At 40.5% G+C, this 203,252-nt stretch overlaps 2 protein-coding genes across 7 annotated transcripts; one reads left to right on the top strand and one right to left on the bottom strand.

Annotated features, from left to right (window-relative positions):
• Nucleotides 1-16,180: 16,180 nt before the first annotated feature.
• ARHGAP22 (Rho GTPase activating protein 22) lies at nucleotides 16,181-138,103 on the top strand (the record flags this gene model as incomplete). Of its 4 annotated transcripts, none has more annotated exons than XM_083866774.1 (10): nucleotides 16,181-16,214; nucleotides 31,123-31,322; nucleotides 35,321-35,408; nucleotides 103,508-103,636; nucleotides 120,473-120,680; nucleotides 124,352-124,484; nucleotides 129,373-129,446; nucleotides 130,379-130,500; nucleotides 132,766-133,672; nucleotides 137,582-138,103. In XM_083866774.1, 10 exons carry the CDS (start codon nucleotides 16,181-16,183, stop codon nucleotides 137,808-137,810), a joined length of 2,124 nt encoding a protein of 707 aa, XP_083722900.1. In that variant the 3' UTR covers nucleotides 137,811-138,103. The 4 variants fall into 4 exon arrangements, with proteins under 4 accessions (XP_083722900.1, XP_083722899.1, XP_083722901.1 ...); XM_083866773.1 differs by having other exon boundaries at nucleotides 103,508-103,684; XM_083866775.1 differs by lacking the exon at nucleotides 103,508-103,636.
• Nucleotides 138,104-143,304: 5,201 nt separating this feature from the next.
• MAPK8 (mitogen-activated protein kinase 8) lies at nucleotides 143,305-185,121 on the bottom strand. 3 transcript variants are annotated; one of them, XM_083866221.1, is made up of 12 exons: nucleotides 185,040-185,121; nucleotides 165,128-165,294; nucleotides 162,477-162,606; nucleotides 161,179-161,237; nucleotides 160,917-161,055; nucleotides 156,153-156,318; nucleotides 151,620-151,691; nucleotides 149,601-149,783; nucleotides 148,709-148,833; nucleotides 147,694-147,757; nucleotides 146,941-147,018; nucleotides 143,305-146,509 (listed from the first exon to the last, which is right to left on the bottom strand). In XM_083866221.1, exons 2-12 carry the CDS (start codon nucleotides 165,247-165,249, stop codon nucleotides 146,364-146,366), a joined length of 1,284 nt encoding a protein of 427 aa, XP_083722347.1. In that variant the 5' UTR covers nucleotides 165,250-165,294; nucleotides 185,040-185,121; the 3' UTR covers nucleotides 143,305-146,363. The 3 variants fall into 3 exon arrangements, with proteins under 3 accessions (XP_083722347.1, XP_083722346.1, XP_083722348.1); XM_083866220.1 differs by having other exon boundaries at nucleotides 185,036-185,117; XM_083866222.1 differs by having other exon boundaries at nucleotides 146,378-146,514; nucleotides 185,036-185,117.
• Between the last annotated feature and the right edge of the window lie 18,131 nt (nucleotides 185,122-203,252).

Raw genomic sequence — 203,252 nt, 5'->3', positions numbered from 1 at the left:
ACCTGAGGGGACTCTACCCTAGGTGGTTAAAGCCACCTGTTTTCTGCTAACATCTGCTTTATTCAAATGCTTGGAAAAGCATTCAGAAGGAAAACTAACCAACTTTCTCTTTCAACTAAACTGCAATTTCACAGCATAAAGCACTGCTAATCCAGGCTGAAGACTCCCAGTAAGTCGTAAACCAGGATAGCAATTGCCTATACTCCACAGGAACTTTGCTGATGAAGTGGTGTTCCTGGCACAGAGCAATCCCAGAGGACTGTCCTCATCCCTTATGGGGAATGTCTTGTATTGGAATACAGGCAGCAGCAAAATCATGGGTTTAGTTCATTACTGTACATATTATACCAGAATTCAAGCAGAACTGTAGTTTGTGGCCACTAGAAATATACCTTAGATCCCAAGGAAAAGACTCTGCACCAGTCTATACATACAGTAGCCTCTAAACTGACCAAGTTTTGGAAAGCATTAACTAAACTACATGTAAGAAGAAGAAGATGCAATGTCGTACTGACCTATGCACACTCAGGGCAGCTCCAGTGAATGTTACACTTGGCCACTTCAGTGAGCCCCAGAGGCACTCTCAGCTCTGTGCTGCACTGGGGTGGCCTCTGGCAGCTCTCAGCACAGGCTGAGCGAGCTCACACAGCCAGTGAAACTCTGTGCCAACACATCTGCTACTTTCCTGCCATAGGCCTTTCACATACCAGCTGATCCACCTCCAGCTGCAATCTAGCCCAGCCCACACTGCTGAGATGAATGGCAGAAGCACAGAGATCCAGAAGAGATTGTTAATACCAATCCAGAGAGAACATCATTGTTTTAGACTTCTAACTCAGAAATGAGCCTAAATGGACTCCATTTCCACCCTGTTACTGCCACTTTTAAAGCACAGAAAGTCATTTGCAGCCGCCCTGTCACAATTTGATCAGAGAGGTTTGTTTCCCAGGGATCTTCCCAATCCAGTGGTACCTCCTCACTAGATGATGTCAGGACTCAAGCAGACACACAGTTGTTAGGAAAGTCACAGCAGAGGAAGCACCATTTCTCTTTTTCATACTTCACTAACTGTTGATGGATCTGAAAGTCCAGTTTCAACACATCCACCCACTTAAGCTTTGCTTCACTGGAGCAAAACAGATGTAACTAAATTATCTGTGGTAAAAATAACTCAAGGGGTTATAAAGACAAACATGCAGTTCACATAGTAAGAAACAGTGCCACGACACCCTTTGTCAGTCTTGGTTTTTTTATACTAAAAACCCCATTGTAATGTGCCTCCATCTACAAAAATGGGAAGAAAAATCTTTCTTTATCCTCTCCCCTATAGTCTCAGGGAAGAAAAAAAAAAAGACGTCTTTCACATGCATTTGCATCTATGTCAGGGCACCTAGTTCAAAGGAACCTTCGTTTTCTCTGAGACATCTAGAAAGGGCACTAAATCTCCTGGTCCCAGGAGCCAGCTCTACCAACACTAACTGGAAACTACCATCTGGTAGGGCAGCCCTGTGACATAGGTTATCCATGGCCCAGTGGAGATGGTGTCCTGTCTGAGCCAGACAAACAACTGGCTTTATGAGGCAAGCATCCAGAGATAACTATAACTGCAAGGCCCACCTGTCCCACAGCATTGAATTCTGTCCCTCATGTTGCTTCTTGTCAAACTTATTTCTTCAGTCTCCACACACAAGTGGAAAAAAACAGATTCATGCCTTTACATCTATGACACCAGCCACACCAATGTATCTTAGTGTTCAGAATGCCAAGAATCACAGTACCTCTCCAGCCTGAGGCTGGAGGTCAGCCAATGCAGGTTTCCCCAAAAACACAACTTGTAGTATTACTTCAGTAGTATTCCATTCACCAAATGACTGATTGGCTACAGCAAGAGCAGACATGTCCTCTGGCTACTGCTGTGCAATCATCTTTGCCTGAGGGGCTCATAGTTCAGCCCAACTGCAAACTCAAATGGGATGAGGCTTTGCTGAAAAGCCTGTATTTTGTCTCCTTGTAGACATGAAAAGTAAAATTCAGCTGAATTTGCTGAGACAATAAATTTTTGTGCTGCACATTTGTAACCTTCAATCTAGAGAAAAAAAGCAATTTAAACATGTGTTCCTTTCCACATTTCAGTATCCAAAAGTTGAATTAGCTGCAGGCTTTTTCCCACTCTTTGCCTTTCTTGCTAAAATCCATCATCTTTTCTTGATAAAAAGAAAGTTGATTATAAAAAATGTTCTTAGAATATTATTCATTTCTTTAGGGAAGCGGCTGTGTTTCATTTTCCTCCCTTCTTTTCAGCAGCAGAACAGAAGCCGACAGAGAAACCACAGAGAAAGGCGACGCAGAAATTTAAACCATCTGTTTAACCATCATTTTCGCTCATCAATTTTCTCAGCAAACCTTGAAATTCGCAATGAAGGAGGCATTCAGCTCCATCAGCACATCCTCCCAAAGGAGCAGAGGAGGCAGGCTACAAAGGAGCTGCAGGGTTGTGGGTCTGAGCAGCTCAGCTCCTCTCCTCGGGCATAGGCACAAGGGAGGTGTGGGGCAGGCAGGTGTACAGAGGCTCCCCACCCCTTTGGCTGGGTCTTTTCTGGAGGTCAAAGCCCTGGGGAGGTGGAAGGAAACGACAGCTTGTGTTGGTGCTGCCAGGTAGCCCCAGCTGAGCCAGGGCCCTTCTCCAGGGCAGCACCTCCATCCTGAGGGGAAGGCGGTGACATATGCCAAGCACAGGCACACTGGGCACGTTGCTGGGTACCTCGTGTGTTTGTGCACAGATAACTGCACTTCAGCTTTAAACCAAATGGAGCTCATGACAAGGAAAGCATGAGAGGTAGCTGGTGAAGGCGTACAGTGTATCCACAAGGAGAGTATTTGTGCCTGCTGCCTGCCAGCATCCCTTGCACTGAGCGCTCTCAGCCTGTATTGGAGCCCCAGACATTTGCCACTACTCTGGCACCATGACTGTGGGTTTAAAAAGACAGGGCAGTTTGCAGCTTGGTCCTGTGGTCAAGTTCCTAACTTGCCTCAGGAAAGTGATCCACTTCTTTCCCCCACATTTCCACCTGAGCAAGGTCAGGAGTTCTGCAGTTGGTCCTCTGTGCCCCCCGACACCCAGAGCTGGCACCTTTAGTCAGCAGTAGCAAAGTTACCTAGTAAGGATAATTTGTCACTTGAATTTTGCTATTTCAAAATATTTCATTGGAAACAAACTCCCTCCATCAACACAAATTGTAGGAATGCACCCCTGCACCAGAGCAGGAAAGTAAAAGAGTTTCAGTTTACCTTTGAACATATAAAAAAGTTAAACTAGAATTTTCCATGCCCTTCTCCTTGTAATGGGCCCAGTGCCAGCACAGGGGCACTGACTGGGCTTTAGAAATGTTTCTTAGAACCTGTAGCTGCTTCTATTGGCAGTGAGCCAGGCAGTCCCTCCTAAAATATTAAGTATTTATAAGGGTGCACAAAGGAGCTGGAGTGCTTTTCAAGGTGTCTTAGCAAGGTGTCAGAGGCATCTCTGTGCTCAGCATCTGTTGTTTCTGTATTATTTGTTATCTTGGTTTTTTTATTAAAACCTTTGCTTTACAAAACACACTTGAAGAGCCCTCACCATAAATATTAAGCCATTGTGGGAGGTTGCAGGTCAACCCTCAGACCTGATACATCTTCACAGAGCTTATTACACTTTGGCCACCTGTAAGAATGTATCAACAAATCTGTAAATCAAAATTAACTTTTTCCAATAGCTTTGTTTAAACAGGAACCAACGGAAGTGTATCCAATGGCCTGAATCTTACATGTTGGGCTGCAACAGTGGTTTTTGGTCTTTCGAAATCTGTGCAATCCTGAGGTAGTTTCCTACAAACAATTATGCAGCACATGTAAATCAGCTGCTTGATAGTTTCACCCATTGGTCTTATTTTTTTATATTTTTTTTCCTCTGTTAAAATTAGCCGGGGGGACTCGCTGGATGATATAACTACAGAAGTACACAATAACTTTTAACTTCTAAAAAATTTCGTGCAAAAATAAATCTCAAAATTATTCCAGAGTCAGTAAAATAAATCAATTTTTAAAAACACATGAAAAAAGAAGCCTCGTTTAAAAATGGGTATGTAGCAAAAGTGAAAACATTTTTGTTTGAAAATGTCAGAGCCAAACAGAACTGAATAAACTGATTTTTTTTTTCCCCAGAAGAACAAAAGTATCAAAAGGAAAGCTCCTCTGCAAAGCTGCTATTTTGATTAAATGTCACCTACTGACTAGAGAAGTGTTGTGCAGGAAAATTTTAAGGCAACTTAACTGAACACATGATCCCCACACTAGAACCCATGTTAGTCTAATGAGATTGAGGAAGTTGAAAGGCTGGTGCAAAAAATATAATTGGCATAGCAATGGCATGCCCCCTCCTATACCTCAGATCAATCCTCCACTACAGGATACACAGGAATTCATTGTTTTCATACCAACTCAAAAGTTGTTGAATTAAAAGATCATGATTCAGAAGTTCTGCAGGATTTTCGTTACAAAGCAAAGTTAGACTTTAATACAGAGTGCTTATCAGAAAATAGCACTCAGCTGCAGACAAAAGCACAAGATGTAATTACAAAACACATATTGAGCAAGAGTTGCTTTTTTTGGAATATTTATTCTTATTATTCTTCTTACTCTCTCTGCAGAAGGATCATCAAAATCTCTGCAGACAACATCACTTTCTTAAGTTTCAGAAAAATAAACCAGTTCCTGTTTTATACCCCCTTTGCTTTCTGCAAAGATGTGTAGCTTGCACAGCCTACAGCAACACATTGTCATCTTAGAGGAAATGGGGAGTCTGAAGTTCAGGCTAAACAAATTAAACAAGATCCTCCAAACACGAGTGTGAGAGCAGACATTTTTCCAGCTCTGATATGTCCTCTGCTAACTGCCTTTTTTTTTTTTTGGTTGGTTGGTTTGGCTTTTTGCTTTTTTTGCAGATGCCAAGTCTACTGATAAACTCCAGCTCTTGTGATCTTGTTCTTCAATAAGCTGTGCTCCCAGAGAGACTCTGCACACACCCAGGAAGGCTGCTGTCCCACAGTCAGTACTGCTCAGGTACCTGCAAGTGCCTGACAAGCTGTCACACCCTATTCATGGATATGCCTGTTTTTTCTATAGATATTCTTCTAGCTCTGTGAACTAGGCTCGTGTATCTCCCTCTTCTTCAATTCTTTATTTATGGGACCAGTACTCCAATTGCATTTGGTTTGCCATGTCATACAAAATTCTAGGCCAAAGGAATGGGGATGAAAACAGTGGTTTTGGGATCTGTTATGTTCTGATTTAAAAAAAAAAAAAAAAAAAAAAAAAAAAAAAAATTTAAAGCTGAGTAGCTTCCCTGGGAGCTGCTGCTTTTAGGGTTTCAAAGGACCCTGTTCTAGGCTGTTAAATAATAAGAAAAAAACATCCTTAATCTCTACTTTATTTATAGCCAGGTTCTAATTAGTGTTTGCTTTTGTGCTAGGAACTGGGCCAATAAGGATACACAAAATTGCTGCTGCTCATCAGAGGAGTAATTTTAGTCATGAAATTAAACCCAAGCACTGCACAAGTAGAAAACACTTTGTAATGGGGGCAAATTAGTGCAAGCAGTCATTGGATGTGGGATCATTTGGAGCTCAGAGCATTCAGCAGAACCTGAAAGCAGAGCTGTCACAGCAGAGGCAGCTACCATATGCAGTAAAGGAGGAACTGGTAAAAGAATGCAGCCCTTACCTTGCAGTGAGGCCCACCACAAGAGGGAAGTGCAACAGGCTCCTTGGCAGCTCTGTGTCAGATGGGGCACCTTTTGCTGTCACCCCTCACTCAGAGGGGTCACAAGTTGTGACGTGGGTGCAGACCCACACAGAGGACAAGCAGGCAGCAGCAGGTGAAGACATGGAAAGCTTCTTTATTTTTTCTGGCTCATATTAACTTATAGACACTTTTTACAGAAGGCCAGGATTGGCCAAAGAAGGTTACAGCTTCATGACTACATTAGTCACTCTGACCATCAGTCAAGTTCTCCTCTCAGAGAAGAACTATGCAAAACACATAGGTAATTTCTAAAAATACATATAGTTTAAATCAAGCTCCGTGAGAATCATGCTGTTAAGACTCAAACACTTGAAAACAAGAAAATGCAAGGTGATATTTTGCTGCTGTGCCATTGCAAGGCTGCAGAGTAGTGGCTCAGGTCTGACAAACCAGCAAATTCCTTCTGCAAGGCTGCACAATAGGATGTCAGTTCAGACACAGGGTCTCTATGATCACTGCCTTCAAGAATTGCCTGGCTGTAAGCAGGGAAATGTGAATGGCAGGCTTCACATGGATGTCTACAAAGGCTTATTCAGTAACAAGAGTTGCTAAGCTGCCTGAAAAGCAGACAGCAGTCATAAGGTGAAAATTAAATCATTGTTTTGTATCTCAGTACAGTAGTCACAATACAGATGCCTCTAACCTGATGGAAGCGGAAACCTACCTTGTCAAAGTCTGGGACCTATATGTATTCAGAAGGTAACCTGCAAGGTGTGCCCCCTTCATCCAAATATGTAGGAACAAACTAGTACCAGAACCTGCGCTTGGAACATTGACAGAGTTACAAAAAAAAAAAAAAAAAAAAAAAAAAGGTCAAAATCAGGCACATAGCTTGTACTTTATTTGGCACAAGTGGAAGAATAGCTCAGAGAGGGAATCCATCTTAAAAGACATCTGAAATGCACAGATGACAAGTGTATGACTAAACCCTTAGTGAGACAGGCCAGGCTCTGGTGGTATTTTTATTTCTATTTAATGTCTTATCCTTTTTTGTTTCCACTAAACTTTTATTTTCTATTTTTACTTCTCTTTTTTTTTTTTTTCTCAAATGAGATGAGAATAAAGATGAAAAATTCAGACAGCCTTTGCCCAATGCAAGCACTCCTGCCAGCAATATTCAGAGCTCTCCCCTTCCACAGGCTTGTTTTGTCCATATAGATCTTAAATAGGAAACTGTACCTTACAGCCTTTTAGCCTCTGTCTGAGCTCCAGAGAAAATTACTTGCTTTGTGATTCTCAGCAGTAACATGGGCAGCCTTAACTCTGAGCCCCTTTTGTGTCAGCACCATCCTCCCTGCGCGTCAGCAGGTGGCAGCACAGCAGAAGGGCTTGGGAGGGCTACTCTTAAAAAATCTCACATACCTGCAAGTACACCGTTCATTTTCATCTTAGAGTTGTACCTTCCATTTCGTTTCCTGAGACTGTCTTAAAAAGCGAGACAGTGGAGAGTCACAGCACAAAACATATAACCACTCACCTGCCTGTGTATGTGCTTTCAGCTATTTGAGCGTTTATAGGATTACATTTTCACATTCCTGCCAGCCTCTGGAATGGACAGGTTTTATCTGGGCACCCAGCTGAGAAGCCACTTAGAAAACAGAGGTGTACTTTGACCTTCTCACTTTAGGGACACAGCTTATAAAGGTGGCAGCATGTAGCAGAGCAGATAAAAGATTGTGGATGAAAATGGAACTCTGGGGGAAGAAAATTACTTTTAAATTGTGTCAGCATTGGCAAAAGAAAAAAAAAAAGGGATATTTAGCTTAAAAATGGGGTTTGATACTTTCAAAATTAAACTAGTTGATGCTTGGCTTTGGAAAGGAATTTTTTCATTTAAACCTTGAACAAAAAATTAGTAAGACTAGATGAAGGAAAACAAACTGAGACAAATTATATTGGTGGGGAGTCCAGATGGGTGATTTTTAGAGGGTTATTTGGTTGTCTATAACCAAAACAAAAATCCCATTCATAAAATTTAACGAGTAGTTCAGTTCTCTCTGAAAATCCAGTCATACAGAACTTTTCAGTACCTTATTTTTTTCAAGTTGAAATTCCCTGCAGGAACACAAGCTTGGGAATCTTGTTAAGGATTTAGAACTATGGGATTTTTTTTTTTTTTTTTTTTTTTTTTTTTTTTTTTGTTCCTACAGATTTCTGAATGTTCAAATGAAGTATCTCTTTGTAGACTCATTATACTGCAGCCATATGAGTGGACAACCTCCACACCAGGGCATATCTGAGAGGACATTTGTATAAACAAACAGTTGGATAACCAAATAAGTCTGCTCCACATATGAATATTGGGGTAGGCAAAGGGAATAAGCATTTGTTGTCTTTCAGGAAACTGATGTCCTTGCAAACAAGATGCTGATTACAAAGCTAAGACAACCTTTAACAGGATAATATCTGTTCTAAAATTGATGATGCTTTAAAATACTGATTCCTAATTTTTTCCACCTATAGAGAAGTTCAAAATATTTTTAAAAATAATATCACTTTTTTTTCCCATAATATTTTGATCCAAAAACATTCATGGGAACATATTTTCAGATAACACATTTATATAATAAGTAATAATTTTTATATTAAACACATTTGATCGGGATTTTTTCTTCCATACATCTTGAAAAGCTTATCAGAGGGGTCAGTTTTACAGACTCCATTTCACAGGCTGGAAACAGTGACATGAAGAATTGAAATTACATACCCAGCCAGTGGCAGAGCCACAAATAGTACCTGGGCCTCCAAAACCCAAGTCTGGAAGTCATTGACAACTCTATTTTAATTTCATTATTTTCTTCTTCTCAGCTTCAAATGATTTGAAACAGAAGAAAAATGGGTCAGTGTTAAAATAATAGCACATTTGAAATTTTTAGCTCCCTCCATTTTTCACCTAGCCTCCAGTTTTCACCCTAGTTTCATTTTGAATCAGATCTGCCTAAATGACTACATTTTTCCCTGAGGCAGCAGGAGGAGATACATTCCTGAGGATGCCAGTTTCAGCCCCTGGTGCCTAAAATATGCATGTACTGCTCTGTGAGTCTGCCACTAAAAGAAAAAAAGTTACATTCATTCTTCAGAGATAGCATTCAAGTTTTAAATAATGCATTTCTTTATCTCCTCTCCCAGCCAAGGACTTCATTTCTTCCAGGCCCATGGATGACAGACAGGATTAGCAATTGCCCAGGTTACTGTTTTATACAGCTGAACCATGAGGTCCTGCAGCTCCTTTCCAAAGGATATATTGCTGTCACTGTTCTCAGAGGTGCAGGGAAAGTTTCATCATCAGAAACAGATGAACAGGTGAGAAATCAATAATGTCTCCAGGCTTCCACATCCTACCTGTCTCAGTAATACCAAAGAAGCTAAATCTGGCAAATTTTGTGAGGTGATTGGAGCAGACTGCATAACTGTGCAGGTAATACAATTAGAATCAGAGATGTCAGCACAACAGCACAGTTAACTGGGACTTGGTCATGTTAAGAAACTTCATTTTGAAGTTTGAGATGCTTTGCTTACACTATGCAAAATCCAGACAATGTGAACTACTCCAATAAATTCTGATCCAGCAGGTCAGTTAAGCATCTATTTTGATGTGAATCTTGTGAGTACTGTCTCATGATTTAAATTTAACCTTCAAATGCTTTTCTGTATTTGAATCAGGAAATTAAGTTCAGAAAGATCAGAACACATTTTACAGAGAATTTCTGTGAGAAGAATCACCCATTTAAAAGAGGCAATGATGAAGGGAAGATCTTCAACTGTGATTTCCTTGATTTGACAGCAGTAGCAGCCCTCTCAGATCTGTGGTGATCTGAAGGTGATAGTGAGGCAAGGGCTAGAGAGAAAAGTACCATTTTGTTAGATCAAAAGATGTAGCAGCAGAAAAGAGGCTTTTAGACAGGCTCACAAAAGTGTTGACAGAAGGGACCTCTGGAGGTTACTTAGTTCAGCCTTCTGTTTGGAACAGAAGTAGCAGCAAAACCAGACTAATCTAATAATTCTAAAAATCTCTGAAGGCTGACATTTCCCCTGCTCTGCAGGTATCTGTCCCAGTGCTGCATCACCATCCTCCTGGTCAAAAAGCTTTTCTGGACTCCAGTCTGAGTTCCTAAGGTCCAAACTTGGGGCCATTGCTTCTTGTGTTTTAGCATCTGTACTACCAGGTGTTTGATTTTATACTCAGAAAATGTCCTTTAACTACTTGTGGGTTGATATTAGATTATTCCATTAGCCTTTTTGACAGATTAAGCAAGTCTATCTCCCTCAACTTTTCCTTTTTGGAGAGGTGCCCTAGTCCTCAATAGTCTGAGTAGTTCTTATTCAGATGTGAAATATATTTCAATCAAATATAATTTGGGAAAAAACTATTTCTGTGCACCTCGATTGTGTTAACTCTGTTTTATCTCGCTGTGAGACACAAGTTGCAGTGTCACTGTCATCCTATTTCAGATTGGAAAATATCCACTAGATCTTGTACGGAGCAGAACCAAATAACACAAAGTCTCTGATCTGCCCTGACATGTCCCCAGTAGATATTGCAATGGTTGAGAGAGTTCCCTCTGCCTCCTCGATAAAGCCATCATCTAGACACAAAATTAGGATGGGCACTGGTTGTCCATACAACTAGCATCCATTTTATATTTATCACCTTATCCTGTAAAAAGGAAATGCAATACTTGGAGCCATGTTGTCTCAGCATCCTTATGTTCACCTTCATTACCAAAGGAAACTTTGCTTGCAGACATGTTTAGGAATATGGCAACAGTAGGAGCTTCTAGTACTAAAGGGGACATATAATTTCTGATCCTGGTATACACCACAAAGACAAAACAGAAAAAAAAAATTAAAAGCTAGGAATATAATTTGTCTCCCTCTTTATGAAATCTAGAATATCTGGATTTATAAGACACTTACTGTTCTTAAGACAGTTCTTCAAATACCTATTCATGATCTAAGTGTTGCTTTCCTGTAATATATGAAGGTTCATTGCAAAACACATTTGAGATCTTTATCAGATGATTCAGAATTTTCTATCCTTTTTTTTACCACCTGTTCAATTACACTACCTAATAGCTTCTCAAAAGATGAAAATTTCTGTAAGAGGGTTTGCTTCTCATTAGAATAGTGCACCAGAGACTACTGTTTATGACAAAATCAGAAAGGGAACATCAATATTTCTGATGTTTGTCAAGTATAAACAAAAACTTTTTTGTTTATACTTTTTTGATGCTTTTTTAATCTACTCTGGAAAATAACATACAATTCTCAAGGTGTTTTTGCAGGCCACTTATGCAAAATATCTATTTTTCTTACAGGGGACTCTTTTGAATAAATTTGGATTACTACTATTTCCAATAGTAGTAGGTGAGGTCTTAAAGGGGTATGGGTACACTTGGTATATGTTCACCACTACAGAGGAGAAAAAGAATTAAAGTGTGCCAGGAATATCTCTGCAGGGTTGTTTCTTATCCCACTGAAGTCCAAGGCAGCTGTGTTATAGGCAAGCTGTGTCTCAAGGCACAGCTGCTCTCTAGAGAGTCACTCTTACATCCTGAAATCAAAGATTAATTACTCCTGACCTATTTGTGAAATGTGACTAGATGGGAAGGAACATCGACTGTAAAAGAATAATAAAGACACAGAAATTCCCTAGTTTCATTCTGAAAAACATTAAAAATTATTCTTGCTTAGTCTCTCCCTTAGCCCTCATTCCTGAATGTAATTCCGTAAGATCATAGTTCTGTCCTTTCCTAGTAGTCATGATGCGTTTGGCACATTCACTGCCTCCTGCAGTAAGCATTACCCCTGGAACCCAAGATGTCATTAGGCTTATGCATTTCCTTACTTAACAGCCAAACCTAAAGGAATTGTTCCATTCTTTGTGCCTTGGCAGTAGATAATCTTGGAACTAAAGCTTTTCTTGAATTACCCTTTTTTCCTCAAAGATACCTTTGAGCTTCCTGTTGTTTCCAGAGCTGCTCTAGAACATCTACACAGCTTTCTCCATTCTACATTATCAGTTTACATGGCACTAAAGAGGCCATCTCTGAAGAAGAACAGGAAAATTCTCTCCGCATGGTTTGAGGATTTCTTGCTTTAATCCCTAAGACTACCAGTAAAATCCCTGGTTACTGGCAGCTGAAAGACCAGTAGCCTTTTTCACCAGCTGGTATCATCAGCATCAAGAGGTTTCAAGTGGTGATCATTTAGCCTGGAAGCAAGGGCTATGTCAAATTGAAATTCCTTCTGGTCATCAGACACTTGAAAAGTTGTTAATTTATGCACAAAGTACTTCACCAGAATTCCACAGTTCCTGAATACATAACCATTCAAACTTGCCTTGGAGAAGAAATGTTGCTGCACTTATTGATCTCAAAATGCACACCATGGTCTTTCCTTGTTTCTCTGGACCCTCTTCCATGAACTCCACTTTATAACATACTAGAACAGATTGTAATTTCAGTTACAGTCTAAATAAACTGGATCTGAAATTCAGTGGGGCCAAAGTCCAGGGTGATTTGATCTTGGGCTTTGATCCAGGTGCATCACAGTGATGAGCAAAGAAAATGTTATCAGTCAGCTAGTTACAACAAGTCCTTGGCCAGCAGATGGAACCAGAAGATGAGGAGGAGGAAAAAAAAGGATATATGGTGTGATAATTGGTAGGTGACAGCATGCTGTGCGTGCAGCCTGGGGAAACAGAGATCCATTCAATCCGCCTCATAATAGCTTCAGCAACTTCACTGGCCCACGCACTCTTCCGTCTGAAGCACCCGCCGTGTTTCATAGCCTCCAGTCATCAGCCTTGGCGCCAACACATGAATCATATCTCCTGTGAGTGTCCCCGCTGCAGTAACTTATTATCATCCTCTGCAGTTAGATTGCACTTGCCAATGCCAGCCCTCAAAACACCGCATTAATATGGACACGACCTGGGATTTAATATCTTGCTTGTAGCCACGGAAAATCAGCTGTCATTAAGACAAGAGAGCGCATCTCCTCACTCTCTTTCAGCTTTTTAATTCCTAGGTCACATCACCTGCCTTCATGTTGTGTGCTTAACCATCAATGGGGAACACTTGTGATAGACAGAAGAGTTTTTCCACATTCCAAAAAGGCAGCAGATAATTAATGACCACATTTATTTTTTAGATTCACGTAAGAGTCACATAGTAGCACTTCTCCAGTATGTATTTAGCCAACTGATTTCTATTTTCTAGCCTACTAGATGCTTAATGCTCGACAATAGATTTCCATTCTGGATTTGACCAAGCAGAGGGATATAAACATGAGAGCAGTGGTTTGCAACAACTGGTACACATTGTCACTTTGGTATCCCAAGCCATCAAGGATACCCCTCTCAACTCAGATCAGTCATAAAAGTCATCAGTCATCAGTCATTGCCTACAGCCCAGCAGCTTCTAAGCCTGCTAAATGGGACAACCTTAGAGCCCAGTTCTGGAATAGAATAGCCAGCAAACCCCCTTTTCTCCCTAAGGGAAAGAGAGGGGAGAGCAGAGCAGGGCAGGCCATAGTCCCTGTAGTACTTGAATGAAGTAAAGAGGACAGATTTAGAAATGACTAGGTTCAATCAGAACTCAAGCAGATCAAACCCATTTATGATGATAAAGAAGCAGGTCTAGGGCCAAGCTAGAAAAACACTCCACAGCTAGAAAAGTGAGAATTATGTAGAATAAAGATTAGCAATACTAGATACAATCTTCCAATTACTAGGTAAATCCATAACATTGAAGGAGATGCAAGATCTAACTGAAGAAAAAGTCTATATATTATAATCCAAATTTATACATCGCTATTAACACACAGAAGACTAATGTTCCTAGTAAATAGTTTAAAATAGATATGAAGCCCAAGCTTGGGCTTAAATAGAGATCCTAGACCTATGGGCAGAGGGTGTGGATGGTGACTACATCAGGTGTATTAGGGCTATTAAGGCTATTAATGCACTTCGGGATCACAACACAGTTTTCTCCCGTCTTTGCAGTGTGCTTACATGGGAGAATATCTCTGCTGCTGGGAGGGAAAGGAGCTGTTAAACTCACACAAGAGAATTAAGGAAAATACACGCTGTTGAGATAACTTGTCCCAATTATCTTGCTCAGTTTAAGCAGTTCAGTATAGAAGTTTTAGGAATTTAACATTCCCATAGCATCTGGTTCCTTCTAGAAACTTGTGCTACCTTCCTACTGCATCTACTCTTAGTGTTTCTTTGAGGAACTATTTATCTAAGTTTTTAGATCAAAGCATTGCAGCTAGTGTGGAACCACTTGCTGCAGGTGATTGTTTCGTTGTGTTGTGTTTTGTTTTTGTCTTGGATGGCTTGTTTCAATTTGGTTTGTTTTTATTTCCTTGGCAAGCAGTTTACTTCCCCCAAATAGTGTCTGAGAGTTTCAGACCCAAACTTCAGATGAATACTTAAATGGGGGGAACTCCCCACACTTTCCTAGTCTTTAAAAATCGTTTAAGTTATGCTTATTCTTTGAAAATTGCTTTAAGAAGGGCTGAAAATGTTCAAGTCAAAGCAAAACAGGGTCAGATCGAATGTTTCTATTTGCACTGAGTATTTTTTTTAACAAGAAAAACTTAGAAGTTAGCATTTAGTGTTGAACTTGGCTTGAATGTTTTCCTTTTACTCATAGACATTATAATTATTTATATAGGTCACATTATATAATTTTTTCCCCAAGGGGAAATGAAGTTTTCATGGGAAGTGACTTAGCAGGATGAAGTGTTCTGTGCTTCCCATGAGGTCAAAAGTTCAGTCAACTTTATCCCTTGTCATGTTTACTGTACACACCTTTTGACTTCCTGCTCAAACTGCAAAATGATGTGTATAAACAGCACGAAAACAGACAGGAATTGCTAAAAATATGGAAGGAAGAAGAGTTCTATTAAACGGTTGGTTTGAATGACTTTTTGACCTGGGGTCTCAGGTTGGACAGAAAGGCAGGAATGTAACACCCCTCTGCTGATGCTCCTTCTGCTTACCCACAGTATCAGGATGATTGCTAAATTTGCTGGCCAAGGGATCACCAGTTACCTATTCTTCATTTTGCTGAAACCCAGCTAAAACAGATGATTAGTGGGGAGATAACTACAGGAGGCTGTGTGTTCAGAACTGAGACAGTAGTTGAGATCCCACTTCTATCCTTGCTTACAGGTGTGTAAGTTTGAGCTCATGCCACCTTGACCTCAAAGATTTACCATCTCTTATAAGGTCCAAGCCATCTCAGCCATTGCTGCAGTTTGCACATTGAGAAGTACCATCTCTGTAAAGAGCCAGAGAAACTCTTCCAGTATGGGAGATATAAGTTGATAGCCAGCATTCAATATGATAGATCTTGGAAAAGGAGAAAGCTGCCAATCTCAGATGCCTTTTGTCAGTACAAGTCAGCAATACAAACCTGCAGGGTGATACTGCAGGGCACGTACATTGCTAGAGGAGTATTTACCCCTTTTTGGCACTCACAGAAAGAACTACTAGGCAGATAGAGCTACAAGCAGTCCAGGGTCAGGATATGTCCATTACTCAGATACAATTATCATCCAGTTGTATTTTTTTATATTTTATAGATACTATTTAATAGTTTCTAGCTATTTTAACAAACATTTGTCCTTTCCTCCTCTTCATTACTGCCTGCAGAACTGCAGACTTGCCTCCCTCCTGTGGGGAGGGGTGAGGGTGAGCTTAGCAAACAGTACAATTAAAAACGACGGGCGCTAAAATGTAATGTTATGTAAAATGTAATGAAGACATTCCCTTGTGCCCACCCTGCGAGTCTGTCAGCGCAGGCGAGAGATGTTTTTCCCTCGTTTCTCCCCCGGCTCCCCGGGATGCCTCCCCGGGAGGGATGCAGGGCACAGCAGGTGGCTTAGCACGCCGCTGCCCTCGCCACCGGAGCACTCGGTATTTCTACCAGCGCGGAAGAAATCCCTCTTAAATCAGGTTCAGCGCCTGATCTGATCCTTGCGGAGCCCAGGCATCTGTTGAGCGCAGGGCAGCGGAGGAAGGCTGAGCGCGGCTCCCGGCACATCCATCACACGGCCGCGCGGCCAATTAGCGCCGGGAGCCGGGAACAGCCCTCGTGTCTGATCCATCGCCGCTAATTACCGAGACATTACCGCCTGCTTCGGACGGGAATTAATTCGAGGCCGGATAAATAATGCATTAGGGTTTATCCAGCCCTGCGCGAAGCGTCGCCCCCGAGGCAGGGCTGGAGCGGCGGTGATGATGATGATGATGGTGATGATGATGATGATGATGCGCGGGGCGGCGGCCGGGGCCGGGCGCTGAGGCTGCGGGCAGCGCCCAGCCGGGAGCATGCTGAGCCCCAAGATCAGGCAGGCCAGGAGAGGTGAGTGTGCCCCCCGTGCGGGGTGGGGACGGGGACCAGCGGCTGGAGCGGGGAAACTTCGGGGCGGCGGCGGACAGGCTGTGCCGCTGCCCGCGGAGTGCCCCCGGCCCCCTGCCGATGCCAGCCCTGGGCTGGGCACTGGAGGGACTGCTCGGGGGGGAATGAAGCCTAAGAGGAGGAGACCTGTGCTGCTGTTCACAGGCGTGGTCTGCAATGTCTAGGCTGATCAACAGGGATAAATTAAAAAATAATTGTACTCTATCCTGGGACTGGACAGAGCCTTTTCACCGCTGTACTGTTTGCTGATGCTGTGTTTCTAACGCTGAGTTCATTATAGCGCCTGCAGACAGGTGTGTCTAGTTTACCTGCAGCATCTTGGAGAAGCAGTTTGCTGTAGCCCGTTATCTCTGCAGGGCTGGATGCAGGAGATGGAGATATTCGTTCTGTGAGCTGTGGGCAAGACAAAAGGAGGAAAGGAAAACCTGCCCTGGGTTTGCAACAGATGCTTTGAGCAGTTCATTCAGAGCTGCGAGGTGTAGTGTGCCGTGTTTGTAAAGCAGAGGGCTGGGCACGACTGTTGTCTCAGTGTCAGGTCACCTGGAAGAGATGCTCTGGCAGGGGATCCAGTCTGTGATCTCAGCACTAGTTACTCGTTTGACACGGCATTTATAAATCGTCATTGCCACTCACAAACTAATGAGAGTGTCAGAGATATATTCCTCTCCATTGGAAACAGATTAGGTTAATGTCATTTAGGAGCTAAAGCAAACATGGTCAGAAGAGTATGTAAAGATCAGGGTTTTCTTCAGCCATTCCAATATCGTCAAATAGGAAAAGTATCACTGGTTCTAGCTACTGTGATTCCAAGACAGGTGCTTTCAGCCAAATGTCACTGCATCATTTATTGAAAGCTGTATTACGTGATGAACAGTCCTTAAAATATCAACAGCCCATTAAATAGCTGTTAGCATCTTGGAAAGAAGCTTCCTGCCATCTGGAGGTGTCAGGATCAGATATGTACTGCTGCACCCACAGTAGAGTCATAAGTACTTATGTTTTAGTTACACAGTGTTGTAGAAGTTGAAGTCTTTTGTAGATGCTGCCTCTTTGCCTTCCCCGTTCTAAGGGAGTCTTTTAATACCTGTGTTATCCAGAATTCCTGGTAGCTATTATAGCTCTGATGAGACAAGCTAGATGATGCTGCTAAGGTCATACAGGAAGGCTGTGTCATGCCTGCCATTCTTCCACTCTCTTCAAATCACCTGGAAGAGACTAATTTGTATTTAATGTATATTGAAGTCTAGTTATGGGACAGACATTCTAGATCCCTGGGGGCTACTGATACTTCGGGGACAAACTATAGTATACCTTTGTGATTCAATTTCAATTTATAGCAGTATGTGTCATTCTCCCTGGGTTTGTTCTGTTGGGTTCATTAACTGTGCATAGGTAAGTTTATTTCTGAATAAATTTAGAACTCCTGAAAAGAGCTGGGATGCTGGGTTTGGAAAGTTCAGGAATTTTCTTAATTTTGCAATGCTGTGGCAAAACACCTCTTGCAAAGCTTACCAAGTAGGACTTAACCCTGCAAGGTTCTTCTATAGCTCTTGTTCACAGGAACTGTAAACAGGCCATGCTGGAGATTCTGAAGGTAAGTGTCACACCTTGCAAGACTGAGCTGAATGGGAAATGGCAGTTCATGCTCCCTGGAGTCTCAGCTGGGATTGCTAATGAAGATTCAGGTGGCAAACAGTAGACAAGTAAAATATTCAGAAGGCTGTGAGAATGTTCTGTGTACAGTGAGCATCAACAGGGGCAGTTGATCTGCTGCAAGCTGCTCCGTGATTTTGGATGACTTTTCAGAGTAGTGACTGTTAGCTCTGCCATTGAGGACTTAGTTGTGAAAGAGAGGCAATGTGATTTCTCTGAGCAGACAAATTGAAGAGAAGGGACAAGGAGGGATCAGGGTACAGCCTGTGGTTTTACTTGACTGTGACTTTTCTTTACTTGACTGTGACAGAAAGCAGCAATGTCCCCAACCTAGGGTTGGATGTTCATGTATTTGCAGAGGTCTTTAAGTTCAAACTCTTATGTGTGTGTGGCTAGCTAGCTCTTTGCTTCAGGCTCCCCACATTTGTGCAAACAGGAGTGCTTCATCAACTTCTCTTTTATTTCCAGTTCTCTGCTGAGAATGTACCTTTAAACACTGAATTGTGACATCTGATGCTGTAATTTTTGTTTGACTTGTAGATTGTCCTTAATACAGCTCCTGGGTTTAAAGACATTCAAGCTTTTGAAAATGCATGGTCTGGACTTGAGCCTGACATCCACAGTGTAGTTCCCAATGTCTGTGAAAGGGACAGTAGAGAAAAAAGATAATTTGCCTTACTAAAAGTAACTATCAAGTATAAGGCAGTCCTTGCTGCTCCACCAGCAACCTCACATCTGTAACTCTCAAGTATATGTTCAGAGGTACATGTTCTTCTCATAAGACCTATGAAAGTGTAGAATCTCACAGATGGAAAATCTTAATGTGCATTAATGGGCCTTCTGGGAAATCATTCATTCTGGCTAGGTTTGAATGGATTTAGCATTATTTTTTCATCTACAGGGGTTCATGCACAGCAATTGGCAGAGTCCAGGATATGAAAATAAGTGACTGCAATGGAAAATATCTATTTTCACATTCTTATGTGATAGGGCATAAAAATATACCCATGCAGACTGGAGGCAAGAGAACTTTCTCTATAGATTGGAGGGAAGGGAGTTTCCAGACTATATCCTTCAGTCTCAAGGAATGCATTTTTACTTCATTGTTTTTAAGAGATTAAAAAATAAAACAAAGCATTTTGATGTTTGGCTTGAAAAGTGCCAAAAACGTTGCCAGCCCAGTTGCATTTAAATGTGCTAGAAAATGGAAGCTGGACTGACTACAGGTTTATGCATTTGTGTTTTAATTGATTGCCCTCTATAGAAACAGAGTTAGCCTTCTGCCATGATATATAATTTACAGTATTCCTGTAATCAGCACAGTCTGTCTCAGTTATAGAGGCATTAAGGATAATGCCTCCTCCCCTTATTAGGACTTTGTACTTTTGGGTGACAGTGACCTATTATTTCTGTTTGTGACATCCTTATATATATGTTACAGTATGTTGAATTTTTTTAATACAATTATAATAATAAAACTTTCTTTATCTGTTTTAGTTAAAACTTAGAGTCTTGAAAAAGTGAAGGGAGACATTTTGGTTAGTTAGGCTGCTGCAGGTGTACTGATACGCTTCACATGGCTGTAGTAGAACAGTTATTCCCCTCATGCTGTGTGAGGAGCCATGCTTTCACCAACCAGTGAAAGATGGAAAACAGGAGCTCTCACATGTCTAGTGCCCCTCACCAAATGGCAGCTCAGCCCCTGCAGCCTCAGCTCTGCACAGGGCAGCCCTGGTGCCTCCAGAGCCCCCCCTCAGCCCTGGTTTAGGGGCTGGTGCTGTTCACAGCCATCCCAGAGCCCGTGGGAGGCCAGTGCCTTGGCACCTCCAGCCTACCAGGCAAATGGTAACACCCAGTTTCTCACTCCTGGAACCAAGGTAAACAGCCCTGAGCTGTGAACTCCTCCAAACACTTCCTTCAGCCCTCAGAGCCCACCAACATTGCTGGGAGCACAGGATGCCGGGGGTGGGAGCAATCAGAGTGACTCTGCAGCTGGCAGAGCAGAGCCACCCTTAATGAGGAGCCCACCTGGGAGGGGGCGGTTCACTACCCCACATTCTTACATGGGTGACTCTTTAAGGCAGGAGAGGCAAGTTTGGGAGCTCTTCTCCAGAAAAATATGTGGGTAAAAGGCAAGGATGAGATGTTGGTAAGTATAATTTGGTTTATAGCTCAGTTTGGTGGAGGAAGACATCTCTGAGACACTGGGGAGCAGGAGGAAGTGGTAGGAGGGCTGCCTGCAGCATGAGCCCAGGTTTTGTCATGTTGCTTTGGAGGAGCTTGAGATAAAACTGTTGAGTTAAACTTAAAATCCTAAGGCAGGAGTACAGGGGCTGTGGAGGGAGGCATTGGGCTGGACTTGGTGCAGTATTGGATTAACTGCCCTGAAGGCAATGTGAAGAAATAGGACCAGACTAAGGGTTAGAGTGGGGGACAAATAAACTACAAGAGCCCCTTCTCACTGTGCAGCCCTAGGGAGGTGAATGAAGCATGGAGTTGCTTTTGTTCCTTGGTACAGGGTTAGGTTTCCAGCACTGTGCTGCTCTGGTGCAGGGGTGTATGGCAATGAGCTGTGTTATAAGCTCTGAGCTCTGATTTTTTTTTTGTCTTGTCCTGATACAGTGGCTGTGTGCATATAAAGACAGGATCAAAAAAGTAATGTTTGTGAGATTCCTTCAGGGATAGGTTCAGGCTCTCACTCTTACTTTGTGGCATGTCCTATGAAGAAGGACATGAGTTGCTCAAAGATGTAATCCTCTCATCTCTGTAGAGATACCCCTCTCCAATTGGATTCATGGTGTGTGCTGGAGTAATTGCTGCTCTTGGCAATAGCAGCTTTCTGTCCCTGCCTGAAGGCTCAGGCAGGCAGTCATTCTCCTTAGAAAAAGCCCTGAAAAGTTTGCAGGCAGGCACCAGCTTATTAAGCACAGGCAATCTGAATTTGAAATAATGAACCATAGCCTCACCTCCTGGGGAGGGAAAGGGGAGTTGAGAAAGAGCAGTAATTCAACTGTAAGGGCAACTGGACTGCTGTGGAGAGCGCTTGTGGGGAGGGAATTAAATATTAAAAAATCACAAAGCCATAGGCTCTCTAATTACTAATAGAACATCACTGAGGGAGTACAGGGTGAAACTGGCAGTCCCTGTGTAAATAGCACAGTGGAAGGACTACAAATGCTAGCACCTCTCTCCTGAGAGGACAATCACCTGCACTTTTAATACCTGTATAAATGGATTATTCTTCATTGTAAGATTGCTACCAGAATGACTTTCTTTCCTTGCTGGCTTTCCCCTTACATTTATGGTAAATGATAGGCAAGCACAACAGCATAAACAACTTGTGTTCTTTAGCTTCCTGCATTATGGGCAGGGGTAGTTTGATGCAAGGATAAGGGTTCTCTGGTGGGAAAGGGAAATTCCTTCATGAGGCTGCAGTGTGAGTTATCTGCTGAGCTGGAAGAGGAAAGGCTCTGTGCTGAGATTCTGCCCAGGCCTGCACATATTTAAGTATTTAAAGCTAACATGGAGGAGGGAAGCTCCTGCTGACAGTCTTTCTTACATATGTTCCTTCCACAGAGCTTTTCTGTGCATCCTTTGCACTCAATGAGCTGTAAATTAGTCTTTATGAAGATCTCCTCTAAAGAGAGGAGATACTAGGTTTTTGCTGTGATTGAAAAAAGTTACTTGTAATATCCTTCCTTTTAAAAGCAGGTGTTAAGAATTGCTATGCTTCACTAAGATTGTCATCCTGTGAACTGGTATTGAAGTTAAAAAAAAACAACCTGTGGTATAAGGAATAAATGACAAAGAAGCTGCATATGTTGTTTCTAAAGTGAGAACTGATTCTGTTCCATGGGAAAGGGTTGGGTTGCTCATAATTTCTTTGGAAGAATTGTAGGCACAGGATTAATACTTATTCCTTTGCAAACCTCCAGTTTAGGAGGAGCCACCTTTGCTTTATTAACCAGTAATGCCACAAATACTTATGGCTCATTAATCTGAGTACTTAGATTCAGAGTATGAATTACTGTAGGAGTAAGATTTCCTATATTTCTTCTGCCTTTGTCCCCCAGATCAACCCTGTCAATGCAGCAAGTCACTTAGCTGCTGCACACAGTAGGAAGCAGAATTTGTTTGTGCATTAAAAACAGATACAACAGTGTTTAAATAGGCACACTGAGCTCTTGGTTCAATGTTATGCCCTGAAAAGTAGGGTAGGAATGAATAACCTCCTGACCTTTGGATGAGTGAAAGAAGAGAAATACAATGTTGTGGCTGAATTCAGGCTGGGTTCTGATTTCACTTCATCTTAAAGCCAGTTTCTGGCAAAAGGCCTTGAGAGAGTTTTCTCTACCTTTTTTTTTTTTTCAGACTAGAATAATTTTGGAAAGTGATATGCTACGGAGCAGGGTGGTCAAGTGTCTTTGATGCTCATAGCATCAATTTTAGGAACCATTGGTGCTGGCAGTCACTGTCTGAAGAATATGATCTATGTGCTTGGCATGGCACAGACAGTGTTTAACAAAAGCACCTGGGTGAGGGCAGTGCCTCTGAGGAGCCTGACATTTTACACTGCAGTGGTCTATGCCTATGCTGCATCTGTAGTGCTGTAGAGCTATGATTTTGGTCTGGACTCCACAGTATTTGGTGCTGTGCAAGCTCAGGCCACAATCCCAGCTCCAAACTGAATGTTACTGTGGTCAGCATTTTTTTGTTTGTTCCTTAATCTACTATGACTGGAAAGATTATTAAAAATTAATAGCCATAGTCATTGGGAGAATTACAAGGGGCTTTTGCTGATTGCAGAGGGAGTTCAAGGTATTCATTTGGTCTTCTTTCTCTGACCTGATTTGACTCACTAAAATACCAGAAAGAAAAAAAAAAATCTTAGAACTTTCTACCATTCCAGTGAGGAACTTTTCTTATAAAAACAGTCTCACTTTGTCTGTGTAGGAATGTATGGCTGGGTGTATTGGCAGATGGAAAGAGCAGAGTGGAAGGAGAAAGACATTTTCTTCTGGCAGTGGTGAGCTGTAGCTCAGTGTGGTTGTCCATGGGATTACAAGAGCTTTGCCAGCAACAGAGATGCCTTCAGCAGTGTGGGGTATGCAGTTCTCTTGTCAGGTGTGCAGAGACCAGATAGAAAAGATGCACAGCTTTCTAGAGACTGTGCCAGGGTTCAGGGGGATTGGAGAGCTGGTGCTTGGGTTTGCTGTTTGCTGTTGTAGTCCACAGTGTCTAACAGGTGCATGTGCTTTAAAGCAACACATCAAATAGCTGTGACCTAAGTGCTGATCTGTCCTCTGAAGAGTTTGCAGTGGATCCAGATGGGAGATCTCAGAGAATGGTGCAGATAAAGGGACTTTGAAATGTGGTCTTTTGCTGGGAGCAGTTTCTGTACTTGTTCTATCAATATGGTCTGTAACTCTGCTTTTGTAATAATGAAGGACATAGGTTATTTCACTTTACTAGATTGTAAATTGGTAGGTCAAGCTGTTGTAGCAGAAAGAATTAAGTCATTATCCTTCCATCTTGGCACTTATCCACGATCTAATGCTAGTGGTTTGAAAAGACTGGCATGGCTCTGTGGATTTGCAGGGCAATTCGAGAACAGCTGGTGGCAGGTTGCCTGCAGTATTTATTCATTGACAGGTGTCAAAATCACCACACATTCCTACATTCTGAAGCAGTAATTCAAATTCTTTTGCAAATGCAAGGTTAAACTCATTTAAATAATTATTCTGTGGACTTGAGACCTGCTGGCCTTCTTGCTGATAGTGACAGCAAGTTAAGTACAGGACTACTTTGTACAATAGCTGAAAGGTCTCCAGTCTGAAATACAAACCAGCAAAGCAATGGCCCTTTACCTATGTGATAGCAATGGATTACCAAAATCCTTCACTTTTTCAGAAGTTCAACATACCATCAGTTTATAACAATAGTTTGAAGATGAATGTCAGTTGTTCTTCAGGGGAAGAGGATTAAATTATCCCACTGTCTATATGTTTTGGGTTGAGCTTTTATTGTGTGGGGTGGATTGAATTGATTAACAAATATACTTGGGTGTTCCTTGACTTATAGAAAGGTCCTGCATTAATGTATGTCAGTTTGTGCTACTCTATGTCTGTTCTCTGATGTGATAAAGACATTACCAGGCTATTGGTTAGTACCTCTCACAGAAGCCTTGAACTTTGTGTCATTGGAAAAGACAACTATGATTGAAGCCGATTCTTTTCTTTCTTCAGTCTTATCCCACTGCTGCCATGTTTAGATAAACTACCTGCACAGATTTTAAAATAACTCTGGTCAGTAAAGTGGCTTTTATGGTCAGATCACCCAGGTCACTAGAGTATAAAATTATTTTTCTGATTTAGAAAGTGCCTTATACAGAGCTGACTATGCCATTTGTAAGGTAGTGAAAGGTCATGGCTGTTGAACACCACAAAAAAGTCCAAGGTTAATTTCTTCATGTCAGCCAGGAAGCAACTTCCCTCAAACTAATGTCTTTGCCTTGTTTCTGACTGTGTTCCATAAATGCTGTACTGGTGGAACAGTCATAGTTTTTCTATGTATTCTACAAAGGAAATACTGTGAGCTTGTTGAATATTGATGGAAAACCTGATCCAGCTCTGATGACCCTAAAAAAAGACAATGTGTGTTGCTGTGCCTGAGCTTATGGCACAGTTGGGCAGCACAGCTTTCAGTACCAGAGACAGTCGTGTGTATTCCAGCAGTGCTGTTTGGGTGTCCCTAACCTGTGTAGTGGCAGGAAGTCTTGCCTCCCTTTCTGCCATGTACTGTCACCCTTAAAACATGCTGATATGAAGAATTTCATATCAGTCTAGTGTTATTCTTCAGAACTTGGTGCACATGCAGGTTGCCAGTGAAAAGCACTGGCTCGTCTCCAGTGCAAAAGGGATAGGAGGGATCAACCTTTATAAAATAGAACCATCTTGAAAGTGAAACCTTCAGCTTTTGGACTTTGAGAGGAGATAAAACTGTGTTCTAGACAGAGAGTGCTCCTTCATGAAGTCTAGTTTCCCAAACCATTTGGGCATTGGGAATTCATCTTTCCTTGTCATAGTCCTTCAGGCTGGCTCAGATTCTTTGGCCATGGCTGAAATATGCTTCTTGGTAATTTCCTTGCTATTCAGGTCTTCCTTCATCCCTCCCTTTGCTATTTTTTCTGCTCAAAAGGCTGTCCATGTGTTTGTGGGGGATTTTTTTTGTTTTTGTTTATTTGGATGTTGTTTTTGTTTTTAAACAGAATGTGCTTACCTAAAGCTAAGTAATGTATAACCAAAGTTTCTGCTCTTCAGTTAAGGGCTGAAAGATATTTTAGACTGTAAATATAGCCAATTTCTAACAGCTGTCATCCCTAGTCTGACAGTGAAATTACACTGGTTTATACTCTAGCAAATTTACTAGTTCATGTTGGATTTTAGATTTATGAACTGTTCTTTGGGAATGCAGTTTTTCTTGCAGGGGCTTAATAACAATTAAATAGTTATACAAACAGATCCTTCCTTCAGACTTTGAGTTTTGGGGTTTTTTATCCTGGTTTGGTAATTTGTCTGGTTTCCCAACCAATGCAGAAAATACAAGTCAGTAGACAAACATAGGCAAAGCTGTCTCCCTGCTTTTCCTTTGGTCGAACAGTAAGGTTGCAGAACTGCTTCCAGTGTAATGCAGTTATAGGGTTTCTTGGGGGGGAAAAAAAAAGGGTTTCCAGACCCATTTATTTTTCCTTTCTTATTTTTATTTTCTCGGGAAGAAAAACAAATCAAGGGAAGGAAGTAAACATAGCACGTCACTTTGCTCTATAAAATGTTCTGAGTGGAGAGGTGCAGCTTTATCGAGTAGAAGTGATGAAGCACAAGCTGCCTCTTATGGCAGTGTTTCTGAATGTGGCAATTGTCATCCAGATCACAAAATGTCAGCAGCTATGTGGCTGTGTAGCACCTTTTTGTTTCTGTAGAGATTGCTACTCTGTCTTAAGTGCACTAAAAGCCCTTTCCAGTTCCTTATAACTGATGTTATTCTAGTTGCAAAAAAATATCTTGTCACCAACTGCTTCAGATATTCTGCCTTTAATTCTTTGCTTATTGTGTTTTGAGATGCTTAATTCTCAGATTGTACTGAGGAAGTACCTTGGGTTTGTTTGTGCTTGGTGTCTTAGCACTCCGGTATCTTAGCAATCAAATTCAAAGACAAATATAGTTCTGTGATGGACACAGAAAAATCTAAACCAGGTATAATTGTAGGCAAATATTTTATTGCCTACAATTCAGTGAAAGGAAATTTAGTATCTCTCTATAGGTATATTACCTGCATTTCCAGTGTATCCTTTTTATAAGGCCAAATTTGAATTAAATAAACCAATTGAGGATATAATTTATAGTATGGAAAGCCACTTCCCTTTGTGGCTAGAACTTTAAACAAAAACTATATTAGCAATAATATGTAGTGTCACTGTCATCAGACTGAAGGAACACCAGAGCAAAGTGTCTTTATTGTAGGACAGTTTGTTGGCCAAAATCAATTAAAATGACTATATTGATTTTAGCTAACTGCCTATGAAATTTCAAAAGACTACATCTTTAATTGATATTGAATTGCATTGACTTGATTGATTTCCATGTCTGGTTTAAGTAAGTACTTACTGAGTGCTCAAATGTCTAGCAGAGTTCAGAGCTGGGAGTGGGAGAAGGAGAGCAGAAGAGGTTGTATAATATTGCCGGGCAGGATTGAACTCAGGAGGGGGGTATGGTATGAATAGGGAAGAGAAGGTGTTGTCTCTATTATGTGCATATTCAGGGTAGAAAATAGATGTGATGAGGAAACAGGAATGTGGATATTGCTTGGGGGCAGGTCTGAGTTGCAGAGGAGCTCTTGTAGTGGTGTATGGCCCTCTGGATAGGAATTTCTCCCTCTCTAAGGAGAGCAGTGTGGCTCCATCCAATTCTACCCATCCACTCCTTAGGATAATCTTTGGTTTTGCTGTTAGATGCCAGACAACCAAGTATGGGCTTTTGGAGGGGAGTTTATTTAGTGTAGTCTCAGGCATTTGCACAGTGAGTGTTGAGCGGCTCTTCACTGCCTTGGCTCATATTCCTCCTCCCATCTTCATCTGGATATGAAGAACTTCCATATGCCAGTGTCACTTCCAGTGACAGGAGTAATTTCGAGGTCTGTAATTATGATTCTTGCCTTACATAATGATTTACCATCCCCAAATATCTTGACTCATTAGTGCCACCTGTGGGTCTGCCCGGTCTGTTGGTACCTTGCTCTGCTGGTTGCCTTGTTTTCTGCTTCTCACTGAGTGTGCTGTGGGTGTGTGGTCGGCATTCCAGTAATGTGCAAATAAATCTTAAACCTTTTCCCAAGGAGAGTTCGAGTCCTTTCTACTCTGATTTCTGCTTAGAACTTAGGTGTATGACTAAATCCATAATCAACTAATGATAATGTGAAGAGTGAAACCAACCTGTGTGGTGCTATTGAAAACACATTAGTGGGTCAGAACTCCAGATCATGTAAAGTATTTGCTGAGTTGTGACTCTGATTTATTGATTTGTTTTCTTCCTCATGTTCTGCTGATCCCATAATTCTGCTAAATAGACAAGCACAAACAATATATTTCTACCATTAAGAATCAGGAACTTGATGTACTGCATCAGATTATCAAAGCAGATATTTTGATCCCAGTAATCTGAGATAGCTGCTGCTTTAAAGGCAGGCTGTGCTCATCCATAAAAGTTTTCTTCTGACCTCTATGCAATTATTGTATTCTATGAAGCATGCAATATAAGCATCAATGCTGTTAATAGCCATAAATAATTCCTCTTTCTAAAAATTTCTATCTGATCCGTGTTGTTGACTTGCAGATGAAGTTGCTAAGTATCTCCCTAATGAAATTAACTATTACAGTCACGACCAGAAACTAAGGAAATGGAAAACTAAAACAGCATGAAGAATTAACAATCATAGCAATTGACTGAGATGTGGTGCTGCATAAAATAAAATAAGAAAAAGATCTGCATTCTCCAGAGGCTGAGCATGAAAGCTTTAACTCTTGACTAAAATAAATAATTACTAGGTGAGCTGTACAAATAGCATCAAAGGGGGAACTGAGGGAACATACAAGGTTACATATTTGGTAACATTTCAAAGCAAGATGTTTGATATCTTTTGTGAGGTCTGTGTCAATATAGATTGTAGGTTTCCAGTTAAATAAAACTAACTTCTTTTTAGAGGAAGAGGTAAAGTAACAGAGGTTGTATATAACTACATGCAAGTCAGGAAAACTGGAGGCTGATGGGATTTTCATGCTTAAATTGGAGAGTGCTAAGGTACTTCAATCTGGAGATTATTTAGATACTTACTGAAAGATGGATTTTGGTATCATTAAACTAATTGGTTACTTTAATAGCCGAGGTGTGGCCTAAGAACCATTTTAGTGCCTTTGATAAAGGCAGATTTTTGAGATGTTTGTTTTTGTAATGGCATAATTTGTAACATGAATGTGGATTGGAATTTGGACAGATTACAGTTTGGCCATAGTTATAAAATATGGCCTGGGATGAGGCAGAGAAGTTTTATTCAACTCAATTCCTATGGGCCTCTGCAACAGATATTTGAATGTGACCAGTGAGTTTTCTTACTGCCCATGTGTGAAATGGGGTCCTCCACGTTCTGGTGGTGATGGGGAGGGGGCCAGGTGTTCTGGCACCTCTGTGACCATCTGCCAGAGGATGCTGCACTGCCAGAAGGGCTGATGATAAAGCCTGAGGGTGTTGGCTGCATGGGGGAAAGTGGTTCTTGATGTTTATTTTGATTATGAAGGAAAATACCTGTCTGAGAGAGCTCAGACTACAGTGAGTGAGCTTAGAGAATATGCCTGGATACATCAAAGCCTGATTTTAAGTGAACTCTGTATTAAGGGGTTTTTTTACTATTGTTTTGGTATGTGAAAATAATCAGGATGAAGGAGTACTGGGTTACTTAGGAGAATCCAAAAGTTGCTGGTAAATTTTCCTAATGTAGAGCTAATGCTATATATTAGCTCACATTAAATTTAGCAATGTATTTTAGGTATAAATTAAGTGAAGAGTAATTCTGAAAAAGCTGTGATGCTGCAGCAGCACTTCTTATAATATTTCAGCTTTTTAATTAATTTTGAAGTGAAACTAAAAACAAAATAAAAAAATAATTTCTCACAGCATGAAATAGTTGTAATTTGAAAACTAATTTCTCTTGATTGAGCTACAAGACAAAACCTGTTATTCACAGTTTTGTTGAGAGCAGCAGGATTTAGCTTAGCAGTTTAGAGATATAGAAAAAAAATCTAAACTGCATGTCAGGGCTTTCATTGAGTCTGAAATTTAACAAAGTGATGCCATCTTCTGTCTATAAAATTGGAAGGTTGTTGGGGTCAGAATGAGAACCTACTGGATGGTTACAGGAGAGGTGAGTGGATCCTTAAGACAGAGTGGAAGGAGAAAGTATACAAAACTATAAAAGTGGAGATAGTGTCACTGAGACTTTTTGATACCATTCAGTTCTGCCTTCTGCTGATGGAAGTGTTTAGTGTGTAGATGTGCTGTTTTATAGCTCCTTATAAAGCACAACACGATGACCTGATGTCCAGGTCATGAGGAAGGTCAAAGCAGATTTTATCACAGACACAAATGTGATTTCCCTCACTGGATTACAGTGAGGAAGCTCTTTAAAAATCTGACCTAAGTCCCTTATCTGCCTCTATTTTGCAGTTTGCTTCATGGAAGTGAAGAAATAGGATCAATTTTAATGTTGCAAATTGATGATTTTTTTTTCTTATTTATTTCCCAAACAACACAACATCCACATTATTTTTCTTTCTTTGGCAAATGCTGGCAGCTTCATCACTGTGTGGTGGGGCACCAGGAGCAGAAACCAATAAAGGCCATATTTAGTTCTCTGACCCCAAAAGAGGCAGAATTGGACTGTACTCTTGAGAGGCAGAGGGTTGCCTTGCCCTTACTTGTGATGGTTTGAATTGGAGTGTGTCAGGGATACCTGGATAAGAAGCTTGCCTGGTCTTTAGCTGCAACAGTTCACAGTGTTAGTGTGAGACATCAGGGATGCAGATTTACTGGTACTGGCCTGTAAACTCATGCCTTGTTCCAAGTGGGCAGTTATCATTTATGCTTTGAGTTGGCTGAATGCAGAAAATGGGAAGGAGCGGAATCATATTAGCACTAATGAGGGAAAAATGGCATGAAATATTAAATAACTATTATAAGATACTTCATAAATCCAAAGGAAGTAGAGGTGGAAAAGACCTATGAGGTCACCTAACCAATCTATTCTGGAGGACTGGCTTGCTGCCTGCAGTATATAATCACTGTCTGCTGCTCCAGACTAGTTCTAAATGCCCCAAGCTTTAGTACTCTTAATTCAAGAGAGGAGGAAAGAAAGGGTCATAGACTTTTCTATTTCTTAAATATTTCCTCACAGCCTTTCTGTTTCTGAAACCCTTCCTCAGGTTTACATGTTGTTTTTTCCTCTATTTTGTCTTTTTATTTTTTAATTTTGTTTTTCTGCTTCAGTGTCAGAATGCCCTGAAGACTGAGATGACTTTAATATTTCTGGATAGCTATGTTATCTCTGTCTTTTGTGTGGATCACAGTCGCTAGTTTGATTGACAATTCTCTTTTTTAATCTTCCTCAGTTTTTAATTTTTCTCTCTCTCCTATGGCAGCTGGATTCCCTGGCTAATCACTCCAAACTGGTAGTGTGTGGAGTGAGAATATTTTTTTTATACTCTCTCCATCTTCTTTTTGTGCCCCCTCACCACACATTTGTACATCCTCATTGGACAAATATTCTGTTAGGAGAAAGCAACATCATTATTCCCATGTAGGACTGGAAGGCAGTGATAATTTGCCACAAAGAATAGTTGTATGAGCAGTGAAGCCTCAGTGGAGGTCTTGTGTCTCTTTAGACACTCTGGGGTGAGCAGTACCAAAAAGGTGATGTTTTTCCTGTGTGTTTGACTGTCATGAACTTGAATGTGCACCCTGAAAAGCAAGTACCTGTTCAAAAAGGAAATCTGTCTATGCGTATCTGAGAAGTAAGTGTGGAACAATTATTTAGCCTCTCTGTGTGTTCTTACTACTATTTCTTTGTTTCACTGACTCTGTAATTGCCTTTTCAGCCCGGTCAAGGAGTTTGGTGATGGGTGAACAGATTGGGCCTCCCTCCAGACCAGCTTCTCCAAATCCTCAAGAACGTGTGCTCAAGTGTGGCTGGCTGAAGAAACAAAGGAGCATCATGAAGAACTGGCAGCAGCGGTGGTTTGTGCTCCGTGGGGATCAGCTCTTCTATTATAAGGATGAAGAGGAAACTAAACCTCAGGTATGACTGGAGAACTGTAGGAGTTAATGGTTGTGACTTCTGTGTGATCACAGTCACCCTATGATTGACAGCTCATTTCAGTTGTTTTCTGTCCTCACCAAAACCATACACACTTAAGGAGGTTCAAAGGCACAAGGTGTTGCAAGGAGGCTTTTCTGCTACCAGACAAGTGGTAGAGCTTGGCAAAAGGTTAGAAGGTGTTTATTTACCTACTAAGGCATTTTGACCTCCAAATCTTAGTGTGGTCAGCTGTGAGACTGGAGTTTGACAAGCAGAGCTATGGAGTGGCAGATTACTGAGGCAGGAGTGATTAACCTTGCTTGCTCAGCTGGGACTCGTTATCTCCCAACTAATCCATTGTTAGCCGTGAGGTGAACCAGCTGCTAAGAGCTGGCCTGTGAGTGTGTGGGGTGTGTAGGTTTTGTTCCATGCTGAGAATGGGCTCTCATATGTGTTTTAGTTGGGGAGGAGAGAGTGGGTGTTGTGCTATGGGGTCAAGCTTACAGAGGAGATGAAGAATTTCTTATTTTTTTCTATTGCCTGTAAAATTCTCTCAGAGCAATTGAGCTAAGGCCTTTCCTGGTTGCTGTAGTAGATTATGCATCCTAATTCACATAGTCATTGTTTTGACTGTCAGGCCTTTAACCAGAGTCATTGAAGAGAGGGAAGATAATTGAATGAGCCAGACAATGTCCCTGTGCTGCTGGCTCCTGATGAGTCAGTACAGGCATTGCAGAGTGACAGTCAGCCTGTGTAGTATCATCACCATCCACACGCTCATTACATACAATTATTAAACTGCTTGATGCAGCTGCCTGCTTGACTGTCACACATAAATTTCATTGCAGAGTGATAATGGAAATTAATATTCCCCTGTGGGCCTGACAAAAATATGTTAGATGAATGAGGGTGTCGACTCCATCTTATATCTTGCACTCTCCTGATCATGTATTTGGTCCATAATTATGGAAAGTCTGCTGTGTAAAGGCTAGAGAGATTTCAGCTTCATGATGTAACTTGATTACTCAGGATGCTGCCAGCAACAGCTGGATTTTGCACTTCCATTCCAGACAACTTATCTTTATATGCAATGCACGTGGGCATGTGGGAGAGCTGGGCACTTCTGAACCCTATCAGTGAACGTGATGAGGAAGAAATGGCTTCAGGTGGTCATATTGTAAAGGGTTTCTTTAACCCTGACCCTTTCTGGGCACATTTTTCACTGTGGGAAACCATTTTGTATAGAATGATACAGGACTATGTCTGACTGTTCTTGTAAGAGTTGCAAATTAGGATTTACATCTGACTTCAGCTAGGGCTGTATGCATCCCACAGGTGGGATGTACTTTGGGGACTTACAGACAGCTTTTGCTTGGGACTCTGGAATGAAGGGGCAATGGCACAGGTGTGCCCATGCATCTCAGAAAGACAACTGAGACCCTTTGTTGTAGGGAGATCTTTATAGGCCATGGAAATATTTTCACTAGTTGCTATTGATATTAATCCCTAATTTCCTTCAGCCCTAAAGGTACTCATGCTTAATTTAAATCTTTTTGTTTTATTTATTAAGTATGGCCTTTAAGGTTGTGTGTAAAAATGAAATCAATAGCTTCACTGAAATCCCCATTGATCTTCCACCTACTTGATTATTTATATGTACTCTGGAAGAGAGTTGTGTCCTTGTTGTTTACCTGGTATAGTCAAATGAGATTTATAGCATAATGTTTCATAAGTGAAACCTGAAACAACATATTTTTCTTCATGGATGTTACATTGCTGACTTTCCTTGCCTATGAAAACCTGTTCTTTCAGCTTCTTAGAGGAAACTGTAGATAGTCTTCCTTTAATAATATTGCTGAGGAAGTGGAGCTGTAATCTAATGGTAGGAGAATCACACAGGCTTTCTGGAGGGAAGAGGAATTATTCTGTTGTCTCAATGGACTGAATACTGTTAAGGGTGTGTATATTTGTGTGCCACATCACAGTTGAAGCTTCAGGGCCCACTCTATCAGAGACCAAAGGTTACAGGGTGGACTTGCAGCTGTGGCTTTTCTGAAGAGTTTTGGGGGGTTTTTTGTCCCCATGAGGATGGGGGGAAGGGAGGATTGACCTGCAGAGAATTTTTTGATTCTCCTACTGACTCTGTCAATATGTGTGGGTTTTTAAAGTAGCTTTGGGCTCGTTTCTATTCCCAGGAAAGGAGAGAGCATGCACCTCTCCCCAATTTCCAGGGAAACAGAAGCCATTGTGCAACTAATTCATTAACCCTTCCTTCAGTATTGACTTGACATGATAAAAGGTTTTAATGCATCTACAGTGGGCTTGAATTTTGCACTTTGGAAACCAGCAAATTTTCTAGAATGTGTTCTGGCCACTGGACTCTAAAGATGATGCTTCATACAATACTTTTCAATATAATTTGGAATAATTTCAGATGCATCTGCATTTTTGTCAAGTTGCCTTTCCTATCTTTTACTGTTATCTCTGGAATGTCTTCAGTTTATCTTCTAATTTCAGTGAACTTCAGAGTCAAATTGCAGGGCAGTGGGTTTGACAGGTAAAGGTGCTGAAGGCTTATCCTGGTGTGTTGACTTGTTTTACCTCAATTTAAAATCTTACAACCATTCTTGAGAAACCAGTCAGCGTGGACTTTGCTAAGTGCCCTCCTGCACAGTGTCCTTCCACAACCTCACACTTATACTGGGCAGGGGATGGGAGCTGAGCCTTGACACTGTTGAACAAAGCATTTGTAGGACATATTCCTGAGGAGCAAAGCCATGGAAGTTGTACTGAATAGTGGCAATGAAAAGTAATACATCTGGCTTGTTTTATAGAGAAGACTGCAAAGGTCTTACGATGAGTCGTGTTCTGTTAGTTGAAATTCTGGATTGTCTGTCTCGTTAGACTCTAATTGTATTACTCCATTTTATGTGTATCTGGAAGCTGCCAAATGGCATAACTAGAATTTGTTTTGATTACCAGTGTTATGATGGCCCAGCGTGTCTTGGATTTGGTTGTTGCCAGGTTAGTAAATATGTATGCTACATTCTCATCAACCAGATATACGTGTGAAAAACCTGACTGAAACAACTCTATTTTCTGTTCACCAAGAGAAGATGCTTTGGACCCCGTTTGCATTCCAGGGCACTTCAGTGCAGGAGTGGGAACTCCTGATTACTCTCTTCATGTCTTAACTCTTGAGAGTCCCAGTTCTTACTGTATTTTGTCTGTCAGATTGTGTATATATCCTGAAGAATGTTAGCTGGAAACCCTTTAAAATATCAGTGATTAAATGCTTGTTTCACTCATGTTACTGGACAAGATCTTCCTGTGATGTCTTTTTCAGCTTTTCCATAGATTAAGAGGATTTTGTTCTCTTTGAAGACACTCTGTCACCAGGATTCCCAAACTGGAATACATTGTGTTAATTATGCTTGGGCTCAAAGTGGAAATGAAGCTGAATACTGGCAGCATTTGAACTTGGGAAGTAAAGAGGCTCAGGTTTTTTTTCTAGGGAAGCTGTAGTCTTTTGGATTAAAAGGTAGTCCATTGTTTTGGAAACCTGAATTAGCTGCTCTCTTCCTCTCTTCCAGTATCTCCCTGGGAACTTTGATGTACTGAGGATTTCTGGAAAATCAGCCATTTTATTCAACTGTATGCTGCAACCAGAAATTCAAGGGTGTAGGAAGAGTAGATGTAATGTGAGATGAAACTTTTGCAAGGGATAATTAGTTATGGAAACCAAGGAGAATCAGTTCTTCATGCTCAGAGTGGTGTTATTCCAGAGGAAACAACCTTTAACCAGCAGTGTCCAGTGTGAGAGAAAGGACAGTGAAGCAAGTGGATGACCAGCTCAAATCTTTTCTTGCTCAGAACTGTGGAAGAGTGTTGGGATCATTAGATGAGCAGGACTTGAATTTACTGTACTATATTTTATCATATTTTCCTTCCCCTTTTAGCCACCTTCCCCTTTTCACTAATGTTTGTGTCCATTACAGGGTTTGATACTACTGCAAGGGAGTCAGGTGAATGAGCTGCCACCTAATCCTGATGAACCAGGGAAACATCTCTTTGAAATTACCCCAGGTATGGCAGCATGTTTTTGTGCTTTCACTGTAACATCACATAATTCCCATCAGTTGTCACTGATGATAATTGACTTGTACTTGATAATTGATCACTCCTGAATGCTCTGATACACTGGTAAGGTCATCTAGTGAGACTGAGAAATGGGACTTGACTACATGGTGTTCTTTGTTCTGGATATAAGTGCTGCTGTGGTACCTCATTTTCATTTTATAGTAGTTGAGATGCATCATACTCCTTGACTTTCCTGTTTGGAGAGGGCTCTTTGCTTGGAGTGTTATGCAGTCTCTCAAATGGATGCATTTTCTGGTTGTTACAGGAGAAACAGGCACACAACACAGCCCAGAACTTACGGAAAAGGGACATGCAGTCTCTGGATGCAATTTCTTTCATGTATACTTGCTATTTTGGGAGGTGGGTGGGAGGGCAGACAAAAAGCTTCAAAAAACTTCCCTTTTGGGTGAAAGGTTTAATAAAATAGATGACCTAGCACGGAAGAACATTTGAAATTTTTTTCAGGTAGAAAATCTATACTTAATTAATACTGTAGTATTAATGTAAAACTTTTGAAGTCATTTTTGCTTCTGTATAAATACTTGCTGTGGACAGAGTTGGTATCTCCAGGATAGATTTAGAATTAAGTTCCCTGTTGCAGTATAAGAGCAATTGAATTCAGTTGATTTAGTTCTGATTGTGTTTGGGAGAGGACCATCCCTGTGCATGGGTTTGAATGCAGTGTATTTTGGAGGTAGTTTCAGGTGGCAGGATCCACAGAGGAAAAGACCTCTTGCACTGCTGCAGTGCTACTGGGAGGGAGGGACTGAGCCAGTTCATCTGTCTCCCAGTACCTGAAGACTGAATTCTTAGAAAGGAAAAGGCAGATAAATGTGATTGTGCTAAAAATTGTGTGAGTGCACTGACTCAGTCATGCTTCACTTCACTGCCAGCTTGTCCTGCATGGTCTACCTGTCCATGCTGCTTAGCATTGTCTCTCTCCACAGCATTGGTGCTGTCAGTAGGGGAGATAAAAGTAATAGCTTTAAGCTGCCCCTTGTTTTTTAATGAATTATTTTAAAAACAAACACTTGCCCCTGTATTTGAATGTTATTGCTGCAGAGTCAGATGTGTTTTTACTCTTTGGGGGTCTTTTTCTTACCACCCTGTTAGGCTGCCTTAAAATGCCATTTTCGCACATCCCTCTTGAGAGAGTATCAGGCAGAGCAAGAGCAGGTGGTGCTGTAAGATTTTTCATCTACACCATCAGGCAGTGTTTTGCAATACCTTAGTCACAGAATTCTGTTTGACACACAGGAAGCTACTTGAGGAGAAGAGATTAGTTTTTTTTCCTCTTACTTATCACTGTGCACTATCTGTTAATGCCTTTTTCCCCCCCCCCCTTATACTACACCATGCCCTCATAGGCAGGGCCCCACAAACACCAGGACATTGGGCTCACAGTGTTGCCTGTGTGGAGGATCTCCAAGGAAGTTGCATTCATTGCTGGTCTGAATGTGACACATCTGCCCCATACTGTTGCAGAAGGACTGTGGACCTGCAACATGAAAGTACTTGGATTGCTGTGCTTCTGAATGATCCCATGTGTTCTGGCAGTGATCTGAAATAATCAACTGAGCCACAGACTGGCTTGATGGAGTTTCCTGCAGGTTTGAGTTTCTTCTTATTCCAGATGGCAAAATAGTAATTCTGTACTACTTGTCCAGCCTAACAGGTATTTTATATTACTGTGTTACTGTAGCCTGCAAAAGAATTGTCCCAAACTGCAGGTAGCTGTTGCTTCAGGTGAGTTGGTAAAGCAGGACTATGTGGTTGGTTGAAAGGGACTATTTAGAAAGGTGGAAGAAAATGGCACTGTTTACCATGGTTCTGGATCCCAGGATATTTGTGTTCAGCTTGGGGTTTTGACATTGCATTTCTCTTTGTTCCTTAGAAAAATGATTCAGTCTTAGTGTACCACTGACTTGTCTGCAAAATGAGGATGTTTTCCCTAAGTTATGCAGCTAGATCTCATTTGTAGCAAACTTAGTTGCTACATGGATAGTCAGTATTGAAAAACACTATAAATAGCCAGTCAATACAGAATGTGATTGACACAGATGTCACTGGAGAATGTGGCCTGAAGAGTTCCCCATTTTGTTCACAGTGCATTTATTCTGTGCTGGTTTTGGCATAAATGCCTTTTCCCTTTTTGCATTTGTGTTCTGAAATGACCATGTTCTGCGTGGTTGCCAGCCTGCAGAACACCCACATAGTGAACAGCTCTGAAACAGATGCCAGATAAAAAGGGCAGTACAAATGATCTTGCAGGACCCAGATCTTTAATTCCCATCACTTTCCATCTTTCCCTGTGTTGGATGTATGGCCATGATCTGCCTAATTGTGTTCCATTTATCCCACTATAAGCTAGGACTCTACAGTTTCTATAGGGATGATAAGATTTATTTTTTTTTAAGTTGTCTTAGCTAAGTTGGGGATTTTGTGAATGCAAGTACATTCAATAGCTCTAAGTATAGATTGGGGTTTTACTGTGCTAGTAAGCACCAGAGCTTTACCTAACAAAATTAAGAATGGATGTAATATTCCTAAAATGTACCCACAGCTGATACCAGCTTATCTGGCAAAGAGAAGAGGCTGAGACCTGAGAAATGTCCAGAGTTCCAAAATCTGTGGTACCAGTTATCTCCAAAACCCTATTTTGTGATTAATACCTAAGGCATTCAGTGTCCTTGTTGTGAAACTGCTGCTGAGATCTTGCCACCTTTCCTCTGCTTCAGGCTGTGTTGAATTTGACTGTGGGAGCTGTTCCCTCAGAGTGCAGGGACTAGAGTAACAGTATGTCCTGTGCTGTAACAGAGCATGTATTGATTTTCTGCTGAGTAACAAGAACTAATGATGGGCATTGTGTATTATTCATGTTTCATCAAGTTCATTTCTAAGCTGTATAGGGCAGCCGGGAGAAGGGTTAACTGGGGACATGAGAGACTGTAGAACAGTTCTGCAGTCAAACCAGTGTTAGATCTGGTGGCAGGACTTCCTGAAATATATTCTCTATATTCCTTTTTGGGGAAACTATGTAGATTTCTGTACCTTTTTGAATCCATTCATGCTTTCCTTCATCATAGCTACAAGTTCAAAGTGGGATGGTGGGGTAAGCCGTGGATGCAAGTTGCTCTGATACTCCAGTGCACGTTAACAGGTGGTGGGGCATGTTTTTGTAAAACTATGAGGATATTATGAGGTCAAGTGCAAACATTGTACCATTTGGGGTAATAATTGCACAGCAGCTGGTATTTATGGATGGAAATGATCTATGTTGCTAGGGAGAGGAGTCTGAATCTGGCAACAGAGACAGCATCTGTTGTTGCTAAGGGCAACAGAACGACTTAGTGTTGACCTGGCGTTACAGTGCATTTTGGGATGGTGTAATGCAGCTTGTAAGAAGCCACGAGGGTTAAACTCTGAGAAAGTCTTAAGGAATATTGATGACTTAAGTGCTCCTGAAGCCTCACCTTTTAGGAAACCAATGTTTTAATGTCTTGTGGCAAGTGGTCTACCTAGTTTCATTCCCCAGTTTTGCAGCACTATGAGGTGTTCAAGTTCTTCTGCAGACAGAGAATTTCCTGATACAGTAAGGTTTTTAGTATCAAGGAGGAGAGTGGTAAAAAGGTTCAGAAGTTAGGAGGTACTCATGGTACACATCTTGATGCCTCCCTATCACTGAGGGAGAGCTAGCTCCTGTTTCTTGCCACAGTTCTTTCTGCCAAGGTGAACAGTGACTGCTCTTAGCTGAGACTTTCTGTGAGAATAAGAGTGCACTTTCATAATGAGTTTAATTTTTTCATTGGAAACAGCTGCTGAAGGGGTTGATCCTGTTTCCCTGTATTTAATCATATCTTTCATTTCAGCTCTTATGACAGGAAAAAAAAAGTCTTCAAACCAGTTGGACTTCAGGTCAATTCAACTGAGGTGATTAAAACTGCACCTTCGTGGGGTTTTTTGTGCTCCAGTTGAGTTAGCACCAGCCCTCTCTTTAATGAGGCAGTTCAGTCCTCTTCCTAATTGTTACCTTGGTCTTTTTGCAGACTTAGCCAGATCACTGCCTATACTTGATTTACATACCAAAGGTTATTTTCAAAATTTTAGAAGTTAGATCTCTATGGTGTGATCTTTCAGTTAATTATAAAGACTTAATTCAATATAGGCAACTTGCCCTTACAAAAGGGACTTGCATTGAATACTGAATCCTTCAAAGATGGAGTAGTGGTTGCACTATGCCAGAAGTTAGGCTGGGGCAAAATAAAATGCCTTGTGCAGAAACTGTGCAGGGTTTATGTAGAAGCTACTTCACTGCCTTGGTTGTGCTATAGAACAAGAAGGAAAATCAAGAAAGGCAAAATAAGAAGGTAGGACTCCTGATTCTTACAGGAACAGTAATTGCTATCTACTTGTTTGTGGGGGTCTGTTTGTGTTGTTGAGAAATTGGAATGACAGCTTGTTTGTCTTGTACCAATAGGTGGGATGATGCCCACAGAGCAGTCTGATCTGTGGTATACTTCTGCATCCCAGGTGATTGACACCAATTAAGCTATTTTGGTGGCCTTTTAATCTCAGTTCCTGTTGAGATGGTGTGTAATAAAAGTACCTGGAGGAGAAATTAGAAATTCATACATTGAAAATCATTCCATGTTCTCCATTATTCAATGCAAATTGCAATTCTAATTAACAGTTTGAGTTTGCCATTGGTAATTAAATTTTCTCCTGAAATCTATGGCTGAAAACTGACTGTGCATATCTAAATATGTGATGATGTTGATATCTGTGAGGTATATTTAAATTTCTGTGATTTTGGCATTCACTATATTGACTAGGGAAATGGCAGCAAAATAAAGTCATTTGGGTCCTACTAGAAAGTCTAAGACAGTGTAGTTGCAGCAGTGCATTCTGGAAACACTTAGCAAGAGAGACCTGTGGATGTTTCCATGTCCATGGCATTGCATTGACCTGGACAAGAAGATTGGTGGTCTTGATTTTGCAGTGGAGAGCCCTGTCAGATCTGTGTTTAGTACTTCTAGATGTGTGGAGCATAGCTGAGAGCATGCAGGTGTGTGTCACTAAAAAACATAACTGTCTCCTGGAACATGAGATAGACTTTTCCATTTATTGAGGGGTGAGAAACAGTAAGTGTATTTCCTAAATTATCTTTCCAAAGGAGTGCCCAGAATGATAATATTGTATGCTTTCTTTGCAGTCATAGTCTGGAAACTGTTTTGTATTATTATCTTTTATCTTGGGTAGAGACCTTTAAGGTTATAACTTTTCAACACTCACATGATGACGAGTACATCTGCTTGCCTTTTCCCAGCTGCAGTATCTTTTTATGCTCAAGTGCAGTTTGGGTCTCCTCGAAGGTGTGTATCCTGACCTCCTGTGCGCGGAGAGTGTTGGCACGTTCTCTGCTCTGCTTGCTCCGTCTCTGCTGAGCACTAGATGGTGCTGGTTCTTTCATCTAGTGCTTGAGCTCTTGGCTGTCAGTAATGGCTCATGTCTTGAGTCCCTGGAGCGTGAGTTCATCCTCTCAGAACAAACTAGCTACTCTGTTCTGTTCATTCGTGTCCCCTCAGAGCAAATCAGCAAGCAAGAGTTCCCTAACAACGCCTTTGCCCAGCATGTGAAGCCAATACTGTGCTGTGTAGGCAGAATACAGTATTGAATTGAATACATTTCTGCATGTTTGCTCGGTTGGTTAGAGGGTGATGCTAATGATGCCTATGTGGGTCATTCACTTAAAAGCTGGGCTCAGTGATCCTTATGGGTCCCTTCCAATTCAGAAGATTCTGTAATATTCTATATTGAACACACTCTATGTAGTCACAATGCACAGCTGCTGTCTCAGATGCCAAAATCAACAGTCTGAAAACATTCAAGTTCAAATTTATCTATTTGAATCTTGTTTTGGTCTTAAAACTGTTCTATAAGAGCAGAACATGTTCTGTATAGACACATACAGTGATGACTGTGTAGGGAAGTCACTTGGATGTAGATCTCTCCACTGTTTCAGGCTAATGTACTGACCCAGTGCTTATGGGCTACTTAGTGGCATCTGTGTGACTGTTTTCCTCTTCTCCCAGTCTGAACCTGCGAAACTTATTTTTCAAAATATGTATCTTCAAAATTTTGCAATTCAATGAATTGGCATTTTCCAAAAGGAACTGCCTTACTTGGGATTAATCCTTTGCTAATTCTACTGAGATTCATTTATTGAACTGAAAAAAACAGTTTTTGTGGCCTGTCCAGACCTTGATAACTTCCTTTAGTGTCAGCAGAAGTATCAATCAGCTGCCAGTATTTCTAGGTTTGTTTTACAAATGGATTCGAGTTGATGAACTGTTACTTGAGTAACAGAGGCCCTCATTTCCCTCGTGCAGATAAAATCGAGCAGCTCAAGTCTTCTGTGAGCAAGGCTTCTCTGCTTACTGACTCTCTGATCTGTACTTTCCCTAAATGCATGACTGTATCATATCACTGAATTCTTATGAAAGAGAATATGGAAGAAAAAGGGCTGAACTTTGCTCTCAATTCATGTAACCTTACTGATTTCCACGATGTTGTGTTCAGTCCAGTGCTGTATCCCTACAACTTGACCAGTCCACTTCTGCCTACTCAAGGTGATGACTCATTGCAGGTGAAGGTCTTGGGACTGCATCCAGAGTTTTGTGCATATCCCCTGAGGGGTATGAGGCTCTCTGATAGTTAAGAATGTTTTGGCTCACCTTACCTTATCGGTTTAAAACATCTTGAAGGGCATCAGGAGGCACCTGCAGCCTGTAAATTGCTTTTTGCTTTGTTTTCTTTTTTTCCCCTAGCATATGGAATGCCCAAGGCTTATGTTTGCGTTAGGCAGGTAATGATCCTGCTTCATGAAATAAACAAGATCCTGCCTTTGTTTCATTAGAAGTGTTTGATCTACTTCAAGTTGTACAGTCTCCATCCCTCAGTGCTCTGGGGCTGTGGGCAGTTGAAAGTAGGACTGGAAATGGGCTGCAATAGCAGACATGTGTTCTACTGTCCTGGGATTTGTATTCCAGGAGAAGATCTGCATTTGATCCCTGATCAGTAGCACCTGGCTGTCTTTAATGCATGTGCTGGCTTTCAACAAGAATGATGGTTTTTAAAACTTCAATTGCAGTTGTGTATGGCCTGCTGTGAAAGGAGCATGAGACTTAAGACGTTTCATGAATAGGGCTTTCTGCTAGTGCAGATCATTAAAATGTAACCTCTGACTGGTTTTGAGCAGTCTTCCTTAACCCATTGTATTCCTGAGAGAGAAATATAGCATTTTATACAGGTTGCCCTTTGGGTATAGAAATATGGCTTCGTAGCATGATGGCACATTGTGGCAGAAATGTATAAGGCATGATTTTATCCCCTCAGGTTGATTTTTCAGTGCAAATTAGGTAAGATTCTGAATACTTCCTGCTGACACCTTCCAGAGTGAGTTCTGCTATTGAATATTCTGCCTTGAGGATAATGTATTAAAGTCCTAAGACATGCGTAATTAGTGGAGGAATTTTTAAGTGTTCTGGTGCAAGTACAGCTTTGTTACGTAGAGATATGCTTATCAAACTGTCAGCATGATCAGCTGTGTACTATCTGTATATTTCTTGCCAGTTAGTCAGATACCAAGTCTTCAGTGACGTTTTACATCTCGTGTGCTCTGTTGCTGCTGTTATGGGTTAAGTTTTCGTCAGCTCCAGAAACAGCTGTATTCCCATTTGCCATAAATAATAGTGAGTGAATTCTCCACAAGACTTATGCAATGTCTGGGATCCCTGAGGCTAATAAAGTACTCTATTAGGTTAGCATGATGAGGTAAAATAAGACGCATGATGTATGGCGATGTCACAGCACACACTAAATTCTAGCAGGAGTGAAATAAAGACAAGAGGAAAAGACCTCAAGCTGTGCCAGGGGAAGTTTAGGGCAGACATTAGGAAGAATTTATTCACTGAAAGTGTTGGCAAGCCTTGGAATGTGCTGCCCAGGGAGATGATAAAGTCACTGTCCCTGGAAATGTTCAAGAAAAGACTGGATATGGCACTTAATGCTGTGGTTTAGTTGACATTGTGACATTCAGTTAAAGGTTGGACTTGGAGGTCTTTTCCAACCCTAATGATTCTGTGACTCTGTTCTGTGATACTGACAGTCCTGTAAGGCAGCACCACTCACATTTTTGAGGTACCTGTCAGCACTGTACCTTAACTGCTCAGTAGAGTACAGTGACTTAGAAATACCATGTGGAAGTAATTCTGGGAAGCAAAGGTAAGAAAATTAAAACACAAGTCCTTCTTACAAGGCCCACAAAAAGTGTGTGGGGGAAAGGGAGGCACAGCTGGTGATGTGCTGGTCAAGGATCCAAACAAGAATATAACTGAGAAACTGCTCTCAGGAGTGTTTATGAGTGCACCAGTAACCAGTCTGAAGTTGCAGCTGGCCTGCTGTCAAACACCTGTGAGAGAGGGTTCACAGGCAAAGCCCCCTCTGTGTTTGTCTGAAGTGTTTTAGGGATAATTAGTGTGCTATCAGTGAGAACCTGCTTGCTCTGGGCTTTTTGAACTTCACAAGGAGGAGGAGATATGACAAGGATGTATTGCCTATGGTGTAACACTTAAGCCTTACACCCAGTTTAAGAGCACACAGGGCGAGGGGGATTGTTTATTTGGTTTGGGTTTTTTGTGGTTTGGGTTTTTTTTGGGGGGGGAGGAGGGGAAGGGAGTGTTTGTTTTTTACTGGGAATGGATTTAACTCCCTTTGCTAGTTATCCAGGTGTAGTTTCACTGTGGGAAATGCATGAGTACTGAGTTATGCCACTTATGGCAATGTGGCTAATCTTCGTTGAATTTACTAGGATTGCAACAACTTTATTCCCTAAAATTCATGATAAGCTTCACAGTGTCTCTACAGTGCTCATTGTAGGAGTTCTGCTCAAGGTACTGTTCTCTAAAGGCAGTGAGGCAGCTGGGGTAAGGTCTGTACAGTGTATTACATTCCAATGAGCTTAATATTCCTAATTTTTTTTCAAGCACTCTAGTTGAAATGAATGTGATTTCTTCCATTAGGAAGCCAAAGTTCAGGTCGTTGGTCATTATAGAGCCTTTTGTTTTGACAGACTTTAAATGTTTACCAAAGTTTGTGTCTTCTGTCTCTGTTCTAGCAGGTGTACAATTCTGTAAAGACACATTCTTTCAAAGTCTGCCTTTGAATCTTAGCCAGAGTCCATTGCTCATCTAAGTGAAATCCACTTAAGATGCTGATACCTATGTTTCCATGTGGTATCAAAGATGTTATGTGTCATCCTGGCATCCTAAAGCACTGTTATTAGTTCTGGGATTTGTTTTTAACCACCAACTGTCAGGCATGAAAACTTGGGGGAAGGGGCAGGAGGAATTTGAGATAACAAAGAAAAGAGCTGTGAAATCAAAAGTATACAGTATTAAAAAGGAATGGTGGGGAAAGACTGACCATGTACTATTTGCATTGAAGGATAATTGTGCAAACTGTGGTGCTTCCCTGAATTTTGGGTTGTGTATTTTACTATGAAGATTTATAAGCATTCTGGTAATTAACTTGAGAGATGAAGAGCCTTGTCTACATTAGTAATTCTGTTCCAGTATAATTGTGTCAAAAGAAAGCCTGTACTGGCATAATAGTGTAATGAGGAGAATGATTACTTTTATTAACACAAAGAGATCTGTGTCTGCAAAGATCACTATTGTATGAGAATCCTTCTCCTCCACAGAGACCACAAAGGCTCTGCTTTTACAGCATGGGGTTTGTATATGAATCAGAGACTCCAAAATTATGCCTTCTGGAAGGGGTCAGCAGAAGATATTTTCCAGATTAAATTAATTCTTGTCCACTTTGAGTGGACAGACCAGGCTTCAGCTGCCCGTTCCTGTCCTTGTGTCTTTTATAGGTCGTGGGCACAAATCATAAGTGTCAGGTGTTGCTAATACTGCTAATATAACAGGAAAGTAGACATCTTACCTTTTGTTAGCTCTGTGACCCAAACACATCACAGTAGAGAATAGAGAAAATTAGTACAAATGGAAATACTGTGTTTATGATCATGCATGGTAAGAGAAATATTAGCACCTCAGCCCTGGGTCTGAAACTGGTGAAGGTCTGTGGAAGGTCTCATAATTATGGCTGTGGGCCTGTAGGGTGACTGTCTTACTGAAGGAGATACATAAGGATTGAGGAGGACCAGTGAGAAGAAATTCAGTGTTCTCCCTTAGTAATGTTTTGAGCTTACAGTTGTTTCCTCTTGGAAAGCACAGTTTTGCCTTCAATTTAAATGCCAACATCAGCACAGGGTTCTGCTTTGGTCTGGGTAACTTCAGTGAAAATACTAATCTACACATAAGGGGTTATTTCTTAATCACCTTCAGCAAGACATCTGTGGCTGTAGGAGTCCAGATATTTTTTTATCAAGCTCAGACCTTTATGCCATTAGCTTTAAGTTCTGCAGTCAGTGAAGAGTTGTCTCTGTGAGCCAAAGCAGATCCTCCCCTCTCTTCTAGAAGTAAGGACTCCTTGAAGTTAGTAAGTGCAAAAGCTTGCATACATTAATAGTAGGCTGACTGCTCTCTGTGTACAATGGGATCTCTTAGGAAAGAGTTCCTTTTACAGCAGTTTAAAGTGCTAAGGGCAGGAAGATGCCTTCAGGTATTTGCAGTAAAACTGCTACTTATAATCTGTGTGCTTAGCTGATCTTCCCCTTTGGGCTTTGAACTGGTGTGAACTGTACAAGGGCAGCTATGGATGCATGGCAGTGCCAGGCAGGAATTGCTGATGCCAGCCACTGTGCCTACCTGCTGCTGAGGGCTGTGCCAGCACTGCAGTCAACACTGCCCTTCTGCCCACAAAAATGGAACTGTATCAATGTCAGCTTTGCCACAACCGGTTGCAAAAGAGCACTTTGTCCATGTGCAAGGCTTGACTGTTCAGGGATTTTTTTGTGCTCCCTCAGTACTTCAACTCCAGAGGCCCAAGAGCTTACTAATGTCCTCAAAGCAAAAACCTGGGGATGTACACTCTAGCACACTGTGGCTAAAGCTGTGTTGGAATTTCCAACCAAGCTTTCTTCATTTCTTGATGCTTGCACCTAAAATTCTTTAATTTTTTGAGGTAATCAGAATTCAAGGAATTCCTTTTTGCACTTCACAAGTGTTTCAGGCTTCAGAGTTGTTATTTGATGGAAAAACAAAGAACGTGGACACATATGAATCTCCTAAAATATGGCCATTAATATGATAAAATGTCCAAATGCCAGTGAAAATTGTCATAGGAGTGTCAAGTGGTATGACTGAATTTCTCTTGGAATTACAGTGATTGGAGGGAGAAGAGAAAGCAATGGATGTGGTTAAATCAAAAGAACTTTTTATAAACTCAGTATCTTTTGACTCTTTCTGGACTAGAGACTCTTTAATAGGACAAGGGCAGATGTTTTGAAATGTTATTCCTGACAGAATAGGTGACTTTTGATCCTTTCTTTTTTTCTTTTTTTAAGCCCGTGAGGCTTTTCTTAACAGAGCTGTGCTCCATTGTAAACTTAGCCTAACCTGGTTAACAGGAATGTGTTTTAAAACACTTGGGGCAAGGCAACCTGTGAATACAAAATGTGTACTTTTGTGCTGCCTCTCATACAGTCTGCTGATATATCTACCCTGTACTCATGTTTTCTTTCCTAATGTCTTCTGTGAAAAATAGATGAACTATAAATTGTTCCTTTAAATGATGAAAATCTAGTTCTTCTCTCAGCAGGTTGTTTTTCAGAGTCTTAGGAGCCCAGAGAACTGGAGTTTTCAGAAACATTTCCTTTGCAGTTTATATTAAACATACTAGAAGTGTATATTTGGAGGGAAGGGGATGATGAAGATGGGGTTTAAATAGGTGAGGATGGTTTACATTGCTCTGCTCTCACAGGAAAAAAGCCTTAGGGGAGGTAGCATGTCACTTTATTAATACTAGGCTAGAAAATTCACTTTGTAGTTTCAGGCTTTTACAAGAAATGTAGTAGGTCTTTAAGGGAGTTAGAGTATTTAGATACATATGAACTAAGACTGGTTGTAATGTACTCTTCTACTTCTGTTATTGCCAGAATAGTATATTTTTTTTTTTTTCTTCTGAGAACAATGGCTATTGGGAAATTTATGGAGAGTTATAGAGTGTTCCCACATGCCCTGGCAAGCCACTTTTACTTGCTTCACCATGTATTTTGGAAATCCTGGAATAATCTGTGCTGAATCTGACTTAGAAAGTAAACTTCTCCTTTTACAAAGGCTTTAACTTTTGAAGAAGTAGTCTGTAATTTGTCCTGAAATACAGATTATTGGATTGATATGGAGAAGATCATAATATAAATAATTTTACAGATCAGAAAAAATAAGCATTTATTGGCCAGACTTGAAAATTCTGACACATTCTTCTGAATTTTGAGCATGGGTATTAGTATAAATTGTGAGCTTTTCATGAGTGCATGTTTCATACTGGCTGACTTAGGTCCATTTTCTATGAAGCTCAGTTCACCTGTTTAATAGTTATGATGCAAGGTGGTGTTAACATTGGTGTTCTTCAGACAAGTTTGTGCCTTTTGCAGAGGAATGAGTAGTGAGGAAAATCCCCAAAGCTATGTAATCCTGGCCTTATGTCTAAAAAAGCTTCCAAAATGAATGCTTGCCCAGTTCTAGAGATGTAACTCTGACATAGTTGGCAATCACAAAAACCATTTGTCTCTTAGTAAAGGAATGATTAATTAATAAATACCTTCAGCCACTAGTACTCTGTCATGTCTGGAATGAATCATTAAACTAGAATAACATATTCGTCTGCCATCCTGAAATTTTTTAAAATTTTCTTGGTTAGAGTCTTTTTTTCCCCCCAGAATATAAGTGGTTGGCTTAACTAAAACTGAAATTTTTACCTCTGGCTTCCGGATCTTTAGGGTTGTCCAGAAAAATAAAAATTCATTTTTCACACAGCAGTGTTTAGAAGCTGGCTTTAGAAGCAAGTAATACAATACTGCATTTCTTAAGAAATGAGAGAGAATGTAAACTTTAAATCAAGAATTTCAGTTGGTGGAGCCAAGAGAAAAAAAAAGTGCAAAGTAGATGTGTTATTCAAAAAATCTTAGGACACTCAGTCTGCACCAGTTCATTTTACAGGGTTCTGTTAAGTCCTTGGAGTTTTTGGAAGATTAGCCTGATGGTTTAGTATTTGAAATTCAAATTTAGACATTGAACTCTGGGCACCTGATTTTGTCAATCCTAGTCTAAAATCGGTGTGTGCTGTTTAAAGAGAAGATGTGCATGGTTAACTCTGGGTCTAAAAGGTGAAGTTAAGGATTACAGAAATCCCACCTTGAACAGCTCCTGCTATACCGACTGATGTACATGTATTAAGAGAAATTAGTCTCAAAAGAATCATATTGCAGAGTAAGTGGGTTTTATTGCTGGAAAAGTGCAAGCTTATCCACCTTTCTTATTGCACAAATAGGCTAATACCTACTTGAAATTTTTGCTGTGTGTAAATATAAATGCATTTTATATAATATTAAAAATTATATATAAAATCTCAATGTTATTAGACCTAGAGAGGTTTGGCTGTCTTTAATATATTAATCTTGTGTTGAGCCTTCCAAACATTCAGGTTGTGTAAGATCTTGTACCTGTAGCAATCAATCAACATGTTAGGGTCTAGGATGAGAGTTTCTGGAGTTGCCTTTATTTAGGCAAAGTATTTGAGTGGCAGTTCTGCACTCATTAGCTCACTGCTCAGATGCTTTGCCTGGGCCTGACTGCATTCAAAGGAGGAGCTAAATGTGGTTTATACATTAAAGAATCTTGAATTTCCCATGGGATGACAGATGTACACATCTGACTTCTGCATCTCCCAAACATTGCTCAGTTATCTCAAAATGATTTTGTTTTGTTTTAATCTTGACTGTACCACTACCCTCACCCCCCCAGAAATGGTATCTGGTTTGTGTGCTTGTACTCTGGTGGCCTGATGTCCCTTAACTCATTCTGTCTGGCAGGATTTGGACTGGCAGTATGTTTGACTGCAGACATGAATTGGTCTTAATTTTAGCAAACTTAATGAGTGCCCTCTGGAGTTAAAATGACAAATGATCTGCAAAGTGCACTGAAGGCATGTAGAGGATTATATTATTGATATGGATTTTTAAGGTTATAAAAGTGGTGGTAGTGGTTATGCTATTTTAGTTTACTAGATATTAGGGGTCTTTATTTAATCGCATTTTCACTCACACTGTTTTGGTTGAATTTTTAATGAACAACTCTTTAGCTATATATATTTTTTTCCCTTGAGGATTTTGTCTTTTCTGCGTGTGTTTTTTCAAATTTTTTCACGTTCAAGACTGACACAAATATATATCAAGGTCACCAATATATTGAATATTTTTCTTAAATGAATCTTTATTTAATGAGCTAATGTTGAAGAACTGCTTTATTTTGGATGAAATTTGTATTTTGCTGTGAAACTCAAAGAGTGGATGGTTCATTTATATGCAAGCTTTGAATGGCTTTCTGAAAGCTGTCAATATTGACTTATTTTATTGCTGACTTTCACTGTAAATTTTTGCCATCTGGAGCAAAAGTGGAGGAAGGATTTGTTATGTGGGGTTGTTACTAGCTGTACTGTGACAGGATTAAGTGTTCTTTAGCTCCATTTTGTACAGTGGTGCTTTTGGGTAATGTCACACTGTCCACATGGTGAGGAGATCAGAGGCTCTGCCTTCCTCTTGTAATGAATGCACTTGAAGATTGTTATTTTAAATACATGGTGATGGTTATTGCAGTAAATAACTCTCAGCTATTTTGATTGGAACCATTTAATTTTTTTAGGTAATGTCACATAATTAAAAAGTAAAATGAACTTTTTGTCAATTTTCCAAATATTATGTGAAAATAAGGAGAGTTTAAAACTGTAATATTTCGGTAATAGAAACAAAAAAGGAAAACATTCTTGAAATGCTTTGTTGAAGCTGTCAGATTGATTGTCTGCAGCAAGCATGTGTGCCTAGCCCCACATCAGCCTCTGTCTGTCCATATGAAGTAATGTACACAATAGTCCTAAAACTTCTTAAATCCTTAAATTTCAGTAACTTCTAGGTAGTCTGGGGGTTCTCTGACATGTAGCATCTAGTACCTTTCCTCATGGAGCTGCCTTGGGCTGCCAGGCTGGAACTGCTGGAGAGGAGGAGGAGGGTGCTTTTTCTATCCGTTTTATCTGTCACTGCTCTGACAGTGCCATTAGTAAACACTTCGGCTTTTCCAGAACTTGAAGAAACTTCCCCCTGCTGGGGGCTGCCTGGAGTTTGCTTTAGAATGAAAAGGAGGAGTGTTGCCAGGAGATTGTCCAGCCCCTCAAGCAGGTGGTTGACGTGCCTCTTCCCTGAGGTGAGATCACCCTCCAGCCAAGAAGAAAGGGAAGTATCTGCTGCTTTACAAGGGCAGGGGAGCACTTTGCACAAGAGATGGATTTCCAAGCAGCTGTCAGCTATTGGCACTGTCTGACGAATTTAGAGGCTCAACAAAACTGCTGAGATGAATTCTCACACGTCTATCCAAGAGGAACGAGTTGATACCAGCAAAGCCAGAATACTTGATTTCCTTCAGTTCTCTTGCAGGAATATCTTGAATTTCCTCTAGTATGTTTGGTGGTGGTGGGAAAGTTTTCCTGCCCTGTCCATCTTCTGTCCTGTGTGGGATTTGGTTTTGTTTTGGTTTTTTTGTGCTAACTAATGAATGCTCATACTCTGAGATTGCTCAAGTGTGCAGTTAACAGCTGAATACTCTGCAGAAGGACCTCTCTGTAGAACATTATTGTAGTCTATTATTTTTTCTTTTTAATGATGGAAGACTTGGTAGACATCTATCCTTTAAGTTATTTATTTTTCTCTCCTGGAAGTCCTTTCTGAAGAACTTTATTTCAAGCTCAGGAGGCTGAGATATGTACTGAGAGCTGGAGCTGCAGATTGTCACCAAATCTTGGATTTAGGCTGTTTGTGATATTTTAACTGTATTGAAGGATGTAGCTCCTTGTTACCTCCCCCACCCCCAAACCTCTCTTTGTCTAGCTTTCTCCCCTCCCACCCAAACTGTATTTTTTTGTGCATTGCACACTGCTATCAAAGAGTGTATTCTTCTGCAGGGTCCAGCCTGGAAAAAACTTTTATCATTCAACTGCTTTCTTGTGACATCCAAGTCTTAAGCTTGATCCAAGCTTTGCAAAGGCAGCCACTTTGCCTGTGAGCTGGTGTATAAAATAAACTGCAACCCTGCTGCAGTGCTTAGGGCATTGCTGCAGCTGGGCCATGGGGCTTCAATAAGCAGGGTCCCTGGTGCATTAAGTGAAGTGCTGCAGGGTCTAGAGAACAAGCACAGAGTGATCAGAGATCCAGCAAACATCTGTTCTAGGGATGTTGTTCTTTCCTTACCCCAAAACAAAACGCTTATCTTGTCTTTGTGGCTGGTGACTCAGTTACGTTAATGCAATTAAAAGTGAGCGTGTAAACAAGCCTTCTGAATATTGCTAGAGCAGTGTTGACCTTTGCAAGAATGCAAGGTCCCTGTAACACTCAGTATCTCTGTGGAGACTCAGATATATGGTTGTTTACTATTGCGGGGGTGTGTGATGTGGGGGGGATACCATATGACCCTGCTATCCTGGGAGAATTTTGCAAGAGGTGAAACAGCCTTTCTGGTATCTTTTTATGCACACACGGAAGGTTTACGTTGGGTGCCTGTTGCCGAGAGCCTCTCGCACAGAGCCGGCTCCGGTGGCTCTCACCCCTTTCAAAGGGGCGACTATAATTAATAAACCAGCGCGGTTTAAGGGATAGGGAGCCGTGGAGCGCTGAGTTCTGCCCCGGGGCCGGCTGGAAATACGGGCCACAAAGGCGGGGGGACTGCAGGGCACCAACCTGCCGCTGTCCCTGCGTCGCCTCCCGGGAGCCCGTGCCCGGCTGCCCGCCCCGCTGCCAGGGATGCTGGAGGCGGCCCCGCCTGGCCGGGAGCGGGCTGGCCGGGGCCGCTGCCACCTGCCATGGGCTTATGTTCCTGCAAAGGCTGCCCTGGGCGGCCCAGAGGTAACTCACTTCCCCCCAGGGGAACCTCTCCCTGCCCCGAGTGTGCGGGCGCGGCGGCGGCGGGGGAGCGCGGCTCGGGACCGGGGCTCGGCCCCTTTGGGGACAGCGGGGCCCTTCTCCCTCTGTTCTCCCTCTGTTCTCCCTCTGCGGGCGCTGCTCGGCGTCTGCTCCTTCGGGAGGTGCCACCGCTCCTGCTGTGGGTCAAAATAACCCGGCAAACTAAACCAAACCCTTATAAACCGTCTGGATGCGATCTGGTGCTTTAAACACAATCCTTGGTTCTTCTTTTTCTCCACTAACGAGTCAAATTTGATGGGAGGGAAACTGGTTGTGTCTTTTCAGAAAGGCTGTTAGGGCGGCAGTAGCATTAGCTGATGATCTTTCCTTATCTGTTCTTTGTAGTGAAGAACTTCGATATTTTCTGAAGGGTCGAGCTCCCAGTAGTCTGGAAGAACCTGCTTTAGGAGGCAGAGACAGTGTCTCCAACACACTTAAAGCTACTGTAATTCTCTTAAGGATTTTCAGTTACTTCCAGGGTGGCTCCTGGGTGGGTTTGTGTTGGGACCAGCCTGTGGCATCCTCTCTGTTTTGGGGCAAGTTTGTAGTTGATATGCAGCTTCTCTCAGTTGATATCCTGCTTCTCTTTAAGAAGAGATGTTGTGTGAGCCCAAAGAGAAGTGCAGCTTTCCAGAGTAGAAAGCAGTCTCGCAAGAACAGTGTTCAAAAATGTTACCATGCTTGGAGTTTGTAAAATAAACCCTAGGCTGCTTTGACTTTTTGATAGATGAAAATAATTCTCTTTTAGTAATGAAAGTCCTCTGAAGCTGGATTATTGAGAAAATAGGGGGGGGGATTACTTCCTGTGCAAAACTTTGGAAGAAAAACCCTTAACAGTCGCTACACTGGAAGTATGATTCAGAAAATGGTAGAAATTTAGCACAGATGCTCTAGTTTTGAGACAAAGGGAAAAATAAATACATTGGTGGAAATTTGGTGAGTATGAGGCTGCTGTCTTCATCACAGCTGCATCAGGGTGAACTTTATAAATGAAGGTAAGTTTGTAAAGCTAAAGGTGGCAGTGTAAAAGCTAAAGGAAAAGTGTGCTGATGTGAAGTAATAGCAGTAACTGTCAGTTATATTGGAAGCATAAACACTGAAATAAATTTTCCCTGTCAGGAGTAGAGAAGACCAGGTAAAGGTATATCTAGTCTTTCAATTATTATTGAGTTGACTGTGCCCAGATTGTCAGTGTGGCACCTGTGAATGGATCTGAATTTCCCTCTAAAGGCAGGATAAGGAAAAAAGTTTACCAAATTAACCCTGAATTTTGGATTGGGAATACTGTGGGATTTTTCATATGTTCTGGTTTAAATCTGTTGAGGAAGGGGAGGCTTAAATTTGGTGTTACCAAAAAAACATTTGTCCTAGTTCTGGCTTGAATCCAGTCACCTCATTCACTTGAGTGAAATTGTATTTATCTTTTTCGGGAAGAGCTTCTACAAACAATGGGTGTTTCAGCTAGCATATTGCATTCAGGCTTGAAAGAACAAAGTGTGTTTGTGTCAGAATTGCACATTTGTGTAAACCTGCAGACATCAATGAAGCCACTGAGAACTGATACAGTTGTGATATATGTTTGCATTAAATTGTACTTTGCCTGTGCAACCCTATCGAGTGTGTAACACTGACAAATGTTTTGAGGACTTCTTTCAAGGTTAGCCCATTAAAGGTTTTGCAGGATTTCCTTGTCTTACTTGGAGAATATATTTTAAGTAACTCCTGTGTAACAGAATAAATCTATCTCTTAGTTGATTCTCTTAACCTGTGTTGGAGGCTGAACATTGCACAAGGAATGTGTGTGTGAAACTTAACAAGTCTCAAGTTTAATACAACTTTGCTGTTGATACTAATGATCAGTGAGGTAAAAAGTCCATGCCCTGTCTTGCTGATCAGTGTGAAGGAAGACCTGAAGTGCCAGGCTGTCATTTGTATTCTTATTGGGGACCAAATTTGGAACATTGTATGATGCTGCTGAAATTCCCTTGGTGCCCAGCATGGGCCCCTTTAAAGCAGTCAACTTATTTTCCAGTGCTTTTCAGTTGGCTCTAAATTTATAAGATATGTAGAGAAGCCACTGATTTAGATTGCCCCCACTGCTTTGCTTTTTTGGCCTTCAGGAGTGGTTTAGGCTATGGGTGCACTGGCCGTTTGATCTTGAGCTTCAAGAAGTCTTGCTTTGCTGTGAAAATGCTTTCAGCAGATGTGGGAGGAGTGTGGCTGGGGACCTGGGTACTGATAACAATGTTTTGTCTTATTGCCTTTGCCCTATCAGCTTTTTCTGATAGTCTTTTAGCACATCAGACACAGATAGGGCTAACGGATGGGTAGATTCCTACTTCTTGCGAGTTGCAGGCTGAATGCAGGGGGCTATCTGCAGATAGTAGAGACAAGCTTAATTGGCGGGGGGTTGGGGGGGGGGGGGGGGGGGCAGTGTGAGTGTTTAAGGATATTTGCATTTGTTTAAGGCCAGAATGAAAAGCTCGAGTTGTCATCCTTCCCTGCTCGGCTCCCCTTCTATCCCCTTACCCTATTGGCTGGAAAGTAACAGATCTCTGGGCAGGAACATTGAATTGTCCCTTTACCCTCTCCCTTAGGTTCAGTTGATTGCTGTTTGCTGAAATCAGAATGTGAGAGAAGGATGAGATTGCTGGTAGGAATTGGAAGGGAACTAGAAATAAAATCCTCCTTCCACCTCACCGTGTAGTACTGATGGCTCCCACTAGCCCAGAACCTGAAGCTGTTGGGAGAGTGTTTACCATGTGCTATGGTTGATGGTTTACACTTCAGTGTTTCCTGCACTTGATTGTTTCAGTTATTGTATTTTTTTTCTTGGCATTTTTTATACCGAGAACTGTTTCCCATCAGATGATCCAAAAACATCTTGCACTCTGGTGTTGCAAAGATTTCTGGTTACTTTCCAGTGATGCAATGTAACCAAGATTGTGACTTCTGCCTTTACTTGCTTTAATCTGGTCTTCAATTGGTCCTATTCAGTTTTGGTCTCCTGGGGAGACCCACCTTGTGTTCCTATGAAAAAAGTTTCAAATTGGTACAAGCATAAAGGATGGAGAACTCTAGTTCTCAGCCAAAGGATATTTGCCCTTTCAGTCTTGTCTAGTGTGCTGTTACAATTTAGTGTTTAGGAAGGTGCAGTGTTTATATAGGGCTTGTAAGACAGGGAAACTGGGAAAATGGGGCTTACCTGAGATACCAAATCTCACTAGGTTTTTTGATAATGGTTGGGCTTTGTGTAAAAGGAATAGAAGACGAAGTCTGGAAAAAGTCATTTGCATCTGTTGGATGATCTTAACACTTGTGTAGAAGCAAAAGGAGTGAGGATTTAGAAGACCCTACTTTGGAAGTCTGCAATTTTCTAAAGCGAATAAAATCCATTCAGTATTTTCCAGTCTGAAATACTTTGGAAATACAGCCTTGGGATTCATAGTACTACCTCAGAGCTAAGGAATTAATTCTCCTGTTAAAAAAAAAAAAAAAAAAAAAAAAAAAAAAAGGCTAAATTGTTTCCTCTATCTCCTTTTTCTAAATTCTTTTTGAGCCTCCGCAGTAACTGAATATACCTTCTAACAGAAATCCAGAATGAGTTCTCACTAAAAGTGCTGAGTAGATTTTGACCATAATCTTACACATTTGGCTCGCCCAGGGGCAGTGTGATTAGGTGTGCAGTCGCGTGAAGCACACAGTAGCACAGTTGCAGTATTTTAGAGTTATGAAGTCCCCAGCATGTGTATGAAAAAACCTGTGTGTTTATAATGTTGCACACTTTCCTTCTTGTGAGAAACAGTTCTCTGTGATGTGACCAAAGCACTGTTAAAACAGCCTGTGTTGGGTGGGAGTGTATATTAAATTAGGATGTGCACTCATTCCTCATTTCAACGGGGTGGTCAGTTTACCTTATTACTAGAGTAGCAAAAAGGACTTCAGAGTCTTCTGCATTCTGCATTTTTTTGAAAACTGAAGACATAACAAAGGAGATAAAAGAGGAATTCAGTCTCTTCCAAAACATAAGAAAGTGAATGTATTTTCTTAGTGAGTACAGCAGAGTATGCCACCTGCATGGTTCTCCAGCTGGCATTCCCTGCGTGCACCCAAATGTGCTTCCTCTCCTTTTTCCGTGTGCCTGTACCTACTGAGGGTGGCATTTGGAAGGTATATTTGGGGCATGTGGGAGACTTTATTATTTTTGCCAAAATTCAAAAATTAACTAGAAATTTGAAAAGTTGGGAGATTCTTTTTTAGGAAGAAATACTATCCTGAAGTTATCTGGTCAGTTATTACTTATCTAGAAAACTTCTCTGTGACTGGTTTTGTCAATGAAAGCAACCTTTGACCTAACACAGCAGAGTTGTTGCTGTGTTAGTTGGTGGAAAAATACTATTTACCTTTATGGTCTCTTCTACTTATGCTCTGAAGAAGAAAGGAAATAACTGATAGCATTTCAAAGGCTTGATCATATGTTTGGTCTCTTGTCCAGTTCACCATCTGTTTTTTGATGTCAGCTAGTTGCTAAGCAGAACTAATTGCAATTCTTTTGTTGAGACACTTCATGGAAAAGATTTTTTATTTAAAAGTTGTATTTCTACAGTTCTTGATTGCTATGACTTGAAAATATCAGTTTCATTTTAAAAGGGTTATTTTTTCCTCACATTATTAATAATTTAGCAGAAGTGCAAAATATTTTCTGTTGTCATTTTTATCCAAGAAAGTGTTACTTTGTGCAGTATTGGACTATGTCCCTCAAAAATGAGCACATATGGCATATTTAGTGGAGTGGAGTACAACTTTTCAGGACAGGAAATATGGGTCCAAAACCAGAAAAGCAAAGCAGTGGATCACTACCTGTATGTAAAACAGGGGAACTATGGAACACTGTTATGTTGAGGGCAGGTGCACAGAGGTTTTTAGTGTGTAACAACCACATAAGCTGAGAAGCTGAAGCAATTCTTTCCTTAGGCTGTGGCCCTTCAGTGAACTGCCATTTATAGGTTAAACTGCCTGCTGTGTTTTATCAGTGCACAACTAAACTAACACCTGAAGATTTGTTAACATCTGCTGTATACATAACCCCTGGCTTGTATTTACTGTCAACAGTCTTGTTTACTTGTTGATCTGAATTCAGGCTTTGGTAGTGAGAGAGCTCATAAATGCAGCATGAACCCCTGCAGTGACATTGCTTCTGCTCTCTGTTACAGTATCAGTCACTTGTAACAGGAAAGCTTTCTAAACTGCACAAAATGGAATGAACTCCCTTGTCTCCAACTTGTTTTATAGACTCTCTTCTCTTTTTTCCTAAATACAGTGTTCATCTCTACATAAGGGCTTTCAGTCTGGCGTCCTACCACAGGCAGAACTTGCATTCATTGTTCTTGGGGACATCTTCCAGGGACAGTGACTTTGCCACTTCCTGGGCAGTCTCTTCCAAAGCATAACTATTCTTTGAGTAATATCCTCCCTGAACCTTCCCTGGCATAACTTTTCCTCTTGTCTTGTCACTATCTGCCTTGAGAGAAGAGGCTGACTCTTGCCACAGCCTCCTTGCAGGTGGAGGGCAATAAGGTCTCCCCTGAGCTTCCTTTTCCCCAGAATAAACACCAATAATATTTATAACCATTTTAATGAAAAGGAATAGGAGAGAGAACAGAACTCAAGAGAAACCAATGGTGCACAGTACAATTGTTTTCCACCCACAGAACAAAATTTAGCCCATCCCTGAGCAGCAATTGGCCCATTCAAAGTAATTTCCCCTCAGCATGGTGTTCTATGATGTGAAATATCCCTTTAGCCAGTTTGGGTCACTTATCTTTACTATGGTCCATCCCAGCTTTCAGTGCAACTTCTCACTTGCAGAGCACAAGATGCTGAAAAGCCCTCAAGACAAGCACTACTTAGGTGAGCCAAAACATCAGTGTGTTATCAATGTTATTCTCACACTACATCCAGAAAAACACAGCACTGTACCAGCTACTAAGAAGAAAATGAACTCCATCCCAGATGAATCCAGGATACAGCACAACAGTAAAGTAACACATGAAGAAATACATTAACATATCAGTAACTGATCATTCTAGCTGTGGTAGGCAGTCTAGGATGTATTTTTTTTTTTTTACTCTCTTTACTGCAAAATGTTGTATTGTAAATGTAATCACACTATTTTGCTCCCCATTTTCAACCATTTGTGATTCTCTGTAAAGTTCACTGTGGAGATGGAGGGTTTTTAGCAACTTTTCCAAGGGAAATTTGGACTAAGTATTGGAAGGTTTTGGAAAAAAAAAATCAGACTAAACACTGAGAGCAGAATGAGAATGAAAGCTTTATTTTGCTTGTTGCCAATACTTTTGTGAACTTTTTGAATATCTTTTAAATATCTAGGAAATTAAAATCTTTAATTTAGAGAAGTTTCCAGCCCAAAAGCCAAGACTTAAGAAGGTAGTTTTGATTATATAAATTGAGTGTGTTGTGTTTGTGTTCTTTGGAAAAAAATAAATTAAAAAATTCTGAAGTAATTTCCTTAAATATAGTGAAAATGGAGAATAGAAGGGCTGTTTTCTGCCCTGCAATGTTCTACATCTCTCACTCTAAGATGTTTCACATTCAAGAATCTGTCTCTGTGCTCATGCTCATAATCTAGATTCCTTTAGCATCCAGTGTGTGCAGCCTGCTGCCAACATCCGGTACCACACCTGTATAATTGGTGAAAACACTTTGTCTTACTGCTAGACTGCAAGTCTGCCTATTTAGCTTTATAGTATTGTCTGTACACTTTGTTAGGGCCATGTTATTTGTATGTAACCATTGGATTCTGATGTTTGTCCTCTGACTTTCAGGAAAGTGGTCTTTTTTTCCTTTATACTTGTCAAGTGTATTGTCAGCACTAGCTGCTCTTGCTCTTGGGATGAAGCCTTCCCTGTCCTGCAGCAGCTGCTGGTCCACAGAGCCCTGATTGCTTCCAGTGAGATTCAGCAAGGTACTCCAGGGCACCATTAGCAAATAAATAGGGTCTGGGGAATGTCCAGTTTATTTCCCACCACAGTCTGCTGCCTAAGATCATTTTGCCTAGAGCTGCTCTGGATACAGAGGCAGGTGCCTAAGGTAAGAGTGAGAGCAGTCAGTCCTTTAAAGGAAAAGTCTTGGATGAACCTTCTCACTTTACTGCTGTCTCCTCATATCCTGTGAGGACAGGTTTCTTTTCCATATGGAGGGCAGCATCTTCCTGAAGTTTAAAACCACTTAAGCACCTCTAAAAAGGTGGAATCTGGGACTTTACCCCCATTGCCCAAAGCATGTAGGCCTTTTGTGTCTAGCTCTTGAAGTAACTCTTTGAAAAACCAGTGTTTTGGCTTTCTGTGTGGGAAAATCTGTGTATGCCAATGTGTGTGCCTTGCTGATTAGCCCACCGGGTCAGACACCCCTCCGGAGCAAAGAGTGGGGCTGAAGGGTGGTGGGAGGGAGGGCTTTGACTCCATCAATCCCTTTCTGTCTGTAGCTCTCAGGAATGCTGAGAAACCATATGCAGTATTGTTCCCCCCGGCATATTCTCATGTGCTCTGAGTAGCTTGGCTGTAAGCAATTCAAGTGACAGGCATCCAGCTCTCCCTTGGGAGGTAAAATATAGTTCAGTCATCACTATAGGAAAGAGAGTGAGATTGCAAGGAAATGAGGGGAATCTGCTTGAAAACAGAAGCAATGTAAAGGGGCTCTTAGACTTCACTGTCAGGGGTTTACCCAGTCTCAGGCAGAGGCAGACTTGGGCAGTTTTGTACCTGCTGACTGTGGCAATGACTTAGGACCTTACTGTATATTTCTATATTGTGTTGTAATTTTCTTCTGATCCTGAAGATTTAATATTGCTGTATTTATAGCAGAGAGACTTCAGGATAGGAGAAACACACAAGGGAGTGTGTGACTTGAGTTAGTCTTTTGAACTAGACTAGTTGAGAGGCTTCATAGGCTGTTTAGGGAAAAGGGTCCCTGAGCACACTGATGGTGAGAAGATTTGTGAATTACTGCCTTTAAACATCCTGGTTCCTTGCTTATTAATACACAATATGTATTGCTGGATCACCTGACAGTATAAATGTGATTTTATCCCTGTGATCAATTTATCAGTGTTTATATTGGATAAGGCAGAGCACACAGTAGGGTTTCATGGTGGTACTTTATGCCTGTGGAAGCAGACTATGCCTGATCTGACATAAAGAAATTTATCCTTCCATAGCATTTTAGTACATCTGAGTAAGGCAGACAGAATTTGCACCCTTGTTTTGTACTGCACAGCTGGGATGTTTTCTGGTATTATGGAAAATGCCCTAAATTTTGCTGTACTGCTTCACAGAACAGCAGCCTTTCTAGTCTGTTGGCATTGCCCACTCCTGTTTCCCACAACTCTATATCTTCTTAATGCTACACTGCAGAGCCTCCCACATGAATTTGTGGTAGTCTTAATTAATCATGTCATTCCTCTCAAAACATCCCCATGATTTATCCATACTGAGTATCTTAACCTGTTAGAGACACAAGCTGATGTTACTGACAGATTTGGCTAGTTCAGAGAGGGTTGAAAAATCATTCTCTTTTGTTTCTCTGCTGTAAGCTGAGTGACTCTTACTATAACTGAGCCATGGACATTTTGAGTCAAGGAATACAAATAAAGCTTTGGAAGTTTGTGGTTTCTTCTCATCAAAAGTCACATGTACTCTGATTTTGTGAATTTTTGAACCATTTAACCCATCTCTCATCTGCTCTCAACTCACCTTTCTGAATTACCTAAAGCAGGAGTAATATCATACTAGAGGAAATCTCTGCAGCAGGAGCCTTTTTCTGATATTCGCTAAACCAAAACATGTTCAAGGTCTGTTTTCACTGACAGTTCAGTTTCCCTGGATAGAACTCTTGCTGTGCTATTAATATCAAATTATCAAGTCTGTTGTTTTCTTTTTCTGAGAAAACAGCAGTTGCTAGACTGGGTCTAACCCAGGGCTGGTATTCTGTCTCTGGCAGTGGCTAGCACCAGATGTCTCTGAAGTGATTTGGCTCTGGAGCAGCAGGTGGGAGTTAATCTACCCCTACACTAGGTTTTATCATGTCTTTAACAGCTAGTGATAACTTAAGCTCTGGAAAAGACATTTCAGTATTTCAGCTAAATGTCTGTTGTTGTAGTGAAGTGATCCTGGATAGTCTTGCCTAGCACAGGGATAGTATACAATATTTTTGAATCATAAATTTTGTGGAGTTTTCCTTAGTTTTTTTTTTTTTTTTTTTTTTTTTTTTTTTTTTTTTTTTTTGTTTTTTTGTTTTTTTGTTTTTTTGGTTTTTTTGGTTTTTTTTTTTGTTTTTTTTTTTGGTTAGCACCTCAGAATATGTGTTGCTTTTATGCAGTGGCACTGCTCCTGTTTACTGAACTGTTCATTTTTGTACTTTTTCTTCATAGCTTCTGAGTGAAGTTGTCAACTTTTTTTCTTGTGAAAGGAGTTTTCTATTTTGTTGAAGCCAGCTCAGCTGCAGTGATGGTAAAAGTGCATTTTACTACTTGAAAGTGCATATCTACTATTCTTGGAGGCTGCTTTGCTGAACAGTATTAACCTGTTGTTGCCTGGATGCCATCTGGCCACTTGTGGAATCATAATCAACATTACCTGCCCTGGTATTTTTCTAGCTAGAGTTCAGTGCAGTAAAAATAGTTCCACTTCTGCAGATGTATTTTCTGTCTGTTATAGAAAGGAAAACTGAGGCAGAGACAAAGAATGCTCTTTTATCAGCTGGAGTTTGAGCCAGGGAATGTGGTGTCTCAAGTCCACTAATGGGCACTGTTTCTTAAAGGAAAAGTCTGGGTTTGAGGCATTGATCTGTTAGTTCAGCTAAATAAGGAGTGCATGACCTGAGAATCATGAATTCTGAGAATAGAGTAGCCTCAGTAGCACTGAGCATCACCCAAATATCACCACCTAGTGTAGTTCAGATTCAGGTCCCAGCAGAATCTATTTTGTTGCAAATTTTAACAGTGGTTATTACCCTAGAGCTGCTTGTGAATACCCTGGCACAGACAGCTAGAACAATAACTTGAATTTTCAGAGCTGTAGTGCTTGAGGAGACCTCTCTAGGCATCACTACAGCAGCTGTAAATCTGCACTTCTTGAGTGCTCCATTGATTCAGAGCAAAATAAAGGCAGAAAATAAATGATGCCACACATTATTACAGTGCTTGGGAGTAATTCAGCTAGAGTACATGTCTAATCTATTCCTGTTTTACTGATGAGATTGCTGAGACACTGAGGAGCTGAGGGACTGACCTTCAGAAATGCAGTGCAGAACACCCACTGAAGGCAATGGGAGATAGGAGGGCATGGCAGCTCTGAAAAGCAAGTCCTGGCAGACTGCAGGAGAAAACTTGGGATTCCTGTCTCCCAGCATAGATTACCATTTAGTATTCTGTCCAAAAAAATGCATGCTTAAATGCAACCTTGATAGATGTCTTAACCTTATGCTTTGCTGTCTGACAGTGCAGGTTTGTTTCAGTTGTGGAAGGAATGCAGAGCCCCAGAGGAGAGAGGATGAAGACTTATGTAGGCTATTTTAAACAAGTCTCTTTGCTGTCTTCAAGAATCAAAAGGTGCACAGACTGTTCTTTCACAGGGTCAATATGTGTGATATTTTTTGGTTAAATGTAACATACTGAGACAATTCTCCTTAAATAGCAGCAATGCTTCAGGGGTCTTGGTGTCCTTTTGTCCTGTAACACTGGGAAAGCCTTGCACTGAAGACATCCTGAAATAGTTTGCTTTTGTCTGGTTTTAATTTTCTTTGTAGAATGCACAAAAGTGCTTTCTGGGTTAAGGTGTAACGTGGTTCTGAGGAATGATGGTTTAATACCAGCAGGGTGGTACTAAACCTGACATAGTCCCTGAAACTAAGGCCACTGAGTGAGCTCCATAAGACATTTAAGGGTAACCAAAAAGAGTAAATCTAGAGGCTTGTAGCAGAGTGATTTTTACTCCCAATCCCTTCATTTTAGCTTCTTTCAATTTAAATTCAATTTAATTCCAGCTTTGAAACTGAGCAGAACTTGTGTATAGGACATGAAATGATCTGTGCATGTGACTTCTTGGCAAAACCTCTGCTGCTGTTAACATCCAGATAAACCATAGAATGCTTGGATGTCACCTCAGGGAATAGATCCAAACCTGTGCCATTTAATAGCACAGTAGATGAGATCTATCTTTTGTCAGTCTTAAGTGAAAGCCATCTTTAAAGCAGCAGAGGCCAGATATTACTGCCTGGGTCTCAGGGAGACAGTGTGGCTTGATGAGGGGTTAGGAAGGCGTGCCAGTCTCAGCAACCAGTGTCTGATCTGCAGGGAAGGCATTGATTTTTTTAGTGGCAATTTCCTAAAACATACACTCTTTAGTTTCCAATACTGATTCTATAGTGACTGCTCCTCATGTGAATAAATGTCATCAAAGTCAGGGATAAAGGATCTGATAATCTGGGTAAAAAATAGTCATAGAAAGGAGAATCTCCATTTGTGATTGTGTGTGGGGATAAGGAAGGTGATTTTCTTGGGTAGGTTTCTCTTTGGGGGGAAATCAGTCAGTTCTGACATCCTCAGCCTGTGTTAGGATGTTGTATCCAGTCAAATCTGAGTAATAGTCCCACTTCTAGCAGATCTGTTCTGTTCTAAAGTGTAAATGCTATAGGGAATCAATATGAATGAGATAATAGCTTTCAACTGAAGCCTCCATCAAAGTCTGCTCCTCTGGAAGTTTTTTAATTACTACCACATGAGTGGACTTGATGTTTTGTGAGTTGTGTGCAGAGCTAGTCCAGGTTGCCACACAGAATTCAGCAGCCCTGAGAACTTTCAGAAGTGGCTAAATCATGCATTAAAATATGTTTTTTGCATTGTATGCATCCCTGTGATTTCTACATCACCGAAAGAGAATGAGTGTCAGAAAATGCAGGGGAGGTCATCCTCAGAAAAAGCCAGGAAGGCAACTTCTGCTTGTGGGCCTAGAAAAGGTTGTGTGGGGTTGCACAGCAATTTGAATCCATATAGTGAACTGGAAAGCCTGAGGCATGTGATATTGGAGGTCCATCTTAGAATGAAATGGGGAGGAGTCATAATTTTATATAATAATTTTGCCCTTTGCAGCCCTTAAATATATTCATGCCCATTAAATACCCCTGAGATACTTACAGTTATTTAGTCTACACTGAGTGTTAAATATTAGCACCACATCACCATCAGTGTCAGGTTTATATTTAATACTTTGGTTCATTTTCTGCAGCATGTCCAGAATAGAACCAGTTTATATCCTAAATAAGACATGCACATATTTTTTTCCTCCCCTACTACAAGTATTTCTCTATTTACTGCAATACAGGGGTGGCAGCTTCAAAGTAGTAATTCTGTTTCTGCGTGGATGTGTCTGCTTAATCTTAGAGAACATCCTTTGGTTTGTCCAAAACAAAGGAAAAAACAACCTTCTGTGATTTGAGTGCTCACAGGACGTATGGAAGCATATGTGAAGTGTCTAAAGCTCTCCTTATTTGGAGGAGGGTCTTTTCTGCAGGACAGGGTAGTGAGGAAGATGGTGTGCTTGTCGAGAATGTGGAATCCAAATCTTACAATTCCTTGCTCTTGGACCTGTGGAGACTTGTCTTTTCCTGCTTGGTTTCTTTCATTCTCCCCCTGGCATTCTTTCTCCAGTGAATCAGTTGCAACTTTCTACTTTTTTACTCCTTATGCATAGTTCAAAGTCTTCTGTCAAAGCTTGCGACACCTCTGTTTCCTTCTCTTGATTTAATAAGCTCTCTTAAAAATAAGAGGAAAGTGAGATGATTAACTATAATCCCTCCTGAGTTCTGTTATAATCATCAGAAAATCTATTATTCTCTTTTCAGCTAAGCTTACACCTCTGCTCTTAGTATGAGGATGGAGCTCTGTGATCAGTGGCTAGCACATTAATGCATCTTAAACTTTCATCCTTCTCAGAGGTATAATAACTTGTGGGTATACCTCTCAGATATTGGAAATGCGAAGTAAAATGCATTAGCTGAAAATTATGCAGTGTTTGTGTGTCTCCCTTAAAAATGGACAGTGCTAGATATAAGGGCTGGTAAAGTCTGAAGACGTGCTGAGTAGATGGTCTGACTATAATTTTAGTATTTTTACTTACTCATTGTGTGTGCACTGCAAGAGCTGCCTCTATTCTTGTCTGTTTCTTTGAGGCAAAGACCTTTGCTTTGGTATCATAGTAATTTTATAGTAATTGCTCTGTGATGTGAAGGAACAGTTATTATCCCAGTGGAGATTAAAGTATTTTATCTATTTTTCTGGACTAATCTAAACAGTAGATTAGTTTCAATATGCAGGAAGTATTCCAAAAAAGTAGACACTGCTTTTGAATAGGTTCACTATCCTTAGTGCTAATCTGTATTAAGGGTTGGTTGTTTTTTTTTGAAAGTAATTTTCAAGTAGAGAGCCTGTTTGGATTGCTTTGACTAGGGTTAGTCTGTTTGGGGTATTTTTATGCTTTTAGTGCCTTGTTACCAGGGAAGCCAAGATCATTACCCAGATGCTCCTTTAGAACCACTGCTCATTGAAACGAGGCTCTGTTTAAGGAGGGTACATAAATGCTGCCATCCAAAGTGTTCCCCCAGGATGGGGATTATTGCAAGGGGCAGGACAAGTTGTTTTGCACTAAAAGTATGTTTCGCCCTTGGCAATATTGACAGTGCTGTAAAGTACTTTCAGAGCAGTTAGACTGGTGCTGTGGGGTGGTCCTTGGTGTTGTGATCAGCCTGCTCACTGTGTGCTAAAGGAGGTACCTATTACACTGTCCTGTTGGGGAGAGGTGTGTCCCTTTCTGCTGCACACTGCTAACCTGCTTTGCCTTCACAGTTGGGTTTGGGAGGGGCAGAACCAAAACCAACAAATTCTCAGTTCCTAGTATCTGGCCATCTGAAGTGTATGGAGCGCTCTCACTTTGTGGTTTCTCTAACTTAAGTTATTGCATCTGGGTGATTTAAAGTGTCGTGTGAGGGCTCACTAATAGTCATGTTAGTGGTGTTATCTCAATGACTAAACTGTGTACATGCAAGTAGCTATTGTCACAATTAATTGCTGAGGACTGGTAGTGCTTCATAATCAGAGGGATGAGGGTACTGATTTTGACAGTGATTTTTCTATTTCCTTTATTTTAGCATCCGTGGTGAGGAGGTGAAACTTCGCTGCTGAAACCCTAGTTCTTGTTACTGCCTAGGAAAAGTTCAAGCAGTTGAAGTCTGTCATAGTGTTATCAAGTTGGATTGGAAAGGATTTAGTGAAAGCATTAATTGTCAAAGTACAAGTTGAAGCTCTATTTGGAGTCATTATAGCGGGGAGACTTTCTTAGCAATACTTGTCAATGGGTGTGCATTCTCCTGCTCTGGGTTTGTGGGTAGATCAGAACAGCACACTGTGCACTAATTGTAAAGAATGGCTTTCCAAGTTTGCTTCAAATCCAGTGAACCTTTATCAGGACAACTTTTGGAGAAGGTAGATGCAGCATTACTTAAGGACCCTAGACATTATTCACAGCCTCATTGTTGTCAGCACAGATGCCAAGAAAACATGCAGTTTATAAAGTAAATACAAAATAACTGTGCAAATTAATAAAAATCATTAAAAGCTGGAGAAAAATGGAGGAATGCCTCTTCAGACTTTAAAATACTTTGTAAACTCTGCTTAGGAGTTAAGGCTTCTAGCTCAAGTTAGACTAAAAAGAAGTGCTGAAGAAAAGACACATGGGAAAGGGGAAGTATACTGTATATAGGAATGAACTTTTCACTTCTGTATGCAAACTGAGTAGAAGCTCTAGATCAAGCTGGTTAAACTAATCAAAGAATTAAAAAAAATTATGCTGAAGGCTAGATTTAGTAAATTCAGAGTAGCAAATTAGCAGGTCTTTATATAACGGAAGAAGAGCTGATTATGGTTCCTGCGGTGTTAAATTCCCATTTCCACTGAGGTTCCCTCCTGCACTAGTTTAAAATCTTCCTAGGCTCCAACTGAAGCTTTCTTACATGCTGTGTCAGATTGTAGGGTCTGCTACTGTAATGACATTCCAATCTCATGGGGAGACTTCTAGAGTAACAATTTTAATATTTAGTACTTAAGCATTTAATAAAGGAAGGAAAGCATGTAATACCTGTGGTGTTCTAATTTTTGTCTGCTTTATTTAATAACTACAGCAAAGCTTTATGGCTAAATCAAATTTTTGTACTCAGCTAATGGTACTCTCTGGGTTACTTATGTCATCTTGCCTGCTATGACTTTGATACTCATTTGAAAAACATTTTAAGGAAATTGCCCCTTATATTACAACTTCTTAGGAGAAAAAGTTCACACATAGCATGGAGCGTGTAAATGGTGGACAGTAGAATAAAATGGTTGTAATTAGAAGTAATACGTCATTGGTTTGTTCTTGAGTCTAAAAATGTGATACACTAAGATTGCTCTGTATCTGGGATCTGGGGGGTGAATTTTATTTTCAGTCCTTTGGCCTGACTCCACCATCTATAAACTGTTTAAAACTGCAGTCATTTGAAGATATATCTGTCCCTGCAGTGATACCCTTGTTTCCTCATCCGAGTTCTCAAGGGCATGTTGGATTAGTTTGAATAATGAATGTGTCTAATTGAGGGGAGTTGACATGGTAGCTAATACAAAATAGGGTTGGAAACAGAGTGGGTATAATGTAACCTTTGAGAGGACATACTAATTTTTCTTTGGAAATGTATGTCATGAAAGACCATTATTACAGGTGTTGACATGCCATGGTTCCTAATAACCCATTCTCTGAGACTTCATGGATACTAAAGCTGGATTTGCCTCGTTGATCCTCATTTTGAATTGCTTGGCAACGGAGTGAGCAAGACTGATGTTTGTACTCTGCATCTGCATGTAGAGAATGGCCTTTGGTCCCTCTGTTTTCCCCCCTTCCTAACATCTTTACTGGTCTGCTGCTGTTTTTTCATGAAAGCAAATCTCACTCCTGCTAGAAGATGAAAGCTTATAGCAGAGTGAGTTTTACAGGCTGGAGGGTACAGTTTACAACACAGTTGCAATGGGCCAAATATGAGTATCATAGGAGGTGGTTTAAAACCACGGCTATAAAGAAAGGAGGTGACATGATGAGATCTCAGATTTCTGGTATCAGCACTTTGTCTGATGCAAATGCCACTATTAGAAATGAAAAGACGAGGTAGAAGAGAGCCTCTGTTTTGTTTCATAGCAGCCTTTGGGGTTGTTTTTTTTCTGTGTTGACTCAGCAATGTTTGCTGGCTCATGCGTAAAGTTGTTTGTTGAATGAATTGAAGGTTTTGATTTTTTGTAAGAAAATTGAGTCTCTTTGCCACAAGAGGGAGAGCATGAGAAATGCCAGAGAGAGGAAACTGCACTGTGACAGTTCTGCTCATGTCTTCGTTTCAGACCCCACGAAGGGATAGGGAAGTTTTTGGAGCTGAATTCCTCCATCATTACGCCCAGACTGAGTAGAAAAGGAAGGTGCTAGAAATGGTAAAAATCTAGCAAAGCCTTGCCTAATCAGTGTTGCCTAGTGGTTCTTGCATTGATTGTGATTATACCTTAGCTTGAGATGTATATCACTAAGTTTTTATGAATCAAACTTGAGGACTAATTTATTCAGCACATCAGTCATAGTACTGGAGCTGGGACTTGTAATCTAGAGAAGAAATAACAGCAGTTGTTAGAATTTATCATTGCTTTTGTCTGGTTGGCACTCTATTACTGAACTCACTTAACTAAATGGGTATTGATTTTTAGTTAATTCGCTTTCCAACCAAGTCATGCTGATACACTTTTAATGTACTCTGACTTTAGTTATGCTGAAGGGCTACATCTATTTTAACTGTGTTGGGGTTTGTGTCAATTTAGGTAAATCTGTATAAAAGTGAGTATTGACAAGCTTGAAGTGTTTCCTAATGGAATTTTGCATTGTAAGCTCATTTTCCATTAGGGTCAGGTTTAACCCCATCTTCTGTTTTTCATTTGGTCTTTGGTGTTAACATTTTCTAGGTTTATCTTTTATTTTATTTTATAAAATCCAGCACAAGAGTAATTGAATACTAACACTCTGAGAATCAGCACTTCCAAGTCAAGAAATAGCCTACATCTGCCTTTTGTTTTGCTTTTTTCTCCTTGTTGTAGATGTGCTGTAATGATACACATCTCATTCAGTTATTTTGTCCCATATAATTATTTTTTCTTTCTCCTTTGATAATAGCTTTGAGATACTTTCCAATTCCATAGTACTGTGATTAACTTTCAGAGTTCATGGAATGTATCTGTAAAAGTTAATTGCACTCACACAGCTCAGCTCAGGTGAGTAGAATACGAAGCAGAGAGCAGATGTGCTGGGAATGCATATATTTGTGTGTGACAGGTTCCTGTTGTGGATAGTGGATTAGGCACTACACAGAAAGGAGCAGTAAGAGGTCCTTCTCCTGCTCTGTTGATGCCTGCTGGGAGGCTGTGAACACACACTGCTCCCTTTGTCTGCCTGCAATTCCCTGCCTGTCTGTTCTCTAGTCTGTTATGATGATAAACTCTGCAGGGCATGGACCAGCTCTTTTTGTGGTCTGAAAAAGCCAGGCACATCCTCATTAGCTACCGCTCCCTCCTTAGATTATTTTTAGTCATTGTTTGTCTCAACCAGTTGTTACTTCTATCTTGAAGACAGCAGAGACTGCCAGCTGCATGCTTAGACAGCACCCAGTACTTGGCAGCCCAGACTTGGTGAGCATCTTTAGTCACTCCTGTCACTCTCTTTCCACCACAGGTCTATATTTTAGTGGTATGACACAAAGGATTCCTGGTATCACCTGAATTTTAGCTGGGGCACTTGTCACAGCTGCTGCAGTGCTGGTGTTATCAACCATATTTCAGTGCATCTCAGGCATCAATTCATAAACTAAGTTGAGACAGGCAAAGTTTGAAGCATAAAAATATTTGGGGGGGGTAATTGCATAGTGGCAGTGGTATATAAATAAGCACATTGACTTCCATTTCCTGAAAACTGTTATGAGGGGAAATCAACTCTCTTTAGCCAAAGTAAAATCTTCACAGTTTAGGTAGGCATATTAATTTAGGACATTTCATCCTGTATTTTCAGCTTTTCAAAACTCTCAGGGCAGCCTGAGGTTTCAAAAACATTAATTCAAGGATGCCAAGCACACACCAACACAGGCCAGAACATTCCCATTCCTGTCTTGTTTGTTGGTGGTTCTTCAGCTGTGGGCAGGAAGTGGTTTGAGGACTGGAGGGTTTATTCTTCTAGTCCTGTCCCTGCTATGCTCCTACCCTGAGGCTCCATAGATTTTTCCTAGCACCTGAAAAAAGTAAAATTTTCAGATGAATCAAATTCTGACAGCTCCTATGAATGCAATAAGAACACATCTGGTGATGTATTAGAAAATACTAGGAACATCTGCATTTGATTCTGTATGTGCACATCCCGTTACAAGATGTCCCATGTCTCTGTTGTCTGACGCTTACCTGTCATTGGATTTCTCTAATGACATGATGGGGTGCCTCTCAATGCTCAAGAGTCCCATGATCTGGAGTTATTGAACCTTGTGGGACACCATAAATGGCAGACTTCCAACTAGATCCTGATTAGTCCTCTGGGATCTGCTGTTCAGCTCATTCCCCATCCACCTCACTGACTACTCATCCAGTCCTTTCTGACTGAGACACTTCCTGATTTTGCCAAGGAGGATGTTGTGGGCAGCAGGGTTGAAAGCCACACTGAATTCTAGGTAAACAATACCCCCTTACTCTTCCCTCTTCATCCAGCAAGGTAGTTGCTTCATCATAGAAGGCAATCAGGCTGGCCAAGCATGATTTACCTTTAGTGAATCCATGCTGACTCCTCTTGATCCCCTTCTTGTTGTCATGTGGAAAGAGATAACCTCCCAAAGGAAGTATTCTATCACCTTCCAAGGGGATGAGCTAAGGCTGATTGGCTGATAGTTCCCCAAGTCCTCCTTGACTTTTTTGAAGACCATGATAACATTTGGGTTTTTTCCAGTCCTCAGGTATCTTTCCTGATTGCCATAGCCTTTGAAAGATGATAATGAACAATCGTGCCTTGATGTCTGCCAGCTTTCTGAGCACTCATGGCTCCATTGCATCAGGGCCCATGGACCTGCAGATGTTAAATCTGTTTAGATGTTCTCTAATCCAGTCTTCCTTGACCGAGGGAAAGTCTTCCTTCCAACATTCCTTTACCCTCTCTTGGGTCAGAGATGCCTGAGGGCTGGTCTTGTCAGTGAAGACTGATGCAAGGTGTTCAGTAACTCTTCTTTTTCTGCACCCCCTGCTTTAATAAAGTTATAATTTATTTTCATTTTGTTGTTGATGCACTTGAAAAGGCCCTTCTTGTTGTCTGTAACATCCTTGACCAGATTGAATTCCAGATGGGTCTTGGCCTTCCCTGTTTCATTTCTACTTATTCTGACCATCTCTCCACATCCATCCCAAGTGGCCTGACCCTGCTTCCATTTCCTGTGTATTTTTCCTGTTTACACTTAAATAATGACAGACAGTAATGGCAGGAAACTGTGAGACTGAGGGAGCTCCTGTGCTGAAGAGCTGTGCAGACAGGAGGCTGACTCCTGGCTCCTGTGACTCCTGCCTGCTGCCCACTCTCCAAAAGCTCACTCATGCTTAGCAACTCCAGTGCTGTAAAATGAACTTCATGGTGGAGTTAGTTTTGCAAGGTAAGGAGCATGTGAATGAGGGAAATGGTATCACGTCTTTGAGATGTTTAAGATGCAGCCTGTGCTTTGTATATGTAGTATGTAGTATGAATTTGTTTGAATTATTAACCTCTGCTCCAGATAGGCTTGTTACTTTCTTCCTTTTATTTTCATATGGGAACAGCTGCCTATTTTTATGTGAGCTTATGGGAAAATCCAGTATTTCTCCAATTAAAAATAATTCTGAAGCTGTTCAGATAGCTGCACCCATACAAAGGGCAGCCTAGCAGCCAAGGCAGTAGCAAGGGTTTGTGCCAAAGACCATGAAAAATTCCAGCTGTGAGCAAATGTGAGAGAGCAGCCTCTGGGTACCCAAGCACTGTTCCCTCCCAGCTATCATTTCTTTCACAGCTGTGGGAATGCTTAAAAATTATGGATGGCTAGGGAGGAGGGGAAAAAAGATCACAGTGACTTTCAAATATTTGGCTGAAAGCCAGAAACGTTGTGAACAGAGATTCAGCATTACAACTGCAGCCATGAGAGAGACTCAGGAATGATTGGGATTTTTTTTTAAAGTGTACTTAATTCCAAGCTTCTTTCTCAGAAGATGGCATGCTGAGGTCTGGCCTGTCCTTTCTCTATCTCTTGAGAGTATCACTCTCTCAGTCTGTCTCATTGATTCCTCTCAGTTGTTATTAATAGAGATCACTTAGTTAATTTTTCATTCTCCTTCTTTCAGCTATTTCCACTCCACTGTGAATTCCTTAGGAAGTTCAGACATCTGAGATGGAAGTGAGGAAGCTGGGCTGAATAGAGAAGTCAGGTTGTAGTCTCTGAGAGATGTTTACCTGCCAGGTTATAACACTAACCCTCCTGCCACTTCTTTGGGGAGCTTTTAGGGACTTGCTGGTAACAATTGTGGTTTGTGTTGGCTAAAGCTGTTCTTCCTTGGGTATCGGTTTGAAATTTTCAGCTCAGGTAACTGATGTTCTTTTCAGTGCGGCTATTCCTTTCATGTGGGAGTTGGGTTAAGGAGGTACCCAAGATAAGTGAAATCTCATTGCTAGGATTTCCCCCATTCATCCAAATACTGTCTAGGTTTAGGTTGTCATCAACAAGAACTTTTATAATCAGAGTTAGATTAAGAGATAATATTGTAAATTTCTGTATATTCAGAGATTTGTTTGTGTTAGAAAAAATGGGGGAGACAAAACATTCTTTTAAAATGTTACTTTTTGCATCTCTTTGAATGAGTGTGAATGGTATGGGCAATTTTTCACAGAATCACAGAATGGACATGGTGGCTTGTCAGCTTATCTGAAAAGTATCTGAGCACTAAAGAGACATTAGGATAAAAAATGTATTTACTTCTCAACAAATACTGCCATTCATCCACCTATACTTTAAATAGTTTCTGAGAAGATCCAGAGACTCTGATATTTGTAACTTCACAACAAATTCAGTTTCAGTGCAATTTGGGCAGAAATGTTAATTTCCCCATTAGCTTCTGTGAAAGTGTTGGCTGCTGGGTTATCATCCACCAGGGAGTAGGCAGCTTGTAGTTACCACTTACCCATAAACAAAAGTTGTCATCCTTAGGAGAACCACTCCTTCATTGCTCCATATAGTACAGCATTCAATGCAGCTCTTAAAACCAAAATATGTTTCTGTATAGCGTTAAAAATACACATCTTTATTTTTATATAAACACATGAGTGAGAAGGATGAAAAGAATTGACTTGTAAGGGTATTTGATTGAAATTAGACATAATAGCAGCCACATAAGGTTGGGGGTAAACACTATTAAAGAATGGACAGAGAAGTTAAAATACCCTCATTCAATGAAGCTATCAACATCAGAATTCATTTATTTTACTTACTAATGGAGCAGAATCCATTCCCAAGAAGTGAGGTGTATAAATGGAGTAAGACTGCTAAAATATGAGATCAGAGTAGATTTAATCTTAAACCAGCTATGAGATGGTGAGTCAGTCTCTCCAACTGTGACTCAAAAGGCAATCCTGTTATTACTAGAAAAACCAGTTTTGTTTGTTGCACCATGTTGATTTGTTAATATTGTAGCATTTGAGCCTTTGAAATTAATTTTTGTCATAAACAGGCAAGTGGTATGTATATGTTGTGATGAACAGTTTTAAATAACTTGATTAGGAAGTGTGTGTGCCTCACTGCTACTGACACCAATCCAGCTGGAGGGGAGAGAGAGACAAGGAACTGTTGCTGTGGCTTCTAGCAAGGGTTCCCTGCAGGCAGGAAGTTGGGGGGAGAGATGGATTCTATGGATTCTATCATTATTGTTTTGTCCTGTTGTTTTCCCCTTTATGCCCAGAATGGCACACCAGTAGCCTTTGGTGGGAAAGATCTTGCAGGAACTGAAGGTCCTGGCGGGCTCATGAGGGGACCAGTGAGCCCTCTCTCCCTACACTTTGGCCTTTGGTGCTCCGGGTTGTTGGCTTTCAGACTGCTTTTGAATTTTTTTCTGACTTAGAAATTGTACAACAACATATTAAGTTTACAGAGCCATGTAATGTGTTGGAAGAGGATTGATGATGTGAGATCTCTTATTTTGCCAACTAAGCAATGCCATCTTTACTGCTTTTATCACTTACAAATTCCTTTGTAATTAACCATTCCCTGTCAACTGTGGTGGTTGCCAGGATTCATTTTTCTGTAACATATGCATTGTTTTATACAAAACAATTGTTTTATACAAAAAAAACCATTGTTTTATACAAAATAATACATTATTTTTCATCTCATGTAGTTATTTTTGTCTTTGTAACCTATGTAGGATTCTTTGTTCTACTTGTGTCACTGCAGTTTGCAACACTTGTACTATCTTCACACACTCACATATTTCTATTTTCAGATCTTTATGAAGATATTATCTGAACACTAAATAAAACATTTAAAGATGTGCTCCCTAGGGAGAGGAAAAGGTTGGAAGCCTCTAAATGGAGGTACAAACAAAAATCTAGATACAAAACTTTAGAACAGCTGGGACTAGAGCCTCGTACTGTGTGAATTTGATGAGAGATTTAATATGTACTCAAGAGTTGACAGTCTGAGGCTGTTCAAAAACTGAACATGGTTTTGGAGCTGCTAGTACCAAAGATGTAGACATGTGATCCAAAGTACTGTTCTAAATTCTTTTTGATGTTTCTTTCTTTCTTTTTTTTTTTTTTTTTTTTTTTTTTTTTTTTTTTTTTTTTTTTTTTTTTTAATGAAAAGACATCCCCCTCCAGGCTGTAAACTAGCAAACTTTGTTTTTACTCAGATATGGTCTGCTTATATAGATATAGTCTGCTTCTATCATTCCAGTTTTGTTGGATTAGGTATCTTTTCTCCTGCAGCTGGTGTAAAGCTGATGTAAACTATTGTGTGCCTTCTCTAACTTGACAGAAATGTGATTGTGTCCGTGCCTGATCTAGCTCAGTCATGCCTTATTAAGTGATTTTGTAGCTTAGAGCCAGCATTAATTGTTGAGGAGCCTTTGCCATGTTACATGAGACAGGAATAAGTTGCCCTCTTCCCCATTTTGCATATGGGGAGCTGTGACAAAGGAATCAAAGCCATGTTCCTGTTCAGAGCAGAACTGGCCTCCTCTCTGTCACCTTCCTGCTCTGCTGCTGCCTATTGTATATTTCTTTTCTAGTTGTATACACTGAGTGCTGTGATAATGCCTTTTTGAGAAGGCTGTCTGAGTTTTGAGTACCTCTGACAGTGTTCATATTCCAGACAACTTTCAGTTTCAGTACTAAGGAATTCTGGAGCCATGGATACTGAGACAAATCTAAGCACATTGCCCCTGCTGCACTTTGCTTGTTTTACAGCCTCCTTGCAGCAAGCCAGCCCATTTTGTCTGGATACTTTGCCCTTTATAAACCAGCACTCATTCTGAAATCCATCATTTACCATCTTCCTTTTGATTAGTGGTTGGCTACCTTTGTAGTACTTATGTTCTTGCTTGGACAAGTGGTCTGGCTCAGGACAGTAATTATATGGATTATTTCTCTTTATGTCTGCATGTAAAATATAAGTCATGATAACACTAAGATTTATAGGTATAGTATTATCCTGTGCAAAACAGCTGTGGTGCAAGTGACTGAAGGAGTCTTACAATGCCTACTGCTGGGTAATAATGCAAAGTGCTTCATTTAATCAAGTGTTGAACAAGAGTTGGGCAATTTCAGTTTTTAACCGCACTTACCTCGCTCAGTGGATTATTGTGATGACATTGCTTGGGCTTGCTGGTCTGATCCAGCCTGTTCTTTTGGTGTCAGTGCTGTGGATGCAGTGTTAGGAAAGGTGTCTGTAGCTAAGCAGTGGCTTCAGAAAGGCTCCTTGTCTGAGGACAGCAGATTGATGGTGCTCAGCACCGTGTCTGTTGTGCACTCTCAGTGAGGTATCCTCTGCAGTGTGCTTTAAAGCAGGAAAAGTCTGGTACATTCTTAGCTCAGGTACTGCTCACTCTAATTAGTGTATCGGAAAAAAATTAAGGAGATGACTGCAGCAAAGGTTCTTAAACTGGTCGCATCAGCCTGTTCAGGGGTCCTGAATATAGACACACATGGATAAAAAGCATAAGTGCTAGAACTTAAAATGTAGACTTAAAATTTACTACCATACTCTGGAACCACACTGTACACATACATTGCAGGAATGGGGAAGAAACAGCAAAGCAAAAAAATTAAATGAGGAAATGTGTTGTTTCCCTTCTCCATCACAACACCAACAAGATGCTGGTACCCTGGGGAAGACCATCAGATTCTTTGCTTTGATTAAAGTCTCTCAAGTTTGTGTGACACTCTGAAAGTTGTTTCAGCTAGCAGCATTGAGGAGTACATGGTATACCCTGAACTAAAGAATTTATTTACTGTTTCTACTGGGGGCTAGAACTTGTGAAGCACAATGTTCCAGGCTGCTTCATTTTCTAGATTGTTAGATAAATCTGTGGGATCCAGCTCTTTTCAGCCAGAAATATGAGGCTTTTGAATACCACTGCTCTGATGTTTCTTCCATCCTGAGACCTCATCCCCCTCCCTCCCCACACTGGGGCTGCATTGTTGTACGTGATGTAAGTCATTGATCCCTTGTTATCAAATCTAATCAATAATGATTTCTCTGTCTAACTATTTAATTCTCAGTCTTTTGAAGTAGTACCATGATGGAAAAACATATTTTTTGTCAGCTGTAGGGAGCAGTTGTCCCCAGCTCTAAAATTGAGATTGTGCAGGTGGTGATGGGGTGGGGGGGCTAAGTGTGTTTACCTGGGTGTTCCTGTGCAAGTGATTAGCAGTAAATCATCTTAACCCATTATACGAGCATATTTGCATCACCACTAGTGGGTTTTATAGTTACCATCTCAATTCCTGGCTCTTCAGATGTTTAAGTGTGTATCACTGCATTGGCTTCAAGTGCGTTGGGATATTTTTCTGCTGTGTAGTGGGGGAAAGAAACTTGGAGGGGAGGAGCCAGAGTGCCTTTTAAAGCAGAATGGTGATGAATGTGCCTAGTACATCAAGCCTCACATCTACATATTCAATATGAAAGGTGGAGAGACTGTTTCACGCTGTAAGAACAATGAGTAAAGCAAAGTAATGCAGGCTCTGAGAAGTGACACCTGTGGGCTCTGGACCTGTGTGCAGTAGGAGAGTGATGAAGGTGCTGACAGTCCTTATCAGTGAGGCTGCTGGTGTGAAGTGTTTAGCGGGTGCTGTTGATGGATCAAAGCAGTTTGAGCACAGAGTATGCAAATGTCTCCTGGTCTGCAACTGGGAAAGGAGCTGTCTGAGCCCCTGTAACACTCTCACCTGCAGGGCCTTTTGTGAACAAAGACAAACTTTTAGGGCTTAATTTAGGTACCACTGGAGAAAAGTAAAAGTATTGTTTGGTTTGTTTGGGGGAGAGGGTTGTGGTTTTGGTTGTTTGGTTCTTGTTTTCTTTTTTTTTTTCTTTTTTTTTTTTTTTTCTTTTTTTTTTTTTTCTTTTTTTTTTTTTTTTCCATTACTTGCCAACATTTTTTCCTGAGGAAGCAATGATCTCAGGGTAAGAAATCTGGGGAAAGATAACAGTTAAGGCATCCTGGGGAAAATCAGATGGCAGAGATGTTGAAATTACTTCTCAGCAAAGCAAAATATTAATTTTGTGTTATCCCAAGACAGCAAACTGTCTTTTAAATCTTTTTAGTTTATTTTTGCATTGATTGCTTTTGCCTGAGCTTTTCTTCTGTAGTAGATCAGCTTTTAGATGAGAAACATATTTATCAGTAGACATTTAAATACTTTCTGCAAAATGTAATATCTTGAGAGGTTTTCATTTAGGCCAAACCCATTTGCACTAAATTAAAAAAACTGTTCTGATCTCCTTGAAATACACTTTTATTTCTTCTGTCTCTGTTCTGTTGTGAAGATGCTTCTGTGAACAAAGGTACTTAAATTACTCTAGGTGAACCAGTCTGAAGCTGAATGTACATTATACTCTCTTTACTGGTCAAGGGTGAAAATAGACACCCTCTCTGATGAACCCATCTGCCTTAGCAGAAATTGTCAGTGCAGTTAAATATCCATTACCTGTCTTTACATGGGGATGTTTTTAGCATGGATTACAGGATGGGTTATGGTAGCAGATCTGCAGCTCCACTAGTCTAAGCTGATGATGTACTTGAATGATCCTTCAGCCTTCTATCCCTCTGGCACCACTGGAGAAGTTCCTAGGAGAAGTCCAGCCCTGGACCTCAGTGAACAGGCCTAAAGCTCTCAGCTTTAGTGGTTTTGCTGGAAAGAAGTGGGGTAAGATCCCCTAGCTGAGGATAAATCAGACTATGCTGACATCACTGTTGCTGACTGAGAATTTGGCTGAGTGTCATGGCTGTATTCATTTCTCCTGCTGTACCTTGAAATACAGACAGCTTTTGCTGCATTGAATAAGCCATTTTCTAGCTGGAATAATCACTGTTGTAATTGTCAGTTCTGAAGAAGTGTTTGCCTGCTATCATCTCTGGTAGAGGCAAAGTTGCTGTCAAGTTGCTGCCCTGAGGAGGTGTCACCCAAAGAGAAGGAATCCTGGCCCCTGCAGGACTAAAGGGTGCATGCAGGTCCCAGGAGAGCAGTGGTGTAACCCTTAAAGAAGATGCAGTCTTGTTTAGGAGTCTTACAGGGACCTTCACTGTCTCTGTTTCCTCACATTTGTGCATGAAAGAGCTCTTTCTCAGCCTCTGCCCAATGGAGGGATGTGAAAATAGAAATACTGAAGTATAGTACCTTGATTCTTCTGCCTGAGTTTAGAATAGAATTCAGATTCTCTTCAAAGCCAGTCATTTGCCAAGGCAGATGTTATATGCTTGAATGAGTTTAATAAGATGATCAGGACTGTGTTTATCAGTTTGGCTTGCTTAGAGCAGTGCTCCAAACATCCAGGGAAACAGGAAGAAATTGTAATTAAAGGCAGCTTTGAAATTCAGTATGTGACTGATTTGCATTTTACTATTTTATTCTTTCCCCTTCCCCTGTAAAAGCCTGGGGAGGTTTGCATGGTGAGACTGACATTGCTGTGGTGCATTATCTGTGCTTGAGGGACTGTGGAGTGGCAATTGTGTAATGAGGATGAAAATTGGAGCTTACTCTGAAGAGAAAAAAAACCCTTTTCCCTTAACCGGTGCCTGGGGCCTTTCCTCATCTCAGCTGTGCATGTGGGGCAAAGCTGTGGTGTTCTGAGTGGCTGTGCTGAGAATCCAGCAAGAGAACTCTGGTGCTTTGGGGCGCTTGTCTGGAGCTTCTGACCAGCAGCTCTGCTTTGTCTCAATTTCCATTATTCTGCTCAGGGTGGAGAGTACACGTGTCTGTGCTAAACTTCTTGCTAGTAGGACTAGGAACAGAATTGTATCTATTTCCTGTGCTGAGGCTGTAAGCAAGGGCTCCTTCCCCAGTCTCACAACACTTACAGGTTCAGTGATTTGTTCCGTTGTGGTTTACTTGTCTTTAAAAACCATGTTTTGCACCCAGTTGAAGCAGTAAAAATGTGTTACCGATCAGTTTATTGTATCAGTATCTCTTAACTAAGCTCTATAGGCTTACCACTTTCTATTGTTCTGCTTTGTAAGTGCTGTAGATATGTTTGTCCTCACCTTGTTTTAAGTACCTGAATAGTTTAATTTATTTCATTTCCAAAATGAATTGAGACAAATGTGACAAGGCTCTGGGATTTCCTCTTTGGAATACATAGGCCTGGAGTCAAATGCTGTCTTGTTCTGTATGTGTTTTCCCTTGAAAAAACTCTAGTTCTAAATACTATGATTATGTAAAATTTGCAGTTTTCATCAGTAAAGAACAAGCCTCTTAATGCTTATGGATTTAAAATAAAGATACCAAATAGGATCTGCAAAGGCTCAGAAACCAGAAGATAGATAATAATGAAAAATTCCTATTGGTTGGAAGCCCATCTCCTGATTTTGGTGTGCTGACCTGATATTTATAAATGCCTGGAGTGGCAATGATTCAGAAGCTGGATTGTGTTCAGGCTTGTTTACCAACAAAAGTCACTGTTACTTTAAAAACATGTCATTCACAAATCAGTTAAGATAAAAATGCCTTCTGGAAGCTATCTGTGGACTTCCCAGTACACTGTAATCTTCTGAACCAGGTAGGTTTTCATCACATCTACCCAGCACATCTATCTACCCTCCATGTAGTAGGGAAACAGCATCTCTTTCCCTACCATTGCCTGTCCTGTTAAACTAGGAAAAAAAAAAAAAAAAAAAAAAAAAAAAGAGAAAAGTAGGGCAAACTCTGTAGCCTTTATGCAGGGAAAGTCCCATCAGCTTCACTGGGAAACTTGGCTCGAAGAAATACAGGAACCAGGCCAAGGTTTTCATTCTGGTTTTTCAGAAGCTGGTATTCCACGTTTGTAGGTTAATGCCACATCGCTTTGGAAAAGTGGCCTATGAAATGCTTTTAACTCAGTGAACTGCTGCCATTTAATTCCTGCAGCTTCCAGTTGTTGTGTTTTTAAAAAATCTATTCATTGGAACGTGTTTGCCTGAATGTGACATCAGGAATACAGCCAGCAGTGCTCCAATATACTTATATATTGGCATAAATGAAGCCCCATCCTTGCTAAGGGACACACAAGCATGAAGGGTCTCAGTGTTCTCAGATGAATCATACTTAGCTTATCAGTGCATGCCTTGATTTAATGAAGCCATAGTATGTTTAGGTTAACACTGCAGAAAAAGCTGAAAAGTTACAGGCAGCCATGCTAACTAGCTACAAGCATTTAAAAGCCTGGGCATGAGCTCCTGCTTGGCTATTCTGGCCATAATTAATGATGACAAGTATGTTGGAAAAATAATTATTTTGCTTGCTTTTAAAGACAATTACTTTGCTTGAGGCGAATGAGGGGGTGGGATTTATGTGGCTGTAATAAGCATATGTAGATGGCATCTTCCCAGAAGAATATTATAGCCACAGGATCTTTTTAATTGACCTGAGATTCCTTTGTTCTGCAGATACAATTTGTGTATGTGGTCACAGACTAAAATGACCCTACTTGTTCTAGGGCAGGCTTAGTTCTAAACTGCTGAAAGGAAAAAAAAAAAGGCTGCTTTTATCAGCCCAATCAGCAACAGATAGAAATCTCTCCTGGTCACTTCGTAGGGGGAAGAATTCTTTTTAAATTGGTACCCTGAGTGCATGCTCTTTTCATCTGATAAAACAGGAGTTGGGGGTATGGAAGCAGGCTGAGGTGATTATTATTGCAGTCATCTGGTATCACTCCTGTGTCTGGGCTTGCATAGCAAAGCAGCTTTTTCCTGGCACACGGCAATGCCACCCTCTGACAGCCACCTGCCTGCTCATTGCCCACGCTGGGCTGCACAGCCTTGGTCCCTTTCCAGCCTGGACACGGGGCTGGAGGCAGGAGGGAGCAGCTTCTCTGTCAGCTGCCATTCTAGAGCATGGTGTTAGTGCCTTATGGAGGGCTCCTGCACCCCTCCTGCCCACCACTCACTGGCAGTCAGGGACTATGAGAGCCACACAGTCTGTGGTCAGATTCTGTAACAATAAGGTAGTGTCTCACTGCCTTTCTCTCTGAGTTTCATGCTAACTGGGCCCAGGTGGGAAATAACAGCAGAAAATCCCCCAAGGCTGTAATCCAGTGGAAAATTGCAACATGTGCAAACAACTAATGACCTTTAATGGAAATCAGGAGTTTTCATGTTTGTTGTCAGTCATTTCATTGTTCGTCTAAGATGGTAAAATCCTCTTGGGCCACAGGAGAGAGAAGAGGAACCAAAAGCTACGTGCTGCTCACTTGCAAATCAGAAAAATCTCCCTGTTGTTCCCTTTTTTAATCGTGTGGTGGTTATACAGAAGTCACAATCCCTTTCTCCAGTTCCCATCTGTAAGATGGAGAAGATGATGCTGTCTTTCAGTAAAGTGTTTTGAAACCTGATACTGAAATTTGTTTCAGAAAATGCAGTAATGAAGAGTAATGGGTGCTTTTCTCCACACTACTAAGCCTGCTGCTGATAGTAAAGGTTGTGCTCTGTGCACCCCCAAGTCAGTCTCTCTGAACTGGGATCTGAAGTTGGATAAAGGAGGATGAATAAAAGAGGAGAAACCCACTAATTGTATGTTGATGTGGTTTTGGTACGATAATACATAACAGAAAAACGTAGATTTCTTGCAGTCCCAGTTGTATCTAGCCCTTTCTAAAAGCATTACTGAAGGAAGCAGTCTTCACAGTGGGTGAATGGTAACATTTTATGTCTTGGGTCCAATTCATTCTATTCTTAGTGTCTGCAGATTTTTGTCAGGATGGAAATTTTTACCTGATTTCAGTCCATTTGGAGAGCTGATTAAGGGAAGCTATGCCTGAGCAACAAAAAGAGTACTAGAGGATAAAGAATAAACACTGCTCTCATCATAAAGATACAAGGTCTTGGGTTTTCTCAAAGTAGGGTGTGGTGGTAGGAGGTGGGGAGGGATAGAGAGACATCCTGTGTTTCTTTGCCCTGAATGAGAGATACAAATGTTTGTTTACATAAGTTCAAAGTTCTCCCTGGAAATTGCAAATCTAACAGGAGGGCAACCTCTGTTTGGCAAAAGGAGCTGGAAATGAGGCAAAATATAGGGTGCTGGAGTTAAAAGCACTAGGGTTTGTGCAAGGTCATTAAAGGGCCAGAATCTTAGGCAGCTGGGAGGGATTACTGCATTAGTCTGTATTTGACCCTGTGTTAAACTGGCAGAGAAGGGAGTTCCCTTGTGGTTGTGCTGTGGTTTTTACTGGGATTTCTTCTTCTTCTTTTTTTTTTTTTTTGTTTTCTTTTTTTTTTTTTTTTTTTTTTTTAATTTACTGAGTGCAAAAAGGCAGACTTAGCTCATCAGGAACTCCAGCCTGGTGTGAAACTGAGTGTGGGACATGACTGCTGGCAAAGAGGAAGCTGGTGTTTCGAGGGCTGTTTGGGCATGACATCTTTTGTCATGTACTGCACAAGGCAGTGTCACGAGGTTCAGGAAAGTTCGGCCTCACTGCTGAATTTCTCCTTCAGAATAACCAGATTCTAGAGCAAATCTGTGTTTAGGATCTGATGGAAGGAATTAGGAGTAATGGAAAGGGCCCACGCCCCCAAATATTTCCAAATATCCATGGAAAGATTTGTGAGGCATAAATTATGCTAAATCTGGGAGAATGTGTGAAGGTTTTTTTGATGACACAGGATCAGGTGTTTCTAGATTAAATATGGGGTAGATTGGGCCATCTCCAAGGCAGATCAGTAGCAAGCTTAGCCCCCCCATTCCACGGTGATGTGTTGCTGTAGCAGCTGAGTACTGCAGAAATTCTACCTGAAAAAAATATTTCCTCTTTATATGATGCTGTTCCCCAAGTCCAACTCACAGCCTGCAGTGGTTCACAGATGGCAGTTGCCTGTGTCACTGATTCATGGGGACTCTTCTCATCTCTTCCTACTGTTCCTCTCTGCTCTGTACATGCTTAAGAACCAAAGAGGATTTTAGAATATCAGGTTAACCTGACCTTAGCTTGAGGTGTGCTATGGAGGAATTATTTATGCCTGAAAGCTTGTCAGCTGATTTCAAAACTATCTAATGAAAGAGCAGACAGTTGTTGGGTTGTTTGGTTCAGCTGGTTTTTTTGTATGATGGTACAGATACAAGAACAATGACATCCTGTTGAATATTGTGGGATTTAATGAATTCTAAACTGTGATGAAGTATTTCAGATGGTGTGCTGAATGGATTTTTCTTGAGCATAGAACTTGTCTTTCCCAAAATCTTAATATTTATTTCTATGCCAACAACAAATGGTTCAAGAAAAGGCACAGCTATGGCCTTCCTATCTTGTGAAGTGCAGCCCTGGTTTTTCTTTATAGCATTGTATATTCATTTACCTTGTAAGAGTAGTACTGGTTTCCTTTGGATCAGTTCCTTTGCCAGTCTAGAAAGCTGACTTCAAATCCAGTCAGTGGGTTAATGGTTATAGATTATAAATGTTTTCCTTCACTGACAGGTAGCTGCTTTCTTGTATCTTAGTGCACTGATGACTTGGCAGTACCCAAAGGCTGAAATCAGTAAAAGGCAAGAGCTAAAGCACCACTGGAAATATGTATTATTTGCATTTATGCATTTTCCATAAATCCATGAACCTTTAAAAGGGTGAGTTCCATCCTTGGGTCATTACACACAGAATCACTTGAAGCATAGAAACTTTAGTATGCCCAAGACTGGGGAGTCAAGTTTCTGGCATTGTCCTTTATATTCCAAGGAATGAGGTGTTGCCTGCCCATCCAATAGGCTGTGGTTGAGTGAATTAGAGGTAGGTGATTAGAAAGAGGCAAACATTGATAAATTTTATCAGAAAGGCAGCAGAAGCCACAGGAACAAGTTTGAATTTCAAAATCAGGTCATCTTGGTTGAATAAAACAAAAGATTTTTAGGAGACCTAAAAGCATCATGGTGGACTACGGGGAAACAAACACCTGTAATAATGTAGGACAAAGCAGTGGGGTTAAGCCCTGGTTCTTCTCTCATTATCTACTGCCCAAGAGTCTCAAAGATTATTATTATTTTTTTTTAAATAAAAACACCGTTGCCCCATTTGAAAAATAGGGAAACTGAGGCATGGAGTGGTGAGATGACTGTCTGGAATCCAAACATCCTGAAGCAAGTTTTCTTGTGCCTAAATGGAAATGAGGAGATATCCAGAAGTGCCTAAGGAGGAAAAGAAGAAATAACCCAGTGACATGACAGGAGATTTATAGTGCTACATTTTCTACTCAAGACAAGAACTGGTTAATAGAATCAGGGTTTTTGTTATCCAAACCTGTTGTGTTTTTTTTTTTTCTTCTTCTCAACATATGTTGCTGTAGCAGCTGAGTAATGCAGAAGTTCTGCCTGAAAAAATGCTTCCTCCTTATATGATACTGTACATATTGTCATGGAAATTGTCCTCATTTCCCCCGAGCACACTTTAAATAACTCGAACAGCAGTGCTAATGAGCAGAAAGATATCTGCAATCCCCACCGTGCAACTTGACATACTTTATCCCACTCTGAATTCCCTTTGCTCATCTCTGAGCATTTTAAAGATCTGGTATAATAATTTGCTTTCTCTCTTTGGTCTGTTCATTTTGCTCTTAGCACTTGATAATAAAAGGTCAGCTTTGGCTGAAACCTTAGTGTTGCAGCCATGCCGTTTTTTACTGCCAAATATCTTAAGAAAAGCAAGTGTCTCCGAAAGGGTAAGTCATTATATTTTTGGTGTATTTAGTGTTGTCTGTTTTGCTTTAAATCACAGTAAAGGGTTTATTTTGAATTAACAAGCAGTGGAAATGGATCTATTCATGCTGCCTGTCGTTTAGCACTGGGGGTTTTGTTATGCTGTGTGCAGTTTTGGTTCAGGATACAGTGTGTGTTATTATCTTGCATTTTACATTCAGAAAAGCCGACTAAGCGAGAGGATGTTTAACTCTTTAAACATGGAGCATGTGTTTTGCACAGGGATGGAATCCCTGATGCGGAACAAAACAGTAACAGAGAATATGTGTGTTTGTTTTTATAGATAAGTTTAGGTAGGCAGCTGAGCAATGGTCCACTGTTTTTGTCTCTTTTGTACAAAAGGAGCATTTTAATTTCAGTCTACACTGAAGTAATAAAATAAATGATATCTAGTGAAGGCACAGCATATTTCCTCTTAGTATCTTTCCCATGTAGGGGTACCTGAGTGCATGACTCCACAGATATTTTCAGCTTGCTGTTGTGAGCTTCACTTTGTGAATTGCTGTGTGGGCTTTTTCAGGAAATATTGATTTTTCTCCAGGTACATACAGAACTCTTCATGAGAGGTAATGTGCCTTTAGCATTGTAGAAATTAACAGTGTAATAAACTCCCAATACACATATTGGCTGTAAATTATTTTCTTCATTTGCATTGTCTTCATTGTGACATTTATTGTTTAGCCAGCACTCCAGATACGGGGTTTGCATAAAGGCAAATGGCAGTGATTTCTTGTGTCTGGGACACGTCTTAGTTCCAGAGGATCTGAGGAATCTGACTTGCTCACCTGGCTAATTTTATATATATTGCTTGACATTTGTGTAGGTATGTGTTTACTTAATATGTCCATTTTTCTAATTCCTTGTTTGAATATGAATTTTTTCTAAATGGGAATTTTATATGTTTTCATCTCTAGTGTAAAGCTGAGGAAAATGTTTTGGGAAAAAAGTTAAAGAAAACAAATTTGCATCACTGTTGTGTTCCCTTCTGGGTTCCTATTTTAAAATAGGATTGCACAAGAGCTAGCAGTTGAGATATGATAATTTAGTTAAGTTGACCTGTAGGTGCTGGTTCCAACTATTTGCTATTTTGTTGAGTGAAATGTGTACACATGTACACAAATTTACACAATAAATCAGAAATTCCTAAGGATAGAATCATCTCAGTAAAGCTTTTATTAGAAAGAAGGAAAAATATTATAACTGGATTATTATCTGATTGTGCTAAATTATTTTTAGACTTTTGTTGTATGTGTGTACATATAAATGCTACTTTACAAGGGGGCATAAGATGATTTTTGCTTATCTCCTGGGGGCACCCCGTTGCCTAGTGCTTTGTTCCCTTGCAATATGTGCCACAGTAGCAATGTGGCTCTAGAAGGGGCTGAGGAAAGGTGCCTCCTTACCTGTGTCTGCAGTGCAGGGAGGGGCTGATGGTACAGCCAGGAGAAGTAGGGCTGGGCTTTTAATAGATGACTGAGGGATGTTCAGGGAACAGCCAGTTGTACTCTTAGAGAGTCACTACCAACAGGAAAATTGCCAGCCAGCCGAACTCAGGGTGTTTCCTCTTGGAGCCTGTTCCTGCCAAAATCTGTCTGATCTGTGAAATCCATCAAACTGTCCAGAATACCTCCTGAATCAGGCCTGCTGGCAGGATAGGGAGCTTGATTCCTTCTGGTGCCCTCTCTGCTCTGTGTTATCCTTTCTCTTCTTGCTTCCAGGGCAGTCTAGGAAGGGCAGTGCTAAAGCAGTGTGTCTGAGTGGGAAATGCTGAGGTAGCTGAGCTTCTCCATGAGCTGTTCAGTATCAGTCTGTTGCTAATCTTGCTTTGAAGAAGCTGGATTCCTGATAGCTTTTGAACCACTTCCCATCCAGTTACTTAAGGCAATCCCCTTTAACTCCCTTTCAGAAAGCACTTAATTTGCAGAGAGTTTTACTGTCATCTGAGTAAGGACATCCTTCCTAGTAAGTAAATGTGTTTGCTCAAAGGCATTAAATGATTAGAGTGCCCTAGGCATAGCATTAAAAATGTGGTAGCATAAAAACTGTAGTAGCCACAAGCTGCAGTGGATATTGCTGTTCTCTGTGTGTCTGAACAGGGAAGGAGCAGACAGACCATCAGGAGCAGAGAGATTAGTGTATGATCTGTGGTTTCTTTCCCACAGATTCAGATGGTCTAGGGACAGAAACTGGGCTATGGACAAGTTCATGGCCAGAAATAGTGGCTGAATGAGAAACAAACCTCCAAGGTGGATGCTCCTGGTTCAGCCTTGAAAGGGAACTTGCCCAGATTAATACATCTCTGGTCAGCAGAGATGAGAACTGGAAACTCATTCTCCAAAGTCTTACAGCCTGAAATCTCAGGAAGTGCAGGATTTTGTGTCTTAGCTCTTTTGTAGCAGGTTGTAGCTGAAGCCTGTTTCTTTCCCAGTGAGATTTATTCTCACAATGTGCCATTTTATCTCCTCACTTGTATTCCAGGCCAGCCCACACTGTGTTTTGAATTAATTCTCTATTTGTTTTTGTGGAGGCTGCAGGAGTTTCCAGACATGCCTGAAATGAAACAGCCAAGCCAAAGTACAGTGTTCTCTCTTGCTGTATGTGCTTTGCTGTGCAGACTCTTGGGCCCATGGAGACTTTCTGTAGGTCTCATTTGGTGATACAGCCTTACCCTACTCATACCCTCTGATAAACATGCAGCAATGACAGATTGTGGATTCCAAAATTTCTTTATTTTTCCTATTATCAATTTTAACTTCCATCAAACTCCCATCAGTTGCATCCACACAGGCACCCTAAATAAGGCGTCAAAACAGTGAAATTATTTAGTAGTCTCTGCAGCCTGTTGTTAAAACCTTCTGTTTTTTCATGTCTTTTTCCAGTGATTTTTTTGTTTTGTTTTCTTCAGTCATTCCCTGAGCACTGGGTCAATACTGTTCAAAACTGGGCTATAAAATGTTGTATAGTAATAATTGTCTCTAATATGGCAAGTCATTGTCAATTTTTCACTTATGTCTTCATTTCTAGTGGGCAAAAAAGAAAATTTCGGCTTCAGATAAGCCTTTTCCACTTTAATTTAAAAGAATTTAATAATGAATGTTTTATTGCCAAGTGGTCCTTACTTTTCTACAGATGTAGATTTGCAGAACTTCAAAGCTGTCTGGTTAAGGTGCAGTGTTAGTTTGTAGCCAGGCAAGCCAAACAATCTAAACTTCAAAGGAGGGGAGTGTTCTTTAATGTTGTGGGCTCACCCTTTGTATTCAGCAAATGGAACTGCTGGGGAAAATGCCATGTGCAGCAGGCAAGTGATGTGGCTGCCACTCCTGAGAGGGGGTCTGCTGCCTGCTGCCCCAGAGAGCAGCCCACGCCCAGCAACCTCAGGATATTTGATGACTGACAATTAGGTCATTTTTTGGTATGATGTCGACCTACAAGACTTTCAGCTTTGCTTTTAGTGTTCTTAAAGCTTCTTACTCTGGGGACCTTTGAGGCTGGTCATGCTAAAGGCAGGATTTGAGCCTGAGCTCTGTTACCTCTCCTGCTTTGTTTTGTCTGTGCCTGATCGTTTTCCTCCTCTGATGTGCTCAAAGGGTGGATGGTTTTATACACATTATGAGAGTTGAGAAAGGTTATCCTGGCAAAAGGAAACATTCAATACATACAATAAGGTACAGGACTGGATAAGAGGATGCTCTGCATCTATGGCAGTCATGTGGAAAAGGGGCCACTGTGATTTTGCTCTTCTGTTCATACTTCATGCAGTTAACCCAACTATACATTTCCAGTTCAATATAGCAGGGATAGCAAAAGTAAAAAAAGAGCTAGATTGATTCATCATTAGATGGACCTGGAAACTGTGGTGGTGTGTTGCTTTTCTTTCAACTCTGAAGCACTGTGACCTAAGCCTTTGTGTTTTATTAAACTCCTTATTATTGCACTTGCCTGGTAGATGCTCCAGTTCAGAAAATAGAACAAAAGCCTCCTGATGAGGCAGAAAAGGGCCTGGATAATTCTTACTTCTTAAACTGGTGTTATTTACTAGGACTGTTTCCTTGACTAGAAATCAGTCCTAAAAATCCCTACAAATAAATTCATTCCATAGGTTTGGGATGCAGGCAGGTGCAAGCATGCAATGGTGATACCCCATGGTATCTGAGATGAAAGCAAAGTGCTTGGGTGTGGAGGATGAGTCCACAGACAGTCTGGATCCTGACTGTTTTGAGTTGTTGGAGCCCCCAGGAAACGGTGTGCTGAACTCCATGGGCTGGGAGATATGAAAGGAGCTGGCAGGACACCACAGAGACATGTCTGTTGTTCAGTAAATGACTTGCAAAGCCATGTGGCTCTGGTGCAAATCTCCCTCATCAGTATTAAAATCTGAGTGGAACTGGGGCTTTATCCAATCAGTATCTAGGCTTTTGTGGGATCTGGGCCACTGTCTCCACAGGGCTCTGGGATTCAGCAGCCAGAGAGGCCAGTGCTGCCAAGAATCGTAGTGCTCTAGGGGCAGAGTTGGCCAACACTGCTCTGCCTCTCAGTGACCCACGTGCACACTGCTGGGAGTGGTGGCTACAGCTCACCAGTTAAAGCTCCTCAAAGAGAGGAGGTGCCAGGCAGGCTCTGGAGCTGCTGAGCAAAGGAGCAGCTTTGTGAGACGCAGTACACTCCAAATTTCTGATGTGGCTTTCCTGTTTTGAGAACACTGCTTTGCTGAGAAAATGGCCTCCTTTCCTCTCCCATCCTGTGCTGAAAGAATAATCTTCGTGCTGTTCAGCTTTTTTCCTTTCATTCTTTGCCTTCTGCTTTCTAGGGCTGGCACTGCCTTGGCAGTTCCACACAACCAACCCTCTGAACAGTATTCCTTGCTTTGTGAGAATCAATGTTTGATTAATCCGGGTTGCCCGGATGTGGTAGTTGTGTTTTTCTTTCTGACTCTGCTGGCTGATAGCCAGTATCATACTGGAAATCATTGAGTGTCTCTGTATCTCAGTTCTCCACTAATACGTAAGAATTTCTCATTGTGGCATTCAAAGGAATTTTTTTGGTTTTTTTTTTTTTTGTTAAATACAGAGAAGGCATTTCTCCACTGATGTGCAATATAACCTTAGAAAGTAATTTCATTCTCTGTGCCTGTTCTCCCAGAACACTAATGTTTAATTCTGTGTGAAAAGCATATTCCAACAATGGAGAATATATATTTTTTTAACTTCTTTTAATTTGTTTGTAAATAGCTAAAGCATACAGCAAAATAATTTCTGTTTTCATACACTTGTCATAAAATTGATTTGCAGTTGCTGTCGTGACTATTCCATATTTGAAAAAGACCATCCAAGCTGCATTGGATGTTTTTAATTGGATGGAGCAGTAACAGAACTGGACTAGGTGAAGCTGGTCTTAGCATAAGGAGTATAGTATAAAGAATTCTTTTTACTGTTGGCTTCCTGAGAATCAGCCTTCCTCATATTTAGACTCATAGACAGGACTAGAATATCTGCAAACCAGAGCATTTGAGGCTTACAAGATCTTGACTGTGCATTTAGAAATATGCTCCTTCATTATGATCATTACAAGCATGTAACGCTTTCACAATTAGGTATCCACATCACCTAACTGATGATCTTAAATTACGCAAGGCAAGAGAACTAAACCATCTCTGGAAGGCTGAAGAAACTGTGTCCGTTTGACAACTGCTTGCGGATTTGCTTCAGAGACCATGGATTGAGTTTTCTCTTAGACTGGCAGAGACCAGACTTTGAAGACAAAAGTTTACTGCTGTCTTGGGTTTCTGCTTTCACAGTATGAATCATTTAAATAAAGAACGATACAATGAACAATGTATGATACAATGGAACTTCTGTGTCTTTAATGCTAGAGCACTGAAATTGGCTGCAGTCACAAGCCACACAAGCTATAACCCTGTTGTTTTTCCCTATGTTTTAGATTCGTATCCCCTTTTAGGGACTTTTAAACTCATCTGATTGCTCTTAATTAAAAAAAATATAGAAGGGAAGAGTAGGAGAAACTTGCTATGCTCCCCTCGTTCCCTCTGTTACCTGACTGGGGCTCTGGCAAATTCATGAAGCCATCAGTAATTTTTTTTTCCAGCCTTGCAGACCATTAACCCAAATGGTTCTTCGATTTCTGAACCATGTCCTCCTAGCCCCCTGGGTACCACAGCTTCACTATAGATACATAATTAATTATTTGGAAAGCTGCTGTTTTAATGTAATATTAAACAGGCAGCAGCTCAGCAGGTGTTCCCTAGGTAAGGAAGGCAGCATGCTGCTGGCAGCAGCTGCTGCCTTTAGGCTTATCAAGATTTCTTTGTTTTGAAACAGAAGCTGGAAGGCTTTTTAATACGTGCCCTGTCATTGGCTGAGCAGATCCTGGTTTCTGGCTGTTATTCTGCCTTTGACTACAAAGACAAATTCTTATAACCCATTCTCCGTGCAATGGCTGCATACAGTTCTGTGTTCTCGAGAAAGGAGCAGGGTGAGGAGGGAGAGGAGGCTCAGAAGGCAGATACATGTGCCCTGTTTCCTCTTTGAATTTTTTCCTAGTGGGCCAGCTGAGCTTAGTGAATCTGTGCAGCAGCCCAATTTATGTCAACATTTTCAGAATGGGCTTTCTGCTTCTGTAAGCATAAAAATATACAGATATATTGCCTATAGAGGGCATTCCAAATAGTGAGGGTGATCTTCTGCTAGTTTCATGCAAGTTCTCATTCTCTGTGGCCTAAATCTGTGTCATTAGGTTTAATTTATGTTGTTCATACCACTGGCAGAATCAGCTCAAATGGCAATGATGGCATTTCCATTCAGGTAGTATATCACAACAAGCATTGAGCAAGGCTTTTTAGTTGTTTGGGATAAGAACTTCATCTTCTGTATTTGAACATAATAAAACATGTTTATGGCTGGGTATCCCCAGAATATATGGGTCTTAAAATGGCCACATGTAAACTACATGTGCAATGTTTCTTGCTCTAGAGATAACTGAGGTGTAGTTGCAGAGTTTGGCTGCCCACTGTGGTCATCCATGCAGCAAATATGCTCTCACACCAGGAGAAAGTTGCTCTATTACACTTGGTGGCCATACATACCTGTGTTAGCCTTCAGGGCTTTTGGGGCAGGTTCCTGGGAGTTGTAATATCTCCTGAGCATTTGTCTCCTTTCTGTGCTCCTTTGTGGAAATTCTTTTAGTTTCTCTTGTTAATCAAGAGATTGTCTTTCTAGGATTGTGACCTAGCTTTGATCAGTAGCCTTTGCTTGAAACATGACAGACCTTAAACTTAAATAACATAAAATTGCTTAGAGGACATTCTGCAAACATAGTGTAGTCCTCAGTAGGTGTCGTGTGCTTTGCTAAGAGACTGTGCCTGCTGATAAACTGGAGAGGAGGTTTTCACACACAAGGATTTCCCTTTTGCCAGGTAACTGTTCTGGATGCAGACTATCAGGACAGAGCATGTAGACTACAGTGCCTTGCAGATCTAGGAAGACCAGTAAAAGTTTCAGGATTTCTGTGGGAAGGATGCCCCTTCACTGGGGTTTGCCCTAGCCCATGAGTACTGAGATGTCTGGGTAGGAATGTTGTACCAGCTCAGAAACTCTTTGTTTGGATGAGCTGGGCAGCAAGAGCTCCATGGCTGGTTGGTGCTGGGGAACTTTCTGCACTGTGGGAGTGGAAGCCTCCACAGTAATATGTGAGGCTGTTCTGGATGAAAACTGTGAATAGTCCCAAACTCTAAACTGTGCTCCTGTGAGCAGTCTGCCTGAGCTGTGGTCTCTGAGGTTATGCACCTGAGCTTTACTCTCTGCTTCTACAACTCAAAGGTGACTGTGTCAGCGTGTCAGATGTCACTACCTATGTGCAGGCCTTTGGCCTATGATGGAGACACACAGCAGGATGGGATGCAGTGGAAGGCTACATCTGTATGTAATATTGGCAGTGAATGCTGCAAGACAGAGCTTCCACTGGGAAATCCCGAGTCAGAAGCATTCTGTGAAACATTCCCTGGAACTTTGGTGGGAACAAGGCCACCAGCTGAAGAAATTTCTCAGGATGAGTTGTTGTTTACCTAATGGGTTTTTTTCATTTTTTGTTTAAATCTGATCTAAACCAGCATGTTTCTGAAAAGTGAGGTTATATCAGCTAATAATTAACCACTTCAAAGGAACTTCTGTGGGCATTCTGATAATAGTATAAACTGGGAGGAGTTGTTTCATTGCCAGTGAGTGGAGAGAATTAGAATTGATGTTGTTCTGGTAGCAGTTCACTGACAGTAGTCCCAAAGCACAAAGAATTGAGGCCCAGCTTTTTCCATTGCCCAGGCTGGACTCCTTTAGCCATCCACAGCTGTGTTCTGAGCAGGTGCAGTGCTGGGCCGAAGTGACAAGTATGTACTTCCCATTTTTCCCAAGGAGCGTTGTTGTGACAGCAAAGAATGTTGTGTGTTACGCAGTCATGTTTAGATTTATTGATCACTCAGTGCAGAGCCAGATACAGGAGGAGACTGCTGTAAAACACTTAGTCTGTGCAAACTCTAACAAGGCTAGACTTGGATCAGAATATCCCTGAGCTCTTAAGTTTGGATGTGGATCAGCAGGACTTCCATCTGCATTGTCTCATCATTAGTATTGGCAAGGGTTTCCTCAAACTTGTCAACGTTTTGCCAAAGACCTACAGTATATATGCTTTCACATTTCAGTCCTTTTTCTGTGTTAATGTGACAAATAGCTTCGTTTTTTGTAAAAACAAAGTCTGCAACTGTTGAGTCCTTAATGATAGTCCATTAATTTGCTGCTGCCAAAACTGTGCTTGTAAAGCTTCAGTTACTTTACTAAAGAAGATAATAACGTTCGTAATTGGTTGGCTTGAATTTCTGCAGTACTCTGTATTCAGTCTACAGAGAATCAGAGTCTTTACAGGCTCAGCTAAAAGCTCTGGCATCTGCAGCCTAAGCTTTACCAGTGGATGGCTTCTTTTCCATTCTCCTTAGTTCAAGGTTCAGAGCACTGGCTAAGATGAGAGATATGTAATCTTTTTAAAATGACAGTGAGGATGTCTTTGGTTTCATGGTGGATTAAGTGCTGGGGAAAGAAAAAATAGGCTTCTGAGGGGCAAGGTGGAGGGAGAAGGTGGTTGTAGAGAGATGTATTCAGAAGGCATGAACCACTTTATTCCTGTCATGGAGCAGACCTGGCAAATGTGAGCGTAACAGTTCATAAAGAATGCAGAACTTGGATATTTTCTCTCCAACATGAAATTATTAATGAAAAACAGATAAGCATTCACTATTCTGATATTATGCTAAGTAATTTCTTGTCAGAATATAAAATTTTCCTCAACTTTTGCTCTTGGTGTGAGAGATTTTAAGAAATTTTTGAGAATTAGAAAATTACTTGTGGTTCATGGTAATGCATAAAAATTATCCAGTAATTTTCATTCAGATTTTTCAAGCATGAAGTATCATCATCTTTGGTCAGGAAGGAATTTCCTCCCTTATAATAGCATGTAAACATAACCACAGTTGGAATATATAATTTGATACATTCTTCAGAAGTGTGGAGCACTTGCTGCTTTGGAGAACCACATGGAACCATATGGCCTGTTTTGCACAGCTATGCTACTATTTTCTGAGTCTTTCATACATATATTTGTCACTTTTTTTGTACCTCAAGTTAAGCTGCCTTAATTTAGATGTCTCCTGCAACGTGCCTTGTAGGGACAGACACACAGCTCCTGCCAGCTGGCCTAAATTGCCTCCTTGTGAGTGTGTGGCTTTGCTGCCCTGAGAAAATAATCATTTCCTCTCTTTTCAAATCAGAGGTTAGCAAAATGACTGTAGTCACATAGTCCAGGCAGTTCCACATCATCACCATAAAGGACTGGGCTCATTGTAACTCTCTAGATCTGATATGTGCTGAGGAAAGCCAGTAAGGGTTAGTTTTAAGATGTGAAAGAAAGGAGAGTAAGGGAAAGCAGCCTGCTGTTGGTACAAGGCTATTGCAGAATGTGCTGGGGAAAAAAAAATTCTTGCTCCCCTTTGTCACCCCCACTTGCCATCAGCAGGTCTTCTTCCATGAGAGAATGAATTTACTTCTTTCCTCCTTTGCTCCCCCAGCACACCTGTAGAGAGGGGTAGAAGTTCTCCTTTTGTCATTCTAAGACAGACACATCATGATGTGAACAGCTCCCTGAGAGCTGGGGCATGTCGGACAGATTCTAAAGGAAAAGTTTGTGAGTTCTGGAGCACAGGTCTGTGTAAAGGGAAGAAGCTGAACTGCAACTATGCCTGGGCTCCCAACACTTTCAGAGTCTTTTCCATTAGGAGCTCTGGCAAGGAAAACAGTGTTAACATTGGCAGAAGCAACACTGTACCCTATATTTGTCTCCTTTGTCAGTAGATACTGCTGTAAGAGGCAGTGAATGTGCCATTGCACTGGGAGAGCTCCACCTAAGAAGTCTCTGTCTGTTATTGATGCAGGTTTTGAACTGAACGTGCTCAGTCTCCACAGTCACCTCCTATCAGGAAACACTGAGTCAAGAGCCAGAAGAGTTTAAAGAAGTCTAGCTCCTGAGGCATTTTTGGACATATTAGAATATTAATACTGTGAAATTCACACTTGGGATGAAACATGCAAGCTGCAACAAAGGTGAAGTGGTGATGTGCAGTCCTAGAAATTGCTAGTGTAGTAGTTGTTCCTCATGTTAATTGTTGTTGATTGTCTCCTCCTTGCTGGCCTCCTAAACTAGCTCTGACCATGCTGGAAAGTTTTCCTCCCTTGCTGCTAGCTCGTAGAAGCTGATAACAAAGCAGTCATCTGAACTCTAAATATTAGCCTGCTGCAGTAGAAGTGGCCTTTCCTCCATTGTGAAGTCACTCAGCCGACCTAAGGTGTGCTTTATAGCCTCAGTGAGCAGCACATCCCAGGCAGCATTGTAGCAGTCTCTTCTCTAAAACTGCAAATAACTGAAAACAGGGAGACATGGGAGCATGGGTGTGCTAGTACCGTAAATATGGTTTTAATGCCAGAAGTATAACTTAAAAATGACTGAGCCTTTTCTACTAAAAACTTTGAGAAGCTCAGACAAAGGCAGATAAAGCACCTTAAGGAAAAATCAGCTCAATTAGACTCAAACATTACACAGCACTGAACTCATGTAAGCAGGTTTTACAAGCAGAAGTTCAAGGTGAAGTTTGGCTTCAGTTCTACTTACTTTTCCTTGAAGAATACTTGAAGTTATTTTTCTCCCTTCCTCTTATCTTGCATCTTTTTTTTTCTGCTTCCTGGCGTGTGACATCACTTACTAGCACTTGGCCTACCTGGAATATGGGTTTTGTTTATTTCCAAGGCATTACTTTATTTGAAGTGGTTGGTAGTCTTAAACAGTGTTTCACTTTAATTAATAGATAAAAGTCAAGAGTAATAGGGTCACATGCATTATCAAGAAAGACATTTCCAGGCAGGGGAGTCAAGCTAGCCAGACACAGGTTTTATGTATAACTGGACAAAGATTTAGTTTAATCTTCATTTCTTTCATAGAGTTTTAGTAATCCTACACTTGATCCTGACAACTGACACAGATTACTAGCCTTAGGTTTATAAGGGTTTTCTGTAGTCCATGTACCAGTGCAGAGAAGCTTTATTACTGACTCTCTTCATGTTAAATCTTGTCTGATGTTTTTGCATAAGAAACCACAGTTCTGAGGTCTCATCTCTCTGTTGGTGCATTTTTAAAGCATTTTAATGGCTTCTGAAACCACAGAAGGCATGGGAGGGGAGAAGAGATCACAGGGCTTTTGGATTGCTTAATAGATGGCAGTGGCTTTTGAGTGTTTGCCTGTTTTTGCTTTATTCTCTGGGATGAGGTCTAAGATACAGCATCAAAAAACTATTTAGAGACTCATTAAAATCCTCTGCAGTGGTTTTTGACTTGGAAAATTTGATCAACTTCTTCTTGTAACTACCATGGAACTTGGTGAAATATAAAGTGCTTAAGGAAATTAGGCATTTAATATTTGATTGAGAAGTCAATGAGATTTTAGTGCACGCTTGTAAATCCTGCCCTAAGAAAATGTGAACTGTGTCAGTTTGAGCTGAACTTCCTCATTACAATAAAAGGTATTAAAGATGTCATTTTTGTCATTGACACAACCAAATGAATATTGAATGTCAAAATCTCCCTAAGCTCCTTCCGTACTGTGGAAATGAAATACCTTTCACCTACAAAGGTGACTGTTTCTTTAGGAAAAAATGCCCTTATGTTGTCCATTGGTAACACAGTGAATGTATTTTGATTCAAAGCTTGTTTCTTTCATTTGCATTCCACATGATACTAAATTCTCATGCCTTGTTTTTTTCTTAGTTTTGTATGCCTTTTAAAATACCACTGTGCATTTACTCAGCTCTAAATCAACATCCAACTCATATATTCCATATGTAAGATGTGTAGGTGAGGATACAAACCAAAAAGTCATGGCAAGCACACATCACTGTTTACTGTACTGTTTAATTCCTCCCAGATCATACCCATACTGGGAAACCCCCAGTTTTCCCTGTTTTTATCTCACTCCTTGACTACTTCAGATTCTACTTGCCTTCTTTTTTTCCTCTTCTTAGCCAGCCTAAATGGACCATTCATATCAAGATGAGTTTCCTATTCACAGTGTATTTCCTGTTCTATTAAAGAATAATTCAGGGGAAAAAAAATAAAAAGTCAGAGAAGTTTAAATGGATGCTGATGGCATGATGGCAGGTTAACCCAGGATTCAGCTGTAATAGACAGGGTCTATCTCCCACACTCAGGTTCTTGAAAACTTTTCTTTGGGGTGGAAAATGCTCCAGGTAGAGGTTCGTCATTAGCTGGAATCAAAGGTAAAGAGACTGAAAAAATGGAATTAGGTTCCAGTTATCTATTCAAAGCATTCTTAATGAAGTTTTGCTTACTCATTGATATTTCTTTCATCTTTTGATCCAAAGATCAAGACTGGTTTTCATTGGTATTTTTTTTCCTGCTGTGCAAAGAAAGATTCCATCTAACATAGCTACCCTTATTCTTGACAGAATTCATGTCCTTATTTTTAACCTTCTTTCACCTTTCATTATCAGAGATTTGAGCCCCAAATTCTGATACTCACCTTAAAGCCAGTCATAAAGGACCAGGTCAAGGAAGGTGAATCATTGCAATTGTTCTTTCCAGCAGTGAGTGCTAGTTTTTGACCACTTGTCAAGATCTTTGTTGCTGCTTGTCTGCAGTCAAAGGCTTCCTGCCACTGCTTGCTGTAGCACTGAGGGGCAGACACGTCAGCTGGGCCTTGTGTTTGCCACCAGCCACCCTTCCCCAGTGCAGCTCTGAGCTTCTGTTCATCTCCTGTGTGCTGCAGCTGCAGCTCACTCTCACTGAAAACACTGCAGCTGCTATCCACACCAAAGCAGTGCAAACACATAAACAAACATGTCAGTGTATACACATACACAAGTTACTGTAATGGGGTGTAGCTTCTCTGGAGGCTCATATGAGGACAACACACAAGCGCATCAGTAAAGGAGAATGATGTAAGAAATGGGTGAAAGGCAGATCAGAGGGGGGAGGTGGAGGTAAGAGAAGTTCCCTAAGCAAAGAAAGAAGCTGCCAACTTCAGAAGCCAACAGCAGCTTTGCTTGAGAATATAAAAGTTCCTCCTTTTATAAGCAATGAGGCAGTCTCATCTCCCATGCCGAAGTCCAGTCCTGTTCCCCGTGAATTTCTGTTCCATACAGACAAAAGGGATCTAAGGCTTGGCTTCACAAGTGATCTTAAGAAGGTTAAGCTCGAGTGAATGAGGTTCAAGGCAAACCAAAAATTCAAGCTGTTCTTTATTGGAAGGAACTGTATAAAGGCAGAGATGCAGCCTGTCTCTTGCAGGTTCTTTGAACAGGAACACAGGGCAGGACAAGTAAATGTAACAAAATGATACCTTATGTTTTGTGTGTTCCGGTGAGTGCTTACCTAAGGATGGTCAAAAAAAGAATTTGCAGTAAACAGGCCTTGAAGAGTAGATAGTGACTGATTTGTGCTGCTGTTGCAGCACCCCATCTCACCTTTAGCAAGATTTAGTCCCAGGGTTTTTGCGTTTAACCTTTTCTTTTGTGGGGCAAAACTAAAATTCTGTCTCCAAGTGTTTCTGGGCAGGAAGCTTTGAAATAATTTTCCTAAAACAATTCCTAAGGTCCAGTGTGTTTGAATTGATACAGTGTTGTGTTTCCAATTCAAACCTGATATTCATGATAGGATCTTGCTTTGTGTCTGAGCCCATGAAAGAAATCATCTGTGAATTTCAGGTAAAATTATAAACTTCTAAGAAGTTTCTTGTGACATTGTTTCCTTGGGCTGTTTGTTTGTTTTTGGATGTTGCTGGATTTTTTGTTTGCTTGCTTTAAGAAGATCTAGGTGTTTGAATTTGGCTGTTTCTCATTCTTGTGTCTACCAAGACTGAAAAGCTGTTGAATGTAGAGAGATGTGTCTGAACTCTGCCTTTTAGTAACCCCTAATTTTTCTGCTTGATGCCTCAAGGATGTAGTGGGAGGAACCAGCCAAGTATACAAAGAAATTTGAGTAAAATGTTATTTAAAAAGAAAAATGTTTACAGGTGTAAGCACAGGTGTGTCTCCATGCTCTGTCACTGCATAGTCACATCTTGCTAATGTAAGAAGCAATTCTGAAGTGCATTCTTATTTCTAAGCTGGCCTTCATGTGTGGAGTTGCCTTCATTTGCTTGTACTTACATGTCTAGTCACTGCTGACTCTCCCACAGGCAGATTGTAGGGTCATGACCTTGCTCCTATTTCAAGTTTCAGTGGGGAAAGCCAAAAATGGAGGAACTATATGTAGTCTTTGGCAGAATCTCAGGTCTGCTGTGTACAGAAATACAGAAATCTTTTTTTCCCATCCAGTTTTTTGCTTTTTGCAGACTCAAATAGAAGTAAAAATGGTTGAGTTTGGTGGTTTTTTTTTTTTTTTTTTTTTTTTTTTTTTTTTTTTTTTTTTTTCCCCTAAATGCATGCATGAAAGCTGTCTATGAAGATTCAGAAAGCAGCTGGTAAAGTAATATCTGTGGGGAAGGGGACTTGTAGTCAAGTCCCTCTGGTACAGTGATTCCTTGGGAAGATGCTGATGCCAGTTTTGCAGAAGTCCAGTAAGTCATCTTCATCCTCTGTTTATTGTGCTTCTTATAGCAAACTTTGTAAGGGTTAATTAGTGCAGCTACTTCCACTAAATTTACAGTTTGTGATTAATTCTAAGGCAAGTTTCTGGTCTCTTCTTGCCCTTCATGACTTGGGTGGGCAAGATCTCAGCTGTTCCCTTTAAACTTAAGAACCAGATGTATTTTTTACTTTGACCAAACTCAATTGTTTGCTGGTGGTGGGACCCATACAATAAATGTCTTTTTGAGGCTATTTCATTCCTTTGAAGAATGATGACCTAGCTTGAGCTCAGGCCATCTATCTGCCAAATGCCACATCCTGAAACCCATTTCTGATGTGTATCGAGGGCTGTAGAAAGACTCTTTCAGTTGTATTTTCTATGAAACATTTGATTGTGAAAAAGAGCTGTCAGTAGGTCTGCTGGGTAAGGTGCAAGAATTAAACTTCACTGCCTCTGCTTTCACCATGAGGCTGAGCACGTTGGTAAAAAAGATTTAAACAGTGACAGGACTTTCACAGACTGCAGTTTCCTGTGCAGACAGTTTTGTATGCAAAGGATGAAGCATGTCATCCTTGCAGTGGAGTATGGTGGGACATTGATCTGTTCAGATGCTGGCATCCTGGCCTTGAGCTAGAGAGCTGTTCTCTTTATATACCTTAAGGAATATGAATAATTCAGTAAATTAAAAAATGGGAGACTGTCCAAGAGGATTTGGGCACATGTGGGGAAAAAGCTTTTCTTTCTTAATCTGCACAGCTGGTCCCTGGTGGCTGTGTTTCTCCTCTTTACTGAAAGACTGCCTCAGTTTCCCAGTTTAGTGAATGGCTTCTCGGAGAACCACAAAATACTTCCCAATGCATCTCATTTTACCACTTCTGCTTTGCAAATCAACAAATGTTCCGTGACTGTGTCAAGGCAAGAAAACAATTAATAGCAAGAAAAACTACTTCCTTGGCTTGCAGGCAGCTCCCAGCTTGCTTCTTTCCCCAGATTAGCAAGGATTTAAGAAGCACATGTTCTGTGTATGCTAAATCAGCTCTGCAGAAACCACAGCATACCATCATCCTGCTCTTATCTCTGAATTCCACGGGCAGGCAATCTCAGCTGCTCAGCACAGGCTGGCAGCTTTAGCTCGCCAGTAGGTGCTGAAAGCCGTGTAAGCGTGGAAATGGCAGTGACACAGAGCTCAGATGTTATCTCCCAGCAAAGCCAAAGGCAGTTTCCATGGTGATGGAGAAGCTCCAGGCCGCTGGGGATGCAGCTGCTCAATTGGACGGGATCCGTAGCCTTTTCATACACAGGCTATTCTAATAAAGCTTTTATGTGTTTATGTGGCACTCACTAGGTTGTACTCAGCTCTGGAACATAAAATGAAAGGGTGAGGGGAAGATTTAAATTGTTGGAGTGTATGCTGATCTAAAAATGAAACAGGAAAAGCAGGATCAAAATGTTTCAAGTTTTGCAGTATCCACAAGGGACATTTTTTTGGCTAAATTTGATATTGTGGTCAATGCTTTTCTGAGATGTTGCACACCAATATTAATAGCTCCTGAAGTTTTTACATCAAGTGGAAGAGTCAGAATCAGATCCCCAGCTCTTAAATTTCTTCTGAATTGGATCCAAAATCAGGATGGATCTCTTTCTCTGTATTGAGACTTAGAGAAAGTGGATGATATTGTGACTTCTACATCTGAAGCATTTTAAAATATCTTACACTTCACTTGGTCCCTCTTTTGGGTAAAAATCTCTCAATATCTCAGCACAGGTATGTGGAATTATTTTCTTACTTTTCCTATAGTGTCTTACAGCCTGTGCTTTCACTTTTCTTATTGCTGAGACAGCAGATACAACTTCTCCAGGTTTCCCACACTGGAAATGCATATTTTGCACTTCTGCTTTGATCTTCTATCAACCTGTGCTCTGTGGGTGCCGCAGCACATCAGCAGGAATTGCCTGTAAAACTACTCAATTAAAATAATAATCTGATTATTTTGACCAAGATTTTTGGCAGTGTTAAACTTTGGTTGCTCTCTTCTGAACTGGATACTAAAAGAGATTTGTATTCTGTCTTTCAGGTGGTGCAGGGGACCGGGAAAAGATGCCTGTCAATCATGAGGCTTTCCTGCTCATGGCTAATTCCCAGAATGAAATGGAAGATTGGGTGAAAGCCATCCGACGGGTTATATGGGCTCCATTTGGTGGAGGTATTGCAAATAGCTCACATGCACATAAATTAAAACATTTGCCTCAAGGTAAAACATATTCTTGTGATACTAGGATATGTATAACACTGTAAAATCACTGAGATGTCTAGATAAGCTCTTGATTGTCTGAAGTGTTTTGAAGCAAAGAATGGGGTTGATTTTTTTTTTTTTTCTTTGCTAGGGGATGGACAGGAATGAAAGGATGTACACTGTCATCCACAGTGTATAACTGTCTCAGTCAGAAATGGGTGGTAGTAACAAACATAACACTGTTGTCAGCATTAAGTTCTTTAGAGCAAAATATTCTGTGGACCTTATGGGAATGAAGGATTCTGTCCAGTTATCTCAATTTTCTTCTATAAAGGCAGATGCCCATCTTGAACATCCATATAGCCAGAGACAGCAAAACTTTAATTAAGTTAATGTAGGGCCCAGTTGAGAAGGCAAAGCTTCCACTGGCTTCAATGGGAGTGTAGCCTAAGGAAGAAGAGGGTCAGGCTGAGTGAACACCTGTAGGGTAATACAGCTGTTGACAATCCCTGTAGTTAAAATGAACAAAACATCCAGACTTTCATTGTTGACATTATACCACAATCTTTGAATTCTCCAGTCAGCAGATTAGATAGGAGTTGTTTTCCTGGTTTAGCACAGAACCAGGACTTATAGATGTTTTCTTTTGGGTTTGGTGTTGGTGACAGCAGCTACTGGCCTGGTACTGGACACTGTGCTTTGAAGTAACTTGGGTACTACTGATGGAGTTCATGCAAATAGTGGTATGCAGATAATGCTGGCAACCTCTTTTGAGAGGTACAGATAAAAAGTGCCAGATAAGGGTTAGGTAATCCAATTACTCTTGCTGAAATGAAGTTTCTAGTTTTCCTGGGTCTAGGGGGGGAAAAGGTGACCTTGATACTAAGAAGACCCAGTGTTTGTTAGTCACTTTTGTCCGAGGTTTTTTGTTTGTCTGTTTGTTTGGGATTTTTTGTTTTGTTTCAAGTGACTCTTGAAATTTGGAGTCTCTGGGTAGCAGCACTTGGTTTGTCTGGAGGAGATACAATCTCTATTGATGCAATTTTTTCCAAGGTCCTTCTTCCACTTAGCAGAGAGGGTGTAGGTACAAAAGTTAGCTTGTGTCTGATCTGAGGTTACATGTGATGCTGTTGTGCTGTGGGCAGAAAAAGCTCTCTTCACTAGTGGAATACTATTCCACCAGAATTTCTTCTCAACCATGAATATGTGCTTCTTTTGCTTCCCTTCTGAATTCTAGTCCACAGTGAAGGGTCTTTTAGACTGAGGTCAGTGCAGGTCCTCCCATCAGAAGTCTCAGAATCTCAGAACTGGTATTTCTGTAGCCACTTGTAGTTGACTTTATGGTGTGTATTTTATAACTTAGTAATGTATAGTCAAGAAATACTGTGAGGAAAAAGGAGACATTCAGTCATGATAAATGGTGCACTGTCTAGCAATAGCCATCTTTAGGGTGTGATATTGTCAGTCCAAATTTGGCTTCATGTTTTGCTTGTGTTTTGTCAGTCTCTTGAAGTACTTTCAAAATTAACACCTTTAAGTATTAAAATAATAAATAATTTTAAATCCAAATATTTAAAAAAGATAAATATGAGAATGGCATAAAGGTAGTGATGTATTTCCCTTTTTGTTGTTTGTTTCATGGAGCTAGTATTGTCCTAATTAATTGACTAAGTTTTCTCTACCTTTGAATTTCTCTGCAAAGCAGTCAGATGATATTTTGGTCTTTAAATGAGGCAGATACTCCTGCATTGATTCCAGGAACTGGAGCTTTATGAGGCATCAAAAAACAATAGTGAGAATATGGAAGCAAGGCGGCACAGGGGAGATTAGAGCAGTGCAGGGGGGAATACAGCAGCTTCTGTTTGTTGCTATTTTCACATCCTGCAGACTTGATCTGGTTCAGTGATCAAAGTCAGAAAAGGTTGCTTTGGCCATTGGTGAGAGCCAGCTTAAGCACTGTAGAAGAGAAGCACTGGCATTTGCAGAGTTGGAAAGAATTGCAGTTGTGTATCAATGTTTTTTCTCTATCTGTGGATAAAAACAGGCCAGGGACATGGGTATATGATGGGCAGTCAGTCAAGCCTGAGCTCTCTTCCCTAATACTCAAATGCATTAGCCTAAAGGCGTCTTGACTCTGCCTGCTTTGTAGTCCAAGCTGCAAGAGCAGATTCTTACGTTGTGGCCACTTCTCTGAGCTGGTGAAGTGCCAGCCACTGTCAGGAGTGGTCTTCTACCCCCCAGCAATGGTGTGTTCCACCACACTTCATTCTGCTGATACCAGTGGGTTTGAGTTGTGCAGTAGGAAGCGACCTGGCAGGAAATAAAAGAGAGAGAGGATTAGTTTGTAGGCAAATTGATTCCTTGGCCCTGCTAACCATGCTGCTGCAACACCAGTAATTCCAGCTCAATGCAGGCAATGGGGAGATGTGATGACGTGGAGAGGGGTAGACTGCTTCATTCTGGCTGCAACCCATGCCTAAATTGGCTTAAAGAAACCACAGAGCTGCATCCTCAGTTTCTTTGCACTTCAGACAGAATGTATAGGAATGCCAGTAACTGGGAAACAGTAAAGATATTCCAGATATTCAGTATTTTGTTCCCAAACGTTTTTTAGCCAATTTGGGGAAATGATCAAACCTACACCTTCTCCATCATAATCAGAGCAGGACAGTTTCTCTGAGTGAAATTCCAGCTTAACTCAAATGTGGGAGGACAATAAACATAGCTGTCTCTATTTTAATGGAATAATTTGAACTCTGCTTTGCCACCACCACTAATTTGAGAGCCAAGTGTTACCTATCAACACTTTTTAATATATTAAGCTAGAGGGAGGAGTTAAAAGCGGGCTTTATTATTAATATGCAAATATCCAGCCCTGGAGAAGGTTGATATGGTGTAAAATGAATTATGCAAAGATAAAAGGGGAGGCTTAACCACACTTTAATCTTTGCTGATGTATTGAAAAAACATAAATAAAAAAGGTTGAGGGTACCTTCTTATGTGTTGATGCGGGCATATGAACTGTGCTTAAAGGTGAACAGCAAAGGCTTCTTAAAATAAAACAGAAAACTCCCTAAAGCTGCTGAGGATCACAAATTACTGATAGAAGACACAGTCAGCCCTATGGAATGTGTTCTTTGAAATATGCTTCAAATGTGGCCTTAAAATAAAATTGTAGAGTTCCTAAGTCTTTTGAAGAAGAGCTGTCTTGTTTATAGGGAAAATAATCTCTAACAAGTTTCCTTGAGTTCCAGGCTCCTGAATTCTTGAGTCTAATACATCTCATTTAGAGCAGAAGATTTTGTAAGCTGACATTTGAGAGCACTCCATACATTTTGATTGTCTTTAAGAAAGAAATTTTTTACAGAGACTTAAAGAAAGCGAGTTTTGGAGTACCTTCTGACAGAGGATGATTGAATCAATTTTCTACGATCCTTCTTATATCTCTGACAAATTTTGCTCCAAGTTTACACCACTAAAAGCTTATCTAGAGAGTCCCTCTGAAGGTGTCCTACAGTGGTGCTGTTCAGTGGGTGCTCATTAATGTGGAGCCCTTGTAGCAGTGCCAGAGTGCTAAATCAAAGGGTTTGTGGCCATAGGCTTGGGTGAGAGTGACCTTGCTCTTGCCCTCCTAAGCTGGGGAGTTCGGTGCAGCTGGGGGAGAGAGGAGGTTCTATTCAAATATGTGGTGGGACTGTACTTCTAATGTGAGGAGGTACAGCCATTGCAAGAAGTTCCTTTTCATGTGCCTTCCTCAACTCTGTCCTACATCAGCTGTAAAACAGAGTTTGTCTAGGACTGAATTTCTGGGCATTAGATATAAAACCTAAGCTTTTTGGTGCCTGAGTTGAATGTCAGGTGGCATAATTCTCTCACAGCTCAGCACACAACCAGCACAGCATGGGGACAGAATCATTCTGTGTTACTCTTTATTTATGTTTGTGTTTGCTTTCTTTTGTTTACATATTCTGTCTTGCCATGAGCAGTTCCTTGCTTCTCTGCCAGGAATACATGTCTCAGCCCCTTTCTTTCTGCATTATTTTATCCTAATTTCTCCTCCTCTTCATCCCAAGCTTTCATCAGTTACTTGTGATGGAGGGGAGGTGAAGCAGTTGGAAGGGATGTGTTTCCCTTAGGCAATCGTCAAGAGCTTTACCCTGTGACAAAGTAATTGTGTCGCCAGGGTTTAATGAATAGTTTTTCTACTCAGGAGGAATAGCCGCTGTTAAACTGGTGGGATCTGAAGAAATGCCCACTGAGGAAGCTGTTCTACTGTCATTAATTACAGACATCTTTCCCCTATAGATAAACCATGATGTGTGGATTCTTTATTCTTCTGCCAGAAAACAGTGCAGAAAATGAGTATTTTTGAGAAGCAGGGCATGTGAAATTGTCTTGTATTAGGGGAGAGCTGAAAGATGTAGGACAAGGTGTCTAAGGTGAAATTTAATTCCTGGCTCAATGTCCTTATGGGTAATGGAAGACTAGCCCTGCATAGGGCTAATTAGGGATCCTGCTTTAGATGAGTAAATATCTTTGAGATAACACCTGCATGAGAGCAAATGTGACTGTTTTGAAGGGTCAGATATTGATATTAGATACATATCTGCCAGGATACCAAACTGCTTAGGAGCTAGGATACAATATTGAGTTTTGAGGAGTCTTAAATTTTAATCTTTCCAGTAAGAGCAGCATAAACCTAGAGCCATGTCAGTGAATTTAAGATGCTAAAATACCACTGAAGAGGTAATAGAGAGGAGGAGGGAGGTGGCTTCTGTTATTTGCCCAGTCTGGAGACAGAGATGTGGTTTCCACTCCCTTGTTTGTGAGCTCCTGCAGAGTGACAGCCTCAAGTAGGATTCCTGACTGGGTCAGGAGGAGCCCCTTCAGGAGGTGTCAGGGCAGGCTTCCCTTGTGCAGCTCCCCCAGGTGTGTGGGGAGCCGTGCTGGGTGTTTGTTGTGCCTGATACCTGCTGTTATCTCTGCCCCCAGATAGCTGGCGCCTGATGCAGCTTATCAGTGTTTGCTGTTGCTGGTGTCTAACGCTGGGAGATGGGCCCAGCCCGGGGAAGAGGAAGAGAAAGATGATGGGGGCTGTGAGGTCAGGTATCTGCCCAGGACTGGGGATGCCTGACTCATCTCAGATGCGAGGAGGTGCTGGGTCAGCCTTGCCCCCAGGCAAAAGTGTCACAAGTGGTACACAAATGGTAGATATGGAAACTAAGATACAGTAACTAAAGTAAACTGGGAGTGGATTTTGCTGTCAGAACTGTTTACAACAGAAAATGTTTTAAGATCTGTTTCTGAGACCTGGTTAAGTTCTTTTTTTCTAATATACCTCTGTCAGATATATCTGGAGCTTCTATAACTGCTTTATGACCAACATATTTTACATCATGTTACAGCCTTGAGATGGGGAAAGGCAATTGTCCCCATTTTTTGTTAAGGAAGGATCTGAAATATTGAGTAATCAGATGACTTGCCTGAGGTGACAATGACTATCTGTAAAAGAGCCACTCTGGCAGCATTGTTCTGCAAGGCTCATAGAAAGATTACACACATGGACCTTGACTGTAGGCTTATATTTGGAAGAATGCCATGGAATATGATATGAGAGAAGAGGGGACCAGAAGATCTTGTGGATTTTCAAAGATTATTTTCTTCAATCTCAAGAACAGTCCTCTTCCTTGGGCAGGATATAGAGCAAAGGTGGCAGAGGTTGCATGGATGAACAAGATGCTTGTGACAAAGCTGATTAGCTAAAAAGGAAGCATAGAAGTGAAAGCAGGAACAGATGATCTAAGAGAAGGAATACAGAGAAATTTCTGAGCATGCATGAATGGGTTTAGGAAGGCTAAAGCAATCTGGAATTGAATCTGGAAATGGATGTGAAGGGCAGTGCTGGCGCCAGTGCTATTTAACAGCTTTGTTAATTACCTGGTTAATGGGACAGAATACACCGTCAGCAAGCCTGCAGATGATATTGGGAGGACTGATTAATACATCAGGTGATTGTGTGTCATCATTTAGAGGGGTCTCAACAGGGTGAAGAAAGGAGTGAACAGGAACCCAATGAAGTTCAACAGACAGTAATGCAAAGGCCAACACCTCTCCTCTTCAGCTACCCTGTGCCATGGAGGGTTGACAGTGGCTGTGCATTTGTTATATTGTTGGTGGCTACTGCCTGTAGCACACAGTCTCACCAGTAACACCCCCTACACTGGTGGTTTCTCAGTGAGACTATTCCTGTAATCAGTAGATTCATGTTTGACATTTGAGAGCTGACAGTCTTAAAATCTCTGGTGGCTCTCCCTGCAAGAGCTGGCAGTGTATTAATGGGACAAATGTGTTCCTGTGGTGTTTCTCAGCTTGCAGGCAAGTACTTTAGTTTTTGTGTATTAGTCCTTTGATGAATGTTATGAGAATATGTGATTACTTAATGAAAGGAAATGGTAGCTGGCTCCTTGCAAGTTGCAATTTTAAGCATTTACGAGTTGAGAAGAAATAAATTCACCCTGTCTCTCTTTTCCTATTTTCTTTCTAATGTTACCCGTCTCCCATCCGCAGTTGCTTCTTTTTTCTTCTACTTCATCATCATGTAATTGGACTTGCAATGTCCCCTTCGTGTCTTCTCAGTTGCAGGTTAGAGAAGGGAACATTCAGCTCTTTACCACTTCTGGAAGTGTTCTTTAAATTTGTTCTCACAAATTTACTGAAGTGTTTTATCTATTTTACAAATAGGAGCTAAATGCTTCCCCTTTCCCAAGCACAGCTGGTCAGGTTCAGCTGTTGCTGGAACTTAGACAGTGACCTTATTGTTTGGGTGGTGAAGCTGTAAGTTGAGGAGGATTTTAGCTGGACAATGAAGGATAAAGATAAATACATGTGAATTAGGTAACAGATTTTCATAATCTGTTGAGTTCGAGGATGCAACAAAGTGAAACCATATACAATTAACTTGGTAGTGAGTTTTACAGTTGAAAGTTAGAGACTGACAGAGGTATTTATGATGAAGTTTGATTTGGTTAAACATCTAGTGTTGATCTTGTCTGCATCTCAGTGAATGATTGTGCTTAAGTTATCAACCCTGGGATATGGGAAGACTTGGGATATGGAAAAGCTTCAGGACATAAGCTTGTTTGGCTTTCTGAATGGATAAAAGTGTCTAATGTGCTAAGTGTTGGCTGTGAGTCTGGATCACAGTTCCTGCCAGGTCCTTGGATGGCCAGGAATCCAGGTGAATAACTTTATTCCATACTAGAGGTTTCAGACTCTGTGATCCTTTCATTTGAACCCACAGCTGGAATTCTCACCCATCTCTAGTGATGAGACACTGGTGGCAACAATTGCACCATCATAACTAATTTTTTACTTACCAACACCCAAAATTTTTATAAAACTTTTGTGTACAGTGAGGGCATAAACAGCAGCACCACTTGAAAAAGGGTGACCTGATGATTGAGTGCTTTCTACAGACATAGCTTCAGACAATTGTATGGAAGCTGTCTTTTAACCATAGACATATGCAAGAGTCAGTAAGTAAAAAATTCTGTAAAATATGATCTTAGGCTGTGGGGAGAACAAAGTTGTCCTGGGCATGTTGGTCCCAATGCTTGCTAAAAGGCATTTTTTGCTGCTCTTGATGTTTTGTTCTCTAAATGCTCTTGCCTCTGTTTAGAGAGAAATAGAGCAATAAACACGAGGTTGACTGTGGATTCAGAATGCTGTGGTCAAGTGGTGTTTAGGTCTGTTTATCATCTTTTCTCTGTGAGCACAGTTACAATCTCCATTTGGAGCATAAACTGGTCAGTCCATCACTGGGTAATTTTACAGTGCTGCTTAGTCAGTTCCTTTCCTGGCATATTTTAGAGAGATAGGAAGACACATCACACAGGTAAAGAAGAATCTACTGTGGTAGAAAGGTGAGCATAGCTATTTGCAAATCTTTAACCCAGAGTGAACTGTTTTATCAGTCAGCAAACAGAAGCCTGTTTATCCTCAAAAGATTTAATTTCACCAGTAAGGGTTGAGACCCCAGTCCAGATTAGGGGAGGGATGTGGGGACATAATTTTGTTGAGAGAAGGATCTGACCAAAGTGTTTGGAGAGAGAGGAAATGGGAAAATTTCTGTACAGAAGACATTAGTGCTGAAGATTCTCCTGCTGGGTTCAGCTGTGTGGCTGATCACCTCTAGCCAGTTCACTGCCAGCTTTCAGCAGATAAGATATTCAAGTGCCCAGGTTTACCTAGGTTAAAAAATGAATCTGTACAAGGTTCAACCTTCTTGGAAAATAGGGAACTCCAGCTATGGTTCTAATGTTGATACTAGGCCCTTTCTGTACAAACAGAGCAATTTCCTAGATCTGAGGTCCCTCAGATCTGCCTGAGTGTACCTGTATATTAGCTAATCCTCTAAGCCAGCGTCTAAAAATACACACACCCCATGGGTACTTGCTGGAGCTGTGCAAGCCAACAAGTTTGCTCACAGTCAGAGATCAGGAGAAATACTCTGAGTTCATGCAGGTTCACCACTCCTGTCTGTTGCAACCAGACTGAGACTGAGTTTCACCTGGGTTAGATGCCAAGCCTGAAACATGCCTGGATTTTCAGAGGTGGTGTGAGCTGTAGTGAACTTTCCAGCCAATACAGGCTTGTAGTGATATGTAAAGGCAGGATGCTTTCTAAGTGTTGTGGTACCTGCCACAGAATTCCTGCAGTGATGCTAGTTCATGAGAGCAGTGCTGGGGCTCTCTCCCTGCAATGACAATGGGAAAGAAAATGCTTCCAGCTCCCCAGCAGCAAGTTCATGGAAGGTGTAATGTTTGAACGATTTTATAATCCTAAATTTTTTTTTAGAAAATAAGAACTGCTAAACTTTTCTACAGTTAAACAACTTTACACCATTGAGGAAGGAAGGAGTTCAGTCTCCATTACTCATTCTCTCCTTGGCATGTGTGTGTAGGGAGATCTCCAGGTGAAAACTTTGATGAAATTTATATTTGCAGTGTGGCAAATTATTTGGATTATATTGCTTTTCCTGCAGTATCTAGTACACTCCTGGAGTCTGCAGCCCCTGCAATCCAGTGATTATGTGTGAACCTTGGATTTCATTTTTGACAAATGTGGTTAACAGAGAAAGCAGGATCCAAGTGTGACGTGCAAATTCAAAACACAAAAGGAAAATATTTTATATATATATATATATAGAGAGAGAGGTTTTTATTCCAATCTCATCATATTCCATAGTCTAAGTCATGAATTTTAACCCCATGTTTTTAAAATAATTGAGAATTTCATGTAAGACAGGTGCTACTTGTGGAGTGTGCAGCACAATCACAGGACACCTAGAGCTGCAGAGTTCCCTTGTGCAGGGAACAACACAGAAGCAGCTGGCATTTTCTACTTTAGTTCTGATGTTATGTGAACAAGCATGTGCTCCAGCTTTTTCTCTCACCAGAGAGCTGTGTTTACTCTTTGGAGAAGAGTTTGCATCAGCTTCATCATCTCATAGCATTGCAAGTTCTGCTGAAGTCTGATCATGCTTTGAGTCATGCTGTGTCCTTGGGCACAGAGAGGCTGTGAATTTCACAGATTAGTTATATTTTGGGTATAACAATATCCATGTGAAATGGCATGACTTTCTATTTAATTGGATACCTTCTTGTTCCCGTGTTTTGAGAGATGGAAAACAGAAATGGAGAAATGAATGGAAGAATAAGTCTGTATTTGCTATCTCCTGTGCTCCCATCCCAAACACTGAGTCTTAGGCTCCATGATGTTATTAGCAGATGTGAAATATTTGAGGTATTATTCCAGTAGTGCCAGAAATTCTGGTGGTGTCTCAACCATTTAAAAGCAGATTTGTCCTGCTCACCAGTTAGCATTGTGGGTAGGCTTTCCCTAACCAGCAGCCTGCTCGCTTCACCACAAGAGAAGAGAGGATAATAAAAGGGTGAAGAATGCTCAGGACCTCATTTGAACCTTTGGTTTAAGGATTTCCATTACTTTCTAAATAATCTTTAGTGTGCTTTAAATACTGTCTAGTGTACTGACTGGACTTCTGGTGTTTAGCTGTGCAGTACTATGCTGCTTAGGGTATACCTTAATAGCTAAGGAATACCTTACTGTCTTGCCAGTCACAGAATATTTTAGTTTGGAAGGGATCATCAAAGTCCCAACTTCTGGCCCTGCTCATGACAGCTCTAAGAGTCTCACCACGTTCAAGAACTGAAGCTTTTGACCCTGGTATTGCCTTTGCTTATGGTGAGAGACACTCTTTTCCTCAGGAGCTTTTGGTCAAAACAGAGAATATAGAGGTTTGTTGTGGGACAACACTGTCTGTCTCACTGACTAGAATCTCATAGCTTGTCTGCTGCATCAGTATCTTCTTAGACATGTGTGTTCACACAGGGCCACAGTGTAGCTAAGCAAGGGCTGGGTCACTAAGAACAGGTGAATGTGCTTTAGGTAGTGACCACAGACATCTCAACAGCAGAAGCAGATGAGCAGCTGAGGACAGGTTTTGTTGTTGTTTTTCCCTGCAGAGAGAGAAAACTTAGCTAATAGTGATAAAATTAGTCAGAAGCCTGGTGCAAGGGTTTTGCATGGTAACTGCTGTAGATCTGCAGTCACATGAGTGCATTTTGTGAATGGGATGGAGGCCTGACCTCTGTATAACTGCACAGGGCATTGCATGGTAAGCGTTTTTAGTTAATGACATGCTTCTTACCCTGAGAGCAGGAGCTGAGGGCCAGGGTGGGGGAGAATGTTTTCCTGCAAGTAAAGTGCTTGTAAGGAGTTGTTGTAGTGCCTTCCTCTACCCGTTGTTTAGCTTAGCTAATAATTCAGGCAGATTCTCTCTCACATGCAGTAAGCACCAAAAAACCTGCACAGGTCAGGGAGTGTAGCTTTTCCTAAGCTTTGTTAGACTTTTCAACATGTCCCAGAGCTGTGGAGGTACCCTCAGACATACTAAGGCTACTGTGGGGAAATGTTCCCCTCCAAAACTAGGTTTCTGCTTCTGGAGCTTTGAAAGCAGATGGGAGGCCCGACCAGGGCACCAGGTTGCCTGCAGCACAGTCATATTGCCTGTATCAGGAAGGATCCCAAGTGTGGCATGCAGACAGCAACTGTTGCTCAGCTTTTCCAGCTATCTAGAATAGATCTGACAAGCAATTAGAGCATGAATATATTACAGAGCCGATGGGGGATGCCTTTGTTAAAACTTGTGACCTATACTTAGCTGCTGTTTACATTGGCGGCTGCTTCGAGGGTGGGCAAGACCCTACCTGCCTGTCTTTCTCCTCTCTCCTTCCCCGTGCGGAGCGAGCCGGGGAGCTCTGCATCCTATTGGGTATTTCAAATGCTTTCTGCACAAGTCATAATTAATGCCGAGTTGTGGAGCTAAGACCAGATGTGCTGCCGAGATTATCTCCCAGGGCAGATCGGCTGCGCCGTGCTCTGTAGCGCTGGGTGAATGGAAAGCTGCCAGTGCTGGGACTCAGAATGTGTCTGATGCCTGAAGTCAGGACTTTCTTTCTCTGCCGCTCCTGCTGTCTGACACTGCCTGGTTTCTGCTTGAAGCTCAGCGCCTGTCATGTAGCGGAGTGCTGCACAAGAACGAGAGGTATGAGATGATTTTCCAGAGTTTAGATTTGTTGTGGTTTCCTTTTGCTAGAGGAAGAGCAGAGATTTAAGTGTAGCCTTAGACAGAAGCTGAGAATCTAAAATAGGAGCTGACTTTACAAGGGGGGAAGGAGTGGGGAGGGCACAGTCTGTGGCCAAAAAAACTACTGGATACCAAGGTAGCATGTAGAGATAGTTCTGGGGAGAGGTATTTCTCTTTGTATATTTAAATGGATGTATGTGGATGAGAGCAATCAACTTCTAGTACATGGACACTGCTCTTTCTGGGTACGGGGTCAGAAGACACCAAGTTGTACCACAGACCCATTTGTGTGTGACTCTGAGCAAGTAATTTTGTCAAATTTTCTTGATTCCTAATTGTCTTTTGCTTCCTTTCCCCCCCTCCCCGCCCTATTTTTGCATTCTTTTGCTGGCTGGATTGTTTAGTTGTTTGGGACTATCTTTTTTTAGCTACATATGGCTCCTACCATGAAACTCCTTTTTATGTTGCTGCTGCACTAATTCACGTAGTGTGTGCTTGGGTGGGCTAGGGGAGGGGAAACAAATTAAAGATTTGTGTGTGTTTTGTGCTGTGGAAGCATATGCATTTCTGAATGTCTGCCCGTGATTTTTTCTCAGCGCTTTCATGTGTGAGAGGGACAGATAAATGGGAACTTAAGCATGAAAGTGGGAAGGTAAAAGCAGGCACTTACCTGTGCAGGTGAGCACGTACACAACCTTTATATCCATAAGCTGCCTGTCTGTGAGGCACCACATGCGTGTATGTGCTGTATGTGGGTGTATGTGCTGTTGTACAGTAGCATCCAGGTGTAAGCCTGATTATCTTCCCACACATCTTTGAACGTGTGTGGAGTAAGCTGTGCGTACAGCTGACGTAGGCGTGCCTGGACTTTTCACACTTTAAGTAGATGTAGAGTCCTTAGTCCTCCGTATGAAGAAAACCTACTCAAAAAACTGACTTTATCTTTGTCTTTAGTTTATTTAGGTTGAAATCAGAGCCTCTGATGAGGAAAAATGTAGCAGAGAGCATATATTTTCCTGCCCCACTGCATGTCTGGACAGCATAGCTGAATGTATAGGCTTTGTATGCCTGGAGCTGGTGGGTGAGCTGTTCAGGCCAGGACAGAGAGCCTGTCTGTGTCTTAGTCAGTACATCATTCCTGGCTTGTTTTTTCCACAAAGAGTCACCTAAATCTTTAAAGAACAGAGGCAGCTTGTTGGAGTAGAGGAAAGAAATTCTGTAGCTCTGCGAGCTCATTTTTTTAGTATCTCTTGAATCTTTCTGAGATTAAGGATGTGGTTCCAGGCATGCTGGAGGTTTTCTTCTGCTTTGAAACCAAACAAAAGGGCCTGGCTATAGATAAGAGTATGACAAGGAAAGTTAACCCTTAGGTTGCTAGTAAACTTTTGGCTTTATTTCTAGCTTAACTCTGTCTGGAGTGTGGCTGGCTCTTCTTTAGAATGAAGAAAAAGACTTTAATGTCTTCCAGCGGGATCATCAAATGGAGTGAAGCTCTGCCAAGTTCAGTCTGAGCTGCAGGGCCCAGTGATTAAAAACAGGCCTGTGCCTTGAGGAGCTGGCGGATGAGGCTGTGTGTGACTGGCTCCACACTGCTTCTCCTTGCAAGGCAGGGCCATCCCTGTCTAAACTGGAGGTGTTGTCATTCTGAGAGTTTCAGGGACATTTGACATCACTTTTACAAGTGCTGAGACCTGAGAGAAATGAGACAATTGATACAGAGCCACAGGACACCAGTTTGCCCTGTGTGGCACTGAGAGGCTGAAGTAGGCACATCTGCTAAGTCTGTTGCCTGTGTGACTGAGAGGGTCCAAGGGATGATTCTCCTGAACTTCATCAAGGTCCCCCAGCAGATTCCCACATGAAAGATTTCTGCAAGCCTGGAACTGTTAGCATCTCAAATTTCTCTTTGACAGTCCCTTTGCAGCCCCACTCCATAAATAGCTCTTCGCTTCCTCTTTCTCTTAACACTATTTTTCTTTTCTTTTCTAAGCCATGGACAAGTTCTGCAGCCACTGCACAGAACAATTTCTCCAAGGCCAGCTTTCCAGTCCCACTAACTGCTACTCTATGCTTTTTCTCTCTTAGCATCAACCATAATGCTCTTACTGCCAAAAGACTTGGCCTGGCTGCAGTCTTTCTTCTGAGCAGCATCTGTGGTGGCCCTTGTATGTGGCTCAGCAAAAAAAAAAAAAGTAGGATAGAGAGAAAGAAAAAGCATGGAGCTGCAGTGTAACTGAAAAATGTAACAAAGGGAAACTTGCAGTTAGCAATGGACTTAGCTTGGATGAAATATTTTGTGCTGATCCCTTCTAATGCTTCTCTGGAAAATTAGGGTTCAAGTTCAAGGGAGGGAGAAAGGCATAAGTCTGCAACTGGAGTTGGGTCAGGGTGGGGCTGCCAGACCAGGGTGGGAGGCAGCCGAGAGAGCTGGGCTGAGAGAAGTCTTTCACCCTGGCAATAGTTTGAGTCTTATTCCTACCTAAAAATGACCTATGCAGACTGTGTGATCTCACTAGCACAGTTCTTCACCAGACACTGTCCCACAAGAAGAAACCCATGCTTGAGCCAGCTCCTTTCATTCATCCTGTGATAGGCAGATCATCTTCTTCCTCAGTCATGTCTGGTTTCATGCCTGTTTTTTCTTGTTATTTATTTGAAATGGTCTGGAGGGAGGTGAAGAATATTGCACTATAAGAATATTTCCATGCCTTTATTTCCTACAAAGATTGCTGTTTTCATCAAGGAGAAAAATTAATGACCTCAATGTGTGAGGAAGAAAGATGCGATCCCCAGCATCTGGCTGTGCAGGAGACACCTGCAGTAATGGTGATACTGTGTTTGTGAAGGGTCCATCTGCTGCTCCATCTGAGTCTCAAGTCTTCTATCTCTGTTACCTCAGCATCACATTCCTTAATCTCTGTGTTGGTGGTCTCTATTTGACTGTAGTCCACTTGTCTCCAGAAGTCACTCACAGGTAGATTGCACCTACAGAAAGCTACTGCTGTTGTGATCCAAGCTGACTGTGAAGGCAAGGATTGATGTTACCTGAAATGTATTAGAGATGGTGCTGAGCACAGACCAGGGAATGCTGGGGAAAAGTAGATTCTCGTCAGTGGAGATCATGCATATGGTTGTTGTGTGTGTGCTTGCTTCTGTGTGTCTGACACTGCCTTTGTCCTTGGTCTGAGTTAAGTGTAGAACATCAGAACACGAGCTTATGGAAGAACATTGTATATGTGCTTTTTCCCTGGGGAAAGCAGGGCATTTACCTCATTCCCAGAGTTTTCCCTAGATAGACCCATTAGGAAACAGATTCAGCAAGTAGGGTTTTGAGAAAAGAGGGCTGCTATTGCCCTGACACGTGCCACATCCTGACCTCCCTGAATTTATATGTCTTGCATCTAGAAAAGTGGACAACAGGTATCATTTTAAGGAAATAGATATGCCCTATCATGACAGCAGGGACTACAGGATGCGATTATAAAGCAATCTGTGCAAAAGCAGAAAGAGATTCCCTATCCTAGAAACTGACTTCAGAGACACCCAACTCAGTGAAAATGCAAAGAGATTAGAAATAGGAACTAGTAAAACCTTTATTCTGCAATAAACCCAGTATATACAGTGATAAGGATAAGTCACTCCCATGCTCCAGGGCATGCCCTCCTGCCAGGATGAGGGAATTTCCTTTGAGACTTTTCATGGCCCTCCGGCTTTGATAATGTAATGCAGTTGTGTAGGCTGTGGTGTAAGGAAAGTTTCTGTCTTCTGATGTGTAACAAACAGGCAGGGAAAGGAAATTGGACTTCGGGATTCTTCTTGCAACTTCCATTCAATGAGTTGAAACTGATAATGAGAGGTTTAATGGCGGATTCAGCAGGGTTGGACTGAGTATAGAAGGCAGGTATGGTTTGCCATGTTGTCTCCTATGACGAGCAGTGATCAGTGGTTAGGGAATGTCCTACCAGGAGTTATCAGCCTCTCATGAATGCGGCACTAACAAAAAAAAAGGAAGACATGGTCACTAGTGGGGGAAGGTAAGTAGAGCCATCAGAAATTCTCTGGCCTGGTATGAGCACAGATGTGCAAGTATTAAACACTGCTTCTGGCTATTGGGTGTGAAACAGTGTGACTCCAATATTGCATACTGCCTTTTTTTTTTTTTTTTTTTTTTTTTTTTTTTTTCCAGACCTGCAGGTTTAATTGAGTGCTGAATGAATGATCTAAAGATCCTTGGTATCTGTATAAAACTTCTTGTAGCTTTGAGAAATCCCTGCATGGAATTTCCTTCTTGCTCTGGTCTGGTGTCATCTGAAATTCTGGGAGTAGATTCTGAAATTCTGGGAGTAGAATCTGGGATTCTGAGATTCCCTCACTTACTGAATTTTTATTGCCAAAACATGATTAACTTGGATACTATCCTCTTTAGAATTAGAGTTTCAGGACTGAACTCAATGGCAGTCCTTTAGATGGAGTAGTCTCCTAGTGGTAGGGATTGAACTAAGACCTCTGGCTCTTACAGCCTGAGCCTCTTCTGCATTGCCAAAAGATCTGATGCCAGTAGCTGGTATTGGCCAGGAGCTCCTCACTCCCCCAAGAAACAGGTAGTGCTTCATACTTAATGATACATGTCTACAGTAGATCTGACTGAAGAATTAACCTAAGCCAGTCTGGCTTTACAGAATATGGTGCTTCTGATATTTTCAAGATGCAGGGAGTACAGCACATGCTTTTTAGTAGGAAAGGCAATGGGTTCTGCATGATTTTACTGGTTTTTATTTATTTTTAATTTCCATTCAACAAGTTAATTAAAGGAAAAGAAATAGAAAGTGTCTCCCAGGTTGAGGACCACAGCCATGGATAACCGTAAACATAAGCTTAACCCCACCTTCGTTGTGTATGAGATATAAACCAGCTTAGGGCAGAGGATAGTTTGAAGTACTGTTAAGCAGAAAAAAAAATATTCATCATGTAATTCTTTGTTTTTTAAAATAGCTTTATTCTTCAGAGTCTGTTAGAAACTGGACCTTCACAAAGGCTGCCCCCTCCAAGTGAAAGCTTTCCTCCTTGTGTGCCCCAAGCAAGAGCTCAGGAAGAGTTTAAGCTGACACCCAGATGTCTCTCTTGCTCTCTGCTGTCAGGGATCTTCGGGCAGCGCCTGGAGGACACGGTACAGTACGAGAGGAAGTATGGCCAGCGCTTGGCTCCCCTGCTGGTGGAACAGTGTGTGGACTTTATTCGGGAGCGAGGCCTCACAGAGGAGGGGCTCTTTCGGATGCCGGGACAAGCCAACCTCGTCAAAGATCTGCAGGATTCTTTTGACTGTGGAGAGAAACCCCTGTTTGACAGGTGAGTTGACACCACCAAATTCAGGCTGGTGTATGTGTGACATGTAAAATCTGCCAGGAGTATCCATGCAGTGACAATCCTTGCTTATGTGCTCTTTCCATACCATCATTCTCTCTGTTTGAAAGTGCTGATGGAGCTTCCTCCTGCATGGTGGTGGTTGTGGAAGCCTTTATTCAGCTCAGAGGTGGACCAAAGCTGATTGATCTGTGTGGAGCTCCTTCAATGTTTCAGCTTAAACACATGTTGAATGAAAAGCATTGCCAGATTTGAGTGCAGCAAACTGAGCAGTTGGTGGGATCCCATCACAGAAATGGCTATGACAGAGGTGAACTAGGTGATGTTCCTGCTTTCAGATGTTGCATTCTCCCAGCACATCTGCCTGGAGCAATATCTTGACTCTTCCTTTGTCACCAGGTTTCAGAGTAGTCACCAGCACCTGTCATGTTTTACCTGGCTGTTATGCCAGCAGCTGTTTTGTAGAGACTCAGCTTAATATCATTTCCCATGGGAGGAGTCTCTGTCTCTGAGTGCTCCATCCAAGGGCAGCAAGGGGAAGGGCAGCTCTCAGCTGTGCTGCCTCTACATTGGCCCTCAGGCAGTCAGATGATCAGAAAGGTGGATGCCGTCAAGGCCCTTCCAGGCAAATGCTGTCCTTACCCTGTAGCTAACATTTCATCCACTCTGTCATATGTACATCCTGCTTGGAGTGAAGGTCAGCATTGTGCAAAGCTTAATAGCCCTTTGTGAAATAAGGCTTGACCCTAACAGAGACCTTGAACTTGAGGGATATTTGGATCCGAGGGTATTGTGTAGATCTGGTCTGATCTCCTACCACAGGTCCATAAATGAGGTCAGATCTGGGATCTTGTCTTGAAGGGCTGGCACCATTTCGTGCTAGAACTCACTAGTCTCATTTTTCCAGGTGATGCTGGTGGCATATGCTGTATTGCCAACATATTAACCTTGGGGGACAGCTTCCCCTGGACCTGCAGCCAGTCTCAACATTGCCAATACCTTCCCTGCCTACCACTGCAGGAAGAGCTAGCACTGTCTCCTGCGTGGGCAGAAACAGTGTTTGGTCTCATCTTGGGAAGTATATCTTTAGAGTTTATTTGGAACATTCCTCTAATTCTTCCCTTCCCTCAGCTTCCCAGACCACCCATCCTCCTTTCTTTGATTCCTAACCACAAACAGTATTTGCTCCCTAAATGGAAGTGTCAAACATTTAGAAATATTTTCATGAAAAAATGAGTTTGAAATCATCAAATTGTCTCAGTTAATCTTTTCCTAAACAACACTTTTGTATTTTTAATTGAATGTCTGGGTGTTCTAGTTCAGAATTAGAATTATCTTAATTCAGTGCTTACACTCTGGAACAGGAGTATCTATGGAAGGAATGAATTAGGAGTTAGAAGTTTCAATTTCATGTTTTACTTTAGCCTTATCTAACTTCATTTTTATAGATAAACCAAGCCTCCACCCAGCAGTTTTAAAGCAAAATACAATTGTACAATGATTTGGATTGGAAGGGATCTTAAAGTTCATCTCCTTCCAGCTCCCTGCCATGGGCAGGGATACCTTCCCCTAGATCAGGTTGCTCAGAGCCTATTCCACTTGACTTGGAACACTTCCAAGGATAGGGCATCCACAGCTTCTCTAGGTAGCTTTTCCAGTGCCTTACCACCTCAGGTGCAGAAAGCACCTTTATTTCCACAGGCATTTCCACTGGCTAAATAAATAGATCAGTGCTAAGTCTCCCCTTTAAGAGAGGCACTAAGGACCTCCAGGAAGGAATGCCTGCATTTTGTGTAGTCAGTGTGTAATGCAGTTACTGAGCAGTGGAAAGTTGAGGGTGTCCCAGTTATTGCCTTTTGCTCTTTCCACCATGTCCCAATGTATACATACAGCCTGTCTTACATATTTGTAGTCACAGACAGCGGTAAGGGAGAGGCAGTTTCACTCTGTTTAAATGAAACGCTTCTCCTCCTAGCAACCATAATTTTCTCTGTGTGTAGCTGTAATTTATCTCTGTATGGCCTGGGATAGCTTGGCAGCAGAAGTGTGAAATCCTTATGCTTCTTTCCAAACCAGGTGCAGTGAAAGGAATATCTTTTCTTATTTCCCAGCTGCAGTCAGTGCTTTTAGGTGTCTTTTGTAACTACAGTGATATCCCAGTGCTTATAGCCTGCCTTCCCCATGGTGGATCAAACCTTTGTGATGACTGGCAATTAAAATATTGATTTTTAAAAGGCATTATTTTCCAATGTTCTTAAGAAAGGCTAGGTGTTGCTGTTTTGGAAGCACTTACAGCAGTCTGCTCCTGTTGCACTTTCATGCCACTGAAAGTCTGGCTGTATTTCATATGGCATCGTGGATGAATCAGTTACTGCAGCCAGTGGCCCTGAAGCTCTTTTCTGGGCTCTGCTTCTCAGTGATAGTCAGATCCACCATCCATGCCTGAATATCCATGCTAAAAGGAAAAAAAGAATCAGAGTACTGATCTCATTTGTGAAACACTGTAATCAACTAAAGAAAACAACTGTGTGAAACTGAGATATTCTCAAATATGATGGAGCAGTTTAATAGGAATAGCATTAGCAGGATTAGGAGTAAGTGGTACTTGCTGACAGTTTCCTGTTGTCATTTTTCCAGTTTTGTTTTAGCTGTGTGTTCCAAAAAGAAACATACTAAGTAGAAGAGATTCAGTTTTTGGAAAGAAGAGAGGATTTGAAACTCTCTTGCCCAGTGTTCACTCATATGTTTTTCTCAGAATTCTTTAAAGACTGTCAGGGCAATGGTGGGTAGGGAGGAGCTGGTGATAGAATCTGTTTAGACTTCCAACAGTCAAAACCTTTGAGGAGGTCATCTGCAACGTTGTACCAATGTTGTATCACAGGAAAATTGGAATGAGGGATTGGAATTGGAATTGGGTTGAATTTATCACCATACACCAGAAGCCGGGTAGCTGGAAAGGGTTCATCTTCATCATGGGATCTGACACCTCAACCCCAACTTTAAATCAAAGGAGAAAGAAGAGGAAAAAGAAGTTCCTAGATTGGGAGAGAAAATAAAAGCTGATATCCTGTCATAACAGATGGGCTAGGAAATTCCAGATACTACAAGCCAGGCAGCCATACCAAAGGGCAATAGAGGAGACCTGGAGGAAATACAGCTTCCTCCATTTTGTCTGAATGACTGACCAGGGCACGTGGGAGCCCAGCCCATCAGCTGTATGTGTGTGCTTACTGGCTGGGGAGAGTATCAGAAAGGATCAGTGAGAGGCTCAGAGTTTTACGTTTCACGGAATAGGGATGCAGACCTCTGTTGTCAATGCTGTGTGATCACTGTGCACTTCCCTGGACTATTCCTCATATTCCTGGTCCACACTGGCAGAGGAACCATAGCGTCCCTGCCTTAAGCAGTATCGTGGGCATATCCCTTCCAGTGCCTGTGTTACCTGAGGTGCATTTCTGTCTTGACAGGATGGAGATTTCCCTTGTTCCCAGGCAGACAGACCTTCTGCCTAGTACCAATGACTGGCAGAAGAGCTTCCTTCCACGTGCCTACTTTGTCCCTGTCCCTAAAAGGGACCTTGATGTACCCCCAATGAAAGGCATCAAGCTTTGAGGTAGTGTGGGTTTCTAAATTTCCTTCCCTCTTCTCTATTGCAGCAACACAGATGTTCACACTGTGGCGTCCCTCCTGAAGCTTTACCTTCGAGAGCTGCCAGAGCCTGTCATCCCCTTTGCCAAATACGAAGACTTTCTTTCTTGTGGACAGCTGCTCTCAAAAGATGAGGGAGAGGTCAGTGTTCCTTCTAATCTGCCTCCTCAGAGGATGTTCCCAAGAGTCAATGTAGTACAGGATTTTTCCTCATCTCTTCAAACTTGATTTAAATCAAGTCTTAAATTAAGTCCCTGGGAACCTTTCCCTGAATTTTCCTGAAGCTGTGAATGGGGTGCTGTTATCACAGGCTGCTGCTGCTTAAAAAAAGTCAGTATTGTAGCCTGATGCTTCTTTCTTCTGAGCAAAGCTCTTGTGTAGCATAATTGGCAAGAGATGCAAGGTAGGAGGAAATCTGGGTTCCTTTCCCAGTTTTGCTGTTCACTCACTAATAAGCTGTATGGAGTCACTCCCTTTGTGTTTTCCACTTTATATATCAGAACAGTATATTCTCCTTCCCAAAGATTTTCATGGATGAGACACTGATCAGTGCAATGGTCTATGTATTTCTTAGAGGAAAGGCACTATGAGAGGGCAGGCTATGATCTTATCCTAGAATGGGGGAAATAATGCTATGAATACTTTGCCAGAGCCTTCTTACAATGTTCTTCTCTTTGGTTTCCAGGCAAGGGAAAGGGCTGACAAAAACTACAAAGTCTGTGGCAGTCATGGAACAGGATAATTTACAATCTCTTTGATTGATCTCTTTCATCCATATTGTGGTGCTCCCTAAGTCCTTTGCAGATTGCAAAGGCATGTTAGGTCTGGTTTGATGTGGGTGCCACCTTCTAGAACAGAAATTTAAAGAAGCTGCAAGGGCTGTTACTTGTGACTTTTCTTTGCTAAAGAAGCAAAAGCCTGAGGGCTTGTAAGTTGTGGTCCACAGTTCTGTCCCTTTTCTGTGTGTGGTCTTGTCTTTGGCAGGATTTGTAAAAACTTTTAGTCAATGTGAGTCTGGGGTTCACTTTCAGTTCAAGTAGCAGAAGGCTCTGTGGAGGTTGCCCTTTATGATGCCCACAGGAAGATGCTTGTTTGCATGCATCAAATGTATCATAAGTGGTAATGTAAGCTTTTTATGGTTAAAAGGCAAATAACACTCAAACAATGTAACCTCTAGTCACCTGTGAGAAAGCAAATTTCTGTGCATGACACAGCATGTTACCACAGGTGGATACTTGCATTCTGGACACAGTCTCATCAAGGTGCCAGTGCACCAGTGTTATATTTTAATAGGTAGACATGTGTGACTATTACTCATTTTCTGCCTTATCCTAGGTGAACTCAGGCATCCCTGCAGGGTGCCACGTTACAGACCCCAGAGTGGTTATGTCACAAGAAACAGCATTTCTAAGGCAGTGGAGCTGGTTTCACTTTGGTCATGAGATGTGCAGACTTGGAAGTTTCGGATCCATTAAGCACTATTGCACAAGAGTAGAGACACTGCCAAATTGGGCAAACATAATTGTACATCACTGCTCATCTTATTAACTACATCGTTTGCCTGATTTTGTCTGCACAGGCTGCAGCAGTTTGGGAAGCAACATCTGTGTGAGCAAGGTCAGACTCAAATGACTTGTAGAGCAGAATTCTCTTTAGATTAGAAGGGCAGTGGGGATCACTAGGCAGCCAAAATGAACACTGACAAAATATGGCACTGCTCATAGCACAGAGTTGTTTTGTTAAGGTGCTGTTGTAAACATAAGCAATTTTGGTTTTGTCAGGGAAACCCGGAACCTCAACGTGGGCTGTTTACCTTTTTCAGAAAGGAAGGTGGAGTGCACACACCAGGGGTGGAGAGGCTGTACGTGCACAGTAGCACGTGGAGCAGAATGCAGCACAAAGTCATACGTAGCCTGTGGGGCCTAACTCACCTCCCACATGGAAAATCCCCCTCAGAAACGTGGTTTCATTGAAACCATGATTTTTAACACGTAATGGTAAGCAGGGAATTTAAAAATAAAATGTTTTATTTTGTAAAAGTATTTTGAAACAACATGTAATTGCACTGGTTTAATTTGAAGTTCTGTTTTCTTTTAATTTTTCACTTGAAAGTTTTGAACGAGACTTTTGGACTCTTAACATAATTTTAATTTTGTATGGCCACCCTCACCTCACACCAAAAAATCCCAGAACTGCTTACAGCAAGACAGCCTTTGAGATAAAATTGTTAGCACCTCATGCTGCTACAGTGTGACTATGGATAGGAATTATTGTGGTGATTATTAACCTGGCCTAGCTCCAGTACAGCCCTAGGTTTTTATTGAAATTGCTTTTCGTCTTCATTCTGCACTCAGCTGATCTCTGGTGTTCGAATGCAAACAGGGTCATTAACAGAGACCTTGGCTGGTGCTGAGGTCTCCAGGTATTTCATTAGGACTGCAGCATTAAAAAAGATTTGATTCTGATCCCAGCTGATTGGAAGGAGAGTTTTAAAGTTTAGAGCAAGACAGATCTTCAAAAGCCTAAAAACTCATATGAGTCTGAGCTGCCTTGACATGGTGGTATTTTAGCTTTCACTACTACCTGTACTCTAGACATGCACACAGCAATTCAGTGGACAAAACACAAGGTTTCAAGTGTTTTTTTAAAGAGGCATCTGAATTTTTTATGAACATCTAAAGTGTTGCTAGTTTTCCAGCCAAACTAGAAGCTCTGAATTGCTGCTGATCTGTTACACACATTGCAAAATCCTTGGGTTTGGGATCATTCATTGGAAAGCAGCATTTTCAAGGAGGTAAGAGATATTTTTGCAAAATCCCATGATAAATAACAGTACAGTGCTTCTATTGCTTGCTGGGCTGCAGCCATTGGCAATGATCAGTGATGTTTGCTACTACAGAGGTTTCAAGCTTGTGTTTTCCTCTGCGCTGTCACTATGGTGTTTCTAGGCTAAGCCTCTGCCTTCTGTTGGCCAGGCCTTGGTAAGGACAAATCTGGCAGAGCTGATAAATGCTGCACTAGGAGAGAGCTTTTTTTTTACCTGTCAGGTGTTGGTACTTCAATGAATTTAAAGATACTCTCTGTGTAATGCTGTGCCTGAGATTCCTTGTGACAAAGCATAGATTATAAATTTTTTGAACTCTTTTTTCTTTCAGGTAGCATCTTTTACCTTTAGGTCATGTTTCCTGCTGTTCACATCTGCCTAAGTTTCTGTTCCAAAGTTTTCTCTTACATCCAGTGGAGCCAATGGCATTTAAATTCAGAGCACCTGAAATATAGCACCAAATACCATTCTCATTTCCATCTTTGAAACACATTGGGTTACAGAGCAAAATTCAAGATGGAATTAGGTCTGTTAGCTCACCTAGTTCAAACTTGTCACTTGAAAGTTGAACAGCTGACCTTAATCTTCACATCAGTAGCAGCTGTGCTTGATGAAAAAATTTTTAGAAGTTTAAAAAGGGATTGAGATTTTCAGAAGAGACTGGCCTTTTAATGGTATCTCCATTGCTGTCACCATTAAACCAGCACAGTGTTTAAGCTAAGGAATTATAAAGGGGTTACTGCTTTTAAGAATTTTAAGTTTCAGGTTTTTATTAGAGAACTTTTTTTTATGCTGGGATGTACAGGATAAAAATGTACCTGTATATTTAAAGTTATAAGGAGGAAGGCTCTATGGATCTTTCTGACTTGTCTGGACCAGAGAAATCAGGAATACATTGCAGGAGTTTGGCCAACAGAATTCCCTTCCTGACAGTCCTTAAAAATTCAAGGAGAGTTTGAAATGAATGTTCAGCTGCACCTTTTTGGAACCATTTGCTTCTGGAATTTCTCCATCATTAGTTAGCAGCTATCACTCTTCTTTAAGTATGCTTTGGTATCTGTTTTTCCACAAAAGGTTTAGTTGTCTCCAAAAATAAGCAAATCTCCAGGACAACAGCAGCATTGACAGGAACAAGCAAATGATACTTGGGATTGTGGCAGGACAATAGCCTCCTGAGTCAGAGGTTTTCATTAGATGAGTTAAGTAGCTTCAGGGGCTTAAGTCATTCCTTCAGCTGATGTGTCATCTTACATTTTATTGTAAAGACAGAAATTTTGTGAGGAAGTCCCAGGTCAGAATGACTGCAGATGGAACTACATCACTGAAAAGGAGGCAGCTGAATTTGACTCATTTAGTTTTTTTAAGAAAAAGACTCTTCTCTGCTCAACTGAGCATTACTGCATTGTATTTATACTGCACTTGATGCCTTGAGAGGCTGTACCTAGAAGAGAGGCTAGAAAGGGTTAAAGGAACAAAGGTCTTCAAAGGATACACCTTGGGCAGTATAAGAGCCTGGCTGAGGCTACACCCAAGAAGGATGACAGATCACACATTTTCACATTTTTATAAGTTTTGGTCTATCTACATATTGGGGTTAATGACATTAACTGTCATTAACCAATTACAGCTTCAGGTTTTGAAGTCCCATCCTCCCAGATTGCTCTCCTCAGTTCGCTGTTGTTTATGGGCCTGAAGCTGCAACAGTGTCCTTGGTTCTGGAGCTGGAAAAGGATTGTTTTGTCTAACTGAACTGGGAAGAGAACTTGCTAACAATGTATATGAAGTTCAGAGTTATATACTAATGCAGTACAGAATCTGGAAAATATGAAAGCTAAAACTCAAGGCATCACACTCAGTGCCTCCAAGTTTCAAATAGGCAAAAGCATATCTGCTGGTACACTGATACCAATGCCAGTGGGCAGGCTTTAAAGGCTGGCAGGCCTTACTAAATGAAGGTTTCTATATTAGCCATTAAAGTTTACAGGAGGATTTCCACCGAGAACTGAATTGAGTTCTGGACATTGGGTTTTTGGTAAGGCGCAACACACTGGATGACACCTCTTCTAAAGCAAAGCCTCTTTGTGTTATCATCTGTTGTTCAGCATTTGGCTGTGGAAAGAGGACTTTGTAGTCCTAAAGGAAAGTCACATCTGCTTTCCAGAATTTACATTAATAGCTCTGCTTCTTGTTTTTCCTGTCCCTCAGGGTACCCAGGAACTGGTTAAACAGGTGAAGAATTTGCCCCAAGCCAACTACAACCTCCTCAAATACATATGCAAGTAAGTGAAATTAATTAACACTTGGAAAAGTCTCTAAGTTTTGTGGGACTGTCTTATATGCAAATAATATACTCTGAAAATATGAATATTCAAAAACCACTTAAGTGTAAGTTAAAAAATGTGGAGGTGAATGCAGCCTGCCTGAAGGAAGCTCTTGGTTTATCCAAGAGGATCAGCCAAGCAAATTGCTGCCACCTGCAGCCTTGGCAGCAGGCATGAATGATATATTGTTTATTTCAGAAGCACCTACAGACCACTAAAGATAGACACTTACTCCAGATACTGCACACTTGGAAGTTTTATGACACAAGCTGAGTAGCAGATGCAGTCAAAAAAGCCAGTGTGGCATTTGCTCTGGTTTGGATGTGGCTTCCTCTTGGATTACCAGGGACCCTACAGCCTTGTCTCCTTTCATCTCTGCTGATTTTCCCAGTTTTTGGACTGCCTCTTTATCTGGGGATTGGAAGGAGATGACTTTTAAAGGCTACTTCCAACTCCAACCATTCTATGACTCTGTGATCTGTATTTTGTTAGATTCAAGCCAAGGCAGTAAGCTCTTTCCACAGGCTGCTAGTTCTCAGACAAGGAGATCACTTACTACTTCTGTTATATCTGTAAGTGAAAATTTGCCAAAGTCAATCCGTGTAATTTGAGAATTCCTATAAAAATGCAAAAATCTGTCCTTCCTGATCCAGTAGATGGCTTGGTCCCTGCTAGGTAGGTACTTTTAGCAGAAAACATCCTGTCTTCCCTGGTTCATACACTAGGAGGGATCTAGGGCTATACTGAATATCTAACCTGTAGTAGTTCCTTCAGTCATTTCAGGTGTCAGGGTTGTATGAAAACAGGACTAAACTGAACGCTTATAGTCTGAGAACTGACTTACTTATGAATTCTCTCCTCCTTTGATTTTTCTGGGGCGGCTTTTCAAGGTTCCTTGATGAAGTTCAGGCTCACTCCAGCATTAACAAGATGAGTGTCCAGAACCTGGCTACAGTATTTGGACCAAACATACTGCGGCCCAAAATGGAGGATCCAGTGACCATGATGGAAGGTGGGTGCTGTTCTGGTGGGATGGCACAGCAGCTGTGATTTGGAGTTGTAAGTGAAAGCCATACACTCCTTGGTAGCTGTATCAGTTGCCTGCACAGTCAGAACAAGTCAAGCCATCCCTTTCCTCAGGGCCTTTGAGGGGCATTCTAGTTGGCATCTTATCCCACTCACCACTGGACTGGGAGTGTCTCTCCTCTCTACCATGTGGAGATGCCTCCAAGCCCTTGAAACTCTTTTTGAATCTATTGTTAAAATGAAAGCTCAGCTGTTTTTTCAGAACTGCACTTAAGAACCAAACTGCAATAATTTAGTGTTGGTGCATTTCAGTGGTTATGCAGCTCCCTGTAGAGAACATCCAGGCCATGAGGAGAGGACTGTACTTCTTCTGGCTGGGCCATAGTGGCTATAACTAGAAGTGTCTTAGAAGTGTTGTCTTCTAAGTAGACTGTATGGATCAAAACTTCACAGAATCAAAATAACAGAGTTGAAAATCAATGCATTTGGAATTTAAAAAAATTCAAAAAATCTGAAGCTTTAAAATTATTTGCTTTCATATGAATCAAGCCAGGCTGACATTAGGGCTGGGATACAGCTCCTCTCCCAGGTTGCACTGAAACACAACTACTGTGGTGAAAGTTTTAGCAAGGTTTTTCCATAAAGTTTTATAAGATTTTGGAAACCCTGCCAATAGAATTGATGAATTAATTAGGCACAGATAGAGATGCTGTGCCCAGGATGCCTGAACTTGGCTCTGATTCTGTTCCCTAGCTGTAAGCAACAGCTAACGTAGTATTTTGTGTGATGCAAATCCTTCAGAGAAGGTCAGTCTTGTCATGCCTTAGCAGCAGCAGTGCCTTTAGCTCTTCACAGGTGATGTGCAGATGTCCCCCACGATGACAACTCACTTTAAGGCAACAGGACAACTTCATAGCATGACCTGACACATTACAGTAGTTTAGGGACTGGAAGCCTACCACAGAGATGTGGACCATATTATTTAAGGGCAAATCTGATTCCCTCTCCTGGAGGTGCGGAAGGTACAAAAATCGGGGATGAGAAGGGAGTGCAGGAGCAGTGCCTGTTATTCGGTGCTGGAGGTGGGGACAGCTGAATTCAGCCTGTGTGCGATGCTGGGACTTCCCCTAGTGGCCACCGGGCCAGCGGGTACGGCTCTCACAGCCTTGGCCAGCAGCGTGCTCTCTGCTCAGCTGGCACTGGGGACAAGTTTGGGTTCAGATCACCTCGGGCATTTCATTCTGCAGCTCGTCCGATGGCAGAGGTGCCTGTACTGTGTGTAGGTGCACACGTGCAGGTGCTGGGGTCTCTGCTAATCATCCTATAAAAACACTACAGTGATCTGACCTAGAATTCTGTATTGCCACAGATCTGAACTGTAGAAAAATTGGGGTGTGTAGGTTGGATTTTTAGACTTAATCATTATACTCATAACAGGATTGGCAATGTTTTATTTTAGTTGAGAATTTAGTTGAGGTTGGTTAGATAAAAGTAACAGAGGAGTGCAAAGACTCAATGTTTTTTAGCTTCAGGGTAATTTGAATCTTCTAAATAAACTGATAATGAGATGTTAACACAAAGCACTCCAATTGTGTCTCTCTTCAAATTTAAGCCATGTGTTTCAAATAGAAATACACAAAGTTTGACAGCTAAATTGTTAAGAATGCCCTTATCTTCAAGATATTTAGTTCTCTTCCTGCGTTCACAGACATAAAATAGAAATGGTAGGTGAGCTCAGTACATCTTGCTGTTAGGTCAAAAACTCATCAATATAATCAGGCTCTTGCCTTGAACCCTGAGTATGTTTGCCTTATTCTCTATTTCAGGCAATACTTAAAAATAGAATTGCTTATTCACCCTTCAACTAAAGGTTTTCCTCTTTTGTAGGAAGTGCTTTGTATTCGGTTCAGTAAGCAGTGTTCTCTATTAGTTCATAATGCTCTGCTCCATTCCAGGAAAACAGTGGCAGCACATTTCTGTGGATTTAAATAATTGCAAGCACTTTCTGCACTTGCCGTACACCTTCTGCAAGTGCATGTATAATGCAGATGTCATATTTCCTGCAAGTTTCTCTGTACACTGAGTACAGCAGAAGGCCTGAGCTGAAATTTGTGGTTTTTCAAATAAGCAGTAGCTCTGGGCCTGTTCAGACCAAGAAACTGGGTCCAACCTAGTCATGCAAACAGGCTGTGGTGAGTTGCAGAGGCCTTCCATGTCTCCTCACCTGCTTGCCTTTGTTTTCCATCCACAGGCACCTCGCTAGTTCAGCACCTGATGACAGTACTGATAAGTGAACAGGGGCGGATCTTTGCTGTTCCTCAGGCAGATGTGCCAGGCAGCCAGCTGGAAATCAGACCTGTGCGCCAGCGCAGCACTGTGGAGTGGATCTCCGAGGAGGACGGGGAGGACAGCAGGTCACAGAACAGCGCTGCCAGCCCTGCTGATTTGCCTTCTGGCAATGCTGTAGCTCTAGAGGCCACTCCAGGACCTGCAGTGAAAATCACTCCTCCAGAGCACAGTGGCAAGTCCACTCAGCCGGCCACAAGTCCCAGTAAAAGAGTGCAGACGCTGCCTCCATGGAAATACTCCTTCCGCCAGCAGGGAGCCCGGTCTGTGAGCCCAAAGCTGGGCAGCTCATCCTTGGATATCCCCAACCTCTCCTCCAGCGGGAACTGGTTGATGAACGGCTTGTACTCCCTCCGAGGCCATCGCCGGACGGCCTCTGGGGAACGGGTGAAAGACTCGTGCTCCTCCCAGAGACTCTCCACTTATGACAATGTCCCTTCATCCAGCCTGTCCCTCAGCACACACAGCATGGCCAGCACCACCTGGTCTACATCATCCTGTGAGATCTCTGTGATGGACTCAGTGAGCAGCTGCCCAGCCTGCCGGGCCAGTGACTCTTCTACTTTAAGTTCCCTAAAAACTGAGTGGGTAACTCAGGGCTCGCTATCTCAGAGCGAGGTCAAGACAGCAGATCTGGAGAACAGCCTGGACAGGTTTGAAGCCTGCAGCAGCAGCAGCAGCAGTGAACAGAGTGACCTGGCTGCGGCTTCCCGAGACTCTGTCCAATGCTCCAGGGCCTTACAGAGCTTGGTGGTGGAGCTAAAGACAGAACTGAGCAAACAGAGGACTGAGTATGAGACTAGTATCAAAAGGTAATGTCATCTGCAGGGAGCACAAGGAAGTAATCTCAAGACAAACTTTCTCCCTGTCTGAACATGGGTGTGGGCTACCCAAGGGTATCAGGTATCAGATGCTCAGCCCTGAAGTTTGGGGTTGGGTGGCAGCAGATTTGGTTCTTTTTCCTTGCTACTCTCTGAATCCAACTTTTCTTTCTGATTTAAGAGAGCATAAAAAAGAAAACAAAAGGAAATGACGCAGGAAAATCCAATATTTCATATTCTTTGTTTTCATTGTAAATGAGAACTGCACAGGTAACGCCAAGGTCTGCTCTTAGTGTCCTCAGAGAAACAGCAAAGCAAACATCTTGTAGGCAGGAACTGGGACCCAGGATGGTCAGGCCTCGACAAGGATGATCTGCACAGGTGCTGATACTTGCACCAGACCAGTCTGGAACTGAGGGCTTCTTGTTCTTTTCCCAACAGCAGCATTCTTGAGGAAACTGCTATTGACTATTTTCCACAGTTTTTTTGGGGGTGGTGGTGGTGGTATTGGGACTGCATCTCAGCTGTAATGTTTTCAGCAGCCCTTTTGTGTTGAACTTCTAGAAACCTCACTTTTGGTTTCTGATACAGAGTGGTCCTTAGCTGATGGCGCAGCCTAGCTTGGGGGAGCAGTGTGAACTGTGGCATTTGCCAACTCATGTTTCCTTGCACAACTGCTGCTGCTGTACTTTCCATCTGAGCTCAGAAAAATTCCTTTCAGTTTTCAGGAGAGCTGTGTATAGGGCTGGGGCTGTAGGAAGTAGAAAGTATTAATAACAAGGGAGTCGTTAATTTGTGTGAGTACCTTAGGTTTTATGTATGTGGTAACAGAAAGACTTTTAGGAAAGCATTCAGGGAAATAGGTACATGAAATATTAATGCTTAAAGGAGTTAGATATATTTTAATATGCATTCACATGCCAAATTCCACAGCATATTATAATACGTGCTGCTCTGCAGCACCAGGACTCTGCACTGAAGAAGGGCTGCAGTCCCACCTCTTACACAGAGTTGAGTTCTTGGGGCTTGGGGTATTTTGTGTTGTTACTGTTATACTCCTTCAATTTTTAAAACTCAGATTGGAAATTGAAGTATGAAAATGCTGCCGGTCTCCCAGACGTGCTACCAAAATTGCATAAGACTGTTGGATTGTATAGCACAGCTTTAGGCTGCATTTCTTGGCACTTTTTTTCTTGTTAAGGTAGTTTCTCAAAAATGTATCTGAACTGTCATCTCTTCCCATGGGCCAGTTGTTAAGGTTGGAAGTTCTCTTGTTATCTTCCTGATTTATTTTATGATTTCCTCTGGTGGTGGCTTGGCAGCCTCTGCTGCATTTCTGCCTCTTGCACTGTCCTGCCTTGATGTGTGGAGTTGGAAGGAGAATCAGGCTGTGCAGCAGTTTCAGTTCCCACCTAACATCCCCAGGTGGGAGAAAAGCCCCACCTTGTTGTGTTTCAGGTGTAAGAGCTTATGAAACAGCAGCAGTTGCTAGCATGGGATGCTGGACAGGGTCTGTGAACAAGGGTGGAAGTTCATGGCTTACATGGTTTATTTTCTTCGATGCCCTACTAATGCAGAATGGGAGGGAGGTGAGGGTATGCGCCTTACATTTAATTGTGCAGAGCTGCCCTGGCAAGCCTTGTTGCAGGGATACAGGTTAATAAACAGAAATACCAAGCTGTAGAACCTGGAAACGTGTAGCTGCACATTCTTGCCTGCTGCCTGGGGGAAGAGATGGTTTCCCACCTCTTATCAGTAAAACTGTTCCAGTGGGGCCCTAAGCTGCTGACGTTGGGGGCATCCAGGAAGACCTGTTCTTCATTCCAGCTGTTGAACTGCTTCAGCTCCAACACCTGCCTTTTGCCTGCAGCTGGACAGGACAGAGAGCACTGTGGCTCAAGGGGAGGACTCTGAAGTGGCCAGGTCTCACAGGGCAAAGTAGCTGAGAGGAAAATGCCTAATGAACTAAAGATCTCCATAAAACCAGGCGAGATGCAATCAGTGTCTTTTATATTAATCAGGATGAGTCCAGCTGTTCAGGGTTACAGCCTGAAGGACTGTGCTGTCAAGTCTAAGAATTTTAAGCCAAGTTTTTCAGCTCTCAAAAGTTTTGCAATGTTTTTACTATAGCTGCAGCAATTTATGGGTGCAAAAGTATGTTCCTTTTCAGACTGCATGGAAGTCTGCTACTATAGAAAGACAGGAACTAACTAGCAAAAGAGGGAGGCTGCTCAGCACAAAAGATTTATTTTATTGAAGATAATTTAGTCCCTCAAAATTGTACATGTGCTTGTGTGGTTTGCAGAACTGCATCTATCCAGCAGGACATGTTTTAATGAAAGAATATGAGCTTTTTTTGTTGGCACGTACATAAGTGAAGGGAAAGCAGAGTGAGTACCTGCCTGGGGCAGAGGTAAGGAACACTTGCTGATGGAAAAGCTGTTATTTCTCATCAACTGCCCATTTTCTCTCTCTTAGTCAGAGGGAGGCAAGTTTTATGGCCTTCCTGTAACCACTCTGTTTCAGAGCATTTCTCCCTCAAGGTAAATATAATTATCAGACATTTTCTGTCGAGTTTCAGTAATTCATGTTTACCACCTGGGACTCTTAAGAAAGTGTAAGTATTTGGAGAGGTCTGTTTCGAGTGTAGAAATGCTGTAAGTACTGTGACCCCGTGTAATTCAGTCCAGGCTGCTGTAGTTGACCCCTAAAGTTGGTGGTAGAAAATGTAATTAGCAGCTCAGAGCTGTTATGTGTGTATGGGGAAGCATCCCAGCTTCAGAAGTGTCATATTCCAGCTGACAGCTGGCTGGAGATAAAGGTCTGCTTTCATCCATGGGGACTGTTTTTTGCTGGACTTGGAGCAGGTCAGTGCACCTCTGACTTTGATTCATTGTGAAAACTGTTACAATAATCAAACTGCCATCTTTAGCTGTATGTCAAGGAACAGAAAAGAAAAGTTTAAGGTGATGCATTGTACTGCCTCTTGGTCATAAAGTGGAATTCAGAGACCCTTCTGGGACTGCCCAAGGCTTCTTTTCTTTACACTTTTTTTTGTTATGGAGGCAGTAACATGATAATCAGTTACCCTGACTAAAAATAACCCATTCAGAGTTCCATGGGGATGTCATAACGCAGCTTCAAAGTTGAATACTGGACTGATCAAGGAGAGGTGGGGTGGGTTTGTGTTGGAAATTATTTTTAAATGCTGTATTTATTTTATTTAGAGGAGGGGCATTTTTCATTATAAAAGACTGATTTTTACATTCATATTCTAGTAATCAGTAATTCCTATCTGAAAATATTCCTTCTTCAGTATTTACACCACTACTTGTTCTTGTGACTGGGAAACACAAGGGGGAGAACAGAAAGTGCTGTGCCATCTGTGCTTCTTTGAAATCACAAAACCATGAACCTTGTTCTTTGACCTCCTGAGTGAAAACCTCTGAATTTTGCTTCAGAGCAAATATATTTAAGAGCAGATAGATTTAAGAATGTTCTTCTGGTTTTTCCTCCTATGAAAGGTTGGGTTTCATAAAATCTCACAGCCCACTCCAATGTCAACAATAAACTTTACAGAAAATACCATCAAGGTGAGGAAGGACTGTCTGATCCCTAAGGATATTCCTCTGTACTGGATATCCATATAGGGAAACACAGTATCAGGATGAAAACAGAGGTTAAAAGATTATTTTGGAACTATATACTTGAACTCTGCCTAAGTGAGGAGTTAATACATCTCCTTAGCCAGGCAGTCTGGTGCTGGAAAGTTCTCTCCTTTACAACTTCCTCTTAGAATATGTTAAATGGAAGTTGTTCCTCTTAGAGTTTTTATAGTTATCAGCTGTCACTTTAAAAAGCCTTTTTTTTTTTTTTTCTCCTCTCTCTGTTCCTTTTAAGAATTGAAGAAACAAGTGAGGACCTGAGGAACCAAGTGGTCAGGTTAGAAGAAGAACTGGACCAAGAACGAAAGAAATACACGATGCTGGAGATAAAGCTGAGGAATTCTGAGCGTGCTCGTGAAGATGCTGAGAAGAGGAATTACCTCCTGCAGAAGGAAATGGAAGAATTTTTTTCAACATTAGGATGTTTAACTGTTGGGAGTCAAAGTGCTAAAGTTCCCAAGTAGAACAAGTATAGAAAATCCTGTTCCTGACAAAATGAGTGAAAATGCATATTTTGTTCTGGTATACTCATGTATCATGAGTAATGCTATAGTGATTGTGTTCTCAGTGACACTTGCCCTGTTGTCTTTACATGTGCTATAGTATTTGGACCAGCTGGGAAAGACTGCTGACCATAAAGCTTGAAAATTTAGTGTCAGATTGCCAAGAAAGAGTGGGTTCCCTCTGTATCTACAGAACATAATATAATCTTCTTCAGAGTGTCCTGCTGCTGTCTTTGGACTCAACTGCACCATCCTTTGCTGGCACAAGGACAGTGGAAGGTCCTGCAGGGTGGTTGGATGGCCAGAACCAATAAAGCTGAGCCTGGTGCTGAGGGATTCCTGCACTTGTGCTCGAGAAGGTGGCAGTTCCAGTTTGTCACCACAACTGGGAGGTTTGCCAGATGGATTTAATGAGGTGGTTTTCACCCCACTCCCTCCATAAAGTGTGTTCATATTTCTCATTCCTAGAGTGGTATTATTTTATGAAGATACTGTGAAAACAAGGTCTGCCAACACACTGAAGATATCAAAATCTTGACAATTCTAGACAACTAAAATTGTCTCTTACCCACCAAATGGTTTCAGTGTTTCACAAAAATGCAGCTTTAAATTAAACTGTGATTAATAATCAGATTGGCTACACAAACTCTGTGGAACTTTAAATATGCACATTTTGCCCTAGGTATCTGAAGGTTTTTCTGAGCCAAAAATAGAGCAGTAGTAGCTGCAAGAATAAAAAAGTCTCCTGAGTCGATGTATGTATTAAGGTAGAAGATGGAAGATTCTTATCATCAAAACACATCTAAACTTTAATAGCAAAACTTATGGTAAAGGAATTAGTGCAATTGAGGTGGGGGGTGTCAGGGTGGTAAAGGGAGGAGGGTGGGGCTCTATCCTTAACCGTTCCTGGACAATGTACACTTACCTGCCTTGTAATATTTCTCCTGATACCAGCTGATATTTTTGTTGTTAGTTCCTACAGGGAGATGAGGGGACAGGAAGAATACTGCAAACAACCCATCATCCCAAGTTCCTTACTTCTGCTAAGGAAAAATCATTAGAATGAAGCTGTAAGTTCTGGTAATGTGCTGCCAGGGCTGACTGCCCTTCCAAGTGATTTCAAGAAGTTCTGCATAGCATTTGTAACACCCTGAGCCATGCAGAGCCTGCACACAGAAAATTGTTCCACCTAACTGAATTCCACCTGCGAGCCCAACACCATTCACTCTTGTCTTGGCACTCTGACATCCTGAGGTAGCTTGGGAGTCTCTAAGGAGAAAGAATTTTAAGAAAAAAGTGCCACAGCAACATGAACTGGCTAAAGGGAAAGTATAGACTGTAACAAAGAAGACTGCTTTATTTTAAGTATTTTGAAAAAGTGCCCTGAATCTCATTTCTTACTAGAGAAGACTATGACTCAGTGCCTAGAAATAATCTTAGAATGGGTTTTTTACATACCAGGAGACAGTCAATACTGAAAGATATACTTTCTCTTCAACATCTGGGTGTTAATTCGTTTCTACTGCACTGTAACATTTCTCCTTCCTATAGAAATATAAAAAATATAAACCATTTAAAGCAAGCAAAAAGCAGCATTTTAACCTAATCTTTCCTGGATAAGAAATGTCAAGCAAGGTGGTACAGTAAGCCACGTGGACAGGTTCATTCAGTTATTTCAAAACATTTTTCCTACTTCCCAGGCTCTCCAGGTGCTCTGGATTCCTTACTGTCCCTGGCATGAAGCAGGTACCTGCATGTTCAGCAGCAGCTGCCTGCCACCTGCAGGCATGAGCATCATCTCCATCTTTTTTTCCCATCTCTGCCTTGGATTTATTACCAGTGGTCACAAGTGATCCTTCAAGGAATAAGATGGCCATTTAGAACAGCAGCATCAGATGCATAATGTGAGAGAGAAGCAGAGTAAGAGTGACTGAGCTGGAAGATCACAGGTAGCTGGTGGTACCAGGTCAGTCATCACAAAATAAACCTTAACACTGGCAAGTGGTCTGAATAAGGTTTTAAGTAGAACACCAGGACTGATAAAAAGCAACATTCAATCCAAGTAGTAGTAGCAAACAGGGTATTTTAATGCCTCTTTTATTTCTACCCAAAACAGAGAAACCTTTCCTGTATCCATCCTGACAGCCCACACCTCCCTTACACTATGTATATTGCATTATCTCCTGTATGTATCGAGTGCGGACAGCTCCCTTTAGGTTCCCACTACAAACCCAAGAACTGAGGCCTGCTGACTGGGAGACTAAACACCTAATACACCAGACAAGCAGTGAACAGGACTGCTGGTTAAGTCTCTTAAGTATTTACCCTTAGGTAACTGCTAATGCCAAATTCCTGATCTGGGAAATTATGCAAGAAATGAGATCCACTTGTACACAGCCTCAAAGAACACTATGTCCTTATCTGAGGAAGATGATAGACCCTTTCCTAGCTTTAACTCCTGTTTCCATACTCTTCCCCATCAATGCATTTCCCCACAGCAAGCACTGGAGACTACTCCTTATTTTGCAGATCTTTCACTCATTAAGTCCCTGATTTAAATGTCAGCTTTCTTAGCAACTGTTTACAAGATATGGGTTTGGTTACTAATTAAACATGACAGAAGGTTCCTGGAATAGATAAATTCTTACCACAGCTTCACCTGTCATCTTCCCAGCCTGGACTATCCCTTCCAGTATTATGCAGGCACAAAACCCCAGCAAAATCTTTTAAGCAAAAAAAGAACAAACCCACCAGCATGTGCTTTAAAAAAAGGCAAAACAGCAACACTTCAGAATAACAAAGAAAATTTTGGTAGGTCATGGCATTTCTAACACAACAAGGAAAATGAACAGGGATAGCTTAAATGACTCATCTACATTCACCAGAGAGTTCCACTGAAGCCAGCAGCATTATGGAGTGTTTCAGTCCTGAGCCACCAGACAAATCCTGGGCAGAGCTATGACTCTCTCTGGCTTCGCTCTGTAATACCTATCACTAGAAACTGGCTGCACTTTATGGTGACATATGCAAATAAAGAAGAGCCTTTCTGAGTCCCACCACATTCCTAGAAGAGCATCCCACAAACTGCTGGCCCAGATAAACAAAGCTGGTTGCACTGTGGTCACAGTCCCTTTCCCTTGAAACTGGACACAAAAGCACCACCAGCACAGCTCAAGGGCAGCTGCAGTCATTAAGGAAGCACTGAAACCCTGCTGGAAGTGAAGGCCATCAAATACATTATGTTGGGACTTACCTGTGAGAGAAATGCCCGTGCAGTGAGTGGTCCAGGCATCCAAGTCAGCTCTCCAGAAGTCAGATCCTTCAGGCTTCTCCAAGATGCAGTTTTGAGAGATTCTCCCCATAGACTAGGCTGCCCATGGCTTACCTCTTTCAGCAGCACAGGCTCTCAGCAGCTGTATTTCCAGGAAAAAAGGTGGCTGGAGCCAGCAGCAAGGAAGCAAGAATGGATTCCCACTGGTCACAAAGATACTGAACGTGTGGCTGTTAAGAGTCTGTGGCACATCCAAAGTCCATGGGAATGGAGAAATGGAAAAAACATCACTTTGCCCACAAGTGAGCTCACACACAAGACAGGGCACTATCATTAAACAGATGAATTCTCAGGAAGGACTCTCACTAACAAGATTTCACATGCAGCCCTATTATGCAATCTCTATGAAACTCATCACAGCCTGGCAATGAAGAAACACCAAATGCATGGTGGTCAAACTTTTTTTTTTTCTTTTTTATTTAAAATATCATTATAACCAACTGACATACTAGATAACAATGTATACATTCCAGTGGTGCACATGTAATGACCTATGGCATGACGAGTTAAAAAAACCCCACAATGTTCTCAGTAATGCCCACCAACAGCTTATTTGGAGGGAAAAAAAGGAAAAGCAGGAAAAGGTATCAGATGTGGGGAAGAAAAAAAAATTAGCTTTCCCCAGTATTTTTAATGGTGTATCTTCCCCTTCATATTTCTTGGGACATAATAAAATTAAGAATATACTTCAAAAAGGGCAGAAGGAATGATCACAATAATTGGGGTGGGATTTTTTTTCTCAACTTTAGTAATAAAAATTAAGGAACTCTCAAAAATAGACTAGATATTGGGCCTACAAAAGTAATTCATCTGTATGCAAAGCTTACCAAGAATTATTCCTTTTGTAAAATGTAAAGGATGAGCTGACATTACTAGTAAGCTATTTTTACCCTACAAAACCAGACTACAATAATAAAATCACCAATTTACAGCTAACACAATAATCTAGATGTACATTACTGTACACAAGCTATATATTACACATGAACATCTTACGTGAAATAGATAAGGAACATACTGATATTGTCTCAACATTGGCCGATAGGTTTGTTTTTCTAAAGGAGGTGTATTTTCTATTTACATTCAGTGTAGTTCCAATAGCAAGGGTTAGCTTTGCTTACTTAAGAAACGTAGAAAGTTTGTGTGAGGTAGTTCAAGAAAACCTAGCTTAAAATTTGAACTGCAGAAGTAGAAACACAGTGTGATCTGATTTGTAACACATTTCTGTAACACAGACATACAAAGAGAAGGGAGTGAGAGAGACCACTTAAAATACAACTTTTATCCAGTGCCCTTAACTAAGAATAAATTAAATTAATTGAAAATTTGGGTAGGCAGTACAGTCTTATCACACCGATGCAATAAAAACACCTTTCTAATCCTATTGAAAAATACACACAAGCTCTCCTTCAACTGCGCCAAACCACTGACAGGAAAATAAAATGTAACAGCATGGACAAGCTACTGCCAACAGCAAATAAAAACAGATCAAGAAATTGTATTTCACTGCCTTCAGTAACTTGGAAGAGTAACAAGAAGCATAAGCTGAATCTTCTCCCCTTTTGCCCATGATCAAGAAACACTTGCTGTCATACATTTTGGATTACTGGCTGGGTAGGACCATCCTCCTGTAAGAGGTTTTTGACATTTTTCTTCACACACTGCTGAGCTGAATGCTCCATCCATCCCCTACAGAACCCTGGCCCAGGTGCTCAGTGCTGGCCCCACCAACCCCAGGCAGCAGGGCCCTACTGGCACAGTTTGTGCTGGGGACACAGGACACCCTCACCACACCACTGGTGCTGATAGTGTGTCAAGCTGGAATTCCTGCCCAGAAAGATGCTACTGCATCTCACACAGTAAAAGGTCTTCAAAGCTAAAAGCCCAAGCTCAGGCAGGGCAAAGTGCCAGGTCTGCTCAGCAGAGTGACCCAGGGCTGAGTGTGCTCCACCAGGGAGTTGTGCTTGGGCAGCACAGCTGCTCACACACACAAACACATCAGCTCTGACCCAATGTCTTGCACCAACAAAAGACTTCCCAGCACAGCATCCCAGTACACCCAAAGGGTACCAACTGCCCCCCCATCTCTATTTCAAATTCTTGAATAACTTACAAAAGAAGCACGAAGGAAGCAGTTGACTCTTGCTGCATGCCACAGCTCTGCCCAGAGAAAGCAGAAATCAATCTATTACTGCCCAACTTTGAACCTCACCTGAGGTAAGAGATCAGACAGCTCATGGTAGTTCAATCCTTATCAATTCCCAGTGGATTGGAATGGCCTTAAAAAGTTTCATGCACTTTAGTGAAGCCTGTTGTCTTGAGAAGATTCAAAGTCTAAAATAAAACTTAACAATACTTTAAAATTGTACAGTGTATTGGACAGCATACAATCTAACAATAGACAAAGACAGCTGAATTCCAGTTACCCATTTGTTTGCTATCTGTGGCAGTGTACACCTATCTGAGAAAAATTTATATTTCAACAAATAAAAAGGGAAGTTAAGACTAGGATGCTGTTGTGATAATTTGATTACTGAATATGATTTTGTCTTTGAAATTTGCCATCACTTTAATTTGCCTAAAATGCAAGGAACTGAAAAAAAGAAAAAACAACAGTCCTGTGAAGATGGTGCCAAAAGTGAACTCTCGGTTTCCACAGGCAAAGCTCTGACCCTACTGAAACAATCCCTTTAAGCACAGCTTGCTCACACTGCAATAGGCTGCAGTGGGCAGTTCCACATATTCACTAACCTTGCCTTGAAAGAAGAAAAACTCAATTCTCCTTAGTGCTTATGAGCTCAGTTCAGTTACTATGTATTTAGGACACTGGACAGTGATAGCAAAAAATATTTTTAAGTTTCAAAATATTTCAATCATCACTGCAATCCAGTGGGGTCTAAAATTAATTTAAATAGTAACTATATTTACCAATTTTTTTTTAACAGCACTGAGAGGCATCAGAAGTTACTTTTGTCAGTCTTAACTTCATTACACTGTGCTGACCACACTATCGTCTGACCCTATATAACAAAGGAGTTCTGTTGTTTGACCAAAAATTTTGGCTTAATTCACAGCTTAAACTTTGATTAAAAATTACAAAATAGACTGTTCTGTTGGTCTCTGTTCAGTATTTTCTACATTCCAGTGCTAGATGAATCCAAACTTGTCCTGCCTGTTCTGGGGTAATATACAATTTGGCAGGATTCAGCAAAAATAATTGCCTTAATAAATGTGGCTTAGGAAGGCAATATTGAAATATTAGATACAAGTGAGGAAAGTAAAATTACACGCACACAGCACTTACCAGTAGTCTAGCCAGGCCAGGAAATCAACTGTGCAGTTTATCAATTTAGTTATCTTTGAGACATTACCATTCCTTGCAACCCTGCATGTTTTTTAAAAAGACATGTTAGATATTGACATTACTATCACTTCTGTTTTTCTGAAACTTACTGCAAAGACAATTTTTCCTCTTTTAATTAAAACTTCAGAAAGATGCTTATTTAACCCAACAAGCAGAAGGAACCACACTGAAGACCACCAATCATTCCTGGATGACCTCTGTAGGCAGTTACATTATTTGCTTATGCTCAGTGCCTGGCAAGACTTCTGTACCTTTTATGCCCATTTTTGTGAACTTTACTAATTTAAATTCCTCTTCACATTCTAATTCACTACACAAAATATGCATCTACACAAGGCAATCAATTATACAGCCTAGCTTCACTAAAAATCTGCATTTTCCAAAGAAATAAATTCTGAATGATTGCTTAACTCATACATAAACTTAAGTCAGTTATACATAAATCATTCTGTAAATATAAAATGTAAACAGTTAAAATACTTCTGTGAGGAGCAGCACCATCTTACATGACTATTTAGTAACTGTTTTATATATCTCAATATATCTTTTGTTTAAAAAGTGTATTGAAACCTGAAGCTTTGTTGATGAAAACTACTGAATATTTATGACTTAAAATGAACCATTGCTAAGATTTCTGCTACACTGATCTCGTAGTGAAATGAAAGAGATAAATATTAATTTATACAGCACTACTTTTCCCTCCTTTGGATGGCATATATTGCTCAATTAATGCATTAGCTACAGAAATCCTGAGGTTCTCCTACCACTTCACGGTTTTCAGCAGTTACTTTTGGTGGAGAAAGAGTAGCTGAAGTTTTGCCCCTATTGCATTCATGTCATTCCCTCTTTGACCCAAAAAGCACTCAAAAAGCACTTGCCTTAGTAGACAAAACTAGTAAGAACCAGAACTCGCAAGAATCACATCTCACATGAAAGTATAGCTACAGCATATTCATTTTTCCTCTTGTCTGTCTAAACATCCTGGATACACTTCATTTTGTGTGTACAAAAACAGGCTACAAGCTAGAAGTAAACAGTTTATTGGCATTGCAATGTATTATTCATGAAGTATCCTCATGTTTTATGGCGATCACAAGGTTTGGCATGCCACAACTCTGCAGAAAACATCACATTACTCTGCTAGGCTGGATATTTCTGCATCTTTGAAGATATGCTTTGCTTTCTTAAGTTCATAAACCCATTGAGACTTCGTAACTTTGCAAAGGACTTTTTCTGTTTCTCTAAAAAAAAACCCTACTAATTGTTGCTTTTGCTGAAGTATTATAGGCAAGTGGCCAAAATAAAAGAGGATTTTGTTCACTACCCAGCACCACAGTAGTATGCCTGAAACTACAGCTGGCTGCACTGAATTCTCTCTCCCTCCACCTGGACACAGATGTATGACCAAGCATAAAACTTTGAAGGATATCATGAACAAAACATCTGGAATAAATTCTAATTAAAAAATTGAAAACCTATAAAATCTTAAATAATTCATCATATGGTAATGACCACAACATTAATATGTGCTTTGATAAAACAAATCTTACAAATTCAGTAAAAAAAGATCAGCAGCATAATAGTAAAGCAAATATGCAGATTTTAAAACCACAATAAAAATTACCAGGTTTAATATTTTACAGTTAATTACAGCAAAAAAGTGGCTGCTTATAACACAACTTACAGTTTGAAATTACAGCACTTTATGATGAATTCCATGATTATTTTTGAAAAAACACTCAAAAATACCACCATATTTTAAAAGTGCCCTATTAATGACTAAAAGGACCCCCCTCCCACCCCCCAAAAGACCAAGTAGTCATCTACAGCAACCCAGAGGTCCAGCTGAGGTTTCTAGACTGCTGTCTGTATCAGAGGCCAATGTTGGATCTGTTGACATTGAAGACACATCATTGACAGATGACGATGAAGATGGGTGTTGAGAGCCATTGATCATTGCTGCACCTGTGCTATGAGAAACAAAACAGCAAATCAGTTGCAGATACAGTTGCACAGTTCAGTACTTGCTTTAGTCTGTCTCTTCCTAACGGCTGTTACTTTTCCCTCTTTTGGCAAGTTTGAAGAGATGTGTCTCAACCCACATTCAAAACAAATAAATCCCCCCAAGTCTTTAATTTGGGGCTTAATAGCTGGTGTGTCAAGAACTGAAATGAAGTATCAATTACATAGGGACAAAGATGGGGATTGAACAGATCAATAAAAAGATGGCAGCCCTACATATTCCACTCAAATATACCAGGTCTCAATTCAAGAAGTTAGGTCATTTAAGAGCCATATTTTTAAATTAGGTTCCTTTTGGATGTCTTGGTCAGCTTTACTCCCCTCCTGACCTACAACTCAGTGCAGTCTTGTACTGTGCTTTTATTGTAACCAACCTAAAGGGGCTGGTTGGCCACGTATAACCCCGTTCTTGGTTCTCTCCTCCAGGTCCATGACTTCCTTGTATATCAACTCTGAAAATGCAGAGAAGGGAAAATAAAATGAATTTGCAACCCAAAGATTAGATCAATAACAAATCTCCCATTAAAATGTCCATTAAAATTTCATAGGTTTATTACTCTTCAGAATTAGTTTTGAACAACATGTTGTAGGCTACATAACAACTGGCAGGTGATATAAAAAACACACATTATTTTCTGTTGGAGCTACAGTGGCCTGGGACTCTTGAGAATACACTGGCATTGCTCTAAGGTTCTTTTATTCAGGCTGCTTGGAGACCTGAGGCTAAGCTGAGTCTTAAAGCCCACTCACTTTTTATCAACGGCTTCTCTGGTAAGGGAAACTCAATCAGCAGTCTTCAAAGGAAGGCCTAGGAACACTTGAAGACTTGTCCTTCTAATTAAGTATTACATTGCTTAAGCTCCTTCATCTTTCTAGTTGTAGCAGTTTGTCCAGAAGTGTTACCCTGCCTACAAATCCTGTCCTATGGATTGTTAAAGGTGACTGAAATGAGCAGGTCTTTAGTTCACTTCAAAGGTTCACCTCCTTTGCAGGAAAAATTTGTTCCCCTGACATTCAAATAGATGAAGTAAATACTATTAGGTTGCTCAGAAGAACTTTAATAACAATAACTAGTTGGGCCCAGCATACTCCCAAAAGCCTTATTATATTTTAAATGCCTTTCTTACCTTTCCACTCTTCTATCGTGTGCTCCCTTTCATCTAACTGCTTATCTGGTATCTTTGGTGGAGGCTGAAAAACAAAACTAACTCATCATGGAGCAATCAAAAGGGATAAAAGACCAGTATAAATTAAAAGTGAAATTAGCCACTCAGAACATGAAGCTGATTAAAAAAAAAACAATTACATGATTATATATATACTTTCATACTTGGATTTAGCCTATTTTTTAGATGCTGCCACAGTCTTTAAAGTTCTTCTGATTAATAAATCTGCTTACATTACTAAGATAATTAACAGAGAAACTGATCAGACTGGTAGAAGAGCTCTTATGTGCAGCAGTCTCCAGCACAAGTAGCTCTTTTTAGCTACTTACTGTTAATTACTACATTTTCTATCCAGCTATTACAGAGAAGCAGAATTATAATTGCTCCATTTACATCAAGTGGTTTTTTCTATTCTTAGTGGCCATCACCACACTTTTCTTTTTAAAGAAATAACACTTTTCTCATAAGCTGAAATTATTCTGAAACTAATTTTTAAGGCAAAAAATTACATTAATCTCTTTGTTCATTAGTTTTAATAACTAAAACCTCAAGATTTCGTATTCAGATTTTGCTGAAACACTTATTTCTAGTTGAAGAATAAGTATCAATTCCTACAACTATTCCTGGGGAAGCAAAATACTTTGATTAAATATATCGGGAGCCCATCAAGTGCGATCAAATCACACTGAAACAACTGAAGCTCAATACATTAAAACTCCATATAAAAGATTTCAGATGCATCACTACATGTTCAGGAGATGATATGCAATTATACACCAACACAGGTACCTCAGCTCATTCCTGATGCTATTTCTAATAAGCACATTTATCAACATCAATAAAAACAATTATGGCTCAGTTAAGCTGCTAATGAATTGTGCAGCAATCATCTTCTGTCAGCCAGCTGTACCAAGCAGCACAGTAAGATGGCTTTAGACAGTAACTTCCTAAGCAGAGACTTAAAGCAAGAACTTACAGCTTCTGCTTCTGATGGATCATACCAAACATTGATGTATGGGTGCTGCAGGGCTTCATCCACAGAGATTCTTTTAGAAGCATCTATAACCAGCATTTTTGATAACAAATCTCTTGCTTGACTTGCTGCAAAAATAAAATTTCCTGTTCAGATTACTGCCATATATAGAACACATAACGGTGTTTCAAACTTTTAAAGAGAAGGGTCAGACTAATCAAGTTCTAATTGAATGTCTATGCAACCCTCACATTATCTGAGGTTTAGGAGTGGTCCATTTGATGGCAAAAAAACTTGGAGAGAATGACACAGGTGGGAAAGGGGTCAAACATGTTTCACTATCCATTTTCTGCATACAGTGTCCCTTGGTGTCCTTATGTGGAACAGCTCAGGTGACACTGCAGCCTTGTCTCCAACAGCAGCAGGCAAGTACTTACTGCTCCTTTCTATCACATGCTTTTAGTCACAGAAAACACCATGAGTGACTCCACTGAGTAGGTGGCCTTTAGAATCAGTAAGTCACTGAATTAGCTACAGGGTATCTATAGATTATGAACATAAATCCCTTATTCTCATCCCTAGAGAACAAAGATTGCTCTGCCTACACAACTTCTAATCCAACATCCCCCCACTTTTCTCTAAACTGTGTTGACATCTGTCATTGAGAAGAATATAGATATTTACTTGTCTTTATAAAGACAGCTCCAAGAATAGGAGCTGTCTCATGAAGATATGAAAGTGGAGGGAAGTACATGTCAGCACGTTCATCCACTCTCATGATATAAATATTTAGAGCTTTAGCAGGATGATTTTATAGTGAACAAAACCAAGCTACTTTTCTGTTCAATATATCACAGTTTTAAAACTTTTAAAACATACAAAAGATAGAGCTTACCTTTAAGTTTATTGTGTTCAGAGTCAGCTGGGAAAAGGACATCCGGAAAGAGTTTTTCAAAACTATATCCAGCATATTTAGGTCTGTTTTCCACATAAGTTCGGACTGTAGGCTGTAATTTCTTCATAAATTCGGGGCATGGTGTTCCTAGCTGCTCTATAACTTTATTCCATTGATCAATATCTAAGGTTATGCAGCTAAGAAAAACAGTGTCTGGTTTTCAACTAGAAAGTTATGTCAAAACCACATGAAATAACCAACAGAGAAAACATAGAAAATTATAAAAAAGTATCAAGTTCACCATCATGACTTAGGACTACTTTCTTAAACAGTGAAACATAGCAAGACTACGATAGTGTAGTCAAGGCAACATGTATTTCACTTAAAATCATTACTGGCTAGAAAAGGATATAATTCTGAGAAACAGAATATTAGAAGACTCACAAAATATTTAAATACAACAAATTTACCTTAAGTTAGTCTGGGTTCTGGAGAACTCAACCCCTGATCTGAACACACATTCACAGCAGTCAAGCTACTACACATCACCAAGGCACTCCTGCCCCCAAGTGGGTGCTGTGACCTTCATTCTCATCTTGGAGCCTCAGCCCAGTCCTGGGCAACCTCTCACCAAGGACATGCCACACTGAGCACCAGTGGGCACACAAAGGACCAAGGCTTGGCCCACACAGGTCGGTGACAGTACTGTCAGGGACTTGAATGAAGTTAAAGAGTTTCAAGGATGCCTAAGGAACATCTTAACTGAGAAGTTTACACGCTGTAAAGGGGGAGACTGACCTCTTCAGGGCAGAAGAATTTAATACATTTCACTGAAACAAAAAAAGTAAAGTTTGGCTCAAGAATTCCTAGTTGCAGATGGTTAAATACTGGGAGAGAACTCAAGATAAAATTTTATATACATTAATTCACATCCTCCTCAACTTTTCTTTTTTGGCTGCCATCAAAGACTGGATACCAGGCTACCTAAATCTACAATGGATTGAAGCAGACTCTCTTATATTCTTAAAACTTAACAGGAGATCTCTATATAAGGATTCTCAAGCTCTGCTGAGCTTTAGCACAGGCCTTGACAAAAGGAATTATTTATGTTATACAGCACTGGGTCTAAACCGAAAAGCCATGGCAGCAAACCAGCATAAAGCAAAGCATGGTGCAGCTCATGCAATGACAGAGCTGTGTCAAAGTAAGGATGCTCTAGATTTCCTTACCATGGCTCAAAAATCTCCCCCCCATTTTCACCCCCAAATGGTACTATATCAATTTTTAAACAGTAACCTGCAGCAAAAGCAGGAAACATTTCTGATGGCATCTAAAAAACAGTACGTTAGAAGTAATAAAACGAACAGGATATCAAAGTCCAATTATTTTCACTAATTTTAGCAATGATCTAGAGGTTTCAGTTCTGTTTGTCTGGAACAGACTTTTTGTCTGAAATACTGTTTACAGGACAACCCATATAGACACCACTAAACCATTCATGGAATAGAAAGACAGTAATGCCAGATATTTCGGAAAGCTACTCCCAGGATAATTTCTGCATATAAAAAAAATATCTCCAGAGTGTAACTAATGAAGATGGTTAGGAATGTTTGTAAACATTTTCTATAAAATGCAAATAGTAGTAACTACTAACATGCTCAGATACTAAACAAGATTAGTAAATTACCACATAAAAATGAAATCTGAAGTAAAACCTAATGCATGTGAACCAAGAAAACACCACCTAAACCACAAGAAGTCTGTCTTAGGTGTGACAACATTCAAAAGTATGGATAGGAAGTATATTACACTGGAAAAAGAAAAGAAGGGGGGAAAAAAAGGAAAAAGAAAAAAGAAGTCTGTTTGCCCAAGTGGTATATAATGAACTTGCAAATTGCAATTTGAAAAGGCAGTTTAAAATGAGTATTTTAAAAATTATCACCACCTTAATCTGGAACTGTATCACTACAGTACCTTTTGACCTTTTACAACTATATCCTAGGCCAAGGGTAAGGATACGATCTGTACCAGGAAATAAAACACCACCTTTGATCATTTCTCCCATGATGCACCCAACTGACCAAATGTCAACTGAAAACAAAATGCAATGATATTAACATAAAAGATAGTTATTAAAATAAAAAAAAATAAAAATATCTAGACACACACATACACATGAAGTGACTATAAAAAGCATGTGCAATGAAAATGAGTGAAGGTGAATGTATGCTAACTACAGGACCAGCAGAGACTATGTCCTACTGCTAGGTGCAGCCTGAATATAAATGATTTTTTTTTGAAGTGTATCACAAGAAAAATCCATGTTCATTTAATAAAAACAAAAAAATTGTACAATATGCATCTTCATGACACAACATCAATAAAAAGGTTAATCACTTCCTAACTAATTCAACCTGCTGCAGCAGCACAAGGATACAGTCCCTTCCTGGAAAGAGGATTTTGTGGCAAACCATTTCGCCCATAATGCACCCCACAGACCATAAATCCACTATGTTTGTAGCACAAAAAGAAGGAAAAGCAAAGCAAACGGTCATTTAAAATTAAAAGAAGCATAACATGACTGCATCCTATAAACTGCAGAGACAGCACAGAAAGAAAGAGCAAGTCTTTGTATTAATCAATGAGAACAGTTTAACATACACCATGTGTAAGGATTAGCTTTTAACTGTCTCAAATACAAGGCAGAAAAACATCCTTTTGTTTAATATAGTGCTAGAGCAAGAGCTTGAGCAGAGAGAGAGACACAAATCAAGCAGAGTAAAGAGCTTCTCCAAGGCTGGAGGCTTCAAAGCGACCTCTGCCAAGAGAACAGACTGAAGCACCAAAGACAGATTGATTCCTTGAAAGGAATTCCACTGTAGTTATAGGAATAATTCTAAAAGTAACTAAGTAAACTGACGTGTAAAAATTTTGCCTATTGAAACAGTTCACACTTTTTAGGAGAATTAATTAGGTGTTACATAGGAATTACAATTTGACATCAAGTATTTCCTAGAAGTCAGATTACCATGCATCTCTCTCTCTTGCTTTAAATAAAAAGCAAACAAAATCAGTAAAAGATCACTTAGAATTTTAGAGGATCAGTTAATGACAATGTTAGTATGCTCCTAGATTTTCAGTTCAAATCATTTGTTTTAAAATATTTCTCCAGTTACACTGAAATAACATTTTATACAAAAGAAAAACTCAAAAGCAATTTTTAAAAAATGAAATACGCATTTTCTACATTACCTTAAAATAAATCACTCAGAAGACACAAAAATGCACAAGTTTACTTTGTACAGGGTAAGCCAATTTCTTTTGCAGTTACTTTCAGAGGTATTGTTAATTCCGTATGCAAAAGTTTTCTTGAAGTCATAACAATGAAATTTTATTATAAATACTTTTATGTCAAATATGACACTGGAATTTCAATTAAGCAGATAAGAGGGGATTTAAGTGACAACAATCATATAGTAAGAATTATACGTAAATGTTCTGAAGGAGCTCAACAATGTCAAGCAAACAGTATTGCTTCTTATTTTTCAATATTCCATCTCCTTTATTTTTAAGTTCCTCTAAAATAGTATCTAGATAATATGATAGGAAATCATAGTTGTGCATATTAATAGGTCAAAATTAAGGGCCTTGCTCATTTAAAAAAATATTGTCAACACCTTAGTTTTGTGCTCTTTTTCCTTTAAAAACTTTTTTTCAAATACTTAAGTACATATTCTTTGGCTTAGAGACCCAAAGAAGCCAAGTTTTGCATTTGACTTTTTAAATAAAATTCTGAACATTGACTTTTTGATCTGCTAAGCAACCTGCTGCCATCACAACCCAAAATATACCTGAATCTCTTGTACTTAGCTTGTGTCCAATGTGATAGTTACCATTCTTCTGATACCCCTACAAAACCAAACTTGAGATGTATTGTGGTGTTTTGATTTACTGCCTTCATTAAATCAAACAAAAATCTGTCTAATTAAGGTCTCTAACTTTTGCAGCAAGCTGAACTAATGCTACTCTGAATACTTTTACAGAAGACTAAAATCCCATTACAGATTTGAAAAATACTTTAAAATATCTATTGCTGTCATGGAGTTCATTTTGTTCTTCACAAGTCCATGAAGTGAACTTACTGATTTTTATAACTCTATGAGAAAAAATACCATGTGAAAATGAAATAGTATCTAGTAGGAAATGTAAAAGTAGTTTTTTTCAGAATGTTTAGGGCTCTCCTTGTCTTTCAGTGTTTCCTTACTGATAATCATGGACATAACAGTGCATAAATCTGTTAAGGAGCATGTGCACAAACAGTCCTTTAGCTGGTTTCTTAATATGACATCCCCAAACATCCTTCAGTAACAAACCTTACATAAAAGTTAACTCTGTGTATTTGTTTGGGCTCCTTCTTGGTTTTAAAACAATTATCTGTGTAGTATAGCACCAAAAAAATGTTACTCTGCAGTGCGTTATCTCAGTCATCAAAATACACATTGCAATCCTCCCACAAGTTCAGCAGGGCACAAACTGGAGGAAACTGCCAGACTACCCTGTAACCATTGGTTAGCTACCAATTTTAAATATTTAACTTTGCATTAAATAAGTTCACAGTTAATTTAACTGTGGGTGTAATGGGCTATAATAGACATCAATACTAACAGGTGAGGCCTCTGGACAGGCCATGGTTCTTACTGCAAGTGCATCCTTGATACCCATCTCTGTGTCATGGCAGCCCCACAAACTCCTCACAGCTCACTGCCTTTGAATGAGAGCAGCACCTATGGGAATGCAATTGTCTTTGGACTCACTCCATACATTACATTCTCCAGAAATGCCACTCTCATTTCAATGACCACGTATTTGCCTTTGGGAAGATGTGACAGATTTTCAAATAGAAGTAAATTATTATTTATGATGCACAAGTCATGCTTCCATAAGGAACAGGATTGTCACAAGCTTGAGAGGATACTCTAAAACACAATCTATCTAACTCCAGTAGTGGAAAAAATGTTTCACACTTTTGCAACCCAAAATTACTTACTATTTAACAGAAAAATTTAAACTGAGCAAGCTGAGTCAGAAAACTTGTGACTTTTCTATCGATTCCTTCTGTAAGGCAGCTGCATGACTCACTAATACAGCTTTAGGTGCTTTTCTTTAATGTCTCTTAAATAGACAATATAAAGTCTTAGGGAGAAAAAACAAACCTAAATTTGCCAATCTAGAAAACTTTAGGAATTAAGGGAAATAACTAACTTGTTCTACTCAGCCTGTGACTCCAAAATTACAGGAGAAACAGTCAACCATGGAGGACATTTGAAGAAATGTACTACATCCTCTCATGCACACAAACAATCCAAACAAATAAAACCACAGTCTTGCAATAAAAAAAGTCCACTCTCACTCCTTTGAGCTGGCTTCCTTCGTTGCTAGCACCATGCATACACAGTTTGAAGTCACTTGCTGCTATGGTATGCAGTTGCCAGGCAGGTTTGCAGACTGCATTAGGAATGCTGAAAGGCAGAGCGAGCCCCAGTTGTGTCAGGAGGTGAGGAGCCACTCCTCCCATCCCCAGCAAACAGCTCAGGGCCTTCCTGGCCAGCAGAGAGATTGAAACACACAGGGTGACCTGTGGGCACCCCCAGCCTGAGGTGTTGACAAGTGAAACCAGGAGCTGCCTGACCACGGGGACAGCTCAGCAGTGAAATGGCAGCAGATCAGGCTGCTCCAACAGAGTGTCAGGAACGACATGCCACTTTGTTTTCCTAACGGGCACCACTAGCTGCTTCCTTGAAGATGCAATGTACTTGATGATGTGTTTCCCTCAAATGACAGATCTTTTTTTATTTTCCTGTAGAAGATACTGAGAGGCAGACTGGTCACAGAGCAAGTATGGTGAGGAGGAAATGTATGCAACTTAAAATTCCCTTGGAATTCGTCATGGACCTCAAAGAATCTATGATGCATCATGACAGTACTCTGTATGCTTGTCTCAAGTATGTTACTGAGTTTTCTTCAGCAACATTAAGAACTTAGTGCAAAAGGCTTAAAAGAGGCTGGTTTTAATAAAAAGCAATGCCACAGCAGATAATCTTAGCTTGTTTGTTCCTCAGTAGACTTCATGCTCCCTACCTCCTCAAAGGTCATACCCAATGGAGTTATTTAGCATCCAATTTAGTACATATATCTACTGATGAATTACAATATACACCTTCACCAGGAATAAAGTCAGATGAAGGTATATCAAAGTACATACCACATTTTAAGAAAATATATTCCCAGTTCTTCCTGGATGTCATGTAATCTACCAAGGAAGTTATTTAAATTTTTAAACAAACAAGGCCCTCAATTTCTTCTCCTATTAAATGCAAACATTTTCTAATGGGTTGAGTTGAATAAACATATTGGTGTATCCAGAATCTGCGTTTTGATCACGAGACTAATTTATAAAATTTCTATAGCTTGAAAAAAAACATTAACATGTAAAAGGTGGTGTGCCAAACAAAAAAAATAAAGCTATGCCAAAGAAAGACTATATTTGCTGACCGTTTTCTTTGTATCCCATCCCTAGGATGACCTCTGGTGCTCTGTAGTAACGAGTCACTACATAAGGCGTCATCATAAAACTAGTTCCTGCAGTTCTGGCCAGTCCAAAGTCAAGAATCTTCAAAGTGCAGTCTGACTTTACTACTATATTACTGGGCTTTAAATCCTTTAAAAAGAAACATCATATATGACTGCTAAGACAAGCACAAAGTAGTCTGTGGTTCACATTTTAAAAAGATAATATTGCTAACATTAAATCCCATGCACACAACTAAGTTACTGCTATAACTGCAGCTTTTCTCCCCTTGCATTAATTTATGTGCATTCAGCAGATTACTGAATTAATTCCTTTTATTGTGCTTGTAGATTTATATAGCAATTAAAGAAGGAAAATACAATCAGCATTACAAGATATGTTAGCAATGTCTGAAATAAATTGAGGTTAGTAAGAAGTGTTAGCTCTGAGGAAAGAAAAACTAGAAACTACTAGAAACTACTCAACAATAATTATTACTACAATGCAGAACACAAGTAACATAGCAATCACTTGATTCAATAATCATCTTGATACAAGAATTATTAGAATTATAATGAATGTAAAAGGTTTATTTGCTAGTTGAGGTTACATTACCTCTTTTGAACCAATATATTTCTCTGAACAGAAAGGAAATCTCCATGCCCACATGGTTTTAGTTTCCAATTTAGGACTTGGTTTTATACTAAGTTTGGCAACCAAACCCAAAAGGACACCATTAAAGAACTGCCAAAAATTAAAACAATCATTAAATTGGAGTGGAAAATGCTGACCTAGCTACAGATCATTTTGGTTATCAACATGGTAACTATTCTCTACACTTGAACCCTATTAACAATAGTGGCTTTGCAACATTCATTCATGCAAACACAACACAGGCTTTCTCTGTCATCACCTCAGCAGGATCTTACACACACCTGAATATCACAGAATAAATACTACAGAGTAACTTCAGAATAACTTTGCAAAAATAAAATCATTCACAGCACATGGGACAACACAGGTAAGACTAAGATAATTCTTGTCCACACTCATCCTGAGATTAATGAGAGAAAAACCTGAGATGTGACAGAGGACTCCAGCACTTGAGCTGCAAGCATTTGATAAGGAGCCCTATCTGCCATTGTTTCTTAGAAGTGGATATCTGCAAGATTTATGTAGTTTTCATTTGTACTTGGATGGCTTTCAGCAATCTCCTCATACTGCCAAGAAAACTGCATTAAAGATAGAGAGGAAACAACAAAAAGAGTGCCAGAATAACAGAATTTTAATGACTAGTTAAAAGTCTTTACATATATATTCACACATGTATTTCCACACAAAGACTCTGTAGACGACTTTAGTTTAAAACATTCTCAAACACCACAAATTAATTTAAGTTCTATTAAGGCCTTCTGGCCATTTAATATGCATGTTTCTGATTCTGCTACAGTCCTTCTCATTATCAGCTTTATTTCTGCACACTTCTATTATTTTCAGGATGTTCACTGCAGAATGCCAGGCGCATGCTCATGGTATTAACTACACTCATCCTCCCCAAAGCTGCAGGATTAACACTCCAAATGTTAAAGAGATCTTCTCTTTGCTTACCAAATGCTGTCCATCCTTATTTCTGAACACCATGTAGCTGTCATGAAGCCTAGGATCAAAATGGTGAATTGACTTTCACTACATTCAAATTCATGCAGAGATGCAAAACCTGCATCTCTTATATATATCTTCTGCTAAATAAACAGAAACTCAAAAGCTCCTTTGGGAGTGATCTAATTAATAAGGATGGATAAATATAACCAGAACCTATAGCAGAAAAGCTGCCACTGAACCTTGAAAATGTAAAATGTCAGTGCTTAAGAAAAACATTCTTGCCTGGCTGTGTCCCTATTAGCCAGACAAGGAGACAGGGACATCTCTGGAGGGTAATTCATGGCCTCTGTGGGCTTTTCTCTTTCTAACAGAAGATTTGTAAAGGGCTCCATAATCAGGCCCCTTTGTTAAGTACTCAAAATAAAGCAGAATTCAGTGTTTCAGAGCCTCCATGTGAGACTAATGAGACACGCTGTGTCCCTCAGAAAGTCAGTGAGGCACAACTCCACAATGCTAATCATTCATCCTCAGATTATGAAATATAAATGAACATGTACTTCTATATTGGCTGGAAATTGCATCTCTGCAAAATGTTGGGAACATGGTAATGTTGATTTGCCAACACCTGTTAAAGTCAGTGCAAAGTTATGGTCAAATCTTTACCCACAGATGTGGCAACTAAGTTTGCCTCTACAACTTTAAGAAGTTGACTGAAACTTTGTGTTTGATGTCTGCTTTGTTCTGCTTCTAGCTTGCTATTAAAAAAAAAGACTTCTTTCTATGGCAAGTAGTATCCAGTGCTACAAGGCACATATACAGATTTTTGTGATTTCAGTCATTCAAGAAGCTTTAAGAAAGTTACTGAGATCGTGAGATTACCACAACTATGTTAGAAGCTGAAGAACCTGGTTAAAAAACGTATGAAAGTACCAACACCAAAAAAAGCTTAAAGCTTCAGAGATCACCGAAGCAGAACATTAGATTCATAGCCAGAATGCTCCTTGGGCAGCCAGAGTAGTGCAGGCTATGTTTAAGAAGTTTCAATAAAGTTTAAGGACCAGTGCTGATAGCCCAGAAGAGTGGTACACAGAGTTACTACTGCAGCCACATAGTCTGTGTGATACATGTTCCTTTGCAGGATTATCTTCCTTGTACTCCAAGATTTTGTTCAGCTTCCTCCACAGAGAGAAAAAACTTGGATACTTTGCACCTTGAGGTAAAAAGGCACAATACACACAGCAGGTAATGCTGTGCCTGAATATACTCAATCTTCTAACCAACTCTTAAGAAGAAGCTGTCAGCTGAAAATCTACCAGGAAGACAATGCAAGTGAACTGTTCTTCAAAAGCATCTGCACAAATCCTTTAAAAGCATTCATGCATACATATAGTGCTATTTACATAGGAATTGCACTTATTCTCTTCAGGACAGTTCACACTCCTGTATGATAGGAAGCATTTCAAAGACTTAACCCCTCTTTACAGAGGCAGGAATTCTATCCTCAAAGCTGTCTTTACTCTTGCCCAACTATCTAAGTAGTTACTTCTTTTCTGTAAATGTAAAAATGTTTAAATTTATCCACAACTTCTACAGGATCAATGCCCACTTCACAGGAGTACAAACCACCCTGAGGCAAGCCCACTTTTAGAAGCTCCCTTAAGCTTGTGCTGAGACCCACAGAGACATTCTTTCTTTACCTACTCTAGCATGCCCAGACAATATAGTATTTTCTGAAACTAAAAAAGACCTAGGAAAACCCACAGCATTAAACTTGCATATGTAAGTATTGAAGAGGAAATGTGAAACTGCATGCAAACCATTATCTGAGACCCAGAGGCACATACATTAGAACATCACGACCTGCATAATTTTAGTCATAGGTAATACAGTACCACAACAGTAAGTGAAACAATCTAGTTTTGTTGAGCATTCCCAGGATAATGCAAAAAGCCCAAATGACCTATCTCAAATGTCCACAAGCAGCATCTGGGACAATGCCTGGTAGCAGGCAATGCTTCTCCCTCCCTTGCTCACCTCTTCCAATACAAGTAAGCAGTTCAGGGAAACTGCACACGAAGAAGGAAGGTTTTACCTTCATTCCCTGAGCTCCTCACTGGAATGAAGCAGCTGATGAGTACTAGAACTGAGTACTGGAACTAGAACTAGCTGAGCAAAACAAAGGAGCATTTGCCCACTCTATTTTCTGTTCAAATAATTGTCCCTGTGTCCCTGGGGAAAAGATGGCACACTTTACAGGAGTGTCAGACTGCAGATCCAGCTTGCAGACCATTCAACACCCCAATCACAATGTGGTGGACCACTGACCTGGATAAGCATTCTAACACAGCAATTCCTGTGGTAGCGCACAGAATTGCCATTTGTGATCTGCTTTCCTGTGCACATCATGAGGAAGATTGTGTAGTAAGGATTGAAACCATCCCACATCACTAAGGTTAATTAAAAATACAAGCTTACCATTTCCCAAACAGATGAGATTATTCTTGAAAAATTACAACTAATCTCAAGCCATCTTTAATCTATATACCATTACACATGAGATGCTCAACTTGAACAGAACTTAAATTCAAAATCTCTTGACTAGATTGCAACACGTACATGCCATTAAAAAAGCTGCAGTCAGTTTTGCCTCTTAACCAACTGCATAAATGATTTGTGACACAGAGGTGTTATCCAAGTTCCAATTACAAGTCTTTATCGTCATTATCTGGAGATTTCAGATAGTTATTCATTACTCTGCTAGTAAAGGAGCAGAAACAAAATGGGCAGTTCTTTCAAAAGATGGGATTTTGGGTTTGGTTACCAAAACAATAAAGGCAGAGATACTTCCAGATATCCTTTCTCTGCTACTGAAGTAGAACATTATACAGAATCAGGGGAGGTAATGCAACTCACTGCAGAAATCTTCAGTTTGCAGTGCAGATCATTATCAAATAATTTAAACATTCAAAAGGCTCATTCCAGAATTACCCTGGAAAAAGACGTGATGATTTCCTTTCAGCTTTTTCTCCCTGCCTATGGGACAGGCTATAAAACACCCTTCATGCTCCTATTTCTAACTTCTTTTATCTTTTAAATACTCAAGATGAAACCAGTGCAATGCAAATGATACAGTTTAGTTCACTTACCCTATGAATAATCCCAGCTGAATGAAGATGTTTGATACCACACAGCATTTGATAAAGGAGATAGGACATTCGTTCATGGTCTAGCTCCATCTGAATCACTTGGCAGAGATTTGCATCCATGAGCTCCATCACTATGTAGCTTATCAAGAAAAAAAAGAATAATCAGATAATACTGCCATTTTATTGTTTTCTTTCTCTTGCTCATCTTTTCATATGAACACTTTAAAAATAAATTCTCAGCTTTAGCTCAAATCTGACTTACACATCTTGAAATTCTTCCAGGGATTTTTGTGGTGTGAACACATTCAGTAGGCCGATTATCTGCAGGGAGGGGGAGAGGAAGGGTAATTTTACCACAGTAATAGCAAAGTTGCAGAGTCAACATTTCAAAACTGGTAACTATTATTCTGATATGAACCTCCTGGTTTATCCTGAAGCTTAGGATGCTCAGTAGCTCAACTAAGCCTAACATGATGTAAACAGATACAAATGATTTTGGAAGGAGTATTTTTCCTCCACAAATCACATAATCTAAAGACACTCTGTGTGTTAAGATGATGATATTCAAATCTTAGAACTTAAAGAGCTTAGTCACCCTTCCCTGTCTTCCTACTTTCAGTCTGAAGACGTGGTAAGGGTTTTTTTGTACATGAGGAGTAATAAAATTAAAACCTGACGAAGACTCCCTAAAAGATACACCACTTTGCCACAGACAGAGGTGAAGAAACAACTTCATCCAAATAGAAAAACAGGTTCTTACAGATGCTTTAGGACATTTTGCATTAAGAATGGATGGGATGTACAGAAAGAGGCCAACCTACTACTCATCAAGAATCAGGCAGGCTTGCAATAGTTTATCATCATACAAATTACGCTATTAGGTGGGACATCCTTCAGAGAATCCACATATAAACCATCCCTGTCTAAGAAAAATTATAGAATTTTCCCAAAAAGATAGAAGACAGAGTAAGTTTCCTCTGACACTCTCCCTCTCCCTAGCAGCCAGGAAAAATTTTATCTTCCAGATGGGGGATTAAAAGAGAAGATAAAGAAGACTGCACACATCTGACTCTGAAGGAAGAAAATGGCTAAACCAGCCTTCTGCAGGTCAACTCCAATAAATTTATCTCTTATTTGCTCCCCATTTCTCTGATCTTGTCTACTGCACAGCTTCATAAACACGAGACAGCTACTGCTGTCACAACACAAGATTCTAAACTCATTCATGCACCAGGAGGGAAAAAAGGTATTACAGCCTATTTATTTTTTCTCCTGTGTGTCCAGCAGCAGGATGCACCAGCCATGGTACTCTTATTTGACAGCTGCTTGTAAATTTTAGCAATGTAACACTGACTCCCTTGCTGAGTTTGAAGGGGGTATTTACAGACTGGGCAGGTATTAAAAACTACTCAATAACAGCTCTTCTGCAAGACCCTTCTGTACTTATCATGGAGATACAAGCACATAGTGGAAATCTCCTCCGAAGACATTTTCCAGACTTTTACAAAGGATAACCTCCCAGTTAATTCTTTAACACCTGAAGCAGGACACTGCACTCACATTTTTGTGATTAACGCACTTCATAAGGACAAGCTCTCTGTAGGCTCTTTTGGCGTGGGTTTGGTTCTGGAACGGTCGGCTTAACTTCTTGATTGCAACATTCCGCTCAAGGATGGCATCATAAGCTGCACTGTAATTAAAAATAACGTTATTACATCTCTAGTGTCAAGGTCCCTTAAGCTGTGGCACTTGCAAACATTTTCAGCTAGTTTGTATCATGTCTGCAGAAACCCTAAACTTACAGTATTATCCAGCCTTAGGAATGTGATATAGCAAAGTGCTCTTGTATGCTTAGTGATTCAAAATTTAAAAATATTTCCCAGCTTCAGAGCATTAACACATGACAATCTCTACAATAGAATGCAGTATTTCTGCTTCCAAAGATACTGAGTTCTTGCCACTCGCTTGTACTCAAGAACAGACCCCCTAAAAAAGATCCAAAACACTTCAAACACAAAAAGCACATCAATTTTACATAAAATCTTCACACTGAAAGGGAAAAGGCAGGAAAAGTAGGTTATAAAAAAGGCTTTCATTTATGTAGTTGCTTAACATCCTGATGACAACGACAGCATCAAAGTCAAGACAAAAAAAAAATTAAGAAAGCTTTAACCTCTAGATGTCACTGGCTTTAGCTTGGAGAAAAAAAATAACATTTTGTTTGCAGACTAATGCCAAGATTGTCATACAATTCAGTGACACAGGCTGTTGATGAACTGATGAAGACTGTTATTGGAGACAACTCCCTCACATATCACATTTCCATGACAGGAAGGCATGGCTTGTTTTTCCTCTAAGAGCTAATACAATAGCTGACTGCCAATGCAGACTCTGGAAATATTTATCAGTTACTAAAAAAGTCTCAGCAGGAAAAATACTATTTTCTTATCGCTTCTCAAGAATGGTACTCAAATCTAATGAAGATTATCTGCCAGTAAACAGTATCATCTCTTAAATCCAACCCACTACTTAAAGAAGTGGATTGTCTGTGTAGTAGGTAGGCTTGAATGATTTGTAATTTATCATCAGAAAAACCTCTAGACATTAGTAAAGAAAAAAAAACCACGGGTACAACATGTACTGGTAACTTTCTCTGATGTACATTTTCTACTATATCTGGAATTCCCCCACCTGCACCAAGGACAAGGATTATTTTAGGAAAGGCTGCCAACATGGGACTTCTGTTCTACTGTTTAAACTTCTGCATTCTCTGTACATAACAGCAGCCTAGAGCCTGTTTCAGTATCAGGTCATCTACTTAGTACTCCTTCAAATCAAGCTGGATCAGTTACAAAAACAAACAAAAAAAGAAACAAATACAAACCATTGCCACTGAAAACAAAAACTCCAATCCAAAGAACTGCACTGTATAGAGATACATGGGCAAGGTTTAACCACAGTCTTCATCAGGGTAAGCTGTGATTTAACTAAAAAGGTTCAAATTACCACTAGCAGTAATTACAGAATGGCAGCAGAGTAATCACGTTGTCAGTTTTGGCTTCTCAGCTCTAGAAAGGCAATAAATTTGGAAAACAGGCAGTAGTAACACATGATTGGCCATCAGAAGGACAGTAATAACATCTAAAGCTTTTACTGGCATTTATGTAACAACTAAACAAACCAGCCAAGCAACTGTTTACATCCTCAGTATATTAACACATATGCAAACAAAATTTAGATCAGGTTTTTTGTTCTGCTAGTTAATACCAGTAATCTTAATGCCAGAAGTTACCATTTCAAAAACTCTTTCTAGAGTTCTTTCTTCAAGTTTACATTTCCACTTATTACACTGTTTTATTAATCCTGCTAAAACACAAGTATTAATTAAAAAACCACATATACAACATTCTCTTTACACTGATCAAGACAAGATCAAGGTAGCAAAGAGGTGACAGAATTGAGATTATGCGTTCCCCTAACTTTCTCTTCCTTGATGTTTTTGTATTTTTATGTACCAGGTTAATATCTTAAGAGTTAAAATAAACTGAAAAATCTGCAAGGCCCTGTGATATTTACAATCCTTCTCAAATATCCAAGAAAGGCTCCAGAAAGGTTAAACCAACATTTCTCTTTGAGGCAATGCCACTGCACAGGAAACAGTGCCTACAAGCAGCTAGTTATCAACAGCTTGAATCAACTGGACACTTTTCAGTCCACACAGCAGAGCTCTTACTGAAAGAATGTTATTGTCAAGTCATATGTTCCCAGACTGCATCAGGCACTTACATATGACAGCCAGCATCCCAAATGCACTCTCACTGGTATCAAGGACTACTCAGATTATGAAATTAAATGAAACAGACTCCTAACAAATCATCTCAAGAAGTTCAAACACAAGCAGCAAATATTTTATAGAGTATTTCTGGCTTTTGTTTCACTGCCAGCAGCGTGATTTAGGATTAGGATTAGTTTCTTTATCCAGTTTCTTTTTCCCCCATTAATTTACACGACTCAGCACAGTTGGCTGAATTTGCACAGAAGGGCATCAGTTCTAAAGCTGAACAAGTCAAAAAGCAACAGCAACAACCCTTGCTGAGGAAAATGGCCATTGCTGATTTGCCTCCAAAACATAATTCTCCACACTCCTGCTCTTTAACACACAACACCTCAAAAAACTTTTTTTACACATTTAAATTTTAAAGAAACCTTACCATACTATCCCTTGTGCTCCTGATCCTATTGGTTTCAAATTCTGATACCGTTTCAATACGGTGAAAGTTGAGTCTCCAATTTCGACGCTGTAGAAATTGTTGTCACGCTTGCTCCTGCTCATGACGGCGACTTGGTTACTTCACTTCATCCAAATTTTGCTGCTGGCCTGTGAAGAAATAAAATTTGAAAAACTAAAGTTTTACAACTATATGTTACCTGACATAAGGCGAAACTCCTTTTAAGACACACAAGACATTTCCCAAATAAGTCCCAAGCGCACATATAAGTTATTTTTCGTGTCTACAGGAATAAGATGGGACATGTTTGAAATGTTGTATTTTTAGGAGTGTTCCTAAGGTAACATTCTAGAAGGTCAAAAATAATAGAAAAGTGAAAGTTAACAGATGGTAGCAAAAATCTTAGATGAAAATGACAGAAGATCAAAATGCAGGAAGCTCCACATTATCCAAAGAGCTCCAAGAGTCCTACCATCCCTTCATACACACGTGTGCAGCAAGGGAGCAGGGCTTGGGCCAGACACTCTCCAGAAGGAGGCCCCATTCAACCTAAATTGTTGCATAATTCCTTAAATAAAAAAGTGAGAGAACATGAAGTCTTCCAGATACAGCAATCATTAAAATACTCTTGGTCCCAACCACCAGGAATACCTGACACTGATACGGAAACACACAGAGACAATCAAAGCCAGAAAAGGAAAACTGGCCTTGTCAGATATCTTTCATGAGGAAAAATAATAATCACAGAGAGAACAAAAGTAAGAAAAAGGATGTATATCCCACCAAAGTCCTCTCATATTAAAAAAAAAAATGCAACACCTCAATGCAGATGTCAACAGGAGGAAAAAAAAAACCCCTGCATTGTGGCTTTTACAGTAAAATTTCTCATTTCTTTGACACCAGCTGTGCACTTTTAACTTTGTCTTTACAAAGGTTTTGAGTGTAGCTATAAGAGATGTCTCGTAGTGCAAGTATTTGACTAGAAGAATTGTCTCTGTTTCTTCAAGACTGACAGCATGCTGTTTTCCATTGTTACTAACTTAAGGAATATTTTCCCATATTATTCAAGAGTCCCAAAGAGATTCTTGCCTTCCATATGCCACAACATTATATATTTGTTAAATTGTAAGCAAGCTTTGAGAATACAGACAATGCAAACATTGCCTCCACAAATAATAACAAATATTGCACAAGTAATATTCTTTTAAGAATCTACGTATTCCACTTTTAACTAGCTCACCTGCATTCATTTCACAGCTAGAGGCACAATAAAAACATTGTAATATTCTTTAAAGGAGATATTTTTAACTATTTCATATATTACTAATTAAAAACACACTACCTTAATTGGTATTCATCTCAAAAGAAAAGTCCATTTAAAGACTCCTTTTCCAAAATGCTGCCACAAAACCAAATCTCACTTATAAAGAGTTGACTAAATACCAAACCAGCTTCTCTCAGTATTTTGGCAGTTTCATTAAAGGCTTCCTTCCCCAGTTGATAGGGGAGGAATAACTGGGCAACTGTTCTGTAAAACAAGGAAAAATCTGTATCCAGACGGTACTGGCAGGGTGCAGGTCAGCTTACTGGAGGGAGACCAAAAGCCCAATTTCTTAGCAATACATGACACAAACCCTAGCTCTTTCTTCCCTATCCATCTTACCACTTTGGATTCTGTGACTTTCTCAACACTGTTCACAGATGTACTTGCACATAGTTTTGGAATAAAAATGCCCAACAACATATAATGACAAAACCCTCTGTGAATTAGAAAAGAGAAAATTTGCTGTCGACAGTATGAAATCAGCCAAACGCATTTTCGAAAATCAGAAAACAAAGAATCGAGACACTAATTCATGTAATCTTATATTTGTTCATCATCAGCTGAGAAAAAACCCAGTACCTTGAGTTTATCCACTAAAACTGCATTAAGATGTAGTGACATTGAACAATGCAGAGGATTAGCTGGAACAGCTTAGTACCCAGAGCTCTGTTGTTTGGTATCAGCATCAAGATAATGAAAGCTTAATATTTCACTTTAGGTAATTCCACAGAAACAAATGCAGGAAGGATTGCTCCCCACCGTCCAAGGTTTCCAGGTGAATGGTGCCACCTTCCCATTAGTCAGTAAGTATTCTGAATAGCCAAAGTCAAGTGTTTAATTGCATTTTCTTTCATTTTGGTAAACTTCATAGAATCAAAAGTGAAACAAAGCAAGTATAGTTTAAGAAAAGGATCTTGAGAGATAGTGTTCTCTGAGAAAATAATTCCTTTATAGTAACAGATTTTACACATATACCATACACAGTATTATAACCAAGCAAATTTTATTGCCTTGAAGCCTCATAATTTGCTACACGTTCAAAACTGTAAAATATGCTTGCCAATATGCACAAGGAAACTTGTATTTACTAACCATTTTATAATTCATAACAGTATTTTAGTATACAGCAGCATATAAAAGAACTGATTGTTTATTTTTACTAATAATATGAGGAAGGACAGAGAGGTATCCCAAAGCGAGGAAGGAGTGTCTCCACTTGCTGTTAAATTATCATTCCTTTTTCTGCAGCCCTACATAGCATTCATCAAAAATTATCAGCCTGCCCTGTGACAGCAAGAGGTACAGTCTCTCTTCATTTTAAATGCATGCTCTCCTAGCATAAAACAGATTTACTCAGTGCTTCAGAAGACATGGAGCCAATTCTCAGAAAAGCCATTTCTTCTTGCACATTTTGTGTGGCGAGTGTGGGATGTAAACGAGCCACTTGGATGTAATGCACTCAGACCAGCAAAGAGGTCTTAGAAATTACATATGCCTTACATCCCTGGCTCCAGCCCTCTGGCATTTCATCAGGCCATTAATTACAGCTTCCTCAGACTGAGTCAGCCCTGACATCCACCTCCTCTGCACCCCTTGCCTCAATGTCTCATGATTTCTACACAGATTTGAGCATCAACCATAGAGAACGTCAGCCTCTCATTTTTTAACCAAGCTCACTCCCATTCAGTGCTTTCCTCCCCCTCAGCTCAGAACCCACTGTAATCCCCCTTTCTTGATCTCAACAGAAGCATCCTCACAAATACCTGGTCCTGCCCAGGTCTGTGAACACAGCTCATAGAAGAAGGCCAAATACTACTTTCTTTCCTATCTGTTAATTTACTGGTGACTAGTCTTATGAAGCCTAGCTTCAAAGATCCACACCAAAAATCCTATCTTTAAATATTAAAGCAAGTCTAAATTCAGAAATTGTCAGGCTTTTAAGATTCTTACACAATGTATGCAGGCCGTGTCCTTCATTAAAACATGATTAAGCTATATCAGATAAATCTGCCTGCCTGAAATTTGACATTTTGTTCCATTTTCTAGCAATTTTGCAGAGGCACATATGGAAAGAGAGGGAGGATGGAGATTCCAGATTTCTATTATTAATGAGGAAACTAATAATACATTTGTCCCATTAACTGTCAACTTGCTAGAATGCTGTCAACTGCCAGCACAGAAAGAATCCCACAGAAAAGTTGAGTTTCCTCTCACACATCAACCATTGTGCCTTTCCTTGAAAATGCTGTGCCTAACCAAATTACACTATATGGCAACCTCTTACTGGTAGCCCACAATCAGTCAAGATAAGGATATTTCAAAACTGAACTCTAAAATATTCCTACGTAGTCACTAGTTCTCCATATTGCCGTAAATACTATTTACCCAAGGAAGCACAACAAAAATATAGGAATTGAAAGTAACACAATATTCAGAGCGAAATCCCCGAGGGGATCTGCAAGGCTGTGTGTAAGTTTTATTCTGAATTCACTAATAGAAACTACAGTTCCACAGCTCTTCAGCAGACTTCAGATGGTCAACAACTTCCACTCCTCAGTTCTGTACAGCCTGATACAGCTGTAAAAACAAACATGGATGCATTCAACATACAGCTCCATGAAAATGCAAGTCGCATTTATCTATAACAGTATCACGGCCAACCTTAAAAAGTATGGACATTTATTAATTGTTTCATTGACACCTCCTCCTCCACAAGTGAATAATACTAAGAATGAAGTCTGACCAAAAGTCTTTAAAGACTTGAAAGTCCAACTTTAAAATACGCATATTTAAAACAGTAAAGAAAGCATGTATACCATTGTTCATACACAAATGTGCACACATTTGCCATTTTCTTCTGCTTAAAGAAAGGCAAGCACCTTTAGCATGTCTCAACAAGACTGTTCTTCATAAACTTGCTTACTTTAAGATATCTGGAAGACAGCATAATGCTGTATGTCAACACTAAATTTTGTCTCTAATACAGAAAACACTCAATTTATTAATCAAAATACAGGACAATGTACGGACAATATATGTTAATGTTTTTTCAGAACAGCATAATATATTGGAGAAACAGATGGGTTTGGGATAGAAAGGTACCATGGGAAAGGGAGAAGCTAATTCTTTGCTCATACATTTTTCAATTTAAAAGTCCTACTGCAGGTGCATTAAAAACCTTAGAAATGGCCAGATTGAAAAAAAAAACCAAAAACAAACCAACAAAACAAACCAACACCAAACAACAAAACATAAAAACTTGCAGTGGGAAATTATATAAACAATAGGAATAGATCTGGTAAACTTGTCTTTGCAGAACATATAATTTGATTTGTTTGGAAGGCAGAGAGAAATGGATTGATACTCATTCCAGACCCTGTTCCATTTAATACTTTTTACACACAATACCACTGGTCACTGCTCAAAAGAGGTCTCCAGAGTAGGAGAGTTTTAACTCTAAAGAGCACATGAATGTAACATGTTTAGACCTGAGGTGGCACCAGTGTGGCCCCATCCAGCTTCACAGCTGTGCAGATCTCGTGGCACAGGCTGTTACCTGGCCTGTCCTCACCGTGTCCTTCTGGCTGCACTTGGGCAATCTCACATTTTACTTTTAAATATCAGTCCAGGCTCATCTGCATGAGGACTCCAAGAAGTTTAGCTGAAACAGCAGGCAATTAAAACCTTTCTCAGCTCATGGGCCACTGATTAAGCACAGCAAGTTTATGTATCCACAATTAGAAATTAATTGGAAAACCATGTGCTTTCCCCAGGACATCTGGGTATTTACCTTCTGCACAGCACCACCATGAAACAATATTTTCTTGGCTATGACACCTGCTAGCCTTCACATGAAATACAGACCAGGACAGTGTTTTTGAAATTGGAAATCACTTTGAAAACAACACATAATTTATGCACAAGGTTACTTTGCCTAGGCAGTGACCTGAATGCTTGCATTCCAGGCAAACAGGGGAACAGAAATGGAACAGGTCTCGTGAAAGAAAGCCTCTCTCACTTGACACAAGAGCACAAAATATTTTACCTCTTCTGCACTTTCCCATCACTAGAGATACCGACAACACACAAGAAAGCTTCAAAGGTTGCATTGAAAACTGACAAAAACCATATATTTGAGAGGCATCTGTTCTGTTCAGACAAAGAAATGGAACCCCAGTGAGAATTTTCCCACTAGGGACACAGAAATAGAATAGGCCAGAATATTGCCAAGTGAAAAGGTGGAGAAACATTTGTTCTGTACAGCTCAGTCTCTAAGACTGCTCCTAACTGCTGGTTTACACCTTCATTAGACAACACAACCTGAAAATCCAGGATACATCCTATGCTATAATGCAGAATCTCCTACTCTAGGAGTATCCTTTTATACAAGAAATTACATATACTCAGCTTATTATACATACTCAGCTGAGAAGATATTTTCATCCCCCAGTACCCTGAAATACAATAAAACATAAGAAATGAGAAAAACCAGAAATAGGAACAACCATCGTTAACTACTAGTTTTGCATTAAATCAGACATGATTTTCATGTTCATGATTTCTAAAGCAATCCCCTCCTAAACAAGCAAGCATCAAGTGGGTTAAGTCTTGGAAGAAACTTTGGATGCTAAGCCAGCAGTCTTTGGGGCAAGACATGTCTGAGGTACAACACGAAAACCAACTAATAGTCATCTGCCTACATGTGCTGGCAAAACTGTTCTACAGTGAAAAATTACTATAGGAGCTGCTCAGAAATAGGACTGACAAAAAATGAAGACCATGACAGTCAAAAAGATGCAGAAATGGAAGAAGGCAATTTTAAAATAAAACAATTACATATATTAACACATTAAATAGTAATATAATAATATAGCAACATAAGCTACCTATCAATGATGATTCAGTAACTCCATTTAGAAGGCATCTAACACTATGAACATTAATGTTCTCTAGGAATCAGTGGCTGACCTAGAAAAATCCAACAGTTCTTCAGATACATGCAAAACAAATAGACAGTAAAGCTCTTGCATTAATGAATTTTATTTAATTTCTTTGTGAAAATACAGCTCACACATAGCTGATTTGTATGCATCATGTGTTTTTGAATGCTTGTCTAATTTTCAGCTGTCATGTTTAAAGGTTTCTGGACACCTGCTAAATGGATAGTGCAAACACAGCCTAGTTTTCAGATATGCTTCAAAGACTCAAATTTAGAAAACAAAAGAATTGTTTCTAAAGGTAACTTCATAGCTCATGCAGTTAGTCTCATAAGTAATTATGGTTTTAATGTTTTGTTTGTCCACACTGCCCTCGAAACTGAATGTTGTATTTTGCAATACTTCCAGTTAAATGTTAATGCAGATAGAGCATTTAGAAAAAGGAGTTAACATTATCTGGGTGAAAACTGCAGCAAGATACTACTAAACCACTACAAATGCCAAAGATGTCTAAAAACCTGAAGCTTATTCTAAAATGGAACAGTCTCACTGATGACTCCAGGATTTGCACGGCTTTCAAATTACGCTTTCACAGATCAGATGGTTTCAAGCTGAACAACCTCCACACGGTTGCCTGAACCACCCCTAATGTTTCTGTGTGTTTAATGAGGCCTCCAGCTGATGGGCACTGGCCATGGCAGTGCCCCTGCACTACACAGACCTCTGCCCTGCTCACACCACTCACAGGACAAGTGCCACAGCACAAACTGAAAGCCTAGAGCCCTGATCTCAGCAGCGATTTTCTACTTGCAACTATTAAACAAAGCCACAAATATACTGCAATGATTCCTGTATGGCTCAGATCTGAAGCACAGCACAGGCACATTTCTTAATATAACTGCATTTTAATGCATCTTTTGTCCGCCAAGAAGTCAAGCTCCACTTGTTACAGATTCAGTAAAGCAAAGGTGAACACTAGATCTCAGTGCTCATCAAGAAAAGAAGTACTGAGGCTGGGGAAACCTGCATAAACACAAGGGCACATTTAGATTTCTATGTTATTACTTGCCTACTGTTTTCAAGTTCAAACAGAAAAGGGTATAGTGTCACTCCAGTTTGCTCAAAGACAAGAAATTTAAGGACATTTATTTTTTTTTTAACTTTAGGACTGTTACATTTTTTTTAAATAGCCATTTTTATACAGAAAAGTCAAAGCCAATTACTTGATTTCCCGGAACCTTTTGAGTATTTAACAATAAACAGATGGCTTTCTCCACTAAAGATGGTAATTTCAGGAAAGATGACAGGTTTGGTACAGAAAAATAAATTTTGCTATAAAGCAAAATATTCCTGAGTACACAACAGCAAATGAAACTTAAAATGTAATATGGGCTGTTTAAATCAAGGAATTACTTTACTGGTTTGGCAAACATTGGCAAACCAGATTGATGAATCTATTGCACAGATTTAGAGCCCCCCGTGTTAATCTAACTCTGTCCTCAGTACAATTTAACAGGGAACAACTACATAGAGTCCTAAATTAATAAACAATGAACAAAATCCATTAATACGAATGCAACCTTTGCCATAATTTAATATTGCAGTTTACAGGTTCATATAGTGACTAACAGCATGCTCCAGCTGGATCACATGGCAACTTTTTCTAGTCATCTAAGAAACTGGATATAGTTTTCTTCATATGTATCTGCCATCTCACCTCATTAAGACAGTTATTGTAATTTGAAGAGTCTACTCGAAGGGGAGGACATACAGGGAAATAAACCAACCCCCTTTCCATTCCAGCAGTCTTTTCTTGGCCAGTAGTCACCTTATTACAGTTTCCATAAAAGTTTATCTATTTGAAGGCAAATTGCAATGGACTGAACTTAATTATGCATTCCAAAATTCACCTGGAGGCCCTTTATTAACAAGGAGGTGCCTACCACTTAAACAGCACAGGTTCATAGTGTCTGACAATCTGGTTTTAATCTTCACTACTGATGTCTTTCCCCAAGTACCAATTCTGTTTGGAACAGAAAAGTAATCCTATTACCTTACATAGACAGAGCTTTCTTGCAATGCTCAGCTCCAGATACAAGTATATAAAAAGCATAAAGGGCTCAAGAGACACAAGGAGTGGCTCACCCTGATTAGTAGTGACTGAAGAGTTCTTCCAGAACCTGAATCGAAACAGAAATAAGTATTTAAAATTTACCAAGGAGAACACGAAGACAAAAATAACAACAAAGCAGAGCCTGATTTGCCAGACGAACATCTGAGTGGTTTTTAACCCCGTCTCTAAAACACACAATAAGGATGATGCAGGAGATCAGAATCCAAGTGCCCAGAGGATGAACTGAGGATGTTCTAGGGAAATACCAGAGCTACTGATAAATGCTACTCAATTTCTCAAAAATCCTTCGATAGACTCCATGCTCAGCCCTCTTTTTTTTCCTCCTCTTACAAAAATAGGTGAACTTTTACCTTTTATATTGTTGTAGTAGAATTTGAGGGGCAGGAAAGGAGAAAACCTCTTCATAGAAAAAACAACCAGCAACTTTTTATCTCAATTACACTTACTGAGCTTCCTGCATTTTAAATCCTCCCCACCCTAATATTTATGTACTTTATTAACTACAATGGAAGGGGACAAAATGAATCCACAAAATTTCATATCCACTGAAAGCCAGCTTCCAGCTTAGAGACAGACTAGGAATCATTAAAATATATATACATGCAAAATAGGAGCTATTCCTTTTTATCCATGCAAAAAAAAAAAAAAAAAAAAAAAAAAAAAAAAAAAAAAAGGCGTATTTTGTTTTTCATCTTCTTTAAACTGACCTGCTGCTTCTTTCAGTCACTTCGGTCAGGCCATGAAGGGGCTGCTCCAGCAGCTCCAGCACCTGGGTGGAGCATAAGTGAACACCCTGATCTTCACCCACCACTAACACTGGGAGCTTCCTTGTTTGCTTTGAAGGGAGGGACAGGAGAGGGATGAATTATTACTGGCAGCCAGGCAAGAATCTCTCCAGCAAAGAGGAACATACTTATTTCCCAAGCAGAGCTTCCATTAGCAGCTGCTGTCAAATGCAGCCCCTTGAGTTTTCCCTGTTCATGCTGTTACTTGCCCTGTCTTGAAAAAGCCACTTTCACTGACACTGAGGACAGACATGTTCTACAGTGTCACTGAAGCAGGGATGCCTCAGGGATTACATTTGCAGAGTTAGTCATATGGATAGGAACTTGAAACTGGCATGTTCTCTAGCGCTTCCCCTGTCAGACTTACTGATCAATACTAGAGCATCTCACCAAAAGTAAATGTTTCCACTAAAGATTGTGCTATTTTGGGAACCTCACCCCAAATGGTTTTAAAACTCACAATAGAAGGCTAATAACAAAATCAGGAATGAGCTCAAACAGCTAATTTTCAACATTATGTTTTCTGCACCAGTGCTGGAACGCCCTGCATCAAATTACATTCAAGTATTAGTCCACTTGAAATAGCAATCGCTCACAGGTGCAGTCACCAGTGCCAAAATACTAACAGCTGAACCTGAAATTAGGGAAACCTGAAGTTGGGAAAACCAGGATTTTCGTATTAGTCAACTGGAACTTGAGCTTTTCCACTTCCATGTCTCAAGCACCTTGGAGCAGTCTGATACACTGTCAGAAGTAACTAATGATTCAGAGGCTGTTTAACTGTAAGGAAAGACCTCCCACCAGCAGCAATAAAATTAAGACTGTAACTAGCAAAATACTGATACTGTCTATAAAGAGGTAGTATAAAATCACATGCAAACATGCAGAAAAGCCACAAGAAACACTCCTGTTGCTAAACACTGCTCCAGGTGAACCATTTCTTAGCACTGCTGGGGCAGCTGGAACAGACTGAACCACCAAAGCTCCACCAGCGATTTCACACACTGCTCCCCCTGGAGCACAGAAGAGTCAGCACCTCCACATTTCCCTCAGAAGCTCAAAGCAAGCATTTATGCAAACCAAGAACAACATACCAGTATTTTCTCATCCTGACTGCTGAACAAGGGTCAGCAGCATCAACTTCAACTGCAGAACCTGCATTCACAGCTTTTGAGTACCCTCTATATAAAAGTCAGTATTACCACACATTTGTAAAGCAAATTCTCATATTTTGAAACATCTCTTGCAAAACATCCAAAATCAGACAACCACTTCTGGTACCACTAAAACACTAGCTTTGTTTAGTATCAAATTGAATTCATCTGAGAACTGAATTCTTTACTCAGATAAAATTCATCACATGCTTTCCACATGCAGGATAATGAAGAACCAAGTAACAAATGCACCCACAGTAAATTACAAACAATGTAAGTTTTGCAGTGATATTCTTTTCAAAATAGACATTTTTTAGCTTTTTATCAGTTAATTTTCTATTGAGAGGATTTAATTTAATCAACCTTCCTCCTTTTACACCTACATTTCTCTACATCTAAGACATTGTCTCATAATGCATTATTCTATAAATTACAGCCCTTCTACTACAAATAACACTAAAAAAATGCATATAATAGTCATTCATGAAGAGTTAAGGCATTGTTTGTTAATGGTACAGGACAATTAAAGAGACTGCCATAAAGCACAGGAAAAAAGCCACGTGGGCTGTATGTTTCTGTTTGTCTTACACACACACATGTATTACCTAAACCAGCCAGGTAACTGATGCAGTTCTGGCACTTCGAGCTATTCAGTTCTATCTCTCTTTTACAACTGTGACTAAAGCAGCTGGTCACAGAAGAAATGATCCAGACTTTTGATTTAGGGCCTGCCTGCCAATTAGGTAAAACACACATTACAGCCACCAGCAGCTCTAACTTCATCACATGGGAAGTTAAACAAAATTAAGGTTCAGAAAACAGAAAAATGAGAAGTCAAAATACAGAGACTTCCAGTAGCCTGGCAAGGAAAGAAAGATGCATAAGTGAATGTATGCTATCAGCTCCATGGAAAGGAAACAACTTGTGCTGGCTTATCTACTATTCCTTCAGCCATCTCCCTCTCCAAGCAAGCAGGAGAGTCTGCCAATTTGTGACAGGGAAATGAAGCCTCACAATAATAATAATAATAATAACAACAACAATCTGTGATTAATACACACCAGGTGCTATCCAGATTTCCAGGTTTCTTTAATACAGTATCTTTAATACAGTATCTTTAAAGGTACATAATCTAAGCATGAAGATATCTCTAGAGAAAGACACCAACATAAACACTTAAACCTCCTGAAAGCTGCACTAAGAGTTACAAAGCTTAAGATTTACCCAAACTTTATCTGAAGCTTTCAAATCAATTTTGGCGATAGACACAATCCTGGTAATCCAAATCAGCAGCAAGTAAGACACCAGCACATACAACTTCCCAGCATTTCTCACAGTCAACTCCTACAACACAGCTGCTCTGGAATACCAGTGCATCCTCTCTGGAAAACCTTCACCTGTGGCCAAAGCATTTAATTCTTACCAAGTTACAGATCACTTCTAATCTAGTTTACTACAGTGCCACTCTGCTGCAATATGGTATTCTGCATCATGTGTTTTCCAGGGGGCTGTATTTTGTGATAAGGCTTCATGTGACACAAAGCTTAACATAGGAAGCTGTACAGTGAAGTGATGTATTTGTAATGGAGTACACTGCAAAGTTCCTCTGTTCTTAAATATTTTTGTTTTCTTCAGTCATTAGGTATCAGCAGAGATTCTCTTAGAAAAGTATCTTCTGTTCCCTTTAAAACAGGTTTTAGATTCAAAAATGCCAGGAGGCTGTAAATAGGCAGACAGGCTGCAGCATGCAGTATTAAACACCCTGTAAACTGGTATTTCTAATGATGAAGATTCTAATCCTATCTTTCCTCTTCAATTTTTTTTATGGACTCCTGAACCGCGACTTCAATTAACCATGAAAACATTTATTAGGTAGCATTTTTCTAGAACAAGCATTATCAGAATGAGCAGTGCTAAATCTACCAAAAAAAAAAAAAAAAAAAAAAAAAAAAAAAAAAAAAAAAAAAATCACTCTGCAAACTCTGCTGTGCTGCATTTGACAGAACATCTCTACAGAATCTTTAATGGAATGTCATACGAAGCTCCACTACAGATTGGTTCCACGATGAATCCTATTATGACAATATATAAAATACCCCTTGTGTCTTCCAGGTCAGTGTTGTCACAGAAATCATAAACCACAACAGCTTCAACAAAAGAAAACTTGTGTAAGTCTATATTTTGGCAAAGAAGTTGTTATGACAACAGATTAAAAGACTATTCTTAGCAAAACTCTCCTTTTCAGAAATAATAGGATAAGACAAGGATCTTCCAATTCCTTAATCTTTTTTCAAAAAAAAAGATTATAGAAAAGAATGGTAAATGGGGAAAAAATCAAGGTACTCAGTTTTCAAAAATTTTAAAATATTCAGGTTTATTGAAGGGCATTGTTTGTTATTTTAATTTGGTTTGTTTGGGTTTTTTTAAATAATGTTCTTAAAATATGAAATCAGTAAAAATCCAGTAAAGCAACAGTTCAACAAGCTGTTCTATTTTAAGCATCCAATTTTACTGTCAGAAGTGCAATCTGAGTGTCTGCTGCTGGACCCAGAAAACACATTTAATCATAATCATGCCTAAACCATGACTGAAACTACTGCATTCTAGGGAATGCCATTCCATGATGCTTTATGTAGCTCCCCTTTGGCAGAATCGTGTGTCATGGCCTATTCAACTTACTCAGGTACTTGAAAAATACATAACCATACAGTACTTAACCATATACAAGTTGAAACTGACAAGAAAAAATAAATTACTAATCTGGGCACAACAGTTTCAGTTGACTACCTACCGGACCACTAATTCCCACCATCCCACAAAGGGCTGCCTGCATATCTCAGCTCTCTGCACATCCAATGACCACTGGCAAAGCAGAGCCAAACCATCAGCAAAATAAAGCAGTGAATATAACTCAGAGTGCTTCAATGAGATCTGCACAAGTTTAGAAGCAAAATCGCACTCCAGGATTACTCTCGGGGTAGGAGGAAATGCTTGTTCTTTAACCTCTTTTTGCAGGGAAAAAAAAAAGGCATTTTAAAGCTAAACGTTTCAGAAAAAAACCCACAAATGGTTCTTTAATTGTTTCAAAGGACAACAGCAAACAAAGATACCAAGTGACCTAAAATAGTAACTAAGTATCAGTGATCAAGAGGACAATAGCTATAGAACATTAGAGGAAGGAAGGATTTAGGTAACAGCTGGGAAAAAAAGTTTTCAGAATGTTTTAAAACTACATTAATGTTAACTTTTAATCCCAGCTACGAAAACTTAGAATCCAATTATGAATGTGCTACTTTTGTTAATTCATGCATTTATCTGTGAAATACAAGCAGATTAATGTGCTGTGAAATCCTGCCTAAAGTATTTGGCATAAAACACCGCTGTAATAAGAGCTTTAGAATGGAACAAAAATCTCCAACACATGACAATTTCAGCACTAAGAATTCCTTCAGAGATACCTCTTGTAACACAATACAATACTTTACACAATAATTTCTTGGGAGTGGAGTGGGAAGGAAGGCAGCACATTTCAAAATAAAGCAACTACTTCCTGGGTAATTTGTAGGACAGGACACCAGTAATTATTAATAGCAATAGTCTGTTCTGTTGCCCCATTTCTCTTAGACTCCAGTAGTGCCTGATGTTGTGCCCCAGTGTATGGGGTTTACATGGCCAGGTCTTGGTAGCCAGGGGACTACAGGGGTGGTTTCTGTGAGAAGCTGCCAGAAGCTTCCTCCACGTCCAGCAGAGCCAAAGTCAGCCACGCCAAGACAGACACGCTGCTGGCCAAGGCTGGCCCAGCCAGGAATGATGGGAACACCCCTGTGCTCACAGCTTGTATTGGGTCTGGCTGAGCTGGAGCTCATTTTCGCACAGCAGCCCTCACAGTGCTGGGCTTTGCACTGGGAGCTACAAAGGGGTTGATAACACACCAGAGTTGTGGCTATTCTGAGCAGAGCTGGCAGCATCAGTGCTGGATCTCCAACATTCCCCCCCATCAAGGGGCTCCCATCTTGGGAGGGCACACAACTAGGCCAGCTGACCCAAATGAAAAAGAAATACTCCTTACCATATGACAGAAGTTCTCCAAAATAGGAAGAGCTTAAGAATTTCCATTCTTTAAATATGAATATTGGCCTTCAGAAGCAATGTTGTGCACTGTACACTTGCGCTGGTGTATATGCCTACAAAGAGCTGTGATGAGAAATTTTCTGAAGAAAACCAAGAAAGAATTTCAAATAAACTAAAATAGGGGGGGAAATAAAGTAGCCCTCATCACATCAAGGTTTTCTGATTTTCCCACAATGCCATGCTAGTATTAACAAAACCTTTTTATGTCCAATATAATCTTATTATAAACTCAACTCTCTTTTTTCTTACACCATCTTGACACTAAAGTGACACAAGAACCTTGTAATGCTTTTCAAAAAAACAGCAAAAGAAACCCTGTCTATTGTTCAACAAGGATGAGTTTTGCACTGCTGCCACTGTGCAAATGAAAGTCACCCACTGCTGGAAGGCTCCAGTGCTCATTAAATGAGCAGCAGCCAGGCACAAGGACCTTCCTGTTACTGTGTGCCTCCCGAGTATTCACTTCTTAGTGAAGTGAATCATGTTCATGTTACTACTCTTCCTTCTGTGAAGGTGACTAGGATGTTTGTCACCATCCAAAACACAATGAAAAATCCAGAATTTATCGAGATGTATGTTGGTTGGCATGTCAACCATGCCATCCACTTTTACTGTTTCCATAGTAAAACTTAACATTAGGATTACATCTTCAAAACTATGTATTTTTATATGGTACTGCAAGTAAGCACTGTGACGTGTACTTACTCAAACATCACCTTAGGTGTTGAAGCTACTAAAGAATACATCTAAAATTCTCAAGGATATGACACCCCTAACACCAGATTTCCTACACAATTCTCTCAAGAGTCACACATGAGCAGCTGTATTCACATACTAAAATACTACAGGTTCTTACCAGGACAGCTGCTTTGTTAAGATACAAAACACTTACTCTGGGTTGTAACTGTCTGTAATGCTCACCTCACTTTCACTAAGATCTCTGGTTGGTTTTGCTAAATAGACAAATATATAAGAACTCATAGAAACAAATCAGATGTGGGACATCTTCTCAAGGCATTACAAGCATTAAAGAGAGATTTACAGATCTACCATGGCCCTTTTCTTTCTTGTAACTGTCATTAGTCCTGCCACCTGTGCAGCCATGGACTGCTGTTGTGATCTGCTGGAACTCAGCTGCTTTGCTCCATGAAGGTGCTTGCTGGGATAACCATAACCCAGCTAAGCATAAGGAACTATCACCCACCCAGCAGATCAAAGCCCTGCAACTTGCTCCTCCAATACAGAAAGTAAGAGCTGGACTAACTTCAGCTGGCTACCAGGCTGTTGACTGCCAGCTGTTTCTTCAGACACAGGTTTCTAAGTTCACAGTGACCACAGGCATGACAGGTACCATAATCCTTTTTTTTTGGCCTTTATGTTAGCCTGGAAGCATTTCTGACCTAACCAGATGGAAAGTTCAATGCAGGGCAGAAAAATCTGTATTGCCATCAGCAGACATGAAGTAAGATGCTTATCACATCTCACTACCTTTCCCTTCACAACTTCTAACACAGTTCCAAGCAACTTGGCTTACCTAAATCACTGTGCCTTTGCTTTGCCAACTTCCTCAAGCTGAAATTTCTATTTGAAAATAGAAGTTTTAAAATCTATAAACAATAGAATTATAACATGGCTTGGAAGCAACCTTGGTAATTCATCTACAAAACGAGAAGAGCTTCAAATCTGCATTCCCCTCAGGCTGCTCTGGACCTTATTGAGTCTAAAGTCTCTATGGATGAAGATTCCATGGACCTTCTCAGCACTTGATCTATAAGAGGGGGTGACTGCTACACCAAGACATTCATTCCCTCATGACCTACTGAAATTTCCATTTTTATGTCTTGCAGCCATTGACTCATTCAGACGGGCAAGTGGCTCTATCACCTCTAAACCCCCTTGCTTAAAAAGCTAGTTAAACGCAGCAACTATGTTCTCCCTCAGCCTCCTCTTTCTCAGGTTGCAAACCCAGTCCTTTGTGTGCACCCCCAGGCACTGGAGCCCCCACTCACCTGCAGAACCCAGTGCTGGATTCCCCTGTCAGTCTGACAGGGTGCTGACTCCTGCCCAGCAGAAGCCCCAGCTCCTCTTCTGCCAGCAACCAACAGCTGAACAATCAGTTTCACTTTCTAAACCTGGCCATTTCCACAACTTTCAAGATTCCAGTGAGAAACAGGACACCCACTGTTCATCATTCTTATTTCACAAAAAATCAAAACACCAGGCTTGAGACATTTCAACTTTAGTTCAGCAGATAAGGGGAAAGGTAAATGTTTGAATGGATACTACAACGATAGGACACTTTAGCCATAGTTCATAGTAGGAAAATAAATACTGGGTTAAGACACTTTCCTGCACACTTATATATATGTATGTATATATTAAAAAGAAATGCTTGGTACAGCATCAATAAAGTAATGGAAGGCTGTCAGAGTTGTGTGCTTGTCTTTTTTTTCTTCTTCAATACTCAAAAATCAATAATTACAGCAAACAGCTGTCCAGTAGCACCACAGAATCAAAGTTTGCCCTTTTGGTTTATTTTAAGTGTACACACAAATGAGCTCGTATACAGTATTTGCTTTGTTTGCAACACAACTGACCACTGAGCTGAAGTATATTTTTCTGTCAGTCCTCATTTTACCATTAGTCTGCAATATTCAGCTAAGAATGATTAATAAGCATCCCATCTGTTCACATATCAAGCAGCATTTATCCAACAATAAAAATGGCAGTATGGGCAACAACAATTTTAGTATCAAGCTTACAGGCAATCAATTTAAACAGAAAAAGAATCAAGAATTAGTCCTTAATAACTTAAAAGAAAAAAATCATTTAAAGTTAAGGAGAAATGTGCAGCTGTTAATTATAAACTTGGAACACCAAGATTGTTATCTCTTCACACACAAGAATATGTTAAAAAAGTATTTCAGAATCCATGGCAAAACTGTGGTGAATTTCACAGCAGACAAGCAACGTAAGTTGCCTCAACTAGGTTTTTAAACATCTTTCAAATGCCAAGAGATCCTTCTGTAAAGTAAACGGAAGCCTGTTTCTGCAGGTTTTGAATTAAGGAATTTTTTGACGGAAGCATTTACAGCAATAAACAATTAGCCTTTATTAAAAATAAGACTCAAAAGAAGATTGGCCTAATTTCCAAAGTAAAACACTATATATATTGGAAATAACAAATACAGTAAACCTCTATACATACAGAGCAATTTTTTTGCCAAGGAGAGGGATTGGGAAGGTGGGAAATGAACGTTTAGAAATAGCACACCATACTTTTCAAGGAGACTATTAAGAAGGACATTTGTATTTGTCCAAAATGCTGGATCAATCTTCAGAAATGAGGAGCTAAATGTGTACTTTCCATGCATCTTTTAAACAATAAGCATCCAAATAATTTAGGTAGTTGAGGAAGGATGAAAAAAAGAAACCAAAACACATACATATATAAATAAAAAGCCATTTCAGGTAAATAACAGGCAGAAAATAGATTCAGTTGTTACCATCTTGAAACATTTATTCCTTAATATTTGCATAACAATTCTACCTAAAGCATTTGCAAAGAAGGTTACACCTGCACATCTAATAAGCCATCAAAGCCTTGGTCCTTGAAGAGCTGGGTTAAAAGTAAAAATACAAAAAAACACACACAAAAGACAACCCTATTTCTGCCTAAAACGCACAGTCCAAAAACTACAAGACCTGGAACCCTCTTAGATTATTTTACTAATATTTCTGATTAAGAAATCTCCATGAAGTATATGATAGCCCACAAGATTACTCTGAATGCTTATACAAGCCAGTGGTCTAAAATCCTTGGGAACTTTTGCAGTGGAAGCAGACATTGTAATTCCTTGTTTCAGAGTACAACTTTGTACATCCTCTGCAACCCTGGATTAGTTTTGGTTCAGCAGATACTTCTGTCTCTGTTCTCCTATCACACTATTGCCCAGCTGGCCTTGAAAACCATCAACATCTGCAGGCAGGCTGCAATGTGTCTGGTCCCTGCCCTGGCATCCCACTGTCAAACGAGCCTGTGTTACACATCTTTGAATCAAGTGGGGGAAAAGGGAAGACAACTGTGCCCAGAGACAAAGATCAAAGCAGGGAACTATTTGAAAGTCAATATTTTTATTAGCTACTATTAGAAGAATCGAGAGCTCCCCTTCATTATACATAAGGAACACTCCAAGTAAGTCGGTGAAATCACTTTGACAGCATCCTTAAATAAGTCTGGCCCAAATTCATTTCATGTTACAGTCTAAACCATTTCCAAGTTCTCTAACACACAGATACACCCGCAGACACTACTGGAGCACATCAATTACTATTCTGCCCTCAAAGTGCCTTTGTGGGCACCTCTAGAACTGAAACCAGGTCTCACACGACCTGCAACACCATCACCGGTGAAGTCTCTACACCTGTAAGGAAAACCCGGCTGCAGTGAGCAGACTTGCTCAATTCCACATGCTCTGCCCTAGGGCAGGTAATACTTTCCTTCCCCGAACAAGCACAACACCCTTTGTGTTTGTATTATCAGATAGGCCAAAGCGTGTAGGATTTGTAGACTGCCTGGAAGCCTTCAGCAAGCCTGTTCTGTACAACGGTGAGGTTCAAAACCACACCATGCGTGCAAAAGCATTATTGTAGCTGGGGAGTGGAATAAATAATCAAGTGGAATTTGTTTTTGTAGGTTATTAAAGGAGCTCAGGTCAAACTTCACTGATGGTACTGCTCCAGGCAGAAAGGCTTAAAAAAAACCAGCCTTTGGAAAGGAAAGCTGGATGGAACGACACAGAAATCAAAAGCAAAACAAATTCTGCAAAGAGACAGCTCACTCCGTTCGAAAGAAATTTAAGAATTAAAAGGCAAAAGCATCAAAGCCGCTGCCGGTCACCCCCAGCCCGTGTATCTAGACCAGTTCCATTATCCCAGAGAAGTATTTTTTGCTTTAAGAAGGGGCATTTTTCAGAGCAAGGTCACGGCAGTTGCCCAGGCAGGGCTGCACTCCCAGCCCCCGCCCCGCACGGTCCCTCCCGCAGCCGGCCCGGCCTGCCCGGTGCCCCCGCTGGAGGAGGAGGAGGAGGAGGAGCCCGCGCCGAGCCTCCTGCCCCTCCTGCCACACCAACAAAGAGGTCCCCGCCATTATCCACCCGCCCCTCTGCCGACCCCCCGCCGCCGGCAGCCGCGGCAGGTCACCGGCCCGGAGCGCCCCGCACCGCCGCCCGCCCCCCGGCAAGGGCACGGCCGGCCAAGGCTCCTTCCCGCCCGCCGGAACGTAAACAAAACCGCCCGGCCCGGCCCCGGGCCCCGCGGCGCGCCCGCTCTCCCTCCCTCCTTCCCTCCCCGGGACGCGCCGCCGCCGCCCCGCTCCCCTCCGCCCACCGCCGCTCCCGGGGGCTGCGGCCCCGGCCCCGCTCACCGACCACCGCCTCCGGCCTCGGCCGCTGAGTAATGAGCCGGGCCCCGGCCGCGCACTCGCACCGCGCTCCGCCCGCCGCGGCTGCGGCTGCGGCTGCACCGCCCCCTGCGCTCGCCCCGCCCCGCCCGGCCCGGCCCGGCCCGGCCCCGCTCCGCCGCCCACCCACCCCGGAGCCCGGCCCTCGGCCCCCGCCGCCTCCGGCCCGCCCGCTCCCCGCTGCCCATAGGCCCCACTGCCCTCGGTCTCCACTGCCCTCGGCCCCCGCCGCCTCCGGTCCCCACCGCGGCCCTGTGGGGCTTTGGCTCCGCGGCTGCCCCGGGCCCGCTCATTCCTGCCGGGAACCAGCATCGCTCTGCCTCCTCCGCCCCCTTTCCCCCGGAGCGATTCTTTTCCTGGATTACGCCCGGCAGCCAGACCTCTCTTCCTGCTGGGGCTTTCATGAAATATTTCCATGTTTTCAGGCCTTTGCCCTGGCGCTCTGTGGCGGTGCTCTGGCACCCTCCCTCGCCCCTGGCACCGGTGCTGCTCCCAGGCATCTTCCACGGCCTTGGCAGCTCCAGCTTCCCGCGGCCCGCCTGGCACGGCAGGGCTTTATCTCATTACTGGGCATCTGGAGTGCTGTAACATTTTCTTGTTCTGTGTCTGTTCTGGTGCAGTTTTGCCTTTGGTTCTTGCCACCTGACATGAGTACTCTCTCCTTAGACTTTTAATATTTTCCTTGGTATATCATTGTGAGGTAGGTTTTTGGGTTTTGTTTGTTTGGTTTTTTGTTGTTGTTGTTGTTGTTTTGTTTTGTTTGGTTTTTTTTTTTTTTGGGGTTTGTTTTTTTTGGGGGGGGGGTTTTTTGTTGGTTGGGGGTTTTAAATTTTTGTTTATTTTTCTTTTCTTTTTTTCTTTTTTTCTTTTCTACAGGGAGGTCCCTGCTTTGAGACAAAAGGAGGCTCCTCAGTGAGCTGCAGCAAGCCTTTGTATATTTTTACTGCAAAGAAAAGACCCTATGAGCAGTATTTAAAAATACATAGAAAGATAGAAGGAGTAGTCATTTTTTTGTTCACAAAGCATCCATAGTAAAGAACAGAATTTATTTTTGCACTGAAATGGATTAGCATAATACATATAGAAACTCAGCTGAGTGGGGCTGCAGTGAACGGACACAAGGTGGCTGAAACCAAAATAGGTATTTTGCAAGTAAATGCCTGATTATGTCTACAGTCACTTTTAGACAAACTGTGAATAGAAACAAGATATCCTGGGCATGTGCCCTTGCAGAACTGCTTCACTGAGGAGGAAAAGACCTTGTCACATCAGGAGAGGAGCTGGAGCTGGGTGAGGCAGCCCCATCTGCTCCCTGAACACCCAGCGGTGCTCCTAAGAAAAGTGATGAGTGACAGCAGTGGATGACTCTTCTGGAGGCACAGAGGACTCTCTGCTGACCTGACATGCTCTCTGGAGGGTGTGCTGCTTCCCAGGAATGTCACTGAGAGACTGCCAAGCCTTGTGCTGCCCACTGGCTGTTACCTGCTGCTGATTTTCCTATGGGCATCTCTGGTACAGCCAGGAAGAGTCTGAGGAGTGTGGAGAGGCATTACAGGGCTCTGGGAGCAGCATTAAGGTGCTCCGGAGCAGAAGCAAGTTTTTACATCAGTCCTCTCAGTCAAAAGGAAGGTGTTTGAAAGAGCCACTTCATCAAGAAGAGATCCATAGGAATTTTAGGTACTCAGGGTGCCCAGTTTTTCCAACCCTAGGGCTTGAGAAGCCACAGCCAGGATTAACACCCATATCCTCTTGTGCAGACAGATTGATCAATATTGTTTGCTGAGGAAGATAGATATATGTAGAAAGACAATACCAACTATGGAAGTTTTTAGAAAATCCTGGAAGTAATACAAATAGAAATAAATAAAGCAATTTTGATAATAATATCTTTCTGAAACCTTTTTTTTGCACCATTGATTGTGGGAAAGAAGCTGCATTTCACATAAGAAAGTGAAATGGAAATTTGCTATCAAAGCCCAAATTAATAGACATATTACAGCCTTGAAAGGTGTACAAAACCCCAGACATACTAATTGCTGGTGAATACAGCTAATGTTAGAATGTTTCCTTTTAATAGAAGAAAATAATCTAATGAAAGAAACATTGTAACAGATAGATTTTTAGAATTAATTGCATCTTGCAAAGCACTATGCAATCAACTCCAAGTAACCACCTACAGGGACCTGTATTCCCTCTTTAAATGGAACTAGAAACAGACAATAGTTACAACATGCAGTTATACACTTGAATTCTGACTACTAGCAAATAATGATGAACTGGAGCAAATATTTTTGTTTAGTAATAACCCAACTGAATGGAGCACTCGCTGGCTCCATGTAATGTCAGAGGAGACGAGCAGCCACCGTGGGGCACCATGCGACAGGTTACAGACATGTAGGTGGGGCCACACTCACGGCTGATACTAAAGCTCAGACATTTCTGCACATCTAGTCAAGAGACTTTGTTCTCTCAAATAGCATTAATGCTATTAACCCCTTCTTTGTTGTTCCTGAAAAAGTTCTTCCTGAGCTGCCATAATTCCATGTACAGCCAATTTATATTAATTGTTGCACTGATAATAGGGGCCAAAGTACATGCGATCATTAGACATAGTCAGCCAACTGGAAATTGTTTGTGGAGGGATGTGTAGATTAACTGTTAGAAAACAGTGTTTATGGGGTCACATACCTCATATTTCTACACACAGCATAGAGTGGTTTTTATTTATACTACTATTCAATAGAAATTTTTCATAGGCAAATTCAAGAAAAGTTCTCGAGGTTTGGCATTAAGTTTCTAAGTTACATACTTAGCATCCCTTCTTGCACCCTTATCAATGAAGACTTAGGCTTTCTAAGAATAATTCCAGAGCAAAGGGCATTTTCAGGATTCAGAACAAGGCCATACGGTATTTTATGTCAGTTTTTTCTTCCTCGTTATTACAAAGTGATCATAATTGGAAAAGTTCCTGTACCATCCTCTCTTCATGCTTTCTGCTACATGAGACCATTCAAAGTTGACCAAATTTTAATGACTTTACACAGGACAACACCACTGATGACTCTGGCACTGAACACAGGGAATACTGAAGGTAAACTTTCAGTAAAGGTCTCTCCAACCAGCATTCAATGTTCTTCATCCCCGACCTTGCCCTTCTGGTTAAAAAAAAAAAAAAATAAAATTCCAGGAGTGCACCAATTCTTGTCAAAGTTTTTAAGTTTCAACTCCTAAATGCAGACACCCATTCTAGGTTAGGTAATGTGTCATACATTATCTCTGAAAAGAGCAGGAAAATAGAGTTGGCCAACACCAATAATCTCACATCATGTCTAAATGCTAGTTGAATCTAGCACTGCATCTAATGATTTCAATGCAAAACCTAATAACTTCAGAAAGTAGTTTTGAAAAACAAGTGACAGTGAGCTAAATGATAGGTAGAGGAGGAACACAGACAACTTAATCTCTTTTGACTTGGTAAATCTTACGATTTTACCAAAGCATTTTGAAGATACTTAATAGTGTGTGTTAAGTCTATACTGCACAAAACCTTAGCATTCAGTGAACCCCATTAGGCAGAATAAGGAGGATAACTTCAATAGCACCCTGTGGGTGAAGCTGTACCTCTTTATCCTAGTTTGGTGACTGCATGCATCTCTGCCTTATGGAATAGTACTCTATGATTACTTACACATACTCATTCTAGGATTTTGAAATGAAGATATATTTTTTCAGCTATTGTAAAGAAAAAATATTTTCACTCTATAAGTAAAGTGTTAATCTGATATACACAAGTATATGCTACTGTACACAGGTTTCATTGCGGTGACAAAGAACATAACAAATAGAAAATCTCTATTCCAAAAGAGAGAAAAGATGATTTTCCCTCCCCCCCTTACAACCAGCATCCATGTCCTTTCTGGGTATAAATGGCTATTTTTAATAAAACTATGCATTGAATATATACATGGAATTCCATTCCATATCCTAGAAACCTTTAAAGCTTCAGTCTTTCTTTCCTCAGATTAATGACCTGAACTTACTTTTGTAATTTAGAAAGTGGTTCCATTACATTCTCAGAGCATTTGGCATTAAATAGTAATCACTTCACAGTCTCTTGTCCAGTATCCTAGGTGGATGCATTGGAGGATGTACCATAGGAATACTGGCCATAGGAATTACTTCTGGGATCAGCAGAGCTGTAATCAGGTGTCACAAACAGGAGCTACTTGTTCAATAATGTTTTCTTACCTCACATCACATCTCAAAAGCAGTGTAAGAAGCAAAAGCAAATTAAACATACTGAACTAAAAGTGGTATTTTAATTGGGTCTCATCCATTCATAGAGCTTTCTAAAGATTTAGAAACTCCCAGAGGTTTGAGCCAGACTTTGCCATCTATTGCTCTTAAGGAAAACTGTTTACTGTCATGAGTGGCAATTGGAGTTATGCTGCCTTCCTGCACTCTTCAAACACAAACTTAGAAACAAACTCCAGTACACCTCCACTCCCAGTTTAGCTGTATTTTTTAAATTATCTTAGTAATTATTTCTTTTTAATTATCTTAGGAATTATTTCTTAAAGGGAAACAGGCTGTTCAGATACTGGCCTCTTGTCTTTTTCTTCTTTTTTTGTCTATTTTTTTTTTTTTTAACTAAGCTTAGGGTTACACAAATCTGATGTGATTCTCCCTAAGATACTGCTGTGAAACACCCCTGACAGCAAAGACCAGAACAAGAGCATAGACTCACCTCCCTGTATTACTTTGCTAAGCTAAATATAGATGACTGGACAAATTCCAATCTGCTTAGAAACCATGATGGAAATTAAACTTTAATTTGCACATCTAGTAGACATAGGGATGATGCACAGAAGTACACTATCAGAAGTGGTTAGGTCCTGTTGTATGACTTGAGAAGATCCAAAACAAAAAGGGGAATTCTCTGATTTTTCTGAAAGCTCAAGCTCTGACAGCTCAAGCAGTCTATGATCCTCTCCATGGCGCTCAAAACTAAAATTAGTTAGAACTTAACAGAAGCACTAGAAGTCTTCTCTCTTTAACAGAAACTACAGGCCTGAGCTGTGGCTGTAGTTTTGACAGCTTGCTTGTACCACCATCAGCTGAGAAGTAAACAGTAATCTTCACCTTTATGTAAACTTTAAGAGCTTCCCACACTTCAGCTTCTGTGGGATAAAAAGGCATTAATGTCAGAGAATAATTGGATTCTAGCCATTGCCGGTTCTCAGAAAGCTGGAAGGAACATAAGGGGGATCCTAAGCCTCCATCCAGCAGTTCCTTCACTGGGATAAATAGTCTTTCATCTTGTTAACCTTCTTTCATAGTGATCTAGTTACATAAACTTTGCTGCAATTACATACATGTCACCTGTACACAGTGAGGATTCAATAGGAGTTCAACTGAAGCTCTCCTGCTGTATATTTTGAGTTTATGGGTCTGAAATACTGCTTTGGTTCAATTCAGTAGGTTGTGAGTGATTTTCTAAAAGGGCTGCTTCCAATGACTATTTAGAATAAAGGAAGAACCGTCGGTGAGAATTTGATCTCACAAATCTGGAACTGCTGCTTACACCAACAGAACTACCACAAGTTTGCAATTGCATGTTTTTCTGAGAAGAATCATTGAGTCTTTTCCTAAAGCAATAGAACATAAAGTCTTCAGGAACTTTTATTAGTTAGTCAAATCAGCATTTCTACCTGATTTAACAAGAGCATGTTCACACAGCACATTATTTCTAGCAAAATGATTCAACAAGCCACACACATCCTGTTAACTCCACAAACAGCATTATACACACACCTACTTAAATCAAATCTGGTAGCTACAAATGCACCACTAAAAATAACTTCCTACCTCCTCCCCAATCGTTACCTGGAGAAGGAGCAGTCACAAATGTCTGTGTTGCTTTTGTTCTGCTAGTGTAACTGTATGGGACAATAAGCAAAATTCTTCCTGAGCTGCATGAATACTCAGATTTTATTTTTTTTTTTCATTAGTTGCCTTTTTTACTGATCTGTTGGTATCTGGATCCACAAATTTAAAAAAAAAAATAAAAAATGAAGAGCAGCATCAGTCTAATGATCACAGGAGAAGGCAACAAATAGTCTCTTTTGCACGGTTGGTAAAGTTTATCAATAAATGTTGGTTTGCCAACTCCAGCATGTTCTGTTTGGGACTTCTTAGATGTGAGACCTTTTTATCTATTCCATTTTACTACTGCCTGCAGTCCTGTCAGACTGCCTGTCAGATCAGATTTATGACTTCTGGACCCAGCCAGAATTTATAAAAAATAGTTTTATTTTGCTGCTACAAATTAAAGGGACTAGAGAAGGATATGAAAGGATGGGTGATGTAGCCAGTGGGAGAATTCAGCAAAATATATGTTTTCATTGACATTTTGGATAAGGCAATATTACACTTCCAAGTGTCAAAAGAGAAGGATTTACAGCCATTGAGATGATGAAAACCTGAATAAATTTTCTTTAAAGCTAAATAAAGAGGACTATAGCTTGTATATTTTCCTCAAAAGCACATGTCAACACTCATACACTGGAAGGGTTGACCAAACTGAATGTGAAATTCAGAGTGTGGGCTAGGGACAACAGTGGCAATATTCAGTGACTGAGAAAGAAAAAAGGAAATATGGGGCTGGTTTGTTCCTTTTTTTCCCATGTTGAACTTAAATGACTAGTTGCATGAAGTTAGGCAATGAAAGAAATCCAAGATTTTCATTTTGACATGAAGAGAGAAATCTTCACTACAGTCATCTGTGAGGTATTGCCATAAGGATTGTAAAAATAATGCATTTACAAATCCCATTGTTTAGGGACAAAATATAGAGAGAATGAATAAACAAACAAAGATTTGTGGACTTACACAAAAACTAAAAACAATAGAATTAAAGAGAAACAGAGCTGGGAAAATTGGAGGAATAACTTATGTGAAGAGCTTATTGAATAAGTCCAATAGAACTCTCTTCTGTTTTGCTAAGGTTTCTGTTGTAAGGTTTCTTACACCCAGCTCAGAGTTATCCCAAGAGCTCCCTCTGCCCTGCTCTGAACACAGCTACATCCTTCTATAATTAACAAAAAATTTTCAGACCAGACAATGTTAAAAAATAATCCGATTTCCTTCCTTCAGTTTTGAGTTGGTTTATTTTCCTGCCAGGTAGACCCATCAAAATCTTATCCGCATTGTTTATTGAGTCTGAAGGATTTTGCTGCTCATAAAAGACACACTCACTCCTCAGACCACCAGTCTCTGCTTTGGTTGTGCTGTTGCTCCTGGGATTGGCCGGGGGCTGAAAGTGACATCAGTCTGGGGGGGTTTAGACCTAATGCTCCCGTGTGCGTCAGGTAATCCAATTGAGTCCTTGTAAGTCGACGGACACAGAGATTTATACTGAGCCACTTCCTAAAAGCTGACTCTCATTACCTGGCAAGTGAACTACCAGGAAAAAAAATAATTAAAAAAAGAAAAAAAAAAAGAAAGAAGGAAAGAAAAAAAATTTTAAAAAGGAAGGAGTGTAAAGAGCCATAGCAGACATGACGTTGCCCTCGACTTCAAACCAGGAGCTGCGAGGTTTGGCTTGTAAGTGAGAGAAGGAACCTCACTGTTTACTTGCTTAGCCACTTGCCAGACCACACAGTGCTTAGTTACAAGATACAAACAAAGCAGTAGAAAGAAAGGGGAAAAGAAGGAGAGAAGACAGAAGGTAAGAAAGAGAAAGGGAGAAAAAACAAGAAACAGAAGTCCAAGCAAGATGTGAATATGTTTAATGTTATATTTAAAACTATTATGGTCTAAACAATCATTATTGGGCAAAAATATAGAAGATTACAGACTCTTCTGGATGCAGCATCTGTCCAACTTGTACAGGTAGGTTCTTACGTATTTCTCTTAATCCCATTATCAATTAAATAAGCATTAAATCACTCATCTTCTTGGCTTTGTACAGCAGTATCTAATATTTACCTTGTTGTTTGTTTTTTTCTTTTTACACTAAACATTATTTCATGTCTTTTAAATCATTAGCTAATTCTGATTAGAAGGCTGGTTGTTTTTATGAGAAATGATAATATAGAGCTGGCTGGATTGTCATCCAGAATGTCAGTGCTCCGTTCCTCCTGCCTTCTTTGTGAGTTAGAAACATTCACCTACAACGGAATTGCACTGTTGAAAAACAGGATACCTCAGCATAGTCTTGTTTGTTGAAGGCAAAGAAATAGAAGGCACTATAGTGTTTCAGGTCTATTGGCAGGGATAAGTCTTCGTTTGCATAACACAGTTGACATGATTCTGGAAAACATGTTTAAGTACATTATTTTTTCATGGATTTTTGCTAAGTACTATTATTTTGGAAAGAGCACTGAACTCCAAACAGCCAAAAGATTTCCAGTGATTACAACCTGTAATTAAAGACTCAATTAAGAAACTGCTTTCCTAATTTCTTCGCGAGTGCTCTCCAATGTTTTTAGCAAGTCCCTACATTACAGTTTGCAGTTTCTAAAATAAAAGCAACCTCATTTTATGGAAGTTTTGGAATAGGCTTCATAATCATTACTGATCTAGAAATTTATAGATGTAGATTCCAGAGGAATACAAGTACTGATAATTAACTATTTACACCTAAAGTGTTTTATTAATGATGGGAAACTGCATCATCCTCAATGATGTGGTAAAATAAGAGACTGAGTCTTTCTTAAGTAACAGAACCAGTCAGCATTGGAATCAAAATCAGAAGTTTTGAAAATCTCTCTTCTGCAAGCAAAGGTGTAACTATGGCACTGTCAGAACTCAAGAACTAGCTTTAACTATAAACAAACCACAGCAGCATTGACTACAACAATATTAGCTGTGAAAAGCTATGGAGAGACTTTGGGAAGACTGGACAATATAAGCTAAAATCTTAGCTCTTCATCTTTCATTTAGGATTACTTTTTCTTTGGGACGTGAAGAAGGTGATGTACAGCCTACTCAAGTTCTTTTACTTGTGTTGTGGTGCCACCTATTAACCTCAGCATCATTTGACCCCTCGTTCCCTGTTCCAATGTCTGGCACAAGGCTGCCTCATTTCAGAGAATTACATAATGCCTTAAAAAGGACATAAATAAAAAAAAACATAAAAGAGAAACATTACCATGGTGCTTGATTTCCACTGTCCTAATGTTTCTGGCACTGCAGCAGCAGAGAGCATGGCTTTGAAGCTTCAATCTTTGAAGTGCTAGAATAATGTAGATAATGTGTTAGATGTATTAGATTTAGTTCTGGGCTAGAATAATGTAGATAATGTGTTAGATGTATTAGATTTAGTTCTGGGCCACCAGTGTGGTCTACTCTCATGTAGAATGAGATTTTATGAAAGGTACATGAAAAGATGCAAAGAAGAAAAGTAGCACTAGCTACTTTAGAGGCAGTAGCTGTCTATTGTGGATATTCTATGAAGTCCTTGGCATTTGGCATCAGCCAGGGCAGAGGAGAAAAGACATATAAACTTAGCAAAGGTGAACATAGCACCACTTTCTTTTGATTGCAGTTATCCAGTGAGATGTTTTTAGGTACTTCTATTGAAAGAATACCTATTTGCAAACTGACTGCAGAGAGTGCAATATTTTCCTCTGAAATTCACTGGTAGGTTTCTTTTAAAGTAGAAAGGAAACAGGAATTTGACCCTATAAGTCTGTATTGTACAGGATGCTGGGCTTTTCTAAATTTTCTTTTGGTATCAATAACATTTTGTGTCTTTAAGGAACAATGCCCGGAGGTCTTGTAATAAAATCAAACTTTTAGCACCCTTACCACCCAGCTCATGAAATTCCCTAGGCACATAACTACACTATTCAGGAACAAGATTTCAACTCTCTCCTTCAAAGATCAGACTGTTTAGAGACTGGCCCATCTCATGTGAAGTTTGTGAATTCCTGAAAAAGGAATTCATCTCTCTGTAGCAGTGAAATTTTATCCCCCTTTAGTGCTGAATAATTTGCAACCCTATTGACCTAAGTACCTGTTTCTAGAAAGGAAATAAAATAATTTACAATAGAAAGTGAAAAAAATACCATATAACGAAGGCTGTTTCACTTTAGCTGTAATTTCTGGGACAGAATCTCTCTAAGGCAAGGTCATGTTTTAGCAACAAGACAACTCCCTTATTGACTTGCCATTGTTTGCAGATTTGGCTCTGCCTGTACTTTACTTGAACAGAAGTTTTTAATAGCCTTTTGAGTGTTTATTCCAATTACTAACCCACTTGCAGTCTGGTCACAGCTTTCGTTGACTCTTCAGGATCTTCTAACTACCTACTCCTAAATATTTTGGAGACCAACATCTCTCAAAATCTCAATACAGTATTCAAATTTACAGGACTTGGTTGGGGTTTTTTTAGTGTTTGTGTTTTTTTTAAGAAACAAAACATGAAGCCTTGAGCAACAAAGAATTGTGATCGTCATGTGACAACTGTTCATTTGAGAATATTTCAGTGTAGACACTGGAGTGTGGCAAAATTATTTCACTGATCCCAAACTGTCTGTGGAGACCCAGAATCAGATTAATACACATGTGCTATGGAATAATCTAGTGCCTTTATAAAAAGCAAGTCATATCTTCCCATTTTAATTCAGAAATTATTATCTATATCAAAAATTTAATCTGCATGCACACTAGGATAGTTTTAAATTTCAAAATTGTCTCTACATTCATTTTTATAACTATATGATTTTTAAGGGCACAAAGGAAATCAGTTAAGTCTTTCCCTGGAGATACCTCCTACTAAATGCAGGTTGATGCCAAATGCTGTTCCTGCCACCATGACTCAGAGGGGTCGGAGGCAGTGGGATTGATGCATCATTCCTTCTCTCTTGGTGACTACAGAAAAGACTCAGGACAGGTTGTTCATAAATTCTGTAAATTTACTTTGAAATTAATGCAGATTTTTAAAAAAATATACCTCAAACCCATTTTTATCCTATTTTTAATTCCTCTAATTTTGTATTCAAAATTTGGTTTATTATGCAGCCAGTCTTGAGATAGGCTGCAAGAACTTTTCTTAGTGTATTTGGAACACTTGATATTGAACAATGATTTTTATTCCATTAGTGAGTTTTAATTTTACATCTATTTTAATTTACATCTGTTTTAATTTACATGAATTTTTATGATTTTTCTGCGCTTTTGATGAAGTTTCTGAAATTTTGTATCATAAAGGTGTAAAGATACAAATTTATCCCTGCTCTTAAATAAGGCACTTCAAAGTAATGTGTTACTGTCAGTTATTAATATTTGAAGGGGAGAATCACAGAGAAAAAACAAGAGATAGGATATCCAGACTGATTTTAGCTTAATCAAGGTCCTCACCTGGGCATGGTCAGAAATTACATTACTTGATATGTAATTAATCCACTGTCCAGCACTCAGATCAAGTAAAAGGATGCTGACTAAAAAGACATTTTCCTTGTAACATTTCATTTTAAAAGATCTTTCAGAATTATCAAGTCCGTCTTGTTAATCTGGCTCTATGGACCCCTTTTCAGTACTTAAATCAGTCTATTAGCCCTCCAACATCCTAGAAAACTGTGGAACTTCAAGTTCCTGTATTTCCTGCTCTTGGAAGTAGATTGCTTGAAGTCTTACCAACAAGCACCTGAGGTCCTGTGGCTAACTTCTTTCTTTCAGAAAATTTTCATTTCCCCCACTGCATCTTGCTGCCACTAATACAAGAAGTTCTGCCTTTGGCTATTCTGAGGATTGAGCTCTCTTGGGTTTGGTCATTTGTTTACAGAAGGTGCTTTTAGATTATCAGGTAACACCTGAATCCTAAAAGGGACTGCTAACATAGCTAAGAAATGGGAATACAAAAGATGAAGGGATAGGAGGCTAAGGAGAATACTGTGTCTAGAGAAAGATGCCTAAAGACCATCTCTGTATAGACTTGCATGTAGTTCTATCAGTGTGTCCTTTAATGCCACACTACAAGAAGCAATTCCATGTCTCTAAAGGTGCTCTTGAAAATGACTGATGGATAGTGAGGCATTTCAGGTAAATTAAAGAAAATCAGTATTAGCCAACTCCATAATTGTTCCAGTGTAGTGGGTTTATGGCAGCTTCCATGGACTGTTACAAGCAGAGAACTTTTGTGGTGCACATGGAAGAAGTTACACTCCGAGTCCTTCCCACTTTTGTGTCAGTACACACCCACACTCTTTTAGTGAGGTTAGTGGCCGATGTTAGCAGCCTCTCACGTCTTTCAGAGCACCTGCTTAAGTGGCTCACTCTTGTCAAAATCAATTAGTCACCTGTAATAGAGGGGCTGTTATGGTCATATATGTTTGAACCATAAGTAGGCCTTCCGAGAAAAAATTGTTTACAAAATTAGCATTTGTTTACACCTTCCAGCAAATTAAGGGTTGGGTAAGTTTACAGATTGGTATTTTGCAATATATACACAGAGCAATGAAGCAGAACTGGAAGTTCATTCACATGAAAGACAAGACCTCTGCATGAACAGCTTCCAGGCAGTAAAAATTGAAAGACCTTTCTGATTTGACAGTCTTTTCCAGTTCACAGAATGTTTGATTCCTACCGAGATTAATCCTTTGTTGTTGTAATTGCTGTTGTTGTGTTTATACACAAACTATTTTGCCAAAGTTCTCATTTCCAGTTGTTCCTCAGGATGTCCAGATGAGACAGATCTGTTCTTGCTTCATGCCTTTACAAGTAGACCAGAAGCAAACTTGACTCCGTATTTTTTAAAAACTAAATGTGATTTCTCCTTCTTCATCATCTTCTTCACTGGTGTGTCCTATGATCTCCTTTCATCTTTTATCACCATCATCCAGATAATGGATTGACTTTCATGCCATAAAACTTATTGTACAACTGAACCTACTCTCTAGTAAATTCCCTCTGATAAGTGGGGATGAAAAGGGCTGTCATGTAGTTAGAAATCCAGCTGATCCATTCCTCCTGAGGACATTTAGTGCACTTGACTGTGTTTGATAAGGGAAGGTCAGTTTTCCTATAAAAGTAATAATTTTTAGCTCCTTTGCTTTCTTTACACAGTAAACAAAATAGCAAAAGTAAACATGAAGATTGACCAAAGTCACATTGGTCCTTTACATTTTACTAAATAAAACTGCCGAATAGAATAAAGCAACCTTGGCATATGAAATTACTAGCACAATTGTTGCTAAGTGTCAAATTCAGATGTAAAGCTGTAGTTTATTTACTTTCGTGAAAAATTCAATTTCTGTCATTGACTTCAACTTTCAATGGATGAAAACTTACACATATGATAAAACAAAATGTACCAAAGTTGTATTATTTAGAAAACAAGTGATAAATAGGTGGATGTTGCTGGCAAAATAATGGGTTAGCCTCACCCCAATTCAACCTTTGATATCTATGCAAGAAGAGTAGGGAAAAATCTGTTTACTTTAGAGAGCCCACGTGTTGTGAAGATTAGAACAGGGAGGATATTTTAGGCTACTTTGGATGGTACTGTATTCTTCCATAGACATCAACAAAATCAGCCTTTGACCTCAAAACACAAATTGTCACTGGAAGCTCTTTGTCACAAAAACATTAACCTCCATATCCTGGCCAAACTCCAAAGTGGGTGATTACATTCTGCTGCTCTAATTTCCCCCTGCAGGCTCAACCAGATCCAGCATAATTTCCTGATATGCAGTATAACTGAAAAAAAATCCCTTTTTGCAAAGTTGCTGTCAATTTTTCCTTTCTGCCTTCTCATTTGTCTGCATTGTCTTATGAGTTGTAGGTTGTTTGAAGGTCAGGATTGTTTGGTTCTGGATCACAGGTTTTGCTAAACTGAGGGGCCATGAATATGGCCAGTGCTACAATGATAACAGTATCTTTCCATCACTTTTACTCTCTTGTAATACACATAGTATAGCCTGGCTATAAAAATATCTTATTATGTTGGTCTTGAAAATCAGAAGTCAAAAATACAGTGTAAAGATACAGGGCATTCTGAGTGTGTTTAAAAAAGAGTTGCCAATTTGCTTGTAAAATAGCACATTGCTTAACTCCACATTGATTTAAAGCAATAATTTGTTAAAGAGATTAGAATTTCCATGGCCATATAATCTAATTTTTTTTCAAGAAGTTTGCATATAATTGATAGCAGAATTCATTTAATTGATACTTAGTATTGATCTGAGACATTACTTTTACTCTTAGGAAAAAAACATTCACTACAAAAGTTAAGCATCTCTGGTGTAACTGCTGATTTCATTTTGGTTCTATAAAGTCGTAACCCCTGCACTTTGCATAGTCGCTTATTGAGTGATTTAAGATAGTTAGAAATATCAGCACTGAGATATTTTGGTAAAAGCAGAGGATACACTACTCCTTCCCCCAGCATGGTCTCAAATAAAACAGCACTGAGTACAGGCTGATGGATTACCTGTATGGAGAAGTCGCACAGATTCTGGCTCTGGGGATGTGAATTGATTGCTTAGTCCCAGTACCACAGGGTTAAGTGAAATGCTATCACAGTAATTTATTATTAAGAGAAACAGTGATGGCTTAGATTAAGAAGATTTGTCTGTCTCTTCTAATTAAGGTTAGGTTTGTAAGAAGCTTTACTGCCCTTTGAAGCTACAGAGACTAAAATTAGGACTCTGGTTCCGTTTAAAATGTCACTAGGTTGGTCTGTAATCCTGTAGTGGTTGCAACAAGGGATCATTCTTCCTATGTTGTGATTCCTTGTGATTCCTTGTTTGCAAGCTAGTGAGCCAGGACAAGACCCCATGAAGCAAAGTCTGAGCAGTCTATTAATCAGAAACAAGTTGGTCCTACAGGACAATGTGATGCTCTTGCAGTGACCCCTTGAAGACTCCATAATGAACAGGAATCTGGCAAAGCAATTAGCTGTAAGGCACAAGGAGCTCTATTGCAGACAGAGAGCAAACAGTGGCAGTAAGTGGGCTGTGTACAGAGAGCAAAGAAGTTTTTGAGGGGCAAGATCTGTCCTTAGGCTGTGAGTGAACTCATTTTACAGTGGTGTTTACGATCCTCTACAAGACAATAGCATCCCAGGGTAGAGTTTCCTCCCTTGCTGGTCTACAGACAATGTTAAAATCTCAAATCAGTAAATGGATCACTTCTAACTTTTCTCACTATTCCTCTATCTAGACAGCATCAAATGAGCCTGTGGGGCTGTTACAGGAGAGTAATAGCAAAAGCTGCTCAAAAAGTTTTAGGAAATTTTAGTTTGGATTCAGGTTTCCTTACTGATGTGTAGACCTAGAGCAGCTCTGACTAGATTGGTAAATTACAGAAATGTAAATCTCGTTAGATGGAAAGATCAGATGCATTTATGAAGGGCAAATTCTTCTTTGAGAATATTTAGCATGACATACTTGAAGGAAAAGCAACCATGATGCTTCAAATCACAAGTCAGTTTCTGGTTGGCTGGGATTACAAAAACACTTTTCCAGTAGGTAGGACATGAAATTATGATTCATTATAGAGAGCCTTTGTCTAAAAGATCTGATGCTGTGTTGCAACTGAGACAAAACAGGGTGAGTGTGTGGACCCACATCCTTCTGCAGTGGGCCAGGTCTTATGTACTTGTCAGATAGGACAGTGTGCTGGGATCCACTAAATTGCTATTCAAAAAAGTCATCTTTTAATTTGGTTTACCAAAACAAAGCAAGTTTATATGTATATTGGAAGGGATAAACTGCAAGATCTGAGTCTAAGATATTTGAGCAAGAAAATCTCACATCAATGAACTTAGTAAGAGAATTTACCAGCATTTACTGATCTGCTGAGCAATGAATGAAATTTAATTGCTCTGTTGCACTATTTATAAACTTTTCATGTTACAGGGCATATCTTTTGCATTGTCTTCTTTTTTCTTAGATAAACTCTTTCATGTTTTTATAGACAAGAACATCCAATTAAGCAGCAAAATCGATTACCTGTCATTCAAGTAACCAGTCAAAAAATCTGAACAGCACAAATTCATGAAGGACCTCCTGAGTAAAAACTATTTGCTCTGCATAATCTTATAACTGGTTTCAGATTATGAGTAAAAGGGCTCAAAAACATTGCTGGAAGCCACTTAGTTTATTTATTTTATCCCCTTTATTTACTCAGATTAATACAGGGACAAACAATACCTACCTATTTTGAATAAAAAAAAGCAGGGTGGTTCACAAACTATTTCTTACTGTGAGAGAAGGATACAGCTATAATCAGTAGGGTTTGTCTTGAGCAATCTACTTTAGTATGTCAAAAACCCAGTATCTATTGCAGCAGGCATGAGCAGTTCCTGTGTGACATTGGCCGAGGTCCTGTGGGCAAAAGGAAGCCCTCTGGAGGAAGAAGAAATATGGGCACTCCTGTACCTGTCCACAATGCAGCTTCTGGAGGATCTCCACAAAGGTGAGGTGAAAGGTATCTTTTTTAGAGTTCTTACCACTGGAAATTAATTATTGAGTTATTTTAATTCTTTTGAGTTTGTTTGTTTGTTTGTTTGTTTGTGAGGGTAGGGGAGATAAAAAACCCAAAACTAATGCGCTAACAGCATATTGCTAACAAAAGTGAGAAATCTTTCAGTGCTGCTGGGATTAGGTGCAGATTGCTCTACCTACATAGGTCTTCATACAGTTTGGGCTTTATTTATTTATTTATTTATTTATTAAACATCAGGTAGTAATTAATCTAAGTACAACTATATGCAGACAAAAGAGTTCTTCCATAAGTCTGAATAACATGCACCCAGAGAAAGTGCAGTGCCAGCTAGGCTCATGTCCTTCATGGACTGATGGAGGACAGGCAAATCCACATGGCTCTCCATTCAGCTAGTAAGAGACTTTTATCCTTGATGATAATAATGTGACTTATCATTATGATGATTGCTTGCCAAGAAGGCCAGCTTGAGAGAGCACAGAGCACAACTGAGCAACAAGAGAGCAGCTGAGCAACCTGTCACATTTTGAGAACTGTTTATATGCATGGGTATTCCTTTTGAGGGGAGAATAGATGAGACGTGTTCTTACCTCATAAGCATGTAGAATCAAAATACAAAAACAAGTGATGTGTAACTTCTACTGTAGCTGTGTAACTTCTGCTATAGCTGGAGGAGCGCAAATTCATTACCAACTAGTTTTTAATGGGCTGGAACAGTATAGCAGATTGACTATACCATCAGTTCTCTATTAACTGGTGTGACAAGCAGATAGAATAGCCCAGGAAATACAAGCACCAGAAATGTGTGAAGGAGTGAAGCACAGAGATACCCACCTGGTCCAGCAAAGGTCCATCTATTGATTCTGTAACAGCCGCTAAGCTGACACTGCTTTTTTGATTGCTGATTGAACAAAACTAAATTTAAAAAATAAATAAATAAATAATCAGCCTATGTTCCCTATGCTGCGCCAGATCAATTTACGGTATCAGAACATGAAAACTAAACCAAGAAGAAGTTGGGATGTACAAACAAGCTGAACTATAGGCCAGGTGTAAGGCTGCTAAAACTCTTTAGAAAGCTCAGGTCCAGAAGTGATGTCAAGCTGGAGTCATGGTGAATTCACAGTACTCCAGTTCCTTGGAGTGAGGGAAGATTACCTGCCCCTGAACAGCATCATCCCAGTTGAGTAAGGCATATGTCTCCACATCTTTTAATTACAGCTATGGTGTTTCTGAAATCAGCCTCTTTTCAAAGCTAATACTGACACATTTGCTGGACTTTGTGTGATGCAATAAATCGTGCCAGATCTCATGATGGTCAGCACCACTTGCTATAAAACATTCCCAGTGTGCTGGGGCACTGCCAGGTTAGGCAGGAATGCCACTTGTTGGCTGGCCAGCACTACAGAAGGCCAGATATTCTCCATTAGGCTGAAGTAAAAGCTGGCTGGCTGTTCCTAAAACAGACAAGGTTCCTAGCATGTGTGACTTGTATTTGCATACAACACTACAGAAAACGTGGAAGGAGCAAAAGAGAATGCTAGCTGAAGGGAACCATGGTCAGGGAGCCCAGTCATCACCAGGCACAGTGTTAAGGCAAGTCTGAGGTCAGGCTGGGAAGTCAATCTGTGGGTCAGGGCCAATAAGGTCCCCATTCAGGCAAGTCACTCTGGGTACATCTCCAGTGATGAGTTTGGTTATGCAGGTGAGATGCCAGAAATATGATTTT

Source organism: Zosterops lateralis (assembly GCF_965231275.1).
Source record: "Zosterops lateralis genome assembly, chromosome: 8".
NCBI classification, from domain to species: domain Eukaryota; kingdom Metazoa; phylum Chordata; class Aves; order Passeriformes; family Zosteropidae; genus Zosterops; species Zosterops lateralis.
The sequence above is the reverse complement of the archived record's forward strand: the minus strand, read 5'-3'. Positions and strand labels throughout refer to the sequence as shown.

Coding starts and splice junctions, on each gene's coding strand:
- MAPK8 (XM_083866221.1), bottom strand. CDS start 165,249: ATGAGCAGGAGCAAGCGTGACAACAATTTCTACAGCGTCGAAATTGGA. Junction 151,692..156,152: donor GATGGGATACAAAGAAAACG/GTCAGCAAATAT, acceptor TTTTGTTTTCAG/TTGACATTTGGTCAGTTGGG. Junction 146,510..146,940: donor TGGCCAACCAGCCCCTTTAG/GTTGGTTACAAT, acceptor CTCATAGCACAG/GTGCAGCAATGATCAATGGC.